Source organism: Bos grunniens, chromosome 18 (genome assembly GCF_055505025.1).
Source record: "Bos grunniens cultivar Pamir isolate PY7600 chromosome 18, Bosgru_T2T1.0, whole genome shotgun sequence".
Classification (NCBI taxonomy): domain Eukaryota; kingdom Metazoa; phylum Chordata; class Mammalia; order Artiodactyla; family Bovidae; genus Bos; species Bos grunniens.
In genome coordinates, this window is record NC_141182.1 from 32,742,527 (window position 1) to 33,012,500 (window position 269,974).

At 42.2% G+C, this 269,974-nt stretch overlaps 1 protein-coding gene across 2 annotated transcripts; it reads right to left on the reverse strand.

The window, feature by feature from the left end:
• Positions 1-75,906: 75,906 nt before the first annotated feature.
• Positions 75,907-231,049, reverse strand: CDH11 (cadherin 11). 2 transcript variants are annotated; one of them, XM_086349559.1, is made up of 13 exons: positions 230,857-231,049; positions 166,270-166,397; positions 127,388-127,788; positions 122,522-122,816; positions 119,403-119,522; positions 117,253-117,420; positions 113,591-113,778; positions 106,008-106,261; positions 97,272-97,408; positions 96,114-96,247; positions 95,771-95,888; positions 79,763-80,014; positions 75,907-77,233 (listed from the first exon to the last, which is right to left on the reverse strand). In XM_086349559.1, exons 3-13 carry the CDS (start codon positions 127,613-127,615, stop codon positions 76,737-76,739), a joined length of 2,391 nt encoding a protein of 796 aa, XP_086205685.1. In that variant the 5' UTR covers positions 127,616-127,788; positions 166,270-166,397; positions 230,857-231,049; the 3' UTR covers positions 75,907-76,736. The 2 variants fall into 2 exon arrangements, with proteins under 2 accessions (XP_086205685.1, XP_086205686.1); XM_086349560.1 differs by lacking the exon at positions 230,857-231,049 and adding an exon at positions 186,456-186,626.
• Between the last annotated feature and the right edge of the window lie 38,925 nt (positions 231,050-269,974).

Genomic DNA, 269,974 nt, shown 5'->3' on the forward strand with positions numbered 1-269,974 from the left:
AAAGAGTATGCCTGCCAGTGCAGGAGGCATAGATAGGTTCAGTGTGTCAATTGGGAAGATCCCCTGGAGAAGGAAATGACAACCCACTCCAGTATTCTTGGCTGGAGAATCCCATGGACAGAAGGCTATAGGCCATGGGGTCACAAAAGAGTCAGACATGACCTAGTAACTAAACAACAACAACAAAAAATAGTTCTTTATATCTGGTTACATAGATATATCCTATGGGAAAACCCAAATGAACTTTTTCACCATCTAATATGGGTAGGTATCGAAGACAAGAATGATGGACGGCAGCTGGTGTCAGGGGTTTCCCTCATCATTTCATAATGTTAGCTGTGAGTGAACAATAGAGGATTCTAAGCATTGACGTAATCCGATATGTTTCTTAGAAACATCACTCCAGTGATTAGCCAATGGACAAGATGGACTAGACAAGATCACTTAGAGCATTGAAAGAATGAATATAGGAAGATCAGTAGGGAGAAATTTTGGAAAAGCCCAAACCAGGCAGTAGTGGAGCAGACAGGGGATTTGAAATCCATCAAGGAGCAAACACTATTGGATTTATGGGATGATGGAGCATGGGGCTGGGGGATTCAAGTATGCTAAAGAAACAATTGGGTAGATAGATAGGATCTGGAATTACTTGTTTTCCCATATCTTGTCAGAAATTCTTAAAAGGTGGTATGATCCCTGAGAAAATATATTCATGCGGAAGTTAAGAGAAGCCCACTGAAACCACAATGTTCATGGGAAACCAGGCCACCCAAATTCTTACTAATGGCAAAAGATGGGACCTGGTTATAAGCTCTAAAAAAAAAGAAAAGAAGGAAGGAAGATTCCACCTTATTGTTCAAGAAATGTTTGATTATTGGCCCAAATAGAACCACCACTTTAGATTGAGGAATGTGGAAGTTACCTATATATTACACTTACAGTCAAAAAGACAGAACTTAATTTTGACCAATAGTTATAAGGCTTATAGCCAAAACTTTATGTGATATAACTGTTAAAGTACATTACATGGGTTTGCATGTTTAATTCTTGCAACAATTATTTGAGACAGGTACTATTATTAGCTTTACTGTGGGGTTGTAAAGAGTTGGACATGACTGAGTGACTTTCACATTTACATTAGGGATAAACCAATGAATTGCACATAAAAAATCTTACATCAAAAAAATGGTTGTGAAGGGATAATTTATCACTGTAAACTCAGACTTAAGGTATGACTAAACACGAGTGTGCTAACCTTACGGATGTGAGGTCAGAGGGAAAACAAAGTGACAAAAGGTGTACGTTAATTTTATTTCTACTTCAAACATCTAGTTTGAAAACAGTGATCCAAGAATTTGGCACCTTGGGTTGGGTTTTTGACATGAGAAATTAAGAAATTATTGCAAAATGCTCTTTAAAATCATTTTTATTTTATCATTTTTCTTTCAAATAGCAAATTATTTTGGAGAAGGAAAAGACAACCCACTCCAATACTCTTGCCTGGAAAATCCCACGGACGGAGGAGACTGGTAGGCTACAGTCCATGGAGTCACAAAGAGTCGGACATGACTGAATGACTTCACTTTCACTTTTCACTCTCATGCATTGGAGAAGGAAATGGCAACCCACTCCAGTGTTCTTGCCTGGAGAATCCCAGGGACGTGAAGCCTGGTGGGCTGCCGTCTATGGGGTTGCACAGGGTCAGACATGACTGAAGCAACTTAGCAGCAGCAGCAGCAGCAGCAGTAAATTCTTTATGGAATAGTTTCTTGTTATTAATATTTATAATAATTGATCAATGATTCTTTGGTTTATAAACATCATATGGAGAAGTTGGGAGGACTAAATGCTGTATTTGATTGAATAAGTTTTCATGAAGTTCTTTGAATAAGTTCTCATGAAGTTCTTACATATCTAGATTTTATATCTATAATGTATGTGATCATTGAAAGTTAACAATTTACAAAACCATACTAAAGAGCATAGCAAAGTCAATAGACAAAAAGGTGAAGATTCTATATTTTTTACGTTTATTTTTAATTGGAGGATGATTGCTTTATGATACCATGTCAGCTTCTGCCATACAACAAAGTGAGCCAACCATGAGCATACACGTGCCCTCTCCCTCTGGAGCCTCCAGCCCACCCTCCACCCCATCCCACTCCTCTAGGTTGTCACAGAGCACCTTGTTGAGCTCCGTGTGGTACACAGCAACTTCCTATTGCTCAGCTGCCAAGCTGTGTCCCACTCTTTGAGACCCCATGGACTGTGGCCCGCCAGGCTCCTCTGTCCATGGGATTTCCCAAGAAAGAACACTGGAGTGAGTTGCCATTTCCATCTCCAGAACTTCCCATTAGCTATCTATTTTACATATGATAATGTATATGTTTCAACGCTACTCTCTCAACTAGTCCTACCCTCTCCTTCCCCACTGTGTCCAAAGTCAGTTTTCTATATGTGTCTCTGTTCCAGACCTGCAAATAGGTACCATTTTTATAGATTCCATAAATATGTGTTAATATATATTTGTTTTCCTCTGACTTCTTTGTGTAACAGGTTCTAGGTTCATCCACCTCACTATAATTGACTCAAATGCATTCCTTTTTATGACTGAGTATGAAACTGCATTTGCTAACATGGCTAGCCATTTGTGAAACTCACCATGTCTATATTCATTTCACACTGCCCTGATTATATCTAGCACTCTGTTTCTCTGAACCAAAATTTAGCCTCAGGATCCTTCTCAACATAGGACTTTAATTAGCCATTACTAACGAAGAAGACTCTTGAGAGTCCCTTGGACTGCAAGGAGATCCAACCAGTCCATCCTAAAGGAGATCAGTCCTGGGTGTTCATTGGAAAGACTGATGTTCAAGCTGAAACTCCAATACTTTGGCCACCTCATGCAAAGAGTTGACTTATTGGAAAAGACTCTGATGCTGGGAGGGATTGGGGGCAGGAGGAGAAGGGGACAACAGAGGATGAGATGGCTGGATGGCATCACGGACTCGATGGACGTGAGTTTGGGTAAACTCCAGGAGTTGGTGATGGACAGGGAGGCCTGGCATTCTGCGACTCATGGGGTCACAAAGAGTCGGACACGACTGAGCGACTGAACTGAACTGAACTAGACAGAGTTTTGCCACATGAGATAAAACTTTGTTTCCATCCAAAGGATAAAATACCTATCCTATTGAAAATGAAACAAACATGCTTCCATAAAGCTGTCTCGCTTAGGTAAATCTGAACCTGTTTCTGCAAACTTTTAAGGAGAACAGCTGCCCTCATGTCCTGAAGAAGTGCTGGGGAAATTTTCTTCAGTTTCTTTCCAGATGTAATTCTCTTAATAGCCTTTGTCCTGACTGTTAAAGACCTGAGAAAACTCTCTGCTGTGAAAATCTCCTCAGAGACTGAAGATCTATTTATAGGCTGGGAGAATTAATAATAATTTTACTACCTAGGCAGTAGGTGTTTGTTAGATTAAAAAAAAAAAGCCAGCATTCACTTGTGTTAAAGGGTCAACAGAAAGACTTTAGGACCCACCACCTGAGCACTTCTGGGCTGCTGCTTCTCACACAGGCCCCATGACACATTAGAAAGTCAGGAAAAGAAGCATCACACCTTTATTTGTCTCTGAGCTCAGAAAAGGTGGTGTGGAGTCTGAAAAGTGTCTAGAAATTAAAGCCAGGTAAATAGGTTTCATAAATTAGTTACAATAGTTGTTACTACCTTTTGGGGATTGTGTAGGTAACACCAGCAAATGAATTAAATGGCTGATGTTCTAAGACGGAAATCAAACATACCTCTCTGAAGGGATCATGGTGTCCTGAAGCTCCCTGAACGCCTCGACTTGACAGTAACGGTTGATGTGCTCAGTCGCTTCAGTCATGGCCCACACTGCGACCCCATGGACCGCAGCCCACCAGGCTCCTCTGTCCATGGGTTTTCGCAGGCAAGAATACTGAAGTGGGTTGCCATGCCCTCCTCCAGGGGATCTTCCCAACCCAGGGATGGAACCCGAGTCTCTGGCGAGTTTCCTGCCTTGCAGGCGAACTCTTTACCTCTGAGTCACTGGGGAAGCCCCAGTAACGATTGATAACTTATCCAGAGTCAGAACAAGTCCATCCAGAAGGTGGGAGGAAGTGGTCTGCCGTGGACATCTAGTAAAGGATAGTCACAGAAACACGTGCAGGCAACGTGTAGAAGTGTCTGTGTAAAGATGTCTAGGAGGTGAGTCTTAATGAAGTGAGGAGGAATCTTAATCAGAGATTGCTTTGCTTGAAATAGGGGAGGGGGGTAGAACAGCAATTCTAGAATTCAGTGACCTTCTTCAGATACATTCAGATAACATCTTTCAAGGAAATAACAATGTCCCTAAATCCCTAAATTATTTTTTCCCCCTTAAGTCCAACCTGTATATTTCAAAGCAGCTACTTTGAAACTAAAATGTCTAATTATGAATAAAAGTCTACAGCTCACCTCTTGAAGAACTGCCCTGACTGGGTTGTTCTAGCAGCAAGAACAAATTCTTTTCATCAATAATCCTGTCTAAAAGCCAACATTTTATGCTGAGGAGGGCAGGAGCAGTTTGAATCCCAGGAGAAACTTTTTTGACTTTAATTTTTAATTAAATTGTTTCTTGCCTGCAATAAAATATAGTTTAGGGAAAGGTCATCCACCAAAAAAAAAAAAAACCATGATTTTAAAAGGAGCTGAGAGAATGAGAATAGGAAATGCTTAAAATCTTCTCTAATTTCCCACAATACTTTTAGAGAGTGATTCAATGTTTAATTAAAGGCAATCAGCATTTATTAAATGCATACGTGTTGAAAATTCTGAACTGGGGGTTTAATTTGCTACCATCTCAAAATACCCACAAGGTCTGATCCTAGCTTTATGTTGATTTTTTTTCAAGTGAGGAAACTAAATGTGGGTGGCATGAAGTAATGTACCCCTGGTTGTAGATCTGAAAATGGGAACATCTAAGACTAAAACCTCAGGTTTAGGAATTCAATATTATCTTTCTCAGCCATAATCTTTCTCAGTGAAGGAAAACACAAAAGAAACTTGAAAAAACACAACGCAAACACTTAGTAATATGTGCAGCCAGAATCTGATAGAAATTCAAATTTTCTGAACACTTTCCTCTGAAATATAACAATCAATCCTGCCACTTTTCTTAAATTGGAAACTGTAATGCACTGGGTTAACAGTATTCTTCTTTTACTGATACTTGATACATCTTTTTCTCAGTAAATGTATTGTGTTTGAGCATATATGCATATGTGGGTGTATAATGTTTGCTTCTAAAACAAGAGGACTTCTGTATTATTCTCCTCAGATGCCCGTTCAAATTAGCCATAGGGGAAAAATTATAAAGTGATGAAATCACGCATTCATGCATACATTCTTTTATTGTCAACAGTACTGTAATCAGTTAACAAGGTAACACTGGTAAAAAAAAATCATTTTGATTTTAAGTAGAATTACATCTCACTATTCTTCAGAAATGCAGAGAAACTTCACATTACTATGGATGGCATTTTTAGATTTTTAAGTACATAGCAGCCAATCATTCATTTCTCCCCGCCCCCCCCCCTCCGCCCCGCCACTGGGGGAGAACTTTGTTGCACACTAGAAACTTATAAATCAAATTCCAAAGAAATTAAAATACTTATGGAACATAGGGAAAAGAACTACATAATTATGTGGTTGTAGTGGTTTGGAACACTTAGTAACCTGATAAACACTTAATATATTAATAAGATCGTCATTGTCTCTACTCCAACGGGGTGCTCTGTGTGAATTGCACTTATAAGCCAATCAAAATCACACTTATCCTTAGGAAATAAAAAATAGTAGCAATGCCTGAGACGCCTATAGTGTATTCATATTTTTAAGAGTTCACTGTTTCATTAGTCCTCACAAAAGCCCCAGGAACAGCGATAATTTTTCCTCTTTGGAGAAGAAGACAGAGAACCAGAGACTTAGGCTGGCTGCCTAATTTGACTAATATAGTCAGTGGAAGAGCTTTGACTTACAATACGTTCGTCTTCTGAGGCTAGAGTCACAACTTCCTACCACAGCTGCCCACAAGGAGCTCCAACAGTTTGATCACTGAACCACTACTGGCCCATAGTGCTGTAGACTGCTTGCTCATTTCCTGACCAGACGTGGAAGTGCCTGCTCTGTGCCCAGGACAGTGCTGGACACTGGGCATGCCGCACTGAGCAAGCACGGTCACCGTGTACAGGGCCAGGTGAATATTAAACAAGGCAAAGCCTGATGATGGAAAGACGATCAGGTGAGCAAACCAGACAATGTATTTAGAGTGTGTACGGATCAGCAGGTTCTGGGCCAAAGAGACAGAAGGAGCAAGGCTCTTCGATATGAGTCCTATGAGCTGAGGATGGAGGAGTAGTGTCAGACTATAATAGGTCCATTAGGCCATCAGGATTTAGCATATCTCTAAAAGTCAGTATGAGGTGACTGAAGGGTCATAACACTGTGGGCAGAGAAAGGGTGATGTGATTACATAGTAGACTGACAATCTTAAGAAGAGTCTACGGAGTTGGGATCTCTGAAGGCAGCAAATGATATCTCCACCTTATTCTCAGCTAAAATAAGCAATACCAGATCAAATAATCAAACCTTTTATTTTTTCCTTTTTAAAAAGGTCTCATGGTGCAAAAAGGCTGGGGTAAGGCCGCAATATTTATTATCAGTCCACAAATACTTGGGATATAAAAAAAAATTGTGTGTAATTTCAGGAGTGGAAATAATCTGAGAAAAGCCCAAGTCATAGCCCTTCCCCTTACGGGCAAGGAAACCAAGGGTCAGGAAGTGAGTTATCAGAATTCACAGAGCAAGTGAGAGTCAGGAGGGGCGTTTTCTTGGCTGCCTTAGCATTTTCCATTTCTAGGGAGATGTGAGCAAATTTCCAGGAGATTAATCTCCCCTCTTCATTCTGCACTGTTTGCAACCAAGATGCTACAGTACCTTTAGATAACAAAGAGTAACAGCTCTCAGTTGACTGGCAAATATCCATTTCAGAAGCAGTGGGGACATTAAATGCAGGAGGCACGTACACATTTATGCATTTTCCATATCAGAAAATGACCTTGTTAACTGTCATCTTCCCATTGAGCCATCTCCCTCATATATTCATATATTAAATTTATGAATACAAGGTATAAATATAGTCACTAGCCATTCATTCAGCCAGCATGTATTAATCACTCGTGTGCATAGCACCATAATTCAATTAAATTCAATTCACATTTATAAGTATTTGGAAGGCAGCAAGAGGAAAGACTACCAAATACAATTTTGAATCACACCTTCAGTACTTCCTGAGGGAAATGTTAGGTGAGACATATAATAACCTCTGCAAGTCTCAGTTTCCTCCTCAGGAAAAGGAGGATAATAAATAATGATGTCATTGTGGATAGGAGCAAGCATATAAAGTCATTCTGCACCTAGTCCTTGCACATAAGTGCTTAATACATGTTTTCTAAATGTACAAATGACTTAAAAACACTTTGGGCTTTTTCACTCTTCTGTTCTTGATTCTCTGTTTCTGCACAGATATTTTGGTATTTCTCTACTAGGAGACCACTTAGAACAGAAATTGTTCATTTGTTGGGTGCACCAAAAATGAACCCATTAGTGTTAAATTGACTCAAGGATTATGAAGTGGAATCAGAAAACTGGGTTCCATTTTGCCAGGACTTGGAACACTGTCCCATGCAGAGAGGAAACACCGCTCCTGTCTCAGGCACTTAAAGATTCTTCTAGACCCATTATATTCCCACCATAAAATGAAACTGATTAACGGCCATTTTAAAATTCCTTCCTGCCACACTGTGGTTTGGCCAGTGCATGAACTGCTAACTGGCTTTCCAGAGTCCCGGACTATTTCTGTGCGCACAGAACTCAGCTCAGCTGGGGAAGCAGCAGTGCCTGATTACATTAGTCTTGAGTGCCAAGGACAGGATGGCAGATCCATGAACCGCTGGGAGAGCCATTTGTGTACTGCATTTCTTTGACCATGTGGCTGTTTTCCCCATGTGTCAATTTCTGGTTAGAGTTTAGGATGTGCTTGACAGTGCTCACCTTCAAAATGAGGGAGATGGCTCATATTTGAAAACTGTCCTTACCGTTTGATCTAATAGACACTCTCTTTATGTATTTAAATGTGAATAATTCTACTGCTTCGTGGTACACATACACAGACACGCGCACACACACACAAATATAAGTGCACTATGTACTTACACTGTACTTATAAAAATATGCAGATGGATATAGTTAAAAAGACATGGGGTTCAGAATCAGTTGAATTTGGAATTGATCCTACACTCAATCTCTTGCCAACTCCATGACTTTGAGCAAGTTATTCTGCCTCTCAGAGCAGGGCCAGGAGGAAGGTGGTGTCAGAGAGGCACCTAGGGTGTACACTTTAAGAAGGCATACAAATCCCTGACAGTCTACCTCCTGGCATACTCATTTTGTATCCCAGGAGTCTTGTTTGCCCCACCATCATGCTGGCACTATCTTGGAGCTTCAGAATCTTATGAATCAAGACATGTAAAGCACTTACTGTACTACTTACCACAGACACCTAGTAAATGGTACCCTTTAACCAGAAACATTCACATATATGGGAGTGAGTGTGCCTGGTGCCATCAAAACCACACCCAGCTGTAGTGCCTGGCTCCCTTCCACGCTAGGGCAGAGTAGGTTCTATGACCACCAAGGGGTCATATCAGAAAGCAACTACTAATAACTTGGCAGGAATTTTGAGATACAGATTAAATAGCAACATGTGAAATTTATGGGGCAGTCCTGGTAACCCAGTCCAGCCACACTCCTCATGGAACCATCAGACTAAAGCAAAGGAATACCAAAATAACATTTAGAATAGCTTTCCTGCTCATTTGAGTTAATTTTAGGGAACAAGTAAAATACAAAACCAAAGTAATATTCCACAATAGAGTCACTGTTCATTTCTGGGGTAGTTTTTTTCCTCTATTATTCACACTTGCACATAATTTGGCTTGCATTCCATTTAAAGATTTCCTTTTTTGCTGTTGTCTCTTACTAAAGATTGCATCAAGACTATTACTCCATGTCATTAAATGTTTTTACACTGCAATTGCTAATGGCTAAAATGAAGGCCATTTCATAGATGTAGCATGACTACTGGATTTTATAGTATTAGGTTTTGAATTTAGGTCTGAAACACATAATATTTTGATGACTATCTTGTACTCATTTATCAGACCACATGTTTGTTTATGTATTAATATTTGTCAATGGAATTATGCATCAAATGTCATGAACATGTTTAAGGCTTCTTAATACCAGATTTAATACCAGACCACCTGACCTGCCTCTTGAGAAACCTATATGCAGGTCAGGAAGCAACAGTTAGAACTGGACATGGCCCAGCCCTGCCTTCCGCTTCCGGTTGAGGGCGGGAGAATGCTGCTCTGCGCCGAAGTGCCTCAGTCCTGCCTAGAATGAAGCACATCAACTTGTCCTTTGCAGCGTGTGGGTTTCTGGGCATTTAAAAAAAAAAAAAAAAGAACTGGACATGGAACAACAGACTGGTTCCAAACAGGAAAAGGAATACGTCAAGGCTGTATATTGTCACCCTACTTATTTAACTTCTATGCAGAGCACACCATGAGAAACACTGGGCTGGAAGAAGCACAAACTGGAATCAAGATTGCCAGGAGAAATATCAATAACCTCAGATATGCAGATGACACCACCCATATGGCAGAAAGTGAAGAGGAACTCAAAAGCCTCTTGATGAAAGTGAAAGTGGAGAGGGAAAATCTTGGCTGAAAGCTCAACATTCAGAAAACGAAGATCATGGCATCTGGTTCCATCACGTCATGGGAAATAGATGGGGAAACAGTGGAAACTGTATCAGACTTTATTTTTTTGGGCTCCAAAATCACTGCAGATGGTGATTGCAGCCATGAAATTAAAAGACGCTTACTCCTTGGAAGGAAAGTTATGACCAACCTAGATAGCATATTCAAAAGCAGAGACATTACTTTGCCAACAAAGGTCCGTCTAGTCAAGGCTATGGTTTTTCCACTAGTCATGTATGGATGTGACAGTTGGTCTGTGAAGAAGGCTGAGCACTGATGAATTGATGCTTTTGAACTGTGGTGTTGGAGAAGACTCTTGAGAGTCCCTTAGACTGCAAGGAGATCCAACCAGTCCATTCTAAAGGATATCAGTCCTGGATGTTCTTTGGAAGGAATGATGCTAAAGCTGAAACTCCAGTACTTTGGCCACCTCATGTGAAGAGTTGACTCATTGGAAAAGACTCTGATGCTGGGAGGGATTGGGGGCAGGAGGAAAAGGGGACGACAGAGGATGAGATGGCTGGATGGCATCACCGACTTGATGGACATGAGTTTGAGTGAACTCTGGGAGTTGGTGATGGACAGGGAGGCCTGGCGTGCTACGATTCATGGGGTTGCAAAGAGTTGGACACGACTGAGCGACTAAATGGAACTGAACTGAACTGATGCAGATTGCTGGATGTCTTTCCAGGAAAGTTGTACCAATTTACATTACCCATAGCTGATGCTATAATGTGTCACAAGAGGACATCTTCACTGTTCCATGGTTGGCAGTTGAGGGAACAGACTGAGTCTTAAACTATTTAGCCGGGGACAAACCTCCTACTTGTGATGACTCTTCTCCACTCAGCCACCAGCCTGTTTCCTTAGCCACTCTACTTGTGTCCCATCCCCACAGCTATAATGCCCCCTTGGTTCCAACAGAAAATCAGGCATCCGTCATAACTTTGCTACCTCATTCTTCTATAAAAGCAAACTACGGCATAAAAGAGTGAGTAGGCTGCGCTGGACACAAAGCAAGAGGAGGCACTGCAGAAAACTGACCTTCTGTGTCAAAGTACAGCTGGATAAAAGACAAGAAGTTTCTAGGAATTAGTTAAATATGTGAAAAAACATTTTGCACCTCAAAAAGTGAAGGTGGCTGAAAAGGTGGATCTGAGTCATTTATATAAATTGCTTTTTACTCAGCACAATGTATTTTACTTTTTAAATTCTTATTGAAGTCTTGTGACACAGGCTATTATTACTCTCATATTAGGTGAGAAAATAAGTTCAAAGAAGTTCAGAGAAGTTCCATTCCCCCCACCCCCCACCCCCAGAAAAATCAACTAGTTAACCGCTTACCCTGGATTCAAACCAGCCTGACATCCATGGTTATCTTCTTTGTTTCAAAATGTACTTTGGCACCAGGCAAACTAATTTGGATAGTTGGACTTCATAAGTAAATATTTTTAATCCTTCTGATCTCAACATTGTTTTGAAGTGGTTGAGCTTGTCCAACTCTCTCTCTTTCAAAATAATGACTGGTGGTAACTCAGTGTTTCTGCTCTTCCAAGGCATTTTTCCGAGAACGTTACTTCTAAGAAGTCATTTAAACCTCAAACATCCCCTCAAGGTAGTTACCATCATTCTTCTCATCTTACAGTGAGGAGGAGGAGGCCCATAAAGGTTGAGAAATTGGCCTGTGGCTGTGCAGTGATTGAGTGGTATAATTGAGCTTCTCTCCAGATCTTCATGATTATGTTCTGCTTCAGAGGTATTCCTGGCAACACCTTACATCCCACTGTTGACCCAGAGGTGGAATCTGCAAGAACCTCCTGGAATGCATTGAAAGCATAAAAGCAATGGGTAAAACCCCATAGGCAAGTGGTTTTAGACCTGGGACTTATCAGAGATTATCAAATAAGTATAAAAAGTCAGCTGCCTCTATATCATTTGCACCTAAAATGTATTCAAAATGACCAACCTTGGTGGTGCCTTACCATCTTTCTTGTGCTGGGTTTCATGAGTCTGACCTTTAGACACATAATGCTGCCTGCATATCCATGCCCTACACCTGGCCCCTATTAGAGTGAGTACATGCTCAACATTAATTGCCTGAATAACTCCAACCGCAGAATGGCAGATGAATTTAAGCAACCAACCATCCAACAAAGAAATTGCCATTAATATTCACAGAACTTAGAGTGCAGTAGAGCAAAGATTCAAATTGATGTTGGTTTTAATCTGGTGATGAATACATTCCTATACTTCTTAGCAGGGGTGCGGGAGGTTGGCAGTGTGTGCAGATGGGGACAATTTCTTCCTGCAACCAAAATACAGCGATTCCTTGTGCTCTAGTTTGGACACAGCCAAGTTCCATCTGCAATATGAACTTCAGAATCAGGTGAGAAGATTTTAACTCCTTTAAAGACCTGGGTAGTTCCACATGCCGCTGCAACATTTAAGTGGAGAGTAAAACATATGGTGCTTCTTCCAGATAGTTTTTCCTTGTTGAGCATATAGATGTTTCTGTATCTTCAAGTATCTGGCACCAAATAGCAGAAGAAAAATTCAGGTGATAGATTACATTTTTCCTTTTACATCCACACATTTTTTGTGGGGCATGTGAAATGGTGTGCTGCAGGGATCTATTTCTGGTTTGAAGGAATAAACTAACCTACGAGTGTTTTCCTATTTTCTCCAGCCAAAACAGAAAATAGCCACACACCACACAATCTCAGGGCTTGATAATATATCTCACCCTGCCATGAAAAACTAGGCATACTATTTAGCAGAAAGAATAGAGGTTATTCGTAGGGTGGGGGAAGGGGAGGGACAGTGTTATTTCTTCATAACATGAAGAAGAACTTTGAAAATATTTGAGAAAAGGAATAGAGAATTTGGAAAGAACAAGGCTGAGGAATCACACGGATCTTCCATTTACCAACTGTGTGAAGTTGAGATAATTGCAAAACCACTCTGATCTGTGACTTGAATTTTAGGGAAAGCAAAATTCTATCAGTTGCTATAAGAACTTAGGAGATGGCTTACACTGAGTCCCGAGTGGCTTATATTGACCCCTTCTTTTGTAACACTCTTCTAAGCTCTTTATATAAACTAATTCACTTTAGATACAAAATAACCCAATGAGATAGGAACTATCACTTTACAGATGGGGAAACTGAGCCTCAGAGAGATTGAGAGTTGGTTTATATAAATGACAGAACTGGGGTTTGATAAAAGGCAACTTGACCTTGAAATCAGCATTCTTAAATATTATACAACATTGCTCCCAGTATATCAGAAATGATTTATAAATGTCTGCCACCTCAGGATTATCTGTTGCAAAGTTGACCAAGTTCTCTGAACAAACTCTTCACAAACAGAATGCTCACAGGTGTAATCCCCAAGAGTGGCCCCAGGGTTTCAAACTTGAGTTCCAAATATTTCGTATACATTTCATGTACCTTATGATTCACCTGTACATGAGGGAAAACACAGCACAGAAGTAAAGAACACGGGCTTTGGAGTCAGGTTGTTTTGGGATCTAAAGCCCATTTTGTTACCTAGTAACTGAGTAGTCCATGCACAGGCTTAATTTGTTTATCTGCTTGCTTTGTGGACTAATCAGTACTGTAAAAATAATACCATTAAAGTTCAACAAATATTACTGATTGGGACGATGGAGTCACAGTAGCAGTACAGAGTAGTAGAAATAATTGTAGTTGCAATGGTAATCCTAGTAGTAGAAAAATGGGTATTTAAGGTTGCAAGGGCCACAATAACAATGTATGCAGTACTACAGACTGAGTGGCTTTAACAACAGAATTAATTTTCATCCATTTCCTCTGGATACTGTAGAGATCAAGGTGTTGTCAGGGTTGATTTATTCTGAGACCTCTCTCCTTACCTTGTAGATGGGTTTCCTCTCTCTGCATCTTCTGTGTGTGTGTGCGTCCTAAGCTTCTTTTTTTATAAGAGCACTGGTCATATCGGATTAGGACTATCCATATGACCTCAGTTTATCTTAATTACCTCTTTAACTACCCCTTCTCCAAATATAATCACATTCTGAGGTACTGGAGGTTGCTGCTACTGCTACTGCTAAGTCGCTTCAGTCGTGTCCGACTCTGTGTGAGCCCATAGACGGCAGCCCACCAGGCTCCTCCATCCCTGGGATTCTCCAGGCAAGAACACTGGAGTGGGTTGCCATTTCCTTCTCCAATGCATGAAAGTGAAAAGTGAAAGTGAAATCGCTCAGTCGTGTCTGACTCTTCGAAACCCCATGGACTGCAGCCCACCAGGCTCCTCCACCCATGGGATTTTCCAGGCAAGAGTACTGGAGTGGGTTGCCATTGCCTTCTCCGTCTGGAGGTTAGGACTGCAATATAGAAATTCTGGGAGGCACAATTCAGCCCATAATTTCAGGTCTTACACAAACCAGTTTCCTGTAAGTCAAAAATCCTTCAGAATGGTTAACATTATGTAATTCAGGACACTCAACCTCAGAAGTAATGATTTAAGCAATTCAAATAAGACATCAGACAGGTGGCACTCCACCAAGGAAGCACCACAGAATGTGTGTTTTAATGATGATGAGGATGGGAGGATACTGGTATTTGAATGGTGGGAGGGTGTAAGAGAAACAGTCTTGTACAAGGAAAAATTCTCATGCATTCTGTATGACTTTTGAAAGTCCCCCAGGTAAATTAGGTATATTGAAACCTCTTTATAATCATATGTACCTAGATTCTAGTCCATTTCTTGTGTAAACATGTAGAGTTTATCTCATTGCTTTAAAATGCACTGAATTTTTCAGAAATACAACTTCTGTGTAAATTGGGAAGGTAGATTTTTAAGATCTTACCAAGTCAATTATACTTCCATTAAAATAAAAATATTACAAAGACTTATTTACCTTTGGGGAAGTCATATTAGTTACAGAAATACCCTCTACTGATGTCTATACTGCCAATATGATATATCTGTTCAGTCTGCATTTTTGGCTATTCCATTCATGGTGATTTTATGTATGGATGTAGGTATCTTACTACTTCATTATCTTCTATAATGTCATGTCACACATTATAACTTAACTTATGGGAAAAAGTTATTAATATTATCACAGTAATACTTATAGGGAATAGTTATTACTTTATTATAATCTATCTATCATCTTTAATTTCTCTTCTGTATTATGATTAGGGCATTGTACCAGTTTTATAGAATTTATGTAGATAATCTATATTATTTATGAATTGCATTTCAGGATGACAAAGGGAGTATTATAAAACATGTGTTATAAAAGGAGGCACTGGATCAATAAGATTTAAAATAACTGGTGCCCGGGCGAAAGAAAGCCAAGGCGGCAGCGGCCAATCAGCAGCCAGCGCGTGCGGCTGTGCGCCCCTCGCGCCCCACGTACGTGCGGCGGCTGGCTCCGCCCCCGTGGGCGGGGCCTTAATTTTAAAATAAAATAAAATAAAATAACTACACTCATCAGTGCACCCAGGATTAGAAAGTCTACAGTGGCGAATGGGTTGAATATTGCACCCTGGAATTGAATCCAAATCATCAAAGCCAAAGGGGGAACTGAGTCTGAGAGAGACCAAGTGATTTGCCAAGGTCACAGAGCAAGAATTAGAATGTCTGTATTGTAGAAATGTTGGTGGTATTAGATCTCTGACTCTGAATGAGGTTTTCCACACTAGCTTTCCTGGTAACCCATGAGCATGCATAAAGGGCCTTTGGATTTGAAAAGGAAAGCTGAGTTTAACATCCAAAGCTTGAGCATCCTAATATGTCACTTCTATTGGTGGTTTTGTTTGTTCATGGCCCTAAATTAATTTCTCAAGTTTATTCACTCAGCTTGGAACTCTATGAAGGAAGAAGATAAAACACAGTAATTAGCTTATTGCCCTGCAATTATCGAAAACCTATGATGGCAGTCCCCATAGGAATCTCGCTTTGTGTTACACTCTTGGAAGAAAATGTTACTTTATACATAGCTTAGTTTTGCTTATTTTATGGTGAACCACATGATTCTGCCAACAAACTAAGTTAGAACAGACAGAAGCACTCTCCTTTTAGCTTTAGATGAGCGAACTGCATCTCTTATCTTCACTACAATAATCCTGGTTCAGAGAAATATCTCTGTAAGTTTGAGCCATTGATTGACAAACCAAATTCTGTCAAAATCTGCAGCAATCCTCTACCACATAGATGATACAATTCATATTCTCCGGAATGGCATTTGAGCCTGTCCTTATGATTTCCCCATTGATTCAGCCTCATCTCCCATCCTGTCTCCTCTAATCCAGGTCCAATCCAGCCACATATACAGTAGGAGATTCATTATCCATCATGGCCTCCCATATAGACTGTTTCCAATGCTGGGTTTCCTAGTCTACACAATATTAAATTTATCCTCAATATCAAAGACCCAGCTCACATGAGAAGCACTTCTGTTCATCATCTTTCTTCCCTTTCCCCTCATGTCTTCCCACCCTATCACATGTCACTTCAGAACATCATCAATGATGAGCCAATGTCTGTGGATCCCACCGAATCAAATTGTGAGTTTTTCAAAGGAAAATACTTTTCATATTTATCTTATAGCCCCAGAAGTGAGGACAGTGTTTGGGACATTGCAGCTTGGTCCTATTCGGTGAATAGAATAACTGATGAGTATCCAGCGCAGAACGTTTGGCCTCCTTATAGAATCATGAGAGAGAAGTGATACTCAAGAACTGGAAGCAGTTAATCAGAATACTGGTAGAAACTTGTAAAAAGTGGTTATTTCCTTAAAAGATATAGGCTGGTAAGTCAGCCTTGGTTCAGGTAACTGTTCATGACTCTGGGGCAGAAGCATTCAGTAGAGACTTCTGGTGAGGCCATATGATGCTAGAAGGCCCTCCCTCTTCCTGCTGAAGCTGCAGAGGCAGCCAGACACACTAAGAGGAGAAGAACCCTCTCATGAACAGCTGGCAAGAGGAGATATTGGTGCAAACTTTCTAGGGAGGAACGTATACATCTCTGTGTTCAGTTCAGTTCAGTTCAGTCACTCAGTCATGTCCTACTCTTTGCAACCCCATGAATTGCAGCACACCAGGCCTCCCTGTCCATCACCATCTCCCAGAGTTCACTCAAACTCACGTCCATCGAGTCAGTGATGCCATCCAGCCATCTCATCCTCTTTTCCTCCTGCCCCCAATCCCTCCCAGCATCTGAGTCTTTTCCAATGAGTCAACTCTTTGCATGAGGTGGCCAAAGTACTGGAGTTTCAGCTTTAGCATCATTCCTTCCAAAGAAATCCCAGGGCTGATCTCCTTCAGAATGGACTGGTTGGATCTCCTTGCAGTCTAAGGGACTCTCAAGAGTCTTCTCCAACACCACAGTTCAAAAGCATCAATTCTTCGGCACTCAGCTTTCTTCACAGTCCAACTCTCACATCCATACATGACCACTGGAAAAACCATAGCCTTGACTAGATGGACCTTTGTTGGCAAAGTAATGTATCTGCTTTTCAATATGCTATCTAGGTTGGTCATAATTTTTCTTCCAAGGAGTAAGCATCTTTTAATTTCATGGCTGCAGTCACCATCTCCAGTGATTTTGGAGCCCAAAAAAATAAAGTCTGACACTGTTTCCACTGTTTCCCCATCTATTTCCCATGACGTGATGGAACCAGATGCCATGATCTTCGTTTTCTGAATGTTGAGCTTTCAGCCAACTTTTTCACTCTCCACTTTCACTTTCACCAAGAGGCTTTTGAGTTCCTCTTCGCTTTCTGCCATAAGGGTGGTGTCATCTATGTAGAAAATTTTATTAATAAAGATATGAGCATATTCCTTCTAGAATTACTGATATGAGACACCAGTGAAGAAATTAAAAATTTAAAAGTAGGGGCTAATTCTAGTAAACCATGTGATGTCTACATGATGAAATATTGTGAATCATCAGACGCTTATTCCAAATGATAAGAATACCAACCACACAGCTAGACAATTTTAAACGTTAGCCATTTTCATTCCCATTATCAAGATATTTAAGATATATGGTTATTATCATCCCCAGTTTACAAAGAACCTAGAGTAAAACCAAACAAAAAACACGTTGTCTTGCTTAACATTACATGATTACGTAAAGCTGTGATTCAAACCAGATGTGCTGAATGAAAAAAAATCTGTATTTTTCCCACTTTACTGAATTTCTTGTAATACTTTCAGTGACATGGAAAAATGTTCAGGCTATAGTGTTACATGACAAAGATGATTATAGATACATGCACTGATTTAAGACCACGAAGTAAAAAAAAAAAAAAAAAAAAAAAAAAAACAGAAAAAAAAAAGGCAAGAGAGAGAAAGAGAAAGAAATAATAAAGTTGGAACTTGGCTATACACAACTTTTCTTTTCCTTTTATTTTTCCTGTTCTTCCTATTTATTCTATAATGAGCAGGCATTACTTATATAATGCAAATATGAAAATAATGTAGGATAAGGAAATATTCTAGTATTATTGTAGATATCAATTAAGATGGCATTCGCTTGTCATTTTCAGGCAGATCCTAGTGTACCCACTGAGCAAAACTAGGCAAGAGAGGGACTTTATCCTGGTCCCAGCAGGTCCTGCTGCATTTATAGCAGTATCACAGAACAGCATGGGTAGGAGAGATGGGGTGGTCAAGGTGACAAATGATCCAGTATGGTTGAAGGTAGTAGAAACCAAGAAACGCCATTAGACTTGGTGATTAGAAGGATACTGGCAGCACGTGCCATAGTCGGTGGGGTATCAGGCCCAGAGCCAGACCACAGGGTGTGAAATGAGGAAAATGTCAGCAGGTGTATGCCGCTTTCAATCAATGGGAGAGTAATAGCATGTCAATTGAAGTGTGCCCAAGTTTATGTGGAGCTTGCCCATTGTGATTCAACAGTCATTTTAAATTTCTCAACCGCAAATATTCATACACATTTGACGGGAGGTAGAAATTGTTGTTGGTTTTTTCCTAAAGAAAGGTCTAAGACTGAGCCATTTTGGATTGCCACCTGAATACTCTGCTAATTCCTGGAATAGAGTGTTTTCAATGGCATCATCTTGAAAATGGGGTTGTCAATGCAATAGGAGTCTCGGTGTGGATTAACTGCTGATTTGAATCCTTGTGAACTAAACATTTTTGCTCTATGTAGCTTTCTAAGAAAAGAATACTACAGGAGAAGCAACTGCCATTAGCTCAGCCTGCCCTGGGAGAATTTAATGAAGAAAAGCAACCTGAGGAGAAAATAGCACTTTTTAGATACAACCCGGATACATCATTTTCACCGGCTTCCCCATCCTAACTTGTCTAAGCAGGATCCCTTTTTCTCCTGAGCCTGGTAAGGTTTTCCAATCCGCCATCCTTTCTTTAAGTGGCTGCCTACAATTTAACATATTTATTGGCATCCTCAAGTGAGCCTTCAACAGAACTGAGCCATTTAAGGGTTTGCCCTCATCTTATTATAAATTAGGTTTGAATATCTCTCAGTATGCACAACATTCCTCAGCTACCCAAGTTAGAACTCCTTATTAGACTAGGAAGAATTTGCGTTTTAATTAGTTTTACCTCTGGTGTACGAAGCCCACTGAGATTACTACACTTAGTAAAATTTAATTAACTTGACAAAAGATCCTAATTGTTTTCGTGCCACTGGTCCTTTGCAGGGCTAAAATTAATGCCCTCCAAATTAAGCGGCCACCACAAAGCTTCATTCTGACTGCCCTATATTGAAAAAAAATTCAAATTATAATTCACGGGAAGTTTTTGTTTGTCAGACACCAGGATTTGGGTGCAGAGGCAGAGATTTACAGCCCCCCTAGGAAGAGCTATCTAGGGGCAGGGATGGGAAGAGGGCAGCAGGAATGAGCCCCCCCCCACCCGCCGCACCACACAAGCACACACACACACACTCTCTCTCTCTCTCTCTCTCTCAACTTCATTCTTGTAGAAAGCTTTGTGGAAATGAGATGAGGAACATATTGATTTGTTCAACTCCTCAAAGACTGAAGCAGATACAATATATCATGTGAATTAATAATGAAGGCTTATAAGTAAAAAATGCTGAATGAATAAATATTCATTCATTCATTTAGGCCTCCAATATGCATTTCCCAAGTGCCTTTGGGGTCAGGTGCTCACAATGGAATATCTGACTGTAAGAACCTGGGCCTCTGCAGTGTCATTCTCAACGTGTAGCTTTCCTTTTTGTCTGCTCACTCCAGCTAATATCCTATCGCCTTCAAGACCAGCAACATTTTTTGCTTACTCCTTTGTGTTCCTAAAGTGTTTTGTCTTCCTGTCCTCATAATGCTAACTGCATTGGAGTGATGTGTCCTGACACTGTGTGCTCCTGCTGTTGGCTTTTCTTTGTTTGTGGCAAAGGAGGTTTTAACCTAATCAATCTTGGACTTGGTACAAGAAAATCTTTGTATTTCAGTCTTCTCTTCAGAAGTGATAACAGCCGCTTGCTGGTGGAAGCTCTGAAGGATTGAATGAGAGCTTAATATAAAAAGAACAAGATTCAGCATAGAGTTGATGTTCAGTATTTCATTTTGAGTGTCACTCCTAAGAACCAAGTCAGTTCCCTCAACTCTGATCCTACTTGGCCTAACTTCCCTGTATCCTTCCTTCAGACCACCATATAATTTGAGAACGCTCAGGCCTTATGATTAAGCCCATTTCATGGTATATTTTTGACCTGAGAACATTGTCATCATCATTATTACAACTTATTTAATGAACACAAGACTATGCCTGTTTCAAAAGTTGTATCCATTAAGTGTGGCTAAAATTTTTAAAAGAGTTAATAGTTAATATTGAGTATAAGCTTCAGCATTTCAAGAGGTCCTAGTTCCGCTTTGTTGCAGAATCAGGCCACTCTGCCACATGCTGGAATACGGTGGCGATGCCCAAGGCTGTACTTTCTTTGTTCTGTTCTAACTTGCTGCCCTTACCAAATTAGCAAGGACTCTGAAAAAGTTCTTCCATTTCACCAGTTTTTTTCACTTCTTTTCTACATTTCTGAAAAGGCAGACTCCTCATCTTGTGTTTAGTAACATCCTCCTCCCACTCCAAAACATCCTTTTTGGAGCGCATCTTTCTTCTGCTGTTGCTGCCAATCACAAGTGTCACTAGTGGTAAAGAATCTGCTTGCCATTGCAAGAGACATAAGAAACTCATGTCTGATCCCTGGATTGGGAAAGGTATGGCAACAGACTCCTGGGGAATCCCATGGACAGAGGAGCCTAGCAGGCCACAGTCCATAGGGTCATAAAGAGTCAGACACAGCTGAAGCGACTTAGCCCGCAGGTATCCCAATCACAGTACTCCATCCTTCTGCGTGTACACATGTGAGCCAGGTCTGGGGCTGCTGCCCCAGCCCAGTGGCCGCAATGACTGCATAGTGATGAGTGTGTCAGCAGTCAGGACTGTGTACAGACAAGTTAAGCTCTCCATCTCCTTCAGGCTCAGAAGAATAGGCCAGTGAAAACCTGGAGTTGGCTATGCCTGGGACTCTCTTGTCCAGCCACACGGAGGATGCCTGACTAGGGAAGGAAAGACAAAGGGGCATCTACCGAGAAAATTAAAGCTAAGACATGTAGAAAGAGAGACCAAGAAGAAGAGAACTGGAGAAAAGAGAGGAAGATGACAATAATCCTAAAGTCACTGGAGACATTTAGCTCTGAACCTCAGACTTTCTCTTTATGTAAGAAAGTAAATCTTTCCCACCCCTCCCCTCCCACTCTCCTCTTTCCAACCCCCACCCCACCCCTTGCCCTAGGTTAGTTTGAGTTAAATTTCTTTTACTTACTACTGAAAGACTGGTTTTTTAAAAATATTTATTCACTTATTTGACTGTGCCAGGTCTTCGTTGCCACAGTCAGGGTCTTCTATCTTTAGTTGCAGCATGAGAACGCATTGTTGCAGCGTATGGGATCTAGTTCCCTGACCAGGAATAGAACCCAGGCATTGGGAGCATGAAGTCTTAGCCACCGGACCGTCAAGGAAGTCCCCCACTGAAAGACTTCTTCTCCATTCCTTTGTACCTTCCACCTCTTTATCATGCCTTCCTTCAAATCCTTTTCTTCAAGGAGGACATGAACAGCTCCAAAGATGAGGCTGCCACCAGTGCAGACATTTATGGGAACGCAGGTCAAATGCTGAGTGCCCGTGAGGGTGCCACCCTTCACCCTGCCTCCAGGCTGTGTACATCTTGAGCACACCAGATGGCACGTTGTTTCAGGGACTTGCTCTGTGCTCACTGATGAATTCTGATGGGGTCAGCCTTAGAGAATCTCAGCCTCTTTCAGCACCAAGGCCTTTACAAATTTGAAGGACAGCCAGAAATAAATGAAGACTCTTCCAAATCACTGCACTGCAAACCACACATCAGACTTATGGCTCAGAAAGGGGCTTTTTTCCTGCTGAAGCAGGTAGACCTTCCTGGCAGTGTCCCCCCCTACAAGATACAGTTCAACTTTGCACCACATTTTAAATGAACCGAAGTCATCTTTGTTATTCAAATACCATATATTTCTAAGGTCAACCATTAGCACAATATTTATGAACTTTGACAAGCCCACATTTTAGCACAGGGGAGAAATGTGTATGTGATTGATATCCACAGCCATATCCATAATTATATCTATACTTTTACCCGTTACCCATAGCCATAGCCATTATCTGTCTCTCTCCTTCTTGCTCTAAATTTCCCAGGGACCAGAGCGATAACATTTATATTATTATAAAGAAAATCATCCCTAACCTTGTTTAGTCAATCCACAGCTACTCTCACTCAACAAAACATTAATGAGCACCTACCATGTGCTGCTGAAAGGTGTCAGGAAACAAAGATAAGGGAGACAAGCCCCTGTTCTCAGTTTATACTGAACCCAGTCTGCCCTCCATGTCATACTCACATTTTGCACTTAAACTCTTTCTTCTTTCTTCAGTACCCACTGCTTCCTGATGTGTTTATCCACATTCCTCCCAAACTTTACAATCTTATGAAGTCATCTCTGATCTAGCCAATGTGGACATGGTTTCTTTTCTAGATTTTCATAGTTTATTAGCTGTCTGTCCCTTTGGAAATATAATACATTTGGTCATTTAGTAGTTATGTATGTGCATGTCATCTCTGCAAATCAATGATTCTATTATAGAAATATAAACATCTATGTATACATATGTGTGTATAGCACATAATACTCAAAAGTGTGTGTGTGTGTGTGTGTATGCATCCTAGGAAGCTCCAACTCTAGTTACTGTGCTCAGTACCAAGTCTGACACATCGAAGGTGATTAAAGTAATAAAAGAATGTTCAGTGATCTTACAAATGACTGACTCAAATTCCCCATTGAGTGTAGAATCCGTCCCACTAAGAAATGCTCTTTAGAGACTCTTTAATGCCTCTCTGAGCTTGTTGTATTCCCCAACAAGAATGCTGAGGTGTGTTTGCACTGGACAGAATGAATTGCTTCCCTCTGACTCAAGCATCTGTTTGAGGGATAAAATTAACAAGTTCCTGCAATGACCACCAAAAAGGATTATATTGATCTCTGAAATTGACAGGCACATGTCCTACAGATGGAATATTCATTTAAGAAAATTATAAGGATCAATAGCTTAAAGGTTATCAAGAGAGATCACAGATTGTAATTTCAATATATGGCCTGCCACAAGCTAATGAAAAAGGAAAGGCCCCATTTGTCACATCCGGGTGATAAATCTCCCATGTGGCTCTTTATTAAACTTAAACTCACACAAGCTGTCGGCAGCTGTGGCCTGGGCATCATAAGCTGAGAGATGGGGTAAGGTTTACTCTGTTTAACAAAAGTACCATCCCAAAGGAAAGAAGTGAAGGCAGAAATGGTTAAAGGCATGAAGCACATGCCAAACTTGGCAAAACAGACTTTCACAAGTGCTATCAAGTCTCATACTCACAGGAGCCTCAGGGGGCAAACAATGTCATTCCTGCTTTTCAGATGGAAAAACAAAGTCCTCAAGGGTGGCAGGGCTTAGCACAGTCTGTGAATGCAAGCGGAGAAGGCAATGGCACCCCACTCCAGTACTCTTGCCTGGAAAATCCCATGGACGGAGGAGCCAGGTAGGCTGCAGTCCATGGGGTTGTGAAGAGTCAGACACGACTGAGCGACTTCACTTTATTTTTTCACTTTCATGCCTTGGAGAAGGAAATGGCAACCCACTCCAGTGTTCTTGCCTGGAGAATCCCAGGGACGGGGGAGCCTGGTGGGCTGCCATCTATGGGGTCTCAGAGTCGGACATGACTGAAGCGACTTAGCAGCAGCATCAGCAGCAGCAGCATGGATGCAAGAGGAAACTGGGGTCAGAACCAGCATCTAACTGATTCTGGGGTCCAGAATCTTAGCACTAAGCCTTATAGAGCAAAGACTCCTCAGGACGGCATTCCAGAAAGATCATCTCAATCCCCAGCTGGATCCACCAATTTCCTCCAGGCTGACATTTGTTCTCCCCGCCTCAGTCCCTCCTCTATGAAGTGGGAATAAGATGTGTGAGAAAGGTATTTAAGTTCTGGAGGATTCTTGAAGCTTCTGCATGTCACACTTTGAAATGTCAGAGCATTTTATTTGTGTATTCAGATAAAATATTTTTACTGTAAAGATGAAGGTAATGTCACATATTGGAGAGAAGGCTTTTATTTTTTTTTTAATTTTGTTATTCATCTATCTAATTCATTTATGATCTAATCCATGAACGTTAACACCAGCCCTGGGAATATAGCCCTCCTCCATCTCATGGAGATAGCAGAATTCATTTGGGATTCTTGGTTTCCCCAAAAATCCATGCTTAGGGTCCTATTCCACTCACTGTGAAATATACAGGCAAATCTCAGATCTAATCCCTCAAAAGTTTAGAACAAGAAAGGGAGATGGTATGAATATAGATATAGTATAGATATGAACATTAATCACACACACACATTTCTCCCCCTGTGTTAAAATGTGTGTTTGTCAAAGTTCCTGAGGGCACAGAATAACATGCCTCCTGAATCAGAACCCTTAAGACTTAGGCAATGGAAACCAGTTTCCCTCTCGGAGGGTGTGTTGATGGCCCTAACACACTGTCTGGAGCTGCAGAACATTAAAAAATGGCAGATAAGAGACATACTGGGAGATGCTTTGGAGGAGGTCAAGGAGACAGAAGTCACACACTCAGGGCTCACTCTGTGGCAGGCCCCGTGCCAAGTGTGCTGCACGCAGCACTTGGTTGACATGTCCCGACACCATGAGGCAGGGCTGTGATTTTTGCAAGTGAGGCCACGGAAGCACAGAGAGAGTAGAATTCTCTTCAAGGGCACGACTGGGAGGATGGGGCCCAGGGGGATTGACATCACCACGGTGCCTCTGCGGCTGCAGAGTGCGTGGAGACAGGCTGCCCTTGCCCTCCAGGGATTCATTCCAGCAGACTACATGGGTTTTTAATCCCTTGGGGATTTAGGAAGTGACCAGAGGAAATAACCAGCCATGGTAGATGAGAGGTGGGCATAGGGCCATTGGGTGTGCATCTCTGGACAGAGAGCCTGGAAGGAGGAGGGGCAGTGAGAGGCTCTGGCAGCCTGGCCACGACCTCGGAGGGGAAATGGGCTCTTCGCCAAGCCTTGTACTGCAACTCCCGCCTCCTGGGGCCAAGGCCACAGACCTTGCCCTAGGAGCACGGCAGTGCCGAAGAAAAGCCTTCTCCTCCTCTGGGCTCCTCTGTTGTTTCTGGATCCTTCACCACTTTTGAGCTCTCTGGCCACACTGGGAAGTCCCGCTCCAGAAACAACCTGTGAAAGTTATTGCTCATCTTCTCTTCCCTTCTTTGCCCTCTGTGTTAGCCCTCCTGCATTTTTAAGATACTAAAATATTGTTTGTCACAGCATTTTCTTTAAATAATAAATTTATGGCAACAAAATTGGAACAGCCTTCGAAGCACATTCTTTGAGATGAACTTGACGTGATGTATTACCACACATAAAGCGGGAATTTCGCACACAAATGACTCACCAGGACCTGAAATGATTAGATACATATGAAAAAAAAAAAACAAAAAACAAAAAACAGCAGTAATGGGAAAGGCAGGCCCCTCTCTGACCTTTGCTTCCCACAGTCAATACTAATCTTGTTTCTTTTTAATGACATCCATAGCTCTTGCCTAATGAAAAATTTCCCACTATGAGCTTCTGTCAAAAGAATGCACAAGAATGATGCACGTGTCCACATCTGGGTACATACAGGAGTGTTTGGGCTTCCCTGATGGCTCAGCAGGTGAAGAATCCATCTGCCAATGTAGGAGACATAGGAGATGTGCATTCAGTCCTTGAATCAGGAAGATCTCCTGGAGAAGGAAATGGCAACCCACTCCAGTATTCCCACCTGAAAAATCACATGGACGGAGGAGCTGGGTGGGCTACAGTCTATAGGCTCTCAAAGAGTTGGACCCAGCTGAGCAATTAAGCACACAGCCCAGAAATAAGGACAAGCCTTCATAATAGCACACACTTCTTTTTCAAAAGCTGATGGTAGCAATTCCCAATTTGTGTTTATCTCAAGGGCAGTAAAAAATTACAGCAAGTTGCCATAAAGAATATGATTCTTTGGCCCTGATTTAATAATACAGGGGCAACTTGAGAGGCATAGTTCTAAATTATCCTTTTAATTTATTTTAATACATTAATCAGCCATGGAAGGAAGTGAACGTAATTACCACACTTTTGGGGAGACCATACACTGTCTGCCAGTTGACACTTCAAAATAAAGGTGGCCCTCTTGAGCAAAATATGGTTCCTTAATTTTGTGCTATTGCATTTTAAGTCACCTTTGAGATTTTGTAATAGCCTATAATTGATTGTTTTAGTGAATTGCATCTTAATTGAAAAGTATAATGTCTAAAAGCTATTTTAATTAGCAGTTATAACTGCATTTAGCTGCTGCAGACCCAAAGAAAAGAAATAAAGAAATGAACAAATAAGTACATAAATGATTTGCCAGCTCTGTCTCATGGCAGTGTTCTATTTCAGAACATAGAGCTGTGAACTGGAGCTCCAAGGGTAGTTACAGAAAGACTAAAATCAGCACCTCTTATGTGACTTAAACTTCAGTCCACGAAAAAGTGTCTGATTTTTCACCCTAGCCATCATACCCCACTGAATTGTCTTCAGTCACTTACCCAACTGCTGTTTGAAAAACCAGGTCTTCTGGACAATGCTAATTTTAGATTTAGAATCATGGATTCTTTACATAGAATTAAAGGAGTATGCTTCACAAGGGATTTTTTTTTTCCTATATCATTTGAGGGTGGGGAGGATGAAGACCTATAAAACTAATGCTTTAAATCTACTTTCTAGAAATCTGATTTCCTTCAATATTGCAGTATTGAACAGGTCAGAAGTCACTCAACTCTACATTAAAATCTCTGCATTTACTATATGTAAATTGTGCCTCAATTTAAAATACACAAATATTAGGAGTACATAAACCTAATTTACCTAGATTTATGGCCTTCTTGGCTAGTTTAATGTGGCATTCAGTTCTAGTGGGGAAACAAAGCTAAAGGTTTTGTGCCAATTCATGTTTACAAAGATGATTATCATGTAGCACCTTCTATATCCAAGGCATGCGTTTTTAAATGAACCAAACAAAAATGTCTCCAATTTTGGGGGGAAAAAGTTCAGAAAACTTGCAAAACCAAGTGACATGGAATTGTACAACTTTAAGCCTCAGGGGAAAAAACAGAAAGAAAAAAGAGAGAGGGGTGGGAGTATAAAACTGAACCTGTTTATAATATATTTAACCAGCCAATTACGCTGTTAGCCCACAATAGCAAATTTCTCTCCAAGTACTGCTTAGCTGTTTCTCCATTCGGGGCATTAATTTTCTTCCAATTTGCTACTGTTTCATAAAGTTTTGTCAATCATAAGCATTTTTTTAGAAGATTGAAATGGCAAGTTGATGGTTTACTCTAAAAGAGGCAAACACCGGGGAAAAGAACAGCTGCAGCATTTAAACATCGATAGAGAACAGCGAAGTAACGAAGGGGCAAGCATACAATTAAAGGGAAGGAAGTGCTCTCTCAGAATGAAATCCTGAAGTGGGGAGTTCTCTAATTTGTAAATCTATTGAGGATTGTTTAAACATGTTCCCTTTGATCAGTGAAAATCCTGGTGGCCATTTGCATTCCCTGTGAATGTCCCCAAACTGGTATCTGCAAGCTTAGCAGAGTTGAACACAAATGAAATCAAGGCAAACCCAAAACACTCGTGTGTGTGTCATTTCTGCAAAGATTTGAACATGAGCAAAAATGGTGTGGATCCTAAAAACAGTGAATTGAAAAAAATCAAAGAATGTTACAGGTGTCTTAGAAGAAAAAGAAAAAATATATGTATATATGTCTTGGAAGAATTCAAGTCCAGACTTCCCACATTGTCTTTTCTTTCTTTCTTTGAAATCTGTAGAAGGATGGAGTGAGACATGAAAGCAGAACACCAGTATTTAAATCTCTGCATTAGGAAGCTGGGCATATCCGAAATAGATCTGGGGAGAAGGGTGTGTCTGCCACAGAGAGTTTGCCACAAAAGGCTTTCCTTGCGCTTCACTCTCTTTGCTTATTCTGTATGCTTTAATTTACCAACTCTGTTACTGACATCATCAGATAGAAACACTCCTCTGGTATATGCTGCATATTTTCATTTTAAGTGATTTCTCTTGGCTTAACCCACACAACATTTTCAAACCTTTCTCATATTTCCCATCATTTGGTGGTGTGTGTGTGTGTGTGTGTGTGTGTATTCTTATTACCAGTGTTCTTTAGTTTGCTCTGTTCTGCTATGGTCTCTTGCTGCACTTCCAGTCTATAAATTCCACTGGGTTCCACTGTCATAAGCTGCCTTGGGTAAAAAACCTCGCCCTTCTTTTGCTCCTATCTTTGCACATCTCTTTGAAGGGACTTTTCCTAGTTTGATAATCTGATAATAAATCTACCCAAGTATAATACTAGTCACAGTAATGTCCATTCACCTCTTTGGAAGTGGCAGATGGATCAAATGAGTGGGTAAGGAAGAGACTTAGGAGACAGCTAGGAAAAGGTTCAGTTGGGCAAGATGGCTATAAACACTGAAACCCAATGATTGGGGGTGTCCAGGGATCCCCTTCATCACAGGTAGGAAGCAAATGGAGAATGTGATACTATTTGCCCCCAGAAATCTGGGGCCTTCAGCTCTGACCTCTGTGCATAGCAAGAGCAACGCTTACTCTCTGTGATGAGGGGTAGACGGGAATCCAGGACTATGGGACATTTCTATTTATTTCTTTTAAGAAGAAATTTTAAAAGGAAAGGATTATCAGATAAGCAAAATTTCCCATTAAAACTGCAGATGAGTGAATGAAAAACTCTTACCTGGTGTTTCACAGCTGGGAAAACTGAAGAGAGACGCTCTAAATGACTAGGCTTCTGCTACACTTTACATTACATATGCACTCATCTATTATTGACAGACAAACAAAACCTTTTCCTTTTGAAGAAACACCCTATGCCAGTCCCTGTGCTAAGTGCTAGGACAAAGTGACAGAAAGGCATGGCCATGGCCCTCATAGAGTTTACAGGTTAGTAGAGGAAGCACTCGTTAGAAACTAAGGTACGGGGGATTTGGTTTCGTTTTGGCCAGTGTGAGGAAAGCAGTTAATTGTGAGGTTCAAATTCAAATAGTTAAATTATTTTTCTGATTGTGGAAAAATGCGTGCTCATTCATAAAGGTGGCATCACACCATGTGAGCTGCTCCCTAAGCTGCTTGTATCACGGAACAACTGAAACCTGCAGAGCGTGTTTTCCAACATCAAGATAGGCTTCTATTTTTTGAAGGGCTGCTCGGTAGTTCATTGCACAAGTGAACAATTTCCCCTAGTTTTCAGTTATTTCTCCCTAAATCATAATACTCCTGTTTGCATCAGACTGTAAATAGGGTTCTTTGTGATTTTACTATGTGTTTTGGAAGCACATTAGACAAAATGTTTGAGAACATTTTATAAGCAATGAACACAACACAAACTGTTATTTTTCTGTTTCCTTACTATTTCAAGAATAGACTAGTATTTTGCTTCACAGAAATGGTGATCAAATCCTGGTTCTACCAACCAAATGGGGATTTTTGTCTTGTTTTATTTTTCTCTCTCTCTACTATATGCTGCTCCTCCTTAAAATCAGTATACTTACATCTCAGGGTTCTCCCAAGGACTAGGGGTATCAGTTCAGGCTAAATGCCTGGAATGTGAAACTGCTGATACATGTTAGGTGTGTTCACTGCTGTCACTGCACCACTCTGGGCTCTTGTCACCTCTAGTACAGTTTACTCCTACCTGGACTCTCTTTGACTAATCAGTCACTCCACACTGCAGAAAGGCCTGAAATGCTCATAAGTGCCTGTGTGTATGAATTCAACTAGTCTTCCAACAACCCATAGGAGGATACTATACCACCTTAGAGGCAGAGGGGCTCAGAGAAGTTAAGTAAATTGCCTAAGATCATTCTGTCTATAGGTAGTTCTCTAAGGTGGTATACGAACTAGGAGAAGGGAAAAGTTAAAGTTAACACTAAAGAGATAGGCAGAAGCCATATGACAATAAGCCAGTTTGTGCATTTCAATATAGAACATGAGTTCAAAGACCTCGGCTCCACTACAACTGCACATAATAGGATCCAAGTGGAAGAAATCATCACTGAGGGGCCGGCATGTTAAGACAGGAATAGTATAGAGTGCCTGAGGCTCGCGGTCACGTCACCAAGGTTTGAACTGGCCTGACAACAGTGATAGCATCACTTACTACTTATTAAGCGTGTAAGATACAAGTCACTGTCAGAACTGGATCTAGAGTCAAGATCGAACACCAGGACTGCAGCGCTCACCACCTTTCTGAGTTATCCCTACGTGAACAGAAATGTTCAGTGTGGTCTCATTGATTAGACATTCCAGGAAGAGAAGAGAAGAAAACAAGCTCCTAGTCATTCCTGTTATCCACATTTTAATTCGTAAACATTTTCCAAAAAAAAAACAATAAAAAGAACAAAAATTATCTCCCCAAAGTATCCTTTGTCACAGAATTCTTTTAAGGAAGACAGATGCTGATAGAATGCAGTCATATGTAACTGAGTAGCTTAATATGGAGTAAAGGGAAGACTATATATTATGACAGACAGCAGCATGTGGAGGAAAATTCCATTGCCACGTGATAACTTCTGCTTAGATAATACATTAAAACCCTAAAAGAAGTCTCTAAGGAGCGTGGTCTGATGGGCTGGGGTAGAGGAAAGCCCAGCATAAATAGCCATTTATGTATGAGATCATACACCAGAGTTGCTTTCACAAAGACTGAAATAGCTAACCAGGAACCCACCTGACAGCAGAATGGAGTAGACCCTCCATAATGCATGTGTGTGAGAAGGGCTGATATCTCAAGGGGACCCCCATAATAAAGATGCTTATGTTGTTTCCGAGAAGGGTGATACTACCTTATGCTGGAGAATGCCTCAGTTACAGAAATTCAGATTTCCCACTTTACCCACACTCATTACTATCAAGAAATGCCCCCGTGTTTGATTGTGTTGAAAACTACTGGTTAGAGCTGGAATCAAATTATAAATTATTCTGATTTCTTGCATGATGCATACAAGTTGGCAGAGAAGCATTCCATTAAGTCTGAAATCACTTACTTAAAAGAAGATTCTAAAACAAATCAAAAGGATCATTTTACTCTGGTGTAGAATGGAGTACCATGTAATCCTACACTCAGTTGTGTCCGACTCTTTGTGACCCCATGGACTACAGCACACCAGACTTCCCTGTCCACCATCTCCCAGAGCTTGCTCAAACTCATGTCCATTGAGTCAGTGATGCCATCCAACCATCTCACCCTCTGTCATTCTCTTCTCCTCCTGCCCTCAATCTTTCCCAGCATCAAGGTCTTTTCTAATGAGTCAGCTCTTCACATCAGGTGGCCAAAGTATTGGAACTTCAGCTTCAACATCAGTCCTTCTAATGAATATTCAGGATTGATTTCCTTTAGGATGGACTGGTTGGATCTCCTTGCAGTCCAAGGGACTCTCAAGAGTTTTCTCCAACACCATATTTCAAAAGCATCGATTCTTCGCACTCAGCTTTTTTTACAGTCCAACTCTCACATCCATACATGACTACTGGAAAAACCATAGCTTTGACTAGACAGATCTTTGTTGGAAAAGTAATGTCTCTGCTTTTTAATAAGCTGTCTAGTTTGGTCATAACTTTTCTTCCAAGGAGCAAGTGTTTTCTAATTTCATGACTGCAATCATCATCTGCAGTGATTTTGAAGCCCCAATTCTGTCATTGTTTCCACTGTTTCCCCATCTATTTGCCATGAAGTGATGTGACCGGATGCCATGATGTTAGTTTTCTGAATGTTGAGTTTCAAGCCAACCTTTTCACTCTCCTCTTTCACTTTCATCAAGAGGCTCTTTAGTTTCTCTTCGCTTTCTGCCGTAAGGGTGGTGTCATCTGCATATCTGAGGCTACTAATATTTCTCCTGGCAATCTTGATTTCAGCTTGTGCTTCATCCAGTCCAGCATTTGTCATGATGTACTCTGCATATAAGTTAAATAAGCAGGGTGACAATATACAGCCTTGACGTACTCCTTTCCTGATTTGAAACCAGTCTGTTGTTCCATGTCCAGTTCTAACTGTTGCTTCTTGACCTGCATACAGATTTCTCAGGAGGCAGGTCAAGTGGTCTGGTGTTCCCATCTCTAGAAGAATTCTCCACAGTCTGCTGTGATCCATTCAAAGGCTTTGGAATAGTCAATAAAGCAGTAGTAGACGGTTTTCTGGAAGTCTCTTGCTTTTTCGATGATCCAGTGGATGTTGACAATTTGATCTCTGCTTCCTCTGCCTTTTCTAAATCCAGCTTGAACATCTGGAAGTTCATGGTTCACGAAAAGGGAAGACTCATGCAATTGACAGTTATAATGCAGTGTGATTAGCCCTATGATATTTTTGTTTGTCCACACAATATGATAAGAATGATACAGTTTATCTTAAAGTGCAAAGGATAAAAGGAGACAAGATCACTCACAGGCCATGGAGCCACTGAGACTTTGGCTAGAATGGACCAACTCCTGAAGGTCAAGACAAGGATACACAAAGGAAGTGTTTTTAGCACAGATATATCACAAAACAGCTAGCAATTCTGAGAACATTCTCTGCTCTAAAATATGTTGCTTCCTGAAAACAGAAAAAAACCTCACAAAAGCAGCATCTGCCTCTCAAGTTGTTGTAGAAGTACAAGGGAGCATATACAAGACTCAAGCAGTATGCCTCCTGCACAGTGTGTGACCACTCTCACTTTTTTCACTACTTACTCAGAATCCCTCAAACCACTAGGCCATCTCTGACCATGGTGACACTAACCCTATAAATGTGGATCTTTATTTAGAGAGAGCTAAGCTCTTGAATATCTTCCAACTCCTCTGGCATTCTAAATATGTGAAAGGAAAATTCTACCAACAAGAATCCATTTTAGCCTTGCCGTTTAGACCTAATTATGTCACCATGTCAACTTAACATGTCCACCACTAAGAATTACTGAACTTCAAGAAGTGGCTTTCCTAAATACGTGACTCCTTTCTACTTCTCTCTTTATGTCAGTTTCATAAGTTCCGTTTCTATGAAATAGCACACCTCTCTATCTAGCTCATAAAACCAGCAGACACTTTAGTTGGAAAAAAAAAAACAAAAACTATCATTTGTGGCTTTTTATGATAGTTACTATCTTAATAATTAATAGCAAATCAATACTTATCGTCTGTTAATAAGTTTTAATTCTGGTTTGATGTAAGCTTTGAATCTGAATTAATGAATACCTCATTAATAAAATGGAATTAATATTAGTAATAACTATTGCTTCTAGCAGGTCAATACTGATAGATGCCAACAGATCCTACAATAATTTAACTAGATCCTTGAGACAGGATCTATTAGCATTTATCTAACAGACTTCAAAGCCTGTACTCAAGCATTGTGTGGCTCTTAATCCCAAATGCTTCCCCAAGAACTTGCATGTTCTCTGTTTGTCTCCTCCCCATAGCATCCTGGACCTGCGTGAGATACTCATGACAACTGCTCTTGTATCACTTATTCAGGAGGATGATATAATTTACCAGAGAGAGAAAGAGAGACAGACTTACAGAAACAGACAGTGAGAAAAAGAAGTGGAGGGTAGGGGCACCCAAAGATCTGAAGGTGTCCTCACTCTACTACTATGTTGAGAATGCTGGCATTTCACTAGCAAAGTTCCTCTCACAGTTAAGAACTCACTGATCATAAAAAGGAGGCAACTTACCTTTCTACTTAGAATAATACAGCCACTTAAGTCTGCAGGAAACCTTTCTAAACCACTTGAAAAACATGAAGAATTAGGTGTCCGACCCCATAGACCTACTTTCGGACGTCCTCTGAAGTCCGAAGAAAAAACAGTGTTCCACTCTATGGAAGAATCGTATTCCCTAATGGTGCCCTTGGCCAAGCTTGTATGAAGATTACTACCATCACTGTAACAGATTTGAGACTAAAATATAGAACATTGATTCTAAAATATCATGGGGAGAAAGCTGGGAAATGGCAAAAGGGGAAGAAAGCCCTAGCTTCTTAGATTCTGAAGGGCCCTTGAAAATCACACGGATCTACACCATGACCTTGAATCCTCCATTGCTTTCAAGGCAATTACCCAACACTTTCTTAAAACCTCCAGATGCAGGAAATTCCATTACCTGCCAAGATAGTGCATGTGCTTTGTTTCTGACATTGCTAGAAGTTCTTGCCCCTATTTAGATGAAGTTCCAACCACACCCAGAATAAGTGCTGTCCCTTTCAATCATGATACACATTAAATAAGACAAGGGGGTGTCACCCTCCCTCCCCTAACCCCCTAAGTATTCTCTGAAGTGAAGAGGCTGGGCCTCAACTATTTCTGGGAGAAGAGATTCATTGCAGAGTTAAGGTAAGAGAAGCTGTCAGGAAACAGACTGAAAAGAATAGTACTTTATCACATCTTGAAGGAAGAGAAATACATCCCAAGTCTTTTGTGGTTTTTTGGATGCAAAAGCAGCTCTAGTTCCTAATATGATTTGTCAGCCCAGGACTGATATTACATCAGGGTGATTTTCCTTACAGGCATGTAATAATGAGAGGAAACAGGCATTATTCATAGGAATCACTGTGCTTATATGGAATACTGTTCCTCCAAAAAGCCCATGCATTTAAACTCTTTTCTTCCTGTGCCTGCCTTTCTGGTCTCCACACATAAATGTTTAATTCTCCTTCTTGTCATCAATCAGTTCACTGCTTTGGGAAGGGTCTGTGGATAAAAGCCACTGGGTGAGGTCTGCCTGGATCTCCTGATGCACTCAAGGCACCGAGAGCTTCTAAAGAGCTGGTGTCAGGATGGGGCCCTTGATGAATGATTCCCTGGGACATTCTGACACCCCTGCAGGGATGGGGGAGATAAGAGCCCAGACAAGATTGCCAGAAAGCCCTGCTTTAGAGGAGTGAGGTCAAGGTCAAAGACATCAGCAAGTCCACCACAAATCCAAGGCCAAAGTTTCCTCTGGGGCAGCAGTGTTTGCCAGCAAGGCCAGGAAGAGAGCTAAAGATCACATTATGGTACTCAGAGGCAAGTGGGAGATAAGACAGATGGAGTTAAAGGGGAGAGCAGAGACAAGAGGAAAACTCCACAAATAAGTGAGGCAGAAGGCGCCCAGGGATTTGTACTGGAATGTGTGATTCCATCTATCAGAGGAAGGACTGTTTTGTGTCACTAGCCTTTGGGTCTGCTCACTCGGGGGGAGGGGTGGTCATCTGCTTAATGCAGGAACATCTCAAAGTATAGGACTTTTTTTTAAATTGAAGCTCTAAATTTTTAAGAGCTGGAAACAATATTCTCCCTGGCATGCGTTCTTAACCAAGGAAGGTGGCTCTGGTCTCTCACTTCAAGAGACCATCTCAGGCCAGGAACAGTTGCTGTCACAGACAAACTCAACACATGATCCACTCCCAGAAGAGAAGGAACGAGAATTTGGTCTCCTTGAGTTTATCCCCTGAATATTTAACCTCCACTGGCCGCACCCCATCCTTCTCCCCATGCTGCTTGAGCCTAGGGCTTTGTCCCTCTCAGCTTGGATTATCACAGGAGGCCTCTGCTTGGCTCCATGGCATGTGTCCTAGTATCCTCAAGTTAGTCTCTAATAAGAGTGATCCACACCAATCAGAACAGTGTGTGTGTGGTGGGAAGTGGGGTGTTTGGGGAGAAGGAGAGAAAGGTTAGCATCCAGTGAGTATTCTTTAAGCGTGAACCAGTTTAAAAATATGTATGTGTGTGTATTGCTGTTGTTCAGTCACTCAGTTGTGTCCGGCTCTTTGCGACCCCATGGACTACAGCATCCGAGGCCTCCTTGTCCTTCACCACTTCTAGGAGCTTGCTCGAACTCATGCCCATCAAGTCAGTGATGCCATCCAACCATCTCATCCTCTGATGTCACCTTGTCCTCCTGCCTTCAGTCTTTCCCAGCACCAGGGTCTTTTCCAATGAGTTAGTTCTTTGCATCAGGTGGCCAAAGCATTGGCACTTCAGCTTCAGCATCAGTCCTTCCAATCAATATTCAGGATTGATTTCCTTTAGGATTGACTAGTTTTATCTCCTTGCAGTCCAAGGGACCCTCAAGAGTCTTCTCTTGAAGCACAGTTCAGAAGCATCTCTTCTTGGGTGCTCAGCTTTCTTAATGGTCCAACTCTCACATCCATACATGACTACCAGAAAAACCATAGATTTGACTATATGGACTTTTAGCGTTAGAGTAATGTCTCTGTTTTTTAATATGCTGTCTAGGTCTGTCATAGCTTTTCTTCCAAGGAGCAAGTGTCTTTTAATTTCATGGCTGAAGTCACCATCTGCAGTGATTTTTGAGCCCCCCAATATAAATTCTGTCCTGTTTCCATTGTTTTCCCATTTATTTGCCATGAAGTGATGGGACTGGGTGCCATGATCTTAGGTTTTTGCATGTTGAGTTTTAAGCCAGGTTTTTCACTCTCCTCTTTCACCTTCATCAAGAGACTCTAGTTCTTCTTCACTCTCTGCCATAAGGGTGCTGTCATCTGCATATCTGAGGTTATTGATATTTCTCAATCTTGATTCCAGCTTGTGCTTCATCCAGTCCAGCATTTCTCATGATATACTCTGTATATAAGTTAAATAAGCAGGGTGGCAATATACAGCCTTGATGTACTCCTTTCCCTATTTTGAACCAATCCATTGTTTTATATCTGGTTCTAACTGTTGCTTCTTGACCTACATACAGGTTTCATGGGAGGTAGGTAAGGTAGTCTGGTATTCCCATGTCTTTAAGAATTTTCATGCATATGAACACATAGCTGTGTATAAACATGTATACGTTTATTTATTTATTTCCTTATTTATGTATATAAATAAATAAATATGTGTTGATATAGACAAATACCAAGGAGATCCAACCAGTCCACCCTAAAGAAATCAGTCCTAAATATTCATTGGAAGGACTGATGCTGAAGCTTAAACTCCAATACTTTGGCCATCTGATGTGAAGAAGACTCGTTGGAAAAACCCTGATGCTGGGAAAGATTGAAGGCGGAAGGAGAAGGGGATGACAGAGGATGAGATGGTTGGATGGTATCACCAACTTAATGGGCATGAGTTTGAGTAAACTTCAGGAGGTGGTGATGAACAGGGAGGCCTGGTGTGCTGCAGTCCATGGGGTGGCAAAAAGTTCAACACGACTGAGTGAATGAACTGAACTCAACTGATAGACATACAGAGAATAGTATCTATCCGGCTACCTACCTATCACTTGAATGCACGCTGTGACTATAACATAGACCCTTTATGCCATAATTCTTAGACATCTAGTGGAAAAAAATGTCCTGGTTATAGAATTTCTTAAAGGTCCCTCCTGGCTATATATTTCTCTGGCATTTGTCTGTTTGAAATTGTGTCACTTGTCAGAGGGAAAAAATGTTGACCGTGAACTTTATTGTCCAAGGACTATAACTTGAAGCAATATCTGTCCATTCATTCATTCATCATTCAGTAATTATTGAGGTACAGACTAGGCACTGTATGATAATCTGGAGTTAAAATGATCAGAAGAGTTGAGTGTCTGCCCAAGAGGCTCAAAGTTTATTGGAAGAGACAGGCAAATAGAAGGGCAGATTTCAATACACTGATAATTTTTGGTAGCAAAGCAGTGCTCCAAATACTTTTTATCCACCTCCTCAAACAGAACATATTTTCTTGTATATGCCAAATAAGATATGGAAATCAGAGACTGATATTAAGATGTGGTTTTTCTCAAACAAACAAAAAAAAAGCCCTTACAAAAGTATAGCAACAGATAGTTTAAACTAAACAATTAAATATTTCTTGACCTTGCTTTTGAACATTTTGGTTTTTTTTTTTTTTTTTTTTTTGGCCATGTGGTCACCGTCTCAGCTGAGCATCCCTCAGTGCTAGACAGTCCTATGAAGGTAGCAAAGTCAGCTGCATTTTGAGTGTTTTGAGCTCCCTAATCAAAGACCAAGAGACAGTAAGAAGACACAAGGGGTAATATAAAAGCTTAAGGGAACAAGTGTATAATGTTTTACTGTCCCATGGAGCCCTACTGCATGGGAAGTAGTGAGGGAACTTCTGATACATCCTATGGGAGAAGCAGCACAGACCACAGCCACGTCATCCTGAGATCCTGCTGCTTCTGGCTGGAGAAGAACTACTGGGTCCCACCCCTGAGGGGCGAAAGCAAGGAAGGAGAGGCAGGTGCTATTCGCACATAAGAGGAAGACACCAATGACTCCCTCATGGAACTCTTAACTTGCTTGGATTGGAAAGAAAAGATGGTCAAGAGCCAAATGAAATCAGAATCATGATAAGAAATAGCTGAAACTGAAGGTTTAGTTTCATCATCTATAAATAGTGACAATAATACACACCTCTTGCCAACCAGGTGCAAAGGTGAAATGATGACATTTATAAAGCCCAGTATGGCACCCCACTCCAGTACTCTTGCCTGGAAAATCCCATGGGCAGAGGGGCCTGGTGGGCTGCAGTCCATGGGGTCACTAGGAGTCGGTCACGACTGAGCGACTTCACTTTCACTTTTCTCTTTCATGCATTGGAGAAGGCAATGGCAACCCACTCCAGTGTTCTTGCCTGGAGAATCCCAGGGACGGGGGAGCCTGGCTGGCTGCCATTTATGGGGTCGCACAGAGTCAGACATGACTGAAGCAACTTAGCAGCAGCAGCAGCAGCAGCATGAAGCCCAGTATCCCCTACTTACTGCAAAGAATTAAAGTCTGGTGACTGGCAGCCCAGCATTCTCTCTGTGAGCATGCTCTTACCCTGTCTGTCTTGAATGATCTTGATGACATTCCCCCGCCTTCATCTTCGATGAGTCCTGGAGGCCCAGACTCCTTCCTTCTGATGCACATTGTCTCACTGAAGCAGAAGATACCCCAGTTCTTTCCATCCCAGCCTCTCCTTCCCTAAATGTGGAAACCAGCCAAGAATGGAGGAGCCCTGATCCCTGGGGAGTTCTGAGGGAAGCTGAGCCAATACCCAGTCAGTTATCAGACAAGAAGCACAGCAGACAAGCTTTCTCTTCCCAGGAGACCAAAGCTCACCAGCAAAAGGGATTCCAAGAAGGAAATGCAAAGCCTCGAATTAGACACTTGGCTGCCTCAGGCATCCTCACTGCCTTGCAGTATACTTGAACACCTGTCACTCCTTCCAAAAGTACAGCTGAGAGCCTTCTGCTGTTGTTGTTATGAATAGAGAGTCTGAAGAATCTGGGGGCAGTACAGCAATGGAAATGAGAAATTAAGATTCTGAAAAGCAACAGGGTATGGTTGGGAGAAGCACAGATACTCTGAACATGAAAGGAAAAAGCACATTGGACAATAAGCCTATAAATTAGTCTTAAGTTTAGGGTAATCAAGTGCATGAAAATTTAAAAGACATAATTTGACTATTAGTTTGGCAAATTGAATGAACAAATGAATAGAGAGATGATACCTAGTAGTGGAAAGTATTTTGGAAACTAGAACTTTAATGCATTGTATAGGAATAAAACCAGGCCACCTTACTTATCAGTGACAGGCTTGACAAAATTTTAAACGTGCTCTGTGCCCATTGGGCTTCCCAGGTGGCTCAGTGGGTAAAGAATCCATCTGCAATGCAGGAGACATAGTCAGATGCAGGTTTGATCCCTGGGTCTGGAAGATCCCCTGGAGGAGGGCATGGCAACCCACTCCAGTATTCTTGCCTGGAGTAATCCCATGAACAGAGGAGCCTGGCAGGCTACAGTCCATAGGATCACAAAAAAAGTTGGACACAACTGAAGCTATCAAGCACTCATGTGTGCTTGTGCCCATCAACCCTAGAAATTTATACTAAATGAATCACTGGGTAAATATACTGAAGAAATATTTATGCTTCTTCTTTACTCACATTCTACTTCCAGAATGTTTCTGACACTGCTGGTACCCAAATACATAGAGGTGGGTAGGGTAATTCCATACCAAATAATTCTCAGACATTAGCAGGGGCCTTACAATTTTATTCAAATCAGATACTATCTACCTGGAGATAGCACCAGAACCCACAGTTCAAGGACTCAGTCCCACAAGACTGCCCCCACTTCCAGTCACTAGTCTAGGTTGTCAGCTGTGCTTCTGACCAGCTGGCTATTATTCAGAGTTCCCCACAACCCCTTTTTGAGTTTGATAATTTGCTAGTGTAACACACGGCATTCAGTAAAACAGTGTATTTACTAAATTATGGGTTATTATAAAAGGATACAACTCAAGAACAACCAGAGGAAGAAATGCCTAGGGCAAGGTATGTAGGAAGGGATACAGAGTGTCCATGCTCTCCCTGGATATGTCATATTCCAGGTATCTTCATGTGTTCATCAGCTCTAAAGCTCTCTGAACTTGTACATAAGGGACTTATCTGAAGATTTTACTATGTACATATAATGTGAGTACCATTGGCTATTGGTGATTGATTGAATCAATTTCCAGCCTCTTTCCCCTCTCAGAAGGTCTAGACTGGACTAAAAACTTCCAACCCTTTAATCAGCTGGTTCCTTTGGCAACAAGCCCCCATCCTGTAGTTATCTAGGGGTGTTCCAAAAATCACCTCATTAACATAAATTCACATGTCATTGAAAGGGAATTGTTGTAAATAACAGAAAACACCCATTCCACCTTTCTGGACCTGAAGTTATTTCAGGAACCCATGAATAAAACCAAATCATAGAATAAAAGATACCCTTTCACTCTAATCGCTTATTTACCTACTAACTAAATAACAGAGATTATTCTAAGGAATTTACATGCTTCATCTCATTTGAGCCTCGCAACTTCTCCAAGGGCAGATATGATTAAATATTATTATTATAATTCATATGGAACGGTATACAAGTCAGGCAACTTCATTATCCTTTCTCACACAATTAAGTTTTTTAATTAAAAAATTTAGCGAGCAAACAGAAACATTTTAAATGATATCTTGGGATTTTTTTATTAATATAGGAAAAACCAAAAATACAGAATTTGATAGGAAAACATACCATTAAAATTTTATACATAATACAATTTTAACTGTAAAAAGTTCATGTAAAGTCATGCATAAGGAGATTGATGAAAAGAATGCAGCAAAAAATTTGTAGTTGTTTCTTTGAGCTGTGAATTATGATGATACTCAGTTTTTTGTTCTTCCTTTAAAACTTCAACATGAACCTGAATTAATTTGAGAGTAACATTTCATAACCATAGGTCATATGCTCAGATAAAATACTAATTTTTAAAGAGTATAAGCATAAGTGTTTAAATAAATACATTAAATATGTGAGTAAATAGTAGTACACAGTTTCTTTTACTCAGTTTTACTGAGGCCTGAGATAGTCTGGTCTTGTTTCTATTCCTATTTAGGATAGAAAATGAAAAAGAAAAGGAAAGAAATACAAAACAATGTATTCCTATATTTGAATGCTATAAAAAACCAAAACCAGGGTTTTGCTAAATGCTAAATGCTAAAATGCCTTTTTGACATAGGATCTTAATCTTGTCTCCATGTTATAATCACTTGGTGAACTTTATAGCTTACAGAAGCCCAATCTTCAACACCAAGTAATTCTGATTTAATTGGTGGGGTATGAGACCCAGAAATCTGTGTTTTTTGTTTTTTTCTTAAACCTTCCTAATTGCTACTGGAACTTCTCTGGTAGCTCAGATGGTAAAGAATCTACCGTCAATGCAGTAGACCTGGTTTGATTCCTGGGTCAGGAAGATCCCCAGGAGAAGGGATAGGCTACCCACTCCAGTATTCTTGGGCTTCCCTGGTGTCTCGGATAGTAAAGAATCCACCTGCAATGCGGCAGACCTGGGTTCAATCCCTGGGTTGGGAAGATCCCCTGGAGGGACTGATGTATAGCCATGGCTGAAAATCATTAGGTTGCATCCTTTAAATTCCAAAGGCTGTTTCCAAAGCCTGTGACAAGAATTTCAGAGTGTAGGTGTTGGAAATATTGCCCCCAGCCTCCCTCCATACAGATACAGTCAATGGCTTGACCTAAGCCTATTTCTGAACCAGACACTATTGTAAATTTTCTTCTATCTTCTCCTCCATTTTCCTTTTCAAGTTGCAGACAATGCTTCAAAGGGTATCTTAAGATTTTAGATGTTTTTCTAATCCTTTACAACATACTCTTTTTTTTTTTTTGAGATATAATTGACACTGTGTCTAACTTGAAGTTGTGCAATGTTTAGATTTGATACATTCATATATTGTAATATGATTAGCACAGTAGCCTTCAGTTTAGTGCAGTCACTCAGTCGTGTCTGGCTCTTTGCAACCCCACAGACTGCAGCACACCAGGCCTCCCTGTCCATCACCAACTACCGGAGCTTATTCAAACTCGTGTCCATCAAGTCGGTGATGCCATCTTGTCATCTCATCCTTTGTCATCCCCTCCTCCTCCCACCTTCAATCTTTCCCAGAATCAGGGTCTTTTCAAACAAGTCAGTTCTTCACATCAGGTGGCCAAAATATTGGAGTTTCAGCTTTGCATCAGTCCTTCCAATGAATATTCAGGACTGAGTTTTGTTAGGATTGACTGGTCAGCTCTCCTTGCAATCCAAGGGACTCTCAAGAGTCTTCTCCAACATCACAGTTCAAAAGCATCAATTCTTTGGCGCTCAGTTTTCTTTATAGTCCAACTCTCACATCCATACGTGACTACTGGAAAAACCATAGCCTTGACTAGAATGGCCTTTCTTGGCAAAGTAATGTCTCTGCTTTTCAATATGCTGTCTAGGTTGGTTATAACTTTTCTTCCAAAGAGCAACTGTCTTTTCATTTCATGGCTGCAGTCACCATCTGCAGTGATTTTGGAGCCCAAGACAATAAATTCTCTCACTATTTTCATTGTTTCCCCATCTATTTCCCATGAAACAATGGAACTGGATGTCATGATCTTAGTTTTCTGAATGTTGAGTTTTAAGCTAACTGTTTCACTCTCCTCTTTCACTTTCATCAAGACGCACTTTAGTTCTTTTTCAATTTCTGCCATAAGGATGGTGTCATCTGCATATCTGAGGTTATTGGTATTTCTCCCAGCAATCTTGATTCCAGCTTGTGCTTCTTCCAGCCTGGCAATTCCAAGGCAAACCATTCAATATCACAGTAATCCAAGTCAGTAATGCTGAAGAAACTGAAGTTGAATGGTTCTAAGACCTACAAGACCTTCTAGAACTAACAACCAAAAAAGATCTCCTTTTCATTATAGGGAACTGGAATGCAAAAGGAGGAAGTCAAGAGATACCTGGAGTAACAGGCAACTTTGGCCTTGGAGTACAAAACGAAGCAGGTCAAAGGCCAACAGAGTTTTGCCAAGAGAACGCAGTGGTCATAGCAAATACCCTCTTCCAACAACACAAGTGAAGTCTCTACACATGGACATCACCAGATGGTCAATACTGAAATAGATTGATTATATTCTTTGCAGCTAAAGATGGAGAAGCTCTATACAGTCAGCAAAAACAAGACCAGGAGCTGACTGTGGCTCCGATCATGAATTCCTTATTGCCAAATTCAGACTTAAATTAAAGAAAGTAGGGAAAACCACTAGACCATTCAGGTATGACCAATATCAAATCCCTTATGATTATACAGTGGAAGTGAGAAATAGATTCAAGGGATTAGACCTGATAGAGTGCCTGAAAAACTATGGACTGAGGTTCGTGACATTATACAGGAAGCAGTGATCAAGACCATCCCCAAGAAAAAGAAATGCAAAAAGGCAAAATGGTTGTCTGAGGAGGCCTTACAAGTAGCTGAGAAAAGAACAGATGCTAAAGGCAAAGAAGAGGAAAGATATAATCATTTGAATGCAGAGTTCCAAAGAATAGTAAGGAGAGATAAGAAAGCCTTCCTCTGTGACCCATGAAAAGAAATAGAGAAAAACAATAGAATGAGGGAGACTAGAGATCTCTTCAAGAAAATTAGAGATACCAAGGGAACATGTCATGTAAAGATGGGCACAATAAAGGACAGAAACACTATGGATCTAACAAAAGCAGAAGATATTAAGAGGTGGCAAGAATACACAGAACTATACAAAAAAAGATCTTCATGACCCAGATAACCACAATTGTATGATCACTCACCTAGAGCCAGACATCCTGGAATGCGAAGTCAAGTGGGCCTTAGGAAGCATCACTATGAACAAAGCTAGTGGAGGTGATGGAATTCCCCTGAGCTATTTCAAATCCTAAAAGATGATGCTGTGAAAGTGTTACACTAAATATGCCAGCAAGTTTGGAAAGCTCAGCAGTGGCCACAGGACTGGAAAAGATCAGTTTTCATTCCAATCCCAAAGAAAGGCAATGCCAAAGAATGTTCAAGCCAGCACACAATTGCACTAATCTCACATGATAGTAAAGTAATGCTCAAAATTCTCCAAATCAGGCTTCAACAGTACATGAACCATGACCTTCCAGATGTTCAAGCTGGATTTAGAAGAGGCAGAGGAACCAGAGATCAAATTGCCAACATCTGCTGGATCATCAAAAAAGCAACAGACTTCCAGAAAAACATCTACTTCTGCTTTCTTGACTGTGCCAGAGCCTTTGACTGTGTGGATCACAACAAACTGTGGAAAATTCTGAAAGAGATGGAAATACCAGACCACCTGACCTGCCTCCGAAGAAATCTGTATGCAGGTCAAGAAGCAACAGTTAGAACTGAACATGGAACAACAGACTGGTTCCAAATCAGGAAAGGAGTACATCAAGGCTATATATTGTCACCGTAGCCTTAACTACTAGCTAACACTTTCATCATGTCACATAATTATCACTGCATTTTGTGGTGAGAACATTTAAGATCTAGTCTCTTAGCAACTTTGAAGTATATAAGACAGTATTGTTGACCATAATCACAATGCTCTGCTTTAGATCTATAGAACTTATGCATCTTCTGATTATATTTGTATACCCTTTGGTCAACGTTTCCCCAGTCCCCCCACCCCACAGCCCCTGGAAACTGCCTTTCTCTGTTTCTACAAGTTTAGGTTCTTCAGATTCTGCTTATGTAGTATCTGTTTATCTCACTTAGTATAATGTCCTCAGCATCTATCCATGTTGACATAAGTAGCAAGATTTCCATCTTTCTCATGGTTAAATAATATCCCATTCACATCTTCTTTGTTCTTTCATCCATTTAGGTAGTTTATATAGCTTGACTATTGTGAATAATGCTATAATCAACATGGGGTGAAAATGTCTTTTTGATACTGTTTTCATTACCTTTGAGATTACTGGACAACATGATAATTCTTCTTTTACTTTTTTGGGAAACCCCCATACTATATTTCATGATGTCTGAATTTCACAGTGCCTACATATCTCAGTTGGTAAAGAATCCACCTGCAATGTGGGAGACTTGGATCCGATCCCTGGGTTGGGAAGATCTCCTGCAGAAAGGGAAAGGTTACCCACTCCAGTATTCTGGCCTGGAGAATTCCACGAACTGTACAGTCCATGGGATCGCAAAGAATCGGACAAGACTGAGAGACTTTCACTTTCACATTCCGACCAACAGAGCACAAGGATTTGTTTTTCTTCATATCCTTGGCAACAGTACTTATTATTTCATGTCTTCTTGATAACAGCCATTCTGACAGGTGTGAGGTTATAGTTCATTGGGGTTTTGACGTGCATTTTTTTGATCATTAATGATGTTGAGCATCTTTTCATGTTCCTGTTGGCCATACATGTCTCCTTTAGAAAAACGTCCACGCAGTTTTTGTGCTCATTTTTTAATAAGATTGTTTTTCAGTATTGAATTGTATGAGTTCTTTATATATTTTGGATATTAACCATTTATCAAGCACATTGTTTGCTGTTGAATAACTTCCCTAATCCTCTGGAGGAGGAAATGGCAACCCACCCCAGTATTCTTGCCTGGAAAATCCCATGCACAGAGGAGCCTGGTGGGCTATGTCCATGGGGCCACAAAGAGTTGGACACGACTGTGACTGAGCACATGCAACTTACCTCATATTAATTCTTTGGTTAGTTCTTTTAACAAGCTTGAATATTTTCATGACTCTGGATATTTTATATATTAAAGTCCAAAAAGGTTTCTATCAATTTCCATGCCTTCCCATAGCATGAGTTTGCTAGTTCATCACAAGTAAATGCCAAATTACTCCATTTTTCAGTTTTTTATTTTATAGCAAATGAAAACATTCCATCTGTGTCCTCATTTTTGACCATAGACTGTTCTTCCCTACTTGAGAATTTTTCTGTACCAATGTATATTATGATCTGGGATTGATTTTATTACCAATATGTGTACATTCTATAGGTGTTTCAGATATCAACTTTATTGATGATTTAAAGCCTTTTTTTTTTCTTCTGAATCTCACTTAATTTTTTTGTTTCTTTTACTTTACAGCAGAGAACATTTTCATTTTATGAGAGATAAAACTGTGGATTTTTCCTTTAAGATACTATCACTTCAAAATGCATACATAGTTTATCATAAAGTGTCGATTTTTATTTTTTGTGCTCAGATTATCTGTTAGTCTTTTATCCATTAAGAATTTATATTAGCACATAGATGTAAAGGATTTGTTGAAATTTTATCCCTTCAAAAATTAACTAATTTTACAAATATCATTTATAAAATGGTCCCTGCTTTCTAATTATATAATGCCATGTTGAAGTCATATGGGTACCTACACAAACAGGTTTTCCCTTCTGTCTCATCAATTCATTTGTCTGATTTTGTACAAGCACCATGCTGTATTATGTTTTTGCTGCTGTATAATATAGTTTTATACCTAAAAGAGAAGGCAATGGCATCCCACTCCAGTACTCTTGCCTGGAAAACCCCATGGATGGAGGAGCCTGGTAGGCTGCAGTCCATGGGGTCGCTAAGAGTCGGACACAACTGAGCGACTTCACTTTCACTTTTCACTTTCATGCATTGGAAAAGGAAATGGCAACCCATTCCAGTGTTCTTGCCTGGAGAATCCCAGGGATGGGGGAGCCTGGTGGGCTGCCGTCTATGGGGTCGCACAGAGTCGGACATGACTGAAGCAACTTAGCAGCAGCAGCAGCATACCTGAAAGAGCTAGTATTTGCCATTTCATTAAGCCATTAATCGACATGTATATGCCCCTAAATATTTTATAATAATTTTATTTTGCTGCTGGCATTTCCTTTTGATGTTTTATTTAGGATTAATAAAATATATGCATTAACTTATAGACTAAAGACATGTTAAGCAAATGGCTTTTTTGAACACTCAGTGAAATTTTCTAATACTCACAGCCACCATTGGGAATCAAAGAAAAAGATGATTACTTTGTCTGCATGCGTGCATGCTAAGTCACTTCAGTCGCGTCCAACTCTTTGCCACGCTATGGACTGTAGCTGGCCAGGCACTTTGTGTCTCTGCTGAGGACTTAATTTTGATACTGCTCCCTTAGAACTGAGTTTCTTACCTCCCAGAGGTCTGAGTGTTATGGAGAAAAATCACAAGATTTTCATTTCTACTTTCTGACAGAGACACTAAACGAACAGAGCAATAACAAATCTATGACTGGCACTGGATTTAGATTTTCCCTGCAAACAAAGCATGCAGTGCCATGCTGAGGTTGGATGTGTACTCTTGCCTCATAAAAGAAAAGGGTCGAGGCAATTACACAGGGCAGTCACGTTGAGGTGCCAGCCTTTTTCCTTGCTCAGTTCAAATATTACTGCTTTTAAATGTCAGCATATCACCATTGTAAGCATGTGTACTTATTAAAACTTCTTCTTCCTGAGCCATTTCAGGTGGACACCTTGGAACATGGTATGTGTTTAAAATGTTAATCACAACTCCATAACAGTGAAGCTTGGATTGGAGCTGAATTGTCTAGGAGATAATGAAATTTAATTAACGTCCTGCCATAGGCATGCTGCAGCGTTAGGCATGTTCAGTTCCCATGAGGGTGGGATGTTTTTAAATTCCCATTTCACAGATGATGAAATTAAGTTTCAGACGTTGGGAATTGAAGTGAGTCTCAAAGGACACCCAAGTCACTGCCCCAGCCTTTCCTTGCTCATGGGCATTGTCAATATCTTGCTAACATTGCAGAGAAGCCTTGTTGAATACACACGTCTGTACACCTCTGAGGATATTAGCTCATGCCTCTTCCTCCAAAGCGAGCTCAGTCCATTCCGGTCTGACTGTTTAAAAACAAACAGAACAACACGCTTGATACCAAACCACAACTAATTTCCTGACCCTTTCTGACCTGAAACTTTATTTGTGTCTACTATAGTCAAGGAAGAAAATTCTTCTCTCTATTCACATGTGACTCAGAGGCAACTCAGGGGCCAAGTCATTCCCAATGAGTGACAAACTCAGCATTTGTGAGATGAAGAAACTGGCCCCTGTTCTGATGTCTGTTAGGAACTCAGAGTGCCCTGTCTCCTTTTCTAAAGACCACCTCCTTCATCCTAGGGATATCAAGGACACCTGTTTCCCCTCCCCAAATGTCAAGACTCACAAAAAACCCCTGGACCTCACCTTGAGCCCAGGGAGGAAAAAAAAAATGTGTCCTCAACATCCATTTCTGAGATCTCTGTGTTCTAGGAACATGTAACCTTTCCTCTTCCTATAAAGTAGAGGGAAATCAGAATTTTACACTATTGTTCTTTTCTCCTTTGGAACCTCTCAGATGATAGTTTTTCAATGTCTTGTTTGATTCACCCTGTAGTCCCTCAGAAAATGTGTGGGTGACTTGTCCCTTGCCTGGTCTTCCTGCAATCTCATTTCTCTCTGCTCTGCTTTAGAGAGGAGATGGAGACCAGGTCATTTCTGGTTATGCCCTCTAATGAAGGCCTGGAGTAACAGCATCAGGGTAGGGGATTTGATGTCAGGAATGATCAACGTCCAATCAGTATGAAATTATTTTCTGACTCCAGCTGACCACGCACTTTTCTTTGCCGCTGCAACTTCATTAAATGGAGGAGTGAATTTCCAACAAGTAAAGGTCAACATTTCCATTCGGGCATTCAAACATCTCCAAGATGGGTTTGAGGCTTTAGTGTTCTATTGATTCAGCCATCCCCATGCTGAGCATAGAACTTTGCCCGGAATAGATGGGCTGTGTCAATCAAGGCTTACCAGTGGGGCTATTTATTTTCCCTTTGATTCACAGGGCTATCAAATATTGAAGTTGAAGGGGATGGAGGTAATTCTGCTTTGGTATAAATGTGCAAATGGGGCTTTATTTTCACAACTGTTACATTACTGAAACTAAAATTCATGAAGAACACTTTGAAATGGCAAGGTTTTCTCCTGCAAGCATTTGATTTATGTTTAGCAAATATCCACTGAATATAAAAAAACTCCAAAGCAGGGATCTCCAGAGGAGACAACTGAATCTGTCTAAAAGCAGCTATCATAATTAGGTGGCATAGAAATATAAAGCACTTTTGATCAGGGAAGAGGCAGTCGGTGATTTGGAATATAACAGAGACTTGTGGCATTCATACATGCAGAGATGAAGGATACTCTCCTGCTGGAAGAAATAGTAGTAGCTTACCTAAATGATAAAAATACAGCAACTTCTTTAGTTTTATACTTTTTTGTGTACTTCTATGGTGTGTAGTTGCATCCTGTAATGCTTTTATTTTAAAAAGCTATTTTTATACTACACTTGTAAGCTTCTTCTCTCAATATTGTAAGCTATATGATAGATGTTGTTTATCAATTATTTTTATGAACCCTGTATTTGGGAGCTTTTTTCCAGGTTTTCTCCTTCTAACCTCCGTAAGATGAAATTTGCACTCTGAGTGGTTCATCCCCACTCCCCCCACCCCACACACACACACTTAAGATTCAGGTTTTCTGGAACCTTGGAAATTCTTTGTTCTCCAAGTCTGCCTCTGCCTTTCCATTCCCAATTAACTGGCTTTAATTTCAAGCATATTCAATTAGCAGTGAATATATCAAATCAACACTAAAGAAAATGATTCAATCACTGATAATCATACCCCTCTACCCAAAGGTTACTTATAACCCTTCAGATAAAATGCCTGCCCTTTACTTTGTAAGCATGCCCACATCTCCAGCATCTTTACATCTCTAGCATTTGGCTAATTGATTTCATAGATTTTATATTTTATTTTATTTTATTTTATTTTTGGTAAAGAGAAGGATCAATTTCTCCCTCTTTACTATCTTCTCTTTTGAACTTTTCTTTAGAGATGTTCAAATTCTGACTTTCCTGAACCAGAATTTAATGCCTATGTTTAATGTAAAATATATATGCCATCTCTTTTAAAAAAAGTATGAATAACCATTGACTATATAGGATAATTGAGATATTACTAAGTCTACATATGTGAAAGTTCTGTAGCAGGAGAAAAGCCTGAGCAGGGTAAGTCATATCCCTGTGGTGTTGCTGTGTGACATGAGTTACAATGGCCACAGCTCCTTCTACCCTTTGTGTTTGGAGACTGGCTGTGCAGAATGCAATCATGAGCTCATCTTGACTGGTCCCCAAGGTGATGCTTCAGGCGTGCCTAGGAGCAGGTTCTCTGGCCTTTTCCTCACCTCGTCATCTAGCTACCTCAACTCACTCTCTAGCAGTGACCCTGAAGAAGTCCCCACTTGTCTAGGAAAAGCTGTGCATTGATGGTGACTCTGTGCCTGCCTCCACTCTGTGTTCATGTCCTCTGGTCCTAGAGGAACCCCTTTCCTGGGACTTACCTAAGGCTGCAGAGACATGGCCGGCAAGGTGCATGAAGGTTTTGCTGAAGATCTGCTTATAGCAGAGAGGACAGACTATTCTGCCCCTCCTTGGAACACAGACTGCACTGAATGCCTCTACAGAAATCAGACTTTCTCATCCTGGTTCTTTTCCTAGTCAAGATGACTTCTTCCAAGGGTGATTGAGTCCCCGTTCCCTTTAAGAAACACTCTCCCCACCCAATATCCCCAGCACCTGCTCTAGGAGACCCCCATGAGACCCCATCTCAGCACACAGACACTTATTTCTCAGGATATGAGTTACTCAGTCTCTCATATCCCCATGTGTGAGATGACCTCAATGTATGCCAATTCTCTTTAGTCTCTCCTTCCTAAAGGCTTTAGAAAATCTTGATGCCAATAGTTTCCTCACCATGACCAAAGAAAGCACAGTCCTTGCACAATAAATCAGTTCACTCAATTCATCCTGTCTCTCCACAGTAATATGCAGCTCATCTTTCTTCTTGATTCCATTCTTTTCATATCATCATGGACTTTGGAGATAGAGATTAAATTCAGCAAACATTGTGTGAGTATCTGTGATGAAACTGAGCTTGAGTGAGCACGGTGGTTAGGACTAATTTTAAGAAGAGAGGTCAGAGGAAAGGTTCTGAATATCTTCAAGGAGAAGAGTAGCCTGTTTTAACTGGAGTATGTGAGGGGATGTCATGGAGGTAGTAGCATAAGAGTTGGCTCTAGAATAAAGGTGATTATCCAAGAACAAGCACCCACTTATTATTCAGGTAGATGCCAGGAATATTCTCTATTTGTATATCACTGATATGGTGATGTTTCCTTTCACCTGACACTACAAGCCTGATACCCAGCAGCTCTTTCCATCAATTCTTACCTAGAGACTCTGGCATACTTTCTCTGTGTCGTAATATTTATCTTTCTAAGAACTCCCATACACTGCATGGAAATGTAAATTGATGCGGAAGTCTCGCAAAGCAATTTGGCGTTAATGGATTGAGAGTCTTAAAAATGTTCACAGAGGGTTATTATGAGCCAGCAATTCCACTTTCAGAAATCCATCCAAATGAAATAACCTAAGACATAGGGGAAAATAAACATGCCTAAATATATTTGCAGAAATGTATTTATCACACCATAGTTTCCCATCCTGTTGATATAATAAAAAACCTAAATAGATAATAAAAGAAAGTATTAAATGATAACCCATCTATATGATGGACTGTTATGCAGCCATTAAAATAGTGCTAATGAAAAATTGGTAACAAAAAATACATGTGATATACTTTAGGAGAAAGATGTAAGGTGCAGAAATGTGCATGGGATATGATCATGATCATGCAAAACTTGCATCTGAAACAGGCTAGAAGCAAATAAGTAGAGTGGGGGAAAGGAAAAGCTCTAAAATGTTCCCAGCTGGATTCTGTATGGATTGTTCTCAACTTTTCTTTCTACTTTACTGAATATTCTCAGTACTCTTGAATGGACAGGCATCCTTTTTTTTTAATGTATAATATCTGCAGTCGATTTTTAAAAGGCACCTCTTCATCAAAAAGTTTCTCTTGTTCTTGCCAGGCTATGTTTTGTACACAGGCACACAGCCCAGATGTCTCCACTTGCCTCCCTTCATTATCAGGCTTGAGTGCTCATAAATTTCACGTTTGAGGCTTCTCAGCCCACACACGCAACATCAGTCACTGGGGCCAACTCGCTCCCTCCCTGGTAGGGGTCATTTCCACCCAGCCCACCCACAGAGCACAGAGAGTCTGGCTACTTTAATATACAATAAACATACATATTTCTGTAACTTGTCTAATGTTCCTGACCCCTGCATTGTACTAAAGAGAAAATTCCAACTTGTTTGATACAAACTTTGGTCTTGATTAAGCTCTTAGTCCTATCTGTCTCTCTCCATTGTCATGAGTTTGGTGTCCCATAAATGTCAATATCAGCTCCTTTTGGAAGGTCTCTGCAACTGACACTCCAAGCCTTCAGTTATCTTAGTAAAGGTGCACAGGTGTTTATTTCCATAAACACCTGAAATTCATGTTTAGCAAAGCCAGTGCATTCCTCCCACTTCCAATGGACTCTTTCTCACATTTTGTAATGACATGTTCATTGTCCCACGTCTTCCGCTGCCCACAGCTCTCATCTACGCCTGATCATCCAGCCTGAGATTTAGTGCAAGTAAGGAAGTGAGACTGCTTAGTAACCTCCTCCACAGTTTGGTCTGCTGCTAAAACATACATTATCTGATGCTGGTCACTTTCTTGTCTCTTTCTCGCTACGTTTGTTTTTCTTCCCTCCTTCCAGAAGAACTACAGCATGGGCAATTTTGCTGTGTGCAATTAATCAATAATCAGACATGCACTGAGTGCCTGCCATATGAAAAGTATAGTGCCAGCTCCATGGGAAAGTCAGAGAAAGAAAAATGGGTATCCCTACCTTCAGAGACTGAGTTGTCTAGTGAAGGAGATAAGATAGGTTTGGTTAGCATGTACACCTAAGGCATAACATGTAAGTGATACAGAAGGAAGGAAAGAAAGAAGGAAGGAAACTAATGTTGATTAAGGCCCTTTCATGTGCTAGGCCGGTAAAAATCCGCTACAGAGAAATAAAGCCAAAACTTTGAAAGAACTCCATAAATATTCACAACTGTATTTATCTTCATAGAAAGAGCAGAAAGATAAATGCACACTCAGTGTGTGGGGGGAGGGATGAATTTGTAGCAGAGTTTCAAAAATCCAAGCTTAAGAGATATAAGTTTGTATAGATAAAATTAAAGTGATAAAATAAGCAAATAGAGATGGCATGTGGACAAAACATTCACTCATTCCCTCATTTGATATATTACACACTTGTTATGGGACAAAAATAATTCTAGGACTTCTAAAATGGTGGAGTAAGGAGGCTGGTGGATAGTTTCCCCAGCAAAAGAATAATTTAACTCATGGAAATTATAAAAAATAAAAACAGATTGCCTAAGGTATCTGGAAATCGTCCCAAGGACATATTCAAATGAAGAAATATGTATTTAAGAAAATTTACTAAGTTTCAATATGTAAAACAAGAGTCCATAGCCTCTGAGCTAGGACCTGCTCCCTTTCCTCCTAGCCCCATGTCACAAAAACTCTACCCTGGGCACTCTACTCTGGAGTCAAGAAGACAGAGTTTCCTTCTTCCCCAGCTCATGATGTGGGGCTACTGGTCTACCCATGATAGGCAGGCTACCTGTGGTTTTTATCCCTCACCCCTATGTCACAGGGGCTCTATTCTCTATTTCAATTATCCCTCATTCCTAAGGGGAAAGAATGCTTTTAGCCCCAGCCCTCCATCAATTCCTCCCCATCACCTCTGCCCCAGCTCATTCATAGAGAGGAGTGGCTATGCTGAAGAGGCAACTGAGAAGACTGTGAGCTTCTGCTTCCACATAGTGCCCAATAATAAAGCGCTGATATCACTCATGGAAGAGTGGGTTCCATCCCCAGTTCCATCCACATTTCCCCTGTGACCTGGAGAAAAGCAGGTCACAGGACGAAGGCTCTACACTCTGCTTCCTTACCTATGAGTGCTGTGGTCTGAATGTTTGTGTTTCTCCCAAACTTATAGTCCTGAACCTGAAAGATGATGGTTTTCCTGAGTGGGGCCTTTGGGAGGTACTTAAGTCACAAGGGTATAAAAGAGGCTTCAGAGAGACACCTTCCACCATATGAGAACACAGTTAGAAGATACTGGCTATGAAACAGGAAGATGGTCTTTACCCAACCATGCTGGCACCCAGATCTTAGACTTTCAGCCTCCAGAACTGTAAGAAGTAAATGGTGTTGTTGATAAGACATCCATTTGGTTCCATTATAGCTGCCCAAAAGGACTAAGAGAATAGATGTTGTGGAGAACAAATGAGATCTTGGTGGAGAGTAGTTCTATTGTAGAAACAAAATGGCAGAGTCAACAGAAGTTTAATAGAGAGAACCAAGGAAACAGAAAAGAACATAAGCAAAGCATTATTTGATATAATTCACAGCAATATTTTCCACAGTCAGCTTCCCAAAGCAAAAGAAAAGCAAAAAATAAACAAATAAACTTACAAGCTTTTGCACAGCAGAGGAAACCATAAACGAAACAAAAAGATAGCCTATAGAATGAAAGAAAGTATTTGTGAATGATGTGACCTAAAAGAGATTAATTTCCAAAATATGCAGACAGCTCAAAAAGCTCAATTTAAAAAACAAAAACAAAACACAACAACCCAATCAAAAAAGATGGGCAGAAGATCTAAATAGATATTTCTCCAAAGGAAAGATGCTCACCAATCCTGATTATTGGAGAAATGCAAATAAAAATTGTAACGAGGTATCACTTCACACCAGTCAGAGGCCATCATTAAGAGCTCTAAAAATAATAAATGCTGGAGAGGGTGTGGAGAAGAGGGAACCCTCCTACACTGTAAGATGGGAATGTAAATTGGTGCAGCCCCTATGGAAAACAGTATGGAGGTTACTTTAAAGACTAAAAATGGAGTTACCACATGACCCAGAAATCCCACTCCTGGGCATATATCCAGAGAAAACCATAATTTGAGAAGATACATGCACCCCAATGTTCATAGCAGGAGTGTTTACAATCCAAGACATGGAAGCCCCCTAAGACATAATCTATTTAGCCGGGATACTCACTTGAATAATTTGTTTCATCACACAGCTTTTTAAGTTCAGCTGTATCCTCTCCTCTGGAATTATTCCATGTTGTTAAGGCTCTAAAAGTTCTGCTCTGGTCACAAAGCAAAGTCCCCAACCCTACCAGAAAAAAAAAATGTATTTTCTTAAGTTTAAGTGAAGTAGCAACTAAGGTGTGAGAGGGCAGGCACTGGTTGGAAACCCCTCGTTTCTGCCCACAGCAGGAACGAACAAGACCGTTTGGGGCAAGTCTGCTAGCCTGGAGTGGAAGTGCAGGCACAGATGATGGGAATACACTTACACAGCTGTATGAAGAGACACAGTTGGCTTCCTGCACCCCCACAAATGCCAGATGGGCCTAGGAGTGACTAATAAGGATATACCAGGGAAATAGCCCTTCTCATATTCGAACTGAAGAAGATCTCTCTAACCACCAGAGGTTTGGCACCAACACCTCCAGCCGTCCAATTCCCCTCTTTGAGCATTTGAGTGAATTCTTCTCCAAGAAGGGTTGGCTATCTGTTGCTTAGACTACTAAGCAGATGGAGTGTAGTTTATAGTTCAATCAGGAATCCAAATTAAAGTCGTTGGCTTGTTCTTAATGGGATTAATGGGAGTTGATGAATTCATCCTGGCAGCTTGAGAAGCTGCCTGGTTTTGGCATTAAGCCCACCCTGTGTTAAGTACACATAGGTATGCCAAGTGGCAAGATCCCCTTCTGGGATTTCGGATCTGGACCAGGAAGCCTGCTGGCAGGATGGCACAAGATGAAGATGCTCTTGTTTATTAAAGCCCCAACATTTTGTATCTTAATACAATTATTTTTTTCATTTATTTTATTTAGGTGTAAGTTATATGCAGTAAAATTCATACTTTAAAGAGCAGAGTTCTGCTAGGCTTGATAAATATAGACAGTCACATAACTACCACCATGATTTAGATATAGAAGAAAATTCCTCCGTTTTTCTTTATAGTTGACTTCTCCCCCACCCCCAACTCTTGGCAAACACTGGTCTACATACTGTTCCTACAGTTTTGTCTTTGAAAAAAGGTCTCAGAAATGGGAGCATGTAATATGTAACCTTTGAAGCTGGCTTCTTTCACTGAGCATAAATGCTTTTGAAATCCACCCATGTATTTAACCCTATCAACAGTTCATTCTTTTTGTTTGATGTACCACAGTTTATCCATTCCCAGTCATTTTTATTTTACATGGTTAAACACTGAAGAGTAGGTGTACCTCACTTTATGAAAAATTGCTGAAAGGTTTTCTAAATTGGTTGTAATATATTGCACACACCAGCAAGGTGTGAGAATTCCAGCTGGCCCATGTTCTTACCAACACTTGGTTTTTTTTTTGTTGTTTTCGTTGGTTTTATGTTAACCAGTTCTGAGAGGTGTCTAGTGGTAGTTTTCCTGTGGCTTCAATTTGTATTTCTTCAGTGACTAATATATTAAGCACCTTTTCATGTGTTTATTGGCCATCTACACATTTCCCTTACTTTAAAAGAAAAGCTGGATTTTCTTAAAACGGGGCTATATCAAAATATTCATTGTAACATTCAGAATTATAGGTGTCTAGGCCTATTACACCCAAACCCAACCCTAATATTCTTGGATTTGGTAAGAGTATTTAGAAATGAAAAAAAAAAAAAAAAAGAAGAGGGACCTTTAGATTTTAGTCTAAATCCCTAACAATCAATGTATAAGCAATAACCCTAACCTGTAATTCTATAATATCCCTGTAAATGCCACCAGTAATGGAAAGCTTATTTTCCAAAGACATACATTCCGTAGTCCTTCTTTACACTGAGAACAATGTTTTTATTGCTGTTACTCCCACCCCCTGTCCCACCTGGAGGAAACCTAACCCCATCCCATAGGATAATCCTTGGGATTATTGTCAGTCCTAAACATACCCAGACGGGTCTGTTTTGTAGACTAACAGGACTGTACCTTTGGCCTTCATTCCTGTGAAATGGTTTTAAGATCCTTTATCACTTAGATATCAATTTGTTAGTGCTTTATGACAACTGGGATTTTCATATCTAGAAAAAATTCTATAGTTGTGATGTGACCAGGGCAGACAGATATCTATCATTCCCCCCTTTATTCTGTTGAACAAATAAAGGACTGTCCTTGGAATATAAAATGATTATTAAGAGAAGATTTTTGTTTTAGCTCTGCTGGTTCTTCGTTGCAGTCCACAGGCTCTTTGCTTCTGTGTGTGGGCTTTCTCTAGTTGCTGCAAGTGGGAGCCGCTCCCTAGCTGTGGTGCGTGGGCTCCTCTTTGTGGTGTGGTCTCTTGTTGCAGAGCACGGGCTCTAGGGTGCACGCTGAGTAGTTGTGGCACACAGGCTTAGTTGTCCCGGGGCATGCAGGGTCCTAGTTCCCAGACTGGGGATTGAACTGGTGTCCCCTGCATTGGCAGGCAGATTCTTATCCACTGTACCACCAGGGCAGTCCCCAGAGAAGACATTAATGCCACACTGAAAGCTCTGAGTGGGCTGGCTAGGATAATACCTGCAGTGACTCTAGTCACACCTTTTGTCTGCTCAACACAACTAGTGTCCTCCTTCCTCTTCTATCACTTTTCTCCAAGAGATCTGCTCCATATGGTACAATGGAGGCTGCTTTTTTTCCCATTCCCACTCTTGTTTAATATGTCGTAGCATTTACTGTGTCACCATATTACCTAGACATTTTAACCACTTTTGATAGCTGTATATTAATTCATTGAGAGACTGTGCCATAATTCTTAGCTCATATCACATGCTAGACATTTAATTTGCCTCTGATACCACTGATGACTCTTGTGAATACACACATGCATGTATTTTTTTCTGTATTTGGGTGACATTCCTGGGTAGATTCTCAGAGGTAGAATGACTGCTCCTATGACATTTGGGGTTAGGGTAAGTTCAGTTGCTCCATTGTGTCTGACTCTTTACGACTCCAAGGACTGCAGCACACCAGGCTTCCCTGTCTATCACCAACTCCCAGAGCTTGCACAAGCTCATGGTCATCGAGATGGTGATGCCATCCAACCATCTCATCCTCTGATGTCACCTTCTCCTCCTGCCTTCAATCTTTCCCAGCATCAGGGTCTTTTCCAATGAGTCAGTTATTCGCATTAGGTGGCCGAAGTGTTGGAGCTTCAACTTCAGCATCAGTCCTTCCAATGAATATTGAGGACTAATTTCCTTTAGGATTGACTAGTTTGATCTCCTTGCAGTCCAAGGGACTCTCAAGAGTCTTCTCCAACTCCATAGTTCAAAAGCATCAATTCTTGGGCACTCAGCTTTCTTTAAGGTCCAGCTCTCAAATCCATACATGACTACTGGAAAAACCATAGCTTTGACTATATGGACCTTTGTCAGTAAAGTAATGTCTCTGCATTTTAATATGCTATCTAGGTTTGTCATAGCTTTTCTTCCAAGGAGCAAGTGTCTTTTACTTTCATGGCTGCAGTCACCATCTGCAGTGATTTGGGTACCCAAGAAAATAAAGTCTGTTACTGTTTCCATTGTTTCCCCATCTATTTGCCATGACGTGATGGGACTGGATGCCATCATCTTTGTTTTTTGAATGCTGAGCTTAAAACCAGCTTTTTCACTCTTCTCTTTTACTTATATCAGGAGGCTCTTTAGTTCCTCTTCACTTTCTGCCATAAGGGTGGTGTCATCTGCGTATCTGAGGTTATTGATATTTCACTTGCGATTCATCCATCCTGGCATTTTGCATGATGTACTCTGCATATAAGTTAAATAAGCAAGGTGACAGCATACAGTCTTGACGTACTCCTTTCCCAGTTTGGGTTAGGGTACAAATTGCCAAATTGATTACTGATTTATACTTCTGTCATCAAAACACCAGTGTGTTTGTTTCTATGAATTCTTGCCAGGACAAGCACTATAATTTTAGTTGTTTTTGCTTGTTTTTATGTTGGTTTCATTGAAATACAGTGGTTTAAACACTACTTTAGTTTAGTATGTTTGTTTGTTTACTTGTCAATGATGCTATATACATGATTTTTTTGGTTTATTGCTGGTCGGTGAAGTTACTCTTTTGTGGTTTGCTCATAATCTTTACTCATTTATCTATTAGTACTTTACTGATGATTTGAGTTATCTGTATGTTAAAGATGGGATCCCTTTACCTGCTGTATTTCATGGGAATATTTTCCCTCTCTCTCTTTGCCTTTCTAGTTCGGTTATCTTTGCGCTAGCTGTTCCGACTGCTTGAAATGCTCTTACACCACATGTCTGCGTGATTAGCTATGCCTCCCCTTCACGGCTGTACTCAAATAACAGCTTCTCACTGAGAACTTCTCTGGTCACACCATTTAAAATTTGAATAGCTTCTCTTCCACTCGACAATTCTTTTCCACTTTCACTGGCTTATTTTTTTCCTCCTTACCACTTTTTACTATACAGCTATATATAACTTTAATAATAGCTATAAATATTTATATATAGTATTATGTGTTACTCGTGTGTCATGCTTACTGCCTGCCCTCTCCCATTGCTAAAATGAAATAGTAGTATACTTTTGCTAAATATTAATCAAACCTGAGTCTCCTTATAGTCTCCATCCCACTCTATTAAAAAGAAAAAAAAAAAAAGCTGACAAAATGTTTTGTGCCAAGAATACTGGAGCGGGTAGCCTATCCCTTCTCCAGGGGATCTTCCCAATCCAGGAATTGAACTAGGGTCCTCTGCATTTCAGGCAGATTCTTTACCAGCTGAACTACCAGGGAAGCCCATTAAAAGAAAAAAAGTTGCCAGAATGTTTTGTACCTCTAGCCTCAAGGATATTTGCCCTGGAGAAAGCAGACATAGCCTGAAGTCAAATAGCTTTTCAAACTGTTTTATGAAAGATTAAACCCAATGAGGAAATAATAACAGTGGGAGGGGAGACATTTAAGCTTCCACCTCTGGTCTCAACGAAGACAAAAAGGTGTGATACTCATCTGATGGGACTGACCCACAAAACCCAGAGGTACCTGCTGAGACTACATTGAAGTAGAGATTACAGACTATACCTCCATTTTTCAGAAGGTTTCCAGACTCGAGCCCCAAACAGAAAGTTGAGGGGCAATAAAGGCTGGGGTGGAATTCATCCAGTTTGGCAGATTGGACATGCCCCCATAGATTAAATAGACTTAAAAGAAAAAAAAAATGGACAGTGGTATTCTTTGCAGTACCAAGGTTGCAGTCTGAGATTAAAAACCTATACAGTTTCCCAGTCAGAGTTGGTTGCAGCTCAACCCACTTTGAGCTGCACGCATCAAAGCAAAGCAATAGAACGTATGTACTCCAGGTAGGATGTTTTGCCCACTGACCCCTGACCCGAAAGGGACTTTTTCAACCAACTGTGGCAGGCTTGTGGGGACCTGAAGGAAATATATGAACAGGATACAGAGTAAGACAGGAATTTGATGGTGATTTTCAAGAAACTGGGTTTGGGGCTTCCTTTGGGCAGGATTGCTGTCATACCCTGGTCAGTAGTAATGGCAAGAGGAGTCTCAGACCTCTTGTTTTCCAATCTCTGTTTACTTAATGGGGAGTCCTGTGGGTTATGAAATGACTCACTTCAGATGGTTTTTTATTTTCGGTCACATCCTACAGGCTCCATTCCAGACCTGCTGAGTCAGTTTCCAACAGGATCCCAAGTTAGTTCACATGCACATTCAATTTGTAGACGTGTAGGCCTAGACTGGTGCCTACAGAAGGCTTCTCTAGGCAAGCATTAGAGTTCAGGGCTGAAGAATTTCCCCCGAGGCACTGGCCTTGGGTGGAGAATATAAGAGAGCTCTGAAAATCCAATTCTCAAGATAACAAAATTTAAGGCAAACTTTTTTTTTTTTTGGAGAGTCAAAATTAGTCCAAAAAATACAAGATGAAGAAAATATCAACTCTCTAAGTAAAGGCAAAATTGGTATTACTAATTTTTCTTTTCCCTCTGGCTCCAATATTGCTAGATAAAGCACTGCTTTAAAAAATACAGATGTGTAAGTACCACCCTATTCTAAAACAATTGGTCTTGTATGAGGGCAAGATATTAGTAGACAGGGGAGAAATTTTCCTCTACCCTTCTAGATTCTTCTAGTTGGTCTAAGAGTCAAATTGATGTTAGACATATTAACAGGAGAAAAGCAAACAAATTTAATAACATGTATATGTGGAAGAGACCCAGGAAAATGGAGAAATGTGTCAAAATGGCTGAAACCCTCATCCTTAAATACTGTCTTTAGCTAAAAACAAAAGAGGATATCGGGGTCCTTCAAAGGGGAAGAACACAATTCACCTGGAGATGAAATAGCAAATGTTTGGTTAAAAAAAAAAGGTTTGCTGGGCTCTGTGGACGCAGTGGGACACAGAGAAGAATTTTAACAAGCAGACTCTGCCGGGTTCCTCCTGTCTACATACCTTGTTCATAGTATGCTATGCTATGCTAAGTGACTTAAGTCATGTCCGACTCTGTGCAACCCCGTAGACAACAGCCCACCAGGCTCCCCTGTCCCTGGGATTCTTCAGGCAAGAACACTGGAGTGGGTTGCCATTTCCTTCTCCAGTGCATGAAAGTGAAAAGTGAAAGTGAAGTTGCTCAGTCGTGTCCGACTCTTCACGATCCCATGGACTTCAGCCCACCAGGCTCCTCCATCCATGGGATTTTCCAGGCAAGAGTACTGGAGTGGGGTGCCATTGCCTTCTCCGTGTTCTTAGTGTAGTTATCTATTTATCTTCCTTCCTGAAACTTTCCTTTAGGTGGTCAGGGAGAAAGCCAAAGGTTCTTCCTGTGTGTTTGGGGCCTTAAAAATAACCAGTCTAAATTGATTCTTATGCCAAAGTGACACATTTTGGGATGGCAGATTTTGCCCCCCAACATTATCAAGAATAGCAACAAGCAACAACAGTAAAGCCAGATGAACATTTTCTTTATTTTTTACTAGGGAAAATATAAAACAAAAGTAGAAAGAAGAGTATAGTGAGCCCACATGTATCTATCAGATAACTTCAGCAACTTCCCACACATGAACAATCTTATTTCATCCATATACCTTACCATTCCCTACCACATCCCAGCCCCAATTGTATGTGGGAAATTTTAGACATCATAATATATGTGTGTATATATATATAGCAAAAAGAAAAAACTTTAAAAATTGAATCACACTAGCAATAACATAATGAATAATATAATGTTAAATTATTATCAAATATTAAATGATATAAAATAGCCAGGGTCCAACTGACTGTGTGTGTATGTGTGTGTGCGTGTTTACTGAGCATTTTGTTTGCTTGAATAAAGATCCAAGTAAGATTGAATAAGGATCCAACATGTTTTATTTGGTTGCTTTATACCCCACATCTTATTTAGTTTCTAGGTTCCTCCTCCATAATTTTTTGTTACAATTTAGTAGTTGGAAAAATTCAGCCATTTGTCCTAACAATTTTCCTATCAAGTTATATACCTGTGTCAATACTTCATTACCATCTGAACATCACCAGTAGAACTTACTCCACATGAAGGCAGGCACTTGGTCTATTTTGCTGTTGTTTTCCCTGGGCAGTGATGAACATCCAGTTTATAATAAGGTGTTTAATAAATATCTGCTAATTTAAGAACATATAAGAGAGGATTCATCCATACAGTATAATATTATTTAAATTTAATATAATTTAAGCAAGTGTTAAAAAGACCTTTTGATGTTGGATACAGCCCATATGTTAAGTGAAACATCAAACTGTAAAAACAATATAAACCCAATATTCCTCTCTTTTTTTTTCCTTCAGTATTTCTATATCCTGGGGAAGAGGGTTAAGTTTACTTTTAAAAAATCGTTTTTAAAATTTAAGCCTGCAAAGAGGGAAGAAGAGGATATATAAGAGTATTTCTTCAACATTAATGAGATTGAGTCTCAAGTTTCTTTCTTTTTCTTTCCTTCCTATAGTAGATGAATCACCTTTCCATAGTTGTGGGAGAAGCCTCTATGGGCCACTGAACACCTGCTGCCCTGTCAACATATTGTGGGATAAGATCATTGGCAGGACAACCGTATTAAATATTATCCAGAAAGGGCCATTTAAAAAATTTGCTTTAGAACCACAAACAAAAACTGACACCGTCTCAGGGAGAACTAACATGCCCGTAAGAAGTACCCTGCCCGTACTTGTTACTGATAAACAAACAAGAAGTGTGGCTATGGGACATTTGGATCTTCTGGACTTCAGTTATCTTGCTGGAAAGTTAAAAAAAAAATCCACATAGTGAGTGGTATCTAGAATATTTCATTCCATTTGGAGTTTTATCCATAACACTAAACAATTGAAAGGGAAAGGTTCTGAATTTTATATGGGTCTAATTTCTGGAACAAAGCAGGCTGCCCATAAATTGGCCATTTGATTTTTGAGGGTGGGAATTATGTGCATTTTGCATACATTACAGCTAAGAGCAGGTGTTTAACATTTAGCAGAACGACTAGCAACTACCTTGTTCCTTCTCTACCACCCTACCTGGGTTTAATAACACATCATAATTTAAACAAAAAATGTACCCCATTAACTAGAAACTCACTTCATGGCAAAGCTCTTCACATCCTTGTGGGTAATTAGGATGGGATTTTGAAGCTTTCTTTCACTGAAACATTGGGTACCCAAGAAAACGAGGTCAGAAGACTCTTTGTGCACTCACAGCGGGCTGTATTCACTTCCTGTAGAGTCTGTTCTTTAGCACCGGGGATGCCTAGCTTTTGGTCCTCTTTCTAGATGATGGAAAAGCTAGAGGGAAAGCCTCTGATAAGGAGTTAACAATTGCTGATCAATCACTGCTCTGAGTATCTGAAATGCCTGTAGTGAAGGAGTGAATGCAGGTACACTGTATTTTCTCTGACCCTCATTTTGTTGACAGCATCATTCCTATTAATAATTGGAACTGAAAGAAATAGTTGAATGAAGTCTCACAGGATTAAAACTGTATGTTAAAAACCAAGGGTTGATAATGCTTATTGTTACTGATTAGTTCAACAATTACTTACTGAGCTTTTGTATATGTCAGACACTGCTCTAGATTCTGCGCTTATGGGGAGGAACATCACAAAACTACTGTTTTCATGGAATTTTCATCACAGTAGGTCAGAGGACACAAATAATAAACAGTACATAGGTATCCTTTATAATGTCAGTTAGTGCTAATTGCAGTGAAATAAAAAAAATGAGATAACAGGCTTGGAAATGAATGCAGAGAGAAGGGATATTTTATATAAGGTGGTCAATGGAGGCCTTTCTGAGGTTACATTTGAGTAGATCGATGATGAATATAAGGAGAAATCAGTGTGTCTGGGCAGGAAAAAAACACCTGGCAGGAAAAAACTGACTTAGTGGTTGGTAAATCTGAAGTTCAGTTTTCCTAGAACTGAAAGAAAGGTCGTGAACAGAAGACCCTTATTTTCTTTCCAGATCCTCTTCTTGGTCCTCCAATTCTTTTTTTTTTTTTTTTTGCCTGCCTGGGTCTACACTGCAGCATGTGAGCTTTCTCTTGCAGTGGCACATGGGCCAGTAATTGAGTGCATAGGCGCAGTAGTTGAGTGCATGGGCTTAGTTGCCCCACAGCAAGTGAAATCTTAGTTCCCTTACCAGGGATCAAACCTACATTCCCTACATTGGAAGGTGGAACCACTGAACCACCAGTCCTCTGACACGGGTATCAAGATAACTTATCTTCTAGGACCTCAGTTCTGCTGCTGCTGCTGCTAAGTCGCTTCAGTCACGTCCAACTCTGTACAACGCCATAGACGGCAGCCCACCAGGCTCCCCCGTCCCTGGGATTCTCCAGGCAAGGACACTGGAGTGGGTTACTGTTTCCTTCTCCAATGCATGAAAGTGAAAAGTGAAAGTGAAGTCACTCAGTCCTGTCCGACTCTTCCCAACCCCATGGACTGCAGCCTACCAGGCTCCTCCGTCCATGGGATTTTCCAGGCAAGCGTACTGGAGTGGGTTGCCATTGCCTTCTCTGAGGACCTCAATTCTTTCATCCATAAATAGCCAGTGTTGCCCAAACTCTCAGGAGACCACTGAAATATCCCTTCTTTCCCCATTCTCTGCCCAGTCAACATATTTGAGTAATATGTACTATTTACGTAATATACATTTATCTTTAAATAACTCATTGTTTATCTAAACAGATGTATTTTTAAAGGTTTATGCACCCAGATCCAGAGGGGAGGGGATTGGATTTTCCCCACCAGCAAGTAATTACTGGGTACAAACGATATCCTATAGTGTTAGTGTTAGTTGCTCAGTCATATCTGACTCTTTTTTGACCCCATGGACCATAGTCTGCCAGGCTCCTTTGGCTGTGAGATTCTCTAGACAAGAATACTGGAGTAGGTAGCCATTTCCTTCTCCAAGGGACCTTCTCAACCCAGGGATTGAACCCGTATCACCCACATTGCAGGCAGATTCTTTTCTGTCTGAGCCACGAGGGAAGCCCAGATATCCTATAAGTCAGTTTAGTTTTGACACTATTATGGAGATGGTGTTGTTACCAAACCATGGGACTGAGGGAGGAAAGGAACAGGCCGACTGACTCCATCTTGAAAAAGAAGGAAACTCCATCTTGCACTTCCAGTGAGCTTTGGACCATGTGCCTAGTAGCCCTGGGGATAACATACCTACAGCCAAACTGGCCTCCCAGACTGATAAACACCAGACTATACCAAGATTTCCCGTCGCCAAAAAGAACGTGATAATCCCCTGTGTAGTCAGTCACCTTTGTAATCTTTATGGACCCATTGGTGTAGGCTACAATGTGTAACCAGCTGACCCTTCTGATTATGAATCATGGCTGTAACCTGATTGTATCTCCCTTTAACACTTTCCAGACTAGGTTTAAGGAATTTGGGGATGTGGGCTTTCACAAAAACTGGTCAGGGTCCTTGGCTAAGAAGAGACTCTGCCTTGTGCCCACTGGTGTACTAAACTGCACTCTACTATCTGCATCGTCCTTCTGAGTGCGTTTGTTTCCTGGAACGGGTGGCTGAGCACTCAGGCCTTGAGACTATCGCCCCTCCCCTGCCCTATTCCAGATGCTGCACTCTACTATCTGCATCGTCCTTCTGAGTGCGTTTGTTTCCTGGAGTGGGTGGCTGAGCACTCAGGCCTCGTGACTATCGTCCCTCCCCTGCCCTATTCCAGATGCTGCACTCTACTATCTGCATCGTCCTTCTGAGTGCGTTTGTTTCCTGGAGTGGGTGGCTGAGCACTCAGGCCTCGTGACTATCGTCCCTCCCCTGCCCTATTCCAGATGCTGCACTCTACTATCTGCATCGTCCTTCTGAGTGCGTTTGTTTCCTGGAGTGGGTGGCTGAGCACTCAGGCCTCGTGACTATCGTCCCTCCCCTGCCCTATTCCAGATGCTGCACTCTACTATCTGCATCGTCCTTCTGAGTGCGTTTGTTTCCTGGAGTGGGTGGCTGAGCACTCAGGCCTTGAGACTATCGCCCCTCCCCTTTCCTATTCCAGATGCCAGTCAAAAGTCCAAATTGTCACTTCTGCTTACCACTGACTGACTAGAGATTGGTGGTTCCAACCACCCCTTCCTTGGGTTTGATTAATTTGCTAGAGAAGTTCATGGAACTCAGAGAAACATTTTAGTTCCTAGATAACTGGTTCATTATAAAAGGAAATAACTCAGGAACAATCAGATGGAAGAGTTGCAGAGGCCAATGTAAAGGGAAGGGGCATGGAGCTTCCGTGTTCTGCAGCACCACTCTCCCGAAATGTCACATGTTCACCAACCCGGAAGCTCACAGAGCCCTCTGCTTTTGAGTTTACAGAGACTTCATCACATAAATATGGCTGGTTAAATCATTGGCAATTAAATCTGTTGTGGTTGACCTCTCTCCCCTCCCTAGATGGTCAGCAATCAGCCCCTGGAACCTTAGGTGTATTCAAAAAGTCACCTAGTTAACACTACAAAAGACACGTCTATCTCTCTACACTAAGGGGGTTCTAGTGGTTTTAGGCTTCCTTGGTGACTCAGAGATAAAAGATTCCACCTGCAATGCAGGAGACACCAATTTTATCCCTGGGTGGGGAAGATGTCTTGGAAAAGGAAATGGCAACCCACTCCAGTATTCTTGCCTGGGCAATCCCATGGACAGAGGTGCCTGGTGGGCTACAGTCCCTGGGGTCAAAAAAGAGTCAGACACGACTGAGCAATTAACACTGCATTACTACAAAGGGGGAAGTGGATTCCAAGCAGAGGAGAATTGTGTTTATTTTATCAGTTTACTATTTTAAAAGAAGACGCTATTCTCTCTTTAGTATTGCTGCTGCTGCTGCTGCTGCTAAGTTGCTTCAGTCATGTCTGACTCTGTGCGACCCCATAGACGGAAACCCACCAGGCTCCCCCGTCCCTGGGATTCTCCAGGCAAGAACATTGGAGTGGGTTGCCATTTCCTTCTCCAATGCATGAAAGTGAAAAGTGAAAGTGAAGTCGCTCAGTCGTGTCCGACTCTTTGCGACCCCATGGACTGCAGCCTACCAGGCTCCTCTGTCCATGGGATTTTCCAGGCAAGAGTACTGGAGTGGGGTGCCATTGCCTTCTCCGTTAGTATTGCTAATGACATGTAAATAAACCTTTTCTTCCAACCACCAGAGAAATGTAGAAGTGCACATTCAAACTTGGAAAACAATGGACAAGGATGGACTATCCCTCATAGCCTCCACTTGAAAATGAGTCCAGTTGACACTCTGCATTGGCGGGTTCTGCATCCGCAGATTCAACCACACAGATGGGTTTGTTTTTTTTTTTAATTCCAGAAAACTCTAAAATGTGAAATTTAATTTGCTGCAGGTCAGCAACTATTCACATAGTATTTACATTGTATTTACAGCAATTTACATAACACTGACATTGAATTAGGTATTATAAATGATATAGAGTTGATGTAAAGTAGACAGGAGGATGTGCTTGGATTATAAGAAAATACTCTGCCATTTTATATAAAGGACTTGAGTATCTGCAACAAAGTTGAGAGGCGAGTCTGGGAGAACCCGTGGGACCACAGTCCTTACACAGTAAATTGCAGTATCCATTTCTTAGAGTCAGTTTAAAGCCTACCCTAAGGCTACCAGATCAAAGTCTTCAAAAGAAAAACCAAATCTCTCTTGACTTCACTTTGGATCAGAGGTCACCTCTTGCAGATGCTACAAAGATCAATTTATGGTAGAAACCAGCCCAAATAACATCAGAAACAACAATAAAATCTCTCATTTGTGCAGCAAGTCATACAGTAATTTTCCCATTCTAGATCGGTCATTCCTAGACTTCTTGGAGGAATGCCAGACAGACTACATATCCCCACTGTATTAAAAAAAATGAGACCCACAGACGGTAAGTAGAGTTCCAGGGCTAGGAAGTCACATAGATTATCAGATGACGCTTCAGTGATCTGCTCTGTGCATCCAGGCCCAATTTGATCTGACTGTATGCTGGGTAAATATCCAGTCATGTCAAATCTAAATCCCAAGCATTATTAATGGTACTATCAAAATAGTACCATTTTGATGGAGGCGAAGTGGAGGCAAGGTACCCAGAGGAATCCCCATATACACATTTCCAGTAGTTTAAAATGCTATAATACCTAGGTCATAAAATGAAGAACTTATTTTCCTTTGCCCGTTCATCCTTATATTCCTGCCCCAAACATTTGCTCAGCACCTGTCCTGGGCTAGGGATCCAAAGAGAGAGAGAGAAAAAAAGGTGGGTCTCCCACTGATCTAGTTTGCTTGGTCACCATCATCAAACTAACCACCTCTTCACTAATTTATCTGAGAAAACATTTTGAAAATTGTATTTCCAAGCACTATTATTTCATTCACATCCCAGTTAGTGTTTGGAGAAAAGAAAAGGAAGAAAATTACCATAGCATGAAATAATTTCCAATTTCCTGAGTGCTAAATGAAGTAAAAATTGTGGTTAAATTAAACTCATCAGGATTGCTATTAAAAAAAAAAAGTATTCTAATAAAATTATATATCTTCAAATCTAAATATTTTCAGAGTTATGTCTATTAAAAAGGATTCCCATTGTTTGAACAAATGAGCAAAGATATATCAAATATGAAACGCACTGTATTAAAAATGTCAAAGTTTGTGCAGTTCTTGACAACCTCATCCCAATTTCATGTATCACTTGATACATAATTTCTACCTAATTAAACACAATTCATAATCAGGTCAATTTATTTATTGTTTTCTAATGAAACATTTAAAATCTATTTTACCTGGTGCTTTACCAATGTGCTATACATTGTAGTCAAACAGCTGAATTCATCGATCAAGTAATTAGCCTTATTGTATATATATGTAAAGGTATAACATATACACGGACTGCATATATTATAAGTAGCCTGGCATGCTGCAGTCCATGGGGTCACAAAGAGTCAGACCCGACTAAGCGACTGAACAACAACGACTCTATACTTATATTTGGTGGTAGTAACCTCTGCCTGTCCTAAGCTATGGAATGCCAGGCTATGTTCTACTGTTGGCTCAGGCTAGAATGATGAGACAGTGAATTGATTTTGAAGAGGAAAAAGGAGGTATAAAGAAGAAAATTCTTCCCTTACATTGTTCAGCAACCTAGGACTGAGAAAAGGTTACTCATAATAATATAATTGCTACCTTATTTAAAGCATTTGCCCTGTTCTAGAATCTGAGTGGCTCTAGAAATATGAGCTCATTTATTCATTACCACCACAGGCCATGTTATTTTTTGCATTGCACATTTGTAGAAAAAGGCATTCAGAGAGGTCAGTGTACCTGGCCAAAGTCACACAGCTAGTAAGTGCTGGAGCCAGGCTTTACACACAGTGGTGCAATGAATGCCCACCCAACAAGGCTGGGTAGTATACAGCTTTTACTCTTGAGCTGAAGATTTGAGGTTTGTGAGGTTTGAGCCTTAGACTTGTGTTGCCTCTGTGAGCCTGTGAGAGATGATCATGTGCCAGCCATCAGCTGATTCAAGTGGCAAATAACTGTAAAATCACATGTAAAAATGGATCACGACACCTGGAATGAAGAATGCTCCATGATCCTAAAAATGATCAGCCGAGTTAGTCTGCAAGATGAAAATTCAATTCTTCCTCCCAGTCTACTGGGGCCTGACAAAGACTCTAGACATTGACCTTTTCCCGCCAGCACAGTTTTATTGCAACGAAGAGGATGAAATATCAAACTTCTCTGTGAAACATATTACAAACAGCTATGACATGCCTTATCAGTTTCTTTTATATCTGATTTTCAACAGCCATCTTGTAAAAAGACTTCAAACCCCAGCAGAAAGAATTCACAATCCTGTCTCATGAATCACTTTGGACTTGGAAGGCAGGCTAGGCATTCAGAGCTGTGACTGGATCCAGTTGTCCAGCTCTGTGGTGAATGGCAGCTCAAAGGACCGTCCATCCCAAGTTCTTACTGCCAAGCCTGAGCTAAGTCACTGATGATGAGGAATAGCTATCACGGTTAGCTCTTTAAAGGATAAGCCCTTGACACCAGGTGGGAGAAACAGGATCCATTCTTATCCGGCTCTGACAATCACTTCCTGTGTATGTGTTGAAGAGATGTTTAGCCTCTCTGGTCTAGTAAGGTGAGGATCATAGCATAACCTTTGTCTTCTCATAGGAATCAGTGTCGTGTATCTAGTACACATTCTCACACAGTACAGGCTCAAAAAAAAAAAAGCCTCATTAATTGAAGAAAAAATTAATGCATTAATTAATATCCCCTTCTTATTTTCAAAGCATTTGACATACATGAATAAGGTTTATGCCTACTAATTATCCTTATTAATAAAACTAAAGCCAGCATTACTCTTCAACACCAGAGGGACTTACATTACCATCAAAACACTCCTTTATGATCCAGCAACCCCACTGCTGGGCATACACACTGAGGAAACCAGAAGGGAAAGAGACACGTGTACCCCAATGTTCATCGCAGCACTGTTTATAATAGCCAGGACATGGAAGCAACCTAGATGTCCATCAGCAGATGAATGGATAAGAAAGCTGTGGTACATATACACAATGGAGTATTACTCAGCCATTAAAAAGAATACATTTGAATCAGTTCTAATGAGGTGGATGAAACTGGAGCCTATTATACAGAGTGAAGTAAGCCAGAAGGAAAAACATAAATACAGTATACTAACGCACATATATGGAATTTAGAAAGATGGTAACAATAACCTGGTGTACGAGACAGCAAAAGAGACACTGATGTATAGAACAGTCTTATGGACTCTGAGGGAGAGGGAGAGGGTGGGAAGATTTGGGAGAATGGCAATGAAACATGTAAAATATCATGTAGGAAACGAGTTGCCAGTCCAGGTTCGATGCATGATGCTGGATGCTTGGGGCTGGTGCACTGGGACGGCCCAGAGGGATGGTATGGGGAGGGAGGAGGGAGGAGGGTTCGGGATGGGGAACACATGTATACCTGTGGCGGATTCATTTTGATATTTGGCAAAACTAATACAATTATGTAAAGTTTAAAAATAAAATAAAATTGGAAGAATAAAAAAAAAAAAAGAATAAAAATAAAACAGAAAAAAAAAAACAAAAACACTCCTTTATAGTTGGGAGAGAGCAGTGAAACCCAATTAGACATACAGTCACTCCTGAGACTTCACCCCCTTGATAAGGCTTACTCCGCATGCCCAGCCCTACTTCTCTAGTGAGCTAAATGGCAAATCCATATTTCTCATTACCTAGTTCCACTTAGCTGCCACAGAAGCACCTGTGATTTACAAGTCCAACCCAAACTTAATTCAACTTCTTTGCCCCCACACCACTTCTCCTTTTAGATTCTCAGTCTCAGATACCAAGATCACAATCCACTCAATTTCTCAGGTAAAGAAAGCTTAGTATCACACAGACGTTCTCTAATCAGTCATCAAATCCCAATCAGTCTGCCTTATTGGGTACCATCATCCATTCAAGTATTGATTGCACAATGCAAAGGACTGGGCATACAATAGGAAGACAAAACCTCTACCCCCTTGAGGTTTACATTCTGGAGGGGCATTCAGAATCACAGACAAAAGAAAAGCCAATAAGCAAAATAAGTTTACAGAGTTCTAATCGAGACAAAGGAGACCAACAGAGGATGAACCACTTTAGATGGAAAGGGGGGCACATTTTGTCTGTATGAGGAAGTAATAGATGGCCAGGGTGGTTGGATCACAGTGCACTGATAGGAGAATGGAGGAAGGTCAAGTTGGTGAGATTTGCAAGGCACTAGTCATGTAAAGCAATATTTAAGACTTTGGAAAGCCAGTGAAGAGGTTTAAGGTATGAAGTCAGGTGGTCTGAGTTGGGTGTTTGTATCCCTCTGGCTTCTTTGTGGAGAAGCTGGGAACAGATCAATTTAAGAGGCTATTTCCATCCTCCAGGTCAGAGATGATGATGGGCTAGGCCAAGTTGACAGCAGTGCAGAAGCAGCAAAGCCTTGCCTCTTTTCCATCACCAGTTTACCGAATTCCTTTAGAATACTTATGTCACATTTTGACATTCATAAAAAGCCTCCTGACATGCCTCTAGGTCTATATGACCCTAATGTGTCCACACTGCCTGCCAGATAGATTTCAATACTCTTCTCAGAGATCCCAACTCACCCCTTGCTGTCCTCCAGAGGCTCTCAAAGAGATGAAGGACGTTGCATAATCAGCCAGGAGCAATTTCAAATACTGTTGACCAGGTCCCATCTGATTCACAAGGCCATCCTCTCTGGGCAGCCTGAGTGTGTAATTTTTAATAAGGTCTCCAAGAAATGTAGATCATCTGCTCTCTTACTTTCCCCATCATGCCAGAAACACTGGCTCATAAAATGCGACTTAGCAAACACAAGGTCTGTCCAGAAAGTTCCTCCACTCAGTCAGCATCTCACTGTTTTCTGTTAGGCCTTTGATTTGTTTCCTTCCCTCGACCCTTAAGGATAGGAAATAGCCAGATGCATTGTCTGGAGAGGTAGGTGGGCACAGAGGTAAACAGGTGATTAACAGGATAGGTATTTTGGAACAAGTTTGCAAAGACTAGAAGATATCAAGGAAGCTTCTTCATTCTGTATCCTTGAGAAACTACTACAGGGTCTACAAAATACGTTTTGATGAGTGAATGAATGACGGATGGAATAGTACCTACCACTGAAGGACAAGAAGAATGAAGCAGGGCCCTTTCTTGAGCTGAATCCATGTCATAATGCAGAGATTCCTTTATATCGAAATAAGGGAGGACCACTTAAACTAAAGCTTGCTTTTAAAGGAATATGTTCCAAATGAAAAAGGACTCCACTAGTCAGGAAAGACACTTTATTTGAGAGCTTCTAAGAGGGTTCTACAAACAATAGAGGCTTAAAGCGAAAAAGAAGATAAAAAGGAAAAAAAATGAAAAACAAGTATTTTAACTATTGAAAAAGTAAACAGCCTTTTAAAAAAATTTAAACACAAAAATGTGAAAATGTAGTGAAATCTAATCCAAATACATTCCTAGAAAAAAGGATCATCCACAGTGACGGGGTTACTTACAGCTGTATACTTGTTTAAGTGCTATTCATTTTCCTTTTGAATTATTTCTTCACTTCAAATTCAATTGGAGATCTGTGCAAACCTAGCAAAATATTCTTTGGATTACAAAAACTATATAAAAAAATGAACAAAACTTGTCATTTTGGAAGAATTGAGAGTGTGCAATCCTTCACTGAAATGAAAGATTCCAAAGTGACATCGTCCACAGAATTTATTCCATTGAAGTGTTCAGTTTGATTCAAATGCAAAGGAATGTGGAAGTGAGCACTTCATCAAAACATTTCTCTTTGTATGCATTTTGACTGAGTCATAAAAATAGTCTGTAGCAGGATATCAAGAAATTGCTTGAAACAAACTCCCACAATAAAGTTTAAAAAAAGAGAAGATAATCTAAAAATTATCTGCAGTCCAAGAAAAAGCATGTGCCCTGTGTCTAGGGGAAAGAGAAAAAGCACTTCCAGCACAGCGTGACTGGCGTGTTCTTCCCCCAAGTATTGCTATGTTTTGACCTTTGGCCCTACAGAGCAGGTGAAGTATCTTTCACAGAAGTCCCAACCCCTAGACAGCAAGATGGGACCGCAGGAGACTGCAGGCATCCCTGCATCAGAATCCCACCGTGGTCCCTGTCCTCATTCAGAGCTTATGGCCCAAAGCATATTTTAAAACAAAGGTTCAGAAATGAATTGCTCTTTCTTTGATCAAACTTTGAAATGCCACATTTTAAAAGGAGTTACAATTATAAAAGGAAAAAGAAACAGTTTCAACTGTCAGAGTCATTATGATAGCCTGGCAAGATCAAAGTAAGGAAAAATAGAATAACACTGGAGGTCTGATCTGATAACTACACGTGGCAAATGTGTATTTTTTACTCTTCACCCCCGCCAACCCCCAAATGCTCGGTATGGGGCAATAACATCCACATCTTGAACTTTAGAGTTCTAATAGATTCATTCCCACATGGATTCATTTCTCATAAGCATCAAATTACTGATATACAAGATAAGTCCATATTATATAACAAGTATTGCAAAATCATAGACTGACCTAGATCTTTAGCATCCTTCTTTGATAGAAGATGTGTATGAAGAAAACCTAAGAAGCTAACACCAAGAATGTACAAAAAGGCTTTACACAATGTTACAGAATCTTGTCTGAAAAAAAAATTTGTAAAACATATCCAATTTTAAATAAACAATAAAATCAGCAGACTATAACAGATCATAAATAGGGTTATGAAAAGATCACAAATATCTTAAATTAGAATTATAAATGGGTAATTAGAAATACTTAATTGTTTTCAATGTTAAGAATCAAACCCAGAATTAAAAAAGAATCTTTTTATTTCAAAGGTTGCTTCTTATATTGAAGCTCATATTAAAGCAACAGTACAATGTTCATAAAATATAAGTGTGATGCCGTAACATTTCTTACATGTCAGAATACTGATATTCGTATGTATACTAAAATAAGAACTTTAAAATTGTACAAATAGATACATTAAAAATGACATAGAAATAGGGCGCCTCTCACTGAAACAAGACAGTTATATCTGGCACATATTAGTTTAAGATGAAAGTAGAAGCAAAAAGATTTACAAGAATCAGCAGTAACAAGATTGATGCTCAAGAGACATAATTGTACATTGTATTGTACATACATTGTATGGGTTTAAGCTGGCTGAATATTATATATTTCAAGTTTAAAAATGCACTACATATAGAGTGTCCATAGTTTAAGGCGAAATTACAGCTCAGAACTGTTGTCCTTTCTAATTTTGTGGAAGCATCTTTGACAGATTAAAAACAAAAAGAAGAAAAAAAAAGAGTTCATTGTTCATGACACATAAACAATTTCCCTTCATTGTGAGTTCACCATTAAGACTTCCCCTTCTCTTAAATATTTTGTATGCCAAGTGGTTTTTCTCTAGCCAAGTTGATAAACAACTTCAATATTTGCCTTTTTGTGAGAAAAGGTACTTCACAGTATTTACCACTTTGATGTCCTTGCAGTTTTATTAAATGTATCCTCTCTGTAAAACTTTGCTTGTTTTAAATGAGCCTTTCCTTGATTTAAAAAAATACCTGTTTACATATCTTCTAGATTCCTCAGAACGCCAGACACAGTTCTTAAGGCCAAATTTGTATCGTTATTGTTAAGAGTCGTCATCAAAAGTGTCTTTGGAACCGTACAAGTCCGCTAGTTTCTTAAACCGAGGGCCCCAGTTCTGTAGGTAGTCATAGTCCAAGTCTGAATCTGTGGTAGCCGACTCTAAGGAGCTCAGGGACCCAGCCACGGAGCCCCTGCCTTCGTAACCGTAGATCTGGATGGAGTCATACGGAGGGGCAGTCGGGTCATTATCCGCCTCCTGTATTCTCGTGTTGATGAAGTCATCCACATCCACGCTGTTGGGCGCTGGCCGCAGCCCAGGTCTAGGCATGTACTGATACTCAGGCTTGATGTCTTTGCGAGGGATAAATCCATTGATACCATCAGGGTTCTGGAGGGTGGCGATATCAAAGGCTTCTGTGTCTTCTTCCCCACCGCCCTCGTCATCATAGGTGATGATGTTCTCACGGACATCTTCTTCCTCGAAGACGATGAGTGGTTCTTTCTTTTGCCTTCTCAGGGTCACGAACAACACTACAATAACTACAGGGAAAGACAAAGAAAGGAAGCAAAGGTTAAGTCCAGTCTTCTGGGGTTCTCTTCCCAGGGGAACTCTGCTTACCTTAAAGCATGGCGTACACAGGCTTCAGAACAGGGACCAGTCTATGAAATGAGTGCTTTACCTAGAATCCTCAAAGATTTGCAAAAGCTACCTGTCTCTTCCTCTGCAAAAACACTGCCAGGAAAATATTATTATCCAAACAAAGTGGCAAGTTGGAACTATGGTGAGGTTTTTACAAATCAATCTGATACTATTTGGAAGTCATTTCCCAAAGAATTAGGAAGATTCTAAATATGTCTGTCCGTCTGCAGCCTCTTAAATGTGGGTTATGCCTGTCTCTTTTTGCAAAGGAAGGCAGCTGCCTCTCCAAAGTTTACAAATGAGGACACGAGAGACTTGAGGTCCTGTTCTAAAAGAGGTTGCAAGAGCTCTGAGGTGAGGCCAGCACTGAACCCACTACACCTTTATAAGAAACTGTATCATAAGCATGGCTACACTCTCTTCAGACCACCATATAGAAGAGAGGTAGCTTCTAAAGACCCCCAACAGACAAATGACAAATGTTCTCTATTTGTTTGAACAGAAAACAGTGTCAGCTGAAACTCCAGATGAAACCAGTTATTGTCTCTTCTCTGAGAGAGGGGATTCCACCAAACTCAGGCCATCTAGGTAAGTGAGCAGAGTTGCTTACAAAGAAAGCTCAGCCACTGCTTCATTCCTCTGGCAATCCCCCCCACTTCCCCATAAGAGGCTTCTACAGTCTTTCATTGGAACACATGGGCTTCCCTGGTGGCTCAGTGGTACAGAATCCACCTGCCAGTACAGGAGACATGGGTCGGGAGGATGCCTTGGAAAAAGAAATGGCAACCCACTCCAGTATTCTTGCCTGGAAAACTCCATAGAGAGAGGAGCCTGGCATGGGGTCACATGGTGTCTATGGGGTCATAAAAGAGTTAGTCACCACTTAGCAACCAAACAACAGCAACTACATACTCAGCAAGACTGCAGAAAATGTTTGTGACTGAACTTGGCAAGTGACCTTACAGCCTCTTTGGATCCACCATCACTGTGAGATGTAGAATGAGGGTGTGCACTTGCCTAGACTCTGAATGACTTCCAGTGCTCACTAGGCAGTGTTTTTCCCCTGTGCCTAGTTCCTAACAACACCTTCACCAGGATCACTCCTTTTCACTTTCTTTGCTTGGATAACTTTTAATCTTTCATCACAAAAATCCTTCCTCATATCCCATTCTGATACCAGACAGGACTGCTGGTATCCATTCTATGTATCCACCTGGCCATCACCATGACACGTGTTACCCTGTTCACACATCTGCCTCCCCCACTCGATGATGAACTTTTCAGAACATTTCTGTTTTCTGTCCCCTCTGCTTGGACTATCCATCCATCCCAGCCCCTTTCCTCAGATAGAACACTCAGCATCTGATAGGTGTGTTACATCCTCCAGGAAGATGTCTCTACCTTCCCACTCAATGTCAGGCACTTTCTACTCTTGTGCCCCCACTGCCTGTTATGTTCATATCCCCAACATGGTGCTCACCATGTGCCTCTGTATTTATCTGCTCATGCCTATTTTCCTCAATAGATGATAAACTTTTTGATCACTGAGATCTTGTATAATTCTGCTCTTTATCCCTCTAGGCTGAACACAGGGCCTGGTATCCTGAAAATACTCATTAACTATTTGCTGAATTCAACTCGTTGGCTCTTCCCTATGCATCGAGGATCCATTAATTCATTCAGTAGACAACTAACCATGATGGAACAAGTATAAATTGATGTCTGACATACTTAGGTTTGAATCCTGACTTTTTTGTCATGCATGAGTTCTGAGATTTTGCGACTACTGATGCAATCTTCCTGAAGCTTTCCTGCTATTACAGAGTAAACTATAGATGGGACAACGTGCGGAAGAGGGGCACAACTCAGCGGGCAAGTGCAGGGAAAGCTTCTCCCAGGTCCCTCTGAGCTGAGGCATATACCCAGATATTACATATGACAACTGGGGTGGGGGGTGGCGGGCAGCCAAGATCCAGCTTCAGCCGGGCCAATGTTCATCCAGTTCCTTGAGTCCTCCATAGACCGTCTTTGACGTCACAATTACTCTTTCTACCTCTAACTCTTCTCATTCTTCTTGTAAGGCAAATGGTTGTTCATATACTCTATCTCTGCCTAAATTGCTCTCCTGAAAAGTATTCTGATGTTCTACCTGGGCCTCTGTTGATGCCCCCAGATGTATTCTGCTAGCAGTCTGGTGATGCCAGCAGTTTGCTCAATACAAAGTTCCCCCAACTCTGCTCTAATGCTTGTTTAGTCACCTGCTCCCCCTGCCACACCCTGAAATAGATGAGCAGGCAGACACCACTTCTCTTTTTGTCCCAACTTGCACCCACAGTATATAGCACATATAACTTGGGAAATATACGTGTGCCAAGGATGGGCATCTGGTTGAAAGGCCCTTCCCACGGGTGCCCGGGGAGATCCCTTACCCAGGAGAATGACGATGCAGGCAAGGATGGCGATCAGCGCCCCAGTGCTCAGGCCGGCGTTCAGGATGTAGGCTTCTGCGTTGCAGGACAGCAGCGCCCCGTTCACATCACACCCACAGACTTTGATGGTGAGGGTGTTGGTGCTGCTCATGGGAGGGATCCCGCCGTCACTGATCACAATGGGCAGGAGGTACAAGTCCTGCTTCTGCCGACTGAACCCTCCGCGCCGGGCATACACCCCCGCGGTATTATCTGTGGGAAGAGGGGAGACAAGGCTCACTTGGAGAGCAAGGCCAGGGAGTCACAGCCTTCACCCTGCTCCGTTCAGCTTGGCTGATCTGAGCGTGCTCTTCTCACCACCAAGGCTAACAACCAGAACCGCCCCACTTGTTCTTTAGTCTAGACATCTATAGAAACCGCTGCCACTTGGCATGACAAAGATCCCTGAGTTTTGTCCCATCTGGAAACAAAATTCAGAAATTGGCTCTTTTTTATTTTGTCAATATGAATGCTTTCAGTGGCTGGGCACCATTTTCTGTTTGAGTGTGTGTCCTTTTCCTCAAATACAAGGACGTACGGGCTTCATTGTATCCTTAGTGAAGGATACAATTAAATAGATAGGCGAGTGTGCACTTTCCCAACTTCATGACAAGCCTTTGGCCAGTTTTTGTTAGTTTTTTGAGAGATTTCTAATCCACTCTCAAATCTTGCCCAAACTACAAACCCACTCATAAGTCCTAAAGGGAAATGTTATCTTTAAAATGAAAATATTTTATAAACCTAGCAGCAGGTTTACAGTTCCTCTGAAATTCAAGCAACATCAGCCACCCAGTTGAAAATATAATTCCTGCTTAAAACAATGATGTTTTCTCTGTTGCTTACACAACACAGCCCACATCTACACAGTGGATCACCAGATAGTTCCCTGATCTAGATTTACCTTGCCTTCCAGCCTCACGCCTGCTGTTTCCCGCACACCCAGTTCAGCCTGCTGTGCAGAACTTAATGATCGTTCCCCAGCACACCACATTCGTTGTACGCCTTGACTTTGACCCTTTGCTTTAAAATGCCCTCCGATCCACCCAAAGTTCCTTTAATCATGACAAGTGAGTTTCTCAAGCCTCAAAACTGAATCCAAAGTCTCCTTTCTAGACCTCTCCCCCCATCTCCGTTGGGACCCAGCACGCTGTACATTCCTATAAAAATCAGTCTCCCACTCTTCTGTCATTATTTGTTGGCATAAAATACTTGGTTCTCCCCTAGACTGTGGACTTCTGGAAAACAGGGGCTGTTATCTGCTTCATCTCAGTCCCTCCAGTGCTGGACACACAGCAGACATTCAACAAATATTTGTTGAACAAATGTCGTAACCATGTTTTGGGAAAGGTTTCACCCAAGTTCCAGATGTTGGTTTTCATGTATTTCTCAATCTTTTGTAACCTATTCCCAAATGCTTCCTCATCATGTTTTCTGCATATCTCTACCCGCCAAAAAGATTTTTTCTAGACCATATGCTCTGCGCTTGGAAAACATTGCTATTATAAAACAGTGGATGTTTTGAATATGCTCCATCAAATTACACAGACACACACACACACACACACTCAATATGGCATGCCTCATTTTGTGAGGTTGGAATCAGTAATTTATAGCAAGGTTATGACCAAGATGATGGCCCATTGCTTTGAATGAATTGATAGTACCATGAATTAGCTCTTGTGGTAGGAAAAATTATCCTAGAACCTAAAAGCTGAATTCATATGTTTAGGTTAAAGAAATTGTAACATATTTCTGTGTGAGGTAAAAAAAAAAAAATATCTATACCAGGTTCAGTCTCATTTAGGACTGAATAGATATTCTGAGTATTGCAGAAGCTAAGGTGTGTGCACTGGCTGGTTTTTGGCAAATCTTATTAATGACAGATCTTCTGCCCTTTGCTGCCAATCTCTCAATCAAAACAGGGCAGAACTACCAGCCCTCTTCTCTATATTTTCTGAAGTTTGTGTGATTAGCATATATTGCTCTTATCACTGGAGAAAAATTATATGTACTATGAAAAATCATGTTTTTTTTAAAAGCTGGTCAAATAGAATGTAAACTTAACATTCCATTTGCTGGCTGTTCTTTCCTATTGTAGGCTATACCATTGTTCTATGCTTAACAAACACAAAAAAACTGACATATATACATAAATTACTTCAAATGTTATTTTTTCCTTCTCATAATTTTATTTGAATTCAAGTAAGACTTTCACAAATTAAATGTTAAAACATTTACTGTATTTTAATGATCTGAAATATCACAAATGCCATGCCATCATGAATAAAAATAAATATGAAAAAATTTATGAAGAAATTAATTAAATTGCTTGGTCAAATATACCTCTCTGATATGAATGACACCCCCAAGAGATGTCATCTATTGAGTCCCATCCTGTTACCCATGGAGAAGTTTGGTGGGAACGTGACCTGAGTGTTTTTATTTTTCTTTAAACCTGTGGAGGCCATGGCTTAAAAATCTACTCTTCAGTGTGCAATCCATGCAAAACTGTACCTCCAGATGACAGCAGGCTGGCTTACACATGGAGGTAATTGAAAATCAAACACTAGTAGAAAACATGTATATTAGCAGGACACCAGCCTGTGAATTCAAGATGTTTCATATTCCGAACAGCTGAGTCCTCTCACACACACTGAGACTATGAAATGAAAGCTCATCAAAGGACCCAGCTGACTGAATCGTTTATTGTCTCTGAGTGATTCATCAGTAGAATCTCAAGAACTTTTAAAAAATGTTTCACATATGGATTTTAAGTTAGTTTGAGAGGTGGAAAATAAATGGACTGAATGTCTGTTCCTTGGCATGGTCCAAACACATGCTTTAGAAGGAGTCATTTGTCCTGCCAGAGCCTTACTTGTTCACCTTTAAAGTGAGGACACAAGTTGATAGCAAGCATGCCTCATGGGGTTCCGATTAGTAGTAACAGTTGCTCAGTCATGTCCAACTTTTTGTGACCCCACGGACCCCGCCAGTCTCCTCTGTCCATGGGATTTTCCAGGCAAGAATAATGGAGTGGATTGCCATTCCCTTCTCCAGAGGATCTTTCTGACCCAGGAATTGAACCGTGGTCTCCTGCATTGCAGGAGAACTCTTAACCCTGTGAGCTACAGGGAAGACCTGGGGTTGCGATTAGGACCAAATAATAAAAACCTCTGGTTGTGCTCTGGGCTGTGCTTCCAGGAAGCTCAGGAATCCTTCTATAGGAAAACCCGGCACCAGAATCCAGGTCCTCCAGAGCTCGTGAACTGGTGCGGAGTAGGGTATGGCATAGTTAGACGAGAAGCATGTCTAACCAGACTAGCTTGGCACTTAGGTGGTTGCTGTTGCTTGAATGCATACAATATCCCCCCTTTAGATCTAGACATCAGCACCAATGGGAGGATGGTGCTGCAGGGAGGGCCATATTGGAGGAGACAGCACCATGTCTGTGATGGTCTTTCTTGTTGTCCACTCTGGTCACTGATCCTTTATTAACAAAAAGAACCACTATAGGCAGGGAGTCCATGAAAAACAACTCTAGCAAAATACATGGAAAATGAAACTGACAATAATAATAAAACCTCTGTAGGAAATCATTTTTGTATCCTAGGTTTGGCTACAAATTCTCTCATTATTTTAATTAGTCAGCTACTGTATATCCATCTTTGAGAGGGTCCCCTCAATTTGGACATACACATTTCTGAGATGTATGGGTGACACAAGAAAAAAAATAAGAGCTTCTGTAAGACATATTTTCAGGGAAGTGTCAAATTGATTCCATGGTTAATAAGATGAGGCAGAAAATGACAAATGTTCTGTCAATTTTTAAGTTTTCATCAAGAGATTTCTCAAATCCTTCTCCTTTATTACTGTTGTTGTTAAGTCACTAAGCCGTGTCCAACTCTTTGCCACCCCATGGACTGCAGGCTCCTCTATCCTGCTGTCTCCTGGAGTTTGCTCGTATTCACGTCCATTGAGTCAGTGATGCTATCTAAACATCCCCTCTGCCACCCTCTTCTTTTGCCTTCAGTCTTTTCTAATGAGTCAGCTCTTCACATCAGGTGGCCAAAGTATTCTCTTTTATAAAGCTTCCAAAGAGCAAATCTCAATATTTGGGGTCAAACAGATCTGGGTTTGAATCATGACTCTTCTACATATTAATTGCCTGACATTTAGACATATTAGGTAAATGTCTTAAGTTGCTATATTCTCATCCAGGAAATTAATAGTTTTTAGGGTTAAATTTGATTCCATTCATAAAAGCACTTAGCACAGTGCCAGGCTGTTGCAGATGACCAATAAATATCAATTCTTTTTTGGAAGTTCTCCTCTTTGTGCAGTAGACTAATGAGGAAGAGAAACATATTGGCAAAGAGAGGAAAGTGAATTCTTAGAAATGTCATTGCAGCCTTGAATGCAATTGCCTACAGAGAAGGGCGCTTCCTTCAGAGGTGGGAAGATAGTTCATGCTCTTCAGTTCTGGGTAAGGTATTTCCCATGGTAAGAAAATGTTTTTCAATCACCTTGGTGTTTCATCCTGACACCTTATATTCTTCTCCCTGTCCACAAACATAGAAGCCTTTCCTTTCCACCAGCCCCCTCCCCCGCCGCCACCTTAGGCAAAAACTTGCAAATGAGGTCATTAATTACTAGTATATGTCTTGTACAAACTGTAGTATTTCTATTAATGGTAAATAAATTCAGGTTTCAAATTTTTATGTCTACAACCTAGACTCCTAACTGGATGCTATTTTTATCTGTATACTTTGTGATTACTTTAACAAAAGGTAAAAGTTCTTCATAATGATGGTCTCCATGGTACCGGTTTGGAGATACAAACGTAAGGGCCATGATGATGATATCACCCAAGGGAGGGATATATACAAAGGATATTAAAAGGGAAAATTATGATAGGGAAGCAGCCTTTGATACGTCAACTGCACTGGGTGCCAGTCTTGTATTAGCCAAAAGAAAAACAACCATGGCAAAATGGCAAACTCAGTCGTGTCTGACTCTGTGACCCCACAGACTATAGCCTTTCAGACTCCTCTGTCCATGGGATTTTCCAGGCAAGAATACTGAGGGGGTTGCCATTTCCTTCTCCAGGGGATCTTCCCGACCCAGGGATCGAAACTGGGTCTCCCGCACTGCAGGGAGACTCTTTACCATCTGAGCCACCAGGGAAGCCATATATGGGCATAGCAACCTGAAAAGAGGAATCACTGCAGCAAAGGATTTAGTACTTTCTGCCCTCATCATGATGTCAGAAGAGAGGCTTGGCCTAAAGTGAGAGAATAGTGCCCTAAAGAGCATCTTAAGACACTCTTCCTTACCACTTCTTTTCCTCTGTCCCTCTCTGCTCCAAAGCTAAAGATCCCCCTACTGATCAACTTGATCAGAGATATTAATACTTAGCCTGTGCAGACAGACACTGTCTGCATCCTACTAGAGCCCATCTCTTGAGACTGCAAAAGATCTAGGCCAAGCCTTGCTCTTATTTAATTCACTTCTGACCTAAATCTACCTAATTTACCCTTTCTGCTCCAACCTTAGCAACAAACTAAATCCATCCACCCCATTAAAAGCTTCCACACACTTGAAGACAGTTATGCAGTCCCTAGCAGAATAATCATGATGTGATTATGTTCCTCTACTCTTGCCTGGAAAATCCCATGGATGGAGGAGCCTGGTAGGCTGCAGTCCATGGGGTCGCGAAGAGTCAGACACAACTGAGCGACTTCACTTTCACTTTTCACCTTCATGCATTGGAGAAGGAAATGGCAACCCACTCCAATGTTCTTGCCTGGAGAATCCCAGGGACGGGGGAGCCTGGTGGGCTGTCGTCTATGGGGTTGCACAGAGTCAGACACGACTGAAGTGACTTAGCAGCAGCAGCAGGGTCTTTTCTACTTTCCTTATATATGTGGCAATAGCTCTATCAGGATAATGAAAAAAAATATATATATATATATAAAGTGTGTCCCAAAAGTATTTAGTGAAGCTTCAAACTTTTAAAATTTCAGAAAGACACATGCTACAGAATTATTGTACAAAAGACATCATTGAAAAGTCTAGTTATTTAGAGTTTTTGGTACCCATTTACATTTGTGATTTTTGAAAAAATAATTTTAATTTTTGATGGCAGTATTTGTGACACCTTGAATCTGAGGGAGGGACTGAAATAATAGAAATTTCAAATAATGTTTTTAAAGTTTGCAGCATTAACTTTCTGAGATGACTAATGCTTAAAGGTAAACTTAATAGCTTCTGTATATATCTTTTATTGTCTTTCTAAACACTGTATGAGCCACCTATCTACCTGTAGTCATTGCTCATATTGAATATTTCACAATCTATGACAACTATTTGAATGTGTGTCTTCTCCAATGGACAGTAACATCCTTGAAGGCAAGAACCTTGCTTATTCATCTTTGTTTGGTCAGCAGTGTTTTGTGAGCTAGAAAAATAAACAGTTGAAGGAGGTTTCTGTCATCACATTCAGCATCCATTTGGCTTTTCCACACAGTCAGATTTTACTGACTTAATAGCTTGCCATCAGTTTCCAGACTGCCTATCTTCTCCCACTTTGTACTTTTGAACCCAACTTGATCATCACTGCCTCTATCTATAGTATAGATTTTGTTCCTGGAAAATATCATCTCTTTATCTCATAATTTTTTCTTATTATTTTGGGTGAGTCAGATTTAATTAAGTAACATTTATTGAGCTGCTAATATGTGCAAAACTTATTCTTTGTTACTTCCACCTACTTAACCCCAAAGAAATTTTGAACTATGTGCAACATTTCTCTTCCCATAGCATTTCCAGAAACACACACACCTTCAAAAACAAACCAGTATCCAGATGTAAAAAGAAATCTATTATTTTTCTAAAATTTTGGAATGATGGAAATGCTACAGTGAGGTAAATTCTATGAGACTAGCCTTAAAATATTAATGTAGAAAATTGTTTGATCCAAGACTCAGAAGGCTATGTCTCCCCTGTAAATGAAGGCCTACATCTTACAGAGGAAGGGGGATTATGATCTTTTAATTTTATCTCTGATACTGAGATTCAAAATTCAAAACACAACAAATAACACGGGAATAACTGCCTATGTGCATGTATATACACACATAGATTTGATGCTTTTGAACTGTGGTGTTGGAGAAAACTCTTGAGAGTCCCTTGGACAGCAAGGAGATCAAACCAGTCAATCCTAAAGGAAATCAGTCCTGAATATTCATTGGAAGGACTGATGCTGAAGCTGAAGCTCCAATGTTTTGGCCACCTGATGCAAAGAGCTGACGCATTGGAAAAGACCCTAATGCTGGGAAAGATTGAAGCCAGGAGGAGAAGGGGATGACAGAGGATGAGATGGTTGGATGGCATCACTGACTTGATGGACACAAGTTTGAGCAAGGAGTTGGTGATGGACAGGGAGGCTTGGCATACCGCAGTCCATGGGGTCACGAAGAGTTGGATACGACTGACCTGGACTGAACTGACCTGATGTGTATAGGAGCATCTAAGTGTGCACTCTTTGTTGGTGTCAACAGACTTTTCAGGTTGTAGTTTATCACATTCCTGAGAATCAACTCTCCTTCCACTTTTGTTAGAGGATAATTTTCTCTTGGTGATAGGGAGGGAGAAAGGAACGTATTTCCTGGTTTTAGAAAAGGAAAACTACCAAGGAATTCAGTGGGAGATAAACATTTAGGGTCTTTTAATGAGTTGAGAAATCCCAAGGGTTAAGTCACTGACCAGAGTGAACCTTGAAAGAATAATATATCTAATTCACCGAAAACCTATTTCTCCTTCTTTAAGGTTGAGGAGGGGGTGGGTTTCCAGACAAATTGTGTTCTGTGTTGGACAAACCACAGCAGTGAATTTCAGGCAGAAAAGGAACATAATTATTTATACAGTGAAAATGGCAGGGCATTAAAAGCCATCTGCCATTTTGATCTGCCAACAGAGAATCTTCCATATTGAAGCAATTAAGGGGGGAAAAGTCCCACAGAAATCTGTTTGATTATCTTTAAATTATAAAAGTGAAAAGCTAGAAGCATATTTGGATGTTTTTTGGTGCTGCTCATCAGAAAAAGAATTGTCATTTGTTTAGACCAAAAAAAAAAAAAAAAAAGAAGAAAGAAAGAAAGATGTTTGCCAGTTGGTCTAATCAGGATGAATCTGTCTTGGCTATCTTTCCTTACCCAGCCAAACCTGCTTTCCATACAAACTTTTTTTGTTCTATTTTTAAAAATATTTTTAATTAATTTATTTTTTATTGAAGGATAATTGCTTTACAGGATTTTGCTCTTTTTTTGTCAAACCTCAACATGAATCACCCATAGGTATACATATGTCCCCTCCGTTTTGAAGCTCCCTCCCATCTCCCTCCCCATCCCTCTAGGTTGATGCAGAGCTCCTGTTTGAGTTTCCTGAGCCATGCAGCAAATTCCCACTGGCTCTCTATTTTACATATGGTAATGTAAGTTTCCATGTTACTCTCTCCATATATCTCACCCTCTCCTCCCCTCTCCCTATGTCCATAAGTCTGTTCTCTATGTCTGTTTCTCTCCAATGTTGCCCTGTAAATAAATTCTTCAGTACCATTTTTCTAGATTCCATATATATGTGTTAGAATATGGTATTTATCTTTCTCTTTCTGACTCACTTCACTCTGTATAATAGGTCCTAGGTTCATCCACCTCATTAGAACTGACTCAAATGCATTCCGTTTTATGGCTGAGTAATATCCCATTGTGTCTATATACCACAATTCTTTACCCATTCATCTGTCGATGGACATCTAGGTTGCTTCCATGTTCTAGCTATTGAAATAGTGCTGCAATGAAAAACGAGATACATGTGTCTCTTTCAATTTTCGTTTCCTTGAGGTATATGCCTAGGAGTGGGACTGCTGGGTCATATGGTGCTTTTATTCCTAGTTGTTCTATTTTTTTTAAATTTGATTTAATTTGATTTTTTAGCAGTGTAAACTTAACTCTGAATGTATCATGTATCAGAACTCATTTGATCTGCAACTTGGTGCATATTAGATAATATACTTACAAATTTAATACATTTGAAAGTCATCTCTTCCTGGATCCAGACCTTAGATGTCCAATATCACTTTGTGCAATAATATATGATGAAAGGATAAAGGGATGGAAGGGGTGGCTGATCTGGTACTGACTCCTTCAGAACTTTCCAACAGAGAAAGAAGGGTTGTCTTTTTTAGCCTGGAGCTTATCTCATAATATAATCATTTTTCCACAATAATAACTAACCCCCAAAATGACTGAAGCACATTGCATGTCTTTCTATTTACTTTTTCCACTTTAATTCATGCATTTGGTCAACCCACTTTTTTTTTTTAAGTTTTGGGATGCCAGAGCTCGTATTCTAATGGGAGAGAGACAGAGAAACGTATGCTTAGAACGCAGAGTGATTAAAAAAACACTAGAGGTTAGTGCAGTGTTCCTGGAGCACAGAGGACGTAGCATCCAGGGATGGGCTGGGATGCCCAACAGAGCTTCACCTAAGAGACTTCATTTACTACGCGACTTGAAAGAGGAGGTATAATAGGCAGGGACGGGGATACATTTCCACAGAACAAAAGCATGGGCATGTGAGAACACAGCGTATTTGGGAAAATAAAGATGGTTTGAAGTTTCTGGAGCATGGTTTACGGTAACAAGAGAAAGGAGATGATAGACCCAAAGTTTATGGGAAGTAGGTCATATCATTTCTTGCTCACTAGGCTATAAAGTTTCAGTTAAAGCCATAGGAAATGGAGACCCATAGGAGAATTTTAAAAAGAAAGACATTATCAGTGGGGGCAAGTTAAGTTACGTGGGGGCACGACCAGAGTCAGCCTGTTTGGAGGCCGCCGTGAGGGTTACAGCTCCTCTGCAGGACGTCATGGACAGTCACTACCAAAATCACCTGTGCTTTCACGAAACAGCTAACTTTGCTGCGTGTGCTTTAGGAATCTCCTGATACATGGGACTATATCTCACTCGCTGCTACAGCCAACATTTAATCTTTAACCCTTGCTCTTTCCTCTACATTTTATCATTATGTGGAATAGAGGTTTGGAAATTAGAAATATGAAGTTCAAAATCAGGATATTTCAATTTAATGTATCAATTAGGTCAGGGGTCAAAATCATACTATCTTATTATTAGTACCCAAAAATTGTGTTAAAAACTGAACATCTGTTTTTTAAAATAAAATTAAAATGGAAAGGAAGCTTCCTAAAATACACACAACACAAATCTTAATTTTAATCTAACAATCAATATTATGCTTAACGATAAAACTCTAGAAATAATATACCCATTAAATTAACAAGTAAAGCCATTATTATTGCTATTATTTAACACATAAAGCACAAATCTATGCAGTTTGTCAAAAAAACCCAATTTTTTTTTTAAAAAGATGAAGCAAATTGTCATTATTTAATTTTTATGTAGTTGTTTCCCTAGAAAACCTAGGAAAATAGCTGAGAAGTTATATTAATAACTTCTCAGTGTCCAATAATAAATGAACTAAGTAAAATAGCTTAGTTTATACTAAAAATTGTCACTTAGAAAATATACATAATTTTAAAAATCTATCCTAGGACAGCATCCAAAATATAAAGTAGCTAGTCATTATCTTAATAAGAAATACTAAGAACAAAAATGAAGAAAACTATAAAATATCCCTTATGGTAATTAAAAAGAGAACAGATTCAGTGGAAACTCAGATCATGCTTCTGGATAGGAAGAATACTTTAAAATTCTTAGTTTTTAAATTAATCTGTAAATTTAAGGTAAACACAACAAAATTCATGAAGATACTTATCAAGCACCTAAAAAAGTTCTAAATTATATCTGGAGGAACAAAGAAACCAAAATCTAAGGAAGAGTAATAAAAGGAAAACAATGTGGACAAATTTTAGATTTTAACATAATATGCGTGAAACCATTAATGAAAAATATGATGCTTTCATGAGAGTAACTAGAATAGGAAATGTTGATAATCTATAAAATTTAGCAGTATGTAATGCAGGTGAAAATAAGGATGGTGTTACAAAGAAGCTAGAAATGACTATTTCTTAAATAACATTTTAAAAATGGCCAACAAAGGGAGCCTGTGTATTTATCTCATAAGGATAAAAGGTTGGAATGGGAAATGTGATATATAAGAGAGAAGCTAAGTGAATATTGATGTCAATTTTTCATGAGGCAAATCTTGCTAAGAATAATATTACACAGAAAAACTGAAAGGTCATGTACACACTGCTATATTTAAAATGGATAGCCAACAAAAACCTATTGTGCAGCACATGGAACTCTGCTCAGTGACATGTGCCAGCCTGGATGGAAGCGGGGTTTGGGGGAGAATGGATACACGTATATGTATGGCTGAATCTCTTCATCGTTCACCTGAAGCTGTCACAACACTGTCAATTGGCTACACCCCAATACAAAATGGTTTTGGTCTTAAAAAATTAAAACGAAAAAAAAAACTTAAAAAAAACACAGCATAAACAGGACTGAAAGAACATTGAAACAGTGGGGAGATTATGCAGTAGGTATGATAAGACATGCTATCAAGGTTATGCTCAAAATTCTCTATGCAGAGCTTCAGCAGTATGTGAACCAAGAACTTCCAGATGTACAAGCTGGGTTTAGAAAAGGCAAAGGAACCAGAGATCCAATTGCCAATATTCCTTGGATCATAGAGAAAGCAAGGGAATTCCAGAAAAACATCTACTTCTGTTTCATTGACTATGTGAAAGTCTTTGACTGTGTGGATCACAACAAACTGTGGAAAATTATTAAAGAGATGGGAATATCAGACCACCTTACTGCCTCCTCTGAAACCTGTATGCAGGTCAGGAAGCAACGGTTAGAACTGGACATGCAACAACAGATTGGTTCAAAATTGGGAAAGGAGTGAGGCGAGGCTGTATATTGTCACCCTGCTCACTTAATTTATATGAAGAGTACATCATGTGAAATGCCAGGCTGGGTGAAGCATAAGCTGGAATCAAGATTGCTGGGAGAAATATCAACAACCTCAGATGATACCACTCTAATGCCAGAAAGTGAAGAGGAACTAAAGAGCCTCTTGATGAGGGTGAAAGAGGAGAGTGAAATAGCTGGCACAGCATCTGATCCCAACACTTCATGGCAAACAGAAGTGGAGAAAGTGGAAACAGTGACAGATTTTCTTTTCTTGGGCTCCAAAATCACTGTGGAGGATGACTGCAGTCATGAAAGTAAAAGACGCTTGCTCCTTGGAAGGGAAGCTATGACAATGACAGACCTTAGAGAGCATATTATAAAGCAAAGACATCACTTTACGGAGGGTGAGATGGTTGGATGGCATTTCAATGGACGTGAGTTTGAGCTAACTCCAGGAGATGGTGAGAGACAGTGAGGCCTGGCGTGCTGCAGTCCATGGGGTCACAAAGAGTCAGACAGGACTGAGCAACTGAACAAGAAAAGTGTGTGAAAAGAATGTGCTTGCCCAACAATAGTCAACTGATATCATATACCCTCATAATGAGGTCAGGAGGTTATTTAGGAAAAATATGTTGACGTAAGTATAATGATGCTAAAAAATACACATCATGTATTATTATGTAGGGAAAAAAGAGAACATTATTTTATGGCTGCCTTTTTTTAAAGATCAAAATATATGCCAAGAAAACAGCTAGAAGGCTATAAAAATTAGCAGTGATTATTTTTAGATTGTATATTACCAAGTTATTTTATTATTTCTAAGTTTATTTCTGCTTGTTTGTATTTTCTAATTTTCATACAAGGAATATGTGTTAATTATGCAGTAGAATAAAATTATAAAATTTGTCCTTCACAAATATATTTTACTATAATTTCCATGGCTGATTAAAATTACAGTTTGTCCTTTTCTCTTCATATTTTCCCTGGAATCCTAGATTGATGAATTGAATTTTAGATCTTTTTCTCTTCAAAATACTGTTGTTATTTGATTACGGGATAAACAAAGATTTTTTAAACAATAATTCCAAAATCAGAAATTAGAAGAGACACAAGCTCTATATTCATAACGTACAGTGTTACTACACCTGACAGAACTCAGTAAACACACAAGCATTCTAGGTCAATTTATTTCTTGGCAGGGTGACCTTAGGCAAGTCTCTGAATCTTCTGACTTTTCATATTCCTTCCTCATCTAGGAAATGGGGACAAAAATATCCAAAATGCCTACTTTCTGGGGCTGTTTAGGAATTAAATGGCAATTAGAAAGCTTTATAAACCAATGAAGAGCTACATACACGAGAGGTGCTATTCTCAGTATTTTTTTCTTTGTGCTTTTCTTATTCATTACATGTTCCTCATGTTTTTAAAAGGTGCCATAAGTCTAGTATTTTCAAACTAAATGCATCTCAAAGCCTGGGTGGATCAGCTCTTCATCTCCCCAAACAGCACCACTCTTGATATTAATAGCCAAAGATGGACTCGAATGTCGAAGAGTTACCAGTGCTCTACTTCCCGGTTCCCTGCTGAGTTGTCTTTGAAGCTCCCGTGCTGTAGAACGGAGTAAGATAAAATATGAAATAAAAGGCTCCTGTGTATTAAGATGGCTTCCCCTCTTGTATTTTTAAAGAGGCCGAATGCTTCCACGGAGTTTAGGCAAACACAATCCTGATTATTTACATGGCATAATGGAGGTAAACACTCAAGGAGAGAGAAAGCTGATGCTTTTACTCAGCATGCTATAAACCATTATCTCATGTTTTCTATGGAAAACAGTCTCAGCCGGGAAATTTGGTAACTCAGTAGGCTATTAATAGGATGTGGAATGTGATTACTCTTTTTGGATTACTTCAATATGTAATTACTTTTAGGAGCTGGTAGAAAGAAACTCTATTAAATGATAATTATAGGACTGTATTTGCTTTAAGGTTTTGTAATAGCTCTAAACATGGGAGTTTTCATTAACTGTTTGCCATAGTTAATAAAGGCATTTTTCTTAAAAAGTAGCAATTCCGTGCAAAAGTGGGGGCTCCACATAGAATTAGTTTCTTATAGGAAAGGGCAGGGGAAACAAATCATGCAGTAGGTTGGCTTCTCCATGGTAATATAATCTCCTTTAACATATAGATGGCATCCCCAAAGTATTGACAAAGTGAACTATTTATAGTCGGACACAACTGAGCGACTTAACAGCAGCAGCATCAGAGAACAATAGGTCTTAGTATAATGCTTTCAGAGGGTTAATAGCAACTAAATATTAAAGAACACATAAAATGAAGACAAGGCAGGTGATGGAGGTGAAGCTGGCACAATAAGAAAAGCCTAGAAACACCAGCTGTTTCAGGAGGTGTCCAGTGATAAATAGGGATGTTGCCAGGAATACATCCAGGAGTGAGACCTCAGATGTAAACTGGGGATTATATGAATACACAGATATAAGGATCATAATGAAATGCTCAAATCAGCCCCAGAAGTAATAATAAAGTACCATATCCCTTCAAATCCAAGGGGCATGGGAAGCACTTCTCTGCTTTAATAATTTACCCAGGAGGGCACAATGGTTCAAGCTGTCACCTCTAGCCTTCTGAAAGTCCAGGTTTAAAATCTAGGTCTCGCTCCCACGTGGCTGACTTACTTAATGGCCTGTCCCTCATTTTCCTCATCTTCAAAATGGGAATGATACTAATTCTTACTGTTGAGAAAATTTAACAGAGTGCAGGAAGGATCTTGGCATGGTGTTTAGAACATAGTTTGCGCGATGGTTGTTTAGTCACTAAGTCATGTCCGGCTCTTTGCGACCCCATGGACTGTAGCCCACCAGGCCCCTTTGTCCAGGGGATTTCCCAGGCAAGAACACTACAGTGAGTTGCCATCTCCCCATCCAGAGTGTCTTCTCGACCCAGGGAACGAGCCTACATTTCCTGCATTACAGATAGATTCCTTATCCCTGAGTCACTGGGGAAGCCCCTAGAACATACTAACTGGTATTTATAATATTGATAACACTGATAACGGTGATGGGGAAAGTAATAATAATTAGTTTAATTGAAGAAGCTATAAGCCTGATCTCAGTCACCAAGAAATCAATATATAACCTCCCACATAGCTAGCATGTATCTAATGAAAAGGTGTGAAGAAGGACCACACGTCCTTCTTTTATTCCTATATTGAATCACAGCATTTGTCTTCCTGTTTTTACAGACTTGCATTGTCACAGGCTTATAGGAGCAGGTGCAGATGAAAATAGTCTGGAGAGGAGTCAAGAAACTTATTTTTTGATCTTGGCTCTGCTGCCAGCTTTGTCTAGGGACTGAACTGTTTGGGCCTACACAACAACATCGAAAAACAACTACTGCAAACAATTTGCAAATCTAGAATCTCCTTGACTAATGAAATAAGAAGTAGAAATCACATCAAATCTTGCCATGTTTACAGCAGAGAGACTAATGCCCTTCAGGCAATAATTCTACAGCCACCTTTAGGTATCAAGCTCTGTACCCAACCATACTACAATAAAACTGTGGTGGAAAGGGAAAGACAGCTGAAAGATTACATTGCCTTACAAAGTTGAACTAATCTCTTTTAATGCTTTTCTTGATATCAATATTCATAAAGCCATACTGTCCCCAAAGGGTTTATCAACCTCTTAAAAAAAATAAATGAAGTTGTTTGCATATTGACCCTGTAAGCATCCCCGCTTGGTTTCCTCAGCACTTCATGAATATCAAAGCCAACAACAACAACAAAGAGTAAAATAAAAATAGACTCACTTATTCCTATGCACCAAATGAGCCCGTGTCTCAAAATAAAGGTGGCGTTATTATTTCTTGTTTGTTCTTCAACAGAAAGGCATTATTAAGATTAGGGGGAAATACTTGTGCTCTGCAATACAAAAGCCATTTGTTTTCCATTTCTACTTCTCTGAACACACAGGAACCTTGGTACGAACCTCTGTTGTCTCTGACTGTGAAATTTGGATTGTGAATGATTTCAGGGGGTAGGCTGAAGATAAATCTTGGTCCATTGGCTGTGTCATCCTTGTCATCTGCACTAATTGTAACAATTGGCTGAAAGAGAAAGGTGGCCCATAAATAAATCATGCTGACATTGACACATCATTTATTTAAAAATTCCTGTCTGGCTAAGAAGCCTGATTTTAGAGAACTTAGCTTCTGAGCTAAACCAGGGCTCTGAAGCCTTCTTGGGCAGTTGGGAAGTTTCTCCAAGGGATGCTCTCAAAAGCAAACTCTGGTCCTAAATGATTGCTCCTAGCCAGGGCAGGGCAGCATTACCTGGTTGGAATGCGGCTTGGTCTGGTCACTCTCACAGATGAAGCCTTCATAGGGGGCAGCAAACTTGGGAGCATTGTCATTAACGTCAAGGACCCTAATGGCCACAGGGACTTTGGCTTCCTGATGCCGGTTGTCTGGAAGGAGAGAATTCAGATGGTAAACATGTGCAAGGGAAGAATCCATGTTGCTCCAAGGTTACTCTCAGGAAAGAGTGAGGTCCAGCTTCACTCAGGCCCTGCAGGCAAATGCACTGTTGGCACTAAAGTCACCTAAACCCCGAAGCATGCCAAGTCCAACGTGCAGGTGATGTCCTAGAATAAAGGCTATCATTAGACCGGTAGGAAATAACACCACTTTTCCCTTTCTGCTGAGGTTTAATTCCAAAAGCTTATAGTGTAGCCTGGCTCCCCAGAGTGTAGTCCAACAACAGCAGTTCTCAAAGGAGGGTTCCAGGACAGCATCAAACGATATGGGAATTTGTTAGAAATGAAAATTCTCAAACCCAACCCAAGACCTGAGTTAGAAGCTCTGAGGGTGGGGTCCAGAGATCTTTGTTACAACAAGCCCTTCATGATAATCCACTGCATGATCAAGTTTGAGAATCTCTGGTCCTCGACTGTTTGCGACCCCATGGACTGTAGCCGCCAGGCTCCTTGTTCATTAAACTGTCAGGAAAGAATACTGGAGTGGGTTGCCATTCCCTTTTCCAGGGAATCTTCCTGACCCAGGGATCGATCCTGAGTCTCTTGCACTGCAGACAGATTCTTTACAATCTAAGCTACCAGGGAAGCCCCCATAGGTAAACAAAAACCCATAAATCTTGGCTTTAAGGATTCTGCTGCTCTGGGTTTAAACAAAACTGAGGATAAAGTGGGGAATCTTTTGGTGGTGGTGAAGAGTTTCAAGCTGCTACAGGCTATCAGCTCATGTGCCAAGCCTGTACCCAGTTCTGCCAAAGAAAATGAAAACAACTCTATTTGCTTACATGTCTTTCTAGATAGATGACCAAAAATAAATTTTAAAGATTGAAAAATATATTTGACTGAAAAAAAAAAAAAGCTTGTTCTATCTCAGCTATCTACTATTTTCCAGAATATAGAGAGTCTGAAGGAATACTATTTGGCAAAGTAGAATCAAAACCCTTAGGATAATACTTACGGATTTCTGCTGCAAAAACTGATATGTTGAGCCAGGCAGTTTCTTCTCTATCCAAAGGTTTTGTAGTTTTAATAAAACCATCCTCTGGATTAATAGTGAAAAACCTGTCCAGGTCAGTATGACGATCGATTGAATACCTAAGCAGAATGCAAATGAGGCAATTAGACTGAGACATTCCAAGCAGCTTAATATTGGAATATTTTCTCCATGCTATATTTAAAGCAACTTTTTCAATGACTTGCTTGAGCTAGATTTTCTTTTTAATCAAATTTACTTTTCAAACTCCGTACATGAATCTTTTATAGAAATCATTTTGCCACATTGGAATTCTTTATTCAGGACAATGAATGAAAGAGCTGTTTAGCATATTTGATTGAGAAACAGAATAACATGCTGCATATTTGATTGAGAAATGGAATAACAGGCTGCATATTTCTTCATATTTACTACAATCATCCACCATCTGAATATTTATGAACCTGCATTTGGGAAGCGGGTTTACCTTGCTCCCAAACTACTCAAATAGTCACAAGTGTATGGAACTTCTGCCAGATTTTTGCATATGAAATATTAAATACTTTTAAGTTTACCTAAAGTTATCATCAAAGATCATTCACAGTCTAGAAAAAAATCAGTTTTCTCCATACTTAAAGGAAAATGATAACTACAGTTTGAGTAAATGTATTCAATGTATTTGGTTTTAGCGGTTCTCCAGGTAGCTTGGTTCTGAATTCCTTTGTGAAATATGTAAAGCAGGCTTGGCCATTCATTTGTAGAGCATCCTCCCCACACTTTAATGACCCCCTACTAAGCCTAACACCATAGTTGGAAGGTTTCAGCTACTCCAGTCCACTAGAAAATTTGCTTTTTTCTAAAATAAGACAGAGTAATTTCTAGAATATTACAGGGCAAGGTGAGGTAGAATATGGTCAAGAGGAATGGTCTTTACTGAGGTGTCATAAGGTAAAATAACTTGCCCAGGATAATGTACTAGAGCTGCTGAGCTGCTAAGTCGCTTCAGTCGCGTCCAACTCTGTGCAACCCCAGGGACTGCAGCCCACCAGGCTTCTCCATCCATGGGATTCTCCAGGCAAGAACACTGTAGTGGGTTGCCATTTCTTTCTCCAATGCATGAAAGTGGAAAGTGAAAGTGAAGTCACTCAGTCATGTCCAACTCTTAGTGACCCCATGGACTGCAGCCTACCAGGCTCCTCCATCCATGGGATTTTCCAGGCAACAGTACTGGAGTGGGGTGCCATTGCCTTCTCCCAATGTACTAGAGACTCAGCTCTAATAAGTGTTGACAGTTGTCCATTGACTTCCATGGGGGACTGGATCCAGGATCCCTGAGGATACCAAAACCCATGGATGCTCAAGTCTCTTATATAAAATGGTGTAATATGTGCATATAACCAACACATATCTTCCTGTACACTTTAAATTATCTCTAGATTACTTAAATACTTAATATAATGTAAATGCTATGTAAGTAGTTGCTGGTGTTCCACAAATCAAGTTATGCTTTTTGGAACCTTTCTGGGCTTTTTTCCTGCAAAATATTTTGGATCTGCAGTTGATTGAATCCATCAATATGGAACCCATCAATGCAGAATCCATGGCTAAAGACGGCCAGCTGTACATATGTCTAAAGGCATTCACTGAGAGCCATACAACCAAATAATATTACAAAGAGATAGCAAAGACCCTGGGTGTCACAGAGTTTAATCTCTTCAATTTATAAATGATGGGATTTGCAAATGACCTATCTCCTGGTTTCTGGGGAGCCAATATTAGAACCTGGATCTTCCAGTTCTAGATCATGTTATTTCCAAGAAAGAGGAAATAAGTATGGAGCAGCACTTCATAAAACATAAAACATGAGCTCATCCATGATACCGTTGACTTCACAGCTCCCTATGGGAATGGAATGATGAGTCCCCTTCCCCGGTGATAAAACAGAAGATAAACTACCACACACCTCATAAATGTCAGTAGAAGCTCAGTGATTGAGCTGACTGAACCCTAAGTAGAGCTCTATGTGAAAAAAAGAGAAAAAAATAACATATTTTCCCTGACTCCAGGGAGTTTACTATCTACTTGACATGACAAGACAGGCTCATGGGAAGAAAGATAATTAACAAAGTGTTATTCTATACAAGTGGAGCACATGGATTTTGGTTTTGTAAAGTCCTAGGTACAAGTTCATGTCCCCACTGTATATACATCAAGTGATATTGGAGAAGCCACTTAAGTTCTTTAAATCTCAGCTTACTTATCATTTAAACTAGAATATTAATAGTTCCCAACTCTCAGGTCTTCTGTGAGGATGACATGAAACAACAGATGTTGAAGATGTACAACCCAGTGCCTCACACAGTCAACAGAACAACAAATACAGCTGCTATGATTTTTGCTGTTGTCACCGCTAATGCGCACTGGGTAGACCATGGAAGCTCTCGAATGTCAGTCTACAGAGTATGACTTTCATCCAGTGAAAAAATCACGAAGGGCTTTCCATCAGAGGAAAAACAGACTGAATCAGACCATCAGGATGATGAACACGATACGGGGGGCAAGGTGGGCTGAGCTAGTGAGAGTGGGGGAAGGAGCAGTGGAAACTTAAGGAGTTGATGTACTTTTTAAGGAATATGAGGTGATAAAAGAGTTCGGTGTAGGAGTGACAGAGGGAATGAAAGGCCATGTGATAAAGACAGAACCAGTAAGATTGAGTTGATATTTGGGGATCTGTGGGAAGCTGGGAGAGTCCTAGAGAATTTTTAGCATGAGTGTCACAGAGAGGGAGGCACTGGGAAATACTAAAACAAAGTCAACTTAGCAGGAAGGAGAGACTTAAATTCTACTAGGGCTACGCTGCCATGCCAGGGAGGAAAGATTCAAGTCTATCATAGGTTTCACAAAGTTACGAGAAGAGCTGATCTTCTTCTTCTTCTTTTTAAAGTATGTCACAAGAAGCATAGGCTCAAAAATATCTTTCTAATGAATGAGCGAGGGAAGGGAAAAGGAAGTGGGTAAAAATGCACAGCAGATAGCAGAAAAAGTACAGAATTAGAGTCAGGGAGAAAGATCAGTCTAGAGGTAGAAAATCTGGAGCATTAACTCAATTTAAACAGCAGAATGGAATGAAACTATAAATAAATGGACACAGGGAGAAAGAAAACCTGAGGTCAAAGGTTGAGTCTCAGGGAGTCCCCAGTGACTGGGCTGGGATGGAAAACTAGCAAAGACACCACGTATGTCTGAGGCATGAAGAGGTTACTGGCAATGAAGCTAAGACGAAAGAATATTTTAGGAAGGCAATGGTAAAGAAAGGGTCTCTAATGCTACAGAGTCTGAGAAGAAAGATTTGCAAAAATTTCTAAGCAGCTAAGAGTTTGGGTGACACTATAAGGCCCTACCTGTATGTCCAAGGACACAAATGCCCTTAAAGGTAAAAATAAGCACTCAGGAAAGTAGGCAGTCTGGCTAGAAAGCTTACCGAATAAAAAACTTTAAAAGTTTTTCTATGCATTGTTTGGTAGTTCTAACAACTAGGACCTGAGTGGTTGAGGGAAGTTGGTTCAAGGGCAGTAATGAGCATCTTTGGATAATTATAGACATGAAAAATGCCTTCATTCATTCATTTCATTCAAATGAAAATATGACCCAAATAACCAATCACAGATGTGGATCCCCAGAAATAATGAGGTGCCAAGGAAATGAGCGGTTGTTCATGTGTTTTTACGTCACCACTTCTAAAATGCTACTGCTGCTAAGTTGCTTCAGGTGTGTCCAACTCCGTGCGACCCTGTAGCCCACCAGGCTCCCCCATCCCTGGGATTCTCCAGGCAAGAACACTGGAGTGGGTTGCCATTTCCTTTTCCAATGCATGAAAGTGGAAAGTGAAAGTGAAGTCGCTCAGTCGTGCCTGACTCTTAGCGACCCCATAGACTGCAGCCTACCAGGCTCCTCTGTCCATGGGATTTTCCAGGCAAGAGTACTGGAGTGGGATGCCATTGCCTTCTCCGAAAATGCTGCTAATGTACCTCAATATCCTAGGGCAGAGCTAATTAGTTTAAAATTAACACCATGAAAATTTTTGAGTAGTTTAAAGGTGCTATCAAGCTCCTCAGATCAGATCAGTCGCTCAGTCGTGTCCGACTCTTTGCGACCCCATGAATTGCAGCACCCCAGGCCTCCCTGTCCAACACCAACTCCCGGAGTTCACTGAGACTCACGTCCATCAAGTCAGTGATGCCATCCAGCCATCTCATCCTCTGTCGTCCCCTTCTCCTCCTGCCCCCAATCCCTCCCAGCATCAGAGTCTTTTCCAATGAGTCAACTCTTCGCATGAGGTGGCCAAAGTACTGGAGTTTCAGCTTTAGCATCATTCCTTCCAAAGAAATCCCAGGGCTGATCTCCTTCAGAATGGACTGGTTGGATCTCCTTGCAGTCCAAGGGACTCTCAAGAGTCTTCTCCAACACCACAGTTCAAAAGTATCAATTCTTCGGCGCTCAGCCTTCTTCACAGTCCAACTCTCACATGCATACATGACCACTGGAAAAACCATAGCCTTGACTAGACGGACCTTTGTTGGCAAAGTAACATCTCTGCTTTTCAATATGCTATCTAGGTTGGTCATAACTTTCCTTCCAAGGAGTAAGCGTCTTTTAATTTCATGGCTGCAGTCACCATCTGCAGTGATTTTGGAAACCAAAAAAGTAAAGTCTGACACTGTTTCCACTGTTTCCCCATCTATTTCCTATGAAGTGGTGGGACCAGATGCCATGATCTTCGTTCTCTGAATGTTGAGCTTTAAGCCAACTTTTTCACTCTCCACTTTTACTTTCATCAAGAGGCTTTTTAGTTCCTCTTCACTTTCTGCCATAAGGGTGGTGTCATCTGCATATCTGAGGTTATTGATATTTCTCCCGGCAATCTTGATTCCAGCTTGTGCCTCTTCCAGTCCAGCGTTTCTCATGATGTACTCTGCATATAAGTTAAATAAGCAGGGTGACAATATACAGGCTTGACATACTCCTTTTCCTATTTGGAACCAGTCTGTTGTTCCATGTCCAGTTCTAACTGTTGCTTCCTGACCTGCATACAGATTTCTCAAGAGGCAGGTCAAGTGGTCTGGTATTCCCATCTCTTTCAGATTTTCCCACAGTTTATTGTGATCCACACAGTCAAAGGCTTTGGCATAGTCAATAAAGCAGAAATAGATGTTTTTCTGGAACTCTCTTGCTTTTTCCATGATCCAGCGGATGTTGGCAATTTGATCTCTGGTTCCTCTTCCTTTTCTAAAACCAGCTTGAACATCAGGAAGTTCACGGTTCACATATTACTGAAGCCTGGCTTGGAGAATTTTGAGCATTACTTTACTAGCATGTGAGATGAGTGCAATTGTGCGGTAGTTTGAGCATTCTTTGGCATTGCCTTTCTTTGGGATTGGAATGAACACTGACCTTTTCCAGTCGTTACGTAATGTATCTTCTTGCATACAGAGCACAGTACTCAAACTTTCCTGGGAAATCTTTCCATTAGTGCCTGCTCAGCCAGAGTAAACCACTCAAGGCAGATACGGATTAAAATCCAGTCTCCAATACTGACTGGTCATGTAACTTTGAGCAATTCACGTCAGTACTTTGAGCTCCAGTATTTCCATCTATTGGATCCTAAAGTGATCACTGTCTCAAGGTTGTTTGAGGACTAACTTCTATAACTTAGCGCAGGGTTGTCTGGAGCCAAGAAAACTGTCTTCGTTTCTCTGCCTTTAAAAACTGTCTGCCTTTAAAGACTTAAAGGCAACTGAACAACATTTACATTTGGACTTCCTTCTGCTCTGTCAGCATTTTTTTTTTTGGTATAAATAGAAAAACTCCACTGTCTGTGATTTTTTTTTTTCATATTCAGATATATTTACTTTTCTTCCCAGCTTTATTGAGATATGATTAATAATAATGAAAAATCTGTATTTAATGTCTAACAACATGATGTTTCAAAATAAGTATACCTTGTGTAATGATTACCATGATCAAACTAATTAACATATTCGTTGCCTCCTCGCATAGTTACTATTCTTGTGTGTGTTTTGCCTGTGTGTGGGGGCAAGAACACTTAAGATCTACTCTCTTTGTAAATGTCAAGTCCACAATACATTATTATTAACTATAGTTACCATGCTGGTCAATATCCCCCCCCATTTCCCCTATTCTCTAGATCCTGGCAACCACTGTTCTACTCTGTTTCTATCAATTAGACTTTTTTAGATGCCACATAGGAGTAACATGCTATATCTTATGTCTTTCTGAGTCCAGCTTATTTCATTTAGCAGTTGTTGTTGTTGTTTAGTTGCTAAATTGTGTTCAACTCTTTGCTACCCCATGGACTGCAGCATGCCAGGCTTCCTTATCCTTCACTATCTCCTGGAGTTTTCTCAAACTCATGTCCATTGAGTTAGTGATGCAATCTAACCATCTCATCCTCTGCCACCTCCTCCTTTTGCCTTCAATCTTTCCCAGCGTCAGGGTCTTTTTCAGTGAGTCATTTATTTGCATCAGATGGCCAAAGTATTGGAGCTTCAGCTTCAGCATCAGTCCTTCCAATGAATAGTCAGGGTTGATTTCCTTTAGGACTGACTGGTTTGATCTCCTTGCTGTCCAAGGGACTCTCAAGACTTCTCCAGCACCACAATTTGAAAGCATCAATTCTTCAGCATTCAGCCTTCTTTATGGTCCTGCTCTCACATCCATACAGGACTACTGGAAAAACCAAAGCTTTGACTATATAGACCTTTGTCATTTAGCATAGTATTTATTCATCATTTAGCATCAGATCAGATCAGATCAGTCGCTCAGTCGTGTCCGACTCTTTGCAACCCCATGAATTGGAGCACGCCTGTCCATCACCAACTCCCGGAGTTCACCCAAACTCACGTCCATCAAGTCAGTGATGCCATCCAGCCATCTCATCCTCTGTCATCCCCTTCTCCTCTTGCCCCCAATCCCTCCCAGCATCAGAGTCTTTTCCAATGAGTCAACTCTTCGCATGAGGTGGCCAAAGTACTGGAGTTTATCCCCAAAATACACATATGTTATCACCATTGGCAGAATTTTCTTTCTTCAGGCTAAATAATATTCTATTATATAGATATATCATGATTTCTTTGTCCATTCATCTGTCGATGGAAATTTAGATTACTTCCATAGCCTGTCTATCATGAATAACACTGCAGTGAACATGGGAGTTCAGGTATCTGTTCAAGATACAGCTGTTATGGAAAGCAGTATAGAGGTTCCTCAAAATGCAGACGGTGGCTTGTTCTGTGGGCTGTAACTTATCAACCCATGACCTAGACAGACATATCCCTGGCCCTCTTTGAGTATGCCAATGGCAACACAGTGTAAGCTGTCACTGTGATGCAGCATGGTAAGAGCTGTGAGGTAGAAGCTGCATCCGATCTGTCTTAGGGTGCCTGGGAGAACTCCTAGAGGACATGACACCTAAGTGGAGATGGGAAAAATGAGTACCATGTTGCAAGCTGGAAAGGATGAGGGAGAGAGCTCCAACCAGGAGGAAGAACATACAAAAGTCAGGAACTAGAAAAGGACAGGAAATAGCCTAGTCTAGCTGCAACTAAGAGTCTGGTGAGAAGGGAGAGGAAGAACGCAGAGAGACCAGCAGTAACTGAGGGGTGGGGCTTGAAGAAGAGCTTAAGCTGAGTGAGAGACTTGAGATTATTTTGGATTATGAGACAATGAGAAACAATTTGATCAGTGACTTTTTTGTTGTTGTTGTTTAACTGAAGCACGATATGATGTTTGGATCTTGCTACAGGATGATGGAAAGGTAGGTGGTAGTCTGGGGGTAGGGAGACCATGAGCAGGCAGAGGGAGGAATCTAAGCAAGAACAGAATTAGGGGAGTGGCCACGGAAGTACAAACACCTGCTAGAATCCAGGGCAGGTTTCAGACAACTTTCCATTCCTGCCCTATATAGACATGCCTTGACTGTATAACTCAAGCTTCCTTCTGGTCAGCTTCTTTCTCAACACTGTCTCATCTTCATCATCAGTCTCATTGGTTATTAGCTCAGGTTGGGGAGACAGGGGAGGCAGGGTTCTGTTTTCTAGTTTTCTTTTCTAAGTCACAAAAATGTATTCATGATAAGAAAAGCACTTTAAATTTGAGGGTCACTTTATTGTCTCTTCAAAATGTTCAGCAGTTAGATAGACAGGGCTTGCTTTCTGAGCCCCCTGATCACTGTCTGGGTTCTTTGGTTAAGTCACTTTGTCCTGCAGAACCCTGTTTTTGTCTCAGCTTAAGGAATAATAATTCCTATAAAATAATGTTGACAGGATAAATTAATTTATGTATCTGATTCCCCTTAGTGAAGTAACGGGAACATAGAAAGGTATTCAATAAATTAGAATTACAGTTATTATTTTACAACCATTATTTATACTTCACCACAATTCTCTGAGACAGACAGGTGAAGATAAGGGTTATATTACCTAGTATAACCAGGAAATCTGCTCCAGAAATTATGGAGCCTGAATGAGTCTATCCAAATAACTGGAGTAGAATTTTCATGTCTCCTAAGTCTTCATCTTGTTTACATTTAATGATATCTTGGACCCTTCTTGAGACTGAAGGATGTGGCTCCTGTAGGGCTTTCCTAAAACCTCTTGCCTCTAGAATTCCCCATCCAGACTTTAAAAATAAGTTTATCTGTACCTTATTGGGCTGTTGGCAGCATCAGGGTCTTTGGCATGCACTCTCCCCACCACAGTGCCAGGGGCTGCATTTTCTTGGACTTCGTGGATATAACTTGGGGCCAAGAACATAGGGGGCTCATCAGCATCTTCTACTGCAATCTTGACTGTCACGGTGTCCTTGAAAGGCCCATTGCTGATGAACTTTGGGTCAATGTGCACGTTGGCTGCCTCTACCTTCAAGCTGTATGCTCTTTTGGTTTCAAAATCTACAGGCTGGCAAAAAAGAAGAGAAGATTGACAACTAATTCCTTGAAAGAATAATGGAAAAGAAAGACCTGATTGTTTTTATAGGGCAGCGTGAATAGTTGTTCAAAGACAGAAAATCAGTGTCTATTCAATATCCAATTACCTGAGCCATTTGGTCAGAAAATCAGACAAATCAATTGTTAAAACTTGGAATGTGTTTAATGGGTAATTCTAGGAGCAGGGCAGACTCCGAAGGACCCCATCATCTAAAATGAACCACATTATCTGAACACACTAAGGCTTCCCAATTCAGTCACTAAAATCACTTAAGGAAAGGAATTAAAACATTACAAAAATAAATGTTGTAGCCCATTATGAAAAGTACTAAGAATCTTGGTAATAAAAATACTCAATGAATTTTAGAGAAAAAAGCAATGTCTTGTTAGATGACTCTCCCCTCTACCCACACACACTCTGGCTTAATCATATTAACAGTCTCATTTTTAAACTTTTTGACCACAGAGCATTTCTCAAAGTCTAGAAACCTTACCAGCAGTGGTCCATAATCTGACTTAACAGATTATGGACCAACTTAACATGGTTTATGGGTAATTTGAGTGGGTGGGTTTTTTGAATGACATTATCCTCATTACTGATACTATTATCCTTTTTCCAATTCTTTCATTCTCAAACACATCAAGGACATCTCAGTACTAATTTTTAACATACCTGTTATGCTTCCTACTCAGTACTAATTTTTAACATACCGGTTATGCTTCCTAATCTCCCTTTTGAAAGATTACGATAGAACTCTCTAGCTAGAATGGAATGACATCACTTTGTTTGGACTGAATTCATTTTTTTAGGTTACTTCCTATTTATGGCAAGTGATATAGGACAGTGTGAGTACTTCCCAGTTACAAGAATGTATATTTGTACAGAAGTCCATTGAGAGAAAAACAATTATAAATAATATAGGTTTTACACACATGTGAAAAAAAAATGAAGTAACATTTGAATGGCTGTCATTATTAAGAAACTGATAGTAAGCACTCCCACATTCTGAAGGAGGGGTGGTTCTGTGAATCAGTCAGCAACGGGTGCAAAGTAAAATCACAGAGGAGAAACAAGCCTTCCTGCCCGGAAACCGAACTTTCTAATTAGCACTCTGAATGACGCTGAACTCCCAAATGTTTGCAAAGAGTTGGGTCTTTTAAGGCTAGCATCTGCCTGCCATGTTGCTGTCATCCGCCTAGTTTTATTTTGAATGGGCATGTAATCATAGGGCTTAGTCCTAACCTAATTCTACAGAATTCTAACTGAGGATGGTTCCAGTTTCAGGAAGGTTAGAAGCATTCAACACCCTTGAAACTGTTCTCGCCAGATTCAGAGAACACTCCCTTTTCTTGAAGCAAAATCTGTCCCCAGCTGTTCCAGGTTCCCCAGCAGTCTCTTTGTCCTTCACTGGGTTACTGAACAGCAGGAAGGAAGGGTATTTATAGGCTGAAGGTGTGAGACTGCTGCAATCCTTCAAAAATCTCTGTGATTATTAGACAAAATAAAAAACCTGAATATGATAGTTCTGAGACCAGGCAAGAAGAAATTTTCTTCTCTCAGGTAATCTATCGATTCACCTGGTAACAGAATGTTTTGAACTTGACTTAGGTACACGCCTAAGGACCCAGAGCACTGTTTCCACTGGAAAACCTTGTTAATGTTAAAGTTGGTATAGTATAGTTTGACTGGTACCTGCTGAATCTAGAGCAATTCTCCCCAGATCTTTGCAAATGCTTGTCTGGAATGCCCTTTCTAGTTTGGTGAAACTTTACTGTCGTCTGGTGGTCATCCCAGGCTTATGAAATCCTCCCCATCTCCCCCAGACAGATTGGTCTGGCCCCTTAATTGCCCATCTGCAGTCCCTTGTCCCCCACCCCTGCTGGGTGAGGAGCATCCCAAAGAACTATGCGCAGTTGCGTTGATCTTTGCTGACCTCTGCCTCCCCAGCACCCAGGAATGACTATACCAAGTGATAGTATGCACCAATCACTGTGGCTGAAAGGAAAGCAGAGTTGATGGATGGACAACATTTAAGCATCTGCCTCTAATTTATTCCCTGCCTCCTTCCAAAAGAGATTTAAGGTAGTTTCCCTATCCATGTTATGAGTAGTTGAAATGAAGCTATATGAAGCAACATACTACATAAGCCATAAAAATCTCAATACTCCCGAGTTTACTAATCCCACCTCTAAAAATCCTGCCTGAGGGATTAATTCAACATAAAACCAAAACACACAGTATTCAAAAATGCATGATGTTGTTTAGACATCATTGAGGGGTTATATCTAATCCTGGGAAACATACACACAAAACACCAAATCCAACTGTGAGATTTTATTAAGGAAATAATGGTCCATCAATAGGATGGGATGTTATGTAGTCATTAAAAATGATTATGTATATTATATAACAGCATGTAAGACATTTATGATGTGCTATTAAGTTAACACATCTGATTACTCAATGACTGCAACTGTGTTAAATGTTACACATCCACATCTATATATATGTGGACAGAGAACATAAAGAAATAATCAGGCATGCATGAGTGCATGCTAAGTCGCTTCAGTTGTGTCTGACTCTGTGACCCCATGGACTGTAGACTACCAGATTCCTTTGTCCAGGGGATTCTCCAGGCAAGAATACTGGAGAGGGTTTCCATTCCTCCTCCAGGGGATCTTCCAAACCCAGGATTGAACCCACGTCTCCTGTGGCTTCTGCATTGTAGGCACTCTTTTTTTTTTGACCACTGAGCCACTGGGGAAGCCATAATCAGGCATAAAAGTGGCTTTACTAAAATTGTTATTTTAAAAATATTTAAAATGCCTTCTAATACTGCTCTCTCACTGCTTTACAAGGAGTTTATTTGTTTGAAAGCGAATACCTCAGAGACCATGAAGAGATCTCTCAGTGATAACTGGGAATCCCATTCAGTCAAAGCTGTTGCAGCATCGGATTTTCCTAAGTCCACCAAGCCACCTACAGGTCTCATTTTTACTTTGCACTGGTTCTTCTTCAGCTAGTCACACAGAGACCATCTCAATATGCTGAAGGCAGCTCCTCCGTTTCTCTCTCTTTTTTATAAGCCTGACACTCTGTCTCACACAGGGTATTCAAGAAATATTTATTATTTTCTAAGCTATTCAGTACAAGAAAGTGAAAGTGTTAGTCACTCAGGTCCAACTCTTTGTGACCCCATAGGCTAGAGCCCTTCAGGCTTCTTTTCTGTCCATGAAATTCTCCAGGCAAGAATACTGGAGTGGGTAGCCTTTCCCTTCTCTAGTGGAACTTCCCAACCTAGGCATTGAACCCGGGGTCTCCTGCACTGCAGGCAGATTCTTTACCATCTAAGCCACCAGGGAAGCCCATTCAATACATGAATAACTCCTAAGTAACTCTTGAATTCTTTTTTTTTTTTTCTTTTAAATTTTATTTTATTTTTAAATTTTACATAATTGTATTAGTTTTGCCAAATATCAAAATGAATCCACCACAGGCATACATGTGTTCCCCATCCTGAACCCTCCTCCCTCCTCCCTCCCCATACCATCCCTCTGGGTCGTCCCAGTGCACCAGCCCCAAGCATCCAGTATCGTGCATCGAACCTGGACTGGCAACTCGTTTCTTACATGATATTCTACATGTTTCAATGTCACTCTCCCAAATCTTCCCACCCTCTCCCTCTCCCACAGAGTCCATAAGACTGTTCTATACATCAGTGTCTCTTTTGCTATCTCGTATACCAGGTTATTGATACCATCTTTCTAAATTCCATATATATGCGTTAGTATACTGTATTTATGTTTTTCCTTCTGGCTTACTTCACTCTGTATAATAGGCTCCAGTTTCATCCACCTCATTAGAACTGATTCAAATGTATTCTTTTTAATGGCTGAGTAATACTCCATTGTGTATATGTACCATAGCTTTCTTACCCCAATGTTCATCGCAGCACTGTTTATAAACTCTTGAATTCTTTACGTTTATCTCTTCTGCCTTCTTCCAGTCTTTGTAATTTCTCTCTTGAATTCTAGCAAGATTTTTTCAACTGGTCCCACTGTATCCATCTCAAAACCCTCAAGACTGAACTCACTCAAGTTTCTTAAATGTGTCCTGTTTTCATCAAGACCAGTCCTTCAGGCACTAGTGTTCTCTGACCCTTCTCTCCTTATCCACTTGATAAATTCCTACTCACCTATGAAGACGTAGCTCTAGAACTGCTCCCTGTAAGTGGTCATCCATGACCCATATTCATAGACACTATCATGCGTTATCACAGTTGCTTCTCAACCAGGAAGTGATTTTGCTGTGCCTCACCCCAGGGAATATTAGGCTTTGTCTGGAGCTATATTTTGTCATCACAGCTGGTGGGGCTGGGTGTGTGCTTTCTGACATCAAGTAAGGAGAGGTCAGGATGTTGCTAAACACCATACAATGCACAGAACTGCCCCCTACATCAAAGAAGTCTCTGTCCTGAAATGTTAAAAATCTCAAGGGTCAGAAACACCCTCTCTATTTTAATTGTCTTCTTTGCTTAACTGTCCTGTTAAATTCTGATCTCGCTATGACCAGAACTCTGTTTCTTCAATTTTAGATGCCCAGCCTCTCACAAAGGGCCTGCCTGACAAATAATAAAAACTCAATCACTCTTGGTAGAAAAATAAGTTGAATGAATTAAGAAACAAGTGAAAAAAAACAACTATATTAGAGAATATTTTTAAAAGGCAAAAATAGTTTGGTGGGTCTCTCGACATCTTTTTATATTATTAAATAATATATAATGCTTCCATCAATTTACTCTATTAAATTCACCTCTCAATATTTTTTTTTTCCTCCTGGACAGTCAGAACTTTATGCTATAAGTTTAAGGAAATGTTCTTTTACAAATGAAAGAACATCCTACTCTGTTTTCAACTTAAACATCAGTGCTTTATGGAAGATTATTCCTTTGCCTGAAATAAACACATTGAATTGGGGGGAAATGTGCAAATTAATCATATGCAGAGAGCTCATTTGCAATGTGTTAGTCCCATGGGGTGACTTAAATGTTTCAGATTTTAGAGACACAGTGTGTGTTCATACCCTGAATACACTGAAAACAGGTGACAACCTTAGCATAACCAACTACCAATTACTTGAACAGCCAAGGATGCGGGCAGGAATCGTTGATGTCACTGCTCGTATGTCAGTGTCAGGCAGGAGGGATAGTCATATTAATTAACAAAGCAAGTTGACAGCTCTATGCTACAGGCCAATTCACACAGCTACTTTTCCAGAGGAGAAACCAGAGGGAGTGATTATCCCAGCCCCTTGTGGCTGGTGATTAGGCTTCGGAGACTATACCATTCATCATCACTAATGTTGATTTTTCCATATATCCAAAGTTTACCCCAACTTCCATACTCTTTCATGACAGAGTCACTCCTACTTTCTTTGTTTTTGGGTCCCCTCATATTTCTCCCAAACCCAACAACGTTGCTTTCATATGTTGTGAAAAGTGGGCTTCTGAGAACACATCTCTCCCTGCTCCCTTTACTAAAAGATTCCTCCCAGGAATCTCCCTCCCATCCCACCCTTGCCTCCTCTCCAGCAGCTAAACTCTTTATTGGTTCTTGAAATTAATTTTTTCATCAGTGTTCAAGTCCAATCTTTCCTATCATACCAAGGAGCTTAATCTTCAGGCTACAAAATCAAGTTGAAAATGAATGTTTGATTAAAACCAAGGTAATTCCATCATCCAATTCAGATTTGATACTCCTTATACTTTAATGATGGAGAGATATTGATTTCTCAAGTGGTAAATCGGTGTGGGGGGGTGGTAATCGTTTTACTAGAATATACACTGAAAGCAAAACCAATCTGGCTCTCTTTTATAAAACCTTTTTGGTCCAGCTATTTCCAAAATGCCTTAAGTGGAAAGATGTTTTAGAATACATTAATTTTGAATTCCATGTCTTTAAATTGCTAGCTGTGTGATTACAACAGGATTAAATTATTTAACCTGTCTGAGCCCCAGCCTCCTCCTAATTAAACTAAGGTATCATTGCCCACAGGGATACTACCATCTATTTTATATGATTTTCATCATATACCAAACAAAGGTTAGTATGAGTCACAGGCTATCTCTGGCCAATATTTAGAATTGAATAAATTAAAAAAACAAAATAAGAATAAACAATAAGCTCATCTTTGTAGTGAATTAATCCCAGGAACACATTTTTAGCAACAATTTAGCTGACTATGAGGGAAGATCCATTATTTTTGTTTCTCAGGCTCAGTTCTGAGAGAAAATTGAGCAGAGGGTTTGGTTCACGTTTCATAGAAGGCCTAATAATGTAACAGACCTTGGATGTTTGAGATGGGAAAAGTTCTGGAGAATCTATATTAATAGACTCAGCTTGGCAGATCCAACGAGGAAACCTCATGCATGCTGAGGGCTGCTCCAAAATCTAGATTTATCTAAACATCTTTCTTTCCCTGAGGAAACTGTGCCAAGGCATAAAAGAACTAATCAGTAATCTCAGGGCAAGTATTATCACCCCCTCTCTTTCTTCCAGTTTTACTGAGATATAATTGACATACAGTACTGTATAAGCTTAAGATATACAGTATAAAATCTGACTTTCATACATCATGAAATCATTACCACAGTAAGTTTAGTGAACATTCATCATCTCATATAGATACAAAAGAAAAAGCAAAAATTTCTTTTTGATGAAAACTCTTAAGGATTTACTCACTGAACAACTTTCATATATAACATTCAGCAGTATTAATTATATCCCTAATACTTATTCATCTTATAAATGGGAGTTTTTCCCTTTTGACTGCCTTCATCCAACTTCCCCTTTCCCCATCCTCCACCTCTGATAACCATACATCTGATCTCTTTGTCCATGAGTCTGTTTTTTGGTTTGTTTTTGAAGAATAATTGACCTACAGTACCATGCTAGTTCCTGGTGTACAACACAGTGATTTGATATTTGTATACATTTCAAAATGGCAAGTCTGATTGTCATCTGTCACAATAGCAAGATATTACATTATTATTGACTATAGTCCCCAAGTTGTATAAAAACTATCAATCTCAGGTAGGCATCATCAGTCCCTTCTGCCAGCTCCCTCTGAAATATAGTTCTGTTCTCTCCCAAAAGCTCAAAGCTCAGCTGCAAAGTCTGAAGTCCAGCCCTCAGTTGTCCATATTCTCAGTTTTTAGCCTTCAACTCTTTGTTTCCTGCAGCGTTGTCCTGGCAAAGCAGGCCACACTGCTGCCACATCTGACTCCTCACCCTAACTCACCTTTTTCAGTTTCACCACGCCCTCCTGTGTTTCATAGTCCGTTGTGATTTCAAACAATTCCATCCCATCTCCATCAACAATATTGTACGTGACTAAGCCATTTTCTCCAATGTCTGGATCTTTAGCCTTCACTCTTCCCACTTCCTCCCCTGGGACAGCTGCTTCTGACACAGACATCTGGTATACGCCTAGAAGAAGAAGATATCTATTTTTATTTTCCCTTTTATTTGGCAGCTGTAAGACTTTAGATTTCATTGAATCCCAATAAATTTCTCAAAGGGTTTGACACTGAGCTTCCTATTGATTGAAAACATGAAAAGAAGTGAATGGATGCAAGGAAGATCCCACACAGCTTGCTTGTCAAAGAAATGTTTTCTGTAAAGAATGATGAAATAATATCAGGGTCCAGAGTGGTAGGGTGGGGGCATGTGCCACACGTGAGAAAGGAAAACAATGCCCAGTTACATTTCCCATGAGGAACTGATGGAGGCCCATGCATATCTTCACACATTCAAAAAAAATCAAAACCTCTCTTTACGTCTTTGGAATGGCCCAGAGTTCATTCTCAGGCTCACATATGGCACTCCCAGGTGCCCAGAAAGAGGATGTCTTCTCTGTTTAAAAGCCTTCTGTAGCTCCATATTTATTTTAAAGTCAAATGCAAATTTTGTCTTTCAAGGTCATGACCCTTCCAGCTCTATATTTGACTCTCTTCTTACTTTACCTCCTTCACCATTTGATGAATGAATATCTTATATGGAAAGGTTTCTCACAGTGTGACATTTCCACATAGATTTAATATGTATTGGGAACCTACTATATGCTGAGCACTGTCCTAGCCTTTGGGAACTCAGTAGTAAATGAAAGAGTCAAGATTCTTCCCTCCTTCTACAGAGAAAAAAAAATCAGATGTATACATACTCTGATATCATTGCTAAGAAGGAGAAAAATACAGTAAGGGACAAAGGATAATGAAAGTGTATAAGTGTGACTGTGTATAAGTGTATGTTGTGTGTGAGTGTGTTCATGTGAGTGTGTGTGAATATCTCCTGAAAGGACTGGGCCGGATAAATCATGTAAATATCTGGGGATGAAAGTACAAACAAAGCAAACAGCAAATTGCAAAAACCCTAAAGTGAAAACAGTGAATATATACAGAAGAGTAAGACCACAGGTGTGATTGCAGCCTTCTGGTAGGAAATCAGTGTAAATGGGCTGGGGCCTAACTGTGCACAAAGGGCACTGCAGGAGCCGGAAAAGATGTCCGAGTTTCTTTAAAAACGTGTAGGAAGTCGCTGAAAGGTTTCATTAAAGAAATAAGACTTGAGATCATCTCAATTGTATCATCAGAATTAAAAAAATATTCTCTGCGAAACAACGTAGAGAAGCAAGGGTTGGATATCTCTGCCTCTGTCACCGCCAAACCTAGTAGTTTGGGACAAGCTACTTAAGCAATTTAAGCTTTAGTTTCTCCTTACGTGGATTTTATCAATTTTCATACTCTGTGTACATTTATCTATATTGTTTGGCTGTGACTGCTTTCTGTTCAGACCCATATTCAACTTAAACACACCATGTCCTCCATGATAAAGCACAAGTAGGAGATGGGAGTCTCTGTAGATAATTACCAATTTACATCAAGGTTTAGAAAAACTTGCTCTCAGGTAATTTTCTCTAAATCTCATTCAAGTCCACAGCTATAAAACTGGTTATCTTCACAGCAGTGATGTACCTTCACTCTATGCCGGCAGGTGAGCAAGGACATTGATCACCGCCTGCTAATAGCCCCGCATGGTCCTTTCCATCCAGCATCCATACCAGACAGTTTCAGAGTGTGGATAATGGAGCATGCAGCTTCTTAGAGTGCTCTATGAGGCTTAAGCTTATTGGGGATGCTGAATCTTGTGCCTGACCAAGCAAAGTAATCTTCATCTCTTTGGGGACTTTATGAGAATTGGCTGTCACCCTGTAATCCTCCACCTTAATGTCTCCCTTCCAGAGATTGTTGTCTTTGAATTCCTTTGAGTGACCATGGTCCTTTCTGGGACCATACTTGGTGGCCTTCCCTGTTTTCTCATTTGTAAAAAGTGCCATCTCTCTGGCAATAAACTCATAGGCTCTACCAGCTAATCTAATAAAGAAGCTTTCATGCTGAACTCCCCATGATCTATCAGCACCAGCATCATTATGGTTATACTGTACCTCTGTCTATACCTGCACTATACACATAACCAGATTTGTGTTCAAAATCTGGCTATGCTGTAATTCTTCAGGCAACTTACAGCACCTTCCATGGAACCCAGTTTTATCTGTGAAATAGAGGCTCTCATAGAGATTTGCAATAGTAGTAACTATTCATTGAAAGGTTGTAGTTGTTGTAATTATGATTGTTAATAATGACCTTTCAAATTATTTTTCTTTTATTTCCTGCTGCAATCCTATTAATTTTGTAGGACCATAATCACCTAGATTATAACAATGGCTAACCTTTGTTGAGAGCTTATGCCAGACATCATTGTAAGATTCTACAGTAGCTCATGTAGTTCTAACAATATCCAACTAATTTAAATGTTTTTTTAAAAATATTTATTTGTCTATTTTGCTCTGCTGGGTCTTAGCTGCAGCACGCAAGATCTTGGCACATGGACTCTCTAGCTGTGGCTCGGGCTCAGTAGTTGCAGCACGTGGGCCCAGTTTCCCCAGAGCATGTAGGATCCTAATGCCCCGACCAGGGATTGAACCTGTGTCTCCTGCACTGCAAGACAAATTCTTAATCACTGGACCACCGGGGGAGTCCCAGTATCCTATTAACTGAATCTTGTGGAAGATTTTATTTTGCAAAAATAGTCCAAACAGTATCTCCCAACCCATATGCTTCTCTTTCAAAGAGGCTTTAACAGTCCTTCCCTTGAAAGGTGGGGTCTGTAAGAACTCCACTTAAATTTGAGCAGTCTTATGACTACAGTGGAAATGATGCTATGTGATTTCTGAAGCTCGGTTACAACAGGCAATACAGTTTCTACTTGGTGTCCTTGGGGCTCTTCTCACTTTCAGAACCCATCCAAGCCACTCCTTGGAGAGGCTGACACGAACGGGAAGCAACAGCTGACATTAACTTGCCAGCCTCGTGACTGAACCAGCTTGGAAGTGGATCTTCTAGCCTCAGTCAAACTCTGCCAACTGATGCTGTGAAACAGAAACAAGCTGCCTCTTTCAGGTTTTGCCCACATTTCAGACTCATGACAAAATAAACAATTATTATTGTTTTAAAGCACAAGATCCGAAGTAGTTTGTTAGGTAGCAATAGAGAACTGATCCAGCTACGATTACATATTCAGGTTAGAAATGAGAACACTGAGGCAGAAAAGTTAATTAATTACTACATCACATTATGAGTGCCTAGCAAAATGGATTTTTCTCTTTCCAGGGTTGTGAAACATTCCATGCCTTTCTCCCACTTTCTCCCACTACCTCTCCTCCACTTAAGATTTCTGTTGTTATTACTGCTGTCTTCTGTGTTTTGTTTTTTTTTATCAAGAATGTTATAAAGAGCCTCCGTTACTCTAGATTCCTTCTGGAAAGTTGAGTATAGCAGGGATGGGTCAGAGAAGAGAGTTGGCTGTGGCACCATTGGAAAGTGAAAACCAAGCCCACTGACTTACTCTGCGGAAACTTTGGTGGGTTGTCGTTGACGTCGGTCAGTGTGATCGTCACTTTGGTTGTCCCTGAGAGTCCACCCATGTGTCCACCCATGTCCTTGGCCTGGATCACCACATGGTACTCCTCCTTGGCTTCCCTATCCATGTTGGGAAGGGCAGTTCTGATGATACCTGGACAGGCGAGCAGGGAACACCACAGATCTTCATTAATTACATTATAACAAGAAAGGTCTAGGCACAGGAAGCAGAGATGAATAAAACAGCAGCTGTCCGCACAGAAGAGTCACTCCAACATATTTATCATCAAAAATAGCCATACTTGGAGCATCATATAGACATATTTTCCAGCAAACTGCCATCGTTATTAATGTAGCATTAAAATTTTATGTTTTATATGTTGTACTATAAATGCAAATTATAATCTCATCCTTCTCAGGTATAACAATTAAAGATGCTAAAGACTGATACATTTGAGGACCCACTACATGAGCATCCATAGCATAAACCCATGCTTCTGGACTGTCAGCAGAATCCTTTGACTATCAGTGCCTGCATATAATTCTTAGAAACATTACTCTGGTCTATTTTAAGTTAAAAGTAAATGGCAATACACTAAAATGTTAATATTAGCTTTTTAAGTGTATAACAAATGGGTTAGAAATATACACAATGCTTATGTCAACTCTAGTTGTTTACTATCACCTATCACTGACAAGGATACATTAATAATTAAATTCTACATGATCTCTGTATATTAGTGCATTACTTGTGTGGAAACCATGTTCCCTTAAAATCTTTTGGGAACACGTGCAAGCTTTTTCTGTCTGTAGATGTAGCAACATTTACACTGGAAATCTAAGAGAGTGTCGTGGAAGCTTTAAGCCCTTATCCTTTTCTGACCCCGATGTTTGTATTTTTTTCAGCAATATTCTTCAACTCGCTGAGCCTCGTTTTTCTTGTCTGTTAAATAATTTGGTAGGTTCAAATTTGTCCTTCCTAACATGAGTCCTTGAGATAACGAATATTGCAACTAGAGTCCCTCCAGCAATTTTAGTATCTCAAAAACTTAGATGCAATTCCACATTTATCCTTGGCAAAATTAATTGGTAAATGCCTTTGATGAAATCATAGCAAGTAGCCCCCTAAATTGTGATCCAAAGCATAGTGTCTACAAACAAATGATCACATAGGTAAGTGGAAATTATATTCGGTAAGCAGGCAAAATATCTGATTGGCAGGCTATGCAATATAATATTATACACACACACACACATATATGCATATATTTGATAAATTTCAACTGTATTAATATAAGTGGATTTTTTGTAAATATTTTGCAAACATATGGGGGTATATTGTGGAAAAAAGAAGGGAGTTTGAGGTATAATACTGTGGACTGACAGTTTCATAGGATTTTAGTGTTTATTCTAATAAAAGGATCCTAGAATCAAATTTGGTACACATGGAGTGAAATATTTGGTGTAGGTTTTGGCTGGCATATTCGTTCACTCTTTTTGTTTGCTATTTGTTTTCTGTAAGGATTTGCAGAACCTCCTTTTTGGATGTTAATGCCTGTTGGGAACCTCGAAGCTCAGCAGAAGAGGTGGGGATGTGCCACCTCCCAGACATACCTGAGCCTCATCAGTTCCCACCCCCACCACCCCCAACCCTGCACAGAGGTCTTCAAGCTTTGAGAGCTGCCAGTTTTTAAAAGTCCTCAAGTCCTATGGTCTCTTAATTTGGATCCACAGTTGAATTTTATGATAAAACATATTTGAAGATACATTTTTAAGTTGAAGTTGAGTTTTAAGAACTGATATCAAGAGGAAAGTTGCAGTCTAGGATTATATTTATTGCTGTGACATGGCACAATACAAACAAAAGCAGTCACAAGTATAATTCATTGGGTGCTAACTACAGGCTAGGCCATGTGCAGTATGTGACATGCTGCAATACAAATAAAAGCAGTCATAAGCATAGTTCATTGAATGCTAACTACAGGCCAGGCAATGCACAGTGTCTACACTGCACAATAGTCTTGTTAGGTGGCCCATTTTATATTTTAGAAAACTGAGACTCAAAAAGGTTTCAGCCAGCAGGCCTGGACTCCTTATTTACAATGTGTCACAAATCACAACGCCATTCCATGGTACCTGTCTGTGCTTCTACTGAAAAGTAGGGTTGTCCTTCCAGGATGCTGTACACTAACTTGGCACTGTTTCCATAGGTGGGGTCATCTGCGTCTGAAGCTGTCACCTGGATCACTGACGTTCCTTAAAAGTGAAATATTCATTAGAGACAATCCCTCCGCTTTTCAAATTATATGCTAGTTTGCAAATTTTGTCTTAAGATTAAAAACTAACGAGAGCCCCAATATGCTTTGATTTTCCAGACTGAGATGCAAAAGTAATTTCCCTTCCTCCCCCCTCCCTTTTTAATCCCCATAGTTTAAAAATGAACTTTCTATATTCATAGTGCATCCTGCTATGCTTAGTAGTTAAAATAATAATGTGAACATTATTGCAAAAACATTCTAAGGCCCATGCAACTGGAATGTTCAGTATATGAAATAATTAAATAAAAATCTTCCCAAAGAGTATAATAAAGGATAATTAATGATGAATTGCTTTTCATGAAAGGACAGAGTGCAGTCTTCCATCTGTAGCAGAGCAATAAATACATCATTTTATTGTTGCTTTGCATGTAATAAAATGGCTGCTAATACTACATTTTAATTAATTTATGGCCATAAATATTGTACAGAATGTTGTTCCCTACTGGCATGAAAATTGCATCTTCCCACCTGCAATGGGTCTAGTAGTCACACAACAGAAATCACCAGTAGACATCTGGTGAGATCTAAGGCCAGCAATTGCGAGCCACAGTGGAAAGAAACCAGGGAATTGAAAGAAGCGGGGATTCTGTTTTTCGTAGGAAAACCCTTTATTCCTTTACGGTTCAGAATGGGGCAGGGGAGACGGTCAAGGGAGAGAGCTGGTAATTATAGAATCCCTCTGTGCCAAGCACTGTTTGGGGCATGTTCCAAGTATTCCGCCCCTCTGCTAGGTGCTTTCTACGTTCATTGCGCTTGTGAGGTACTGAGTGTGACAGGTAGGAAGTTCTGCAGGCTGTTTTGCAAAGTGGGCCACTGTCAGAGTCAGGATTCTAACCTCTACCCAGCAAACAACCAAGCCCAAGTTCTTTCCGTGACAGTTTCAACCGAGGAGCCAGGTTCCATGTGAGAGGCAAGGCAGCCCATTTATACAGCCCGTCAGCCCTCTGATCTACAAGTTTGCTGGTGATTTTCACACAGTGTAAGAACAAATTTTACTTTTTAAAAAAATTCTGTAATTCATTTTTTCATACAAACAACTTTTGGGGGAGGATTCATCCCACAAAACTAGGTACTATTCTAAATCATGGACATTTGTAATGGCATTAATAAGCTCTATTTTCTATTTTCATGGTAGAGCTTGTGAAAGTATTATTTTTTATGCTTAATTTGCTTCAAGAAATCCACTAAGTTCATTAAAACTCTTTGTATTTTACATCTATGTTTATTTAACCCTCATCAGAGTTTATATTATCCTCATGTTATAGATGACAAAATGAAAACTGAGAAAGATGTAAGCTGTTGTCTGGGTTGACCTGGTTGGTCAGAGGTACAGCCATGATTCCAATCCAGTACTATCTGACAGCAGACAACTCTCATAGGCCACGATGCAAAGTCTGATATTAATCCTTAAGCACTAAGCTGCCCCAAGACATGGGGTCAATGAAAATTCCCCTGGAGCATCCTTTTTGATGACTGGCCTTTTCCCCCTGGCTCAGCTGCTGACACTGTTGTCCTCTATTTAATGATTTCTTTGATGTCTGCTGCTTCTCATTAAAAGTCCCCAGGTGACTACTGAGAAACTAAAGAACTGGGCAAGGCAAAGACAAGACAGAATAGGCCCAGGTGAGTTTTTATAAAGTATGAGAAGGGTTTCACGTTAGTTGGAGGAGAAGAGGGCTTTTTTTTTTTTTGCACCACAAGCTCTATATGCAAAGTGGAAGGAGTAGTTTTTAAATCTTTATTTGGCTGCCCCCAGTCTTAGGTGCTTCATGCAGGATCTGTCGTTGCGGTGTGCAGACTCTCTGGTTGCGGCTCATAGGTTTAGTTGCTCCAAGGCATGTGGGATATGAGTTCCCTGACCAGTGATTGAACCCACATCCCCTGCATTGCAAGGCAGATTCTTAACCACTGGACCACCAGGGAAGTCCCGAGGGGTAGGGTTTTAGTTACTTCTGTATCTAACTTTCTTGGGCAAATTGATTCTCAGTCTCAGTGCTTGGTTTTCTCATCTGTAAAACGGGCAGTTAGGCCCTGATGATCCTTAAGCTCATCAGAACTTTAAATCTCTGATTTCATAACCATACTTACTCCCTGATCAGAACAGCCCTGGTCACTGTCTGAAAAGCAAACCCTTCTTAATATGAGGCATGCTTCTAAAAAGCAAGCACAACAACCTGCATTCTATAAAGTCAAACAAGAATTATTGCCAGGAGAATTGTCCACTAACAATGTTAGGTGTCTGTATGCATGATGAAAGACATAGCTGCTTCTGAATTATTCTAACAGATGGTGACACAGTGTCATGGTGAGGTGTATATCCTGGATCCACTTAATAGCTCAGATGACCTTGAATAAATTATAATTAACTTGTTTCTAGCTTTGGTTTCCCATTTACAAAATATGTCAAATAGGACCTACCTCATTGCAAAGATGAGTCACTGAAAAGATTAAATGCAACAGGGCATGTAAATCATTAATGAGCACTGTGCTGACATGCGACAAACTCTGCCGCTATTACTTACTGAACACCAACATGCGCTAGTGACCAGATGTATATTATTTATAATCCTACATGAGTCGAAACTTTTAGTCCCATTTTACAGAGGAGAAACTCAGGCTAAGAGAACAGATGGAACTGATTCCAAGTCAAAAGGTTAACAAGCACCGGGGCCAGGATGGCCTGAGTTCCATCACATTTTTCCTATTCTTCTATGCCTCCTCATCTTTTGTAAGGTTACAGTTTAAAACGTCAGGGCAATTTGAAATATTTGAAACTTCAACTATATACATGAAATGTTTTTTGTTTGTTATTTTGAACATAGAAGCTACAGCATAAATTCTACATCCCGACTTGGGAGAATGGGCACCAGCCCACCCACCCGCAGAGACAGCACGCCTGCAGGTGGAGCAGGTCCGTCCTCCCCCTCCCTTACGTACCCACGTTGGACCTCTCGGGCACGTTGGCGTGATAGGTCTCATGTAAGAACTCAGGAGGGTTGTCATTAATGTCCTGGACCTTGACAATGAATTCCGACGGTGGCTCCAGGGGCCGGTTGGTGTCCCTGTCCACCGCCTGAGCCATCAGCGTGTACTGGGCTCTCTCCTCTCGGTCCAATGTCTTGGTGGCATGAATGTTCCCTGATTTGTCATCAATCACAAAAATGGTTCCGGCTCCTTCACCTGAGAGAATGTATTTAATGTTCCCATCACCAGAGTCAATATCGGAATGAAGCTAGGAAAAGAGAAATGGAGACTTGTAATTCCATGACGGATGCTCTGGGGAGGTAGAGACACACTCACATGCTGTTTGCTAGAATACACTGTTTACACGCAGACATACACACACACTGAGAGGGAGACACTCTCAACCCATTTACAAATGAAGAAATGTAATCTTAGAGAAGATGTCTTGGCTAAGGGCACATATGGGGAGCAGTGAAGCCAGAGTCCAGAAGATTTGAATTTTAAGATTCATGCTTTCCGTCTCCCTTTCCTATTACATATGCATACATATGAAACACATATAATACACATTAGTAGAGCTATTTTGAATGAAATATATGCATATTATAGAAAGTAAAAGACACACATTTGAGCAAGAAGTAAATCTTGTAAGTTCTGATTGCCACGCCTTCATTTTCCCTGTAAAAGACAGCTCTTGTTATCAGTGTCTCATGAGTCCTCTAAGACATATTCTATGCATATGCCAGACTATCTATACAAATACATGTGCTCCGGTTTATTTTTACACAATAAAGTGCACAGTGCACACACCACTCTCAACTCTGTTTTCCTACCACAGTAAATTCAGAGGACCCTTCCAAACTGGTATATATGTATTGATCTCATCCATTGTATAGAGGTCATTATTTCAGTCTTCTTCCAAAGGACACTAAGGTTCCAAAGGACGCCAGGCTTTTGTTACCGCAAACAATTCACTGATCAGGATTTCTGGATGACCTGCTGTGTGGCACAGAAAGTATGAGGCTCTGGGGATGGACTCTGCCTGGAGGACCTCCCCCATTCTCCTCATAAGCACGGAGTGCGTGGAGAGGGCGGATAGACATGCAGCTTCTTAGACTAAAGAAAGACTAGTTCCTTGAGATTTTCCCCTCCTTTGACAAAGCCCAGCAAAATGATGGAACTCACCTAAATCCACACTTGGCAGGGCCAGGAAGTCATCCAGGTCACCTGACCACCCACTTGTGCCTTCTGCCTTACTCTGCTGTATTTTGTAACATGGAACTCCCCTAAAGACCACATCCAACTTTCCCATAGCAATAAAGTCTTTAGTGTACTTTGTTGTCCAAGCTAAATTTCTGCAGCTATCATCTTAATCTGAGTTCTTCTGCCCTCATTTTACCCTTTATGGGAAAAGATAAGCATTACTTTCACTGTTCTCATAGGCTTCAAGAATAGGCAGGTGGATAAAAAGCCCTTGGTTCTACCTACTACCTAAGAAAACCTAGTGTAAACTAAAAAGCTTTATTCTCAGGGAAGTAATAATGATAATAATACTTATTACTTAAAATTATTATCTTAATGTTTATTATAGTGCCATTTTAATATTATTATTAATGTGATTTTAATTATTATTATTATCATGAAACCAAGACCTAGAAAGCTTGCCCAGAATCACAAAGCAGGATAGAATACATTGCTTTTTAAATTTTTTTGCATTGTTTCAATTTTCCCCAAAATATCTAATGGATTTGCATTGCCTCAGTGAAACACCAATTATTTCAGCACAGAGGGATACCTGTAGGTACAAATTACATTTTGATTTTAGTCTATAGTGCTTATTAGGGGGAAAAAATACTTTCCTTCAGAACTTGTTATTCATGACAAGCTACGTGTTGTCATGAAATTATGGCTAAACACTTCTTATGAATAATGCAGTTTATAACATACAAAGTTATCTGAATATACAGAAGCTCCAAAGGATGACTCAAATTGCCCCAATCTTCATACAAGTTTCCACAGTAGAGGCAGACAGTCTTCTGGCTGTCCTCCTAACCCCCCATAATTGTTTATATTTGTTTGTTTTCTCTGCCTCAGACTTGGCAAAAGTCAGGAGCTCAGCCATGACTGTGGAATATGGAACAAGGAAGTCAATGCAACACTTCCTTTAATGGGAGTCTAGACAAGGAATGTTTCTAGGGACCTTTATATATTACATATGAATTTGGGAAGACTCTTGGGAATTAAACTTCATGATCAACCAAGTAACTGAAACATTTAAATATAGTGCTCATTTATATTTTTTATCTTGTTTTCAGAGTTCAAAGTTGGATATAAATTCCCTTTTGCCCTCTCCAACAACAACTAACCACACAACTAACAATGACATTTATTAGTTTGGACACAAAAAGCAGTTTGGAAACCCATTCAGTTCTATCAAGGGATCAGTTGCTGAGGCAGACACAGCCAATTCCTAACTCCCAAGACTGAGGCCATCCCCTCAGCAGAGCATAGCATGATGCAGACTCTGCTCCCTGCAGATCTAAAAGTCCATAGTTTGCCAAATTCCACATTTTCAGAACATCCTGCTGCTGCTGCTGCTAAGTCGCTTCAGTCATGTCCGACTCTGTGCGACCCCATAGACGGCAGCCCACCAGGCTCCCCCGTCCCTGGGATTCTCCAGGCAAGAACACTGGAGTGGGTTGCCATTTCCTTCTCCAATGCATGAAAGTGAAAAGTGAAAGGGAAGTTGCTCAGTCGTGTCCGACTCTTCGCGATCCCGTGGACTGCAGCCTACCAGGCTCCTCCATCCATGGGATTTTCCAGGCAAGAGTACTGGAGTGGGGTGCCATGGCCTTCTCCATCAGAACATCCTAAATCACTCAATTTCAAATGACACCAAATCAAGGTTTTTAGGGAACAAGTCATCTAGTCTAATCCTCCTATTCATGGAGAACTAGAGATCAGCATTATCTCAAAGGGAAGTTCCATAGGCTCTAACCACTTTCTTTCTTTTTCTTTCTTTCCCCATCCAATCTGACATCTGGTTCATTCTCACATGCCTAGATTTTCCCCTCCTCTTGTATCTGCCGCTGCCTTTTAGTAGATACAACACCTGCTTGCTCCATAGAGATGCCCTCTAGGTCCTGTGTCTTTTGCCCTCCCCACCCTAACACACACCCTGCTCCCTAGGGAGAAAGTCCCTGTGGCCAAAGTTCTATTTTCTCAGAACAATTCACAGACACTCTCCACATTGTTCAAGCCACACAGCTCCTGCTGTGGCTCAAGTCTCTTCTTCCTCTCTGGGCATAGAGACTATCTCCTTGATGGAAGGAATTCTATGTGCCAATCATTTCCCTGTGCTCCATTTCTCAAGGGTACTTCTACTTTGGGTGTGATCTTTCCATTTTGGATATAAATGATGAAACTGCTCTGGTACATCTCTTCAGAAAGACCCTTTTCCAACCCTTAACAATATTATCAGGACACTAATATGAACCTCTTCCAAAGATGTCAATTCCATAAATATGGAATGGTAGTTCCATGTTAAGCAGCAACTAAGATAACTTCGTTGGAATCTATGAGGCTCAGAAATGAGAACCCCACAAATCTGCTCTTGTCCCTCTCCCCTTTCACTAGATAACTCCTGCTCATCTTTCAGGTCACAAGTTATTACTATCGTCTCCATGAAGCTTCCCTTCATGCTTCCTAAACTTTGCCACGTAAATTCATAATCACTTTTAGTGAATTTCTTTATTATTCTACTCCTTATCTTAGTTTTGTTTTTTTTTTTTAATTGCTTAGATAAGTGTCTCTTTTTCCACTAGCCCCTGAACTCTTTGGGGCCAGGGACTATTCTACTGCAGTTTACCATTTGCCTCCCTCTTACCTTCACATAGCAGGCTTTCTGCTCTTATGTGTTATGTATCTGAAAGATGGCTGTATGTTTTACCACAAGTGATAGCTGGCAGTCAGTTTTTCAAACATATTTTGTTATTTTGTTTGTTTTTATTTTGGGTTTTGAAATTTGGCTGCACGGCTTGCAGGATCTCAGGTCCCCTATTAGGGACTGAACCAAATCCCCCATCAGGGGCTCCTCAGGGAAGGTGCCAAATCCTAACCCCTAGATCACCAGGGAACACGCCCTCAAACATATTTTGGACTCTTTCTGCCCTTGCACTTTTGGAGGGGATACTCAGAGAATGAAGGATTTCTCAGTAGTACTAGGACTCTCAAGCCTTCTGAAATGGGGTTTTCCATCCCTGAGCCCAACTGGATAGAATCCCACCCATTCCCATGACGCATCCATTCATCTTGTCAAATATTCACAGAGGTGTCCCCAGAAGTGGGCTTTGGTGTCAGAACCTGGGGATACAAAACTGAACCAGTTCCTGATGGAAGTGGCTCAGGGTCCAGTGAGGGAGACAGAGGGATACACAGACGTGTGTACTACAGGGAAAAAGCCATGAGGAAAATAGTACAGAGCATTATAAGAACACAAAGGAAGGCATCCTCGCTGGGGTTTGGACGTCGTGGGGGAAATGCCCCCAGTTGGAGAATGGTTAAATAAATAATCATCATTTCTATTCAAGAGACTACTGGGTAGCCATTAAAAATATAGTTTTTAGGGTATAATATCAAGTGGAAACAGAAGTGTTCTTAACATGGATGCCTAGGAATTAAAAAAAAAAAAAAAGCTGGAAGGATGAATGAATAGGATATGGTGGCTTTTAGTGATGATCAGACCACTGCTACCTTCCCTCCTAGATTTTTGTTTTGCCAGGACCCCTGTCCGGAGAGGGTGGGGAGTGAGAAGTGAGCATGCAGTTAGAGCAGCCTTACCCTGCCCACGAGCACAGGGTCGGGTCCCGTGTATTCCTCTATCACGAAGAACTGGTTCCAGACCCAACCCCTCTTGGAGCGCTGCAGCACCTGACCCTCCTTGCCCTTCTCGTGGTGCCCGTGGAACGAGGGTCGCAGGTGGCTCCTCCGGTCCGTGGCGAAGGCCTGGCTGTGGCACAGCATGCCCAGGCACACCAGGGCGGCTTGTAAACAGTAGTTCTCCTTCATTTTTGGTTACGTGGTAGGCACAGGAGAATGCGGCTGTCACCCCGTCCGCTGACCGTGCGGCTGCCTGGCGGATGGCGGCCTCCCCAGACGCGTCACGCAGACCTCACTCGGGCTGGAAGGTCTCTCCTCGCCGAGCACATCACGTCAGGGCTGCCCACGTCCCCGGTCGGCCTCTGCAGGGAGCAGGAAAGGTCAGATTAGTCACAGGTTCCATCCCCACTTCCATTCTATTCTGTAAACACTGACCCATGCTGGACGCCGTGAGGGCTTTGCGCTGGGTACTGAGGAGTTAGATGCCAGTGAGAAATAGTCTCCAGGCTCTAGCCAGTTCACCACGCCAAATAAGATAAACGTACAGGAAGAAACCCCTCAAAGTCTATATGAGGATAAAACGTGTGTGCTGTGGAGTCCAGCTGCCCAAGTCTGAGAGTCAGTTTTACCAGTTACTTAGCTCTGGGTTTAGGGTAAGCCAACACTGAGCCCAGCCTGCTCATTTATGAAATGGGCCAGGGAATCCTACTCAGTAAAAGGTACAGATCTGAGTCATAGCCCTAAGTCTCTTAGCCCAGACCTCCTATGTGGTCAGCACTTCATATTTATCTGTTATTATTATATTAATGATCGTGGGACTTCCCCTGGTGGCTCAGATGGTAAAGCGTCTGCCTACAATGTGGGAGCCCCGGGTTCAAACCCTGGGTTGGGAAGATCCCCTGCAGAAGGAAATGGCAACCCACTCTAGTATTCTTGCCTGGAAAATCCCATGGACGGAGGAGCCTGGTGGGCTGACAGTCCATGGGGTCGCAGAGTCTCAGACATGACTGAGCGACTTCACTTTCTTTCTTTTCATTATATTAATGATAATGATTGTTCTTGGCTGTGTTTTTGTAGTAGGGAGGCCTAGGGCACTATGGGCATTCCACAGAGGAACACATAGTTGATGGGGATTGAGAATGGAGATGGCAGAGAGTGGGGACTGTTAAGGAAGACTTCCAGAAGGATGGGATGGAAGGGCTCAACTGTCAGATGAGTTACTGTGATAAGAGTGGGATGGATCGGATGTCCAGGTAGAAGGAACAGCGTGCCCCAAAGCACAGAGCTGTTCACAAGCACAGTACCTCCCAAGACTGTTCAGCTTACTGGATTGTATTACGGAAGGAGGAAGCCAGCAATGACTCCTAGGATATGAGAGGTCAAGGTAGACCCTGAGATGGTCAGTGATGGCCACTAAAACATTTGTCATTGAAATAATGGGTCAAATTTGCATTGTTGGGTCAATATAGTGTCAATTCAATAAGCACGATTTGCTTTTGTCTGGTCACATGTCCACCCAAGAAGATGAAAATCCTACCTTAACCTGACAGTCTTTCTAAGCATACTCTGTAGGCTCCCTTCAACACGGAAAAACAAAATAAAACAGCATTCCCCACCAACTGGTCCAAAGGTCATGTTCCTGGCACTCGGCCTTAACTCCGCTGCTCATCGACAGTAAGGATGAGCCACTAACACGTTTCCATGCCTCTGTGGTTTCTCCCCTATAGTCACTCTAGTCCTCGCTCCAGCACTCAGGTTCTTCTCTCTGATCTTTAACTCCTGCCTCAGGTTTCTTGGCTTCTTTATGGGACTGTCTTTCTGGTGCCAGAAACTTATTCTTCCCCAAGGAACTTCCAGTCCTCATTCTCCTGTCTTAGAATCCCACACCTTCTTTTGAACAACCATCATCTCCTCTTGCAACACCTCTCAGACACAAGTTGGAGCCTGAGTTCCCAGAACCAGATGGTCCTCACTACCACCCTTACCTGTAACCTGACGGGCTCTCAGAAAGTTGCTGGGCATGGAGGCTGCAACTATATTTCAACTCCCATGGGTCTAAATGAAATTGGTGAGCTTCTTCTTTTTTTTTTTTAATTGAGAGGTATAGTTGATTTACAATTGTGTCCATTTCAGGTGTATCGCAAAGCAATTCAGTTATATGTAGCTGTGTGTGCACATATTAATGTTCTTTTTCATATTATTTTCCCTTATAAGCTATTATAAAACTGAATATAGTTCCCTGTGCTATACAGTAGGTCCTTGTTAGTTTATCTATTTTATATATAGTAGTGTGCCTATGTTAATCCCAAACTCCTAATTTATCTCCCTCACTCCATTTCTCCTTTAAGGGAACTCCATTTCCCCTATAAGGGGAAGAAACTATAAATTTGTTTTCTGTGCCTGTGGGTGTATTTCTGTACATTAAGTAAGTTCATTTGTATCATTTATTTTAGATTCCACATATAAGCAGTATCATGAGGTTTGTCTTTCTCTGTCTGCTTTACTTCACTTGGTATGATAATTTCTAGGCCCAACCATGTTGCGGCAAAGGGCTTTATTTTATTCTTTTTAATGACCAAGTAGTATTCCATTTATATGCCACATCTTCTTTATTTCTCTGTCTCTGGATGTTTCTTTAGGTTGCTTCCAAGTCTTGGGTATTGTAAATAGTGCTACAATGAACACTGGGGTGCAGGTATCTTTTCAGTGATGGTTTTCTCCAGATATAGGCCCAGGAATAGGATTGCAGGTAGTCTTATTTTTTGTTTTTTTTAAGGAACTTCCATACTGTTCTCCATAGTAGCTGTACCAGTGAAATTGGTAAGATTCTTGAATGTTGTATGAATAAAAACCATCACCTAATTCTTTGCTATCTGATTTGGACAAAGTGGTTGGATGGGGAGAGAGGTGAACAGAAAGGAGACAGTATGCATCTTGGCAGAGTGGAATATATCTAGATTTGGAGGTTGGGTTGACCTGAACTGAAATATCATTGTATACTTCAGTCTGGGTGGCCTTGCACACATTGGCCAGGCACTCTGAGGCTTCAAGGTCTAATCTGAACAACGGGGATGACGAGAACTGGTGCACACATGTGGGGCTAAAGACAGAGAGAGAACTGGGCACACACTGGGTCTCCTCCTCTCTTTCCAGAGCTCCACAGTCCAAGTCTGTGGGCCTCACTCAGCAGAAGGAAGTGCTCTGATCTGCAGGTGGAGATGCCCTGAAGACAGCGGTGAAGTGCTTTCTCTAAGAGAGGAATTGAGGAATAAGAGTTACATGGAGATATCAGAGCCATCTGTCCTTAGAAGTCTCAGAAATAAGGGAACTGGTGGAATTCTACTTTGCTGGTGAACAACTCCTTTTCTTCTGAGGCTCTTTCATTTCACTGACCCAAGCCTTTCTGATGCTTTGTATGTAATATGGCAAAATGGTATCTGGAGAGGTCACACATGTACAGTAATTCCAAGTATCCATCACTGCCCTGAATACTATTTTGTGATGTATTATGTAAGTCCCTTTTCAAGGAATAAGGACTTCAGTATTTGTTGTAGACAGACTCCAGGATATGTTAAAGGCTGTGTAGAAACGAGAGAAAGATTCAGGAGGCAGTGTGGTCACTTAACAGCTTCTCCCGCGACTTGGGCATATCAATACTACATCAAATTCTGCTTCTTGTAAAGCAAACTGACTGCATGGAAGGGACCAGGAGGAGTTAAATCCTATAGTGAGGTAATGTGAAGTCATAGGAAGATGCCTGCATTTAAGTCAGAAAGCCAAAGATATGATTAAGCATCTTCCACTTAGCTCGCGGTGGGGCATGCCTCAGCTCCGAGAGTGGCAGCTGTGCCTCATTCTCTGTAAAGGGAAGCCATTGGGTGACATTTTCTACAGGTGGTTTCCACGTTCACATTCTCATTTGGGTGAAAGATTTTGGAGGCATTTCTGATTCATAGCACCATCTCCTTACTAGACTGGTTGCTTCTTAATGGTTGGGATGTTATCTTATTCACAACTGGGTGGCCAGTGCCTGAGCAGGACACCAGTAAAAGCTAAATATATGATTTGAACCCCATACTTCAAGTACAAACTTGATAATGCCTCCATAGAATCTCAAGAGGAAGAAATAGAAAAGTAAAAGCATATGGTGCAACAAGATCTCTGCCCATTTCACACCACACCAAGTATTAAGTGTTCATTCACACAGTGATAAATTATTCTTGCATATACTGGGAAGAGTATTTAAAAGAAAGGGTTTAATTAAAGTTGATATTTCTGCACCTCTTTCTTCTGGCTGCCATTTTGCTGTAAAGCACAATTATTTCTGACACTAAATGTGTTGAAACTAGATGACAACTTTTTTTTTCTTTATAAAAAATTTCTAGATTGATACTAACAGATTTAAGTTTTCATGTGACCAATAAACGATAAATGTCACCCTTTGTTAAAAAGGTGATACATTTCACCCTTTGTTAAAAAGGTGAAATTATCTATTTTCTTCTGTTGGAAAGAATAGCAAGATCAACTTGCTTTTAAAAGTAGTTCCTTTTTTTTTTTTTTTATTCTTCCAATTTTATTTTATTTTTAAACTTTACATAATTGTATTAGTTTTGCCAAATATCAAAATGAATCCGCCACAGGTATACATGTGTTCCCCATCCCGAACCCTCCTCCCTCCTCCCTCCCCATACCATCCCTCTGGGCCGTCCCAGTGCACCAGCCCCAAGCATCCAGCATCATGCATCGAACCTGGACTGGCAACTCATTTCCTACATGATATTTTACATGTTTCATTGCCATTCTCCCAAATCTTCCCACCCTCTCCCTCTCCCACAGAGTCCATAAAAAAAAATAAAATAAAATAAAAGTAGTTCCTTGAAACCATTATTTATAAGTGCTTATATGACTGTGTGTATTATATAAAGTTATTTTAATGGTAAATCTCAGGTATGTTAAGATGAATTTTTAAGACATTGTTTTTTAATTCAATTTTGGAATGAAAATTTACTGAGCAAAATCTTTTTCTAGCCATTGCTCTAAAATCTTTATAAATAGTAACTCATCTATTAATTTCTATAACAAACTTATGAATGGGGGACTGTGAATATTCTTATTTTAAAGGATGGAAACTAAGATCTGGGTAGGTTAAGCAGTTTATGCAAAGTTATGCTTCTGATAAATCACAGCACTGAGTCTGAGCCCATGACAGCTGGCTCTGGAGTCTGTCTTTAACCAGTGAGCAATACCGGCTGTCACCACTTGTTGGCTTCTGAGGTTCGTAAGGGAATGATACGGACACTGTGACAGAAATGGAAACCCAGATGCAGTGAACCAATAGGAGAACTAGGTTTATGCTCATAATATGATTATGATGAAAATGGTAATAACAGTTAACATTTGCCCAGTCTTATTGTTTGCCTGGGCTTCCCTGGTGGCACAGATGGTAAAGAATCTGCCTGCAAAGTGGGAGACCTGGATTCGATCCCTGGGTTGGGAAGATCCCCTGGAGAAGGGAATGGCAACCCACTCCAGCATTCCTGCCTGGAGAATCCCATGGACAGAGGAGCTTGGAGGGCTATAGTCCATGGGGTCACAAAGAGTTAGCCATGGCTGAGTGACTAACACTTTCACTTTCACCTCTTTCATTGTTTGGCTATCATTCTTCCAAGTGCTTTCAATGAGTTGAGTCATAAATGTTCATAATAACTCTACACTGCAGTATTATTGTAATCCCCATTTTACAGATAGGTAGTCTGAGGCATACCAACATGAAGTAAGTTGCTCATAGTTACAGAGACAGCAAATGGAGGAGCTGAGATATGAATACTGGATGGTTAGTTCCAAGACCTGCATTGTTATCCCCCACAATGCACGTGATATTGCCTCTCTAAGAAAAGACAGGAAGCCACATATATACACATATCATAAGACAACAGTCTCACGATGAAAACAATTTAAGTTTTGGTGGTAAGGGGTAATATGGTAACTAAAATGTTAAAACCAAACCAGAAAGAGGAAGATAAAACATTTTACAGCAGTGATCAAAGTGAAGATGAATAGGAGGTAATTATATCTGTTATCTGATTCTGTGGTACCAGTATATACCAATATAACCAGGTTATATAAACAGTTGGCCAGTTAACAGTATAACCAGTTAACCAGTATACAGGTTATAACAAGTCCTTGAATAGTATAACCAGATCCTTGAACAGCACCACTACACAAAAGTAAATCTTTGACTTCTTATTTTTAAACACAGTTTCAGAATTTTCAAATGTATAGGTTAAAAAGATGTGTTCAGAAAGATTATTATTAGTATTATTTAGAAATGCTTCTAAAATCTAGAGATCTGGTTGATATATGCAGTGGTACAGAGTTTGCAGGAATCATGCATAAAAACAGGGGACAGCCCTCCTAAGAAGACCTTGACATTGGCAACAACTAGGGAAATATATCAATGTTCTAAGTGGTTTTAATAAAGACCCCCCCACAAGGCAGTTCTTGAACAGTCCTATTAAAGCACTTTCTAGCAGTATGCCAGAAATGTCTAAGCATTGAAGTTCTACTAAAACATATAGGAGGACTTTATGATAGAAGCATATTGCTTGGAAGGAAAAATAAATGTTGTTGAAAGTCACAGAAGTAATAACACGACAGGAAAATGGATTTGCAAAACCACCAGCTCTTAAGTGGAAGGCTCGCCCCTCTATCTTGAGAGCAGATAGCCCGTCATGAGCTACTGCGCCTTGAGCATAAAACTCTCTCGCTGTGCTTGCTTTTGTCTCCGTAAAAGAAAATGACATAGACGGGTGTTTAAGTATATTTGGACTCCTGCTGGAAATTGTTATCGGGTAGAGAAAGAAAGACGAAAGCGCTTAGCACAAAGCAAGCGGCTTTGGTTTTTTAGCGTTCTCCTCCCCCACGGAGCTGTAAAGATCAGACGGCTGACCTGTTCTTTTCATTTCCAGGGAGTTAATTTACAGTTAAAGGCAGGTTATCATTACATTAAGAATATTACTTAGCCCACGAGAGCTCAAAACCTTATTCTGCAAGTGCTCTGTCCTCCTGTCAGGAGCTCAGGGGCTCTAGTCCCCACTGCAACAAACACAGCTTTGTAACCAATCGGATTCCATTATGCAAATTAATTCAAGCATATTTTATTCTCGGTTCAGATCTCATCACTCAGCACTGAGCTGGTCTCTAGTTTCAAATCAAATCACAGGAATTATGCCATGTCTGTGGAAATCACAGAGAATGGGGACAGGAAGTAGTACAGGAACTACTGAATCACATTTCTTCCCCCATTTCTACACTTGGAGCAAAGCATAAGCTTGTAGTAGTAATCACTTCTGCTTAGGTGCAAAATACACAGCAGAGATGCAAAAATAGGCATTGCGTATGTTACTCTATCTCCAATACCAAATTCAAATGTTAAAATAGGAAGCAAATGGGGCCCCTTATCAATGACCATGATGTTCTGTAAGGGCAAGTGGAATGTTTAAAACCGCTCCAATGTAAATGTGATTCTCTGCTTCTAGAGATAGAGAACCACAGGAGTGTCAGCTTTGAAAGTGAAAAGATCACTCCCTGCCTGGTGTTGGGAAGGCCCGGGTCCAAATCACTCATCACTTGTGGGAGATATAAAATTAGGTAATGAGAGCTGGAATTATCCTCGATGAGGTACTTGCTTTTTCTGTACTGCGGGGCAGTATACTCAGGGCTTGGTGTACTGCATTTAATTGCATTTCCACTACAACTATATGTAAATATCACCCATGATATTATCTACAAGGAAACCAAGGCTCTAGGCAATTAAATAAATTACTCAAGAGTACACCCTGAAACACTGGCAAGGCTGCACTTCAAATTCAAATTTATATGATGGCAAAACCCATGCTCTGGCTTTACCTGGCTCCCAAACACTAAGATCTTCAACACATGGAGAGGCAGGATCCATTTCCAAGGATGATCTAAACTCCATATAGTATTTGACATTGAAAAGAATTTTTGTTAGAGGTGAATTTCATTTATTTTAAGTATGTACAATCAGCTTTTATATTCTTAGGCCACAGAGTATCACAGAAATCCAGCTTAAGTCCCCAGACCTCAAACACACAGAATCCCTCGCTGATTATTTATTTATCTTTTGAAGTAATTAAATCATCTCCAAATGATAAGATGACTAAATGCAATGTGTGCTGTGAAGAACTTATTATTTTTGCTCTACTCAATCCTTAAGATCGTCTTTTCCTCACTGTAATATTTTTAAATGTTAATCATTAAGATGAATGAAATACATCGACCCATACAGGAAATAACATTGTCACCAGTGTCATCTTGGGCTATGAAACACCCCATATGAATGTGTGGAAAGAGAGCGATCTTATTTTCCATTTTTCTTTTGCATGAGTGAAAGTATCAGAGGGAAGATCAGGGCAAAAATGGTAATGATAAACAGATCCTCAACATAATGTAATGTCATTGGTGGTATCAAAGGCCTATGTGTAAATCCCTCTTTGTCTCAGAGCTGTGAAAATCTATATATAAAGTTTTCTTTATTTGCTGGTTCCTTCAATCAGCAGTAACTTTTCTCAGTGTCACACCTGAGTTGGTCTCTGGGGAAACATAGCTGCAATGCGTCTCTGATCTGTAGACTCAAATGATGGTGAGACAGTTGTCTGAGCAGATAGATGATGGTATGCCATGACACGTGCAGACAGGACTGGGTATCAGAACACAGAGGCATCAGTGGCCACTCTCTGCAGATGAATCTGTAACATATCCCTCCTGCCTTTTGGAACTTGCCTACTCCTGCCTCTTCCAAGTGTTAACAAATATGTATATTAACAATCTCCCACATCTGGAATTTCTGCTCTCACCCTGAGCCACGGCTGATTGAACCACATGTAGTCCAGTGACACAACCAGACCATAAACCAACCACAGATTGTTTCAAACTGTGTAACCTGGTCAAAATGATAACCTGGGTGAGTTAGATTCACTGGGGAACTTGAATGAAAGGAAACAGAACCATTTGCCAGTTAGTAAGGGAGCTGAAATCCCATGGACAGAGGAGCCTGGTGAGCTACAGTCCATGGGGTTGCAAAGAGTCAGACACGACCTAGTGTCTAAACAATGAAGGGAGCTGAAACAGAAAGGTCAAGAGGCATATAGGCAATGGAATAGCAACAAAGTGATATCTGATGGCCAATGTTTTGGTAAAATCAAGGTATGAACAAGGTATGAGAAACCAAACAGAAACAAGCATGGTCTCTGTCCCTCAGCCATGTAAATGGCAGAATGCATGGCCCTTCCTGGTCTCTGAAGATTTTGGCAATCAAGGACTGCCCTCCGGCTGCTGTCTCCATGGGGCCCAGCCTTAATGATAGTCCGTTTCTGAATTTCTGTGAGGTTCTTTGCACTGCCTCCCTATGCATAGGTAACATTAAGCCCCTTGTACATGAGCCACCTTAGGTGCTTTTTTTATCATCAAACAGCAGACCTAGTTAACTATAATAATCCAGAGGAAAAGTTAGGTGGTTCTTCCTCTGGTAGAAGGTGAAGTAACATAGCTATGGAGATCATTTGTTCAGATGTACAAAATGCCTTTTTTTTTTCTCTCTCTCTGAATTCCCAAGGCATTTTGAGCAATAGGGAGAAAGTGAAGTCATTCAGTTGTGTCCGACTCTTTTGCGACCCCGTGGACTGTAGCCTACCAGGCTTCTCTGTCCATGGGATTTTCCAGGCAAGAGTACCTGAGTGGGTTGCCATTTCTTTCTCCGGGGATCTTTCCGACCCAGGGATTGAAGCCAGGTCTCCCGCATTGCAGGCAGACACTTTACCCTCTGAGCAATAGGGAGAGCTCTAGAATAAAATTCAAGACAGTTTTGTTGTAGGAAAGGTTCTGCCACTGAACAGTTGTGTAACCTTAGAAAAGACACTTTTCATTTGGGACTAAGTTTCCCCTGCTATAAACTGGTAACAGCCTATGAAGGGTCTTCCACAACTACAGGAGCCTGTGAGTCTGTGCTGGGCTTCGACAGAGCAACTTTCCTGGGGTGGAGAGAGGTGAAGATCTCTTTAGAAGGTTTAGAAGGTCTGGATCCCACTGTGCTGGCAGGACTGCTCCACACACAAGTCCAGGAGGCCCCACTTACATCAGATAGAATGTGAATGGTGCCGGCAATGCAGAGCCCTGATAATGTGACAGGCCTGGAAACCCAGCATCAGGGATCCAGACTTCACCTGAGGGACAGTGGGCATCATTAAAAACTCTGGTCAGGAGATTGCTGGAGCCCGAGCTGTCAGAGGTATGCAGGATAAACCAGCGTGAGAAATGGCATTTCTAACAAAATGGTTGAGAGCATGGGCTCAGGAGTCTGATGGGGTTAGAGGACTACAGCTCAAGAGTTTCTACTCACTAGCTGTGTGACTCAGCCTCTGTGAGTTTCCACGCTGCCTTACTGAAAATGCGAAAAACACGAGGACAGTTCTTAACAGGGGAGATCTAAAATGAAATGAGATGGTTCCCAGAGAGAGCTCTGTGTAGTACTTGACACTGGCTGGCACACAGAAAGTGATAAAGAGGATACGTTAGGAGTTCTGTCCCTTGAACAATAATACATAAATATGGACTGTAAGCCCTGGATGCATGAATGTGACGCGTAATATACATACAGCAGCATGCCGTACAGTACAAGCCTTACAAAGGGCTCCAGGAGGCTGTCCATTAAAAGGACATAAACACAATAACACTTACAACAGGACTGCTGAGTGCACTGACGCTGCTACATGAGTCCAGGGAGACTCCTGGAGTCACTGCAGTAGTTCAGGTGAGAGGTAGTATGCTTCTGAACTAGAAAATAAGGCCCACATGGAGGCAAAGGGGACTTTCTAGAAACCACGCAGGTGTGAAGGGCTCTGGGACCTGGACAGGTTGAGGATAAAGGATGAGATTGCAGTCTGAGCAGAGAGAGAGAAGACAGCGGTACTGTTCCTGGCCTCAACAGAAGAACAGACTGGTTTGGGGATAACAAGCATGAGTTTGGTTTTAAACATATTAAGCTTGTAAAGCCAGTGGATTGATGCTCAAGCGGCGAGCTAAGTCCAAGTTCGGTTTCCAAGTACTTCCGAAAGCAGGTACTGTCAACGTCAGCATTTCTGCTTCAAGTTTGGACACCTTCTTGCCTTAATCAATCCTAGAATCTCAGAACTGGGGGAAACCCTAGGTAGACTTTCCACTATTAGTCCTTATTCCACAGACAAATGGGAAACTGAGATACAGAAGTGAGAAGTAACTTGCAAAATAGGAGACAACATGAACAAAACCTGAAAGCCCTTGCTGCACAGAGGGAAAATGCAGGGGGAGGAACAAGTGTCAACAGTGAAAGGAAATTTTTATAGCATCTACCGTGCCCTTTCCTCACAAAACCCGGCTTAAAAGCAACCCTCCTTTTCAAAAGATTTCTATGGAAACAGCCAGTCCAGGTTCCATAAGGGAACAGACAGTCAGAAATAAGGACCTGGGAGCTCTTTAAAGATGATCTGTGGAGAACTGGAAGAGAAAAAACAATCTACATATTCTCACTTGACTGTGACATCCTGCAGAGAGCCACTGTCCACAAAGTCTGTTTCTTAAGCACAAACAATAAGAGGAGGAATTATCCCAAGGTGGCCTTAATAACTGACAAGGGCCTGATGTGGTTTTTCTGAAATAATTACTAAGGCGAGGAGAGAGAGTGCCTCCAATCAGCACCTCCAAGAGCCTTTAGAATTCTGAGAAGGCCAGCCTGTGACCCCAATCCACCTCAGTCCGTGTGCATCCGTCCAGCTTAATCAGCCACCAAACCGGAGTGAGGAAAGCACAGACTCAAGCTGCTTCCAATTATCAGAGGCACAATTTTTTTTTTTATCGCAGCGTGGGTGGGCTGTTCTGGAGGTCTCTTTCCAATGGACCTCCTCAAACTATGCTATCATGCTAAGAGTAGACTAAACTCTGCCATGTTTTTAAATGGCTTTTTATTATTATTATTTTTTTGTATCTTTATATACCCCATAGAGGGTCCCCCTCCTTGTTCTCAGAAAGCAGACACCAACAATAGCCTCATAATGATTGCATTGTGGTTCCAACTAATCCAATCTCTGAAATCCACTTCTTTCTTTTCAAGTGCATTAATGTCATTTATCAAAAGGAAGGGGATTTTTTTGAAAAAAAGTTAAGCATAAAAGAAAAGTAATGGGATACAGCAAACTAGTCAAGTGCGTTGTACAGACGTGCGCGGAGCATTTTCTGAAGCATATACCCAACGCTCAGACAGGCAGGACTTTCAAAGGCAACGTTAAGTGTCTTTTGTGGGTCTCAGATAATGTGGTTCACTTAATTAGATTTTCTATAATCCCAGGTTAATCCTATTGTGAATTACAGACGTGAGTTCACTTGCCTGGCAGAAACATCTACTGCTACAAATGCATTTCTGGAAAAAATATATACCTTACTTATAATTCATTAGCAGAGTCATTTTTGCAAAGAGACCTACTTCATTTTCTCCCTCTACCAGGTAGAAGAAACCCTTTCCCATTCCTTTGGATCACAATGTCCTTTAAAACAATTTAATTATGTCTTCCTTTTACCTAAGTACTTCCCCGGTGGCTCAAGACGGTAAAGCGTCTACCTACAATTCGAAAGACCCAGGTTCAATCCCTGGGTGGGGAGGATCTCCTGGAGAAGGAAATGGCAACCCACTCCAGTATTCTTGCCTGGAAAATCCCACGAACAGAGAAGCCTGGAGGGCTACAGTCCATGGGGTCGCAAAGAGTCGGTCACGACTGAGCGACTTCACTTCTTTTCTTTTTTCCCTAGGATTAAGTTCCCTACGAGTTGGGGACACAACAGTTAACTTCTCACTGAATACCTTGCCCCTGACTACAGTGATGTATATGCTGACATGAGGGCCCAGGAGGCCTTCTGTCCCTCATGGAACTTAAAATATAGACTAGTGTCTCTAGAACTTGACTGCATATTAGAATTAACCAAGAATGGGGGAAAAGTGAAAGTGAAAGTCACTCAGTCATGTCTGACTCTTTGTGACCCCTCTGACTGTATAGTCCATGGAATTCTCCAGGCCAGAATACTGGAGTGGGTAGCCTTTCCCTTCTCCAGGGGATCTTCCCAACCCAGGGATTGAACCCAGGTCTCCTGCATTGCAGGTGGATTTGTTACCATCTGAGCCACCAGGGAAGCTTGGGATTGGGGAGGGGGGTGTCTTAAAAATCCCATTGCCAAGGCCTTACTCTAAACTAATTAAAAGCAAAGAAACTAGCAATCAATATTTTTTGAAGTTCCCTGGGTGGTTCCAGTGTACATTCAAGATGAGAACCACTCGTCAAGAGTAATACTATCCAATATGGTAGCAATCTAGACACATATAGCTTTTTAAATTTAACTTCATGTAAATTAAGTGAAGGGCGTCCCCAGGGGCTCAGCAGTAAAAGATCTGCCTGCAATGCAGGACTCCTAGGAGACACAGGCTCAATCCCTGGGTCGGGAAGATCCCCTGGAGGAGGGCATGCAACCCACTTCAGTATTCTCACCTGGAGAATCTCCTGGACAGAGGAATCTGGTGGGCTATAGTCCATGGGGTCACAAAGTCAGACAGGACTGAAGCACCTTAGCACACAAATTATATAAATGTTAAAATTTACTTCCTCCATGCCCTAGTCCCATTTCAAGTGTTCAATGGTGATTTCAGTCATCAAAAAAAAAAAAAAAAAGTTCTGTTATTCATCAGTGCTGGTCTTGGACACTAAAACATCCTCATCTGAAGCAGAAATGAAGCAGGATGAAGGTGGACAAAGAACACTGCATTTAAAGACCTGCCATGAACTCACTGCCTAATTCCTATCATCTAGACCTCAGTTTTCCTCTCTGTGAAACAAAGGGCTGAGTAAGCTGGTGAATCTCTACGTGACATTAGCAGAATGCCTGAGAAAAACCAAGGGACAGGGTTACAACGGGTGGGGCCACTGAGCCAACTGGCCCCTTGTGAGTGTGCATGCTTTACCCAGGACCGACTCTTCGACCCCATGGACTATAGGCACCAGGCTCCTCTGTCCATGGGATTGACCAGGCAAGAATACTGGAATGGGTTGCCATGCCCTCCTCCAGGGGAACTTCCCAACCCTGGGATCAAACCTGCAACTCCTGAGACTCCTGCGCTGCAGGTAGATTTTATACTGCTGAGCCACGTGAACTGGCCCCATACTCCACAGGAAACAGAACATCCAGCTAACCTGGCCAAAATGTTTCCTTGAAAAGCAGTTCAACTGCATTACAAAAAAACAAAGGAAAAAAAAAAAAGAAACCACTTCTGAGATCTTCATACTTCACAGAACTTGCTGTCTCAGTCCAGGGATGGTTAGTAAATTCCTGCTTCAGTGCCCATAATCTCCCGGTTCAGGAAGGAGGTCCAAGCTTAGGAAACTGTGGGACCACTGACAACCGACAACTCACTTCACCTCTATGAATCTGTTTTCTGTTATGAAAAGGAGGGCGAAGGATGCATGACCTCCCTGGCTCCCAAGTTAATCTGAGGGTCGAATAAGATAATGGTTTGGGAAGCTCTTTGTCAAAGCATAATGTGGGCTACATGGGTGAAGACAAGCCTGGTGAAACGCTGACAGCAGTGGCAACATCTATTTATTTGAGTAATTTTTTAAAGTTTTGGCTTTTAGCCTTCAGTGGCGTGGATTGTAGATGAATGTAAATGACTTGTTTTTGTGACTTCACTCCTTTTCTCTGATAGGGATATAAAATCTTTCAGATGCTGCAATGGACACGGGCATCCTTTCTGTTTGCCCCCGGACCCAATGGGATTCTATAGTGGTGACTTGTGAGAACACTGTCCTCCTTGTCTAGGGGATGGTGTGTGTGTTGGGGAAAGTGGGATGGCTGATTCCCACAAGGAAAGGTGTGACAGTGTATTAGGGCCCCCAGACTCAATAGGGATACAGACCAGAAGTCCCTCTGCAGAATCTAAGGGTCTTTCAGTTATCCTTGATATGGATGAGTATAGAGTAATCATGGGGAATGTGGACAAAGATGCCAAATGCTCATCACAGGAGAGGGCTGGCTCCCTTAACTGGATGAGTTCTGGGAGGCCACCTTAGCAGATCCTTTATTCACCATTTAACCTCCGTTTGAAAGAGCCCCATCCCTGGAAAAGAGGCGCATGGCATTACTGTTACAAAGTTATCATCTACAAACTAGCTGCTGTGTTTCTGAGAACCTACTATGGGATAGGTGCTTTGCTAGGTGCTATACGTAGATTCTTTACAGCCTCTCTCTCCCCAGCACCTTTGAGAGTTTTGTATTACTGCCTCCTTTGCCTAGATATGGAAGCAAGGGCTAGGGGCACTTCATTTTCAGAGCATTCTGAAACCTGCAGTGGAATTTGAAGCCATATATGGCCCATTTGGAAGCTCTTGTCTTTCTGCCTTTGATGATGAACTTCTCTACAATTCTTTTCTGAAGGTCTTAATTTTTCCTTCCAGGGATATTCAGAGTTCAGTGAGATCTCATTCCACATGGCAACCATTTGATAAATTTTTGTAGGATTTCCACAGTTGTTAAATGCTACAAACTTAGGTGAAACATATTCTTTGCTCTCAAGGAACTCAGGTTACTATCTTTTTAGAGTGTGCATTCCCTCTAAGAGTTTTGCAATTAATTCTTCACTTTGAACAGTATCAGTCTGTTAACATTTCCTTAGAGCAACTGCCCCAGCCCTTCCCTAGATGTTCTCCAGCCTGCCCCGCTCTTCAGAACAGTCCTCGAAGGAATGAATCATGATTTCCAAACTCCCCTCTCTCTCACACACACAACATTTTCCACTTTAGAACAAAATTTTGCTCTACACCCTTCACTGCCTCAGCCTCAAAGAAGGTGCTAATGAGTAATAAGACACAAGCGGCACAGGGAACTAACTGTAGGAAGACAGCCAGACAATAAATACCTTCCAACAAAAGGAACGAGCCCAACAACGTGAGACAGCTCCGTGAGATCTCACATGCTAACATCGTTGAAAAGATTAGGTATGTCGCTCTTAGAAGGAGGGATTATGCTTTGATGGAGGCAAGTCCCACACATCAATGGTTCACCCAAGGACATTCAAGGTGAGACCCAGACGTATGCCTTCCTCTCAGACAGGAAGACCATCACAGTACCCACACCGCAAAGGAGATTCAGTCCAGTTTTTAACAGCAAATGGAAACATGGTGGGTAGGGGAATGACAATAAGTTTTTTAAAAAATAAAATTACATAAACAAATAAAAGTGTAAAGACTTTCATCAGTGTATAGAGCACCACGGTGATATTTCCCCAGACATGCATGATGGCTCCCCAGGGGAAGCATGTGCAGCAGGGGATGGGCACTGCCCTTGCTCTCAAGAATCTTACATCCTTTAAGCAAGTACCTCTTTCCAAAAAGATGTTATTGGAAGGGAAACTTGCAATCCGTGAAAATATAAAAAGGGTGCTTCAGTGTCACCCAGTAAGGGGATGTGCCTTTGGACCAGAGCTGCCCCAATCTCACAAGGAGTAGATGAAGACAGAACAACAAACCAGTTATTGTATAAGTCATGAACTTTACCATCAAGGACTTAGTTAAGCCTTCCCTGAAAGATATCCATAACAGAGATGCCCACTCTTGCCTCTCAAGGATGGCTGCCCAGAGGGTCATAGAAACATGGCTTCATCTCCTCATTCAGTGTGCTCCTATGAATGTGAATCCAACCATGACATTGGGTATCCCAGACTGGGGCCCTCTGCATCCCCAACATTTAAGTTCCCATCCTCCATCTCTTCTATGTATAGATATTTTAAGATCTAAATCCCAGCAACCTAATAATGCTCACCCAGAACTTATAAGTTGGGTGTATGTTTGTGGGGGGGAAAGGTGGGGAATGAAGATTCAGAATTTGAAAGCTAGTTGATTTGACAAATACACCTATTCAGAAAACACCAACAACCGCGGATCAAGTCAGCTCATTTAAATGAACAATAGAGATAAACATTCAGAGAGGTCAAAATACACTCAGGATGGCACAGCCGCTTTACCAAGAGAGGAGATAGGACCTAGATCTGGAAACAAATTGGTAGAATTTTGAAAGGCAGAAAATGGAAGGACGGTACTGTAGCCTGTTTCTTATTCCTCCTCCAAAGACATGCTCTCCACAACAGGAGCTGATGGGAAACCCACTGCCTAGTCCTCACCGTGACTGTTGCTCTGCTGATGTGCCCAGCTGGACTGCCTAGAGCTTTGAGGTTCTACCTAGGCGATGCTAGGTTTTTCTCTCTGGGGTCTGCCCCCTGCCTCTGACATTTTACTTCTTGGGGTCTCCCTTCTATTTGCGCAGAGGAGACAACAAATGATGCTGCCTCCTGCCTGTATCTGCTGTGTATCTCTGCCAAGGACTATGCTTCTTTCCCGGATTTATACCCTTTAGACCAACCCATGGCAAGGACTCTGGGGTCCTGGGGTCTTATTACTTCCTATTCCATTAAAGTTGTTCTAGCTAATGGCTCCAACCAAACACACACACACACACACACACACACACACACACACACCTGTGTCTCCCCTTCCCACCCTTCCCCACCCTGCCACTGAGGCCTTCCCACCAGGCCCGGTGACAGAGTTTTTGCACCTTGCTGCTGTTTCACCCTACAGGGAGTGAACTGAACCTTCAGCTGCTACAAAATTTAAATCTTTGTCTTCTGTCAGATTTCACCAGCTTGCACATCCTCTTCAACAGATGGTCAATCTTCAGTGCTTGGGTAATACCTTCCCACTGAAGAGGAAAAGTTTAAGTGTTACACAGGATACAGCCTGGCAACTATGTTTCCACAGAAAGAGGGAATCTGCTTTTCAGATTGTTTCCAGATTGAAAAGTGACTCTTAACCATAAAATGAGCAGAGGAGTATAGGTTTCTTGAGGGTGAGGAGGGGATGGAGGTTTCACTATGAGAAAACCCACAGTGAAATATCAGTGATATCTAAACCAAAAGCCAGAAAAAAATTTTTCCGGGGTCATAAGAAAAAGCAGGCAGACATTTTGTTGAACATACTTAAAAGAAGCCATCTCCTTCAAATCGTTACAAGTCACAGACTTGGCGCTGAGTTTGCACTTTGAGCAGATACATTTTTCCCCCTGCAAAGAGTAAGGAAGACCTTAATACAAAGACGTGATTTTTTTTTTCCCAGTGAAGTCATCTTGGAACAAAAAAGCATGACAAAGAGGAGAAACTCAGATTACAGCAGAAGAGTGACAGTTATTTCACTTATGACTGGTTAAAGAATTTTAAATCAGTTCCTTAGTAAGCATGGAGAACTGGAGTTTATTTTGGAGACAACGAGACATCATGTATACTGGCTAAATGGATGGCTTCAGAGGAAATTGTTTGCCAATATGCTATTGTATGACTCTGGTTATCCTCAGTACAGTTCCTTTCTCAACATCTCACATAACAGAAAACAGCATTTTTTAAAAGAGAGAACCTAGCCTCAATGCGCACACACCTGGCATGTGCAGTCAGGCTTGTGGGCTGAAATGACGAAACCATGTTGCAATTACCCTCGAGGAAACTGTTTTAATATGGCTCACTTCTACTGAGTTGGATTGTGTGTTGAAACAACTCTTTACTAAAATGGGCAGATTTCTAGGAATAATCATCACAAATTTGCAAAAAGCAATGTGTGTCAGAGTAGAAAAATTTCCAGTTGCAATCACATGATTTAGGAATGAATACTGGTTTAGGACTCAGAAAATCTGCCTGTTTCCAACTTTGTCATGCTGATGTGAGGCCTATCAAATCATAATGGGCAGGTGATTAAATTTAATGAAAAGTAGAGGAGCTCCGGGCTTCCCAAGTGGTGCTACTGGTTTAAAAAAAAAAAAAAAAAAATCACTTGCCAATGCAGGAGATAGAAGGGATTCAGGTTGGATCCCTGGGTCGGAAAGGTCCCCTGGAGGAGGGAAAGGCAACCCTCTCCAGTATTCTTGCCTGGAGAATCCTGTGGACAGAAAAGCCTGGTGGGCTACTGTCCATGGGTCAGACACAACTGAAGCAACTTAAAACATACACACACAGAGGAGCTAGACTTAGCAAATGAAAATACAGGACGTCTAAATAAATTTGAGTTTCAAAGGAACAACTATTTTTAGTACAAGCATGTCTTACACAATGTTGGGGGATATAGTTATACTAAAACATGTCTTTGTTTATCTGAAATTCAAGTTTAACTGGAAGCCCAGTATTTTGTCTAAAAAAGCCGAAACATTTGTATAAATAAAGAACCAGACTAGGTAAGCCAATCTTCAAGCTTCAAATTATTTTTATCCTAAATCCCCAAATCATCTTATCTTCAAATACCTTTTCTGTGAACTCATTACACTCCTGCCCACAGAAGCAACATCACAGACTGGGCAGAAAAGATTGCATTTGGGGAAATGTTGACAGTTTGGGAACTTTTAACAACAGCGTAACTGAGGTCAGAGAAATCCAAAGCAGGAATTTAGATTTCCCCAGAGAAGGTAGAATAGGCCATCAGATATTGACAGGTGACCTACAATGTAGAAAGCCTAAGGATGAAAGGATTATCTATAGCGCTAATTGATTGAGGAATTAGGAATAATGTTCTCTTTCATCCTCTGACTTGACACTGGCTCTGAGGAAACAACCCAATACCTAGGTCTGAGAGTCAAGATCATTTATAGTAGGAACATATACCATGCCAGATTAGCAGGCAACTTCCAAGGTCATTTTCAGAAGGCAGCATTCATGGATCCCTATTCTTTCACACACACACACACACACACACACACACACACACACATTAATAAAAATGAATTAGCCAGAAATGCCCTCAGCATGAACTGGGAAACCAGTGTTGAGTCAAGCAGAGGGAATAACAAGAGGATGTTGTCATGGTCCTCCAGTCACCGAGTGTCTCGTGGTGGTGGCAGACTGGGCAGCAGCCTAGAAAATTGGGAAATAGGATGTGGAAGGAGCTTTGCTGGGGATATGAGAGAGCAGAAAGAGTTCATAGGAGACTCACGTAAATGAGGGCATGAGGATGAGGTTGGGCAGGGAAGACTTAATTGATAAAGCAGAATTAAGTCTTGAAATATATGAATGAATCAGATGTTCAGGGTTGGACCAGTAGGAATAAAAATCTATGGCATGAAATTAGATGCTGTCTTTGGGTAACAGTAGGAACAACGAAGGAGAAGGAAATGGCAACCCACTCCAGTGTTCTTGCCTGGAGAATCCCAGGGACAGGGGAGCCTGGTGGGCTGCCGTCTATGGGGTCGCACAGAGTCGGACACAACTGAAGTGACTTAGCAGCAGCAGCAGCAGGAACAATGAAAGCACAGGGTCTGCTCAAGAGGAGGAAGCGGGTGAGGCAGCAGAGGTGGGCACAAGGCAGACCACAAGCAAAAATAATCGCTAATTACTATAATACTAATAGCATTTACTCTTTGGCCAGTGCAGGTGAAGGAGATGCTTGGCTTCATATCTATACTGCAGCAGTGCAAAGAGGGAAAGTCAGCAGTGAGTCAGTTGACTATGCAAAAATAGCCAAATGTCCAACGCTGTGGTTCTTCTCTGTCAACATAAATGGGTGTCTGCTTCAATTATTCATTTTCCATCTGGATGCATTAAGACCTGAGAACTCAGAAGCAGCAGAGTGCCTAACACTCAGATTTAAGGTGAGTGTGTTATGGCCATGGGGAGAAAAGAAAACCAAAAAAGCAACCAACTCTGCTCCACCCTTCAAGGATTGGTGGGTGGGGGAAGGGAAGGAGAACAAAGGGAAAGGCACATAATATTGTATCCCTTGCCTACGAAGATATTAGACTTCAAGCTAGAAGCATGAATGATGCTTGAATTCCTTACAGTCTTGTGATGTAGGGATAACTATTCCTACTTGACAGATGAAACAAAGAATCACAGAACTTCAGTTTCCCAAGTTCTGTCGCCAGATAAAATGGCATAACTTCCATTTCACCCCAACTACAGGAAATAAGCTCAAATACATGTGTTCAGCATTCTACCAATCCCCAACAAAATCAGCCAAAGAAAAGTGGCTCATGATATAACAGAGGTGGTGCCCGTGCAAAGAAGGAGATTCATTTCATTCTGATTTTCCCTGATCTGCTCTGTAGGTATCAAATCAGAACCCTCTTTGCAAAATTAAGGGCCTTAGTTATCTTTCCATTCAGTCGGAGTGGCATTATACTTGCATGCAGACGTTCCTAGCTAAGCGGAGGAATATCAAGTTTTTACAAAATCATTCATCAAGAGGTGAGACCTAACCCTGATTAGCGTTTCAATAAGAAGCCTTAGACTAAATAGAGACTAAGCAGACGATCACAACGGCAATTAGGCATCTTCTAGACAGCCAAGCTTTTCCTCAGACCAAACGACTAGGAGCAAATGAGAAATTTTTTTTTCCTATCTCTCTTTTTTTTCCCCCCCCTGCTGTGAAATGAACTGCCTTAAATAACTGATGAGGTGACAGCAAATCCGTTAAAGAAAACATTTGCCCATTAAGTGAGGCTTAATTAAACAGAGCACAGGCAAATCGTTATTCCGTCTAACAAGTGGTACGCTATGGCTAAAATCATCCTATTTTCAGTGCTTGGTCTGGGAGGCCTGTGATGACACCCCACCAGTGAACTAGGGGAAAACACACACACAGAGACTTTTAAGAAATCACATGCCACGCTGCAAAGCAATGGATGAATTGGAGATGTGCATGTGCAAATGAAGTTAATCAAATATTAATATTTTTCTCTGGTTACTCTCTCTAGATTTTCTCAGAATAATGAAGCTTATCCCCAGGGCAAGGGGGCTGCAGGGAGGGAGGTGTCTTGTTGTCTAGTTAGTAAGTCGTGTCCAACTCTTTGAGACCCCCTGGACTGCAGCCCACCAGTTTCGTTTGTCCATGGGATTTCCCAGGCAAGAATACTGGAGTGGGTTGTCATTTCCTTTTCCAGGGGATCTTCCCAACCCAATGATCGAACCTGCATCTCCTGCATTGCAGGCAGATTCTTTGCCACTAACATTCACTTATCTGCTAAGATGAGCCATTTGGAATTACTGATAAAAGGGCTTAGCTGTAGGACTGTGAGTGTCTAGGACTGAAATTCTCTAAGAGTGCATCATCAATGCTCCATGACAATGGGGGTCATATGTGTTTTGTTCATCATCCTATCTCCAGTCGGTAGCTTGATATTGGGCACATGGGCAGCAGTCAATGAATACTTGTTGACTGAGTTTGTGAGAAAAAGACTCGGAGTGGACACATTTGTGTCTTAAGTGGTAACCCTAGAAATAAGCTTGGAGGTATTATAGCCCAAACTGTGTTTCTCTAACAAAGGCTTGACTCCTGACTCCCAGGAACTGTGAAGGAAAGGTGATCGTATTTGCAAACAGGGTCTTTGCAGATGATCAAGTTAAGATGATGATAAAGTCATCAAGATAGTCTCTCATAAGGATCATCTTCCTTATTAGAAGAGGACATTAGGATTCGGGAAACACCATCAATAAGCCAAAAACTGCCCAAGGCCACCAGAAGCTAGGAGAAAGGGGGGCACAGAGTCTCCCTGCCAGGCCTCAAGAAGAAGCACACTCTGCCAGCACATTGATTTTGGACTTTGGGGCTCCCAAACTGTGAGGCAATAAATTTCTGTTGTTTAAGCCACCCAGCTTGTGCTGCAAGCTGCTAAGCTACCAGGGAAGTCCTGAGGGACTGTCTAAGTCCTCCACATTACCGCACTAGGTAATGTCCAGAGCTTTCAGATCATTATCTTATTTACTCTTCACAGCCACTCATGAGGTAAGAATACTATCCATATTTTACAAATGAGGAAAGTGAGGTTCAGGAGTCCTTTGGTGATTCTGGGCAAAGTCACAAAGCACAGCAGTGGCTGGTGTTCAAACCCAGTGGAATCCCAGAGCTGCCCCCGCTGACCATCGTGCTCCACTGCTTGCTGGCATCTGAAGTGTTGCCCCTGCTAGAATGCTGCTGGCACTTAGCAGTTACTGACAGTTCAGCAGTACTGAAGACTGCAGTGTCAAATCCATCTGCTCATAGTTTATAGCCACACACTTAAAGAGGCATAAATGCTTTCTGAATAGCACTGGTTCTCCTCCTTAATTTTCTGCATTGTTTATAAGATGCCTGGAGTAGAGCAATCACAATAATAATTCATATTTAGAGCACTTTGTAACTTACAAAGGGCTTTCACACACATTAGCTTGTGTTACTCATCATCCAACAAAAGTAAGGGTTATTATTATCACCCTCGTTTAATTGATGGAGAGTGAAAGGATAAGTCAGACTCTTTAATGTGCACAGACACCAGTGAAGGTGAAGGCTGCTATCTGTGAGTAGGGCTTAGGCTGAAAATCCTGCTCCAAGAAACGAAAGAATTTCCCTGAGGGCGAACAGAGTTTTCAAAATCAGCTCCCAATTGGCCTTCTTCTCATCCAAGACAGAGCTGATTAACAGCAGCCGGTGATGAGGGGGCTCACAATCCCAGGGTGCTTACTCCATGCTGAATATCGAGCCCTGCACTCTGCATGCATGCTTCATTTTGATAATCTGCACACAACTCTGAGGGTTTATACTACTGTTCTCCCCATTTTATAGGGCTTCCCTGGGGGCTCAGACAGTAAAGAATCTGCCTGCAATGCAGTAGACCCGGGTTTGATCCCTGGGTTGGGAATACCCCTTGGGGAAGGGAATGGCTACACATTCCAGTATTCTTGCCTGGAGTATTCCATGGACAGAGGAACCTGGAGAAGACCCTTGAGAGTCCTTGGACTCCCAGAAGATCAAATCAGTCAATCCTAAAGGAAATCAACCCTGAATATTCATTGGAAAGACTGATGCTGAAGCTCCAATACTTTGCCTACCTGATGTGAAGAGCCAATTCATTGGAAAAGACTCTGATGCTGGGAAAGATGGAGGACAGGAGGAGAAGGGGGCGGCAGAGGATGAGATTGTTGGATGGCATCACTGACTCAACGGACAGGAGTTTGAGCAAACTTTGAGAGCTAATGAAGGACAGGGAAGCCTGGCATGCTGCAGTCCATGGGATCACAAAGAGTCAGACACAAGTTAGCAAAACAACCCCATTTTATAGGTGAAAACATGGAAACTCTGAAAGGTAAAATGACTCACCGAAGGTCACATAACTAATACCACCCTGACCATCTGACCTTAGAGGCCTGGCTTTTAACAATTCAACTTTAAGGATTGCTCAATTAGTATAGCCTTTCTTGTAAAGAGAAAAAATAACAAAACATAGGATCTGTTTTCTTTTTTCCCACCCCCAGAGCCTTCTGACTTTCACTGCACTTTGCACCAGGTCGGATTCAAGGCTAGATCTGTGTTTGATTCAAGTGTTGGCTTCATTCTGCTCAGGACTCTTACAGGCACTGGGTCTGATACTTCACCCACTTGGAAGGTGCCTGCTGTGTTCCTCCTCTGTACAGACTGTGGTTTTCAACTAAGGAGTTTAATTCTGTGTAAACACCTGAATAAAAGTGGAAGTCACTCAGTCATGTCCAACTCTGTGTGACCCCATGGACTATATAGTCCATGTAATTCTCCAGGCCAGAATACTGGAGTGGGTAACCTTTCCCGTCTCTAGGGGATCTTCCCAACCCAGGGATCAAACCCAGGTCTTCCGCACTGCAGGTGGATTCTTTACCAGCTGAGCCACAAGGGAAGCCCAAGAATACTGTAATGGGTAGCCTTTTCTTCCTCCAGGGGATCTTTCTGACCCAGGAATCAAACTGGGGTCTCCTGCATTGCTGGCAGATTCTTTACCAACTGTGCTATCAGGGAAGCCCAACACCTGAATGCATGCATCCAAATGTCCTTATGGAGACAGCTTCTGAGTCACAGAAGACACACAGACCCACCTCATCAAAGGCACAAGTCACAGCTCACCACAATCCCCACCAAGTGGCAGGACCCCCTCACTGCCTGCACCCCTCTTATCTCTGGATGACTCTGACAAACTCCCAGTACTCTCCCAAGACAGCTTCCAATGTGCACGGGGAAGTGAGCTCTGAAGGCTACGTGGGTCCCTCAGATGTGGGGTCTCAACTTGTTTGCAAACTCCCATCACTCAACTTCACCTAAAATAACTCGGAAAAAAGGGATCTGAGGTAGGAAGACAGAAGGCTGAAAAGGAGACAACAGGGCCGATGGAGATGTTTTTCTCAGGGAGTTTGGGTAAAAGGAAATGATGGAGTGAAATATACCGCCGCCTTGGCTTTCTGACCATTAGGGAGGGAGAGTGGAGACCACCAGGGCTGACCGAGTCGCCTCACAGAGTGCGATGCGCATCCGGGAAAGTGGACCACCCGGGCTGAAGCAGGCTCCCTGCTACAGCTAAAAAGCCCCGTTTCTGGAATTTGAAGTATTCATTCAGTTTCCTTCTTCTCCAGTCACTTGCCAGCTGTGAGGCCTCAGGCAAATTAGTCAGTCTTTTCTAAGGCTCTGTTTTCTCATTTGAAAAAGGAAGATAAAACGCTCCCCCTACCCGGGCCAAGTGATGGGCATTCAGTGATATAAAGAGAGCACCCTTACATGTCTGACACCTACTAGGCATCCTCCTCTTTCTGCTTTCTTCCTCCTCAACACTGTATCCATGACTGATGTATCTTCTAAATAGAAGAATTCACCACCACCACCCTCACCTTAAGCGTGGAAGCCTGAGCTCAGATCCTCACTTGTCTGGGATCCAGTCATTACAGAAAGCGCCCAGTGCCAGGCTCCTGTCTACCCCATCATGTGGCCCAACCTGAGCCAGAAGCACCCAGTCAGCAACCCTCTTGAAGGCCCATGAAAGGCAGGAGAAGACGAGAGCTGTTTTTATTGCTGTTGTTTTGCCATGTGCCGTTTTCTCTGAGAAGCCAGGGAACATCCCTTAACATCAACCTGCACCTTTGCGGGTTCACGTGTGACCATTTCTTATAGTCTATAGATTTTCAGCAGAAGAGCTGCTGAACCCCAGAGCTCCTGAGCCAAGCCCCTCCTCCTAACCTCAGTGTGCAAATAAGAAAGGGGACACTTATAAAGAGGTGAAATTTGGCCAGGCTAACACAGTTGGAGGGAGCATTGTTCAGATAGAACTGTCTCTGCAGACTGGCTTCCTTCCAAGGCTGAGATGAGTGGAAGCCTCCAGTCACTGCCAAACAAGGCCACTGTCCCTGCCAGTATGCAGAGCAGGGCAGTTACAACTGTGGCCGTCCCTAGCTGTCTCTGGGAGGTATGCAAGCAAATGTCATTATCAGTGATTCTGAGCAGGAGAAGACACACTTAGTGAGTTACTCCTATGAGCTGGGAATCGTGCTCAGTGTTTTACACGCATTATCTCATTCGATCCTTGCAGTTGCCCTCTGAGTACAAACAATGCTCCAGTTTCACAAAAATGTCCACGTGCTAATTCTCAGAACCTATGAATGCATTGAGTTGTATAGAAAAGAGGACTCTGCAGAAGTGGTTAAAGTAAAGGTCTTGAGATGGGCATAGCATCCTGGATTATTCACGTGGACTCAATGTAATCAAAAGAGTCCTTATAAAAGAGAGGAGGAAGGACAGAGACAGAAGGAGAATGGGTTAGAGGAGCAGAGGATGAGGTGATGAACTCTGAAGACAGAAGAAGAGCCCATGAGCCGAAGTATGCAAGAGGCCTCCCCCGATCCGATAAAGACAAGAAACGAGATTCTCCCCTCGGATCTCCAGAAGGAACGCAGTCCTATCAACATTTCGATTCTAGCCCTCAGGACCCATGCTGGGCTGCTGATCTCTAAAATTGTAAGACAATAAAGTTGGGTTGTTTTAAGCCACTGGGTTTGTGGCAGTTTGTTACAGCAGCAACAGGAATCTATACACCCTTTTAACAGATGAGAAAGTGGGTGCTTTGTGGAGTTAAAGCTCTTGGCAGAAGTCGCAGTTGTCAGTTCACAAGGGAGCTGAGATGATGTGTGGGTGGGGGGAAGGGGGAGGCCATCACTCCTGCTCCTCTTACTGAGCTGCATCTTGCTGGGGAAGGAGGAAGAATGCACAGTCTCACAATTTAATCATGCAAGTCCTTCTTCAACCCTGGAAGACAGTCTGTTTTGTTTCCATTAAAAACAGAAACAAAGAATCATGAGCACAGGAGAGAGTCACTGATCTGTTCAAAGTCACAGTTAGAGGAATACGCGAAATTCCAACCCAGGTCCCTTTAGTGACACCACTCCCACTCCCACCCCCCACCCCCCACCCCCCCGACCCAGGCACTGCTGTCCTGTATCTTCTGGGACACTTTAATTGGCACTACCCGTCTGCAAAGAGGAGCACCCCATCCATGGGAACTACTTTTGCTACCTTCACAGGCTAACACTCAGGCCAGTTCAAGAGCGCGCCAGCCCTCCAGGGTAAGCCTGCGTGCTATACAAACCTGACTATGATCTGGATTCCATCAACCACTGCAGATTTCTGTCTACATGGACCTGAATCTGGAAATACCTGGATATTTGGAACTGTATAGACTCAGACACTACCATCACCTCCACCCTGAGTCCTGTTGAGGAAGCCCTCTTCACGTGACAGGCATTGTTCTAAGTGCTTTAGAGGTAATACCTCCATCCACTGTCACAAAATCCCTACAGAGTAGATGCTGATCATCGGGCGATTACAATAATCACCCCACTGTTGACCACATTTGACAAATTAGTAAAGAGGCACCCAGAGCAGTCACTTTCCAGCACGAAACAAGATTAGAACCCGAGCATTCCCAGCCCTGAGTCAGGCCACCAGTCCAGACCCTTCGATGAGAGGAAAAAAGCAAACCCTCTGAAACAGACAGGGGTATATTTCAGGAAGTACTAATCTTTTATTTTTAAAAAATTCTTTTAACTTCTTTAAAAGCTAAGAAAACTGTAATGAAACTGGGAAAGAGGATTCTTCTGCTTGACAAAGGCACTCGTTTCCTAAAGCTCAGCTCCTTTTTACCCTGCAAAGATCTTATTTTATTTACGCATCCTGAACGCAGCTGAACAGTGGGGACTGCCGGGATGTGAGCTCTGGCGGGAGATCGCAAACAGAGCTTTTGTTTTGATCTCACTCCTTAGGTTAATGCCTCGTGATTCCCCCACCAGCTGTTTCCCAGGATGCTGTTTATTCCAGTGTCTGCTGGGGGAGAAAATGTCCCTGTGAAAGTAAATGCAGTGCAGCAGTATTTACAAATCCCGAGTCAGATTTCCATCCTGTCCAACAGGATGAGAATGAGAGCCATTATTTACACTAGTAAGCTGAGAATGACATCAGAAGCTCTCTTATGAACTGCAGGGGAGATAATGATGTAAGTGACTTTAATCTAGACATGTGCTTTACAATGGAAACGTGTATCCGCTCTTTCCAAAGAACAGCACTGACTTCTACGTTACACTCACACGACACCCAATTCCAGGCCTTGTTTCTAAATATCTGTGGATCCCACATCTCTATGGTTTCACTTAGAAACTCTGCTTGCACTGGAGAAACAGGATGCATATCCAGGTCCAGGGAGAGACAGAGCCCTAAGTGGAGGTGGAAGCACCCTGAATGCCTAGAGAAGAGAAGCCAGTGTTCTTTATGCGGACTGGAAAGCAGACGTGATCTCCTTCTTCTTAGACACACCCCACCTCCACAGATGCAGGCACACCTGTACCCATCACTCTCATAGGGATGCCGTAAGAACAGATGAGAGAAAAGAGAGGCGAGGGTGCTCTGCAGAGGGAAGTCACTGTTACCGTGTTATTTGTGTTATTTGTCATTTGTGTTATTGTTACATTCCAGGGGCTGGTTTTTTTCTGGGCACCGGCAGTGTGGTGGGGAACGCATCTAAACACTGGAGCCAAGAAGGGCTAGAAGTGAAGTCGTGGCCTGAATATTTACTGTGGCTTCATGGGCAAAGGACAAACTGATCTGACTTCATTTGCTCATCTGAAAAATGGGTATGTGCTTCCTTCCTATCCAAGCTAGTCTGTCTCACCCCTTCTTTCTTTCGGAACTATGCCCAACTCTCTCTGAACGTATACAAGATTTACTGAAATTTAACACTTAAAAAATAAGAGATTTCCTGAGATATAATTCACATAAAGTCCACCCTTGTAAAGAATATATAGTTCAGTGTTTTTAGTAAATCTTCCAAGTTGTACATCAATCCACATATATCTATTTCTAGAACATTTCATCAATTCCCAAAAACAAAATTATAGCCACTAGCAGCTATTATATTTAGAATAAAGTTTCCTATTTAACATCCTGTTCTTCCTCAAGGTGTAAAAACTCTTCACCAACGTCCACAATGAATTACTCCTCAACTTACAGTCAGCACCAAAGCGTTAGGCATTTGATGTACACCCCTCTGGCGCTTCCAGGTTGACAGCGGAAATCTGCCCAGCCTGCCCAAATTGATGGTATGTTCTTGGAGTGCAAAGGCCGTGTTGCCTGCACTCTCTTTCCCCCAGCACCTCCGCTCAGGGATGAACACACATGTAGGCGCTCGGTAAATGCCTGGCTCCCGACCAACTGACCAGTCGCCGCTTCTTCAGAAGACCAGCACGTTTGTCATCTGTCTGCTTCTCTGAATGCCAATGCCTCCACAAGCTGTCATGTTCCATGATTATTCTCCCCAAAGCATGTGCTGTTAATTTTTCATCTTAATGAACTGTCCAGTCGAGTTTAGCAATGGGAATAGTGATAGAGGCACAATAAAAATGGCTTATGTCTTTGCTATTGTCAGAAACCTTCTCCCCACAACACCGGCACATAATTGAAATAAAAATATCTCAACAGCTACAAACATCATTTGTCAAGAATAAAGTGGGGTTTAAGTGCTATTTCAAAAATTCATACTACAGGCTTCATAAACACGGATTATTGGAACGTTCTTCCAATTGATATCCGCTCAAGCATTTAAGTGCTTGGCTATTATTCTATGTTTGCTTGAGTGAAACCACTTTGGGTACCAAGCTACATGTCAGCCCCAATTTTCCAGAGTATTACAGATGCACATTCTTTCCTGGTGGGAGAAGGGTCAGGCAAGCCAGCGCAGGCCCGAAAGGCCTGTGTTAATGCACAGATGCACATGAGGGAAAGCCATTATGCAGCTGTTGGCATCCTCAGAGTGGAGTGCTCTGGGAACCGGTGTCACTCAAATCTGAATGATGGCCCAGGAGGAGCCCAGAGGGGGAGAGAGAGAATATGAGGAATAGAGGAGAGAGGCTTGAAGATTCTGAACAAGCCAGCAATACGGAGAGGCCCACACTCCAGCCCTCGGCCCCACGCGATTTTCTAAGGCCGGCAACCCACCATCATCTTCCTGCCGATCCATAAAAGAGATGTTCAAGAATTAGGTATCGGCTGAAGTCATTCAGTCGGGAACTATTTACTGAGCTACAATTAGCCTGGACCACACTGCTCCTGATGTTGACGATATAGGGGTGGGCAAGGCAGGCCACATCTCTGAACCTCAGGGGGCTTAGACTCTCACGGGGGAACACAGAAAATAAACAAGTAAACCATGAAGGGAACTAGACATGATATTCACACATTATGATGACTCCTGTGAGGGATAAGACAGCAGGATGAAGTAACGAATAACAAAGCAGTGGGTGTGGCTTTACAGGTGGTGATGTCAGGAAAGACTCTAAACAATGAAGAATCAGGGGTATGAAGAGACTGAGACTGAGGGAAGAGAAAGGGCCAAGGCCCCAAGGCTCCTCCATTAGACAGAGTGCCTGGAGTCCACAATATTTCTAGGGGCTCAAGGAACGTTTCAGTTTCTTTTCAAGTCGGAAGAAAAACTGATCTTTGAGGGTGAAGATTATATTCATCTTCATACCGAAGCAGTCATAAATACAGTATTTAATTTTTTCTTTTAATAGAAAAAAAAAAGAGTTCATAAAGGCAAAGATGCCCCAGGCCCATGAAGACATATCAAGATCCCTAAGGAACAAAGGACTCCAGTCCAGAACCCCAGCTGGAAGATAGGGTCCTTCTCAACCTCTTCAGACAAATGGAGCCTGAGAAGGAGAACCAGCCCAAGAGCATGGAGGGTTAAGCATCATGATATGTGGGACTCACAGTAACATGGTACGGATGGAGAGTTAACTTGGGGGAGGGAATGAGGTTTCAGGAGAGGGGAGGGGGTGGGGGCTGGATCCTGCCTTAGGAGCCAGGCAGAGGACCCTGCAGTTTATCCTGCTAAGGGCCACAAACTTCTGAAGCTTGGGGCTTTTCACTGAAAGGAACTCAATACAATTTAGGCTTTAGAAAAACCCATCCTTCTGAAGCTCGGCAGAAAAGGACTGGGGAAGAGATGAGGGAGCCGGATGTGCTCCCATGAACCCAGTCACAGTTACCCTGGCCCTTCCCATGTGAGCACAGGCTGCTCCCTGCCACTGTGGGGCCCAGCACAAGCCCTGGACAGGAGTGTGGCCATGCAAGCATCCAAGGCCTTTTCTTTGCCCAAAGCATGATGTAAATGGTTTAGGGGCAATGAATAACAATTCTCCTGAGTCCATTTCTCAAGCGGAAATTCTGAAGAGAGATTGGGAGCGTCGAGAGGTCCAAAATAGCATCAGTTATGGACAGAAATGTGATCCTTAAGGAAACTTGCTAGACATTCCTTTAGAGAGGTTCCTTCTCACCAGTCCTTGCAAGTGTGTGGCCAAACTTTTAAACATCCGTTTTCTTTCAACAAAAATGGTTGCTATGACAACCTAACATCATTTCCAATGGTGCTTAGAGACTAAAATTCAGAGCCTCCTGAGAAGATGAACTCACTGGCCCCTCCATGGTTTTTCTGAAGCTTGCACACAGAGGTGCCTGCCAGGTGTCCAGTTGCAGCCTTCTAGATCCTCAGCAGACACAATTAGTTGGTGGCAGATTTTGTCCTGTTACCCTTCCTTCTCCGCTCTCTCAAACTGCCTTGAGCTCTGAGTCCCCCACAGGGCGCAGGGTAATTTGGGTTAGTAGCCTCCAGAGGAAACGATGAGTCTCTGGCTTAGAAAGCATGTGGAGCTGGGAGGGCTGTCAGGCAGTGGCCTGATTTTTGTCCTGAAACATTCTGGGAGCAGCTGAACCTTCCTAATGGACCCAACTGAAGGAAACAGGTAGACTTAGAAGAGGGTCGGGGAGCCCCATCACTGGCACATGATTCCATGAGAACAGGAAGTGCAGTGAGTCATAGATGCACATATGGATTTAGCACAGGGCTTCCCAGATGGCTCAGTGGTAAAGAATCCACCCGCCAATGCAGGAGACGCAGATTCAATCCCTGGGTCAGGAAGATCTCCTGAAGGAGGAAATGGCTACTCACTCCAGTATTCTTGCCTGGAAAATCCCATGGACAGAGGAGCCTGGCGGGCTATAGTCCATGGGGTCACAAAAGAGTCGGATATGACTGAGCAACTGAGCGAAAACAAGCAGTCAGTAAATGTGTCTGATGTATGAATGAATCAGTTACTGAATGGCCAGGAAGTCATTCCCTGGAGATTTCACCCCACCCCTCTCAGGTCCACCTGTTTTCTTCAGGCCAGATTCATCTATCACCCTATAGACAATGGGCATCCAGCCTGCACAGAGCATGCCTAGGTCTTGGCACAAAGCATGAAAGAATGTCACGGTGTCTTTCAAGAACTATTTGACGAGTGAGTGAATGAACCCCTGAAAACAATCCCCCTGGGCCCAGAGCACTTGACTGCAAAACCATATATTATTCTGTCTTCTTGGATTACTTACCGTCTGTCACAGTATTCAAAGTCCCTCTCACATGGAGTACAAACTATTTCTTGCCATGAAATGCACAGAGGAAATGCACAGATAAACCTGAGCAGCTCAAGCGCTTTGATCTTTAAAAGGAGGGAATCCTACACCAGCCTTTGAGATGCCGTGTTGACTCCAACAAGCAAAAAAGAAAAGTCACACTATCTAAATGAGTGGTTGTCGGAAATGAAGTGATTAGATTTCAACGGGACTGTCTGCTCCCACCCTGGACCCCTGGGTCCTGAAGGCAAGTGTGCAGAGAGTGCGATCACCTGGCCGAGACTCCAGTGCTCAGTGAGATGGGAACTGATCCTTTCCCAAAGATGAGCATCAGAGGGGCAGTCCATGGCCAAAAGAAGGGCCCTTCCTGCTGTCTCCATCCTGAGGGTGCATTTGCTGTTTCTGGAATATCAGGGAAAATGACACAGACAGGAATGTGTTCTTGGTTTCAAGTACATCTTGGTCATCTTACTAAATAAGTGCTGGGGGGAAATAGGAAGCTCACCGAAGTATCTGGGTAACTGATGTCAAGCTGTATCTCGGTCAGGCATTAAATTCATACAGTTGTTGCGTGGAACGTGAGTAATATGATTTCTTTAAAAAATCAATGACTCTAGATGAAAGGTTTATAGGAATTAATTGTACTATCAATATTTTTGCAGCTTTTCTGTAGGTTTGAAATGTTTTAAAACTTCAAGAAAGTTTAAAATCAGAGAACAAGCAACAAAAACAAGGGGGACTATTTAAAGTTCTCTTTTTTATTAAAATATAAAGTGCGGAACAGTGTACATACTAGTGCTTACAGCTGGATGCCGCCAGTGTATCCAAATGCGCAGGAAACAAGTACATGGGTGTGTGTGGCTGTAGCTTCATGACTGCTTGGAAACTCTGAATGGTCGCATAGAAAACTGAACCGAGAAGTTGCCTCCACAAAAGGAGGGAGGGACTAGAAATAGGATTGAAGGATACTTAATTTTCTGTAGACTTTGTAACTGTCTTGTCTATTTATATATATATATATCTTTATATGTATCTTTGAGTGTATATATATTGGCATGTATATATATATATAGTTGGGCTTCCCTGGTAGCTCAGTTGCTCAGTTGGTAAAGAGTCCACCTGCAAAGCAGGAAACCCCTGGGTTTGATTCCTGGGTCAGGACACCTGCTGGAGAAGGGATAAGCTACCCTCTCCAGTATTTTGGCCTGGAATTCCATGGACTGTATAGCTCATGGGGTTGCAAAGAGTTGGACACGACTGAGCGACTTCCACTTTCGCTATATATAAACAAACCACCTAGTCAGGAAAATTTTGGCTCAAGAACCTCTGCGCTGTTCTCTTTGTTTAAAAAATCCTTCATGATTGTCTCCTGGTAAATTCTGACTTATGCTTCATATCTCAACCCAAAAGTCACCTCTTCCCTGAAGCCTTTGCTGATTTCCTCTATCAGATTCCATCCCTCTGTGCTCCTACAAACCCATGGAGCTACCTCCAAAAAACTCTACACCATGGTTATTGTCTGCTGGCCTGTCTCCATCAGAAGAAGGGGTGCTCTTTAAAGACATGGCTTTGATACAACTGTTGTGTAGATACATGTGCATCGGGTTCATTCGTTGTAGCTGCACCTAGTCCACGGCCTAAAACAGGAATGCTTTCCAAGAGATGATTTATGAATGAACACACTTGGGATTCTTTTTTCCTCTCCCCATGGGTTATCTCTCACGCAGTACACACATTCAGCAGCACACTGCTGTATTAGCCAGAAGCACTTGGCCCACATGGAGATTTAGGACATGACCACCAAAAGAACTGTAATATAACCCCACCCTCCAACTTGGTTAAGATCAGAAAGCACGATACCAAAGAATCAGAAGAGACACACTGGGGGCACTACGGCGTGGAGGCCCCGACTCTACAGAGTTCACTGTATGGCCCTCGACAAGCTCATTAACCTCTCCGAACCTCAGCATCCTCATCATAAAAGAAGCAGGATGACGGCACATACCAAAGCACTGGTGATGTCACACAAGACAATGAACGTAAATCATGTAGCCCAGTGTTTGCATACGGGCATCTCATTAAATCAGGAGGGTCTCTGCATTGTGTTCATCCGTCCTAAAATAAAGCAAGATCAGAGAACCACAACTTCGGTTGAAGTTTGTCCTTTCAGTACTGATTCTGGCAAAGGTAGGACATTTCCACTGCCTGGCACACGGGAGCTTCCTAGCTCTTGGTCGATCACGTTAGTGACAGTCACACGGTACACACTGAAGATCTGCAAAGGAGTCAGCAAGTGAACTGACTGTCTGTTTATGATTCTCATGGCACCGGCTACAGACAGAAACTTGGCCTCTTTCTCCACAGTGGCCTACATCCCAAAATAGGAAATGCCTTCACAGACAGACCCAGCAGGCAGAGGGGGTTAGGAGGCAGGCTGCCAACATTTCAAACTGTCAGGGACAGGGCAGAGCCTGGAGGATGCTCCAGCACAGGTGAGTTGCCCAGGCCCCAGGAAGCTTTTCAGGATTGATTTTTATGCAAATGAAAGAGAATCAGTGACCTGTGAGGAGCAGCCCCTGCTGAGTAATCAGTCGGGAGGGTCTCAGTGTGTGTACACTTTTCATGAGTCTAAGAGCAAATATTTTTCACTTTAAGACTTTCGATCTGTGCCCCACTGCCCTACTAAAAGCTCAGTGAGGTAGCGCGGCCGGGAAGCTCTGTCCTGTAGCGGCTTAGGTCACCCCTCCCCTGCTCCGGGAAGATGCCTGAGTCAGTCAGATGTCCCAAGAACAGAAGTTCAAGTGGACTTCCCTAGAAGTCAGCTGGAGAGCTGCTCCTGTAAGTCCAAACCACTTCACCACCATTTGTGAAACGTGTTTCTCTCTCTCTCTACACAACCCCCATATCCCTCTTTTCTCTTCCTATTAGGATTCTGGGTACTTTATACGGAGCTCCTTGACTGTAAGCTCCTTGAAGAAAGTGAAAGCTACTTTATCCCTGCCTGTGTCCCAGTACATCATAAGCACCTGTTTAAGAAATGCTGGCATCATGAATGGATTGAGGATCAAGAATCTGGGTCTTAAGCCAAAGTTGTAGGTTAGTTTCATTTTGTTCTTCCAAAACCTTATAGTGTGATCATGAATAAACCCTTTCCTCTCTCTAGGCAAAAAAAAAAAAAAAAAATCCTCTGTCTAAAACAAGAAGATTGTTCTGAAAGATCAAAGGACTGTTAAGGACTGTTCCATCTGTACTATGCTGTGTTTTTTTAAGGGTGCTGCAAACATCAGAATAGTTTACCTTCCTGTCCTTGGAATAAAAGCGATGCAGAACTCTTCGAAACAGGCTGTTCTTAATTTCAAAGTGGAAGAAAAAAACCTAAATAATTTCCTAGACGAGAAATTAAATTGAAGTACTTTCTATTTAACTTCTGACTCTGTTTCACTGCTACCTCATTCTAATTGTCAATATTATCGAGAAAAATAGAAAATGTCAGTCGCATGTCCTATTGAAAAATTCGAAGGGCTGCTGAAATGAAGAGACCTATTTGGCTTCACAGAAATGAGATGATCGTCATTCACAGGCATTTTCCACAGGAGGGATGCGTTTCCTCTGCTGAGCCAGGCTTCAGAGCAAAATATGCTAATGTGAGAGGAGCCAACTATATAATTTCCAAATCATATTGATACATTTGCAGGGAAGTATGGCCCTGCTTCCACTAAGAGTGTTTTCATTTAGTGGTTTATACCCATGACAAATGTCGACCAGAACATGAGAGAAGGAGATGGGGTAGGGCTCTCCAAATTGAAATTTTGTCCCCAAACAAACCCACATTAAAACATGAGTGAAAAACATCTGGAAAATCACCAAATATTTACATGTCCCAGTCACAGGGGCTGACCATCTAAGTAAAAATAGTTGGTGTGGACTGCAGAAAAAGTCTTCAGCCTGCCATAAAGGACATGTCTTTTGTCCATAATGGACCAGATTCACTCATGGGGAAAACAAAAGAGAGGAGTGCTCAAAGATAAAAGCTCTGGCTAAAGTCAAACTTCCAAAGATAAAAAAAGTACGGCAATATGGCTACAGGCAACTTATCTTTTCTAAAATTCAGTTTTCTCATTTATAAAATCTTTGGATATTAATAGTGCCTATCACAGTAGGTTTTTGCAAAGATTAAGGGAAGTGATACCTTTAAAGACCTTATGTTCCTGACATAGCATAAGCACTCAATACCTGTTAGCTGCCAGTGCTGTGACTTTTCTCTGTGTGGTAACATCAGGCTCCCTTTCTTATCTTAAAGTCTCTATTCATATGTTCAGTAAATATTTATTGAGAACCTACTTGGGGCCAGAATAGTGCTTACAACCAGGAACCCGGTGGTCCCAAAATAAAGCCAATCCTCAAGAACCTCCAGGTCTAGCTAGGAAGACAGACACCTAAACAGTGGGAATCACAGTAAATGGTATAATCTTGATGACTAAAGCCCAGGAGATACCCATAGCTCAGTCTTCAGCAATTAGAAAGAAATCCTTAGAGGTAGTGAGGTCCAAGTGAAGGTATAAAATGAGTAAAAGCTAGCTTGTGAGGAAAGGGAGCTCACTGGGCTCTGTGAAATAAAGGTTGTGCCTTACAGTAGACCTAGAGTGGATGAGTACAGTGAAGGCTAGGTGTGCAGAGACAACAGCTGAGTGGGGGTCTAAACAGCACAACAGTGGGCCCATTACTAGAGGGTCCTGAAAGCTTGAAAAGGAATTCAGATGCCTCAAAGGGAAAGGATTAGTAGCAAAGTAACATACTATCTGGATTTAGGGACACTGTTCAGGATATGTATGAAAGACGGATCGTGCTGGAGTTGACAGAGGGAAAAGTAACCCTGGAAGCATAAAGATCTGTGAGGTGGCAACTGCAGCAAAATCTTGGAGAAAGGGATTCTGGCTTGCATTTGATGGTGGCAATGTGGGTAGACAGAATAAAGTGTTTCAGAGATAATCAGTGAGCAAACCAATCGGAATCAATTACTCCTGGAGATAAGAGGCTAGGAGGTATATAGGATGCATCATGTTTCAGATTCAGTGAGTTTTGATGCTGGCACTGAAATGTGGCACACAGGACAAGGTAAAGGCTTAGGGGGAGAGGTCATGACTTGCATTTGGCCTCTGCATCTAGGTCACTTGGTGGACACTCACAGCGAGATGAGCCACTGACACACGCAAGGGTGAGTTCTACGATGGGACCGTGTGGCAAGTCATGCTGCTAGAATTAATTCTTAAAGTTTCATCGGAATATTTCAACATCCTATAAAAATAGCTTCAGTTCCTAGTGACCCGATAAAGGAGGTAAATGTATTCATAGAATCCTAAAACTTATGGACCATTAGTTACTCTGGATCCAACCACCTTTGTGGCCCAGAGAAGAGTTTGTTAACCCAGGGGCACACAGACAGTGAACGATAGAGCCAGGTTTGGAGCTCAAGTCAGTCTCCCAGCTTAGGATCTAGTGCTCTGTCTTTTGAGAGCTAAAAGATTCAGCCTCCTAGCAATCTCTTTTCCTTGAGGGATATAAGCCACCTTGTACACATTTAAAGAATTCTTTTCAAAAGAAGAAAAGGGGATAAAGAACAACATGGTAGTCGTGTTAGTCTCTCCAGCCAAGTTTTTGCTATGGAATTATATAACCCCTTTAGTTCCTTCTATCTCCTATCAACCTTCTATGGTCCAAAAAGAAAAACACCCAAAACAAAAAACTATTATCATCTTCGTACAGGCACATAATAGGTGCCCCCTAAAGATAACCCAATAATAACAGGAATAATCACATTCCTCAAGGCTCAGGATAACTTCCCTGTCAAATTCTACTTGGGATCTGTGAGGGCAGGCACATTTGCGGGATGGTCCTGGAAACCATCATTTCTGTCCCCGCAAATAAAGTAATGATACACTCAGTAACGCTGGTCCATCTTACCTTCTTCACCCATTGGATACTTGCTGCCAGTTTCTGTAACACAAAACTCCACCCATCTGATTGGTCATTCAACAAATGGCAACCGGAAGGATCGTCAGGAGACCTCTGAGCCGAATACACAGCGATTTCTGCAAAAAGTGAAAGGATCATTAGTAACCTGGAGGTGACATGAATCAACAGAATGATACTCTCCTAAACGCTGGGGGTACACAGTTGCACAGGATACGCTTTTCTCTTTGACAATAAGGGTCCATGTATACAGTGAGAGATGTAAATAAATGACCACAATGGTGTGCAAAGTGGGAAAAACTTGTCATGAGGTACCACAGGATGGTTCGATGAATGTTATGCATTCCGTTCTTTGATAACAAAGATAAAAGCAGTCATGTATCCAACGTCGTGAACTATTCTACATACTTCACACGTATTTGCTCTAGCACGAACGACAAACCTGTGGGGGAGATAGGAAATCGTAGACTCAGTTGCTGATAGAATCCACATTTTACTGGCCTCCAAAGCTAGTTTCCTCCCTTCTAAAGAGAGAAGCACCATCCTGGTGCTGTCAAATCCTGGTGGAGTGACAGACTCAAGGGCAAAGAGTGACAGCGGTGGCAGTCGTGACAGGAGATGTCATCCCCACGCTGGCAGAGCAGAGCACTGGGCTGACAGAGCTGCGATTCTTTATCAGGACTACATTCCTCTGTGTTCCCCCTTCTGCTCCACATCACATTCTGAAGTTTCTGTGTGTGGGGGCTGTGTTCTGCCTGGATGCTGGTCTGATTCATCTTCATATCTCCCGAAGTGTCTACCACTTTTCCTAGCCCAGAGCAGCTGTTCAATGTATATTTGCTGAATGAATGAAGAGAGGAATATGGAGTGTCTGAACAGCTGCCGTCTTCAAAAAACCAAGGCACTGAACCAAGGAAGGTGCCGCTGGCATAACTTCCCGAACACGACAGCAGAAAGGAGTTCTTGAATGTCCTTCCTCTCTAGAACATCTACTTTCGAGGATCAACCCGGGCTGCACTAAGGGCTTAAACAGCTTCTTACTTTGACTTTGTGTCGTGTCTGACTTTTTTGCAACCCCATAAACTGCAGACCGCCAGGCTCCTCTTCCCATGGGGATTCTCCAGGCAAGAATACTGGAGTAGGTTGCCATGCCCTTCTCCGGGGTATCTTCCCGATCCAGGGATCGAATCCAGGCTCTCCTGCATTGCAGGTGGTTTCTTTACCATGTGAGCCACCAGGGATGCCCACTTTGACTCTATTATCCTTCATTCTCCCAGACCCACTTTTCCTTGTTTCATCTTGGCTCTACCTATCAACTCTTCACATACAATGCCTTTTTCAAAACAACAGGGACAACAGCAACATGGGAAAACCCATCTGCACAGGGCTGAGGATGGACTGTACATCTACTGAAATCTGTTCACAGCACCTTAATTTGGTGACTGTAGCAAGAACAGCAGAACTGTCCTGTGCATGCGTGCTCAGTCCATCAGACTCTGCAACCCCATGGACTATAGCCCGCCAGGTTCTTCTGTTCAAGGGCTTGTCCAGGCAAGAATACTAGAGTGGGTTGCCATGCCCTCCTCCAGGGCATGTTCCCAACCCAGGGATAGAACCTGTATCTCCTTTGGCTCCTACCATGTGTGCTATTTCCAGGATGTCAACAATGGAGCAGGGCTGGGGTCATTCCCAGATGTACCTGGAGTCATGGAGAAAAAGCCACAGGGGAAGGACCTGTTCATAACCCCAGAGGAAGGACCCAGCTCGCAACCATGTCATAGCCACTCTCCAACAGCCCTCCCTGGATGAACCACATGCCCAGAGAACCATACCCTTCTGTGATCCCCTTCCATGTGACTCCAAATTGCCCTGGGGTAACCAATGAAATATCAATAACCTCAGATATGCAGATGACACCACACTTAGGGCAGAAAGCGAAGAACTAAAGAGTCTCTCGATGAAAGTGAAAGAGGAGAGTGAAAAAGTTGGCTTAAAACTCAACATTCAGAAAACTAAGATCACGGCATCTGGTCCCATCACTTCATGGCAAATAGATGGGGAAACAGTGACAGATTTTATTTTTTTGGTCTCCAAAATCACTGCAGATGGTGACTGCAGCCATGAAATTAAAAGTTGCTCCCTGGAAGAAAAGTTATGACCAACCTAGACAGCATAGTAAAAAGCAGAGACATTACTTTGCCAACAAAGGTCCATCTAGTCAAAGCTATGGTTTTTCCAGTAGTCATGTATGGATGTGAGAGTTGGACTATAAAGAAAGCTGAGCACCAAAGAACTGATGCTTTTGAACTGTGGTGTTGGAGAAGATTCTTGAGAGTCCCTTGGACAGCAAGTAGTTCCAACCAGTCCATCCTAAAGGAAGTCAGTCCTGAATATTCATTGGAGGGATGATGCTGAAGCTGAAACTCCAATACTCTGGCCACCTGATGGGAAGAACTGACTCATTTGAAAAGACCCTGATGCTGGGAAAGATTGAAGGCAGAAGGAGAAGGGGTTGGACAGAGGATGAGATGGTTGGATGGCATCACTAACTCAATGGACACGAGTTTGAGTAAGCTCTGGGAGTTGGTGATGGCCAGAGAGGCCTGGCATGCTGCAGTCCATGGGGTTGCAAAGAGTAGGACATGACTGAACTGAACTGAGCCAATGAAACATAGCAAAAGAGATACTATTAATATATGATTTCAGAAGCTGAGTTCTAAAAACCTGGTAACCTGTCTTGTGTTCTTAGAAAGGTTGCTCTAGGAGAAGTCAGCTGCCATGTCTGGAGTCTGAATGCTCTAGATCCCCATGCTGAGAGGAAGCTCCAGCTAGCCATGTGGAGAAGGTGCACAGATAGCGAGAGAAATGCCCAGCCATCCCCAGCTGCTGTGGGCATCTAAGCTGAAGAGTCAAGTGGTGAGTGAAGATGCCATCTTAGACATCCAACCCACCTGGACCTTCACGTGACTCCAGCCATCTGACTTTACACCATGAGACCCCAAGCAACAACTGCCCAGATGAGTTCACTCAGTTGTAAGAGGTAAGGATAGACAGTTGTTAAAAGACACTAAATTTGGGGATGGTATGTTACCCAGAAATGGATAAATAGAACACCATGAACAGGGATGGAACAGGCATTTGGTGCTGTCCTTACCAATATATTCTCTTTAAATGCCTATAACCACGCTGGGTAGCATGAACCCATCAGGGTTCATCTCACCCCAACCCCTAAAAAGATCAAACTTTTGCCCTGGGCATCTAGCCCATAATACCCACAGTGGGATCAGAATCCAGCAGCACTGACTTCAGAGCCTGTGTTCCCTCTGTTTTTCTCCTGCTGTCTCCAATCAGTTCATGACACGTCTATATCCGTGGCCAGTGTGTTTTCAAAACTTTAGTTGTTATCTATAAAAATGAATTGAACTCCCACTTTGCCTTGCATTCTCTAGTTAGTGTCAGTCGCTCAGTCGTGTCCGACTCTTTGTGACCCCATGGACTGTAGCCACCCAGGCTCCTCTGTCCATGAGATTCTGCAGGCAAGAATACTGGATTGGGTTGCCATTTCCTTCTCCAGGGGCTCTTCCCTGTAAAATATCTCATATAAAACTCCTCTCACCCAAAGCCTGCACTGATCATTAAGAGCTTTGGAAGGAAAGCAAAAATAAATGGGTAAGTTGTCTATGAATTCTGATTACTGCAAACTTTTGAGAAAGAGAGGATTTAGGTTCTATGGACAATGTTGCATATAATTACACTGTGTTTCTTAGAGGAAAAAAAATAAACAGAAAAAAATCTAAGTTGTTTTTGTACTTTTTCAGAGTTGATGGGGGCAAAAAAAGAGCTCACTGGGTCTGAGAGGGCTGGGCAGTGTACTAGAGGGCTGGGCAGTGTACTAGAGGGCTGGGCAGTGTACTACAGACGTTCTCTTTTTGCACTGTTGGTGTTCTGGGTTGGAATGTTCATTTCCCTGCCTGTCCCCCACATCTCATGACTCTCCAAGACCTGGAATCATGTATTCCCTTCTGTGACAGGGAAATACAACCCGGCGCTGCAGCACCCATTCCTACTTACTCTCAGGGCACCATCCTTTAGTCCCCCAAGTCCTGTGTACCATCATGGGCCCTCTTCACCTACTGCCCTGCCCTCTACCAGCCCCTCCCATTGCCGTGCTTGGCCACCCACACTGAGCCTCTTAGAATCAGACTCTCCACACCATCTACTAGTTCAGAGAGATTGAGAAACAGGAAAAAGAAATCCATGAAGCCAAGGGTGTAAACTGGGATGGAGAACATACTTGGCACGGGTATCAAAATCGAGGAGGAAACTCGGCGGTGGAGGCAGATTTCCTTCGCTGCACTCTGACCATATGGAAGGCTTGGTACACACAGGGCCACATCCTCCCCTCTGACTCCTGAGTCAAACTGCCATCCCTCTCTTAAGGTTTCTGCTCCAGATCAAATGCCCAGCTCCTAGCTCTCCATGTGTGGGTCTTCTTCTAGAATGTGGGCTCAGCCAGGCCAGTGTGTTCCTGGATCATTGTCAACAGCACCCCACCACCACCACCAACATATAGTGCTGTGGGGGAGGGTAAGCGCTGAAAGCATACGCGAGTTAGATTAAAACAGTCTCCACCCCACGTACTCCATCAGCGCCTGCTTCAGGATCCTCAAGTCACTTACTGTGTGTAAGTATGCCACAGCAGTGGTGGGTATAAAAGAGGAAGAGCTGCCACTGAATGGGGGAGGGTTGCCAACGGAGAGAGTGACAGCTCCAGTTTACAGGTGAAAAAACAGGCTGAGTGGTAAACATCCAAACGTATAGTGCAATGAAGCAACAGATCAAATCGCTAAAAAAAATCCACTCCGTTCCCGCCAGCTTTAAGAATCCATGACAAGACCTACTTGCCAGGGTAGATCATGCCTGTTCCTCTGAAAAGTGATCGTTCATTTCTACTTTTTGGTCTAACAACACAACAGTGAATCTGAGATATTTTGGTAGGGAACTGAGTAATACGAACTATGATTAAATACAGTATTATTGAATAAATAAAATATCAGCTTTTTGAAACTTTTATTAGGCAAAGAATTCAAGCAAAGGCCATATCCTTTCCTGGTGGTCTAGGAATACCAGGCTGTGCTGCTGATGCTGCTGTGTGTTCTTGCTCTTCAGGCAGGAGAAGGGGCAGAGGAAGCTGAGACTGGGTGTCTGTAGGTGGGGGCTATTTCCTTGTATGGGGGTCACATGTTCCTGACATTGTGGAAGGGATGAATAAACCAAAACAATACTCAGCACTGGGTGTTTTTCTTTCCTTTTATCACCCAAGTTCCAAAGCCACATGATGAAGCATATTTTGTAAGATAGACAGGTTTGCAGATTATGATTTTTTTAAAAATGAGGGAAGAAGTAAGTTATTAAATGTGAGGGGACAGGACTTAAAATACAGGCTTTGCCTCTTCCAAGCTAATTTGACTTTGGCAAGAACTCTTTGAGCCTCACTTTCTTCACTATAAAATGGGGATATCAATAATTTTTGTGGGATTATTGATTATCGTAAAGAATAGTGAGAATAAATACCTCACTTAGAATAGACACTTGATAATTAGTAGCTGCAATTACAAAAACACATAGGTTATGCTTTTTCAATTGTGTATGATTAAATCGCTTTACCTTCCATTGTATATTTGCTATTTACAGAGCTCCATGGTAGGTGGATAACTTTCATATATTTCTTGTCGTTGTTCAGTTGCTAAATTATACCTGATTCTTTGCAACCCCACGGACTGTAGCACACCAGCCTTCCCTGTCCTTCACTGTCTCCTGGAGTATGCCCAAACTTATGTCCTTTGAGTCGGTGATGCCATCCAACCATCTCATTCTCTGTTGCCCTCTTCTCCTCCTGCCCTCAAACTTTGCCAGCATCAGGGTTTTTCCCCACTGTGTCTGTTCTTCAAATCAGGTGGCCAATGTCTTGGAGCTTTGGCTTAAGCATCAGTCCTTCCAATGAATATTCAGCCTTGATTTCCTTTAGGATTGACTGGTTTGATCTCCTTGCTGTCCAAGGGACTCTAAAGAGTCTTCTCCAGCACCATAATTCACACACATCACTTCTTCGGCACTCAGCCTTCTTTATGGTCCAACTGTCACATCTGTATGGGACTATATTTGCATACATTAATACATACTCATGGAATATATAATTATTATTCATCCATAAGCATTTTCCACCCCATTCCTTTTCATATGAGGAACTGAATTCTCAGAGAAGTTCAGGGACCCCTCAGAGTTCAAAGGCTCAGCTGAGACCTCTGTTCCATAAGACGTTAAAGGCTGCCAGCTGCCCACAGCTCAGGGCTCCCTGCAAACTTGCCATGGCCGGCTACTTGCTGCTTGTGCGGGATGATGCCCAACGTCTGGCTGTAATTACAAGGAAACATCCATAGAGTTCCTGGGCTCCAAATGGATTTGACACAGTGGCCCTTTAAATCAAACTCTTAACACGATTATCTTGATTTCTCTTTGGTAGTTTTTCTAAGTAAGCCATGCCTTTAGAGGCACCTAATACAAAGTGACAACCTTTGCTGTTTTCCAAACCACCGATGGACTGGCGTAGAGAGGGCCCATTGTCACCATGGTAATTACCGCACAATACCTGACGGCCAATGGACAGTCAGGAGGCGCAGGCAGCAGCTGAATCCGGCATTGTCCGGGCCCGATAAAAAGATTAGAAGCCCTGAAAAGCCGGGGAGCAGGATCTCACAGCTCTTTCGCTGGGCCCTGAAAGGCCCATTGTGCTGTCACCATAAATTCTGGGTTCCCCGGGCACTTGACAACTGAAGCCAGGGACAATAGAATTCTTGTGTCCAACAAAACACTCCTTGTCCAGTGTCAGTCTTATCAGCCGCATTTACAAATGTCTTTCGTTGTACCCAAATAATTCCCTATTAGAAGGGCTATTGGGAGCAGAACTAAATAAATATTCACAGCCTTTGTAATATCTTTGGGAAATGAATAAACAAACAGTCTCCTAGCATATGAGCAAACCTCCTGCTACTCTACATTTTATCCCTATTTCTTGCCCAAATGATGGAGTTTCTCTTTCTACCCTTTACCATATTAACAAGTGCAATAGAGGATGCTCCAGTTTTACTTGTACCTACTACATAGCCCCAATATATATAGCCTTGGTGCCTCTACATGCATTTTTCCTTTAATTAATCTTCCCGACAGCACTGGTCGGGGCTTGTTTTATTCTGTTCCTACCTCCTAAAAGAGAAAGGAATCAAACCTCAGAGAAGTTAAATAACTTGCCCAAGATAACAAAGCTAATTAGCAGTAGAATAAGAATTCAAATCCACACTTCCCATGCTCCCAAGGATCTGCCTTCCCACTTCGCCATGACTTCTCTACTGAATAAAAAAGGAATACAATGTCAGAGAAAGAGGAAAAGCTAAACACATCCACTATAAAAGTCACATACATACATGAGTCTATTGTTATAGAACCTGGGAGCACTTAGAAAAAAAATGAAAAGCCTTTCTCCAAGAGAATATATACATATATATTTTGCCCTAAAATAGCAGCAATTTTACTTTTTAAGTTTTGGGGGGCCATGGTGAAGAGGAGATGGAAAGCAAATAAAAATAAATATAATCTAGCTTCAGTACTCTTGCCTGGAAAATCCCATAGACGGAGGAGCCTGGTGGTCTGCAGTCCATGAGGTCCTTAGGAGTCAGACACGACTGAGCGACTTCACTTTCACTTTTCACTCTCATGCATTGGAGAAGGAAATGGCAACCCACTCCAGTGTTTTTGCCTGGAGAATCCCAGAGACGGGGGAGCCTGGTGGGCTGCCCTCTATGGGGTCGCACAGAGTCGGACACGACTGAAGCAACTTAGCAGCAGCAGCAGCAGCCTCAGGAGAATCTTGGGGATGTCCATCAGATCAACTGGAAAAGTTGTAGAAAGCATTGCTGGGGTAAACAAAGCAAGCCGGGCACACGTGATCACACCTGTCTCAGAACAACATCTGCTCCTTCTTCTGAAGTTTATTTAGCTTGTCTCCTCGTCGTGAATGAACAAACATCCAACATTTGACAGTAATGCACATGACAAAACAGAAACCTCCTTGGACAGCAATCTTAATATTTTATTTTTGGTTGCACTGAGTCTTCATTGCTGCTTGGAGGGCTTTCTTTAGTTGTGGCAAGCAGCAGCTGCTCTCTAGCTGTGGTTCATAGGCTTCTCCTTGTGGTAGCTTCTCTTGCGCAGTGCAGGCTCTAGGGCGAGTGTGCTTCATTAACTGTGGTTCCCAGGCTCTAAGCACGGCCTTAGGAGTTGTGGTGCACGAGTTTACTTGCCTTAAGGCGTGGGGATCATCCCAGACCAGGGATGGAACCCGTGTCCCCTGCATTGGCAGGTGGATTCTGAACCACTGAACCACTAGGGAAGCCTGAAGAGCAATCTTTATGTAATGATTCTGAGAATATTTAAACTGTAAACAGTTCCCTACCAGGTGAAGAAACATCCACACTGCGCAGCACAGCTGACACAATTCTCCCTGGTCTGTCCCAGCTTCACCTCCTGCCCAGGTAGGGCCTGCTATTCCCAGCAGGCTATGCACCTCCATTCCTCCCCGCACATGCTGTTCCCTCAGCTGAATTCCCCTCCCATTCATTGCTGGTATAACTGTGGTGGAACTTTCCCTGCTCCCTGTTGCAGACTTGGGCGTGCAGATTCCCTCGGTATACCCTATTACGTCTTGATTTCTCCCACGGGTAGAGTTCTTTGTTATTATGGCTGTCTGCCTCTTCCAACATTGCATCCAAGAAAGCTTTGAGATCCTAGAAGACAGAAATCAAGTCTTACACTCATTTTCTGTCTGTCCTGGGTCAGCCTGCTCACCCTCTAAAGGGCTTGGCCTATGGAAGAAATGCAGAAAATGTAGAGGTGAAATAGAGAACCACCATACAAGTGTTTAGTTTTTAAATTTTAGACCACTGAAAACCTATTGCTTTCTTACCTACCTGATGGTAAAATTCATAATCTTTTAAGGACAATAATAAGACACTCCCTTGGCCCAAATTACTGAGCCTTGATAACAGCTATGTGGAGCTGTTCAGTTTGTTTTCTAAAATAGTTAAGATCAGTAAAATGGACTATCATTTTGTAAGCAATTGGCTATTAACAACACTGGGTAACCAATAGGTACTTCCTTAGTGACTGACAGTAAATCCATGTGTTTGTACAAGTACTGAGTTTGAAAAAGTGTGATCAGTACTTCCCAAATACTTTCGAAGCCAAGTGAAGCACTTAATCATCTCCGAGGACTCGAGGGTATGGTTACAGTCACGTACACGTGATGCTAGCTCTTTCAGCTCTCCTGCACCCCCTGGAGCTGGGGGGCACCCAGACACACCGTAATCCAAACAGCTAAGACGATTTCTAACAGTTACTGAGAGCTCACAAAGTGCCAGGCCCTGGGCTATCATGTAGAATTTAATCCCATAACCGTCCTATACGTCAGGTGCTATTTTATTTCAAAACCAGGAATCGAGGCACAGAAAGGCTGAATAAAGTTGCCCCTTATTCAAAAAGTCACTAAACAACAAAGCCATGATTGGGACACAAGCAGTTTGAACCTATGGCAATCCATCCAACCACGACATTCAACTATTTTCTTCAGACATAAATTAGGGCACTGATTTAGGGAAATAATGCAGTGATTGAAAAAATAAAAAATAAAAAGATCAAGGACTACTACATCACCTTACTAGGCTACTGAAGTATCCAGAGAGAGAGAGAGAGAACAGACATTGATGAAGCACCACCCCCCAAATGAAATGATGAACAGCAAAGACCTCTGACCATGACCCAAGGCCTGAAACAGTAGTTTCATCAAATCTGAGCAGCCTCCATACAGCCAAGAAAGCCACTTATTTGCAAATGTCTTGGTCTTTACACACACACACATACATGGCCATACACACTCTCTCAGAGTTTTTGCTACGTGCACTTCTCACTTTCCTGCATTGGAGAAGGCAATGGCAACCCACTCCAGTGTTCTTGCCTGGAGAATCCCAGGGACGGAGGAGCCTGGTGGGCTGCCGTCTATGGGGTCGCACAGAGTCGGACGCAACTGAAGCAACTTAGCAGCAGCAGCAGCAGAAACAGTCACAGTCTCAGACTTCTCTTAGGAAGAAGAGCAAACTGCACTGGCCATAGCAATATGGCTGATATATGATGTAGTAGGAGAGGGTTCTCTCTTGAGCCCAAGGCTTCTCAAAAGTAAATAGGAGTGTCCTTCTGCAATGTAAAATTAAGAAAAAGAAAATGCCATTTTGTTATTCATCTCTTCTTAGACACTTACTCTGAAGATACAAGCTGTACAAATTCAAAGTGTTGACAAGCTCCACAAGGTCAGGAATCATGAATGTTTTCTTCTTTATTGTAAATCAGGTGGACAGAGGCATAAACTAATGCTCCCAAGTGATTTCTGAACAAATGATCAAAAATAAATAAAGAAGTAAGTCCCTAACACCAAAGTCCCACCTGTGCACAGGTGCAAAGAAGGCCCACTGTGGGTGGTGACTTGCAGTTTTTCTTTAGGAATAAATATGAATTTGGCCACAGAGAGACTATATGAGACAGCAGGCTGGTCTAGTGGGCACTCTGCATCCTTATCACACCTCACTAAGTATGCTGGATTCATTCAGGGTCGGCAGGGGAAGTGGGCCATTAAAAGGTTTCAGCTATACTTTGCTGCACTTTATTGGTAGAATAATATTCTCCACTGTGTGCATCAATTTTGAGATTCTTAAAGAATGGCATGCCAATATCAAGAATCTAATATCCTCATAAGAAGCATTTTCTAGGCTGTTCCCCCTGGACTTCCCTCCCAGGCAGAAGTACACACACATACACACACACACACACACACCATCGTCCATTTCTTTCTTTTCATCTTTAAAAAGAAATTCTTCAAATAACAAGTGAAGGCTACTTTTACCAACTTCAATGATAAGAACTGAAACTGAAGATAAAATGGCATTGATCACAGTTGTGTAGAGTTGGGTCATCTTAAGACTGAGCTTAGATCATTAATGTGGAAGTGACAGGCAAATGGCCTTTCTGTACTCAAATCAGAGGCTCTGTGAGGTCTTCCACTGTGCTGGGTGCGTGCTAAGTCACTTCCGTTGTGTCTGAGTCTTTGTGATTCTATGGAACATAATCTGTCAGCCTCCTCTGTCCACTGGATTCTGCAAGCAAGAATACTGGAGTAGATGGCCATGCCCTCCCCCAGGGGATCTTTCCAACTCAGGGATCAAACCCACATCTCTTGTGTCTCCTGCATGGGCAGGCTAGTTCTTTATCACTATTGCCACCTGGGAAGCCCCTTCCACCGTAATGTTCACTTGCTAAATCGCTATCTTAAGGTTTCAGCCGAGAAAATCAGGCTGAATTTTGAAACAGGGTTTCTGTATGCTTTCCAGGCTTTGATATCTTCAGTTATCTGATACTGTAAGTGTGTGAGTTACACACACACACACACTATGAACATGCTGATTTCTTACTTCTTAAAATATTTAAACCACATTCCATATCCAGCAACTTATACATTTTGACCCGGGGCACTGGACTGGATTTGATGGTCAGTAAGGTTCTTTCTTGTTCTGAGTCTACAAAATTCTGCAGTTGAAGCAATCAGTTCCCCAGCTAACAGCAGCCCAGCTCCTTCCAACAGAGTTCTGACCACAGTTGGGAAAATACTGAGCTAGAAGATCTCTAGGCTCTTTCCCTCCCTGATAGTCACTCTGAGTCTTTGATTTCATGGGGCAAACCTGATACCAGGATGAAGCCATTTTTAAGAGGACACTGCATATGCAGGAGACCGTGAGGGCAAACAAAGTCTTTCTTTAGCTCTCGGGGAGACATGTAAACACAGCCAGATTTCACAGCCCCTGACAAGATGGTCTGGTTACCTCAGGGACAGCCAGGAACCAGACCAAGTAGGCGTGTCACCCAGCAAGCAGCAAGAGGGTAGGGAGGCCATGCTGTGGATTAGACAGACCTTGGAAAGAAGCGCAGCCCCTGCTGGGGTAGGAAATAGCGGCCCTGCCTGTTGGCATTTGGGACTTGACTCCTCACCAGCTCCATGACTAAGGGTTGTTTCCTTATCTGTAAAACAGGCATCTCAACACCCTTCGGAACCTCTGGTGGTGAGGGCAAATGAGTTAATACATGCAAAGTACACTATTATTTTCTGGGACAAATTAATTGTTCACTAAATGTTAGTCCACATCATCATGATCAAAAATCTATCACATTTCTGTTACACCGACTCTATGTAAAGATGAACAATTAGTGCAATGCCTGACACAATAGGGGCCCAACAAATTACTGTTATTATTATTGCCATTAAATGACAATGAATCAGGAAGTGGAGAAGTACCTTTTCAATTATCTTTCTGTCCTGATCTCAGCAAAAGTAATGTCTCTACTTGCGGTGATCCCTGAACAAATATCTCTTTTAACTGAGAAGGTAGTCTCAGGTTCAGAGTAGACTGACTATATTGTTTCCTTTTTATTTTATTTAGTTGAAGGCTACCTTCTATTTAGGAGGGCTTCCTAGGTGGTGATCATGGTAAAGAACCTGGCTGCCAATGCAGGAGACAAGAGACATGGGTTCAATCCCTGGGTTGGGAAGATCCCCTGGAGGAGGGCATGGCAACCCACTCCAGAATACTGCCTGGAGAATCCCATGGACAGAGGAGCCTGGCGGGCTACAGTCCATAGGGTCGCAAAGAACTGGACATGAATGAAGCGACCTAGCACTCAGCAGCACTCAGCATTTCTATTTAGGATGGCGGCTTCCCTTGTGGCTCAGATAGTAAAGAATCTGCAATGCAGGGAACCCAGGTTTAATCACTGGGTCAGAAAGGTCCCCTGTAGAAGGGCAGAGCAACCCACTGCAGTACTTTCACCTGGAAAATCCTATGGACAAGAGGAGCCTGGTGGGCTATAGTCTATGGGATCCCAAAGAGTGGGACAGGACTGAGCATTTAACACTTTCTATTCATGATGAGGTACTAGTTTGCCATTGATGATAAATGATATAATTTTCTTCAAAAATATTGAAGAAAAGCAGAATGAGCCAAAAGAAAATATGAAGTAAATAGCAATGAGGGTGAAGACCAGATATTCACACCAGATTTGTGAAGACCAGCATGAATGACTGACTGAAATTGGTGGTGGGGGGCCCTAGAAGGAGAGACCGAGGCCCCAAGTAGGAGGTGGTAAGGCGCAGGGCCCACGAAGACCCTGCCCCCAGCATCCCATGGTTTCTCTGCAGGAGCCTCAGAGTGACCAGAGTGACCCCTCAGATCCTGTGCATGAGGGGACTGCAAGGCATGACCATGGCTCCCTTGCAAGGGTAGAGACAGAATGACAAGGAAGAGACAAACCTCAGTCCCTACCTGGTGGTGGAGGCGAGAGCTAGAGTCCAGAAATCTCCAGGAACATAGGTCTTCCTGGAGAAGAAACTAGGTTGTAAACTCACTGGACACAGAATCCACCCTGCCTCTCTTTAGAATTCATGTCACACATCTTATGTACACCCTGTTTTATCCCAAAGGGGACCTAAGGCTGCCTGCGAGGAGGCCTACAGCACAGAAAACATGTAGTATTGCTTCACATGATAAAAGCGAGAAGAGGAGAAATGGCAGCATAGAATAATTTGAACGAAGGTTCACAGGCAGAGCTCTGGCTAAGAACTCATACACTCGCCCAGGCTGCACCACACATGGGGACGGAAACCACGTTCAGGTGCAGGGCCACGAGCCCACGAAAGGAGAGCCCGTCCTCAGATCACAGTCATTCCAGACACTGAGGCCAGACAGTTATTTACCCCATTGGTTCTCACATGGACGACCCTGCCTCAGGCAACGAGCAACATCCTGAGAGTAAACACAGTGGAGCTGGAATTATTTGGCAGCTTAGAGCAGAGCGGGTGTGGAGGACACGCAGAGTCTCTAGCAGGTGAGGGAGGGAAGGCGTTGTGGGAGGATGCCGGCAGCACCTCTCTCCCTGGAGGGTGTGAGGACCCGTCCATCCTGCACAGGCTGGTACAGTCCTACTCTGCACTGTGAGTCGGCTTCTGCCGCTCCTGGTTTCAAAGAATAGAAGTCCTCCTTGGGTTGGCCTCTTCTGGCTGTCGCAAGCAAGATGGCTTTCTTCGAGGGCCTGTGCTTACATGGATCACCACATGAATTAGAAAATGGAGAAATGTACCACAGAGAGGCTGAGTTAATGTACCCCGGCCCCTAACTTATAGGGCTTCAAACCCCGGCAATCTGACTTTCATTCTCACCCAATTCTGACCCCCACAGAACGCCCTGCATGAGCGAGCTCAGCCAACTTTCGGCCTCACCAGGGGCAGCTCCTTCCAGGAACTGATCGTTTTTGGCCCCACCTACCATATGATCTCACCCTTCTCTACCTTCGATCCCACTTTTGTCTCGCACAGAATGCATTAAACTCTTTTCATCTTTTTAAACTTTTCTTTGTCCTCCAAGGCCCTAACAAAATGATGACCTCATGATAATTCACCTTCCATTCCCACCTCTACACACACACATACACACCAGCTCCTTAGGGCATCATCACTACCAACCATTCAACCTGACCCCCACTGCTTCTTGAGCATCTACTATGTGTCAGATCCTGCTCAGGACACTATAGTCCAAACATCAGGGCTGCTATCTCTGCAGAGCTTATATCCAGTGGCAGAGTTAGGAAGCGAGCATAAAAAATAAGCAGCAAACAATTAATGATGAGTGACATAGAAAATTTTAAATGGTTAATGAAACAGAATGGATCACGTCTTTTTCTTGGGACCCCTTTAAATCAACTGTGATGCTCAACCAGTATTTGATGGAATGAGAGGCAATATCGAGGGCTTCTCAGGTGGCGCTAGTGGTAAAGGACCCGCCTCCCAATGCAGAAGACATAAGAGACATGGGTTCGATCCCTGGGTTGGGAAGATTCCCTGCAGGAGGGCATGACAATCCACTCCAGTATTCTTGCCTGGAGAATCCCATGGGCTACAGAGAATCCTGGTGGGCTACAGTCCATTAGGTCACATTTCAGACACAACTGAAATGACTTAGCATGCAGGCACGGGGCAATATCGACTGCTCACAATCTTTATCAGCCATTCTGGCCTTATGCCCTAGGGTACCTCGTTGTTTTAGGGAACCATTACATTTACCTGCCACCCCCCATGCCTGTGAACTTACAGAGAGCAGAAGCTCTGCATCACTTAAATCTCCTGTAGCACCTAGTGTATAATTATCTGCATTTGTTATAAACTTTAAGCACAGAGACGCAGACTTGAAGGTTGAAGGTCATCACAAATCTCAGGATGTAAGAGCCAACTGGAAACTCAGTGGTGCTCTAATCCAGCGATTCTTCTAACTGTGTTTAGCAGAGACTAGGAAATTCCCAGATTCCCCAGAGGCTACTGACGGGGCTGTGGTGGGTGAGGGCAGCGTGGGTGGTGGGGTTCTGGGATCCCCACATCTTCCTCTTCTCTGTTTAATCCACGGGAGCTCTGTTTTGTCCATTTTATACATAGCAGGGGTGAGAGTAAGGGTTGTTTTTAAATTATTTAATTGGAGGCTAATTACTTTACAATATTGTGGTGGTTTTTGCTATATCTTGACATGAATCAGCTATGGGTGTACAAGAGAGTAAGGTTTTATTCACAAAAATCTGCAGGAAATTCACAGAATCACAAGGGGGAAAATAGAAAATTATTTCTATTTGTATGCTCATTAGAGCATACAACAGACAGATGACTAGGCAGCCAGAGAGAACATATATGTGAACAGGTTAGATATTACATAGGACGCAGCGGGTACATGCAGGAAGAGGAGACAGGAGGGTATCACAACAGTAATGGGTGTGCATTCAAGGGAGGCAGACGTCTTCCTAGCCCCACGGTCCCCTCACTACAAGGCTTTCTTCTCTACAGCTCTCACCATTCATTCCTTCACTTATTCAATAATAACATGTCAAGTAGTTCTATGTGCCAGTCTTTTTGCAGACATAAACACAAGTTAAGGTGGGACAGAAAGGAACAGGAAGGGAGGGGGAAGAAGGAAGGGAGGAAGCAAATGTGGATGGTATGGTAACTGCAGGGTGAGTGGGGGTCCTGACATCTCCTGCCCTCGCTCTCGTCCCCAGCACACAGACACCCATGGCTTATCCAAAGCAAACGCCGAGTTACAGGGGAGGCGGGAGGGCGAGAAGGGAGAGAGCTCCCCAAATAAGATAGGACGAAAAGAAAGGAGAAATGGCAGCTTACTTGGATCTACTAGACTGTCTATTTTTGTGGCCTAAAGATGATCCCCTCCACGACCCCGCTGGATTACAGTGCAAACAGAATTAGCCTCCCGACCTTCTCTTCCAGGTCAGCTCATCACCAGGTCACTTCTGCAGCCACATCCCCTTAAACCCCATAGCCTCCTACAAGGACGAATTCTAACACGTTTGACCTGAACGTGAGTGGATGGATTTATTTCAGCCATTTTCTGCCTTTCTAATTGTTTCTCCTGAAGAAGTTTGAAGACCAAGTTGGCTTTCTTAAGTACTCAGCTTTCACTGTTTATTGCTTTGGTTGTTTTGGCTGCCAGTTAAAATGCTACCCATTTTCAGAAATGAGGAAAATGCTTCTGGCAATTAGGAAGGATGCTTGCTTCTAATGGCATTTTAACATTCTAAATTATTAAAAATAGAGAAAAGGACCAAAAAATTCTGATATTGGCCAGTTCTCGGCTTCTCTGTGCATGTTTCAAGTGTTCCTTTTTTCATTAAGGAAACAGAGCACTTGAGCTTTTAACAAGCTGGCTGATATGGAATAACTGACTTGAAGTACAGGACCTTCTAGGTATGGCAAATCTTTTCTAATCCTATTCTATTTCACCCAGATTCTCAATAATAACTATATCTTTCTGCTCACCTAAAGCCAAAATTGCCTTGTTGTAATAGGACGATTTTAAAGTAAGACACAGTACACACCCTGCATGAAATTGCAGTCCTTCCCCAAACTGAAATTATGCGAATTGTAAAGCAATGTGGAAGAACATGTTGGAATTTTTCAGCGCGGTTCATTATGAAACAAAATCTTCACTCCAATTACGATGATGTAAAAATATTCTTGAGTACTGGAAAGGAGGAGAAAAATAAGGACAATTTATGAGTCAGAGTGGAGGAACCGTGGGTGGTTTTTCCCCTCTCTTCTTCCTCACTTCTTATATAATGTAAAAAAAAAAGATATTATCTGTCTTAGACATAAATTTGCAATTGTATAAAGTCTCATTAGGCAACTGGCAGCATCTCTCTTGCACAGAAGATAACATGAGGTGGCCACACCCAAAGGGAACCAGGAGCCTGATACTGAAATCCCTCCATCAATTTCCCGTAGAGCCAAAAAAAAAAAAAAATTCTGCCGAGAGATACCAAAAGAACCAGCCAATTTATTCCAAAATAGAAACAGGAAAATAGTTTATGATGCTAAATGACTGAATCATCAAAGTGTCCAATTAAATATTGATATCATCAATTTGGTTCTAAAGTACCCTTTGGTGTGGGAGGATGCAAGAAGGGAGTTCAACAAATACCAAAAAGGTAGCACGATTGGATTATCCCTGGAGGCCCCCCTTCATTTCATCCAGTTCCTTCATCCAACACGCACCTACTGACCACCTAGGTGGATGTGGGGCTGTGTTGGAGACTGGGAACAGAGGGGCGGACAAACTTAGACCCCACCCTTAATGAGCCCATGTCCTCCTCTAATGCTGGCTGCGCTTATCACCAGCCTGGAGAGAATTACCCAGAAGACCTCTTGAGAGAACAGATGAGCCAGTAACAAGGAAATGTGCTGTGAGCAACACGTCAGGGGTCCTGAGTACATGTCCAGACTCTGAGGCTGTGTGACCACAGGCAAACCCCTTTGCTACTCTGTTTCCTCATCTAAGCAGGAGGTGAGTAAGCTGAATGTCTTAGGAAGCCTGCAGCTCCATTTATTCTATGAGGCAACACACTCATCTGTACTTAGGGTTTTCAGAGACCTCAAACTTAACTACAAACAAAGACTTCCAAACAATCATGTATTATATATTTGAAAGTTGCCAAGAGAGTAGATCTTAAAAGTTCTCATCACAAGAACAAAATATGTAACTATGTGAAGCGACCCATGTTAACTGAGTGTGGTGATCATTTTGTGATGTATCCATATATCAAATCATTATATGGTGCACCCTGGGCTAGGACAGCGTTATATTTCAATTATATCTCAGAAAAAGGGGGAGGGAGAACCCTAAACCAGAAACACTAGAACATGGAGAAAACATACGGCACTCTCGTGCCCATGAAAGCAAACACCTACCCAGTAGGGAAGAGAAGGAAGGAATTCAGGAGTTAGTGATTGTAATATCCATGGAAAAGTTTTAGAGTATTGCAATCCTGAGTTCAAATCCTCTGCTTTGTGATTAAATGTGACTTGGAGTGAATGACTCAACTCTGTAACTCTGTCAGTTCCCTGATGTGAAAAGTGGTGTGTCTAATGCCTACCTCACTGGACTGCTCTGAGCAGGAAATGGGGTGGTATACTCAAGGAAACTGGTGCCACTCTGGACACACAGAGGGAGCTCAATCAACTCTACCCCAAGTTAAAATGATGAGTTAACAAGAACAGAATATACTGGAAACTCCCACTAAGACTGATTCGTGTTCCCTTTTCTATTCCCAGCACCTGGCATAGGTCAGCCACAGAGAAGGTGCTGGGTGAATAAATAAATGTTAAGGCTGATTAACTCATACTGATTGGAAACTCTGATTGGCAATTATGTATATACGATTAATTAAAAATGAGAACACAGATCGGTTATTACTTTATAACTGCAGTTTGTTGGAGGAGGGGGGAAGTATCTTTCAAAATGTGAGATAAAACGGTGCTGAAAAGGTCACAGACCCCGGGATGCACCAACAAAACCAACCTCCCACATGGCTTCTGAGATCAGCAGAGGCAGATGCCAAAGGCATGAGTCACGGCCCAGCAATGAGGCAACCGGGACCCGCTGGAAGCGTGTGCTGTCCCAGTAACCGTCCCGAATGAGCTCTTCACTCATTGAACACACAGTTCAAGAGGTCCTTTGAGTAACGCCATGGTGCCCTTTGGCAGAAGAGAGGCAAACAGAGCTGACACCAAGAGCAGAAAATGTGAGCACCCTTGCTCACGAGAAAGTGCTCCAAGTAGAAAACGAAAGGAGATGGATGCAGGGAAAACAGCAAGCCTGTTAACAATACCCTGATACACAGCACAGGACTGCTCCCATTAGCAAAGCACCAGCATAGCAACGAGGAACATGCCAGCCTGCATTCAGGTAGCTGCACAACACACACACACACACACACACACAGGCGTACATGAATCCACACACATGCATCACACATGTATCCACATGCACAAATACACACCTCAGGAAGTAGAAAGGATTCTAAAATGAGTCCACTTTGAATCACAGTGAACCAGCCTTTATGATCCATTTATTATGATGAGCGAGGGTGAATGTAGTGGCTCCCTGTAAGTAGGTCAGGCACCAATTGGTAGTCAACTCCACAGGCCCAGGAAGGTTTAATGAGCAGGAGACCAGACAAAGACAAAGATGGAAGGAGTGCCCCAAGTGCATGTCCCCAGGCACCACAATCTGGCAACGGGTCCCAGCTCACACCAGCTCTCTCACCGATGGGCCAGAACAAACTTCCCTAAACTCCTAAAATAGGATCAACAGTTCAGGCTGAGCCTCGGGCCCTGGCTCTGACAGCAGGAGCGCCCAAACCGGAATTAAAAACCAACCTCAAATCAGCTGGAGGTCGGGAGTAGCAGGTACAGAAAAAGCGCACATCGTACAGAGCGGTCCGGAGGGGACAGCTGCGATAGCCCGGGCGGGGCGTAAATAAAACCCGCACTAAGCTTGTGTCCGCCAGAGCCTGTTCCCTTTGCCGGGATCCCTGTGCCATCATTCCCGTCCCACGTCCGGGCCAGCCACTGCGGCCGGCACGTGCACGCGAGCTGGCTGATGGAGAGGCCAGGCGCGTTAAATTCAGTGCCTACTCACTGCACCATCGCAGAGGTCACCGCGCAGGCGCTGGCCGCCTAGAGTCTTCCTTGAGAGGCAGGAGCCGGCCGCGACAGTCCATCTCCAAGGTACCTTCCCTCCTCGATCCCAGGGCACCTCCCACGGGGACTCCAGAGGCTGAAGGGCCGTGAGAGGGTGCGGCCCAGCTCTGTACTGGACAGTGGGGAGCGGCGGCTGGCCCGGGCAGCCAGAGAGGCGGCCACTATCCCTGGCACCGCCGGCAGCCTTGTGAATAAACCACTGTGGCGAGACACACACCCACTGCTAATGAGTCCCACACAGACACCAGCCAGGGAGGCCGGAGCAAGCAAAGACAGGGGCGGGGCAGGGCCACCGGGGGGCCCACCTGGGCTCACAGGTGCGGCCAGCAGGGCAGGGGAGACTGAAACATGTGTCCTCCCCTCCAAGGAAAAGCATCTTTGCCCCGCCCCACTCCTGGCCTAATTAAAAAGAAAATGGCAGCCAAAATTTTAGGCACATTTTTGAAAGGCAACTACTATCGTCTATTGCTCTTGTTTCATTGTTTTAAAGAGAGTTTTAACATAAAAAATGTAAAAAGGGACAGATTTTCCAGGCTAAAAAGACACTTGGCAATCTAATAGTTGAACACTGAAGGAAAAGAAACCTGCATAAATTTGCTTTAGAACTTTGAATACCATGTAAATTCATCTCCCTCCCCCCCCCACCCTGCCACTATTTTCTTTGTAGATTTGTTAAGTAGTAAGGAGAGCAAGGAGAAGGCAATGGCACCCCACTCCAGTACTCTTGCCTGGAAAATCCCATGGACTGAGGAGCCTGGTGGGCTGCAGTCCATGGGGTCACTAAGAGTCAGACACGACTGAGCGACTTCACTTTCACTTTTCACTTTCATGCATTGGAGAAGGAAATGGCAACCCACACTAGTGTTCTTGCCTGGAGAATCCCAGGGACGGGGGAGCCAGGGGGCTGCCGTCTATGGGGTTGAAGAGTCGGACACAACTGAAGCGACTTAGCAGCAGCAGCAGCAGGAGAGCAAGCTCTGGAGCAAGTTGTCTGGATCTGAATTCAACCCCTGCTAGTTACTACTAACTGGACAACCTCAGACAAGCTGCCTTATCCTCTGTACCCCTCCATCTCTTCATCTCTAAAGTGGAAATAAAAATGGAACCTCTCTCATAGGGTTCCTGTATAGATGAAATAAGTTCATTCATGTAAAGCATTTAGCATACTGCAAGCCCTAGATGAACCTTACCTACTACTTTGATCGTTATCAGCATCATTAGTATGATCCATGTTCAGGAGTCAAACTGAACTCGGAGTTTAAATGTTTGGGTTATAATAGTCCATTCTTTGTGTATAATCACAGTTATGGAAAATCCAATAATATAGAGGTATGCAGACCAAAATAGAAACAACTCAATGCAATTTCACAAGAAATCAAAGCTCCCAGAACTTCTCTAGCCTTTTCTCCCACCCTCTCTCCCAAGGATCTAGAAGGGAGAAGACTGAGGATGTCCAGGTACCTTTAATTTAAATATGTATATATATTTAAAATATTGTATTAAATATTGCTCACATTGATCAATGCATTTGGAGCAAACTTTAGACCCTGCTGAGTGACTCATTCACTTCATCCTGGCCCTGGTCTTGGCTGGGAGGTACTGGGCAAGTCACATTAATTATAGGAACAAAGGATATTATTAAAATGCAGATTCTCCTCCAGTAAGTGTGGGGAGAGGACTGAGACCTCCTGAGGCTGCTGAGCTTGGGACATGGGGAAGAGGAAGTAAACACCTGAGCTTCATTTCCGTGTGTCTCTTCGATGCCATGGTTATTTTCAGACAACTTGGAAATTCTTGCATTATTCATAGGAACCACTGTTGTAAAATCTGAAGCTAAGTCCTTGGACCCAGAGGCAGGGAACACTCGTTGTTTTGTTCTAAATCAAACAAACAGAATAAAGCAAATACACACTGACTCCCAGTGACTGCCCTTTGGGGCGTTCATTTAAGTTTCTCTTCCCCTGGTTCCTCTGCCTGGATGTGGAAGCAGGGACAGGAATGTCACTGAGGACAGGACAGGGCTGTGCATCAGTTAGCACTGCAAAAACACCACGGCTCCAAAGGGATTAAGCTGTGATAAGCATAATAAAACAGCGCTTGTTCAACATACCCACATTAACTGTCTTTCAATGCCCTGCAGTAAAACTCCAGGGAGGGACAGGAATACAGCTGGTTTGGACTTAGTAACCTGGGGTTCAGGAAAGCCTGGCATGCTGCAGTCCCTGGGGTCGCAGAGTCGGACATGACTGAGTGCTGAATGAACAACAACCTGGGTTCAGAGGACCGTCCCCTCACATGTTAGCCCTGTGACCTCGGGCATGTGACTTAACCTCTCTGAACCTTCTTTTTTATTTGGAAAGTGATCCTAACAGTGTCTACCTTACAGGATTGTTGCAGTGAGATAATTCATATAGATTTATGCATGATACATGAAGAATAACATTACCTTTCCTTAAGTCCAAAAAAAGCACCCAAGCACATAAACATTAGTAAGACGCTCCCATGGACATACCCTTGTAATTTTCACCTCTGTTTCCAAGCCCAAGCCTTCCTCAGAGTGTGTGTGTTCCAAATAATATTCTTCCTAACTGTTATACAAAATAATGCAGAACTTATTGTGGTGATATTAAAGTGTCTTCCATCCTGGGGTGGAAGAAACGGTTAATATTCTTTATTAAAATGCTGATGCCTGGGAATATCCTTTCAAAAGGAAGAAAGCACCCCTAACCACACACACACACACTTACCATTCTCCTCCCTCACATCTCACACCCTCGAACACAGAGCACTGTGTCCTACACATGGTGGATCCTGGCAAACATGAGCAGACTGACTCGACAGAAGGATAAGCTTGCCTGCCTGGTGATCTGCTCCTCTCTCCACCATTTGGGGGTGTGTACTGCCAGACTGGTCTGCCAGCCTGACTTGACTAAAGGGATGGAGGGAGAGAAGACTGGAAGAAATGGCTGTCAGCCATGCCTTCAGTTTTCACCGAGGTCTGGAACAGAATATCAGACAAGCTTGCTTGTCTCTGAATGAGACGTAACAACTCAGGATGGGGATTATAAGAATCCACATGTGACAGTGGCCACTCAGACAACACTGTCCAAAAGCCCTCACCCGCTCTCCATGTCGGGGGAGGGGGACTCTTCATCAAATCCTACTTATGGGACCATCTGTGTCCCTGCCCATGTAAACAAGCCCCTCAGCTCTCATTCAAGCGTGGCTGCAAATTTCCCTCTTCTGGACACTTGCTCCAGGCTGTGGGCCACTGCAAAGAACCTTTCTTCCTTCAGGGATTTCTGTGTCTAAACAGGATTTATGGTGATCCTTTGGCAAGGATCTTTGAATCACTGGCTTTCACAGTATAGCCAAAAGGGTATTTCAGGAGAATCTACCTCTAACAAGAAATATAGCCCTACAGATTTATCTCTTTTGATGGAACGGGCACAGCCGTATCCTCCCATGATACTGTCCCTGGACAAGGTGCTACTGAAAAGCCAGTGAAACCACATGGCATCGAATGGAACAGCTCTGTCCCAAATAGCTGTGTGACCCCGAGGCAGCCACTGAACTTCTCTGAACAAGCAGTCTTGTCTATAAAATGGAAATGGTTAGGTCTTCTTTACAGAGCTGTCACCAAGGTTAAATTGTGGCAGTGAGATCATTCATAAACACATACTTTAATATGACACATGAACAATAACATTATCTTTCCCAAAGTCCAAAAAAAAGCACCCAAGAAGTTGAACATGAATAAGAAACTCGCTGGATATACACATATTTGTCATTTTCTCCTGGTGTAATTGAGCACTTGGTTTACCCCACACCTAGTTCATGGTGGGGGCGGGGAGGGAGCTTTGAATATGTGTATGTGTGTGTGCTCAGTTCTGACCCTATGAGACCCTACGGACTGTAGCCCACAAGGCACTTCTGTCCATGGGATTTTCCAGGCAAGAATATTGGAGTGGGTTGCTATTTCCTCCTTTCCAGGATCTTCCTGACCCAGGGATTGAACCCTGCATCTCCTGCATTGGCAGGTGGATTCTTTACCACTGAGTCACCAGGGCAGCAGTACCTAATATTTTCAGTAAAGGAGGTATGCCAAGAAAGAATGGGCATTGACTGACTGCCTAGAGCTCTGCTGTGAGTCTCAGGTCCTCAGCAGGATGAGATTAGTGCTCCTGTGCCTCCGAGCATTTGCCAACAAGATGCCTTCCCCTGGAGGTGCGGTAAATTGTCTTTCAGATAGAGGAGCACAAATCCTGCCTCACCACTCCAGCACTTATTAAGCTCAAATTTCGTTTGTACCAATTCTAGACAATTTTCTTTGATTTATCTCCTACAAACCCCTCTTCCAACTCCTGCATCCCAGCTTGAAAGGCATGGCTGTCTTCACTTGTTCTTTTCTCTTTTTACAGGGTGATGCAAACAGACCAAAAAAGAGAACTGTCCTTCTCTGGGGCTCACTGAGCTGTTTTTCCACCTGCAGAAGCCATCAATAACCTCCGTCAGTGGCTCATAGCCTGGGAAAATGAAGGATGGGTGGAGAAATAAGAAAGGCAGACGACTAGCTCCCTGTGATCCAGCTCATTCTGGGAGAGCGTGGTATTTCTAATCCTGCAGACACTTAGGAAGAGAAGTCTGGTCAACCCTATTTCTTAAGGGGCAACTAAGCCTCAAGAGAGTCTAATCAATCTCCAACAGGCATCTAAGGGGTATCAGGAGCATAAATGTGACGCAGACCTGCCTGACTGCACATTCCATGCACTTTCCATAATTCCAGGTTATTTCTAAGTGGAAAAAATATCCCCAAGGTTCTTATTCCTCAGCAAACACCCTATGCAAAGGTCATGATGAAGCCAAGACACCAGCAGGTGTAACTTCTGACTCTACCATCCCAATATATGAAAACCTGAAAATCACTTAATCTCTTTAAATGTTAGTTTAAGAAAAAATGTGTATAAGCACTTTTGTTGATGGTTACACAGGGGTAAAATGAGGTGATGGGGCAAAGAGCCTGGCATGATATAGAAGCTCATTACATGTGTGTACTTTCTTCCTTGGCTCCAGAAGAAAATATTTGTTACCATAAGGTGCCTGTGGCAGAAACGTGAAAATTTAATGTAAAAAGGATAATTAATAACAATGAAACTGAAGCTATCGCATAGGCTAATTATACACATGGTACTCGAATGCAGAAACACAATGCCAACAGAGAAAAGAAAGGAAAAATAAAATTAGCAAATGCTCCATCTCACGCCCAACATATCCTAACACGTTCCTCACAGTCAAGACAATGAAAAAGTGAATTATGAGGTACCATAAAAGGAACTGTACAGGTTTTTGCAATCAACACAGTATGCTTAAAGGGGGAAATCCTTTTAAATATTAAGTCATTGCACAGCTATAAAACTCAGCAATATCAAGTTTCCCAAGCATTTGATGGGATCGATTGATAAAACGGCTTTAACATTATATCATTCACTATTCTGTTCATCTTCAAGACTTTGCAGCATCTTACCTCTTCGTATCAAGGATAAAGCCGACTCTTTCCAAATATTTTCGCTTCAATTCATGTTAGCCAGAAATGCATCTGTACGTTCTCTGTGTGCTTAACACCCACATTCACACCATTCACAGACATGGAAACACAGAGACATTTAGTTCAAGTGCTTCTGAAGCAGAAGGTGGCAATTATGTTGATCCTCTGATTCTCGGACTATGATCACTGGCTTGAGAAAACCCCACCCCTCCCCCAGGAGATACATCATCACTGAAGGCAAAATCATGGCATCGTCTGTTCATTCTTCTGGAAATCTCGTCCATATCTATATCTAGATATAAATACAGATATATATTCTGACAAAATATAAAAGTCAAAGAAACGTCCCCAACACTGAGAGTGAAATCAAGAGAGCTAAATTGTGTGATGGTGTTTGTCTACAAGACTTTGCAGTTTCTTGCCCTCACTCTGCTGTTTCCATGTGTAGAAAAACAATTCACAGATCCCTACTAGGGAGTAAATACACATGTATTTATTGAGCTCAAAACCTTCTGCTTGAGACATGTGATACATTAGCATTCCTGATGGGAACAGGAGCATTTACGATAGCAGTGGGACAGAATGTGAAAGAAAGTGAAAGTGAAGTCACTCAGTTGTGTCCAACTCTTTGTGACTCCATGGACTGTAGCCTACCAGGCTCCTCTGTCCATGGAATTTTCCAGGCAAGACTACTGGAGTGGGTTGCCATTTCCTTCTCCAGGGGATCATCCCAACCCAGGGATCGAACCTGGGTCTCCCACACTGCAGGCAGACACTTAACCATCTGAGCCACCAGGGACAGAATATCTTTAGTATTAGCATCAGCAACAACACTGTCCCTTAGTATCCAAGGGGGATTGATTCTCCTGGCCTGCTGCTGCTGCTGCTAAGTCACTTCAGTCATGTCGAACTCTGCGACCCCATAGACGGCAGCCCACCAGGCTCCCCCGTCCTTGGGATTCTCCAGGCAAGAACACTGGAGTGGGTTGCCATTTCCTTCTCCAGCGCATGAAAGTGAAAAGTGAAAGTGAAGTCGCTCAGTCGTGTCCTACTCTTAGCGACCCCATGGACTGCAACCTACCAGGCTCCTCCGTCCATGGGATTTTCCAGGCAAGAGTACTGGAGTGGGGTGCCATCGCCTTCTCCGTCCCCTGGCCTACAGATACCAAAATCCATGGATACTCCAGTTCCTTACATAAAATGGTGCAATCTTGACATATAATCTACATACATCCTTCTATATACTTCAAATCATCTCTAGATTATTTATAATAATATAATGTAAATGCTATGTAAATAGTGGCTGGCATGCAGCAAATTCAAGTTTTGCTTTTTGGAAGTTTCTGGAATTTTCCTCCAAGTATTTTTGATCTGCAGTTGTTTGAATCCATGGATGCAGAACCTGTGGATACAGAGGGCTAACTGTATTTCATATTATACTATGACTGTAATAAAGGCATTGAGAGTCCCCAAAGGAAACCATGGACTCTCCGATTAAAATACAGTTTAAAAAATGCCCTGTCACACTGTAAGAAACGGATATTTTCTTCCAGAACTTCCCAGAAACTTTATAGGATGGTGTTATCAGTCTGAAAACGTACAGAATTCTAGTCTAATAATCATTTTGATGAACAGCCCATCAGGCATTTATCAGGTGCTGCTTCCTCTAGGACTTTGCACTGGTGATCATGAGGCAGGTAACAGCAGATGCTTCCATGATGGGATCCAGAAATCAGTCACTCAGAAGAGTTCAGAGCCTCTTAGCACAGGGCAGAAACTGAAGGAATAAAGCCAAACTAACATTTGGGAAATCTGTGGCAGCTGACTGCCTGACCTCAAACAATGTGTTATTCAGCCATTTTTTGTCTCCAAGCTGAACAACAGTTTCAAAACGAACACCCACATGTGTGTTAAAAGTGACATTACTCCAGCCCAATATGCCTACATTATTCCTAAACTAGGCGTGGTCTGAGTCATGCAAAGTTACAAAAGTAGGCCACTGCATGAATTCTGACAGAGCCTTTCACTTGCAGAGGGATGGTAACGTCATTCAGGTAGACACTCCAACTGAGCATGATTTATTTACTAGTTGCTGGGGGTACCGAGGCGTATACAATAGGTCTCTTCACTGTCTGCACAAAGTCTACAGTCTATTAATAATTAGTGATCATTAATAGATAACCAGGAGGAAAGAACTGCTGCTGTAGGAACAGTTGGTCAGGAATAGCCTCCCCAACATATTTATTAAAGACGAGGAAGACTTGAAGGACGAGAAGAGTTAACCGTGGTAGTGGTGGGGAGAAGAGTATTTTTAAGTATGGTAATTTTTTGAACTACCATTTTTTTTTTGAATTTTATCATAGAGAAAACACTGATTTTTTTTTTTAGTCCTCCCCAAGATGTTTTCTGAAAAGTAATTGTACATGCTTTTACTTTGTGTTATGAAATGTATCTTACTCTGTGTATGCATGCGTGTCTTCCCCAATCAGCATTCAGCTCCAAGTCTTCCAGACTCGGCGATTACATTCTGACGCTTAAACTCCTTTGCATGGTCTGAAAGTGGAAAGCCTTTCACAGCCTGGCATCTCTCACCTTTCTTGATTCAGCTGAGTCCTGTGCCCTGCAGAGTGCGTGGTCCCGGCACACCAGATCTCCTCCATCCCTTCAGCCTGCCAGGTGTGTTTATGCTTCTGTCATCTGCACAACACGCACTCCTGAAGGGCCTGAAACGACCTTTCCCTTTTCCGAAGGGCAAATTATTTCTCAGTCTTTAAAATCCACCTCTTTTCTCCAGCTTTCTCTGCCTGACTCATCAAGTGGAATTAATTTATCAATCTCCTGTAAACCTCTCTTTCCTTTGTGTAATTCTCGACTCACATTGCATTATGATTATCAATTCATTTCTTAGGTTTTATTTATTGATATTTTTGTAATTACCAAATAATGCATGCCTGTGAAGTCACTTTAGTCATGTCCAACTCTTGGCAACACTCTGGACTGTAGCCCACCAGGCTCCTCTGTCCATGGAATTCTCCAGGCAAGAATACTGGAGTGGGTCGCCATTGCCTTCTCCAGGGGATCAACCCACGGGTTCGATCCCTGGGGATCAACCCGGGGATCGAACCCGAGTTTCTTATGTCTCCTGCATTGGCAAGGTTCATTACCACTAGCACCACCTGGGAAACCCACCAGAGAATGCATATTTAGTGTCAAAATTTTGAGAAATAAAATGTATAAATGAGAAAATAAATATTTCCTTCCACTATCCCCTCCTTATTAAACACAAGTGAAAGCTTTCTTCTACTGCGCCTGACCTCAGCACTTCTGAAGATTCTTCAGGAACTCTGCTATTAAAGGTAACTGCTATTGCCAGTTAGGATGTTCAACAAACTATGTAACCATTCAACATCCTACTCGTGGACTATTTGGTAGTTTTAATTTTTTCTTATTATAAATAACAAGGCAGCAAACAATTGTGCATTAATCTCTGTCTATATACCTGTGTATTCTATTAGAAGAAATGCTTACAAGTAACATTACTGGTACAAAAGAGGTTCTATTTTAAAGCTCTATGTACACACTGTGGATTATTCTCCAGAAAAGATGTTTCAATTAACACACCACAAGTAGGGTGGAAATGCCCATTACACTCCCCTGTCCCTTCTTGGTAGCAACTGCTCCACCCATATATATTTTTTAAAAGGTGCAAATGCAATGTTGCTTGAGTTTCTCTTTCTTTAAATAGCAAACACAGTTGAATTTTTCATGTGAGAGTTTGTGTGTATGTGTGTGTACCATCACACGTACAATTCTGGGAGTTGTATGATTAGGGGTGATGGTATTTTTTTCTTATCCCTTTGCAAGAGTTCTTCATTCAAATATTAAAATACTTCTTTAGATCATATCAATTTTGAGTATTTCCCGGATTTGCTCTTGGGTCAAAATTTTGCTTGTGATATCTTTGATGTACAAAAGTTGGCAGTTTAACCTGTCCATTCTTTACCCTGTGATTTTTTCTTTTACGACTGTTTCTTCACATGCCTTGCTCCCTGATGTACCATGACCTCCATTAGGACAAGTGTCCTACTTTATGCATCTTTTTGTCTCCAGCATTTTATGGAATGACAGAGTCCAGGACATAATCAACCCATAAATCATTGCCAGATAGAATTGTATTTTCTTAGTAAAACTCGTCCCTCAAATGATTTGCTATTATATAGGAAAGTGCACATGTTTACAATTTATATATACTATTTCATATTGAATATACATTTATAATTTATACTGAATATATATCATATTGGATAATACTGCACATATATGCACCTCTCTATATTCACTTTTCTATTATTTCTCTTAAATACTTAAAATTGGTATGAAAATTTAATGGCATTGCAAGGATGAGCACTCAGTGTAACGGTAGTGCTAGGATGGGTCACACAAGATAGGGAGGGTGAGTGTCCGCTATCGACTGCAATATAATAGAGCCGATCTAAATTGTGGATGACTTTGTCTATCGGAGTAGACTGGTGTTTGCCAGATAAAACCCCAGAACGTCCCCAAAGGGAGCCTGGGCATGTATTTTGGATTCTCTAAATCACACAATCTTATCACTCAAATATCTTCACCCTGAATATATTCATAAATAAAACCTAAAATCAATTTGTGTTGAAAACGTAGATGTGACTTGAAGTGTGAATACAAAATAAGTTCAAATAAATGTCACAGAAAGCCTACATAGCATTCCCGAGAGTGAGGGGAGCAAAGGAGATGGTGGTGCTGGTGACCCACTCTGGTCCACGCACCACACCCAGGGCTTCCTCAGTGCTGCTGCTCATTTCAGTCTGAGTTCAGCTCCCAGACTCTCCCCTTCCCTTCCCACCTGGGCAGCATTCCACTCAGAGGCTGTGGACAGGAGGTCCCCACCCCCTGCAGGAAACCACAGGGCTGCTTGTCCACCCACATCCTTTTCAGGAAGGTTCAGCTTCCTGGGCTGTGCCAGCTTACATGCCTCCCAGTGGCATCCAGACATCTGGCCAGGTTCCCAGCTGCACTGAGCTCTGGGTGACAGCTAGGAAACTCACCCTTTAGTAGGTAATAGCTATGTAGACAGGAATAGGCAGGAACGCGGGCCTCTCCCAGTGTGCTCTGCTGCCAGTAGGATGGTGTAGACCAGTGAGCCCCTCATCATAAAAGGGGGAACAGCTAGAAACAAGTCCCAGGCAGTGTCTGAGCAGAGGTGAGGAGCATGCAGACTGCAGCACTGGACAGTCACAGAGCCACACTGGCTTCCCCTTTGCCCCAACATCCACATCCAAAACCCGCGTTTTTCCTTGTGTGCATCCATGCCAGTTGCTCCGTCATGTCCGACTCTTTCAGACCCCATGAACTGCAACCTGCTTGGCTCCCTGTCCGTGGAATTCTCCAGGCAAGAATACTGGAGTGGATAGCCATCCTCTTTTCCAGGGGATCTTCCAGACCCAGGGATCGAACTAGATCTTCTGTACTGCAGTCGGATTCTTTACTGCCTGAGCCACAAGACAAGCCGCCTTCTTTTTCTTGCCTCAATCCAAATGTGAAATAAAAAGTCCAGATTCAACTAAATTCCAGGAAAAACAGGCCCTCTGGGAGGAAAGAACCATTTGATAATAAACTTCTAGCATCACCTTCTTATAACCATTTATTTAGTCAATCATTTATCCATCCATTCATTCAAAACTTAAGCACCCAATTAAAAGCAGGCTGTACAGGGGATATTAGAATGGATTTTGGCATTAGGGAGGTCTGAATTTAGTCGAGAGTCAACCATGTCGGCTTGAAGATTTGGGCAGGCCACTTAACTGCTGTAAACCTCCTTCTCTTCCCTGCCACACAGGGTAGGAGCGCTGCAGGGGGGTCAAATGAGAGGGCACACAAGGGCACATGTAGTAAGCATGGCCCAGACGACTGCTCCCTAAACAGGAGGTACTTTTTAAAATTTTTTTCTTTTTACATTTTTTTTGGCCGCATCATGAGGCATGTGGGATCTTAGTTCCCCGACCAGGGATCAAATCTGTGCCCCCCGCCTTGGCAGTCTTAACCACTGGAGTGCTAGAGAAGTCCTTAGAAGATCCTTTTTTAACAGGAAAGAACACCATACATGTGTTTTGAACGTGTCTCTCATGAGCACTGCTCCAAATGACTTGATCCTTAAAAACAGGTCCCTGAGAGCTTACTGTTTCTATTTTGACAAGTAAGACACCAAAGCCTCTGAACTTTGAGGATCCACTTGAATCACCCAGCAGCAACTTCTCATAATTGGAGTTTGGGTCCAGGTTTGTCTCACTGCCAAGCCTGTGCTCTTTCCAAGGTACCTGGCTTCGTGGTTCAAATCTTGGCATCGAGATGCAGAAAGACAGAGAGGACATAGGGACCAATCGTGACCAATGATCACGCCCAACATGGTGTGTCTGACACTGAGCCCGAGCATCACAGTGGCACCAGCTGATCTTACAGGCCAGGCCAGGGGTCACTCTAGGTCCTGACTCATTTGATAAGTTGGGCCTTAAAAGCTGAGTCGTTGGCATCACCAACTCAATGAACATGAGTTTGAGCAAGCTCCGGGAGTTGGAGATGGACAGGGACGCCTGGTGTACTGTAGTCCTTGGGGTCACAAAGAGTCGGACACGACTGAGGGACTGAACTGAACGGAACTGAAAAGCTGAGACGGGTATGTCTAAATGGTAAGAATGGTAAAGGCTGGCTAATGGTGAAAGACATCCCAGGACAATGGAAAATCCAGGACAATGGAAATCCCACACCTTTCCCACGCAAGCCATAATGGCAACTGAATTGTAGCTGAGGCAGGCTTCTCTTCATACAAAGATTCCCATAAATCAATGGCAAGGCGATGACAGAACTGGAATATCAACACCCTCAGCCCCCTTAGGCACTGGGTGCCAGTGGTCACTAGCATCATGGAAAGAAATTACAGACTCTGTGTGCCTCCGAGGGAGAGTTTCACACCTAGAAAGTAGTCTTAGCAATGAACAAAATAAACACAAAAATTGAATCTGGGTGTGATTAAGATTCATCCAAGATCCAGTTTTCAGAAGATTAAGAGGACAGAGCCAAACTCCAGAGCAATGGTTCTCAATTGGTAGCAGTTTTAGCCCCAAGGGACACTGAGCAGTATCTAGAGACATCTTTGGTTGTCACAACTGGCAAGGGGCTGCTGTGGGCATCTAATGAGTAGAGGGAAGCTGCTAAACATCCTAGGATGCACAGGACAACACCCCCAAGAAAAAAATTATCCTTCTCCACATATCAATAATGCTGAGGCTGAGAAACCCTGTATCATAGGATAAATGATTCCATTTCTTCAGTGACAGGGAATGATGGAAGCACCTACAGACGGAAGTAAATGGAGAAGGACTATCTAAAGATAAAACAAGGAAAACAGGCAAAACTAAATTGCAGTGTCTGGAGATGAGATGGCGATCACCATACAAGTCAGAAAAGCAGTCACACTTCTGCAGAGGGACTGCCAGGTAAGTTTCTCCCTCCCCCTGGGGAGTGATGGTTTAGAGGTCCTCTCCTTGGACAGTACACTCAGCTGCACAGCTGTCTTTGTGTTTTCTCTATTATAGCTAACAGGAACAGAGTTTAAAATTATATTAACAACAAAATTAAAAAGCTTTTCTTTTCTCACTTTGGCTAGGAGTTAATTGGCTTATAGCTACAGAATTTTTTTTTAAAAGCATCACTTATTCATCCAAGTGCATAATTTCTTTCTCCATGTTTCCCACAGGTACTGAAAACCTTGTTTCTAACCTTGCCCACCCCTGTTGCTTATTTCTAGAGAACACCAAAGTCACACAGCGGGCTGAAGCTGCAAGTAGAATAATCAAGCATGGGTGCCCTGAGGTCCGGAGAAGGCAATGGCACCCCACTCCAGTACTCTTGCCTGGAAAACCCCATGGATGGAGGAGCCTGGAAGGCTGCAGTCCATGGGGTCGCTGAGGGTCAGACATGACTGAGTGACTTCACTTTGACTTTTCACTTTCATGCGCTGGAGAAGGAAATGGCAACCCACTCCAGTGTTCTTGCCTGGAGAATCCCAGGGACGGGGGAGCGTGGTAGGCTGCCATCTATGGGGTCGCACAGAGTCGGACACAACTGAAGTGACTCAACAGCAGCAGCCCTGAGGTCAGATAACCCAAACTGTCACTCCATTCCACCATAGTTTACCCAAGCTCTCTGACTTGGGTCCCTTCTCTGTAAAACAAGGTAAGTAACTCTACCTTCTTCATGGAGTTGTTGGGAGCATCAGAGGAAGGATTTTGTTCATGATAATAAGCATAATTACCATAAACAATAGTATCGTAGACAAAATAACTTAGAGTATATAACTAGATTCTGAAAATATTTAGCTCTTTAAAAACTGAGCCTTGATTAATCATATACATGTCTATTCAGCGAGTGCTGAACATGTGCTGAAACCCTCTGAGGCTGAGGACACAGACAGGTCCAGTCTCTGCCCTTCATCTTTCATAGGAAGACCTGAGATTCCATTGCTGCAAAGATTCACTCAGTTCCGTTTTATTACTGAAACTCACCACTTTTAGGTCCTACAATTACTTCCAATTTAAAATGAGGGAAGAAAAGGTCAGAAAACTGCAATGCATATCCATGGTTACAGGTCTTCTAACATTCTTTGGGCACTTGCTGATTACCGGGCCCTCAGCAAAGCCCTTTTCACTTGCTGCCTGAGTTAATGCTCGGAATCGCCATGTGAAAGAAAGGAACTCTCATTATATCTTTTTCAGATATGAAAAAGTAAGGCTGCCAGATAATCTTGAGTGTTCCCAAAAGCTGCACAGCTGGTACATGTCAATACCCAGATTCAGCTGAACCAGCTTCAACTTAGGAGCCCGTCTTTTAATTTCAAACCCAGTGGGTCTTGTCAGACTAGCTGGGGGCTACTTTTAAAAGATCAAACTATTCCCTTCTTGGTAGGACCATTCTCTGTTTTAAAGGCATCACATCATTTGCCTAGACATTGATTCTAAAATCTCTTCTGCATCTTTAAGTCTGTGAGCTTCTCTAAAAGAAACTGTGTTCTGAAGGAAAGCCCTGTCTCATGCTTTACAAAAATCACAAAGGTGAACACTTTTCATAAATGAAGCATGCAGCTAGTGCAAGGAGCCTGGGAACCCACACTCTAGACCGGTGGTTCTCAAACCTTATGAATCTTCAGAATGCACCCCCACCGCACACGTATTCCTGACTCAGAAAGTCCCCAAGTGGATCATCCTAAATGCATTTCTAATACCACCCCAGTGATATGGATGCTGCACATTTTCTTTGATTTTATTTTTTTAAATTTTTGAGCCGCACTGTGCAGTATATGGGATCTTAGTTCCCCAACCAGGGATCGAGCCCATGCCTCTTGCAGTGGAAGACTAGTCTTAACCACAAGATCACCAAGGAAGTCCCCCAGGGAGCACATTTTGAAAGTCAAGTCTTAGACTCATTCCTGCTGGTGTGGGAATCCTAGAATGCTTATTCTCCCTTTCTGAGTATCCATGTGCCTCTGTCAAGATAGCCTTTAGAAGTAAAGAATGAGATAGTGGGGGTGGGTGCTTTCTGAAAATGGACAAGCGCTAATGCAGGTCTTCTCAAATTTTCTAAAGCTTCACCATCATCTGGAGACTTATTAAAAATAGAGCTTCTCAGAGCCTACACCCCATCCAGCCACACAAGGCCTGGCTTAGAGCCCTAGAAGCTTCTTTTGAAACAAGGTTCCCAGAAACGTAGAAGGAGAGGGTGTGCGAACTCTTGTAAAATAGACAAGTCCCAGGGCTTTTAAGGAAATAGGTCCTAAGACTTTTCACTCTGAAGGCCAGGGTTTGGCCTCGATATTGGGCATCCCACAGAACTATATGCTCTTAGATATTCCATGACAGAGAGAAAGAGAAAGTCCATTTAATTTGTGTGTGTGTGTGTGTGTGTGTGTGAAAACTTCTAAGTCAAATATTTGACTTTAGGACCTTCAGAGTGAATTTTGAATGAGAAAAATAAGGTATCATTTGAGATGAAAGGAAGCTCTAGACCAGCACACTCTGGAATCTTTTGACTGAGAGCAGGCTTCAGAGTTAGGTGTGAATTGGAAATGTCCTGGAAGATAGGTATGGGGTAATCAGAGCTATTACATTTTGCACCTGACACAGGATCGCTTCCTCCAACAATGACAGCGGTGCAGCCCAAGCAATTTCAACATGTTAATCACTCTCTCTTTCTTTCAGAATCCAGGGAACTTAGTGTAATTCTTCATACCTTCCCTTAGGAATTACGAAGTGTCAGCTACCATAGAGACTCTGCAAGTGGCTTTGTATAAGAAATGTTTGCAGCAATTCAGAGGACTGTGTAATTGAGTTAACAAGTTGCAAGAAATACATTTACATCCTGGACTGGAACCGATGGCCTGACCAGGAGAAGGTATCAAGCAGCACGGGCTGGCGTATTAATGCCAATCATTCACCACACGCTGCTGTAGTGAGCAAATTGAATTCCAGGCTCTTAAAACTTTTGATTATAACTTATACAAAGAATGGAAATTAAAAACCCCACTGTTGGCTAAAGGTAAAAGGGAGGATTTGTTTAAATTGATTGCATTCAGTGAATTGATTGTGATATAAAATGTCCCAAGTGATATCTCAGGGATGATACGCTATTACAATGACTGAGAAAGTGAAATGATAATGGATTTTGCCGATCCTGTTTAACTGGGTCCTCCTCACAGGTAAGGACTATCTTTGGATCACAGCTGAATCTATTCTAAAGTATGCCACACATGTATCCTTTGATAGCACCAAGATGCCTCTGTGTGAGGCCAACTCACTTTGATCTTGTCAAACCATCCTTTTACTAATTTTTAACAGTAATGCATTTTCATGGAAGGACATTTTTAAAATGCAGAGGTTTAAAACAAATTCAAGTTGACTGAATAAACAAATGACTGAAAAATGAACTACTGATAATTTTATCACCCAATGATAATCATTATTACTTTCATCCAGTTTATTATTGATACCTAATTATTTTAGCCATGCTTTTTAAAATTTAGTTTTCAAAGTAGAGATTGCAGTTTGCATGCAATTTTTATTACTCATCTTCTGATAAAACTATATCACATTTCCATAGTATTTTCCCATATTATTAAAAATATCCTCATATATGTAACAAATGACTTCTCAAATCTAAATTGTATGAACTGTTACGATTTAAAGATTTCCTCCTAGGGCTAGTCATTTAGCATGTTTTCACTTTTGACTCCAATAAAAAAAAATGTAGTGAGCAATTTTTAACAGCTTTATTGAGGTATGATTTACAGACCTTAAGAAATCATCTGCAAGAACCTTTCTGTGTGACTCAATCTTTTGTGTTTCAGAGTGTTTCATATGTCTAGATATCCAGAAGTAAAACAGTTAAGACAAAGGGTCAGTATATGTTTAAGCTCAAGAAACACTTTGCCAAATGCCCTCCAGTATTAACTGATACTCCCATCAGCAAATTATTAGAGTGCTCATCTTATTCTACCCTGGTCAGCATGAGCAGTAGTAGTATTATTTAAGGTCCTGTCACTTTTAATGAAAAAGTCAGGATGTCATCATATAGTTCAAAAATGGAAAATGCATTTAGGAATTTTCATTTTCACTTTTGATATACTTTGCTTTTGTCCTAGTCTGTTTAGGTTTTTTTTAGTTAATTTTTTGGGGAAGTATAGTTGCGTTACAATGCTGTGTTAGTTTCTGCAGTGAAGTCAATCAGTTACACGTATATGTGTGTGTGCTCAGTCACTTCAGTTGAGTCCAACTCTTTGCGACCCAATGGACTGTAGCCCACCTGTCCATGGAATTATCCAGGCAAGAATACTGGTGTGGCTTGCCATGCCCTCCTCCAGGGGATCTTTCCGACCCAGGATTGAACCCGCATCTCCTGTATTTCCTGCACTGTAGGCAGATTCTTTATCCACTGAGCCACCTGGGAAGTATACATCCCCCCTTTTATAGATTTTCTTCCATTCGGTTCCCCACAGAACACTAGAGTTTCCTGTCCTCTACAGTAGGTTCTCTTTAGCTATCCTTTAGCTAGTTTTCTGTAACATGGTATTCACATGGGCTTCCCTTATTGAACTTCTTGGTAATAATTAATGCTGAGTGATAATAAGAGTAAGTTGCATGCAACCCAGGTAGCAACTTTACCTAAGCAAAGAGACATCAACTCCATCTCTGGGATCCCAGTCATGAGCTGTATTACCCTCACTAAGGATTTAACCTCTCAGCATCATCTTCCTTACTACTAGAAAACAGAAGATGATCAAACGAAGTTTGCAGACACTTAACCAGACAACTAAAACATCTCCAAGTCATTGCCTGGGACAAGGAGTCTCATTTTTAAGAAGATATGTTACATTTATTTAATATATACCTAGAATCAAATTCTTTATAAAAGTCATAGTTTGCTTTCAAAAAGTGTCTGCCTGGGCATGCCAAACATTAATAATACTCTGTGTCTGAAGAATACAAAATGATTTCTAAATGTTCTTCTAGCCCTGCTAAAATTTTGTTCTTAAAACTATCAAAGAATGGCAAAATAACTAATTATTCCTGAATTACTCTCATGACTTATTCCATTCTCTTGAGGCATGCTGTGATTAAAAAAATGAAGAATTTAAAAAAAAATGAAGAATTTGTAACTGTTAGTTATCAGCATTTCATGTAACTTTTGATTCAAGTAACAAATAGCATTTCAGCTCTATGTATTCATTATGCCACTAAATTGCAAAGGAAAGAAGCCAATTCTAATGAATTGTAACCATAGTTTCCTTTGCATATTACATATTAGAAGTGGGTAGCACTTTAAATTATGGTACACAAAACAGCATATAATTAATTCTGAATAAAAGATAATGTATTCTTGCTAAATACGAGTTATTTTAAAATCTCTTAATGAAGAACTAAGCATATGCTGTGCTGCACTGTGAAAATGTTTAGCATATGTCGTTAGAGCCAACATTTTGCATTTATTATTATATTTATTTTCAATAATAATATATTATTTTAAGTGAACACACACAAAAAAAACGTAATCACCAACATTCCAAATGTGGAAAATATATGCAAATTATAGGAAACTTTTTGGCTCCCCAGAAGTTGTCACTAAATAACTTTTTGATGGCATGGTGCGATTGCAATTTGCAATAGAATAAGAAAAATGGAAGGGACTGTTACTTTTAAATCACAGAACATATGCACAATGAATTTTAAAATTCAGATATGGAGATAAACATTTCTATTCTGAAAACTGACATGTTCTGAGTTTTCATGGAACAGCAATGCTTAAATCTAGACCTTAAGTTCCATCTGATTTAGTATTGAGTTTATAAATCCCTTTGTGACATTGTGCTTCTGGTTTTAAAAGAAAGCATCCTGAAGTTACTCTCTTATGTACACTGAGCTTCTAATTGAGCATGATTATCACTATAAACACCACCACCATCAGCACCAAAACAACACTGAATCCTGGGCCATATCCTTTCTGCCTTACTCTCCCCACTTGTACCATGATGATGTCTAATGACCCTATAAACTAGCCACATGACCACAGACAAACCACCCCTCCTAACTAAGCCTTAGCGCTCTCAGCTCTAAAATGGCTATGCTGAGGTCCTTTTTATCTCCAATAAGATCTGCCCTTTCTTTCAGCTCTTCCCTGAGTGCCAACAGAAACAGATAATAAAACCAGATTTTCTAAACTCATATGCTTTCTACTCTCGCTTCATTTAAATTTGCAGTGGGGCGGGGCGGGATGTGGACAGTAGAAATGAACTGTGAGATGGCAAAAGCTTAGAATTTAAAACAAAATGTAAAGTTTATTTTTAAATTCAAGGTTCAGCTTCTGTTCCAGAGGAATAATGACTGATTCATCAGAAACAGACTGAACTTGAAGGAACCAGTCTTCCATCCTTCTCCAAACACCCCAGGTTTGGCGTGGCTTTCAATGTATTTCTTTCTCAAGTACTAATGTACAGCAATGAAAAACTGAACATGGTAAAACTTTAAAAGAAAATAAAGTATTCATCACACCTCCCCTATATAACGGCCACTGGTATTTCAGGATGATACCTTTCCATCCTCCAGCGTGTGCGTGTAGGAAGTTGAAATCACACCGAGCCGATAATTCAATGGCATACTTTGCTCTTCTTAACATTTGATTCTAAGCATATGTCCATGTAGTTACGTCTTCTTTGTGAACGCTTCCAGTGACAATTACAGCCCACCATAAAAATACACCATAATTTTACAGATCGCCTCTTTGGTAGATATTTAAGCACTGTTTTCCTTTTTTTTTTTTTTTTTTTTTTGCTGTTGTTGCTATGATGAATATTTTGTGCATCTAACTGTTGGCACTTTATGCTACTTTAGTATTAATTCCCCAAAATGTGAAATGAATATTGTAAAAATCTCAGCAGAAATAATATCATTACTCCAAAATAACTGTAGCAGCTTATTTTTTTTCCCACTTAAACACTCCTCCTGAGCATTTTCTGTGATCTGTTTTGATCCTATCTCAGCTAACCAGCACCATTACCAATGTCCTAAGTGTCCCATATCCCTTCCCTCTACCAATGTTACAGTGCAAGAGAGATTTTTATTTCTATATACCTCCTCCTCCTCAAGACTAAGCCCTTCTGCAGGAAGATTCTAGATGACTAGGCATCCTAGCCCCAGTCCCTTGCTTAAAGTCAGGCGCATAGTAGTTGTCCAATAAACATTCACTAAATTAATGCACCTTGAAAATTACTTATGGAGTCCCATCCTTGTCCCACAGCTATCAAAGCGTCTCTTGCCCAAGATACAAAGATCTTTTTCTACTTATTTTTTCCTTTATTTATATCCTGGCACATTCCACAGAGAATTTAGGGCAGGAGACCTCTCTCTAAATCAGTTCTGTCATCTTATGCTACTGCTGAGATGAATTTGCAAAGGACAATGCTATTCTTTCAAATGTCATTTTAACTGTTCGGTTTGCAAGGAGGAAGAGGAGCGTCAGAACATGTCTTTTCCTCAGAGATGTCTTCCTCACTGTACGTGTGTGAGTATGTGTGTGCGTGCGTGTACACATCGATATGTAAATGCATATGTGCTGTGCATGCAGCTTTCTGTTTGTGCTTGGGCTTATTGTTGTACTGTTAAAGGCACTGGTCTCTTCACAGGGCTCTTTGAAAGAAATTCTACTGGCATCAGTTCCAAGGAAAATTTTGTCTCACCTGGAAACAAATGCATTTTTCCTTTGTGGTGGTTGTCTAACTCTTGGTGTTTCTCCAGCTGCTTTGGTTACCAGGAAACAATGCCATACTTCATAAATTACAGTGTGTTTCCCAGTGAAGTTCCTTGCTCCACTTTATAACCTTACTTTTTCTCTCCCCTCATCCTCATTTCTTTTAAACTTAATTTTTTTGAAATTTTATTGCAGAGCTGGTGTTTATGAAGGCCATTTCAACTTGTCTTAAGAACAGGAACAGCCATAAATAAATAGAAAAAGTAAATAAACCATACTGTCTGAGCTCTTCACCTGACCAACCTCCAGGAATCCGATCACCTTTCTCCTGGCTGCCTGCCCAGAGCTTTAAACCCTAACACACAGTAATTCCTTATGAAAGCAGAGTTGGTCCTCACGGTCATCCAAGGAGCATATACTCAAAGAACAGACTTCTAGCTAATTAATATTGCTTTCAGTTACTCAACATTTAGGAGACCTTTTTATGGTTTTAAACGTGTTGCATTACAGCCTGTATAGAACACACTGAAATTACCAATTTAATGACAGCTTCCTCCTCCAGACTACCAGCACTTTGATATGAGACTATGATAGCTTTACCTCGGTGCGCCTAGTACTAAGCACTGTGGCTATGAATCTTTTTGTATATAAATGGATGCTTGTTAAAATAGCTTATGTGTGCACGTGTGTTTGTCCACATACATGCACATATCTCTGCATGAATGTATCTGTATTGCCTTCCACTGCACAAGCGTCTCTCAAGCTAATCTCACCAGAACCTACGAGGCAGTGTGTTTTTACCTCTTGTGCAGTTAAGTCACAGAGGCACTCACGTGGCTCTTACACAGCACAGTCAGGCTCTGAGTCCAGGCTGGCTTTACTCCTAGCTCTGACAGCCTGCTGCACTGCTTCTCCGTGTGACGTCACAGTGAGTTGCAAGGCGGAATCACAACTAGTGTGTTGTATACAAAGGTATCTCCAAACATGGAAGACTGATGAGCTCTAGGTAGCTGGGCATGGCTAACCGTACTCTCATGCCGTTAGGAAAAATACTGTATTTTACATTCCTTCACACTCATTATGCATTTTTATAACTAGATTGCACCAGCTAAAATATAGGTTTTAGAAAAAAAATATGTAGTTACTACATGTGACGGTCAGTTTTATGTGTCAGCTTGGCTAGGTTGTAGTTTCCAGCTATGTGTCAAACACTAATTGAGGTATTGCAGTAAAGGTATTTTGTGGGTTTTTTTTTTCAAACTTTAAGCTTTTTATTTTGTATTGGGGTATAGCCAATTAATAATCTGGTAATTTCAGGGAGGAGCAAAGGGACTCACCATACATATACATATATCCATTATCCTTCAAACACCCCTCCCATCCAGGCTGGCACATACCATTGAGTAGAGTCCCATGTGCTATACAAGAGGTCCCTGTTGGTTATCCGTTTTGAATATAGTAGTGTGTACATGACCTTCCCAGACTCCCTAACTATCCCTTTCCTCTGGGAACCATAAGTTCATTTTCTAAGTCTGTGAGTCTCTATTTTGTAAGTAAGTTCATTTGCATCATTTATTTTCAGATTTCACATATAACGGATGTTATATGATATTTCCTTCTCTGACTTACTTCATTCAGTATGACATTCTCTAGGTCCGTCTATGGCGCTACAAATGGCATTATTTCATTCTTTTTAATAGCTGAGCAATATTCCTTTGTGTCTATATGTACCACATCTTCTTTATCCATTCCTCTGTCCATGGACATTTAGGTTGCTCCCATATCTTGGCTATTGTAAACAGAGCTGTAGTGAACATTGGGGTGCATGCATACTTTCGGATCATGTTTTTCTCCAGATATAAGCCCAGGAGTGGGACTGCAGGGTCATATGGTAGCTCTATTTTTTTAGTTTTTTAAGGACCCTCCATACTGTTCTCCATAGTGGCTATAAGGCATTTAGTTGATGTAATTAAAGTCTAGAATTAATTTTCTATAAGTAAGGAAGATTATCCTAGATAATCTGGATGGGCTTCATTCGACCAGTTGAAAGGCCTTAAGAGGAGAATGGAAGCTTCCTGATGAAGAGAAGCGCAGTGTGTGCTCACACCCCACAGCACCTGTCTGCCCGTCCTGCCCACCTGCCCTGTGGGTTTCAGACACGCTTCGCCAACCTTCACAATAGCTTAAGTCAATTCCTCTCAATAAATCTCTTAATATATGTATATCCTATTGATTCTGTTCCCCTCATAGAATCCTGGCTGAGGCTTTATGTGTACATCAATATTTACAGATGGGAAACTACAGAAGATTTCAGATGCAAAGAAATGGAGAGGGTTATGCAATCTCCATTATGCAACAGCCAAGGACACATTTTAACTCCCCCGAAAGACAGCTGTTGCCTTACCCGTATCCAAAGGCCAAATTTCAGATTCCTTAAGAAAACCTAAGAAACACTGAATTTAAGGAAGCTGGATTAAAGGAGCAACCAGGGTGTCTCCAGCAGAATGGCATTTATTGGTGATAGCCAAGATGGGTGGACAAGCGCTGTGTTTAATGCCCTTTGAGTGAACAATCCCCTGTACTTCCACTAACAGTTAACCCCTCTTATGAAGGCAGAAGTTCAAATTTAATGTAAATGTATTTTGGTAACATGGATATTTAGTTGCTTTTTTTATGTTGTCAGCAGTGAAAATCGAATAACTTTCTCCCTCAAAGCAATCCTGCAAATGTGCGTGGGCTATATTCTTCCAGGCATCATCTCAAAGCTTCTTTCCATTACTCAGAGGAACTATATTCTAATAAATGTATGCATTTCAACCATTTACTTGAGCAAACTTGTTCTACCCATTCATCCACCTCTCAGAACCCCAAAGAGATGTGTACCACCTTCCCAACACATCACTGCTAAGACAGACCATCCCGGGCATGAAAGCTAGGGAGAAGATGTAGAGATGAGGAGAGGCAGGCATGGATTCATGTGCTGTGACAAAGAGGCCCAGAGTCCACTCCTGGCCGAGCCCTGACCTCACCTCTGTTGCTGATCAAGCTCCTTTACCTCTCTGGGGCTGACCTTCAACATGAAGGGGACCCAAATCTCAGGACAAGTGTCAGGATTCCCAGTAATCATTCATGAAAAATCTCAGCCATGATACTGATGTCTTGTCCTCCTCTTCTCCCTCCCCTCCTTTTCACTTTTCTTCTTCTTTTATCTGTTTTCCTTCTTCCCTTCTACTCATTGCTTTGCAGGCCTCCAATAATGGTAACTAACCTCGCAATCATCTTCCTCATTTTCATCAGCTGCAGTCCTCAGCCAGATGGGCAGAGTGGCTGTCATTCTCAAACATCAGTCACTTCTTAACCCATCCCACAGATATGTTTACTGATGGCACTCATCACTACTGAAAATACTGTTTACTTGTTTATATTTTATTGTCTTTTCCCTCAAACTAAAATATAAGGCCCATTAGAGTAGAAACTATGTCTGTTTTGTCCATCCTTCCTTTTATCTCCAGCCTGACTATCACTGTATCATGAATACTTGCTAAATGTATGGAACTGATGGGTGACACATCTTTAATCTAATGTATTTTGCTTTTACTCACAGGTAGCCCACAATGCAAGGTCTGAAGCGTGCATCAACATTAGCTCGCTTGTACTTCAGGAAGCCAGGATTACCTCTGGTTGGAGGTAAGAACGGCTCTGTCTTGGCCAGCCCCTTTCTATGGATACCTCTGTTAGACCCAGCTCTGGGGTGGAAACTTGGGAGAGCTACAGTGGAGGCAGGAATTGTTAAAGAAGGGGTCTCAGGAAGTTGTGGTTCAAAAGGTGCCAAGACAGACACGTGGCTATGAGCCCATCTCCTGGGCCTCTCTTGTCTCCCTCTGCCTGGGTCTTGCACAAGCATGTTCACATATGTGTGTGACCACGTGGCTCAAGCACCACACTGCATCTCCCTGCAGTTCATACTTTACATGAAACCCTCTCTAATCCTCACATGAATGTGATTTCCTGGATAAACTTGGCATTGGAAGCAACTGGGTTTGCTGAGTTATCACATCTTTTGGGTTAGCTTTGGACCTGTCTGTCTGCAACCTGCTCAGGGCTTATTTAGGATGTAAATACTTATTTTAAAGGACTGTGTATCAAAAGTGAATAAACACAACCTTAAGTTAAAGTTATAAATTCACCAGTACCAGGGGTTATCAGGATCCTTATGCTGATATTATTAACATTTCACCATCGTGTCATCACCATCATGTGGTTACAGTATTGTAGGAAGAGCCCTGGAGAAGGAGACAAAATCTGTGAAGTCTAAATTCAAGTTCTGCATCTTGCCAGCTGTGCAATGATAAGCATGTTATGTAATCTCAGCCTTTAGTTTCTTAGCCTGAAAATAAGGGTGAAAGCACAAGGTTGTTTTGGGAATAAAATCAGATAACATAATAACATACCTTACAGAGTACCTCCCTCACCCACAGGTGTTTAACATTTTTTGTTGTATACATTATCCTTTGAAAAATTAAGACCTGTTCTATCTACACAGTATCCATTAGCTACAAGTGACTACTGAGCTCTTAAAATGTGTCTAGTTCCAACTGAGATGTGTTTTATATATATAATACTCTGCTGCTGCTGCTAAGTTGCTTCAGTCGTGTCTGACTCTGTGAGATCCCAGAGATGGCAGCCCACTAGGCTCCCCCGTCCCTGGGATTCTCCAGGCAAGAACATTGGAGTGGGTTGCCATTTCCTTCTCCAATGCATGAAAGTGAAAAGTGAAAGTGAAGTCGCTCAGTCATGTCCAACTCTTCTCGACCCCATGGACTGCAGCCTACCAGGCTCCTCCGTCCATGGGATTTTCCAGGCAAGAGTACTGGAGTGGGGTGCCATCGCCTTCTCCGGTATAATACTCAGGAGGTTTCAAAGATTCAGTATGAAAAAAAGAATGAGAAATATCACATCAGTCATTTTATATTAATTAAACATCATAATATTTTGGCTACATTGGCTTAAATAAAATACATTATTAAAATTGCCACATATTTCCTTTTCACTGTTTTAATTGGACTTCTAGAACATTTTTAATTTCATCTGTGGCTTACATTGGTGGCCTGTGTTACTCGTCTATTGAAGAGCATGGGCATGGATAGAACTATCATTCCTGAAATTTCAATGATAAACATACAAAAGCTCAAAAACAAAGGATTTCCGGGAGAAAATTGAGTTCTTAACATCCTCAGAGCTATGCAAATATGATTCATACTGAGAAAGAGAGCATTATGTCAATTTTTTTTTAAAGAAAGTACAGCATGAAACCTTCATAGACAATAGAAAACTAGTTCCCATCAAATTCCGATTAGAGTTTGGTGCGGAAGAGAGAAACAATAACACTTAGCGAACTTTAGTAGAGGGAATGGAAAGGAACAAATGGATTTTAAGTACTTGAACTTGGATGCAAATTCCACAGTGTCACTCACTTGCCATATAACCCAAGGCAAGAGTGTGTAAACTCGCAGTGCCTCCGCTGCCTCTCTGCAGAACGGAAATAATAATACACTTCTCATTCATAGGCTTATCAGCTACCAAGGACTAAGTGCTCATTTGGATCTCTGTAGATACTCTGATCAATGCAATGGTGCAGATGAGGAAACCGACAAACACACAAATTCATAAGGTATATACCCATGGCCAGATAGCTAAAAAATAAAAAATAGTAGCAGCGAAATCTCAACCTTCTTAGTCTGAACCCCCTCCACATGTGAGCTTTGACTCACTCCTCTAAACCCAGATCAGACTTTCACTGTTGTCACGAGAACTGAGGCAGACAGTGGACTTACACTGTCAAGACCAGCAAGGAAGGGGGCATGTTTTCATTGTTGTGAAGGCATGACAGAGCCTTCTGCATGTAGGATACTGCATGTAAATCACTCTGTGCCCATTAGCTCAGAGACATATATATATACTGGAGTGGGCTGCCATTTCATTCTCCAGGGGCTCTTCCTGACCCAGGGATTGAACCCAAAAGAGACCCAAAAAGAGGCGGAACCTACGTTGACTGGAGAAACTCAGAAGTATGCTGCAAAAATTATTGAGTGCTTTGGATAAATAACATTCAGAAGTTAACCTATGAAATATGAAGCCAGAAGATTTGTGGCCCCACAGATAAAAGATTTAAAACCCGTCTCTACATGTTCAATGCAATGAGTGCGTCTTCCCAGTTCTTTCCTGAACTGCACTGCACCCCCAGGCTCACCTTTGTAAGTACAGCATCCCATCACTATCTTTATTCAAGGTGAAGAAACAGGGATTGTAAGAGTTGAACAGGACTTAGCCACTGAACTACCACCACGAATGTCACAGAGACTGAACTATTTACATCAAGGGTTGCTTTGTTTTGTCTTGTTTTTTGTAAGAGACCCACCAGGGCACTGGGAATAAGGCTGAGGGGGAGCCAAGTACAGTGGGAGATGAGGGAATACTCGTAGCTGGAGTGAGCCACTGCCAGGAATGGTCCCGAGGAGGTCCCCCGAGGGTGTAGCTGGCTCCAGCACACTGGATGACCTCCATCTACACACCCACATGTCACCGCTCGGACAGACACGGAGGAACGGTCACACCTCAGTAACTAGCCAACCTGGCACCTCTGCAAGAGTCATGATTATTTCCGACAAACTCATTTCTTGTTCAATTTGATATGAAAATTAAAGTCGTATTAGCACAATTTCTTGCATTCGAGAGCATGTGAACAGCATTCTCAACGCTCTCCTGTAGCAAGCCCAACAGAGCCCTGAAAGGAGGCACATCAAAGCAGGTAAAGTTACTGTTTCCAAAACAGCTCTCTTTTCCATCCAAATAGGCCCCTCATGGGGACGTGTGATCAGTGGACCAAGCCAATATGATGAATGTAACTTTCTCAGAGAAGGAAAACCATCTTCAGAAGAAATATTCATCAAATCATTTCCCATGCAAATACAAAAACAGGGGAAATAATACCAGAGGTAGTATCAATATCTTCAACTTAGGCAAAGATAGGCAATCTTTGAAAAGGGATGCTATTTCCATGAAATTAATTCATATTCTTGCCCAAAAAGCTTTTCTTACTTCATTTTTTTTTTTTTGGAAGCATTGCTTTAAATGAGGCAGGAGACACGTTTTGGCGGCTCTTTGCCAGAAAGTGAAAGTGAAAGTGAAGTCCCTCAGTCCTGTCCAACTCTTTGCGACCCCATGGAGCCTACCAGGCTCCGTGATCCATGGGATTTTCCAGGCAAAAATACTGGAGTGGGCTGCCATTTAGCTGAGAACTAAATTCTGAGTCCCCAGTAGCCCACCACCCATTTGGTATTAATTGTCCCAGTGAAAATCTTAAGTCCAGGAGCTGGGTTCAGAGGAGAAAAACACAAGTATTCTCTGGGTCAAGTAGAGTGACTGACTTTTTTTTTTTTTTAACTTTTCAAACAGATCTCAGCTGGTCTCCCAGATCCCTCCTGTGTGGGAAGCAATTTTCCATTGGAACCTTCTTACTCTACATAAGAGGAAACAAATCCAGACAAAGGAAGCACGTTCCCTCTTGTCCAAAGGTGAGTTGACGAACAAATTATGGACTAGAAAAAAAGATGGGTCAAGGGGAATACAGATGAGAATGCTCCAAGGATATGAGAACAGATAAAGAAATACAAAACACAGAGACCCTGTGGACTTCGTCTCTTTGAACAAGATTTTGCCAGGTTGGTGTTTGCGATTGCATTTGTTTTCCCATCCTAGCTTGGAGTGTCAAATCTGATGCCTCTTTGAGTCCTCTTCAAATCCTGTGTAGATGATTCTTTTATCTCTCAGAAACCTGGGTCCTTATTAATATGCATGATGGCAGCTGCAATTTGACTTTGCTATCTTCTCCCACCTTTGCTATCAGAAAGCGGAGCGGGCCCATTGATGGGCTTACACGTCTTCTCTCAACACCTCCTAGAAATACACTGTGAACCCTGAGTGTCAAATAAATGTTCTGATGTGACACCCTTGGTGGCATCTTCCCTTCAGCTATGCCAGGGCTGGACGGGAACCAAAATATCAAGAGAGAACGTGGATCGTGGAATCACAGCTTCTTTCCTGCTTCAGTTCAGTTCAGTCGCTCAGTCATATCTGACTCTTTGCGACCCCATGAATCACAGCGCACCAGGCCTCCCTGTCCATCACCAACTCCTGGAGTTCACTGAGACTCATGTCCATCGAGTCAGTGATGCCATCCAGCCATCTCATCCTCTGTCGTCCCCTTCTCCTCCTGCCCCCAATCCCTCCCAGCATCAGAGTCTTTTCCAATGAGTCAACTCTTCACATGAGGTGGCCAAAGTACTGGAGTTTCAGCTTTAGCATCATTCCTTCCAAAGAAATCCCAGGGCTGATCTCCTTCAGAATGCACTGGTTGGATCTCCTTGCAGTCCAAGGGACTCTCAAGAGTCTTCTCCAACACCACAGTTCAAAAGCATCAATTCTTCGGCCCTCAGCCTTCTGCACAGTCCAACTCTCACATCCATACATGACCACAGGAAAAACCATAGCCTTGACTAGACAAACCTTTGTTGGCAAAGTAATGTCTCTGCTTTTGAATATGCTATCTAGGTTGTTCATAACTTTCCTTCCAAGGAGTAAGCGTCTTTTAATTTCATGGCTGCAGTCACCATCTGCAGTGATTTTGGAAACCAAAAAAGTAAAGTCTGACACTGTTTGCACTGTTTCCCCATCTATTTCCCATGAAGTGATGGGACCGGATGCCGTGATCTTCGTTTTCTGAATGTTGAGCTTTAAGCCAACTTTTTCACTCTCCACTTTCACTTTCATCAAGAGGCTTTTTAGTTCCTCTTTACTTTCTGCCATAAGGGTGGTGTCATCTGCATATCTGAGGTTATTGATATTTCTCTCAGCAATCTTGATTCCAGCTTGTGCTTCTTCCAGTCCAGCATTTCTCATGATGTACTCTGCATATAAGTTAAATAAGCAGGGTGACAATATACAGCCTTGACGTACTCCTTTTCCTATTTGGAACCAGTCTGTTGTTCCATGCTTAACACATCTTTTAAAATATCTAAGTCATGAGCACATGACATTAGACATAATATTCGGTGTCATCTTTAAATCAGCCTGGGCAGAGAAAAAGCCAAGAACCCGGCAATTTGGGATACATTAGAAAAGTCTCAGGAAAAGCTTTCTGGTTCTTTCATGTCCTGAGTTCAAATGCTTTGCAACTGCCTATCAGTGTGAAGTTGGGGCTTCTATTCATGGAGTTTATTGCTAAGATTCAACGAGATAATCTCTAGAAGGCTCAGTCCCAGGCACTCAGTAAGCACTTCACAGAGCATCCACCCCCATTCCTCACTGACAGCCAGAAGCAAGTTTCATGAACCTATCCTGGAAGCCTCTTAAATCGGTCCTGTGATAACAGAGCAGTGAAGAATGCAAAATCTTCCTGTTTGAATCCCCAGTTGCCCCCTTACCAGATGTATAACGCTGGGGAAAGTTGTTCGACTACCCTGAGTCTTGGTGTCCATGTTTTATAAATGGGGATAATTATAGCTTCCAACTCATTAAGGTTGTAGGGAGGATGGATTGAGATAATTTGTAGGAAAGGCTGAGCACTGTGTGTGCAGCCAGTAAAGACTCAGTACATATCTGCGATTCTACTAATAAAAATGCTGCCGCCTAGTCCCAGCTTCCTGCCAGTCTTCCTGTTTAGAGTCTCTGCCCCTTGCTACTATCAGTTCTTCTCAATGTTGGTCCAGATATCATTTAATAAAGTATTGAACACAGCCTCCCCACCACCACCGCTCTAAACTGGCAAAGGCTCCTTAGGACCTGGGGAATGAAGTCCAAAGTCCTAAATTTGATACGCAACATACTTCACAGAGTCCCAAACTCACCACCCTGCATGTGCACTCTGCTCACACAAATCATCTGTGCATTTCCACCCTGGCATTTTTGTCCACATGGAGGGCACCTTTTCCAGAATGCTGAGATTCAATGGTCAGAAGGCACAACGCCAGGTGATTTGTGGAAGAAGGTTTGAGAGCCAGACCATTTTAGAGCTGGAAAGTACCCAACAGGCCACTTTACAGATGAGGAAACTGAGGTTAAGTGGCTTGCCCAAGGCCACACAGCTATTTATCAGAATGCCAGGGTTTCACCAGGCTGGTCTGCCTGGAAGGAGGGAACCACAGGACAGCCTATTAGGGAAAAATCTGTCGGCAATTGGCCGCAGGCTTGCCTGCAGAATGGAGGCAGGAATGGAGATCTTTCTCCATTCATGAGAAATGAGACAGAAGCTAAGCGCCAATAAGAAAAGCACACAAGGTATGCCTCTCTCTAAGTGAAAGCCAGGTCCCTCCCGGGCTTGCGATGCGGGCACGGCAGGAGGGGGTTGCTGGGATGAGGGCAGCTGAGATTATTCGGCAGGCTCCATCCCTCACTTCAAAGACATGTTCTCTCAGGCTGTATTAGTCTCCTGACTAATGCTCCCAAACGCACCATGGAGATTTGCTGAAGCTGAAGATTCTCTGAGGTTTGCAAGGAGGAACGGTGATGAATAAAACACAAGAATCGCCAATGCATTACTTCGAAGGCGAGTGTGCCCAGTTCTAACTGCTAAATTGCAATTTCCACTCTAAGATAATAATACTAATAGTGACACTTCATTTATATAGTGCTTCTTAAGTTCCCGAGAATAATAATGAAAATGAAAACTACATCTTATACTACAGCTATGTCTATATATGAAACATATACTGGAGTGAGACAGTTCAAGAGCCAACTCCCTTCCCTATTGGGTTACTTTAGGACAAAGTGTTGTGGACTGGAATTGTTTGCATAAGGTACTCCTAATTTTCAATTTGGATCTGGAATTTAAACACAGTTTTGCTGCTATTGTCAAAGAAATATTGTTTTAAAAACCTTTAAATATGTTGTTAAATATTTAAAACCTTTAAACATTCATGCTTCCATAAGTTAGACACTGGAAAGATGCTAAGTATTGATACAGCTGCCCAACCAGCCTCACCTGTATTTGGTTAGTCCTTCTTGGTTTGTGGTCTGGATTTATGTCCATGGTGACCAGTTGGGGAGTGCCACATAGAAATTGAGAGGCATGGCTCCAAGAGCTCTGCATGGCACAGTGATGCCTGGGTCAGGTCTGGGCAAGGGGCACCATCAACACAAAATCAAGCCATTCAGTGGTTTAACTACCAGGCCCAGCAGACAGGCCAGCAAGTCTTAGATGCTTAGAAACCCTGACCTTGCCCTGAAGGCTCCACTCCCTAGAAGTGTGATTCAGATTCCTTTCAACAAGGGTTGGACTGCCCTGGGATGACAAGGGACCAACAGCAGAGGAAACTTTTCTTTCTTTGCTGCCCCATCCCCAACTCTCCCTGCTTTAAGCACTGCCAACTTCTACCTGATCATCCAATCCTGGGGCCAACACAGGGGCCAGGGAGCTGGGAGGGTGTGGGAGCTGCCCCCTACCCCTAGAACCTGGGATGTGATGAAGTCATTTGTGGTGAGGAGGGGCATCCTTTGTGCTCCCATCAATGCCTGGAAAGCTTGCATGTATTTGATCCTGGCTTCTCCAAGATGTTTGGCTCTGAATTCAGACTAGTCTTTTCTATCTGGCTGCCCTTAGATTAGGAATACAATTTGGACTCTCGTCCCTGAATCTGGCCTTAGTCTCCTCTGCATAATACTTCTGGGGGGAATTTTGCATTGGCTCCAGAGCCAGCATCCATGGGCCACTTTCCCACACAACCTGCCCTGTTCTTTCCAAGAGACCGTTTGCCATCCACATGCCTAACAGTTGTGTTGTTTGCCATAGCTGCCTGTGTAAATTCCACTTCATCTACTGAGCCATATCACTTAGCTTCCACCCAGGTTCTGATATCCTGCCCAGTTCTTGCTCAACCCAAATCGGACCATCCAATGTTTAATAAAGGTTTCCTCTGCTCTCTCCTCACACCTGAACATCTAACCATCTATCCATGTTCTATTCAGCATTTGAGAGGAACCCAAAAGCCAGATCTCCCCTCACCATTGCAGTGCATAAGTTTTCTTGCAGCAGTCTTGCAAGGATATCCAGGGCTATGAAGCCTTTTTGGGTTTATTAGTTCAAAGCAACTCTGAGTAGCACATGGCTTGCAGGAAGACTAGAGAAGTGGTCAGGAACGTCAGGTGCCCCAACAGTCAGAACCGCAGACTAGATCCTGCCACAAACCTGGAGGAGGGCATGGAAACCCATTCCAGTATTCTTGCCTGGAGAATTTCATGGACAGAGGAGCCTGGCAGGTCCATGGTGGGTCCATGGGGTTGCAAAGAGTCAGATACAACGAGCAACTAAGCACAGCACACAGCACAGAGGGCACTGCCACGGTCCCCACTGAACATGGGTAGTGACAGCTTTCCCTTCCACTCTGGTTACTCCTGGATGTTGGATGATGCAGCAGCCGCTCCACAGTGACCAGAGTGGATTCTTTATGGTCAGCACCCATGGGCTACTTCATGGCCAGGGCTTCTGTGTGTGCTTGTGTGGGTGTGCACACACACACAGGCACATAAGTGTAAGATACTGATTCCAAGTTTAAAACACACTGGGAAGTAGGTGCTGAGTCATCCTTCCACCTTCCAGGAAAGAGAGGACAGAGACTCTGGCCCTTGAAGCCTGTGGAGTAGAAAGAAGGCAGTCTTTCTACAGAGAGTCTTGTTGTGGGTTATCTCCAAACTTAGGAAGGTGATGTGGGTGCTATGAAGCCACACAAACAAGCAAACAAAACGGCAACTACGCATCACCAGGAATGAGTAACATGAAGAAGACTGTATTCCAGGGCACGTGTGCGTGCCAAGTCACTTCAGTTGTGTTCGACTCTTCACAACCCTATGACTATAGCCCACCAGGCTCCTCTGTCCTTGGGATTCTCCAGGCAAGAATACTGGAGTGGGTTGCCATGCCCTCCTCCCAGGGATTTCCCAACCCAAGGATCAAACCCACATGTCGTATGTCTCCTGCACTGGCGGGCGGGTTCTTTACCCACTAGCACCACCTGGGTAGAATCACTCAAAAGGAGTGTCTTCTGTGGTTAACAAGGTGCTGTCCCTGCGTCTATCAGTTTTGCTGTTTTTGCTGTTTTTCATAAGAAAGGTAGGTATGTAAGTAAACCAAACTATTGCATGGTTAGAGGGATGACAGATATTCTGCACAAGAGACTAAAGGTTTAAATTTAAAAACATTTTGGGAATCAGTGGATCCAGACTATTGGTATGTAATGTAACAGAGATAATAAAAACAGCAACCTCATTCAGTGTACTCTTTAAACACTTTCATATATTAATATCATTTAATATCAGAACCACACCTGCAAGGTTGGTATTATTAACCCAGTGTTACCGATGAGGACATCGAGAGACAGATACGGTGGCTTGCACAGCCGGGAAGCAGCAGGGCCAAGCTTTGAAGCCAGGCAGCCTGACGCCCTCACACTGCTGAAGGTGCCGTATTATGTCTTCTGTGTACAGGGACAGGTGGGAAAATGGGGCTTAACAGCAGCACACCAGGAAAAACAAAGAAATAAACTGTGGAGCATAAGTCCTCTGGGTGATGTGGCTGGCAATAAAAGCTAATGTAGCCTCGGGCTGCAATAAAAGAAGCGCAGAGGGAGTTGATAGTCTAAGCTGCCTCTAGATTTCTGTGCTCAGTCCCGCTGTCCAAGGAGGGCAAAAAGGAGACAAGTGTCCATTCTGGAGATGGGAGACAGAGACGGCATCCTGGAAGACCACTCAGATACTGAACAGCTGCAACGGGGAGGGAGAATTCTGTCTATCCCTCGTTGACATCAAAGGCTCATACCCAAGAGTACAACCTCTGGGGACACAGAGTTTGGATCAACCCAAAGGAAGTGTTTCTAAATGTGGAAGTCCCTAACGCCTTGGTGGTCTGTGCCCAGGGGTGAGGAGCTCCCTGTGACTAGTGACGCCCTGGCTATCACTGGCACATGGAGCCAGGACTGGAGGGCCTGGTGGCATGATGTGTTCCTCCAGTTGGTCTCTTGGATCCCTTCCCCCCATGCAGGAGTGCAATGTTTTTTTTCCCCTTCCCCAAACCATCCTTGATCACTGAACTGCATGTGGCTTGTCTTTACTGTGGTCCTCCTTGCTTCTACTTCCTTTGGGCACTGACTGTACGCAGCCTTGAGATTTGAGTATGTTCTTCACCAGCGATGTTGTCAGCTCTCTGAGGAAAGGCCCTGTGATTTGAGCATTTCAGTGTTCCCAGCCCAGGCCTTTCATTAAAGTAGGGGACAATGAAATGAGTTTCAGATGGAGTGCAAACCAATCCCTGCCAGCGGGCCCTGTGAAAGCTTAGGGGTGGCAAAGTGGTGATGCCATTCTTACTGTTAGTTATGGAAACTCAGAATAGAGATATTAGTGGTAGATATCTATAAAGTAGGACAGAGCTGAAGGGTGAAATCAAATGGTACATACTGCAAAATATTACCAAATGACACTGGATTGGCTAACCATGACTTCAAAATATTAAAGATTCATACAAAGTTCCGTATTTAGATGTTACAACTTAACTGCCAAATAATATTATAGGGTGAATCTTTTTTATATATATACTTGAACTAGTGATATGTTTTAAATCATAATCAGGCCACAGGTATATCAACTCTAAAAAAATAAATAAAAAGGCTTTTGCTTTTAGATAGTGGTAAGAGATAGGATTAAGAGCCAAGACCACCCACTTCTTATTCCACCTGCTGCTAGATCAGCATGTGATATTAGGCGAGTCGTGGTTCTTCTATGGGCCCCTGGACCCTCATCTCTGAAAGATTGTTGATGACAATAGCCAACAGCTCAGTTAAGTGACTTCAGACACCTGATTCCTGAGAATTCTGCTTTAAAGTGAGATGTCCAATTTTCATTACAGGAAACAGGAGGTCCAGTCACTCTACAGTGGTTAGACCACAATAGGGACTCTGATTTAAAATGCCACATGTTTAGGGGGGACAATGATGAAACAGAATGGAAGCAGACATGAGAGATGAGGATGGTGAGAGGTCTGTAATCTCATCAGGTTAGCTGAAGCCCTGAATGGCAGAGCACCCTGACGCAGGTTAAGCTGGCTGTCGGATGCCTGGCTTTTAATCTCAGCTTTGCCAATTAACAGTGATGGAACCCTGGAAATTTCTGGTTTTTTTTTTTCCTCTATAAGATGCTAGCAATAATCTTAACCAGCTCATAGGTTGCTGCAGATAATTCTCACGTCATAGAATGTCCTTAGCATAGTGCCTGAGTCTAGCTTAGTGCTCAATACATGATGGATTTTAACTGTTATCAGATGCCATTTTCCAGTATTTGTAGGGCTTTCAGAAGGAAAAAGTGCCAGGGAGCAGGGCAAAGAGACTACTGGGAGAAAGTTACAGCAGAAGATATCTTAGCTCCTTATATGATGGGATATTTTAATGAACAGAGTTAATGAGTCGCCTCTGGTGTCATGGGTTTCCTGAGATGTCGTTAGCGGGCTGTCATCAGGACATTTAGGAAGCTGCAGGATCAATGACAAGCAGAAACCCTGCAGAGAGGCGAGTTGGACCGTAAGATCTCAGAGGCTCCTTTAATGGACAACATCTGGGAGCTTGTAGGGGCACAGGGTCGAGCCGTCAACTCAGCTCTGTCCCGCTGCTCTTCTCCAGGAAGCCGAGGAGGCCGGGATTGCAACACACGTCACACATGACAGGGAGCTGCTGGCCTTGGGGTCAGAACGGGCTTGGACACCTGCCTTTGCTTCCTCCAGCCTGCGGAGCTAGGACGAGTGTCTCAAATCCTCCTGGGGGTCATTCTCCCGATTTGTAAAGTGGAGATGACAGTACCTTCCTCACAGGGCGACTGCACACAATACAGGAGGTATCTGGAGCACGGTCCTATCTCATCAAGGTGGCCCTCTCCCGTGGCCCTTTCCAGGCAAACACAGGCAGCGAGTGCCTTGCTCTCATGGTGCCACGTACTCAGGAGGGAAGGCAGGAGGGCCTGGGGTAGGGACAGATGACACAGGAAAGCTGCAGATGGAGCACAGCAGGGCAACCTAGAAGGACTAGGAGCTTTGGAAGCTGCAGCCTGATGGTGACACTGGGGTGAGAACAGCTGGAATGCCATGGAGGGCTACATGGGGGCAGGGATTCCTGTTATCTTTAATCCAATGCCAAATCACTGTGCTTCTGCCTGGGCCTGAGGAAGACCACAGACAGGGCAAGCGCTTCTTCAAGCCGCAGTCTTTCCAGGAGTCAGACTGTCACAGCTCATCCTCCTGAAAACCCCAAACTACATTTACCTGAAAAACAAACAGGAATATTCTGGAAAATGGTGACAATTTATCAAGAGACTAATTATCATTTCAGCTAGTCTGGAATAGTAATGAGTCCCTTTTAAAAAGAGGCAGACCTTGTGATGAATATCTCAACATCACAGGCTTAGCCAACTTTCCCAGTAAGATATAACTTCAGGGCAACTTTCCACAGCAGCCCGTATGTAAAAATTAGCAGGGGAAAATGCAAAGGTATCGAGGAGGCAGGCACTTTTCAAAAGCCATAATTATCTCTAAAATCTTGACTGCCTCTTGAATATTTTAAATGGAAGAGGGATGTATCACTTAAACTTCTGAAATACATTTTTTTTTAAAAAGGCAGGTTCTAATAAACAATTCATCACTAATTGGGAGGGCCCTCAAGCCAAAGGGAAAGTTTAGTGCAGGATTTTGGCCAAATAATCATGGGGAAGAACTTCTACCTGCTATGGTTAGTCTATAAAAGTGAAGCCCAGGTCTCTTTCTCAGAGGACAAAAAGTCTCAAGCAGTTACTGAGAACTCATGAACCAGACATTGTACCCAATTCTTCTGTTATTTTATAGCAATGCCAGGACATGGATATTATGACTAGGTCCATTTTTACAGATGAGGTAGCTGAGTCTGAGAGAAGTTACTTAGCTCAGTCTTGGGTTCCTACTTTGCAAGCGGTGGAGCTGGAACTGAGAAGAATCAGACTGCTGGGCATGGCTGGAACCAGGGTGAGTCAGGTGGGGCTCCGTCCGTGGGCACCAAATGTAAGGGGGTGCCAATAAACTCAGTTGCAGTTACTGCTAAGTCACTTCATCGTGTCCGACTCTTTTCAACCCCATGGACTGTAGCCCACCAGGCTCCTCTGTCCACGGGATTCTCTAGGCAAGAATACTGGAGTGGCTTACCATGCCCTCCTCCAGGGCATCTTCCAGATTCAGGGATCAAACCTGCGTCTCTGATGTCTCCTGCTTTAGCAGGCAGGTTCTTTACCACTAGCACCACCTGGGAAACCCCCAAAACTCAGTAAATCAAGATAAATAGTATTTTTAGGAAACATTTCAAAAATCAAGATCACTAGGGGAAGAAACTCCATGATGAGCAAAATACCAACATTTTAAATACAGTCGGGATCTAAGTCTGCACTTGCCTGTCTTTACCTCACTCTCCTCACCCTGATCTTGGCCTGATTGCTCGGCAATACCAACTCTGAGTCTGAATAGGTGGTCCAGGCCTCAGGAATGATGGAAATAGGGCTGACTGTTCGGTATGTGACAATTGGTAACACACACCCAGAGATCACGGTGGGGGTGAATGCACTGTAATTAGATACGCTCTGTCTGTCCCGGCCTTCATCCGTGTTTGTTCTTCCTGAGAATCCATGGCCAGGATGTTGCTCTGAACTCCCACTCCTCCCCCCGGTGGAGCCTGATGACGGCTGAGAAGAGATCTCTGTGTGTCTTAAACTAAATCCAGGGCAGGGCTTCCACTGCTCCAGTTTCCGAGCCAGGTGGTCATCGTGGTGGAGAAGACGCTGCATCCGAAGACATTTTCTTCAGGGAAAAGTGAACGTGGAGAAGTAATCTTAATTTGTGAAATCATGCCAGCACAGAGGACCGTGTCAGGAGGATTTCCGGCAAATAAAGAAGTTCATGGAGGAAGTGAGGGTTTTTCTTCAACTGGAACAACCAGGGGAAAGGCAGGAAAAGGCAGTGCTTATTCACAGGATCCTTTGACAAGTATTCAGTGCCAGAAGGCAAGAGAATAAGGCTCTGGCCACTGTTTACCGTGGCCTGTGGGGCTGTTTATGCCAGCTTTCTGGATTCGGCACCTCGCATGGTCTAAATGAGTGAAAAAAGAGAGGAAAGAAGAGAGAGACACCAGAGCCTGACCTGCCATGAGAAAGGGCATCCGTAGTCTCTCCCACACTCTTTTCTCCCCGCTCCTCTTTCTTCCTTTCTTCTCTCTTAAACTCCCATCTCATTTAACATCCTGCGTACTAGCTTCTCGCCTGAGCAAAAACCTTGACCATAGAAACTCTGAGAACAATGCTTTATCTCAATAAGCATCTCAGAACTCTGCAACAGTCAGACGACTAATTAAACCAAATAACAGTGAAATTTTGCCTCCAGTTCTAACAAACGTGCATTATTCACAAGCACTTAGAATGTAAAAGTGCCTTCCTTTTTAAAGTTAAATAAACTGTCCGGGCGGTAAGTGAGCTTTGGTTTACAAAACACTTTGTCTTACTTTCAACTGAGTTACTTAATACTCCCTCCCATGATCCATTTCCATTGATTCCTCCTTCATCAACTGCTCATGCATTCCAACATACTCAGAGCTGCAAAGAACTCCACTGCTGATTCACCAGGGAGGCGACTATATTCAGTTTTAAAGAAAAAAAGAAAGATACAAATAAGAATCCACTTAAGCCAGTAATTTTTTTAAAATAGAGCTTTCCTCTTAATTATAATATAGCATCAGGGGTTTTTTTTTGTCTCATTCTTCTTCTAAATTCATAATGATACTATCAAACAGTAACAAATATAAATTTGTGCAGCCTGGAATATGCAATTTAATCATAAGCAGTAATTTCCATATCACAGAGGAGGGAAAAAAAAGTCAGATGATTAAACTCCAGTGCATGAGGACCAATCTTGAATTAAATTTTACTCTGCTAAAGTTAGGTTTTGTACAGCAATATCAGGAATGGTTTAAAGGTAATAGTAAAACATTGACTGTTATATTAAAACTCCATGCCCCAAAGTATTTACCAAAGATCAAACTGCTGTTCTTTTTTGCAAATTAAAAATGCCTTGCAGACATCTTCAAAACCTCTTGAAAGAATAGGCAATGTTATCACAGCAATCTCACTAATATTTCCCTTCTTATACTCCTTCCCTCCCCCCTCGGAGTCTGAAATGATGCTTTTTTTGCAGGAAAAAAAAAAAAAGAACCAGAAAACCCTCCAGATCACTGCCTCAGTGAGAACTGACCTTGTTTATTATACAGTCCAGCCCCCCTCATCTCCTGCTCAGAGGATTTCAAGATTCAGATTTTGCAACTTTCTAGTAAACTCCAAGGTGGGAAGAAGAGACTGAAGGTAACGGGATCCACGGACTAGAAAGATGTTAATCCTGACAAACTGCTGAAGCAGTAGCCTGAACCACAGCTAGATTGAATTCGGTCTCTCCTGAGAGGTGCAGACAAGGCCGGTGGTAACAAAACTGCTTTTCATGGTGCCCTCAAAAGCAGATGGGCCCCAGGCACACAGCTGGAGCAGGGCGCCATTGCCCTCTAGTGGCCAGACATGCAATCTTCCGCGAAGGAACCCATTTCCAGAGACGCACAAGGCTCTCAATGTCAGGGTAAAATTATAGCAGAAGATGTCTAATTATCCTCCTCAAGTGTTTTCTTTAGTTCTTCTTTGCCCATAGAGGAGGCTGTGGATGGCTATCATAGTAATACTGATGGAAACCTCACTGTTACTCATACTGGTACAACAGAATTTGTCCAACTTTCTCCAGCTTTTAAAAAAAATCTTTTTTTTTAACCAGACCTGTTGATGTTTTTCCCCTAGTCCCTTGAATCACACACACACACACACACACACACACACACACACACAGAGGACCAAATACATTTACATATTTCAGGGGCAATAACTTTGAACCAAAAAGACTGACAACTACAGTGGCTGGTAAATCTAGGACAGGGGTTCCTGACGTATCAGGTAACTTTGTATGAAACAATGACCAATTGCATAAGGGGGGAAATATCCCAAGCACATTTCAGTCTCTTTAATCACTGGCTGGTGAATTTACACAATAGTGAGATTTTCTAGTGAGGAAAAAAAATGTACAAGATAGTAGTTATTCTGCAAATTTGACAGTTAAAAAAAAAAAAAAAGGTTGGTTACCCTCTTTTAAACTCTTTAGACCACTGTCTTATCATTATTATTTAATGATAAAGTATTCCTATGATCAAAGTGAAAGAAATCAATATTGAAAATAAACAAAATGATCATGTTTCTGGAACATCTGCCTACATAAATGTGTAGAAAATGAAGGCAGAGTAAAATCAGATTTGCAGATCTCCTTTAGATGGTTCCGAAAATAGCTTTGAATATCACAGATCAAAGTTTATGTTAACTGTCAACTTCATAAGTCACAGACGTTCACAGGCAAGGTTCTGAGACACACTAGGCTCAAGGGAGTGTAGCTCTGGCATTGTAAATCAAGCTTTGAGGTCAAAGTCATGGCATTTCCCATATGAGGATCCCCAAACCAGAATCTTTACAAAGCAGCCGTGTAATTCTATTCAAAGTGGAAGAAAAACCATGAATTATGAAGACAAGTGCATTAAAGGAGCATGAAATTGATCCGTATTCCCCCAAATCACGGCATGGCTCTCCAACCCTGCCCCCACCCCTTTTCAAGAACAAACATACACACACATCCACAGCCACCACTGCAAAGAGGAACCTTGAGTTCTGGGTCAAAAAAAAAAAAAAAACAGTTGTAACTTAAAAAAAATTCTCAAATTAACAAAAGATTACATCTTAATTGAAAACAGAATTTGCATTTCTAGTAATTTCACTGTCTAGCCTTCAGATAAGAATGCAGAACATAATGAAAGTTCTGAAGTGCTATCAAGATGGTCCACTGCTTCAATTAGAGCTACTTCCAAAGCCTATTTTTCTAGTAAGCAGTAAGCTCAGTTTGAGTAAACCCACATGCCTGGGCCTCAACAGATTATCCTATCTCAGTCCTCCCAATGCAGTTCCCTCCCCCAAGGGTTGGGGGGGAGGTGTTGTTTTGTTTTTCCCTAACTACGTAATAAAATAACCAACTTATACAGACTCCAAAACAACATGGAAAAAAAGATCATAATAATAATTATGAATAAGAAAATGTGACTGCAAGACATTTTAAATGTATTAATTTGCATTGTTTCAAAAACAGCATGTAGAGCTAATTCTCACTCAAGGAAACTTTCCTGTCCTCTCAGATGCTTTTCCTTGGTCTGTACTTGAAAACTACTCACATTTCATTGTACTAGGCAGGATTTCAGTCTTGCGGAAAGGTTTGAATTTTAGGGCCCACTGGCCAACTCTGAAACTTTGAATCAGAGCTCATGACTAAGGAACTTCAGTGAGCAGGAGCTTCAGGGTCCCACAGGCCTTGGCCCCAACCCTCTGTCTCTTTGTTTTGCAACTTTTATTCCTTTGTTCTGCTGGACTAAGACCAGGCTCTCCTGCAGCTGGGGTTTGGGCAGATTACTTCTGGATTCTGCTGTCTGCATCTCTGTATTTGTAGGAAAAAGAATTCCAGGATTAATGAAATGAAGGTCAGCCTCCTCTCCTCTCTCTCATCGTATTAGACTCTAGCTCTCGGAGCCCCGCGTGGCAAATGTGCTGATGCGATGATGCTGGTGGATCCTCGCTCCTGAGAACACTTCTACGTCCCCTTCCCCGGGAAATCCAGACACCCCGCAAAATCATCGATGCCTGCCGCAAGCCCAAGTGATAAAGACATCGACCCGTGTCCTCTCACCAGATTAATCATTGTGGCTTCCCAGTGATTAAACTGAAAACTTACTCTGCCTCATATAAAAACGATAGGAATGATTGGAAGAGGAAAACAAGGCACGATTTCAGAGCCACCCGACAAAGATTTGTTTAGGGAGGGAAGACTTTACAGGCATGTCTATACCTTCATGCAGCAGGGTTTTAGAAACAACCTTCCACCCCCACCCCTTAGGAACGACCCGTCGCCATGCAGAGGTGGCGTTATTAAACGATGAGAAGATGCAATTTCTTAATAGCAGTGCGATGGCCCGTGAAATCCCTGCTGCATTATCAGCAAAGCAACAGGGCTTTTCTTTTTCAAGCATTTAGAAAACCTTTCACGCGGGAGAAGAAGGCGTGCGGACACCACCGCTCCCTACCCCACCCCATCCCCACTTCCACCCTCACCCCCAGAAAACGAGGAACAAGGCCTTGGCAAGAAAGGGATGAAGAAGCGCGACCCGGGAGGTGGGGAGGTGACGCTCTCTGACCCCACTTTCTCTGGGGACTCTTTTCTTCACAGCACCAGGCGGGCCTCCTATAGCTACACCCGGGTGTAGGGGGAGAGGGTTGGTCTCCTCGCCGCCCCCACATCCTGCGGGTTTCTCCAGGCTCCTCACTCGCCGCTAGGGTTCGGGGCAAAGATGCGGGAGGGAGGCCATGCGCGCGGAGCTGGAAAGGCTCGGCGCACTTCGGGAGGAGGCGCAGGCTGCGGGGAAGGCTCGCTTCGCAAAGTTAACGTTGACCTGGGCAGGCTGCGCCAAGCCTCAGCCAGAGCGAGCCCGAGTCTGAGCCGCTCACGTATCGCCCCTGAAGCTGGCGGGAGCTGACACACTTCCCCCGGAGACCCCCGAAGACACTCTGGCTTGAAGGCTGGAGCGCGCACCGCAGTCAGCAGCCCCCCCGAGCCGCAGTCAGCGGACCCAAACCCACGCTCTGAAAGTGCGGGGAAATCGCCGACCCGAGCTGGGTTCCTGCCGTTTTCCGGGGCTTCCCCGGCGATCTCGATGGAGGAACTGAGTCCCCGGGAGCGCCCGGTCGGGATAGAGGAGGAAGGGGTAGGGACCCTGCAGAGCACGGTCACGTCGTCGCTTTCGGAAAGAGGCGCAGCGCCGGCGGGAGGGCGGGCGGGCACCGCGCTGGGGGCGACTTTCCCCGGGAGACCTGACCGGGGGCGGTCGGCGCGTCCGGGGCGCAGCTCTGCAGCTTCCAGCTCCAGCCGGGTGTAAAGCCCCTCTCTCGAGGCCTCGGCGCAGACCCGCTCAGAGACCGGAGCTGCGGGGAGAGACTGGAGCGCACATCTGGCGCCTCTGTCCCCTGAGCTGCCCGCGCCCACAACTGGCTCCCTTCTTCCTTTTCGATTTTTAAACAAATCTTCTCTTAACCTCCGCCCTCCCCAGTCCGCTTAGCATTTGTGAAACCTTGTCGAGTCAGTCCTCCACCCCCCACCCCGCTCTCCAGACATTCTCATCCAGAGACGAGCCCCCCCCGCACCCACCCCAAAGAAGCCCCATCCAGGCGAGAGGAAGGCACTGGCGGCGCGCCTCACCTGGGGCCCCGGAGGGTGGGCGCGGGATGCCGGCCGTCGGTCCCTGGCGCAAGGCGAGCGCAGCGATGTCAGCCCCGGCCCGTGTCCGGGTCCCATTCACAAGTCGGCGGCGGCTGCGAGCGGCCCCCGCGGCATCTGCTCGCGACGCTCCCCTCGGCTGGCGGCGGCCGCGGAATGAGCCGCCGAGCGCGCTAGTGGCAGGAATGAGAAACCGGGGGGAGGTGGCGGGCGGGCGAGGGGGGGGGGGGCGGAGAAGGAGGGAGGCCGCCGCTGGGAGGGAAGGAAAGGGCGGGGGGGCGGAGAGGAGCTGAGGCCGCAAGACGCGGCTAGCTCGGCCTCGCGGAGGCTGCGGGGGCAGGCCCGTCCGCGCCCCTCCCCCCAGGGACCCCCGGGATGTCAGCCCGGGGATTCGTGGCCACCCCCCTACCCCGCTCTGGGTCGCCGCACTCCGGATCCCCTGGGTCTCAGATGGAGTCTGGAGCGGCTGAAGTTGGGCTCCAGGGACGCACAGCCAATCAGGGAGGGCGGCAGAGGAAAGCTGGGGAGGGCGCCGGGGCCCCTCTTTCCTCCTTCGCCCAAATCCGCTCCAGCTGGTCAGGCTGGGCCCTGGCCCAGGAGGCTTGGGTGGTGGGTAGGGGGAAAAGCATCGCCCAAGTCGGGTAGGCAATCGGGAACTGTTCCTCCTCACTCCACCACCCCACGTTCCAAAGATCCCTCCACGTCGGCGGCTTCTGCCCTGCCCCCTCTCTCCATCCCTAGCAAACTCTGCTAAGGGTGCGGATGGTGAAACCTGGAGGAGGGAGACTTTGGACTCGGGAAGAGCCACGTCTCCTTCTCTCCCAGGTCTCCCTCCCGCTACCCATCTCCAAAGCCTAGTGTGCGTAAGGGTAACGGGGCCGGGGAGGGGGCCAGGATCGCTTAACCAGGGTCGGCCCGGCCCCCGCCCGCACGATGGGTCACTTGTTGCCTCAGGCCCCTTCGCTGCGCCCCCCACCCCAGGCTCCGTGGAGAGTGCGGTTCTGCGGGAGACCCGGCCTAAGGATTCAGTGCCCGCATCCTTCCTGAGTCCTGCCCTATACCCCTCTAAGAAGACGCCTTGGAAGAAGGGGCCCCGGGCCTGCTTCCTGCCCTTGTGGAGTCGCCGGGAGAAAACGTTGGCCGGGCCTGGGCTTCGGAATCACGCCAGGGACTGGGCGGGGCGCTCGTGCCTCGGGGAACGGTATTGGGACCCGCACACGCTGCCGTCCCTAGGGAGGAAGGGGGACAACTGTGACCGGAGGGGGACCCCTGGCCGGAGCAAGTTTCTCGAGTGGGAGGTGGCAGAAAAAGCTGAGGTGGAGGGAAGATGAAGCAGCAAAAGTGGAATCCCAGGAGGGACAACGATGAGGACCGAAAAGGAGTGACGGGCTCTCCAAGAAGAGGGAGGGGGCGAGAGGGGTGCAGTCGGGCCGAGGAATTAATATTAAAAGAGGTCGAAAAAGGAAGAGAGCGCCTCGGACAGCGCGCGAACGGGGAACTGAATTGGAGAGGTGGCGGGACCGAGGGGGGCGACCAAAGCCCGCCCCCGGGCTCCTCGCCCTGGGCTCCCGAGTCCGCGTAGCACAAGGAGCCTCGGCGTTCGCACGCGGCGCCCGGGATGCGCGCGGGGGCTGGCGGCGGGGCGGGGCCATCCGGTACCACGCCCTCGCCCCCCGGGCGCCCGCGGGCTCCTCGGCGATTCCGGGATTCCCGAGGCGCCGGAGGCCGCCCCCGCCCGCGTCCAGGGCAGAGCTGCCGAGTCCTTCGCTCTCCGTATCCCGGTGGCCCTTAAACTGCTGGTTCCTGGGCTGGGGGTGAGGCCGCTGAGTTTGCCATTTCTCATTTCTTTTGCTCTTAAGTGCACCCCCCTCCCCTTTACTTCCCGAAGGTTGCAAGGAGACAGGGCTCAGGGCGCCAGGTACTCACTCTCGCCGCACAGGTGCCCACGCGAGGCCCGCGTGAGGCTGAGGAGGCGGAACGCTTTCCGGGAGCGCAGTAGCGGGCCGCGGTGCCTGTCTCTTCTCCCTCCTCAGGTTGGTCCCTTACCCCACGGAGCCCCTTCCACACCCTACCTGCGTCCTGTCTTAGCGTCTCTGGTCCTGTCTGTTCACCTTCCACTTCTGCGTTCTAAGCCCTAAAACCTGGAATGTCTCCTAGGCCTCGGCCAAGGTCCCCACCCTCTAACGGGGCAGAGCACGGTGATGCGGGTTCTCAGTTCCAGGGCAGGAGGGAAGGGGGGCCTGCTCTCCCTCAGAGATAACGTGCGTTTAGCTCTTTGTCTCCTGACTGTGGTCTGAATTTTCTCAGGCTTTCCACGCAAGTGTAAGTGGGAACAGGAAGGGAATGTGAAGGACTCTTCGGTCTAATTGCAGGTATACAAAAATGTCGAGGATCATTCACGATGGTTAGGATATGACTTGATCCGTGAGAAAAGTCATTATTTCCATTTTGGAGGTACAACCAAGGATGGGCCTCGTCGCATGTGACCTGACGTTATCCAGAATATATCCTTTGCCTTTGTTTCAGAATTCGTCAAGCGACAGCAGTTTGGTGGTGGTGGTGGTGAGATTTTTTTTTTTAGACCAGGGGTCCCATGGTCCATGGCCTGTTAGGAACCAGGCAGCAGAACAAGAGGTGAGCAGCTGACTGGGACTGGGGAGAGAACCAAGCTTCACCTGCCACTTCACAGTTGCTCCCCATCTCTGGCATAACCAGCCAGTCCCTGCTCTCGCTGACCCCGCCCCCCGCCGTGGAAATATGTGTTCCGTAAAACGGCCCCTGGTGCCACAGAGGTTTCGGACTCTTCTGTGAATGATCACATATTGGGTTTTAAAAAGTATGTTAAAAATCGGTTGGTAGATTTTTACTGACATTGCACACCTGAATCAGACGGAACTCCGTGTATAAGGGCTGTCAGTATTCCTTTGCGCAAACCAGCAGTTTTATGCCTGGGTATCTACTTAAGACAACTAGAAACTGATGTCAGTCCACACACATGTACCTGAATAGCAGAATTAGCCATTATAGCCCAAAGCTGGAAACTGTCCAAGTGTCCATGTACTAGTGAGTGAATAAATAAAATGTGGTATATCCATATAATGGAATAGTATTTGGCATTAAAAAGAAAATAAATACAGGTGCATGTTACAACATGAATGAACCTAAAAAACATGTGAAGAGCCAGAGGCGGAAACCCTATATTTTCTGATTCCATTTATATGAAATGTTCCAAAAAGGAAAATTTATAATAGAGACAGAAAGCAGATCAGTGGTTGTCCCAAGGGTGTGAATAAAAATTGATGAAAATGGGCTTGAGGGAACTGTGTTGGATGATGAAAATGTTCTAAAATTGGATGATGATGATGGTTGCACAAATCTATACATTTACTAAAATTCATTGAGTCACAATCAAAAAAAAAGGCAAAAATTTTATTTTACACCTTTATTCCCAGAGTATCTATGACCTGCAGCTGAGCCCCAGGGGGAAACTTTTTGCAAGGCAGTTTTCTAGAGAAATGTAAAAAAAAAAAAAAAAAAAAAGCTAGTTCTTGTGGAAAGATAACCATGCTTCTATTCAGCAAGTTCTATTTTGGCAAATGCTTTGGAGAATCTTATAAGTGTTAAAGCAAGTTAATTCCCCCCTTTCACTCTTAAGTGATTAATTCCTGAGAACCAGAGTTAGGCATTCCAGTTCGTGACATTTTAAACACACCTACACATAGGCACAGTACAAAGTGCACATTTCCGAGGGGATTTTTTTATGACTATGTTAGGTTCTGTCTTAGAAATCCATATCAAGCTCTTGGGTGGAGTATTGTGTGATTACAGTTTGGATTAAAAAAGGAAAAGAGAAAAAAAAAAACAAAAAAAACCTCTTTTTTGACAGTTTAAATTAAAAGGTTCGGTTCATCCAGGCAGCCGAAAGTTTGGGTGTTTATCTTAACTTGCCTCACCTTTCCTTCACCTTGTTCTACACGGGAGGAAGCCAGGGTTCATAGTTGCTCTGGAGGCAGGATTAAACAGTCCCCTCTGCTTCCTGACTCTTCCAATCCAGACAGAGATGAGGCTCAAATGGGCCTTTTCTTGTCTTTGTCCTTGTCAGCAAGAAGCTGATAATTTCCTGTTGGTTCCTTCATCAAAGGTACCAGGCTGTCGTCCCTTTGATGTGTCTGTCCTCAGACTCTGAAGATAGCCAGACCCTGCTGAGTCAGTTCCTTGTTTTCACTTAGAAGCCCTAGGCTACCCTAGGCCTTCTCAAAGCTTCCTGCTCTAGAGACAGCCTTTGGTAAATGGTATAAAAAGAGAGGCAAGATCCAAATAGGGAGATGGCGTTATCACCTTGTGGTAGGCTCCCATTATGCCTTCCCCAGGCAGAGGGAGTATGCTGAGGAAAATTTTTCAGGTATGCCTTTTCCGAACCCAATGTTTCAGATGGAGATTCTCACAGCTGAGCCCACAGAGATAGGTGGGGAGACTGCAGGCCTTGGATCTGAGTCTGATTCTTGGTTTTGCTGCTTTCTAGTAAGTTTCTGTGAGATTCAGTTTACAGTTCCATAAAATAGGGTTTGGTATCTGTGCCTGGATTGTTGCAGGGATTAAATGTGCCCATATACCTACAGCAGTGAGCACTGTGCTTCAAGCAGGGGCTCAATAGATGGAAGTTATTAATTATTATTATTAATTACGAGGTCTGATTATTATCACACCTTAAATCACTTGGGCAAGAAAGAAGTCATGTTATGAATTATAACATGTGGAGTTATATAGTTATGAATTATAACAATGTGGAGTTTCATCTTATCATAAATGATACTAATAATAAAACTTTTGGTCAAGAATATTTAGCAGTTCAGAATTTACTGACACTGTGAGGCCTGTCATGGGTCATATAGATCAGATGTGCCAACCTTGGGGGCACAGGCCCTGGATTCATGTCCTAGATCTGCAAATTCACTGAATTACCTTGGGTAAATCATTCTCTTAGTCTGAGCCTTAGTTTCCATAGATGTGAATGAGAACTTACCCAACGTAAGTTCTGAGGAGGACCCTTTCAGTGCTGAAAGTCAGACTATTGAGAATCCCCATGGACAGAGGAGCCTAGTGGGCTTCAGCTCATGGGGTCGCAAAGACTTAGACAAGACTAAGCAGCTTAGCAGAGCACAGCACGTGAAAATTAAAAGGGGCTTCCCTGGTGGCTCAGACGGTAAAGCATCTGCCCGCAATGCGGGAGACCCAGGTTCGATTCCTAGGTCGGGAAGATCCTCTAGAGAAGGAAATGGCAATCTACTCCAGCACTCTTGCCTGGAAAATCCCATGGACGGAGGAGCCTGATAGGCTACAGTCCACGGGGTCGCAAAGAGTCGGACATGACTGAGCGACTGGGGTCGCAAAGAGTCGGACATGACTGAGCGACTTCACTTCACTTCACTTCCCTGGTGGCGCCAGGGAAGCCACAGATGGTGAAGAACCTGCCTACATCTCTTAAATGCAATTCCCCTTTCTGCCACTAGGAGCAGTCAGACAGTCATCTCGGGCTAAGCCCTGACCAGGCATTCTCTGTCTCAAACAGACCCTCTTTAACTCTGTTAGCAGTGCTTCTTTTTCTTTCCCTCTCAACTAGACTGTAAGTTCCCTCAGGGCAGGTATGATAGTTTTCGGTTTTGTTTATATCCCCAGCATCTAGTGCATTAAAAATCCGATCAATATATTTGATTAATTGATAATGTTAAGCAATATTGTTTACTAAGGCCAGTCTATCAGTCAAATATTAGAGTATGAATGACCCCAGCATTCAGTGGCTTAAAATAACAATTATATATTTTCTTACATCTGTGGGTTGGCTGGGGTTGCCTGGTCTAGATTGGGCTGAGCTGTGGCAACTCTACTCAGCTTCCTGTGTTTCTCATCCTCCTTCTTGGCGCTATCTTGGGCGTACTCTCCTGGCGATGGCAACTGCACAAGACATCAAGCAGAATTATGCATAATGTCTTGAGGTATAGGCTTAAAACTGGAAACTATCTTTTCTGTCTCATTTTGTTGGCCTAAGCACACCATTTGGCCCCACTGAAAGCAAAGGGGTGGAGAAATATAATCTGATTTTTTAATGGAAGAAATTTGAGAAGTTGCATAAAAGAGTCTCAATTCAAAGAAAGGTAAAGAGTTGGAGTATTAATGCCCTCTCCTGTAAGTAAAACCAGATTTCCATCATGCCACCATCCTGGGACATCTTGGGTTGTCAGGGCCCGTGGGTTATATTCTATAATAACGAATACAGTAGTCTAGAGGAGACAGAATATCTCCTCTACAGAATACAACATTAGAGGAGACAGAAAATCAGAAGTAGATTGCAGTATCCTACCAAACTGTCGTCACTGCTGCTGCTGCTAAGTCGCTTCAGTCGTGTCCAACTCTGTGCTACCCCATAGACGGCAGCCCACCAGCTCCTCGGTCCCTGGGATTCTCCAGGCAAGAATACTGGAGTGGGTTGCCATTTCCTTCTCCAATGCATGAAAGTGAAAAGTGAAAGTGAAGTTGCTCAGTCCTGTCTGACTCTTAGAGACCCCATGGACTGCAGCCTACCAGGCTCCTCCATCCATGGGATTATGTCCCCTTTATTCTGAGGTTCAAGTTGGAAAGGAAGAAAGCAAGCAGAAATAATAATGTAAAATATTAATCACCCACTTATATATAAAACTAGAAATTCTCAAAACATTCCTTCAAAGTATGTATTATTATCCTTATTTTACAGATGAGAGAATTGAGGCAAGGAAATTACATACATTGCTCAATATAAATGCAACTGATAAGTAATGGAAGTCCAACCTCTGTATGTTTGACTCGCAGCCTTGCCCTTTCAGTGGAGGAGCTCAGGCAGCAGAGTCTAATCGACATCTTTGGGGGGGTTGGGGGAAGAGAGAGACGATCTTGGCTCTACACCCAAGACAGAGGACATCCATTGGATCCCTAGGCACAGTGCCTGGAACACAATAGGTGCACAAAAAATACTTTTATGAAAGGGTAAAAGATGAAAGAGTGAGAGGAAGTAAGAGAAAGAGGAAGGGAAGGTCAATAGAAGTGGAGAAAAGACAAGAGGAAGAAGGAGAATAAGAGATGACATAAGTATGTTGATCCATTTGGAAAAACCACAGTTTTCCATCATGGGCAGAAATCTGTGGATTCTGAGTGTCATTTGTCCTCTGCCCCTACTCATGCTGAGAATAGTGGCCCCATTCCTGCCTCTATGCCGCAGCCTAGAGGGTGCAGCCTGAGCCAGTCCTCAACTATTTTGCTCATCTACCAGTCTCTGCCTTGATCAATCAAGACACACTCATTTTCTTGTTCAAAGTCAGTTGTACTTCAGATTCAAGACACTTACATTTCCTCTGCCTGAAGCACCCTGACCCCTTTCCATGGTTTGCTCCCTCATTTTGCCTGTTTACTCAGGATTTACCTGCCTGTCTTATCAGCAGAAGCACCCATTCTGTAGTCTAATCCATTGTAGGCTACCCACATTTTATCCCTTTAGACTGCTTTATTCTTGTTTATAACATACTTATTTACTTCACATCATATGACACATTTTAATTTACCTGTTTTATTGGCTATCTTGCTCCACTAGGAGACAAACTTCTTTGGAAGGGCAAAGTACTTGTTCACTCCTCTCTCGTTCTCTCTTGTTCAGTCCTGTATCTGGAGCATCTAATACTGTGCCAGACATATGGTAAGCACTCAGTAAATATTTGCAGAATGAACACATGAATAATGTATGGATGAAAAATGCTAACGGAACGGATGAATCCCCAAACCAAGAGCAAATGAATCATCTGCTTGAATCTAAACGTGGTGCAAGTGTCCCTTATTTACAAAACGAATGTAATGATGCCAATTATTCACACTACAAAATGATTCTTCAGTTTACCAAAGGTTTCATTTGAAAGCTAGTTAAAATAGCTTCCTCATTTAGCGATTTTAAAAATATAATCCAATGTACAAAATAGTGGTGTGCAAACACCTTTTCTAGAACATATGAATTTCTTAAAATGAATTGCAGGTATGCATAATGATGGTTCTGATTCTGATTTCTAATTCTGGTTTGTTTGTTGTGTGGACAAAGAGAGTGGTTTATTAAAACTCCTCACAGAGGGCTATTTCAATGTTTGTATGTGCATACATTTACATTACTTTTTAAGCTTGTGAATAGGTGCATTTAAATAAGTTTGTGCTCCTGGAGAATCCCTGGAAGTGTTCTCAAGATTGGTACTTTGCAAATCAGCTGGCTTTGCAAACAGTCTAAGGTTGGTTTAGGCTACAGAATTTGAGAGTTCTGGGTTCCAATTTGCATGAACGTTGAAATGTTGGCTATCAGTGCTGCAAAGGGGAAGGCAGAAATGATCCTTAAATGGAGAAGGCTTAAAAAAACCTTCTCGAGTGTCCTCGGCTTAAGATAGATGAATGTACGCAGCACAGACTGTGAGTATGTCAGTACTTTAGCTCCTTGTTGTGTGCTTTTCCCCTTCCCTATTCAGTTGCCCCTCTGGTGGCTCAGAGATAATAGTGATGTTTCTGTAGAGCACAGGTGGGTCACAATAGAAGGCAGTATTTTATTCAGGTGGCTCAAGAGCCTTCTTCTTGGAAACACTATATCAGAGAAGTTTCTCTATTCTGATTGACAGTCACTTTAGTCCTGGGTCTTAAGCCATGATGGATTCCCCATTGCAAAGAGTATTGTTCTGGGCAGGGGTAGAATTAAAGAATAAACTTTTTTTAATTTAAATTTATTTATTTTAATTAGAGGCTAATTACTTTACAATATTGTATTGGTTTTGCCATACATCACCATGAATCCGCCACAGGTGTACACGTGTTCCCAATCCTGAACCCCCCTCCCACCTCCTTCCCCGTACCATCCCTCTGGGTTATCCCAGTGCACCAGCCCCAAGCATCCTGTATCCTGCATCGAACCTGGACTGGCGATTCGTTTCATATATGATATTATACATGTTTCAATGCCATTCTCCCAAATCATCCCCCCTCCCTCCCACAGAGTCCAAAAGACTGTTCTATACATCTGTGTCTCTTTTGCTGTCTCTCATACAGGGTATCGTTACCATCTTTCTAAATTCCACATATATGTATTAGTATACTGTATTGGTATTTTTCTTTCTGGCTTACTTCACTCTGTATAATAGGCTCCAGTTTCATCCACCTCATTAGAACTGATTCAAATGTATTCTTTTTAATGGCTGAGTAATACTCCATTGTGGAGAAGGCAATGGCACCCCACTCCAGTACTCTTGCCTGGAAAATCCCATGGACGGAGAAGCCTGGTAGGCTGCAGTCCATGGGTTGGATAGAGTCGGACACAACTGAGTGACTTCACTTTCACTTTTCACTTTCATGCATTGGAGAAGGAAATGGCAACCCACTCCAGTGTTCTTGCCTGGAGAATCCCAGGGACGGGGGAGCCTGGTTGGCTGCCGTCTATGGGGTCGCACAGAGTCGGACACGACTGAAGCGACTTAGCAGTAGCAGCAGCAGCAATACTCCATTGTGTATATGTACCACAGCTTTCTTATCCATTCGTCTGCTGATGGACATCTAGGTTGCTTCCATGTCCTAGCTACTGTAAACAGTGCTGCAATGAACATTGGGGTACACGTGTCTCTTTCAATTCTGGTTTCCTTGGTGTGTATGCCCAGCAGTGGGATTGCTGGGTCATATGGCAATTCTATTTCCAGTTTTTTAAGGAATCTCTACACTGTTCTCCGTAGTGGCTGTACTAGTTTGCATTCCTATTCATTCAATGCTTATTAAGTACTTTAATTTCAGTCTTTACAACTGTTCTTCAGAGTAAGTATTCTTATGCCCATTTTAGAGGTAAGAACAGGGAAGCTTGGAAAATTGAACCACTTACTCAAAGTCAAATTGTTTTTTAATAGATGAATAATTAAATGTGATTTAATTGCTCAGAGTCTACAAGAGAATATAACTGGGAACTAATTTATATGGGAGAGGTGGGAAAGAGAGGTGAGTGGAGGCCTTCTTAATGGTATTCTTTTCAAGCTGAGAATTAAAATATGCAGACGGGCTAGTTAGGATTATTGTAGGGAGATACTGTTACTGGAAGGCATAGACTACAGAAGGGCATTGAAACAAGATGGAATTTGGAGGTTTTGAGGACCTAAAAAATATCTGTAAAACTGATGTTTAATGAGCTTTGAGGAAATACAGAGATAGATTACCCAGGGTGTTGCAGGACAGGGAAAGAATCCTGAATTGTATCTCAAATGCACTGGGCAGTTGTTGATTTGTTTTTACTTAAGTAGAGGTGATCTGTTGTATTAGTTAATGAAGAGCATTTTGGCTGCTAGTGGATGAGAGACAGAGGGGATGCATGGGTCTTTTCAAATTAATGTTTTCATTTTCTTTGGATATATATCCAAGAGTGGAATTGCTGGATCGTATTGCAGATGGTGACTGCAGCCATGAAATTAAATGACGCTTACTCCTTGGAAGGAAAGTTATGACCAACCTAGATAGCATATTCAAAAGCAGAGACATTACTTTGCCAACAAAGGTTCGTCTAGTCAAGGCTATGGTTTTTCCTGTGGTCATGTATGGATGTGAGAGTTGGACTGTGAAGAAAGCTGAGCGCTGAAGAATTGATGCTTTTGAACTGTGGTGTTGGAGAAGACTCTTGAGAGTCCCTTGGACTGCAAGGAGATCCAACCAGTCCATTCTGAAGGAGATCAGCCCTGGAATTTCTTTGGAAAGAATGATGCTAAAGCTGAAACTCTAGTACTTTGGCCACCTCATGCGAAGAGTTGACTCACTGGAAAAGACTCTGATGCTGGGAGGGATTGGGGGCAAGAGGAGAAGGGGACGACAGAGGATGAGATGGCTGGATGGCATCACTGACTCGATGGACATGAGTCTGAGTGAACTCCGGGAGTTGGTGATGGATGGGGAGGCCTGGCGTGCTGCGATTCATGGGGTCGCAAAGAGTCGGACACAACTGAGCGACTGATCTGATCTCATGGTCATATCATAATTCCATTGTTAATATTTTGAGCAAGCGCCATACTGTTTTCCATGGTGGGGGGTCCAGTTCACATTCCCACCACAGTGCACAAGGGTTCCCTTTTCTCCACATGTTTGTTACCACTTTTTGTGTCTGTCTTTTTGTTGAAAGTCATTCTGACAGATATGAGGTGATATCTCATTTGCATTTCCCTGATGATTAGTAATGTTGAGGTTCTTTTCATGTGAACCCCCATGTTCATACCATTACATACAGTAGCCAGGGTATGGAAGCAACTTGTGTCCATTGATAGGTTAATGAATAAAGAAGATGTGAGATGTACACACACACACACACACACACACACACACATGAAATATTACTCAGCCATAAAAAATAATGAAATTTTGCCACTTTCCCATGGATGGGCCAGAGATGATTATGCTTAGTAAAATAAGTTAGAGAAGACAAGTACTGTATGTTTTCACTTATATGTGGAATCTAAACAAAAGAAAAGAAATGAACATAAAAAAACAGAAACAGACTCCTAGATGCAGAGCGCAAACTAGTGGTTATCAGCGGAGAAAGGAGTAGGGGAAGGGGCAAGCTAGAGGAGGGGACTTACAAGTACACACTACTAGGTTTAAATTAAGTAAGTACCAGAATATACTGTGCCACACAGCAAATACAGCCAATGTTTTATAATAGCTTTATATGAAACATAATCTATAAAAATGTTGACTTGTTATGTTGTTACACCTGAAGCTAGTATAATATTGTAAGTCAACTATGTTTCAGTATAGAAAAATAAAGAATGGATGCATCCAGATTGTTGCAGTTTACCTGTAGACAGGGGCTGCTGGCTTGGACTAAGGCCATGGTGCAAGTTCTAGGTGTGTTTTGGATTGGAAGCAGGGCTTTGTGTTGAATTGGTTGTGGTGGGTGAGACAACTCCCATGAGTCATTCTCATGAGACTAACTCAAGCAGTTGGATAAAGGTGCTTATTATTGACCAGAAAGAGTCTGGAGAATGACCAGGTGTGTGAGTTTGGGAACAGGTAGGAGGTAAGGTGCCCCAAGCTGCAGCTTTATGAGACCATTTTGGACAGTAGGCTGCTCACCTTCCAGTACCCACAAATACCCTCCTGGGTCAGGAAGACAGTGTCACCTGATGGTTAACCAGTTAAAAAGAGAGACTCCTTAGCTCTGACCAGACTCGGACTTTGGACAAATGCTTGCCCTGCTCTGAGCCACCTCTCGTCTCAAAGGAGGGGTTTGGCCCAAAGACTTCTACATTTCTGTTTCCCTCTGCTGCTGCTGCTGCTGCTAAGTCGCTTCAATCGTGTCCGACTCTGTGCGACCCCATAGAAGGCAGCCCACCAGGCTCCCCCGTCCCTGGGATGTTTCCCTCTAAAAGCCCATAATTTCTGCATACGTTCACTCTAGGCACGGTTTTTCAAAAGTATGTCCAAAAAATATTTTTATAGTAATTCTGTGTCAGTCAAGAGTCCTGTCCTGAGACACAGGTGATATAGGACGCAGAGCAGCAGTAATGGCTAGAGGGCACTCAGGGGCATTCAGTCCACTCCAGAGCTCAGGGCAAAGCTTATCCAGCTCCCCTGCTGCTGCCACTCAGGGCCGTTTGTCAACAATCCCTTGTTGTTCATGGCCTCCAGAGATTTTTACCTGTTCACTTTCTCACCTTAAGTGTCCATGCCATTACTCATCTCCTTGTCTGTTGCTGGCAGGGGAGGAGCAGAATTCCACGACACAGACAATGCACTTAGACATGGAGCTGCCTTAGTCTGAATCCTATCTGTAACCCTTACTCACTGTTGGCAGATCTTTTTCTCCATGACCCTCATTTTCCTCATCTATAAAATGGTAATAACATCTGTACCTCCTGCGGAGAATTGTTGAGTTGGAAAGGTGATAAATCAGAGTGCCTGGAATACAGTACATGCACAGTGAATGTTTTTTCCTTCCCCTCCCTTCCCCCCTCAACTCACTCCTACTTGTCATTATCTTTCATTTCTCAGAATTGAACTAAGACATCAAACATTTCAGGAAAGTATTTCCTGACCTTTCCTTTCCCACAAAGAGTCTTGTCTCTAATTTGCTCTTGCCACAGTGTATCATATCCCCTGTGCTCATCTGTCCCACCCAGTCCCTTTGTAGGAGAGGTCTAGAGACCAACAACTACTGATACTTCATCATCGTCTCTCAAGCACACAGGCATACAGTAGGTGTTCAATAAATGTTTGCTAACATTTACTGCCAATGAGGATGTTTAAGGAAGGCATCCTCAAAAAGAGATGATGACCAAAGAGGAGGGAGAGAAAAAATCACCTATGCCCGCTCCTCTAAAGAGACTTTGGCATAGAATATGAAGGGAAAATCCAACCAGTCCATTCTGAAGGAGATCAGCCCTGGGATTTCTTTGGAAAGAATGATGCTGAAGCTGAAACTCCCGTACTTTGGCCATCTCATGTGAAAAGCTGACTCATTGGAAAAGACTCTGATGCTGGGAGGGATTGGGGGCAGGAGGAGAAGGGGACGACAGAGGATGAGATGGCTGGATGGCATCACCGACTCGATGGACAAGAGTCTGAGTGAACTCCGGGAGTTGGTGATGGGCAGGGAGGCCTGGCGTGCTGCGATTCATGGGTTAGCAAAGAGTCAGACACGACTGAGCGACTGAACTGAACTGATGAAGGGAAAATAGGGTAAAAGCAGAATCCATTAAATGGCCCCAATTGCATTAGTAGTTCTCTGTTATGTGGCATACAATCATCATGTAGTCTTCAGTACAAGCAATTCTTGATTGACTAAGAAATGTTTATCAGAAGAAGCAAAATTCATGGTGCGTATTTGCAGTCTGATTTGCTCTCCTTCTGTAGCTTTGCTTATATCTATGGAAAACTAGCGAAATGCACCCAGACAGTCTTAATTTCTTTATGTCAGTTGAGTCACAGCAGCAGACATCGGAAGATGTGCTGTAAAATACTCAGTCATCAGAAAAAGCAGTTTGGGATGTGGCAGATTTTTTCTAGCTAAAAGTTTGCATATTTACAAAAGAGTCTGGTGGAACAAATAGAGATGTAGCCAGACCAGCACTTTTAAGTAGGTAGGATTTCAAAGCAGAAAGGCAACTGAAAACAGCAGCCAGTCCTTTCCAGCCCCTTCCTAATAACCCTGTTTCTCATCCCCATGCCCACCACCTAGTAATTGCTTCTCCACGATAAACATCTTTTCCTTTCCTTTTGTTAACAGGGAGGCTTCTGGAATAGTTATACATTTCATTTGGCCCATGTCTGTCTTAAATATCAAGTCATAAGTGAGCAGAAGTAGCAGCAGCATCCTAAGTAGTTACTAGAAGGGAGGTGCCTTCCCTATATTATTACTGAATATAATTACACTCATTTTACGGATGAGGAAGTCATATGCCAGGTGGTAAACTGTATGTCCAAGTTGGTACAGCTTAGACATTGTGGAGCTTGGGTGTGTCCCTAGAGCCTTCTCGTTCCAGTACACCCTGGTATCTCTCAGATGTAAGCTGACAAGCTTTCTGTCTGCTGAGGTGATAACTTCCTGTAAACTGGACATTGAACATCTTCTAATGTATCTGTATCCTGAAGCCAAATGCATGGAAACCTGTTCAGCTCTGCCCATGTCTGCATGCGCATAGCATCATCTGCTTTGCATATATTCCTCCCGCTGCTTAGAACACGTGTGCCCTTTCATACTCTTAATTCCAGTTTATTTTTTGAAAATTTCATGCTCAAGTGTCCTACCCTCCAGAAACATTTTCCTGATACCCCTCACTGCCCCTTTCTCCCCTGCTGCCAGTATAAACTCAGCATTCTTCCTTTGTGTCCTGTGCACCCGCCATGTGCCTAATTCCCAAGATCTTCCTCACCATACAATGAGGTTATGTCGCCTACAGCCTGTCCTAACTTGAAAGTAGTGTTAGGTCAAAAATGCTTTTAATAAATAACCTTCCCTGGGTGGCTCAGATGGTAAAGAATTTGCCTGCAATGCAGGGGACCTGGGTTCAATCTCTGGGTCAGGAAGATCCCCTAGAGAAGGGAATGGCAACCCTCTCCAGTATCCTTGCTTTGGAAATCCCATGGACAGAGAAGCCTGGTGGGCTACAGTCCATGGGGGTTGCAAAAGTCAGACATAACTGAGCGACTAACGCTTTCACTTCAACCTAACCTACAGAACATAATAATTGAGCCTACCCTACCTTACACATTTAGCCTACGGCTGGGTAAAATCATTTAACACAAAACTTATTTTATAATAAAGTGTTGAATATCCCTAATTTATTGAATGCTATTCTGAAAGTGAAGCACAGAATGGTTGTTGTGTATTGGTCATTTAGGCTACTTTCAGGTGGCTGATTGCGAGCTGAGACTTGCTGCCCTGCCCAGTGTCACAGGGGACTATCAGACCATATGTCACTAACCCTAGAAAATGTCAAAAATTAAGAATTCCAGGTACAGTTTCTACTGGATGTGTATTACTTTTGCACCATTGTAAAGTCAAAACATTGTAAGTTGGGGACAGTATTCAGTAATTGACCCATCATTAAAAATAATTTCTCCCAGGCTCTTATTTCTTAAAGGGCAGAGGCAATATTTTATATGTAGTTTAAGGATACATATTCCCAGGTACATGCATATCCCTGGAACCTGTCACAGACTTTGGCAAGTAGTCTGTATCTATACATGTGAAGGTATAATAAGGATACGTGTCATTCACCTATAGTCACCTGACCCATGGAAGCAGTTACGTGGAAACTCATTTAAATGTCATAATATGCATGTGCGACTAAAACTGTTTAACTAGGATTATTCTTAGCAGGAGAGGGAGAGAGCAAGAAATATGTACAAAAATGCATATGTAAATTATATATATACATATAAATGCACATACACATATAAACGTACCAGTACAGACACACACATATCACAGGTCTGGATGTCTTAATCACACACTGGGTGAGATTCCACATACAGAACTCGCCAGTTTGTTTACCGTATTGGTGCACACTGTATGGATCACAGGCGGCTCTCTGCTCTCTGTGTTCTGCTCTAGACTGTGTCAGATTGGGCGTCACACTACCGTCAGGACATTGGAGAGCCGGGATGCAGACTGCATGGAGAGATGATCTGAGCACGGATTGTTTGGAGAAGAGAATGCTCTGGGGGAACACGACCACTTTGTTCAGATATCTAAAGCGCTGTCAGGAACAAGAGTGATGGGATTCATCTTGGTTGGCCCCAGGGGGTACAAAACCGGGACTAATGGACAGAAACCTCAGGGAGGGAGAGAGCGTGCCGCTCTGTCTAAGGAAACATGTGTGGCCCAGAGAGTCTCTGTCGCGGATCTCATGCTCAGAACAGAGCTTCAGTCCGTGTCAGATGCAGGAACTCAGACTGTACATCTCTCTGACAGGTGCTGTCATTATTGCACAGGGGGCTTCTGCTGTGGGTAGGAGAGGATGTTACAGGAACCCCATGATCTCATCTAAATACCAGTTTTAATAGAAATTGTACAGAGTCTCCATATGGAGTCCCATATGCCTCAGACAGAGTTTTATTTTTTATTTTCTGCTACTACGGCTACCACCACTATTATGATTAGTATTAATTGTCATAGAATAGCTGCTGTTTGCAGGGTAGCTACTGTGTAAAAGGCACATATTCCTTTGCTACATACTTTCAGTGTTGCATGCACCATGTCCTTTTACCTGCACAGCAGTCCTGAACGGTCAATGCTCTCAACTGTTCTGCGGTCGTGAGGAACTGAAGCCCTGGGAGAGTGAACAGTCCACTCCTGCTTAGCCAGATACTAGTGCTCCAGCCCATGTATGTCTTACCGTGAAATTAGTTACCTCTCTTCTTTACAGAGAGGGTGGGGAGAAGGAAAGGGAGGAAAGAAGAGGTGAGAAGAGGAAGTCAATGGAGAGGAATAACATGAAAATCCTATCCACTCAGATTTATTTGGGGAAAGGTGATACTCTGTTCCCAAAATGTTCTAATTTCTCGAGTGTCTGAGTGCATATTGCTGGTTCTGTACATTGCCATGATCAAAGACAGGTTTGTTTGATTCCTGCTGTGATGAATCTACTTAATTCTGTGGCCACTGCATCCTTCAAAGGAAGCACTGACTCATAATTGTATGAGAAAGGTCAATTTACGTGTGTGACATATCCACATCTTCTCCTAAGGAGGAATTAGAAGGGACTTAGGTAGGGCAAAACTCTATTAGTCTTTGCCCTGCTTCATTCCGTATTCCAAGGCCACATTTGCCTGTTACTCCAGGTGTTTCTTGACTTCCTACTTTTGCATTCGAGTCCCCTATAATGAAAAGGACATTTTTTTGGGGTGTTAGTTCTAAAAGGTCTTGTAGGTCTTCATAGAACCGTTCAACTTCAGCTTCTTCAGCTTTACTGGTTGGGGCATAGACTTGGATTACTGTGATATTGAATGGTTTGCCTTGGAAACGAACAGAGATCATTCTGTCGTTTTTGAGATTGCATCCAAGTACTGCATTTCGGACTCTTTTGTTGACCGTGATGGCCACTTCATTTCTTCTGAGGGATTCCTGCCCGCAGTAGTAGATATAATGGGCATCTGAGTTAAATTCACCCATTCCAGTCCATTTCAGTTCACTGATTCCTAGAATGTCAACATTCACTCTTGCCATCTCTTGTTTGACCACTTCCAATTTGCCTTGATTCATGGACCTGACATTCCAGGTTCCTATGCAATATTACTCTTTACAGCATCGGACCGTGTTTCTATCACCAGTCACATCCACAGCTGGGTATTCTTTTTGCTTTGGCTCCATCCCTTCATTCTTTCTGGAGTTATTTCTCCACTGATTTCCAGTAGCATATTGGGCACCTACTGACCTGGGGAGTTTCTCTTTCAGTATCCTATCATTTTGCCTTTTCATACTGTTCATGGGGTTCTCAAGGCAAGAATACTGAAGTGGTTTGCCATTCCCTTCTCCAGTGGACCACATTCTGTCAGATCTCCCCACCATGACCCGCCCATCTTGGGTTGTCCCATGGGCATGGCTTAGTTTCATTGAGTTAGACAAGGCTGTGTGATTAGATTGACTAGTTTTCTGTGAGTATGGTTTCAGTGTGTTTGCCCTCTGATGCCCTCTTGCAACATCTACCATCTTACTTGGGTTTCTCTTACAAAAAGTTGGCTTAAAGCTCAACATTCAGAAAACAAAGATCATGGCATCCGGTCCCATCACTTAATGGGAAATAGATGGGGAAACAGTGCAAACAGTGTCAGACTTTATTTTTCTGGGCTCGAAAATCGCTACAGATGGTGACTGCAGCCATGAAATTAAAAGACACTCCTTGGAAGGAAAGTTATGACCAACCTAGATAGCATATTCAAAAGCAGAGACATTACTTTGCCAACAAAGGTTCGTCTAGTCAGGGCTATGGTTTTTCCTGTGATCATGTATGGATGTGAGAGTTGGACTGTGAAGAAGGCTGAGAGCCGAAGAATTAATGCTTTTGAACTGTGGTGTTGGAGAAGACTCTTGAGAGTCCCTTGGACTGCAAGGAGATCCAACCAGTCCATTCTGAAGGAGATCAGCCCTGGGATTACTTTGGAAGGAATGATGGTAAAGCTGAAACTCCAGTACTTTGGCCACCTCATGCAAAGAGTTGACTCATTGGAAAAGACTCTGATGCTGGGAGGGATTGGAGGCAGGAGGAGAAGGGGACGACAGAGGATGAGATGGCTGGATGGCATCACTGACTCAATGGACGTGAGTCTCAGGGAACTCCAGGAGTTGGTGATGGACAGGGAGGCTTGGCGTGCTGCGATTCGTGGGGTCGCAGAGAGTCAGACACGACTGAGCGACTGATCTCTCTCTCTCTCTAGGTAGGGCAGGTAGGAGAACTTGAATAGGAATTGGAAAGTCAAAGATGGTGAGAAGATTTGGGGATAATATCAGTGCCTCAAGAATAGGAAAATTAAACAGATATCTGAAAACATAATTCTAAGCAATTTTAATAGTCTCTTCTCCCAAGGACCTTAGAAGCTCAATATGGTTGAGCTGGTTCAGACACATATGCCAGCTTTAGTGAAATAATATATGGAAATGTATCACTGAATCAACGGACATGAGTTTGAGTAAGCTCCAGGAGTTGCTGATGGACAGGGAAGCCTGGCATGCTGCAGTCCATGGGGCCGCAAAGAGTCGGACATGACTGAGCAAGTAAACTGAAGTTCTCATGCCTTTTTTTCACGTATGATGTTCTCTTTACATGTCATATATTCTCCAGACATCTTTCAAAACCTGCCACCCCTACCAAGTCATGTTTGATAATGATTTTATGACACTGAGTTGTTTTGGGAAGTGGGATATTGAAAAGGATTGAGGATCTGAGTTGACATTGGTGGAGAAGCCTGGCAAGTTCCCACTACAGAGAAAGATGACTTTCCATGTAGCTTATGAACTAAAGGTGGAGGAAACATTTGGATTACAGATAAGAGTGGAATACTGACATCAAACTGTTAGGGTTGTTTAGGGGATTAAACAAAAAGCAAACGTAAACTGTGTGAAAATAGTAAATACTCAACCTGTGTTTGCTATCTTCTTATAGTAAAAGTGAAAGTGAAAGTTGCTCAGTCGTGTCCAACTCTTCGTGATCTGTTTAGTCCATGGAATTCTCCAGGCCAGAATACTGGAGTGGGTAGCCTTTCCCTTCTCCAGGGGATCTTCCCAACCCAGGGGTTGAACTGGGGTCTCCTGCATTGCAGGAGGATTCTTTACCAACTGAGCTATCAGGGAAACCCACTGTCTTCTTATGGGAAAGCCAATTCATAGCCACTCTTCATAAGAAACTAAACATGTTATTGAAGTTGATAAGAATGAGAAGTCTAAGAAGTATGTGTGTGCGTGTGTGTGTGTGTGTTTATGTGTGTTCAGGGAGGGGGGAATTGCATGAAAAGATCTGTTATAATTGTCACTTCCTAGCTGACTCCGTGGTAAAAAAAAATCCACCTACTAGTACAGGAAATGGGTTCAGTCCCTGGGTAGGAAAGATCCCCTGGAGGAGGGAATGGCAACCCAAGCCAGTATACTTGCCTGAAAAATTTCAAGGAGCCTGATGAGTTACCATCCATGGGGTCGCAAGAGTTTGACACAGCTGAGCATACACACACACACACACACACACACACACACACACACACACACGGAGAAGGAGAGCACAGGAAGATCAAGGCTGTCAGGCTTCAGACTCACAGCCTGTGCACCTTCCCTGCAATACAGTCAGTCCTGTCCAAGGGCAGGGCGGTTCATGGGGGCAGGTCTGGCCTCTGTTTCACCTTCCAGGCCTTGCTGAGACACATGGTAAATCTGTCTGTCATTTCCTGCTCCTCTCTCTTTTGATAGCCACACTTGTCTTCAAATACATTAATATAAGCAGTTCTGCTACAGCCAAACCTTTCTGTTGCCCAAGAATCGTTTATCCCTTTGTGATGATCATCTACCATTTGTTTTAAGGTTTTTAACCTTGTTGCTTCTGCTTTGAGTTCTGAAGACAGGATAAGGGGAACTTACCAAAATCCCAACGATGGGTGAATTTCCCAATGTGAAGTTCAAGTTCTTAGGAAAGGAAGCTTGCCTCCCTCATAGTCTTTATCCCTGGAGTTTCTGGTGCAGAACAAGGCACAGAAGAGAAGCTCAGTAAACACTCCAATATCTCCTGGAGTCTGCTTGAAGGAAGAGTCTGTATTCTATTTCACGCATTTCTTATTACAAAAACTTTTGCCTTATTCTTAAAGTCTGTTATTGTTAGGTGCATTTTCTTATGTTCCAGTAAATTAAAATTGGTAGCAACTTAATCTTTCTCTCTCCAAACACATTTGTAATGCTTGGTGTTTTTTATCCAGTTGTTCTCTGGGTGTCATATATCATTATACTATGTAGCATTTCTTAAAGAAAAAGCCTACAGAAAGTGTATTTTTTCATTTGAAAATCCTTTATTAGTGTGGCCTATAGCAATTAAAGCTTGAAATTAGAATTAAGGATCATGCATTTTGATGCAAGCGACCATATAGATGTATTAACATTGTGGCAGGGTTTTGCTTTGCGGGCACAAAGTTGTCATTAGGAAATATAATACTCATTTTTTGCCTGATTAATTATAGCAGAGGCATAACAAAATATATATTGTGTGTTGGAACATTGTACCATTTGCAGAATTAGAAGTCATGGTTAAGCTGAGGTATGAATCCAAAACATTCTGTGAGAAGCTCACAGAGCAAGTATGAAATTTGCTTTTGAAATATTTTTGGTAAAGAGAATTCATGCACTTAAAATGTGAAGAAGTACATGTAAGAAGAACACAGTGCACAATTTAAAATAGTCTTGAGTTCTCCTCTCAGCTTCTCAGATCTACCATGGCTTTTGCTATGTGTAACTTCAGAGGATATTCTGATAATGATTCATAATAAGTAATATGTAACATGTAATATAAACATAATAATAGCTACTATTTTCCTTTTTAAAATGTTTTAAAATTTATTTATTTATTTGGCTGCATCAGTGATGGAGACATAGGTTTGGGGACGAGAGTGAACATCTTTGCCAGTGGTCAGGTTTTGAGAATCATTTACCTCTAAGTTTCTTTCTCTGGAAGTTTGTGGCTATGATGTGACATAGATAGATTTAATCTTCTATTTTCCTGGGAAGTCACACCCTTACTGTGACAGCTGTACCATGGCATGGGATGCTTGTTCTTGTTTTCTCTTTGGCTGTTGAACTCATGGAAAATGTGAAGCTCTTGTATTACTGCAGACAGTCCTGCTGCCAGTTCCCTTCATTGCTCTTTAATTCCTTCAAGATAGCATTATTTATGTTGTTCGTAGCCAGAATGGTTTGTATTCCCAGCTAGGGGCCAACTTAATGCCTGCTGATACTTAGAAGACAAAGGTTTTAAGGTTCTAGCCTCTAGAGGTTGTGAGGTGAGTTGAGTTAGACTGCCTCGCTTCTGCTCCAAGCTCCATCCTGTACTATGTCAGTTAGGTAAGTGACTTAACCTCTTTGAACCTAATTTCCATCTTCAGTAAAATGAGGGTAAGTATAGTATCTACCTCTTGGGACCATCATATGTACTAAAAATGTAATCCATGTTCAGTACTTAGCACAGGAGCTGGCATGTGGAGAGCAACCAATAAGCTTTGTCTACTGTTTGTAATGGGATGTCTTTAAGACTGCCGATCTGTCAATATCTAATAAAGAAAACTCTTCTGCATTGCCTCACCCAGTGAAATGGATTTTACCATTATTATGCTGAGAGAGAAGCCTTTTTACATACCTTCAGATTAATCAATTTCAGTTCATTTCCCCACCTTCTTGTAAAGCCAGCTTTGACCCTGTCTTTCAACTCAAAATGATGATTTTATAAACGTTAAAATGAAATTAGCAAAATGGTACTTTTCAGTCAATGAAAAGTCTGTCAGCTGAAAAAGCATGAACAATAACTCACATTTCTCCTACCGCATCCTACATGAAGTTGTGTGTTATCTAACAACAGGGGGATGTTAAATCATACAATGTAAACTTCCTTCCCCCAGTAGCAAGTGAGCTATTTTCATCTTTCTGTTGTGACACCATTTTTTACATTGTGTCAGCATGCTTATTATCAATTTACCTTTTCACACTCTGTGTGCATTTTCTTCTAGTTGGTTGAGATTTCTCCCCCAAGATTGTCTAGGCATTTCCCTGGATGTCCAGGTTGGATTTGTGCTTGAAAATGTGCTTTCTTGTTCAAATACTAATATAATGCAAGCACTACCTATCCAAAAGGCTCATGATATATATATTGGCAAAGAAGTATATAGTGTTACATTCAGCATGTATTCCTAGACATTCTCAAGTAATAATCTGTTTAGCTGTGTTTAGCTGATCACTTACAAAACTAATTTGGCCATGAAAAATTTATTTTCACAAGAAGGGGTGTTTCAGAGAATAAGATATTTGGCAGGATTATGGGCAAGATTGATAAATTATGGTAGTTGGCCTGTTTCTCAGGTTTAAAAAGATAATAATAAAGAAGCTATTGCTTTGTCTGATCTGATTTTCCAAAGCCAGTGGGGACCATAAACACGTAACTCTAATCTGGTTGACGGGGCTGGGACTAGGGTGAGGAAATAGAGCTCCTTGCCATAGGTAGATATCCCACCATTTAAGGAGGTACCACAAAACTCAGTAATCCAGGTCATATTTCAATGCAGTATTTTTTTTTTAATGCAAAAATTCTGTGATGGACTGAGTGGCAAATTTCAGATAAATGCAGGATCAATATTATTTTTTTTCTTTTACTTTTGGTGTTAATATGGCTCTGTATGTACCATTACTGTTATTTTCTTCACTTAAAATTTTGGTGTTTTGTCTATCATGGGTTTTTTTGCATGCATTGAAATACTGTAGGCCTTGATTGCTGAGTTTTGGGGAGCCCTTTTGACTTTATGCCAATGGCAAGTGCCTCATCACCTTGCCCCACTTCCAGCTCCACTGTTTGATCCCTGCCCAGTGTACCCAAGGATGGAAGAGCAAAAGCATTTTATCTTGTGTTGAGGTTCTTAAGGTCAGCATTAAGAAGGGGTGGCACATGCATGTACACGGCAGCACTAATTACAATAGGCAGAAGGTGCAAGGAACCCACGTGGCCATCAACTGATGAATGGATAAGTGAAATGTCATATATACACACAAGGGAACATTGCGTGCATGCGTGCTAAGTTGCTTCAGTCGTGTCTGACTCTTTGCGACTCCATTTACCGTAGCCCACATTACTCAGCCTTAAAAAGGAAGGCAGTTCTTTCACATGCTATACCATTGAGGACAGTTGAGCTAAGTAAAATAATTATACCAAGTAAAATGATCAGTCCCAGAGAAGACAAATACTATGTGATTTCGTTTCCACGTGGTGTCAAGAGTAGTCAAACTCATGGAAATAGAAGCTAAGCACGGTCATTGCCTGGACTGGGGAAAGAGAAATTGGGAGTTGTTATTTAATGGGTATAGAATTTCAGTTTTGCACAATTAAAAAGTTCTGGAGATGGATTGGACAGCAATATTAATATACTTAACATTACTGATCTTACACCTAAAAATGGTGAAAATGGTAAATTTCATATTATGTGTGTTTTTATCACAGTTGAACATTTAAACAAAAGAAGAAGAAATGGCAGAGGTCAGGGGCGAAGAAACACGTCATCAAAAGCTGAACTTGAGAGTGGGGACAAGGAACCATAAGGCCAGGAAAGGGAAGAAAGAAAACAGAGGTTGGGCGAGTGGCCTGAATGAATACCAGCTGAAGGGCTTCTGTCTGTCATTGGAAACAAATGCATCAAACATATGCATAAAAAATGGGACCAAAGCACATTCATTCAACTTCAGGTGTTTTTTCTGGCTCTTCTTCTTTGGCGACTGTCTTGGGGAAAGAAGACTTAAAATATAAGATCTAAATAGAGATCCTGTCCGTTAATGTACATCTTCACAGTGCTGATGGACTGGCCAGGATGTGCAGCACATTTTGGATGCTTTTATAGAAAAGCTAAGACTTATTTTTCTAATAACTCTTTCATCTGCAGCATCTAGTTGTTCCATTAGGAAAACTAAAATAGCTCGTGGAATTGCTTTTTGTCCTTCTACAATAACAGACACCGCAGTGAGCTCGTCGCTTTGGGATATATGTAGAATATGACGTGGATACAATGAGAAAAGAAAAATGTCTCTTCACTCCACACCCTTTTGGCAGAAGGACATTTTTTGACATCTCCTTCATGTTTCCAGGTCAGAGAACATCTTCCCTTGTGTGAACAAAAGAGAGATAATTTATAACAACATATGCTGAAATAATGTACTGTGATCTCTTTGAGGGCAAATATCATCTATAAATAATTTTAACAACTCACAAAGAGTCTTGGCCATACTTAGCATGGCATTTTTTGTTTTTTTGTTTTTTGTTTTTGGATTGCTTTACTTTTTTTTCACCTGGATACACTAGATGCTGCTGCTTTTGTTGTTGAGGTGGAGAGACACTCTAGATGTTTCTTTTATTGTTGGGATGTGTTGTCAGAGTAGGCTACATTAAAGTGATAATAAATGTCCCCAGTGCTAGTGACTCAGAACATGGAGATTCTGCTTTCTCATATGCTGCAAGTCCACTGAGGGTCAGCTATAGCTCTGCTGTCTGTCATCTTTTCTCTGGGACCCAGGCTAATAGAGCAGTCTTCCTTTGGTTGTCATGACTTCGAGGACAGCATGGTGTGACTGACCAAGCTTCTGCTCAGAAGTGACACGTTGCTTTCTCCACAGTTCATTGGCCAAAACAATTCACATGGCCCTTAGAGTTTAACAGAGTAGGCCTGTGTAATCTCCCTTTAGGGACAGTCCCTGCAGCAGCAACACCATAGCAACATTTACAGCATAAGTGGCAGAAAAGAATAATCTACAGGTGATTGAACAAAGGAAAAGAGAGCTAATATCTCTATAGTTTCCCAGGAACTCTATATGCTGTTCTCATTCAGTTGTCATTCAGGCTTGACCACAACCATATGAGTTCCTTCTGTTGTTCCTATAGGTGAAAAAGCTGAGTTCAGGTTGACTCGGCAACCTGCTTCAGGTCACATTAGAGCTAGAATGAGTTAGAGCTGGTGTTTGAATCCATGGCCAACCAACTCAAAGGCCATGCTCTTCCCAAAGACAACATAGTGAAGCCCACACTTGTGTGTGGACTAAGTGACGTCTGAAACTCTATTTTGAAAACCATTTCTTATTAAAGCAATCCAATATGAATACTCAAATTAATAGACAGATGGAAGGCATATCCTGTAAAAACTTGTGGAAAAGATTAAATTCTGGAAGCAGAGTGGTATTAAAAATAGCAGTTACTCCATGTCATGCATTTTCCATATAAAAAAACATCTGGGCCTCACTGACCATCAAAACAAGGGTGATCCAACTCCTTTAAGGAAAGTAATTTTTTTAAAAATCACTGTATTTCTAGAGTATTTGACATAGGACTAAAACATGTATTTCTAGAAATGGTAACAGAATTAATAAGAATAAATTTATTAATAGTGCAAGAAAAGAGTTTATGAAGATAATACTTTCGCATAAATATTAAAGTCAAGGCTGGCTAAGGAGATGCAGTATTGGAGTACAGCTAGGTTTAACCCCTCTGTGCTGCTACTACTGCTGCTGCTGCTAAGTCACTTCAGTCGTGTCCGACTCTGTGTGACCCCATAGACGGCAGCCCACGAGGCTCCCCTGTCCCTGGGATTCTCCAGGCAAGAACACTGGAGTGGGTTGCCATTGCCTTCTCCAATGCATGAAAGTGAAAAGTGAAAGTGAAGTCGCTGAGTCTTGTCCGACTCTTAGCGACCCCATGGACTGCGGCCCACCAGGCTCCTCCATCCATGGGATTTTCCAGGGAAGAGTGCTGGGGTGGGGTGCCATTGCCTTCTCTGAACCCCTCTGTAAGACTGTATAAACAGTCTTGCAAATCTCAGAGAACTTACCACCCTCCCACCCATTCTGTTTTCAGCCAATCCTCTTCTCTCCTCAAATTTCCAACTTACAAGCAAATGCTGTCAGAGTCATGTCTGAAATACTGTAAATCCAAACATTCTCCATGTTCCCACAGCTATCTTTGAGTCCAGGCTACTGATTTCTTAACTGACTCTGTTTTGCCTACCTGCTCCCAGCCCTTCCCCCATCACAGCAGCCAGAATGACCCTTTAAAGATCTATCATGTCACACCTAAGCTCAGAATCTTCCAAACGTCCATGAGCTCTTACAGTAAAAAAGCCACAGTCCTGAAAATTGTCTTCCAAGTTCACAAGACTCCCCTGCCACTAACCACCAAAGCTCTGACCTCCTCTCCTACCTTTTTCTCCTCCCTCACTTATTTCAATTCTTACGTACTTCCTTTTCTCCTTAAAGACCCCAGGTACGCCAAAGGCCTTTGTATCTAGGGTTCTCTGCCTGAATGCTTTTCTCCAGTCATCTGCCTGCAGCCCCACTTCCTACATCCCTCTACTCAAACCTTATCTTTTCTAACAGGCCTTTCATGACCAACGCATATAAAATAACTCAATTCAACAGCGCTCTGCTCCCTTACCTATTTCTGGTATCCCAGAAGCCAAGTTATGTATTTATTAAAAAAAAAAAACACTTAAAATGAAGTATAATTGAAATATAATATTAGATTAATTTTAGGTATATGTATGTATATGTATGGAATCTGAAAAAGAATACTTACATATGTATTCTTTTTCAGATTCTTTATAGGTTATTACAAAATAATGAGTATGGTTCCCTGTGTTATACAGTAGATCTTGTTGGTTATCTATTTTATATAGAGTAGTGTATATATGTTCATTCCAAATGCCTAATTTATCCCTTCCCTCCTGGAAAGGTAACCTTGGTAACCCAAAGTTTGTTTTCAGTGTGTATGTCTATTTCTATTGTGTGTGTATATATATATATTCATTTGTATTATTTTTTTAGATTCCACATACAAGCAATATCATAGGATGTTTGCCTTTGTCTGACTTACATCACTTAGTATGATAATCTCTAGGTCTATCCATGTTGCTGCAAATGGCATGGTTTTGTTCTTTTTTATGGCAGAGTAATATTCCATAGTATATATGTAACATATTTTCTTTATCCATTCTTCTGTTGATAACACTTAGGTTGCTTCCATGTCTTGGATTAAATAGTGCTGCAGTGAACACTGGGATGCATGTATCTTTTCAAATTAAGGTTTTCTCCAAAACGAAGTTATATATTTAAAGATGAAGGGAGTTTGTCAGTTGCACTGATGTGATTAAGTGCAGTGAGGACTAATGAATGACCATTGTGTTGGTGACAGAAGTAATTGACAGTTGTTCCAGGGGAGTGGTCACATTAAAAACTGGAATGGGTGCAAGGAAGAGGACCAGGAAGGACAGAAATCAAGACAGTGAATGGACATCTAGTTCTAGGAGTTCTTCTGCAACGGGGAACAGAGGTATTGGGCAATAGTTTAAGGAGGATCTGGGATAAAAGAAGTGCTTTTGTTGAAGTGGGAAATGTTACAGTGATCTAGTCTGACAACAATGCAATAAATAGGGGAAAGTTGATAATTCAAAAAAGAGAGAAGATAACAGCAAAAGAGAGATCCTTAGTTAGGTGAGAGAGGGCCCAGGTCATATAGGAAAAACTGGTCTGCAAAGCTTGTAATTTCACTCGTCATACAGAAGCAAAGACACACCTTTGCTAGTAGTGATAGAGACTTCAGAATATTTGGTGATGGGTGCAAGTAGAACTTCTTTTCTGAATATAGCTTCTATTTGTTTTCAGTGAATCAAGAGAAATCATGTTTTTTCCCCAAGTCAAATAGCAATAAATCATAGAGCTGTCTGGATGCCAAGTTCTAAATTATTCTTTCCATGACACCACAATGGTATTACCTAGCCTTTTTCAGAGTAAGGAACAAAAACTTACCTGTGTTTTAGACATCCTCATTTAATGTTAATATTCTGAAGAAAGGTCATCATTCAATTACCAAAGCTCATATTGGAACCATTTTAATGGGCTAGAGGCATGCATTGAACTTTTCTAATTATGCAACAGTTATCTCTTTTAACTGATTTCCTACAGTTTCCAAAGCTTAATAATAATAATAACCTATTTTTCATAGCAAGATTATGGAGATCAGTATTAAGGTCAGCATCAGTAGCACCACTCAGCCAGATTAAGAAATTTCATCATCATTTTACCTTTTGCTCCTAGCATGGTTCACAGGGCTCACTAAATATTTGATAGATGAAAGGAGATCACTTGTCTTATGAATTTCATTACTTCGCTGACTTTCAGTTGAGTTACAGCAAACAGAAAACCTGTCTGAAAGTGGCCTAAATGATACTACTGTTTCAAGTCCAAGACACTTTAATTCATTGACTCAACATCATCCCAGTGGATCAGGTTTCCAACAGCTCCACATGTTGCCACTCTTAATTTAGCTTGTCCGAATAAGGCCTGTTGGCTCATGCAACTGGAATGCTAGAGCCTCAACTAAGGGAACATTTCTGTCTAGTGTCTCTTTAAGATCAAACAGAGCTTTTCCAGAAGTTCTCCCAGGGCCTGACTATAGTTGGACCTAGATACACCAGATCTTTCAGTTAGCAAGATAAATGAGACTACCATAATATGACCTTAGACCAAGAAAGATTCAGATCATGAGGTTGAGGTAGGCTGTCACTCTGGTGACATGGCCATGTAGGGGATACTGAAGACAAGATCAAGGTGATCAAGGAAGAAGGGAGATGGGAATGTCTGCAGGTGGGCAGTTAGTCATCTCTCATGTCCAACTGGAAGAGCTAGGAACCTAGATTTGACTGATTTAAGAGTCCACAATTTTCTGTCCTTGAGAAAATTACTTATCATTTTCCTTTTTTTTTTTCTTGTCCTTCTTTTCCCCTTTCACCACCTCTTTCTTTTTGTCTTTTCCTCCTCCTCTGTCTCCTCCTCCTTTTTCTCTCTTACTCCGCTCCTTCTCCCCCCACCCCATCTACTTTTGCTCTTAGTGGTCCAGGAGCCAATGCCAATTAGGTAGCAATTCCTCACAAAGTACCTTAAATTATCCCATAGATGGCCAGATTTTTGAAAAAAACATAGGCCTGAGCACAGTGTAGTTCATCTAGGATTAGTCTAGGGTCATCTCTAGGTTTTTTGATCTTGGACTTTATTGATCTTGGTTGCAAATTAATTATTTTATCAAGTCATTAAATAGACCTTATACTGATGGGAATTTACATGTGAAACTTAAAATCATATTTGAAGAGGTCATGGATGTCTGATGATGATTCTGCATCAGTGATACCCCGAGTGACCTGAGCAAGGTCAAGGTCAGGTCAAGTTTATCTTTTAATTCAAATTGATTGAACGGGAATCCTTCTATGTATGCAGAGAATTTAAATGGTCTCAGGTTCTATCTGATAGGTCCCTCCCTCATCTTACTAATTCTCTGATCTCATCTTCTACCACCTGTTCCGATTGGTGTTTCTTTTACACAGTTCATGTAGTCATGCTCTGTGGCCTTTGTAGTAACCAATCTTTTGCCTGGAATCAATACCACCTTAGTTTGAAGCCTTCCTTGACTTCCATTTACAAATTCACTCTCCTGCCTCCTAAACACTTATACAACCTTTTCCACTTTCTCGATTAGCAACCCCCCAGCCCCTCCCCACCCCCTACCCCCGGCTCTAAGGACTTTTCAGCACAGGGCACAGTATTTGTAAAGTTATATTCTTCTTTCTTCCCCTTCCAGAAAGTAAGCTCCAATAGGCTGCTTTTTTTCTTCTTCTTCTTCTTCTAATTTATTCCTTGTTATATCCCAGTTACCCAGAACAGTATCTAGTCTGTGGTAGAAAATCAATGCTTTAGGAATAAATAAGTAAATTGTAATCCTTATTTTCAAGAAGCTTCCTGTTTATTGGAAAAGGCATGCAAACCAGCAAAACAGATGGCTAATTGAGTAACTGATGAACACAGCAGCCATCTAACCATCCACCAAATGGGTCCCACCGCTTGAGTCTTAAGAACATCCTGCAAAGCTTGGCTCCCTGAGACCCCCTTCCAGCTCACCAGTTTAGCCTGATGTTTTGGGGTGTATTATTAAACTCTTTCATCCTCAGTTTTCCCGTATGTGAATGTTTGTTTTTTGTGTGTGTGTGTGTGAGGAATTAAATAATCTCTGTAAAATCCTTAACACAGTGCTTGATGTAGAATAAGTGCTTGACACATGTGCAGTTTTATAAATAGAAAAAAGAGCTAGATTCTGTGGGGGCACTGGTGAGCTCTGTGTGAACAGTTCAGGAAAACAAGGAGCATATGAACCTAAAACTCAGGAGCTTGGTAGTCATGTATGCCCATTTTAAAAAGGGTGAGTATGTTAAGTTTTTAGTCCCTTGAAACTTTTTAGTATAGGGAGACACACCATTATTCCTCTTTATCTCTGATCATCAATCCAGGTTAAACTTAAGTGATTGGTACAGGAACAAAATCACTTGCCAGGTGCTAAAGAACTAGCAAGTGGGATACGCTTAAAGAAGCACATTTACATTTACTTTCTACTATAATTTTTTCAGGGGCTTCCCTGGTGTCTCAAACAGTTAAGAATCTGCCTGCAATGCAGGAGACCCAGGTTTAATCCCTGGGTCAGGAAGATTCTCCTGGAGAAGGAAATGGCTATCCACTCCAATATTCTTGCCTGGAGAATTCCATGGACAGAAGAACCTGGTGGGGTCACAAAGAGTTGGACATGACTGAGCAACTAAATATCAATAACCTCAGATATGCAGATGACACCACCCTTATGGCAGAAAGTAAAGAGGAACTCAAAAGCCTCTTGATGAAAGTGAAAGTAGAGAGTGAAAACATTGGCTTAAAGCTCAACATTCAGAAAACGAAGATCATGGCATCCGATCCCACCACTTCATGGGAAATAGATGGGGAAACAGTGGAAACAGTGTCAGACTTTATTTTTCTGGGCTCCAAAATCACTCCAGATGGTGATTGCAGCCATGAAATTAAAAGACGCTTACTCCTTGGAAGGAAAGTTATGACCAACCTAGATAGCATATTCAAAAGCAGAGACATTACTTTGCCAACAAAGGTCCGTCTAGTCAAGGCTATGGTTTTTCCTGTGGTCATGTATGGATGTGAGAGTTGGACTGTGAAGAAGGCTGAGCGCCGAAGAATTGATGCCTTTGAACTGTGGTGTTGGAGAAGACTCTTGAGAGTCCCTTGGACTGCAAGGAGATCCAACCAGTGCATTCTGAAGGAGATCAGCCCTGGGATTTCTTTGGAAGGACTGATGCTAAAGCTGAAACTCCAGTACTTTGGCCACCTCATGCGAAGAGTTGACTCGTTGGAAAGGACTCTGATGCTGGGAGGGATTGGGGGCAGGAGGAGAAGGGGACGAGAGAGGATGAGATGGCTGGATGGCATCACTGACTCGATGGACATGAGTCTGATTGAACTCCGGGAGTTGGTGATGGACAGGGAGGCCTGGCGTGCTGCGATTCATGGGGTCGCAAAGAGTCGGACACGACTGAGAGACTGATCTGATCTGATCTGAGCAACTAAGTAATTTTCCTTTTGTTTCACATGCTAAGAAGGCAAAAACAGGGAAGTTCAGAATTATAATTCAACATAATATTATGTAATCAAATGTAACGAAGTTACCTTTGTCATTATGTGGTGTATAGGTGACTTCTGTAATATCAAAATTTCTACATCATTTTAATTTTTTTTTTTTTTTTGCTTTTAAAGTAGAGGATATGATGCTTTCTTCTTCTTAGTTGTACATGCATACTATCAAGACTCTGAGTCCGTGATTTGCAGAGTAGGTACACAAAGAGCATCAGAGTTCAAAACTATACACCCACGATGATTTGTTTTTGCCAATAATACACAACTTGTGTAAAGGGAAGGAAAAAACACACACATTATTTCACTTAATAACAATTATCTGGGAAATGTTGTGTTGTTGTTATTCTGTATTAGTTCTACTTGTCTTCATGTTAAATGGATGAAAGCAGAATTAAAAGGTGACATTTGGGCCATTTCCTAAAAAAATGTGATTTCTCAGTCTTTAAATACATTTCCTGAGCTTGTGTTTTCATCTAGGCAACTTTGCTACTTTAATGTTATTTAAAATTAAATTTGTTCTTTGGTTCGTTACAATGCTTAGCAACTTAATAAGTTTATAAATCATAATTAACTACTACTCTCTGTTCTATTACCCTTTTGAATTGCCTTCCTTTTTACTTTTTTTTTTTTTTCCTTTTCCCATGTAATTTGCCACATGTGTACTTTATTTCAGAGATGGGTAGACCTCACTTTCAAGGGGTAGTGGGTTGGCTTCACAGGAAATGTGTGACTGTATCATGAGTGATACACATGTGAGGGTGTGAATCCACATGCTTGCATGTGTGTGTGAACACAGATGTGTACATTAATACTTAATTGACTTTCAGGGAGTGCTTTTTTTTTTTTAAGATTTTCCTCTACTTTGCTGGGTGCAATATCTGAAACGATTCCAGAACTCCATCAGGGACTTTTTATTTCTGTACGATAAAAGGAAGTCAAATAAAGTATAATGAGTTTTCAAACACTTCAGCAAAGCTTTAAAATGTTCAAAGAAAGAGTCGAAAGGCCTGAGTCATTAGGAGTCTACTTAGGGAATGTGGGTGAGCGTCATTGCAAGGCACACCACAGGGGGCAGAGAGCATTCCTGCCAGTGCCTCCTCATTGTATCACAACACACAGATCTTCCCTAGAGGCTTATCTGTTAATAGTCTGACTTTGGTGAGAGGAGATGCAGGGGCAAGTGGTTATAATGAAAGGTTATAGGCTTAAGTGAGCTAACACATTTGCGAGGCCTTCCTCATCCCCTGGCAAACCCCACCCTCACAAGCGTTCTTGTTCATCTGTTGCCAACTTTTTCACATGTTTGTCCACGTTGTTCTTTTTAAAATAATTTTAAGGTATTTATTTATTTATGTTTGGCTAAACTGGGTCTTCATTGCTGCCTGCGGGCTTTCTCTCGCTGCAGAGAGCAGAGCTTGGTCTAGTTGTGGTGCTCAGGCTTCTCACTGTGGTGGTTTCTCATGTCCCGAGCACAGGCTCTAGGGGCACGGGCTTCAGGAGTTGTGGCTCCTGAACAGCTTAGTTGCTCTGCTGCGTGTAGAATCTTACCAGACAGGGATTGAGCCTGTGTCCTCTGCATTGACAGGTGAATTCTTAACCACTGGACGACCAGAGAAGTCCCTCCATGCTGTTCTTAAGCCTAAGACATTTATGGTTTTCCCCCTTACTCTACTCTTCTGTCTCCCGGCCATTACAGATTTTTTTTTCCCCCGTTTTCATTCTTGTTAAGATCATTTAAGTCTTATACTGATGCCAAAACAATTTGACAGTGATTTATGTTGGCAATATATGTAGTTGATCTCGAGAACTTTTTACAGTTATCTCCTGTTTTCCATAAGTATTGCTTTTACCTCTGTAAGACATGAGGACATATACCACTTATTTCCTCTGGCCTCTTCTCCACTCTCAAATGTATGGTGTGTATGGTGGTGAGTTGTTGATACATACTACATTCATTTCTTGGTTTATTTTGCAACCTTCTATGAGGCATGTCCATTGCATGAGACCATCTTCTATAGTGACTTTTTAATTGATGCCACTAAGAATCCACCGAATCTAGCACTTTCTTCGCCCCTGAATTGCTGACGGGCACATCCTCCACCTCTGGATGGGCAGGCCAAGTCAACCCCTGGAACAGCTCCATCCATGGCCACATTCACAGATTAGGACTTTTTAAAACAGTACACTATGATGACCCTCTTGACCGTTAGGGAACTCCAACAGATTTTACCTTCTACCCTTGATCTCTGGTGTAGTGTATTTGGTTTCTGTCGTGATAGTCAGTCCCACATGTAGATTATGATCTTCACAGATACCCTTACAGCTAAGAATTTACTTGAATGCCTGGAGGTGCTAGGCCCTTTTTGTCTATATATCATATGGTAGGTGTATGAATTTAAGCCCTGCTGATACCAGTCATGAAAATGATTCCAAATTAAAAGTTTATGCCAAGCAGGAGCAGTTCAACCTTCTAGACTGGGAGGAGCTCTAGATAAATGTTGTTATAGATTAAAGGGAAATAACAGAAACCCAATACTTCTCAAGAAAATTCTTTTTTTTAAGGTAGTCAGTTTATGCTAACAAGGATATAGAGTGTACTGGGTCATAGTACTGCCTCTCTCACAAACCTTGAGAAGTATTAAATATGTCTCTTCCTTTCTTTGAGATTTAATTTGCATGTTTAAAAAAAAACATTAAGAAAAAGGAAATGGGGTGTGGCTATTGTTTTCTTAATATTTCCAGTACTTTTGCCTGGAAAATCCCATGGGCAGAGGAGTCTGGTAGGCTGCAGTCCATGGGGTCACTAAGAGTCGGACACGACTGAGTGACTTCACTTTCACTTTTCACTTTCATGCATTGGAGAAGGAAATGGCAACCAACTCCAGTGTTCTTGCCCAGGGAATCACAAGGATGGGGGAGCCTGGTAGGCTGCCATCTCTGGGGTCACACAGAGTCAGACACAACTGAAGCGACTTAGCAGCAGCAGCTTCATATTACATTCCAGACCTGCTGTGTTACAGGAAGGAATTTTGTCAACATTTCTATAATCTACCACATTACAACTCAGGTTTGATGTGAGAGAGTTAGAGAAAATAAGGTATAAAAGCCTTAAAAACATACTAGATAGTAAGCTTTAGGTCTTATTATACACAAGTATCTAATTTATCTGTATTAATGTATCAAATTAAAATCTGAATAATACATTTACTATCTATTTTTATTGTACTGGTTTTTGAAAAACAGTAAAACCTTTTCTTCCCTCCAGAGGCAGGATAGAGAAGATAACTTCTATGAAGTCTGTGTTGGTCAGGTAGCTTACATGATGTGATGCTGAGGAAGTGCTCTCAAACCTCAGCAGTTTACAACCACGGACTGTTATCATTCGTTTTACATGGCCATCATGTGTTCAGTGTGGCCTGCACTATACTACTTTTATGCCGAAACTCAAGCTGAAAGAAGAGTTTCTGTTGGGAATGTTGGCAGTCTTATGCCAGAGGTACTGTGCATCTTGGGACCACATGATGAAGTGTAGATTTCTCCTTCATTTTAAACATGTCATTTTCACTCACATTGCATTCACTGTGCAAATCACATGGCCAACCAAAAGGCAGTGAAGCCAGAGTATTTAATGCTTACCAAGTAGATACGTGAGAGCCCCATATCAAAGGACATAAAACAAAGGCAGTCATCCAATAGATGAAAAGCAGTTTGCACAAAATACCAATACACTGGTCCCTACCCTATCATTAATTTACTCTATGGTCCTAAACAGTCCACATACTCTTTCTATGAATGGGGACATTTAAAAGTTTAAAGCAGAATATTAGGGTTTTATTTTTGCTTACTTTCTGAAATTGATAGTAGGAAGAGATAGGGTAATAAAAGTGTCAAAGTGTTGTGCAAATCAGGTGAAACCTAAATAAAATTTCAGTGGGATCTGGGTATCAGAAGCCACTGTGTTTATTCACCCCCACAGATCAGAAGTTATCTTAGACAGGGAGACCCACTGTCCTATAACCTGGCAATATCTGTAGCACAGAGTAAGAAAATAAGTGAAGATTTGCTTCATCATGGGAGAATTCTAGTTTACAGAATTGATTTTAAAGAGATGTCCAACACCACTTTAAATGTAGAGGAAGTCTTCTCTGTTATGATCAATCTTCAGACACAGGTACGAACTGGACATATTGTTGAAGAGAAATCTCACCTCTAGGTGAAATCAAAGTGTCCCCAGAGCCATGCTCCCTCTAAAGGTGCAGGAGAAAGATCTGCTGCAGGTCTTTCTCCTAGATTCAGGTAGCTCCCTGACTTGTGGCAGCATAACTCCAATCTTTACATGGTGTTTTCCATGTGTGCATTTCTATCTGTGCCCGAAATTTCTCCTTTTTTAATAAAGACACCAGTCATACTGTAGGGGCTTCCCAAGTGTCTCAGTGGTAAAGAATCTGTCTGCCAGTGCAGGAGCCTCAGGAGATACCGCTTTGATCCCTAGGTCAGGAAGATCCCCTGGGGGAGGAAATGGCAGCCCACTCCAGTATTCTTGCTGGTATAATCCCATGGACAGAGGAGCCTGGTGGGCTACAATGTATGGGGTCACAAAGAGTCAGACACAACTGAGCGACTGAGCACAAATGCAGTCATACTGTATTAGCGCCCCCCTCTAATGAATTCATCATAACTAATTATATCTACAATGATATATTTCCAAATAAGGTGACATCCTGAGGTACAGAGGGTTAGGACATCAATATATGAATTTCTGGGGACACTATTCAAGCTATAACAAGGCTTAACTTAATTTGCTGTATGATTTTAATTGGAGCATTTCACTCTTCTGTCCTTCAACACTGGTTTCTTTAACTTGACATCTCTTTGCAGGAAAATGTCAAGAAGCAGCCTCTGTTTCAACCCTCTAAGATTGTGAGATACCAGACTCTGAATTAATCTCGTGGAGGAGAAAACCAAGCGAGGTGGCCTGAAAGTATTTGCCTTGCTGAGGTAAGAATCCACAAGAGCTGTTGTTTTCTCTCACAAGACTTTGACCTAGAGAGAGAATCATAAAATAACCGAGTCGAAAGACACTTTCTTTCACAGTCATGTAGAGGAAGCCACCTTCCTTGTCAAGTGGTTTTCTGGTTTGCAGAGACACCTTCAGGAGCCAGAAATGCAGGCTTTGCAGATGGTGGTAAGGAATCTGCCTCTCGGTGCAGGAGGCCTAAGAGACATGGGTTCAATCCCTGGTTTGGGAAGGCTCCCTGGAAGAGGAAATGGTAACCTGCTCCAGTATTCTTCCTAGGAGAATCCCATAGACAGAGGAGCCTGGTGGGCTGCAGTCCACTGGGTCACAGAGAGTTGGACACAACTGAGTGTCTGAGTGCAGCACAGCCGGAGACACACTAGCGCTAAGGCAGTCTTCCTTATGGTGTGATACTTGGGGATGATCAGACCTGCTTTCTAAAGTTGGACCAACTGTGCTCAGGCATAGTTTCTAATTTAATTCTTGGTGATGAGAGTGAGGTAGTAATGTCATCCCCTTAAAGCCAGTGTGAGCCCCCTTTCCTGCCGACGATCCTTATTTTTGACAGCAACAGGAGAAAATTTGAAGCTACAGTTGCCAGGGAGAGGAGACAGTTTGGATGTTCCTGGCTCTTTTTTCTTCAGTCTGCATTCCAAGTTCCTCAGCTCTCACTCTAAACCACACAAAAGTCAAAAAAGTTACCCATCCTATTCAGTATCTGAACTCACTGAACTAAGAGGAAAGCCGCATTTAAGATATTCTATGTGGTATACATAAGCCATGGCATTTTTACTGTTTCAGTTAAAGTAATTTAAAGAAAAAAATTACCTTTGTACTACATTTAGGAGGACAAATTAATTATGACATGCTTAGAAACCATTAATATGTGTGGATTCCTATCAAGTAATTATTCAAACCCACACATTCACAAAAAAAGAGAAAGAAATAGATTCTTGCTAGAAATTTACATATACAAATTTGAAAAGTTCATTTCTAAACTGCTATGATTTATTACACCCACATCTTGATCATTTGAATTATGTGTTAAACACATACTTTAAAAATACTTGCCATTATAATATGCTTTACACAACAATGTGTTATATTTCTTGCTGGGAATTCATTATTAATATATATTTATAGGACACATTCAAATGTATCAAGAAATGTAGATGCATTTATTGGTAACAAGTGAAATTAATGAGGCATCAGTGAATGAGATTTTAATTTACTCTTACCTGAACTTAATAAAACTGTAAAGCCTGATTTTTAAATTCATCAAGCTGCCAAAAAATGATTTTTTTCCCCTAAGGATAGAAGAGAAGGAAAATTAGCATGTTTCTACTTTCCTCCTAGAACAGAGAGCAGTTTACTAAAGACTTCAATAAGAATATGACATTGTAGTGACCTGCAAAATAAAAGCAATCAGAATCTAGCCTAGGCAACCTACCAGCAACATTATATATATATATATATATATATATACACACACACACATATGAAATTTTATGTATATCTATAGCTACATACACGCATATGAAATTGAGTATAATAGCTTTAAGTCAGCACACAGAGGTGAGACAAAAGAGAGATTACCAGAGAATAAAAACACAGAGCACAAAGAATATTAATTACAGTATTATTTAAAATAGCATATTATAAAATCTCAATGAATCCTAATGAATCAGAGGATTTATTTGAGCCTAACAACGGCTAAATACTTCTTAAAATGAAATCAAGAGAGATTAGAAAAAGCAAAAAAAAAAAAAGGACTTAAAGGGTCCACCTTGAGCTTA

Coding starts and splice junctions, on each gene's coding strand:
- CDH11 (XM_086349559.1), bottom strand. CDS start 127,615: ATGAAGGAGAACTACTGTTTACAAGCCGCCCTGGTGTGCCTGGGCATG. Junction 122,817..127,387: donor ACCCTGTGCTCGTGGGCAGG/GTAAGGCTGCTC, acceptor CTCTTTTCCTAG/CTTCATTCCGATATTGACTC. Junction 113,779..117,252: donor CCCACCAAAGTTTCCGCAGA/GTAAGTCAGTGG, acceptor TTCTTCTTCTAG/GCGTATACCAGATGTCTGTG.